This window comes from Dendrobates tinctorius, unplaced genomic scaffold (genome assembly GCF_039654945.1).
Source record: "Dendrobates tinctorius isolate UK_male_01 unplaced genomic scaffold, ASM3965494v1 ptg000003l, whole genome shotgun sequence".
Lineage (NCBI taxonomy): Eukaryota > Metazoa > Chordata > Amphibia > Anura > Dendrobatidae > Dendrobates > Dendrobates tinctorius.
This window is the reverse complement of record NW_027361671.1, coordinates 58,925,521-59,213,878: the sequence shown is the minus strand read 5'-3', so window position 1 is coordinate 59,213,878 and position 288,358 is coordinate 58,925,521. Positions and strand designations below refer to the sequence as shown.

Sequence of the window (288,358 nt, the reverse complement as noted above, 5' to 3'; positions counted from 1 at the left end):
GCACAGCTGTCTGTTACCAAAGTGACGAGAGGATAATGGAGATTTTGAATCTCTGCGTACACTTGTGGACAGTGGACACTTGTGGATTGTGTGCGGCCCACTGATATCTGGGCGCTATGTGACACGCTCGATGGCACAGCTGCCTGTGACCAGAGTGACGAGAGGATAATGGAGATTTTGAATCTCTGCGTACACTTTTGGACACTGGACACTTGTGGATTGTGTGCGGCCCACTGATATCTGAGCGCTATGTGACACGCTCGATGGCACAGCTGCCTGTGACCAAAGTGACGAGAGGATAATGGAGATTTTGAATCTCTGCGTACACTTGTGGACACTGGACACTTGTGGATTGTGTGCGGCCCACGGATATCTGAGCGCTATGTGACACGCTCGATGGCACAGCTGCCTGTGACCAAAGTGACGAGAGGATAATGGAGATTTTGAATCTCTGCGTACACTTGTGGACAGTGGACACTTGTGGATTGTGTGCGGCCCACTGGTATCTGAGCACTATGTGACACGCTCGATGGCACAGCTGCCTGTGACCAAAGTGACGAGAGGATAATGGAGATTTTGAATCTCTGCGTACACTTGTGGACACTGGACACTTGTGGATTGTGTGCGGCCCACTGATATCAGAGCGCTATGTGACACGCTCGATGGCACAGCTGCCTGTGACCAAAGTGACGAGAGGATAATGGAGATTTTGAATCTCTGCGTACACTTTTGGACACTGGACACTTGTGGATTGTGTGCGGCCCACTGATATCTGAGCGCTATGTGACACGCTCGATGGCACAGCTGCCTGTGACCAAAGTGACGAGAGGATAATGGAGATTTTGAATCTCTGCGTACACTTTTGGACACTGGACACTTGTGGATTGTGTGCGGCCCACTGATATCTGAGCGCTATGTGACACGCTCGATGGCACAGCTGCCTGTGACCAAAGTGACGAGAGGATAATGGAGATTTTGAATCTCTGCGTACACTTGTGGACACTGGACACTTGTGGATTGTGTGCGGCCCACTGATATCTGAGCGCTATGTGACACGCTCGATGGCACAGCTGCCTGTGACCAAAGTGACGAGAGGATAATGGAGATTTTGAATCTCTGCGTACACTTGTGGACAGTGGACACTTGTGGATTGTGTGCGGCCCACTGATATCTGAGCGCTATGTGACACGCTCGATGGCACAGCTGCCTGTGACCAAAGTGACGAGAGGATAATGGAGATTTTGAATCTCTGCGTACACTTGTGGACAGTGGACACTTGTGGATTGTGTGCGGCCCACTGATATCTGAGCGCTATGTGACACGCTCGATGGCACAGCTGCCTGTGACCAAAGTGACGAGAGGATAATGGAGATTTTGAATCTCTGCGTACACTTGTGGACACTGGACACTTGTGGATTGTGTGCGGCCCACTGATATCAGAGCGCTATGTGACACGCTCGATGGCACAGCTGCCTGTGACCAAAGTGACGAGAGGATAATGGAGATTTTGAATCTCTGCGTACACTTTTGGACACTGGACACTTGTGGATTGTGTGCGGCCCACTGATATCTGAGCGCTATGTGACACGCTCGATGGCACAGCTGTCTGTTACCAAAGTGACGAGAGGATAATGGAGATTTTGAATCTCTGCGTACACTTGTGGACAGTGGACACTTGTGGATTGTGTGCGGCCCACTGATATCTGAGCGCTATGTGACACGCTCGATGGCACAGCTGCCTGTGACCAGAGTGACGAGAGGATAATGGAGATTTTGAATCTCTGCGTACACTTTTGGACACTGGACACTTGTGGATTGTGTGCGGCCCACTGATATCTGAGCGCTATGTGACACGCTCGATGGCACAGCTGCCTGTGACCAAAGTGACGAGAGGATAATGGAGATTTTGAATCTCTGCGTACACTTTTGGACACTGGACACTTGTGGATTGTGTGCGGCCCACTGATATCTGAGCGCTATGTGACACGCTCGATGGCACAGCTGCCTGTGACCAAAGTGACGAGAGGATAATGGAGATTTTGAATCTCTGCGTACACTTTTGGACACTGGACACTTGTGGATTGTGTGCGGCCCACTGATATCTGAGCGCTATGTGACACGCTCGATGGCACAGCTGCCTGTGACCAAAGTGACGAGAGGATAATGGAGATTTTGAATCTCTGCGTACACTTGTGGACAGTGGACACTTGTGGATTGTGTGCGGCCCACTGATATCTGAGCGCTATGTTACACGCTCGATGGCACAGCTGCCTGTGACCAAAGTGACGAGAGGATAATGGAGATTTTGAATCTCTGCGTACACTTTTGGACACTGGACACTTGTGGATTGTGTGCAGCCCACTGATATCTGAGCGCTATGTGACACGCTCGATGGCACAGCTGCCTGTGACCAAAGTGACGAGAGGATAATGGAGATTTTGAATCTCTGCGTACACTTTTGGACACTGGACACTTGTGGATTGTGTGCGGCCCACTGATATCTGAGCGCTATGTGACACGCTCGATGGCACAGCTGCCTGTGACCAAAGTGACGAGAGGATAATGGAGATTTTGAATCTCTGCGTACACTTGTGGACAGTGGACACTTGTGGATTGTGTACGGCCCACTGATATCTGAGCGCTATGTGACACGCTCGATGGCACAGCTGCCTGTGACCAAAGTGACGAGAGGATAATGGAGATTTTGAATCTCTGCGTACACTTTTGGACACTGGACACTTGTGGATTGTGTGCGGCCCACTGATATCTGAGCGCTATGTGACACGCTCGATGGCACAGCTGCCTGTGACCAAAGTGACGAGAGGATAATGGAGATTTTGAATCTCTGCGTACACTTTTGGACACTGGACACTTGTGGATTGTGTGCGGCCCACTGATATCTGAGCGCTATGTGACACGCTCGATGGCACAGCTGCCTGTGACCAAAGTGACGAGAGGATAATGGAGATTTTGAATCTATGCGTACACTTGTGGACACTGGACAATTGTGGATTGTGTGCGGCCAACTGATATCTGAGCGCTATGTGACACGCTCGATGGCACAGCTGCCTGTGACCAAAGTGACGAGAGGATAATGGAGATTTTGAATCTCTGCGTACACTTTTGGACACTGGACACTTGTGGATTGTGTGCGGCCCACTGATATCTGAGCGCTATGTGACACGCTCGATGGCACAGCTGCCTGTTACCAAAGTGACGAGAGGATAATGTAGATTTTGAATCTCTGCGTACACTTGTGGACAGTGGACACTTGTGGATTGTGTGCGGCCCACTGATATCTGAGCGCTATGTGACACGCTCGATGGCACAGCTGCCTGTGACCAAAGTAACGAGAGGATAATGGAGATTTTGAATCTCTGCGTACACTTTTGGACACTGGACACTTGTGGATTGTGTGCGGCCCACTGATATCTGAGCGCTATGTGACACGCTCGATGGCACAGCTGCCTGTGACCAAAGTGACGAGAGGATAATGGAGATTTTGAATCTCTGCGTACACTTTTGGACACTGGACACTTGTGGATTGTGTGCGGCCCACTGATATCTGAGCGCTATGTGACACGCTCGATGGCACAGCTGCCTGTGACCAAAGTAACGAGAGGATAATGGAGATTTTGAATCTCTGCGTACACTTTTGGACACTGGACACTTGTGGATTGTGTGCAGCCCACTGATATCTGAGCGCTATGTGACACGCTCGATGGCACAGCTGCCTGTGACCAAAGTGACGAGAGGATAATGGAGATTTTGAATCTCTGCGTACACTTTTGGACACTGGACACTTGTGGATTGTGTGCGGCCCACTGATATCTGAGCGCTATGTGACACGCTCGATGGCACAGCTGCCTGTGACCAAAGTGACGAGAGGATAATGGAGATTTTGAATCTCTGCGTACACTTTTGGACACTGGACACTTGTGGATTGTGTGCGGCCCACTGATATCTGAGCGCTATGTGACACGCTCGATGGCACAGCTGCCTGTGACCAAAGTGACGAGAGGATAATGGAGATTTTGAATCTCTGCGTACACTTTTGGACACTGGACACTTGTGGATTGTGTGCGGCCCACTGATATCTGAGCGCTATGTGACACGCTCGATGGCACAGCTGCCTGTGACCAAAGTGACGAGAGGATAATGGAGATTTTGAATCTCTGCATACACTTGTGGACAGTGGACACTTGTGGATTGTGTGCGTCCCACTGATATCTGAGCGCTATGTGACACGCTCGATGGCACAGCTGCCTGTGACCAAAGTGACGAGAGGATAATGGAGATTTTGAATCTCTGCGTACCCTTTTGGACACTGGACACTTGTGGATTGTGTGCGGCCCACTGATATCTGAGCGCTATGTGACACGCTCGATGGCACAGCTGCCTGTGACCAAAGTGACGAGAGGATAATGGAGATTTTGAATCTCTGCGTACACTTGTGGACACTGGACACTTGTGGATTGTGTGCGGCCCACTGATATCTGAGCGCTATGTGACACGCTCGATGGCACAGCTGCCTGTGACCAAAGTGACGAGAGGATAATGGAGATTTTGAATCTCTGCGTACACTTGTGGACAGTGGACACTTGTGGATTGTGTGCGGCCCACTGATATCTGAGCGCTATGTGACACGCTCGATGGCACAGCTGCCTGTGACCAAAGTGACGAGAGGATAATGGAGATTGTGAATCTCTGCGTACACTTGTGGACAGTGGACACTTGTGGATTGTGTGCGGCCCACTGATATCTGAGCGCTATGTGACACGCTCGATGGCACAGCTGCCTGTGACCAAAGTGACGAGAGGATAATGGAGATTTTGAATCTCTGCGTACACTTGTGGACACTGGACACTTGTGGATTGTGTGCGGCCCACTGATATCAGAGCGCTATGTGACACGCTCGATGGCACAGCTGCCTGTGACCAAAGTGACGAGAGGATAATGGAGATTTTGAATCTCTGCGTACACTTTTGGACACTGGACACTTGTGGATTGTGTGCGGCCCACTGATATCTGAGCGCTATGTGACACGCTCGATGGCACAGCTCTCTGTTACCAAAGTGACGAGAGGATAATTGAGATTTTGAATCTCTGCGTACACTTGTGGACAGTGGACACTTGTGGATTGTGTGCGGCCCACTGATATCTGAGCGCTATGTGACACGCTCGATGGCACAGCTGCCTGTGACCAGAGTGACGAGAGGATAATGGAGATTTTGAATCTCTGCGTACACTTTTGGACACTGGACACTTGTGGATTGTGTGCGGCCCACTGATATCTGAGCGCTATGTGACACGCTCGATGGCACAGCTGCCTGTGACCAAAGTGACGAGAGGATAATGGAGATTTTGAATCTCTGCGTACACTTGTGGACACTGGACACTTGTGGATTGTGTGCGGCCCACTGATATCTGAGCGCTATGTGACACGCTCGATGGCACAGCTGCCTGTTACCAAAGTGACGAGAGGATAATGGAGATTTTGAATCTCTGCGTACACTTGTGGACAGTGGACACTTGTGGATTGTGTGCGGCCCACTGATATCTGAGCACTATGTGACACGCTCGATGGCACAGCTGCCTGTGACCAAAGTGACGAGAGGATAATGGAGATTTTGAATCTCTGCGTACACTTGTGGACACTGGACACTTGTGGATTGTGTGCGGCCCACTGATATCAGAGCGCTATGTGACACGCTCGATGGCACAGCTGCCTGTGACCAAAGTGACGAGAGGATAATGGAGATTTTGAATCTCTGCGTACACTTTTGGACACTGGACACTTGTGGATTGTGTGCGGCCCACTGATATCTGAGCGCTATGTGACACGCTCGATGGCACAGCTGCCTGTGACCAAAGTGACGAGAGGATAATGGAGATTTTGAATCTCTGCGTACACTTTTGGACACTGGACACTTGTGGATTGTGTGCGGCCCACTGATATCTGAGCGCTATGTGACACGCTCGATGGCACAGCTGCCTGTGACCAAAGTGACGAGAGGATAATGGAGATTTTGAATCTCTGCGTACACTTGTGGACACTGGACACTTGTGGATTGTGTGCGGCCCACTGATATCTGAGCGCTATGTGACACGCTCGATGGCACAGCTGCCTGTGACCAAAGTGACGAGAGGATAATGGAGATTTTGAATCTCTGCGTACACTTGTGGACAGTGGACACTTGTGGATTGTGTGCGGCCCACTGATATCTGAGCGCTATGTGACACGCTCGATGGCACAGCTGCCTGTGACCAAAGTGACGAGAGGATAATGGAGATTTTGAATCTCTGCGTACACTTGTGGACAGTGGACACTTGTGGATTGTGTGCGGCCCACTGATATCTGAGCGCTATGTGACACGCTCGATGGCACAGCTGCCTGTGACCAAAGTGACGAGAGGATAATGGAGATTTTGAATCTCTGCGTACACTTGTGGACACTGGACACTTGTGGATTGTGTGCGGCCCACTGATATCAGAGCGCTATGTGACACGCTCGATGGCACAGCTGCCTGTGACCAAAGTGACGAGAGGATAATGGAGATTTTGAATCTCTGCGTACACTTTTGGACACTGGACACTTGTGGATTGTGTGCGGCCCACTGATATCTGAGCGCTATGTGACACGCTCGATGGCACAGCTGTCTGTTACCAAAGTGACGAGAGGATAATGGAGATTTTGAATCTCTGCGTACACTTGTGGACAGTGGACACTTGTGGATTGTGTGCGGCCCACTGATATCTGAGCGCTATGTGACACGCTCGATGGCACAGCTGCCTGTGACCAGAGTGACGAGAGGATAATGGAGATTTTGAATCTCTGCGTACAATTTTGGACACTGGACACTTGTGGATTGTGTGCGGCCCACTGATATCTGAGCGCTATGTGACACGCTCGATGGCACAGCTGCCTGTGACCAAAGTGACGAGAGGATAATGGAGATTTTGAATCTCTGCGTACACTTGTGGACACTGGACACTTGTGGATTGTGTGCGGCCCACTGATATCTGAGCGCTATGTGACACGCTCGATGGCACAGCTGCCTGTGACCAAAGTGACGAGAGGATAATGGAGATTTTGAATCTCTGCGTACACTTGTGGACAGTGGACACTTGTGGATTGTGTGCGGCCCACTGATATCTGAGCACTATGTGACACGCTCGATGGCACAGCTGCCTGTGACCAAAGTGACGAGAGGATAATGGAGATTTTGAATCTCTGCGTACACTTTTGGACACTGGACACTTGTGGATTGTGTGCGGCCCACTGATATCTGAGCGCTATGTGACACGCTCGATGGCACAGCTGCCTGTGACCAAAGTGACGAGAGGATAATGGAGATTTTGAATCTCTGCGTACACTTTTGGACACTGGACACTTGTGGATTGTGTGCGGCCCACTGATATCTGAGCGCTATGTGACACGCTCGATGGCACAGCTGCCTGTGACCAAAGTGACGAGAGGATAATGGAGATTTTGAATCTCTGCGTACACTTTTGGACACTGGACACTTGTGGATTGTGTGCGGCCCACTGATATCTGAGCGCTATGTGACACGCTCGATGGCACAGCTGCCTGTGACCAAAGTGACGAGAGGATAATGGAGATTTTGAATCTCTGCGTACACTTGTGGACACTGGACACTTGTGGATTGTGTGCGGCCCACTGATATCTGAGCGCTATGTGACACGCTCGATGGCACAGCTGCCTGTGACCAAAGTGACGAGAGGATAATGGAGATTTTGAATCTCTGCGTACACTTGTGGACAGTGGACATTTGTGGATTGTGTGCGGCCCACTGATATCTGAGCGCTATGTGACACGCTCGATGGCACAGCTGCCTGTGACCAAAGTGACGAGAGGATAATGGAGATTTTGAATCTCTGCGTACACTTTTGGACACTGGACACTTGTGGATTGTGTGCGGCCCACTGATATCTGAGCGCTATGTGACACGCTCGATGGCACAGCTGCCTGTGACCAAAGTGACGAGAGGATAATGGAGATTTTGAATCTCTGCGTACACTTGTGGACACTGGACACTTGTGGATTGTGTGCGGCCCACTGATATCTGAGCGCTATGTGACACGCTCGATGGCACAGCTGCCTGTGACCAAAGTGACGAGAGGATAATGGAGATTTTGAATCTCTGCGTACACTTGTGGACAGTGGACACTTGTGGATTGTGTGCGGCCCACTGATATCTGAGCGCTATGTGACACGCTCGATGGCACAGCTGCCTGTGACCAAAGTGACGAGAGGATAATGTAGATTTTGAATCTCTGCGTACACTTGTGGACAGTGGACACTTGTGGATTGTGTGCGGCCCACTGATATCTGAGCGCTATGTGACACGCACGATGGCACAGCTGCCTGTGACCAAAGTGACGAGAGGATAATGGAGATTTTGAATCTCTGCGTACACTTGTGGACAGTGGACACTTGTGGATTGTGTGCGGCCCACTGATATCTGAGCGCTATGTGACACGCTCGATGGCACAGCTGCCTGTGACCAAAGTGACGAGAGGATAATGGAGATTTTGAATCTCTGTGTACACTTTTGGACACTGGACACTTGTGGATTGTGTGCGGCCCACTGATATCTGAGCGCTATGTGACACGCTCGATGGCACAGCTGCCTGTGACCAAAGTGACGAGAGGATAATGGAGATTTTGAATCTCTGCGTACACTTGTGGACAGTGGACACTTGTGGATTGTTTGCGGCCCACTGATATCTGAGCGCTATGTGACACGCTCGATGGCACAGCTGCCTGTGACCAAAGTGACGAGATGATAATGGAGATTTTGCATCTCTGCACACACTTGTGGACAGTGGACACTTGTGGATTGTGTGCGGCCCACTGATATCTGAGCGTTATGTGACACGCTCGATGGCACAGCTGCCTGTGACCAAAGTGACGAGAGGATAATGGAGATTTTGAATCTCTGCGTACACTTTTGGACACTGGACACTTGTGGATTGTGTGCGGCCCACTGATATCTGAGCGCTATGTGACACGCTCGATGGCACAGCTGCCTGTGACCAAAGTGACGAGAGAATAATGGAGATTTTGAATCTCTGCGTACACTTTTGGACACTGGACACTTGTGGATTGTGTGCGGCCCACTGATATCTGAGCGCTATGTGACACGCTCGATGGCACAGCTGCCTGTGACCAAAGTAACGAGAGGATAAAGGAGATTTTGAATCTCTGCGTACACTTTTGGACACTGGACACTTGTGGATTGTGTGCGGCCCACTGATATCTGAGCGCTATGTGACACGCTCGATGGCACAGCTGCCTGTGACCAAAGTGACGAGAGGATAATGGAGATTTTGAATCTCTGCGTACACTTGTGGACAGTGGACACTTGTGGATTGTGTGCGGCCCACTGATATCTGAGCGCTATGTGACACGCTCGATGGCATAGCTGCCTGTGACCAAAGTGACGAGAGGATAATGGAGATTTTGAATCTCTGCTTACACTTTTGGACACTGGACACTTGTGGATTGTGTGCGGCCCACTGATATCTGAGCGCTATGTGACACGCTCGATGGCACAGCTGCCTGTGACCAAAGTGACGAGAGGATAATGGAGATTTTGAATCTCTGCGTACACTTGTGGACACTGGACACTTGTGGATTGTGTGCGGCCCACTGATATCTGAGCGCTATGTGACACGCTCGATGGCACAGCTGCCTGTGACCAGAGTGACGAGAGGATAATGGAGATTTTGAATCTCTGCGTACACTTTTGGACACTGGACACTTGTGGATTGTGTGCGGCCCACTGATATCTGAGCGCTATGTGACACGCTCGATGGCACAGCTGCCTGTGACCAAAGTGACGAGAGGATAATGGAGATTTTGAATCTCTGCGTACACTTGTGGACACTGGACACTTGTGGATTGTGTGCGGCCCACTGATATCTGAGCGCTATGTGACACGCTCGATGGCACAGCTGCCTGTGACCAAAGTGACGAGAGGATAATGGAGATTTTGAATCTCTGCGTACACTTGTGGACAGTGGACACTTGTGGATTGTGTGCGGCCCACTGATATCTGAGCACTATGTGACACGCTCGATGGCACAGCTGCCTGTGACCAAAGTGACGAGAGGATAATGGAGATTTTGAATCTCTGCGTACACTTTTGGACACTGGACACTTGTGGATTGTGTGCGGCCCACTGATATCTGAGCGCTATGTGACACGCTCGATGGCACAGCTGCCTGTGACCAAAGTGACGAGAGGATAATGGAGATTTTGAATCTCTGCGTACACTTTTGGACACTGGACACTTGTGGATTGTGTGCGGCCCACTGATATCTGAGCGCTATGTGACACGCTCGATGGCACAGCTGCCTGTGACCAAAGTGACGAGAGGATAATGGAGATTTTGAATCTCTGCGTACACTTTTGGACACTGGACACTTGTGGATTGTGTGCGGCCCACTGATATCTGAGCGCTATGTGACACGCTCGATGGCACAGCTGCCTGTGACCAAAGTGACGAGAGGATAATGGAGATTTTGAATCTCTGCGTACACTTGTGGACACTGGACACTTGTGGATTGTGTGCGGCCCACTGATATCTGAGCGCTATGTGACACGCTCGATGGCACAGCTGCCTGTGACCAAAGTGACGAGAGGATAATGGAGATTTTGAATCTCTGCGTACACTTGTGGACAGTGGACATTTGTGGATTGTGTGCGGCCCACTGATATCTGAGCGCTATGTGACACGCTCGATGGCACAGCTGCCTGTGACCAAAGTGACGAGAGGATAATGGAGATTTTGAATCTCTGCGTACACTTTTGGACACTGGACACTTGTGGATTGTGTGCGGCCCACTGATATCTGAGCGCTATGTGACACGCTCGATGGCACAGCTGCCTGTGACCAAAGTGACGAGAGGATAATGGAGATTTTGAATCTCTGCGTACACTTGTGGACACTGGACACTTGTGGATTGTGTGCGGCCCACTGATATCTGAGCGCTATGTGACACGCTCGATGGCACAGCTGCCTGTGACCAAAGTGACGAGAGGATAATGGAGATTTTGAATCTCTGCGTACACTTGTGGACAGTGGACACTTGTGGATTGTGTGCGGCCCACTGATATCTGAGCGCTATGTGACACGCTCGATGGCACAGCTGCCTGTGACCAAAGTGACGAGAGGATAATGGAGATTTTGAATCTCTGCGTACACTTGTGGACAGTGGACACTTGTGGATTGTGTGCGGCCCACTGATATCTGAGCGCTATGTGACACGCTCGATGGCACAGCTGCCTGTGACCAAAGTGACGAGAGGATAATGGAGATTTTGAATCTCTGCGTACACTTGTGGACAGTGGACACTTGTGGATTGTGTGCGGCCCACTGATATCTGAGCGCTATGTGACACGCTCGATGGCACAGCTGCCTGTGACCAAAGTGACGAGAGGATAATGGAGATTTTGAATCTCTGCGTACACTTTTGGACACTGGACACTTGTGGATTGTGTGCGGCCCACTGATATCTGAGCGCTATGTGACACGCTCGATGGCACAGCTGCCTGTGACCAAAGTGACGAGAGGATAATGGAGATTTTGAATCTCTGCGTACACTTGTGGACAGTGGACACTTGTGGATTGTGTGCGGCCCACTGATATCTGAGCGCTATGTGACACGCTCGATGGCACAGCTGCCTGTGACCAAAGTGACGAGAGGATAATGGAGATTTTGCATCTCTGCACACACTTGTGGACAGTGGACACTTGTGGATTGTGTGCGGCCCACTGATATCTGAGCGTTATGTGACACGCTCGATGGCACAGCTGCCTGTGACCAAAGTGACGAGAGGATAATGGAGATTTTGAATCTCTGCGTACACTTTTGGACACTGGACACTTGTGGATTGTGTGCGGCCCACTGATATCTGAGCGCTATGTGACACGCTCGATGGCACAGCTGCCTGTGACCAAAGTGACGAGAGAATAATGGAGATTTTGAATCTCTGCGTACACTTTTGGACACTGGACACTTGTGGATTGTGTGCGGCCCACTGATATCTGAGCGCTATGTGACACGCTCGATGGCACAGCTGCCTGTGACCAAAGTAACGAGAGGATAAAGGAGATTTTGAATCTCTGCGTACACTTTTGGACACTGGACACTTGTGGATTGTGTGCGGCCCACTGATATCTGAGCGCTATGTGACACGCTCGATGGCACAGCTGCCTGTGACCAAAGTGACGAGAGGATAATGGAGATTTTGAATCTCTGCGTACACTTGTGGACAGTGGACACTTGTGGATTGTGTGCGGCCCACTGATATCTGAGCGCTATGTGACACGCTCGATGGCACAGCTGCCTGTGACCAAAGTGACGAGAGGATAATGGAGATTTTGAATCTCTGCGTACACTTTTGGACACTGGACACTTGTGGATTGTGTGCGGCCCACTGATATCTGAGCGCTATGTGACACGCTCGATGGCACAGCTGCCTGTGACCAAAGTGACGAGAGGATAATGGAGATTTTGAATCTCTGCGTACACTTTTGGACACTGGACACTTGTGGATTGTGTGCGGCCCACTGATATCTGAGCGCTATGTGACACGCTCGATGGCACAGCTGCCTGTGACCAAAGTGACGAGAGGATAATGGAGATTTTGAATCTCTGCGTACACTTTTGGACACTGGACACTTGTGGATTGTGTGCAGCCCACTGATATCTGAGCGCTATGTGACACGCTCGATGGCACAGCTGCCTGTGACCAAAGTGACGAGAGGATAATGGAGATTTTGAATCTCTGCGTACACTTTTGGACACTGGACACTTGTGGATTGTGTGCGGCCCACTGATATCTGAGCGCTATGTGACACGCTCGATGGCACAGATGCCTGTGACCAAAGTGACGAGAGGATAATGGAGATTTTGAATCTCTGCGTACACTTGTGGACACTTGTGGATTGTGTGCGGCCCACTGATATCTGAGCGCTATGTGACACGCTCGATGGCACAGCTGCCTGTGACCAAAGTGACGAGAGGATAATGGAGATTTTGAATCTCTGCGTACACTTTTGGACACTGGACACTTGTGGATTGTGTGCGGCCCACTGATATCTGAGCGCTATGTGACACGCTCGATGGCACAGCTGCCTGTGACCAAAGTGACGAGAGGATAATGGAGATTTTGAATCTCTGCGTACACTTGTGGACAGTGGACACTTGTGGATTGTGTGCGGCCCACTGATATCTGAGCGCTATGTGACACGCTCGATGGCACAGCTGCCTGTGACCAAAGTGACGAGAGGATAATGGAGATTTTGAATCTCTGCGTACACTTTTGGACACTGGACACTTGTGGATTGTGTGCGGCCCACTGATATCTGAGCGCTATGTGACACGCTCGATGGCACAGCTGCCTGTGACCAAAGTGACGAGAGGATAATGGAGATTTTGAATCTCTGCGTACACTTGTGGACAGTGGACACTTGTGGATTGTGTGCGGCCCACTGATATCTGAGCGCTATGTGACACGCTCGATGGCACAGCTGCCTGTGACCAAAGTGACGAGAGGATAATGTAGATTTTGAATCTCTGCGTACACTTGTGGACAGTGGACACTTGTGGATTGTGTGCGGCCCACTGATATCTGAGCTCTATGTGACACGCTCGATGGCACAGCTGCCTGTGACCAAAGTGACGAGAGGATAATGGAGATTTTGAATCTCTGCGTACACTTTTGGACACTGGACACTTGTGGATTGTGTGCGGCCCACTGATATCTGAGCGCTATGTGACACGCTCGATGGCACAGCTGCCTGTGACCAAAGTAACGAGAGGATAAAGGAGATTTTGAATCTCTGCGTACACTTTTGGACAGTGGACACTTGTGGATTGTGTGTGGCCCACTGATATCTGAGCGTTATGTGACACGCTCGATGGCACAGCTGCCTGTGACCAAAGTGACGAGAGGATAATGGAGATTTTGAATCTCTGCGTACACTTTTGGACACTGGACACTTGTGGATTGTGTGCGGCCCACTGATATCTGAGCGCTATGTGACACGCTCGATGGCACAGCTGCCTGTGACCAAAGTGACGAGAGAATAATGGAGATTTTGAATCTCTGCGTACACTTTTGGACACTGGACACTTGTGGATTGTGTGCGGCCCACTGATATCTGAGCGCTATGTGACACGCTCGATGGCACAGCTGCCTGTGACCAAAGTAACGAGAGGATAAAGGAGATTTTGAATCTCTGCGTACACTTTTGGACACTGGACACTTGTGGATTGTGTGCGGCCCACTGATATCTGAGCGCTATGTGACACGCTCGATGGCACAGCTGCCTGTGACCAAAGTGACGAGAGGATAATGGAGATTTTGAATCTCTGCGTACACTTGTGGACAGTGGACACTTGTGGATTGTGTGCGGCCCACTGATATCTGAGCGCTATGTGACACGCTCGATGGCACAGCTGCCTGTGACCAAAGTGACGAGAGGATAATGGAGATTTTGAATCTCTGCGTACACTTTTGGACACTGGACACTTGTGGATTGTGTGCGGCCCACTGATATCTGAGCGCTATGTGACACGCTCGATGGCACAGCTGCCTGTGACCAAAGTGACGAGAGGATAATGGAGATTTTGAATCTCTGCGTACACTTTTGGACACTGGACACTTGTGGATTGTGTGCGGCCCACTGATATCTGAGCGCTATGTGACACGCTCGATGGCACAGCTGCCTGTGACCAAAGTGACGAGAGGATAATGGAGATTTTGAATCTCTGCGTACACTTTTGGACACTGGACACTTGTGGATTGTGTGCGGCCCACTGATATCTGAGCGCTATGTGACACGCTCGATGGCACAGCTGCCTGTGACCAAAGTGACGAGAGGATAATGGAGATTTTGAATCTCTGCGTACACTTTTGGACACTGGACACTTGTGGATTGTGTGCGGCCCACTGATATCTGAGCGCTATGTGACACGCTCGATGGCACAGATGCCTGTGACCAAAGTGACGAGAGGATAATGGAGATTTTGAATCTCTGCGTACACTTGTGGACACTTGTGGATTGTGTGCGGCCCACTGATATCTGAGCGCTATGTGACACGCTCGATGGCACAGCTGCCTGTGACCAAAGTGACGAGAGGATAATGGAGATTTTGAATCTCTGCGTACACTTTTGGACACTGGACACTTGTGGATTGTGTGCGGCCCACTGATATCTGAGCGCTATGTGACACGCTCGATGGCACAGCTGCCTGTGACCAAAGTGACGAGAGGATAATGGAGATTTTGAATCTCTGCGTACACTTGTGGACAGTGGACACTTGTGGATTGTGTGCGGCCCACTGATATCTGAGCGCTATGTGACACGCTCGATGGCACAGCTGCCTGTGACCAAAGTGACGAGAGGATAATGGAGATTTTGAATCTCTGCGTACACTTTTGGACACTGGACACTTGTGGATTGTGTGCGGCCCACTGATATCTGAGCGCTATGTGACACGCTCGATGGCACAGTTGCCTGTGACCAAAGTGACGAGAGGATAAAGGAGATTTTGAATCTCTGCGTACACTTTTGGACACTGGACACTTGTGGATTGTGTGCGGCCCACTGATATCTGAGCGCTATGTGACACGCTCGATGGCACAGCTGCCTGTGACCAAAGTGACGAGAGGATAATGGAGATTTTGAATCTCTGCGTACACTTGTGGACACTGGACACTTGTGGATTGTGTGCGGCCCACTGATATCTGAGCGCTATGTGACACGCTCGATGGCACAGCTGCCTGTGACCAAAGTGACGAGAGGATAATGGAGATTTTGAATCTCTGCGTACACTTGTGGACAGTGGACACTTGTGGATTGTGTGCGGCCCACTGATATCTGAGCGCTATGTGACACGCTCGATGGCACAGCTGCCTGTGACCAAAGTGACGAGAGGATAATGTAGATTTTGAATCTCTGCGTACACTTGTGGACAGTGGACACTTGTGGATTGTGTGCGGCCCACTGATATCTGAGCTCTATGTGACACGCTCGATGGCACAGCTGCCTGTGACCAAAGTGACGAGAGGATAATGGAGATTTTGAATCTCTGCGTACACTTGTGGACACTGGACACTTGTGGATTGTGTGCGGCCCACTGATATCTGAGCGCTATGTGACACGCTCGATGGCACAGCTGCCTGTGACCAAAGTGACGAGAGGATAATGGAGATTTTGAATCTCTGCGTACACTTTTGGACAGTGGACACTTGTGGATTGTGTGCGGCCCACTGATATCTGAGCGCTATATGACACGCTCGATGGCACAGCTGCCTGTGACCAAAGTGACGAGAGGATAATGGAGATTTTGAATCTCTGCGTACACTTGTGGACAGTGGACACTTGTGGATTGTGTGCGGCCCACTGATATCTGAGCGCTATGTGACACGCTCGATGGCACAGCTGCCTGTGACCAAAGTGACGAGAGGATAATGGAGATTTTGAATCTCTGCGTACACTTGTGGACAGTGGACACTTGTGGATTGTGTGCGGCCCACTGATATCTGAGCGCTATGTGACACGCTCGATGGCACAGCTGCCTGTGACCAAAGTGACGAGAGGATAATGGAGATTTTGAATCTCTGCACACACTTGTGGACAGTGGACACTTGTGGATTGTGTGCGGCCCACTGATATCTGAGCGCTATGTGACACGCTCGATGGCACAGCTGCCTGTGACCAAAGTGACGAGAGGATAATGGAGATTTTGAATCTCTGCGTACACTTTTGGACACTGGACACTTGTGGATTGTGTGCGTCCCACTGATATCTGAGCGCTATGTGACACGCTCGATGGCACAGCTGCCTGTGACCAAAGTGACGAGAGGATAATGGAGATTTTGAATCTCTGCGTACACTTTTGGACACTGGACACTTGTGGATTGTGTGCGGCCCACTGATATCTGAGCGCTATGTGACACGCTCGATGGCACAGCTGCCTGTGACCAAAGTGACGAGAGGATAATGGAGATTTTGAATCTCTGCGTACACTTGTGGACAGTGGACACTTGTGGATTGTGTGCGGCCCACTGATATCTGAGCGCTATGTTACACGCTCGATGGCACAGCTGCCTGTGACCAAAGTGACGAGAGGATAATGGAGATTTTGAATCTCTGCGTACACTTTTGGACACTGGACACTTGTGGATTGTGTGCGGCCCACTGATATCTGAGCGCTATGTGACACGCTCGATGGCACAGCTGCCTGTGACCAAAGTGACGAGAGGATAATGGAGATTTTGAATCTCTGCGTACACTTGTGGACAGTGGACACTTGTGGATTGTGTGCGGCCCACTGATATCTGAGCGCTATGTGACACGCTCGATGGCACAGCTGCCTGTGACCAAAGTGACGAGAGGATAATGGAGATTTTGAATCTCTGCGTACACTTTTGGACACTGGACACTTGTGGATTGTGTGCGGCCCACTGATATCTGAGCGCTATGTGACACGCTCGATGGCACAGCTGCCTGTGACCAAAGTGACGAGAGGATAATGGAGATTTTGAATCTCTGCGTACACTTTTGGACACTGGACACTTGTGGATTGTGTGCGGCCCACTGATATCTGAGCGCTATGTGACACGCTCGATGGCACAGCTGCCTGTGACCAAAGTGACAAGAGGATAATGGAGATTTTGAATCTCTGCATACACTTGTGGACACTTGTGGATTGTGTGCGGCCCACTGATATCTGAGCGCTATGTGACACGCTCGATGGCACAGCTGCCTGTGACCAAAGTGACGAGAGGATAATGGAGATTTTGAATCTCTGCGTACACTTTTGGACACTGGACACTTGTGGATTGTGTGCGGCCCTCTGATATCTGAGCGCTATGTGACACGCTCGATGGCACAGCTGCCTGTGACCAAAGTGACGAGAGGATAATGGAGATTTTGAATCTCTGCGTACACTTTTGAACACTGGACACTTGTGGATTGTGTGCGGCCCACTGATATCTGAGCGCTATGTGACACGCTCGATGGCACAGCTGCCTGTGACCAAAGTGACGAGAGGATAATGGAGATTTTGAATCTCTGCGTACACTTTTGGACACTGGACACTTGTGGATTGTGTGCGGCCCTCTGATATCTGAGCGCTATGTGACACGCTCGATGGCACAGCTGCCTGTGACCAAAGTGACGAGAGGATAATGGAGATTTTGAATCTCTGCGTTCACTTTTGAACACTGGACACTTGTGGATTGTGTGCGGCCCACTGATATCTGAGCGCTATGTGACACGCTCGATGGCACAGCTGCCTGTGACCAAAGTGACGAGAGGATAATGGAGATTTTGAATCTCTGCGTACACTTGTGGACACTGGACACTTGTGGATTGTGTGCGGCCCACTGATATCTGAGCGCTAGGTGACACGCTCGATGGCACAGCTGCCTGTGACCAAAGTGACGAGAGGATAATGGAGATTTTGAATCTCTGCGTACACTTTTGGACACTGGACACTTGTTGATTGTGTGCGGCCCACTGATATCTGAGCGCTATGTGACACGCTCGATGGCACAGCTGCCTGTGACCAAAGTGACGAGAGGATAATGGAGATTTTGAATCTCTGCGTACACTTGTGGACACTGGACACTTGTGGATTGTGTGCGGCCCACTGATATCTGAGCGCTATGTGACACGCTCGATGGCACAGCTGCCTGTGACCAAAGTGACGAGAGGATAATGTAGATTTTGAATCTCTGCGTACACTTGTGGACAGTGGACACTTGTGGATTGTGTGCGGCCCACTGATATCTGAGCGCTATGTGACACGCTCGATGGCACAGCTGCCTGTGACCAAAGTGACGAGAGGATAATGGAGATTTTGAATCTCTGCGTACACTTGTGGACAGTGGACACTTGTGGATTGTGTGCGGCCCACTGATATCTGAGCGCTATGTGACACACTCGATGGCACAGCTGCCTGTGACCAAAGTGACGAGAGGATAATGGAGATTTTGAATCTCTGCGTACACTTGTGGACAGTGGACACTTGTGGATTGTGTGCGGCCCACTGATATCTGAGCGCTATGTGACACGCTCGATGGCACAGCTGCCTGTGACCAAAGTGACGAGAGGATAATGGAGATTTTGAATCTCTGCGTACACTTGTGGACAGTGGACACTTGTGGATTGTGTGCGGCCCACTGATATCTGAGCGCTATGTGACACGCTCGATGGCACAGCTGCCTGTGACCAAAGTGACGAGAGGATAATGGAGATTTTGAATCTCTGCGTACACTTGTGGACAGTGGACACTTGTGGATTGTGTGCGGCCCACTGATATCTGAGCGCTATGTGACACGCTCGATGGCACAGCTGCCTGTGACCAAAGTGACGAGAGGATAATGGAGATTTTGAATCTCTGCGTACACTTGTGGACAGTGGACACTTGTGGATTGTGTGCGGCCCACTGATATCTGAGCGCTATGTGACACGCTCGATGGCACAGCTGCCTGTGACCAAAGTGACGAGAGGATAATGGAGATTTTGAATCTCTGCGTACACTTGTGGACAGTGGACACTTGTGGATTGTGTGCGGCCCACTGATATCTGAGCGCTATGTGACACGCTCGATGGCACAGCTGCCTGTGACCAAAGTGACGAGAGGATAATGGAGATTTTGAATCTCTGCGTACACTTTTGGACACTGGACACTTGTGGATTGTGTGCGGCCCACTGATATCTGAGCGCTATGTGACACGCTCGATGGCACAGCTGCCTGTGACCAAAGTGACGAGAGGATAATGGAGTTTTTGAATCTCTGCGTACACTTTTGGACACTGGACACTTGTGGATTGTGTGCGGCCCACTGATATCTGAGCGCTATGTGACACGCTCGATGGCACAGCTGCCTGTGACCAAAGTGACGAGAGGATAATGGAGATTTTGAATCTCTGAGTACACTTTTGGACAGTGGACACTTGTGGATTGTGTGCGGCCCACTGATATCTGAGCGCTATGTGACACGCTCGATGGCACAGCTGCCTGTGACCAAAGTGACGAGAGGATAATGGAGATTTTGAATCTCTGCGTACACTTGTGGACAGTGGACACTTGTGGATTGTGTGCGGCCCACTGATATCTGAGCGCTATGTGACACGCTCGATGGCACAGCTGCCTGTGACCAAAGTGACGAGAGGATAATGGAGATTTTGAATCTCTGCGTACACTTTTGGACACTGGACACTTGTGGATTGTGTGCGGCCCACTGATATCTGAGCGCTATGTGACACGCTCGATGGCACAGCTGCCTGTGACCAAAGTGACGAGAGGATAATGGAGATTTTGAATCTCTGCGTACACTTGTGGACACTGGACACTTGTGGATTGTGTGCGGCCCACTGATATCTGAGCGCTATGTGACACGCTCGATGGCACAGCTGCCTGTGACCAAAGTGACGAGAGGATAATGGAGATTTTGAATCTCTGCGTTCACTTTTGGACACTGGACACTTGTGGATTGTGTGCGGCCCACTGATATCTGAGCGCTATGTGACACGCTCGATGGCACAGCTGCCTGTGACCAAAGTGACGAGAGGATAATGGAGATTTTGAATCTCTGCGTACACTTGTGGACACTGGACACTTGTGGATTGTGTGCGGCCCACTGATATCTGAGCGCTAGGTGACACGCTCGATGGCACAGCTGCCTGTGACCAAAGTGACGAGAGGATAATGGAGATTTTGAATCTCTGCGTACACTTTTGGACACTGGACACTTGTGGATTGTGTGCGGCCCACTGATATCTGAGCGCTATGTGACACGCTCGATGGCACAGCTGCCTGTGACCAAAGTGACGAGAGGATAATGGAGATTTTGAATCTCTGCGTACACTTGTGGACACTGGACACTTGTGGATTGTGTGCGGTCCACTGATATCTGAGCGCTATGTGACACGCTCGATGGCACAGCTGCCTGTGACCAAAGTGACGAGAGGATAATGGAGATTTTGAATCTCTGCGTACACTTGTGGACAGTGGACACTTGTGGATTGTGTGCGGCCCACTGATATCTGAGCGCTATGTGACACGCTCGATGGCACAGCTGCCTGTGACCAAAGTGACGAGAGGATAATGTAGATTTTGAATCTCTGCGTACACTTGTGGACAGTGGACACTTGTGGATTGTGTGCGGCCCACTGATATCTGAGCGCTATGTGACACGCTCGATGGCACAGCTGCCTGTGACCAAAGTGACGAGAGGATAATGGAGATTTTGAATCTCTGCGTACACTTGTGGACAGTGGACACTTGTGGATTGTGTGCGGCCCACTGATATCTGAGCGCTATGTGACACGCTCGATGGCACAGCTGCCTGTGACCAAAGTGACGAGAGGATAATGGAGATTTTGAATCTCTGCGTACACTTTTGGACAGTGGACACTTGTGGATTGTGTGCGGCCCACTGATATCTGAGCGCTATGTGACACGCTCGATGGCACAGCTGCCTGTGACCAAAGTGACGAGAGCATAATGGAGATTTTGAATCTCTGCGTACACTTGTGGACAGTGGACACTTGTGGATTGTGTGCGGCCCACTGATATCTGAGCGCTATGTGACACGCTCGATGGCACAGCTGCCTGTGACCAAAGTGACGAGAGGATAATGGAGATTTTGAATCTCTGCGTACACTTTTGGACACTGGACACTTGTGGATTGTGTGCGGCCCACTGATATCTGAGCGCTATGTGACACGCTCGATGGCACAGCTGCCTGTGACCAAAGTGACGAGAGGATAATGGAGATTTTGAATCTCTGCGTACACTTGTGGACAGTGGACACTTGTGGATTGTGTGCGGCCCACTGATATCTGAGCGCTATGTGACACGCTCGATGGCACAGCTGCCTGTGACCAAAGTGACGAGAGGATAATGGAGATTTTGAATCTCTGCGTACACTTTTGGACACTGGACACTTGTGGATTGTGTGTGGCCCACTGATATCTGAGCGCTATGTGACACGCTCGATGGCACAGCTGCCTGTGACCAAAGTGACGAGAGGATAATGGAGTTTTTGAATCTCTGCGTACACTTTTGGACACTGGACACTTGTGGATTGTGTGCGGCCCACTGATATCTGAGCGCTATGTGACACGCTCGATGGCACAGCTGCCTGTGACCAAAGTGACGAGAGGATAATGGAGATTTTGAATCTCTGCGTACACTTTTGGACACTGGACACTTGTGGATTGTGTGCGGCCCACTGATATCTGAGCGCTATGTGACACGCTCGATGGCACAGCTGCCTGTGACCAAAGTGACGAGAGGATAATGGAGATTTTGAATCTCTGCGTACACTTGTGGACAGTGGACACTTTTGGATTGTGTGCGGCCCACTGATATCTGAGCGCTATGTGACACGCTCGATGGCACAGCTGCCTGTGACCAAAGTGACAAGAGGATAATGGAGATTTTGAATCTCTGCGTACACTTTTGGACACTGGACACTTGTGGATTGTGTGCGGCCCACTGATATCTGAGCGCTATGTGACACGCTCGATGGCACAGCTGCCTGTGACCAAAGTGACGAGAGGATAATGGAGATTTTGAATCTCTGCGTACACTTGTGGACAGTGGACACTTGTGGATTGTGTGCGGCCCACTGATATCTGAGCGCTATGTGACACGCTCGATGGCACAGCTGCCTGTGACCAAAGTGACGAGAGGATAATGGAGATTTTGAATCTCTGCGTACACTTGTGGACACTGGACACTTGTGGATTGTGTGCGGCCCACTGATATCTGAGCGCTATGTGACACGCTCGATGGCACAGCTGCCTGTGACCAAAGTGACGAGAGGATAATGGAGATTTTGAATCTCTGCACACACTTGTGGACAGTGGACACTTGTGGATTGTGTGCGGCCCACTGATATCTGAGCGCTATGTGACACGCTCGATGGCACAGCTGCCTGTGACCAAAGTGACGAGAGGATAATGGAGATTTTGAATCTCTGCGTACACTTTTGGACACTGGACACTTGTGGATTGTGTGCGGCCCACTGATATCTGAGCGCTATGTGACACGCTCGATGGCACAGCTGCCTGTGACCAAAGTGACGAGAGGATAATGGAGATTTTGAATCTCTGCGTACACTTGTGGACAGTGGACACTTGTGGATTGTGTGCGGCCCACTGATATCTGAGCGCTATGTGACACGCTCGATGGCACAGCTGCCTGTGACCAAAGTGACGAGAGGATAATGGAGATTTTGAATCTCTGCGTACACTTTTGGACACTGGACACTTGTGGATTGTGTGCGGCCCACTGATATCTGAGCGCTATGTGACACGCTCGATGGCACAGCTGCCTGTGACCAAAGTGACGAGAGGATAATGGAGATTTTGAATCTCTGTGTACACTTGTGGACAGTGGACACTTGTGGATTGTGTGCGGCCCACTGATATCTGAGCGCTATGTGACACGCTCGATGGCACAGCTGCCTGTGACCAAAGTGACGAGAGGATAATGGAGATTTTGACTCTCTGCGTACACTTTTGGACACTGGACACTTGTGGATTGTGTGCGGCCCACTGATATCTGAGCGCTATGTGACACGCTCGATGGCACAGCTGCCTGTGACCAAAGTGACGAGAGGATAATGGAGATTTTGAATCTCTGCGTACACTTGTGGACAGTGGACACTTGTGGATTGTGTGCGGCCCACTGATATCTGAGCGCTATGTGACACGCTCGATGGCACAGCTGCCTGTGACCAAAGTGACGAGAGGATAATGGAGATTTTGAATCTCTGCGTACACTTTTGGACACTGGACACTTGTGGATTGTGTGCGGCCCACTGATATCTGAGCGCTATGTGACACGCTCGATGGCACAGCTGCCTGTGACCAAAGTGACGAGAGGATAATGGAGATTTTGAATCTCTGCGTACACTTTTGGACACTGGACACTTGTGGATTGTGTGCGGCCCACTGATATCTGAGCGCTATGTGACACGCTCGATGGCACAGCTGCCTGTGACCAAAGTGACGAGAGGATAATGGAGATTTTGAATCTCTGCGTACACTTGTGGACACTTGTGGATTGTGTGCGGCCCACTGATATCTGAGCGCTATGTGACACGCTCGATGGCACAGCTGCCTGTGACCAAAGTGACGAGAGGATAATGGAGATTTTGAATCTCTGCGTACACTTTTGGACACTGGACACTTGTGGATTGTGTGCGGCCCACTGATATCTGAGCGCTATGTGACACGCTCGATGGCACAGCTGCCTGTGACCAAAGTGACGAGAGGATAATGGAGATTTTGAATCTCTGCGTACACTTGTGGACACTGGACACTTGTGGATTGTGTGCGGCCCACTGATATCTGAGCGCTATGTGACACGCTCGATGGCACAGCTGCCTGTGACCAAAGTGACGAGAGGATAATGGAGATTTTGAATCTCTGCGTTCACTTTTGGACACTGGACACTTGTGGATTGTGTGCGGCCCACTGATATCTGAGCGCTATGTGACACGCTCGATGGCACAGCTGCCTGTGACCAAAGTGACGAGAGGATAATGGAGATTTTGAATCTCTGCGTACACTTTTGGACACTGGACACTTGTGGATTGTGTGCGGCCCACTGATATCTGAGCGCTATGTGACACTCTCGATGGCACAGCTGCCTGTGACCAAAGTGACGAGAGGATAATGGAGATTTTGAATCTCTGCGTACACTTGTGGACAGTGGACACTTGTGGATTGTGTGCGGCCCACTGATATCTGAGCGCTATGTGACACGCTCGATGGCACAGCTGCATGTGACCAAAGTGACGAGAGGATAAGGGAGATTGGATTGCTTTTAAAAAAGCAGTTTGCGGAGCAGTGGGTAAACAGCAATGCCAGCGTGTCAGGAAGCCTTAGAAGGCATCCCAACAACCAACACCACTGATACACCACAATATAGCCTCCCCTTGCACTGCACACACAGTGACTTGTGTGTTGTGCAGGCCAAATCGCTAGCAGCAGAAGCAGTTTTTTTGTCTTCTTCCCTGCCTAACGCTCTCCCTACAGAATCAGCAGCAACCTCTCCCTATACTAAGATCGGCAGAAGTAAGATGGCGGTCGGCGTGCACGCCCTTTTATACCCCCTGTGACGCCCACCAAAGCAAGCCAATCACTTGCATGCCCTTCTGAAAGATGGTGGTGACCCGTGCCTATGTCATCACGTTGCCCACAGTGTCCGTGGATCCTGATTGGCTGAAAAAGAGCGCAAAACAAACTTTTGAAACGCGACTTTGGCGCGTAAGTCGCCGACCTCGTGGCCGACCTCATCCTATGGTCGGGTTTCGTTTCATGAAACCCGACTTTGCCAAAAGTCGGCGACTTTTGAATTTTTTCGACCCGTTTCGCTCAACTCTATTAACCAGTATGTGATATTGTAGATGTGGGAGTTTATTCAGTGCATTGTCTGTATCCTCAAACCACTGTTGTTTTATGTTCCCAATGAAGTGTATTCCTGGAAAAGGAAATATATTTAGAAAGTAAGTACTTCCAAAAAGACCCATTGTAAATAATTACTGTGAGTTAAAAATAATGTTTCCATCAAGTTACTGCAAAAGGACACATTAGGTATTCTATTTTCACCACTTCCTGCCGTAACAAATATCATGAGTCCCTTGGCAACATCTTGGGAAGTGCCCAAATACTTTAGACATTGGCTTTTTCAATAGATCTACAACCTAAAGATAGATGAGCAAACGCAGCAAACAACACAACTTTGGGGAAGATTTGTTCATATACAGTACAGACCAAAAGTTTGGACACACCTTCTCATTCAAAGGGTTTTCTTTATTTTCATGACTATGAAAATTGTAGATTCACTCTGAAGGCATCAAAACTATGAATTAACACAAGTGGAATTATATAATTAACAAAAAAGTGTGAAACAACTGAAAATACTGTATGTCTTATATTCTAGGTTCTTCAAAGTAGCCACCTTTTGCTTTGATTACTGCTTTGTACACTCTTGGCATTCTCTTGATGAGCTTCAAGAGGTAGTCACAGATAATGGTTTTCACTTCACAGGTGTGCCCTGTCAGGTTTAATGAGTGGGATTTCTTGCCTGATAAATGGGGTTGGGACCATCAGTTGTGTTGTGCATAAGTCTGGTGGATGCACAGCTGATAGTCCTACTGAATAGACTGTTAGAATTTGTATTATGGCAAGAAAAAAGCAGCTACGGTTGGTTTCACACTTGCGTCTTTTTGTGCTGCTTTTTTGCGCATAAATGCGCATGCGTTTTTTTCCTATACTTAACATGGGTGCGCATTGTCATGCGTTTGTACGTGTTTGTATGCGCATGCATTTTTTTGTAGTGTGCGCCTGGGTGCGCAAAATGCACCCTGTTGCATTTTTTGTGCGTCCGACCTGTCTCAAAAAAACCCATGCGCATGCAATGCGCACGAAATTCACCCAAAAACCCATTAAAGTTTTTGCGAGCGCTGACGTGCGCATAGTCATGTGCACACCAGCACAATAAAAGCATGCTTTTTTTGCAAAAACCATGCGCAAAAAACAAGAAAATGCATAAAAACACATGATGCATTTTTTATGTGCGTTTGCACTGGGCACACAGCGCAGCGCAAAAAAAATGCAAGTGTGAAAGCAGCCTAAGTAAAGAAAAATGAGTGGCAATCATTACTTTAAGAAATGAAGTTCAGTCTGTCCGAAAAATTGGGAAAACTTTGAAAGTGTCCCCAAGTGCAGTGGCAAAAACCATCAAGCGCTACAAAGAAACTGGCTCACATGAGGACTTCCCCAGGAAAGGTAGACAAAGAGTCACCTCTGCTGCAGAGGATAAGTTCATCCGAGTCACCATCCTCAGAAATCACAGGTTAACAGCAGCTCAGATTAGAGACCAGGTCAATGCCACACATAGTTCTAGCAGCAGACACATCTCTACAACAACTGTTAAGAGGAGACTGTGCAGCAGGCTTTCATGATAAAATAGCTGCTAGGAAACCACTGCTAAGGACAGGCAACAAGCAGAAGAGACTTGTTTGGGACACAAGGAATGGACATAAGACCAGTGGAAATCTGTGCTTTGGTCTGATGAGTCCAAATTTGAGATCTTTGATTCCAACCACCGTGTTTTTGTGTGACGCAGAAAAGGTGAACGGATGGACTCTACATGCCGCATGAAGCATGGAGGAGGAGGTGTGATGGTGTGGGGGTGCTTTGCTGGTGTCACTGTTGGGGATTTATTCAAAATTGAAGGCATACTGAACCAGCATGGCTACCACAGCATCTTGCAGTGGCATGCTATTCCATCCGGTTTGCGTTTAGTTGGACCATCACTTATTTTTCAACAAACAAGACAATGACCCCAAACACACCTCCAGGCTGTCTTAGGGCTATTTGACCAAGAAGGAGAGTGATGGGGTGCTACTCCAGATGACCTGGCCTCCACAGTCACCAGACCTGAACCCAATCAAGATAGTTTGGGGTAAGCTGGACCGCAGAGTGAAGGCAAAAGCGCCAACAAGTGCTAAGCATCTCTGGGAACTCCTTCAAGACTGTTGGAAGTCCATTTCCGGTGACTACCTCTTGAAGCTCATCAAGAGAATGCCAAGAGTGTGCAAAGCAGTAATCAAAGCAAAAGGTGGCTACTTTGAAGAACCTAGAATATAAGACAAACAGTATTTTGAGTTGTTTCACACTTTTTTGTTAATCATATAATTCCACATGTGTTACTTCATAGTTTTGACGCCTTCAGAGTGAATGTACAATTTAATTTTCATTGTCATGAAAATAAAGAAAACTCTTTGAATGAGAGGGAGAGTCCACTTCCAAATGTTCAGTTTGTCTGATTTATCTCTTTATAGGAATATTTTTGAGTAAAATGTAAATTACTCTTTTATTCTATAAACTACTGACAACTAGAGTTGAGCGATACCAGCCGATACTTGAAAATATCGGATCGGAATGGATCGGCCGATCTTAAAAAAAAGTATCGGTATCGCCGATTCCGATACCGGGAACCAATGCAAGTCAATGGGGCCAAAATATCGGAATTAAAAAAAAACCTTTCTTTCCTTGTAGGTTAATTCTACATGAAGAAAAACAACTAAGAATAATGTAGAATGTATTGTGGGAGGTGGAGGAGACATTAAAGCCATAGAGGTTTAGCCCAATCAAATGGAATAGCAGGAATTAAACTTTTTTTTTTAAAGATGTTAGGAGTTACAAAGATATTGACTATGTTAGCCTCATTTATATTTTGCCAGACATGTATGTCTTCTTCTTCTACTTCCTTTTTTTACATTCTTCTTCTTCTTCTTCTACTTCCTTTTTTTACATTCTTCTTCTTCTTCTTCTACTTCCTTTTTTTACATTCTTCTTCTTATTCCTTTTTTTACATTCTTCTTCTTCTTCTTCTACTTCCTTTTTTTACATTCTTCTTCTTCTTCTTCTTCTTCTTCTTCTTCTTCTTCTTCTTCTTCTTCTTCTTCTTCTTCTTCTTCCTTTTCTTACATTCTTCATATTCTTCTTATTCAACAATTATTATTCTACATATTCAGCTTCTTCATCTTCTTCCTATTCTTCTTCATCATATTCTTGTTTGTGTCAGGCATTCCTGTAGTTGTTATCTAGAAAAGTTAGAAGTTTACACCTTCCGTTCTGCCTGTCACAAAAGATTTACAACAGGATTTGTCCGCGTTCAGTTTGGCCTGCAGAAGCAGGCCTTTTCCAGGGGCACCACGAGGAGGAACGGACTCACCCCCATACACTGCTTAGTCTTCTTCTGCTTATAAATAAGATAATATCATTTGCTCAGAGTATTAGTCTTATGCTTAATGTTCTTCTGCTTTGTTTTTTTTATGCTTCTTTGTCTTCTCTCTCTTGTTGTTCTGCATCTTGGTGGTTGTCTTCCTGTTCTTTGTCCTCTTGAACCAGCTGACGGTACTGGCACCCGGAGGGGCAGCAGAAGGAACAAGAGCCAATGGCACTACCGAGGACCAGCTGACGGTGCTGGAACCCGGTTACTAAGCAGGAGGTACCTGTGCTACAAAGCACTACCAAGGACCAGCAGACGTTGCCGGAACTCGGATACCGAGATGGAGGCACCTAGGCCAAACGCTCTGACGAGAACCAGCTGACGGTGCTGGAACCCGGAGGGGTAGCATAAGCTGCAAGAGCAAATGGAAATAGCGAGGACCAGCTGACAGTGCTGGCACCCGGAGGGGCAGCAGAAGGAATAAGAGCCAATGGCACAACCGAGGACCAGCTGACGGTGCTGGAACCCGGTTACTAAGCAGGAGGTACCTGTGCTACAAAGCACTACCAAGGACCAGCAGACGTTGCCGGAACTCGGATACCGAGATGGAGGCACCTAGGCCAAAGGCTCTGACGAGAACCAGCTGACGGTGCTGGAACCCGGAGGGGTAGCATAAGCTGCAAGAGCAAATGGAAATAGCGAGGACCAGCTGACAGTGCTGGCACCCGGAGGGGCAGCAGAAGGAATAAGAGCCAATGGCACAACCGAGGACCAGCTGACGGTGCTGGAACCCGGTTACTAAGCAGGAGGTACCTGTGCTACAAAGCACTACCAAGGACCAGCAGACGTTGCTGGAACTCGGATACCGAGATGGAGGCACCTAGGCCAAAGGCTCTGATGAGAACCAGCTGACGGTGCTGGAACCCGGAGGGGTATCAGAAGTTACCCCTGAAAAGCAAAGTTGGCATGCCGCAAGCTGGCCGCAGTTACCGAATCACACAGTCCTACAGGGGGTGCTTGTCCTACTGGCACTATGGAACAAACCTTTCTTACCAGAACCCGCAGTCCACATAGGAAGCACCTAAACTGCTGGCACCCTAGCCTCGGCTAACCCAACCGCAACACGACATGGCAACTTGGGGTGGCAAACTGACATTGACACTTCCCGGAAACAGCAGGCAGGGCTGGAACCAAGCTGGGCAGGAGGGAGTACCCGTGCCAAAGTCAGTTATGAGCAGCAACTGGCGATGTTGGAGCCCAGGACAAGCACTTAGCAGGCTGAGGCCTGATGTGCTGTCAATTGGGAGGCAGCAGGACAGATTGCCATCAAAACAGCAGGGGAACAGCTGACGTTACTGAACCCCACAAACACAGGAGCTAGTGTTTTACTCTGTGAAGACGGCACTTCCGAGCAACAACTGGCTGTGTTGAAGCCCAGGGACAAGCACGGAGCAGGCTTAGGCTGCATTGAAGAAATTTTAAGATCGGTTGTAGACTACTAATTTGAACCAAGCTCCACTTAGGCCTGTGGATTCACTGATTTTCGTATTTCCCCTGTCCTCCAACCCCGCCAGTTACAGCTCCGAAGTGGCGTCTGCACAATCCACACTTGTTCCTGTGTTACAGGTGTTCAGTCCGGTCAGTTAATCCCCTGATGTGTGTCCGGCAATGTCGCCTGCTCTGTCCACATTCCGATAATGGGAATGTGGACAGAGCAGGCGACATTGCCGGACACACATCAGGGGATTAACTGATCGGACTGAACACCTGTAACACAGGAACAAGTGTGGATTGTGCAGACGCCACTTCGGAGCTGTAACTGGCAGGGTTGGAGGACAGGGGAAATACGAGAGACAGTGGAGCCACAGGCCTAATTGGAGCACGGTTAAAAATCAGTAGTGGTACGACTGTGTAGGCAGCAGGAGACTTTGCCATCCACACAGCAGGGGATCAGCTGACATTACTGAACCCCACTGAGACACGGGAGCAAGTATCTCTTTCCGTGTGGACGGCACTTCCGAACTACAACTGGCTGTGTTGAAGCCCAGGAAATAGGAGGGTGTAGGCAGAGGCCTACTGTATTTTGAATGAGTTTACAGCAGGAGAGACTGCCATCCACAAAGCAGGGGATCAGCTGACGTTACTGAACCCCACTGAGACACGGGAGCAAGTATCTCTTTCCGTGTGGACGGCACTTCCGAACTACAACTGGCTGTGTTGAAGCCCAGGAAATAGGAGGGTGTAGGCAGAGGCCTACTGTATTTTGAATGAGTTTACAGCAGGAGAGACTGCCATCCACACAGCAGGGGATCAGCTGACGTTACTGAACCCCACTGAGACACGGGAGCAAGTATCTCTTTCCGTGTGGACGGCACTTCCGAACTACAACTGGCTGTGTTGAAGCCCAGGAAATAGGAGGGTGTAGGCAGAGGCCTACTGTATTTTGAATGAGTTTACAGCAGGAGAGACTGCCATCCACACAGCAGGGGATCAGCTGACGTTACTGAACCCCACTGAGACACGGGAGCAAGTGTCTCTTTCCGTGTGGACGGCACTTCCGAACTACAACTGGCTGTGTTGAAGCCCAGGAAATAGGAGGGTGTAGGCAGAGGCCTACTGTATTTTGAATGAGTTTACAGCAGGAGAGACTGCCATCCACACAGCAGGGGATCAGCTGACGTTACTGAACCCCACTGAGACACGGGAGCAAGTATCTCTTTCCGTGTGGACGGCACTTCCGAACTACAACTGGCTGTGTTGAAGCCCAGGAAATAGGAGGGTGTAGGCAGAGGCCTACTGAATTTTGAATGAGGTGACAGCAGGAGAGACTGCCATCCACACAGCAGGGGATCAGCTGACGTTACTGAACCCCACTGAGACACGGGAGCAAGTGTCTCTTTCCGTGTGGACGGCACTTCCGAACTACAACTGGCTGTGTTGAAGCCCAGGAAATAGGAGGGTGTAGGCAGAGGCCTACTGTATTTTGAATGAGTTTACAGCAGGAGAGACTGCCATCCACACAGCAGGGGATCAGCTGACGTTACTGAACCCCACTGAGACACGGGAGCAAGTATCTCTTTCCGTGTGGACGGCACTTCCGAACTACAACTGGCTGTGTTGAAGCCCAGGAAATAGGAGGGTGTAGGCAGAGGCCTACTGAATTTTGAATGAGGTGACAGCAGGAGAGACTGCCATCCACACAGCAGGGGATCAGCTGACGTTACTGAACCCCACTGAGACACGGGAGCAAGTATCTCTTTCCGTGTGGACGGCACTTCCGAACTACAACTGGCTGTGTTGAAGCCCAGGAAATAGGAGGGTGTAGGCAGAGGCCTACTGTATTTTGAATGAGTTTACAGCAGGAGAGACTGCCATCCACACAGCAGGGGATCAGCTGACGTTACTGAACCCCACTGAGACACGGGAGCAAGTATCTCTTTCCGTGTGGACGGCACTTCCGAACTACAACTGGCTGTGTTGAAGCCCAGGAAATAGGAGGGTGTAGGCAGAGGCCTACTGAATTTTGAATGAGGTGACAGCAGGAGAGACTGCCATCCACACAGCAGGGGATCAGCTGACGTTACTGAACCCCACTGAGACACGGGAGCAAGTATCTCTTTCCGTGTGGACGGCACTTCCGAACTACAACTGGCTGTGTTGAAGCCCAGGAAATAGGAGGGTGTAGGCAGAGGCCTACTGTATTTTGAATGAGTTTACAGCAGGAGAGACTGCCATCCACACAGCAGGGGATCAGCTGACGTTACTGAACCCCACTGAGACACGGGAGCAAGTGTCTCTTTCCGTGTGGACGGCACTTCCGAACTACAACTGGCTGTGTTGAAGCCCAGGAAATAGGAGGGTGTAGGCAGAGGCCTACTGTATTTTGAATGAGTTTACAGCAGGAGAGACTGCCATCCACACAGCAGGGGATCAGCTGACGTTACTGAACCCCACTGAGACACGGGAGCAAGTATCTCTTTCCGTGTGGACGGCACTTCCGAACTACAACTGGCTGTGTTGAAGCCCAGGAAATAGGAGGGTGTAGGCAGAGGCCTACTGAATTTTGAATGAGGTGACAGCAGGAGAGACTGCCATCCACACAGCAGGGGATCAGCTGACGTTACTGAACCCCACTGAGACACGGGAGCAAGTGTCTCTTTCCGTGTGGACGGCACTTCCGAACTACAACTGGCTGTGTTGAAGCCCAGGAAATAGGAGGGTGTAGGCAGAGGCCTACTGTATTTTGAATGAGTTTACAGCAGGAGAGACTGCCATCCACACAGCAGGGGATCAGCTGACGTTACTGAACCCCACTGAGACACGGGAGCAAGTATCTCTTTCCGTGTGGACGGCACTTCCGAACTACAACTGGCTGTGTTGAAGCCCAGGAAATAGGAGGGTGTAGGCAGAGGCCTACTGAATTTTGAATGAGGTGACAGCAGGAGAGACTGCCATCCACACAGCAGGGGATCAGCTGACGTTACTGAACCCCACTGAGACACGGGAGCAAGTATCTCTTTCCGTGTGGACGGCACTTCCGAACTACAACTGGCTGTGTTGAAGCCCAGGAAATAGGAGGGTGTAGGCAGAGGCCTACTGAATTTTGAATGAGGTGACAGCAGGAGAGACTGCCATCCACACAGCAGGGGATCAGCTGACGTTACTGAACCCCACTGAGACACGGGAGCAAGTATCTCTTTCCGTGTGGACGGCACTTCCGAACTACAACTGGCTGTGTTGAAGCCCAGGAAATAGGAGGGTGTAGGCAGAGGCCTACTGTATTTTGAATGAGTTTACAGCAGGAGAGACTGCCATCCACACAGCAGGGGATCAGCTGACGTTACTGAACCCCACTGAGACACGGGAGCAAGTGTCTCTTTCCGTGTGGACGGCACTTCCGAACTACAACTGGCTGTGTTGAAGCCCAGGAAATAGGAGGGTGTAGGCAGAGGCCTACTGTATTTTGAATGAGTTTACAGCAGGAGAGACTGCCATCCACACAGCAGGGGATCAGCTGACGTTACTGAACCCCACTGAGACACGGGAGCAAGTATCTCTTTCCGTGTGGACGGCACTTCCGAACTACAACTGGCTGTGTTGAAGCCCAGGAAATAGGAGGGTGTAGGCAGAGGCCTACTGAATTTTGAATGAGGTGACAGCAGGAGAGACTGCCATCCACACAGCAGGGGATCAGCTGACGTTACTGAACCCCACTGAGACACGGGAGCAAGTGTCTCTTTCCGTGTGGACGGCACTTCCGAACTACAACTGGCTGTGTTGAAGCCCAGGAAATAGGAGGGTGTAGGCAGAGGCCTACTGTATTTTGAATGAGTTTACAGCAGGAGAGACTGCCATCCACACAGCAGGGGATCAGCTGACGTTACTGAACCCCACTGAGACACGGGAGCAAGTATCTCTTTCCGTGTGGACGGCACTTCCGAACTACAACTGGCTGTGTTGAAGCCCAGGAAATAGGAGGGTGTAGGCAGAGGCCTACTGAATTTTGAATGAGGTGACAGCAGGAGAGACTGCCATCCACACAGCAGGGGATCAGCTGACGTTACTGAACCCCACTGAGACACGGGAGCAAGTATCTCTTTCCGTGTGGACGGCACTTCCGAACTACAACTGGCTGTGTTGAAGCCCAGGAAATAGGAGGGTGTAGGCAGAGGCCTACTGTCTTTGTAATGCGGAGACAGCAGGAGAGACTGCCATCTCCACAGCAGGGGAACAGCTGGCAGTGCTGAACCCCACTAACACTTGAACGAATGTGTTTGGCTCTGTGGAGACGACACTTCTGAACACCAACTGACGCTGTTGGAGCCCAGGATTAGGCGAGGAGCAGGCTGGGGCCTACTGGATTTTGGCAGGTGAAGGCAGCAGGAGACTTGCCATCTCCACAGCAGGGGAACAGCTGGCAGTGCTGAACCCCACTAACACTTGAACGAATGTGTTTGGCTCTGTGGAGACGACACTTCTGAACACCAACTGACGCTGTTGGAGCCCAGGATTAGGCGAGGAGCAGGCTGGGGCCTACTGGATTTTGGCAGGTGAAGGCAGCAGGAGACTTGCCATCTCCACAGCAGGGGAACAGCTGGCAGTGCTGAACCCCACTAACACTTGAACGAATGTGTTTGGCTCTGTGGAGACGACACTTCTGAACACCAACTGACGCTGTTGGAGCCCAGGATTAGGCGAGGAGCAGGCTGGGGCCTACTGGATTTTGGCAGGTGAAGGCAGCAGGAGACTTGCCATCTCCACAGCAGGGGAACAGCTGGCAGTGCTGAACCCCACTAACACTTGAACGAATGTGTTTGGTTCTGTGGAGACGACACTTCTGAACACCAACTGACGCTGTTGGAGCCCAGGATTAGGCGAGGAGCAGGCTGGGGCCTACTGGATTTTGGCAGGTGAATGCAGCAGGAGACTTGCCATCTCCACAGCAGGGGAACAGCTGGCAGTGCTGAACCCCACTAACACTTGAACGAATGTGTTTGGCTCTGTGGAGACGACACTTCTGAACACCAACTGACGCTGTTGGAGCCCAGGATTAGGCGAGGAGCAGGCTGGGGCCTACTGGATTTTGGCAGGTGAAGGCAGCAGGAGACTTGCCATCTCCACAGCAGGGGAACAGCTGGCAGTGCTGAACCCCACTAACACTTGAACGAATGTGTTTGGCTCTGTGGAGACGACACTTCTGAACACCAACTGACGCTGTTGGAGCCCAGGATTAGGCGAGGAGCAGGCTGGGGCCTACTGGATTTTGGCAGGTGAAGGCAGCAGGAGACTTGCCATCTCCACAGCAGGGGAACAGCTGGCAGTGCTGAACCCCACTAACACTTGAACGAATGTGTTTGGCTCTGTGGAGACGACACTTCTGAACACCAACTGACGCTGTTGGAGCCCAGGATTAGGCGAGGAGCAGGCTGGGGCCTACTGGATTTTGGCAGGTGAAGGCAGCAGGAGACTTGCCATCTCCACAGCAGGGGAACAGCTGGCAGTGCTGAACCCCACTAACACTTGAACGAATGTGTTTGGTTCTGTGGAGACGACACTTCTGAACACCAACTGACGCTGTTGGAGCCCAGGATTAGGCGAGGAGCAGGCTGGGGCCTACTGGATTTTGGCAGGTGAAGGCAGCAGGAGACTTGCCATCTCCACAGCAGGGGAACAGCTGGCAGTGCTGAACCCCACTAACACTTGAACGAATGTGTTTGGCTCTGTGGAGACGACACTTCTGAACACCAACTGACGCTGTTGGAGCCCAGGATTAGGCGAGGAGCAGGCTGGGGCCTACTGGATTTTGGCAGGTGAATGCAGCAGGAGACTTGCCATCTCCACAGCAGGGGAACAGCTGGCAGTGCTGAACCCCACTAACACTTGAACGAACGTGTTTGGCTCTGTGGAGACGACACTTCTGAACACCAACTGACGCTGTTGGAGCCCAGGATTAGGCGAGGAGCAGGCTGGGGCCTACTGGATTTTGGCAGGTGAAGGCAGCAGGAGACTTGCCATCTCCACAGCAGGGGAACAGCTGGCAGTGCTGAACCCCACTAACACTTGAACGAATGTGTTTGGCTCTGTGGAGACGACACTTCTGAACACCAACTGACGCTGTTGGTGCCCAGGATTACGCATGCCGCATGCAGAGGCCAATGGGCAGCGGTTTTTATGGAGGTTGTGGACTACTACTGATTCTAACCATGCTCCACTTAGGCCTCTGGCTCCACTGTCTCTACTATTTACCCTGGCCTCCAACCCCGCCAGCTACATCTCTGAAGTGGCGTCAGCACAATCTACACTTGTTCCTGTGTTACTGGTGCTCAGTCCCATCAGTTGATCCCCTGATGTTTGTCCGGCAAGTTCGCCAGCTCTGTCCTCATTCCCACTACTGGTTATGGGAATGTGGACAGAGCAGGAGACCTTGCCGGACACACATCAGGGGATAAACTGATGGGACTGAGCCACAGGAACACAGGAACAAGTGTAGATTGTGCTGACGCCACTTCAGAGATGTAGATGGCGGGGTTGGAGGTCAGGGGAAATAGTAGAGACAGTGGAGCCAGAGACCTAAGTTGGGCACGGTTAAAAATCAGTAGTGGTTTGAATGTTGATGGAGCTGGTGACTCTGCCGTCCACACAGCAGGGGATCAGCTGGCATTACTGAACCCCAGTAACACAGGAGCTAGTGTGTTTCTCTGTGCAGACGACACATCTGAGCGACAACTGGCTGTGTTGAAGCACAGGGATTATAGTTCAGGTGGTAGAAAAATGAACACACCAGCAGACCTGGATACAGTTGCCAACCACTAATTTAGTCTGTAAGAGGAATGGCAAAGTCTTTGGAGATCCAGGCCTTGTTCATTTTCAGAAAAGTCAGCCGGTCAACATTATCGGAAGATAGTCGCGTGCGACGGTCTGTTAGTACACCACCTGCGGCACTAAAGACACGTTCCGATAATACACTGGCAGCAGGGCAAGCCAGCACCTCCAATGCATACTGGCTAAGCTCTGGCCATGTATCCAGCTTAGAGACCCAAAACTTGAAGGGGGAAGAGCCATCTGGGAGTACAGCGACAGGGCAAGACATGTAGTCTGACACCATCTGACGGAAGCGTTGCCTCCTGCTGACTCGAGGCGTCGCTGATGGTGTAGACAATTGTGGTGGACACACAAAACTTTGCCACATTTGGGCCATAGTGGTCTTGCCTTGTGCTGCGGCACTGCCTCTGCTCCCTCTTTGTGCAGAGTTTCCTCCACTGCCTCGACGCACAGAGCTGCTTTGTAAAGCACTTGCAACAATGCTGTCGGGTGGAATGGAAAACATTATGGACTGCACCAGTGACTCTTCGTACTCCCGCATTTTACGCTCCCGGTTCAACGTTGGTATGAGCCTTTGTACGCTGTCCCGGTAGCGAGGATCTAGGAGGGTGTACACCCAATAATCAGCCGAGACGAGAATGTGGGCGATGCGGCGGTCGTTTCTCAGGCACTGCAGCATGAAATCAACCATGTGCTGCAGACTCCCAACTGCCAAAGAACCGCTGTCCCCTGTTTGAGGCGTGACCTCGACCTGCTCTGCATCACCCCACCCTCGCTGTACATACTGAGTAGAGGTTTGTGTACCTCCCTCCTCTGGAGAGATGTCTTCCTCCTCCATCGACTCCTCCTCATCCTCCTCACAAAGTGTCCCCTGCCTAGGCCTTTGTGAGGAAACACGTAGCGCAGACTGTCCAGAAGCAGATGGCATTTGGGACTCCTCATCCTCCACCTCTTCTGAAACCTCATCCCTTAGTGCTTGCAGTGATTGTTGAAGCAGGCAGATAAGGGGGACAGTCATGCTGACTAGTGCATCATCTGCACTCGCCATCCGCGTGGATTCATCGAAGGCACGCAAAACGAGGCAGATGTCCTTCATAGAGGCCCACTCAATGGTGCTGAAGTGTGAACGGCGCACAGTGCGACTTGTTTGCGCCTGATGCAGCTGGTACTCCATGACTGCTGCCTGCTGCTCACACAACCGCTCCAACATATGTAACGTTGAATTCCACCGGGTGGGTAGGTCACATATGATGCGATGTTCTGGAAGGCCAAATCGTCGCTGCAGAGCAGCGAGGCGCGATCTTGCCGTGCTGGAACGTCGCAAGTGAGCGCACTCTATGCGGACCTTGTGCAACAGTGCATCAAGATCCGGATAGTCCCTCAGAAAGCTCTGCACGACCAAGTTAAGAACATGTGCCAGACATGGGATGTGTGTGAGGTTGCCTAGGCCAAGAGCTGCCACCAGATTTCGGCCATTGTCACACACTACCAAGCCCGGCTGGAGATTCGCTGGCCCAAACCACACATCGCTCTCCAGCTTGATAGCATTCCAGAGCTCCTGCGCTGTGTGGCTTCGATTCCCCAAAGAAATTAATTTGAGTACAGCCTGTTGACGTTTGGCCACGGCTGTGCTCATATCGGTCGTAACAGGCTCCTGCTCTGCTGTTTCTGAGGAACTTGAGTAGGAGGAGGAGTCTATGTGTACAGACTGGAGTCCTGCAATCCGTGGCGTTGGAAGAACACGTACAGCGCCACTCTCCAGATCCGTACCCGGCTCCACAACATTGACCCAGTGGGCAGTGAGGGAAAGGTATCGTCCCTGTCCATGGTTACTGGTCCACGCATCGGTGGTCAGGTGGACCTTGCTACTAACGGCGTTTAGTAGCGCATGTTTTATTTTGCCCTCAACATGTTTCTGCAGGGCAGGGACGGCTCGCCTGCTGAAATAAAAGCGGCTGGGCACGTTGTATTGGGGGACTGCCAATGCCATTAAGTCCCGGAAGGTGTCAGTGTCCACCAGCCTGAATGACAGCATTTCAACTGCCAGAAGTTTGGCAATGCCAGCATTCAGAGACTGTGCTCGGGGATGGTTTGCCGAGTAAGGGCGCCTTTTATCCCATGCCTGTGCTACCGATGGCTGTGATGGATGGGAACGTGCTGTTATGGGTGGAATCTGACAGGGTCTCCGGACAACAGTGGCAGAGGTTCTTCCTTGGCGATCCTGTGAGGAAGCCGAACCAGCAGTGTGTGAGCTGGAGGAAGAGGGCCCAACACGAACTGAAGAGGTGGTAGGTGGTGCTGTACGTTGGCCTACGTCTTGAGGGTGTCTATGCAACTCCAACTCGTGCTTGGTGCGCACATGTTTCCACATATTTGTGGTATTGAGGTTGCTGACATTTCTCCCTCTTTTGACTCTCTGATGACACAGCTTGCATTTGACAAAGCAAATGTCATCTGCAACTGTGTCAAAAAAGGACCACGCACTGCAACTCTTGTGAGCGCCCGGTTTGCCTTTGGAAGGAGGAATGCTCCTAACGGGTGCCGAAGTGGAGGGTACAGGCAACCAAGTCTTCCCCCTCCCTCTGCCTCCTGTTTTGGCCGGTAGGGGAATCTCTTCCTCCGAGCTGCTCCCACCACCTTCCTGTTGCTCACGCCATGATGGGTCAAGGACCTCATCATCTTCCCTCCCCTCTTCAAACAGCTGCTTCTCCGGGGTTGTCTCGCCAGCACCGTACGCACCAGAAAGTGGCAACTGAGTCTCGTCATCATCTGATGCGTACTGAGGTGTGCTGACCATAGGCACTGGCCCACTCGCCTCTTCAGATTCAGAGGGACAAAGAAGTTGCGCATCACTGCATACTCCCTCTTCTTCACATTCAGGAATGCTGCTTGGCTGGCCCCCTCTTTCCAAGCCAACAGATTCCGAGAACAGAAGTAGAGATTGTGATGGCTCCTGTCCATGTCTCTCTGACTGCCTGGGCACTTTGGCAGGTGGTGAAGAGACAGATGGCTGCTCTTCGGTGCTCTGACCCTGAGAGGATGCGGAAGTAATTGAAGTCGATGCGTTAGCTGCCATCCATCCGACAACGGCTTCAATTTGTTCCTCCCGCAGCAGTGGGGTACGTTGAGGTCCTACAAAGCTGCGCATAAAGGACTGTTGCCTGCTAAAACTGGGGGATGCTGATCCACTGGTGCCCGCAGCAGGCCCAGAATCCCCACGTCCTCTACCTGTAGAATCCCCACGTCCTCTCCCTGCAGAATCCCCACGTCCTCTCCCTGCTGAAACTCCACGCCCACGCCCACGCCCCCGCGCCTTACTCCCTGCCTTCTTCATCTTGCAAGACTGCTTAAGATAGGCAAAAAAGGACAAAGGGGGGCCTTAGTGTGCTTATTCCTGAACAGCTGGTTACAGGTACAAGAAACACTAATTTTATGAAGTGTGTGTGTGTGGACTAGACTTTAATAGGAGCTGATGTGGCCTACACAAGTTCAAAATGTAGTGTTTGGTGAACTTTTTATGTGGTTTCTTTGTTTGAAACAAACTCAAAGTATGAGAACAAAGAATTGAAACTGATAGTATCACCAACTTTTTGGAGCTATTACAATGCAGGCAGGTAACCTACAATGCAAAAGATGAGGCTCCAAAAAAATTGGGTAATACTAATCTGGCTGCGCCGGCAGGGCACAAGCCAGAAAAAAAGGCTCCTCTATCTACTCCTATATAGTGTTTGCAACCAACCAATGTTGATGGATACGGATGGATGCACACTAATAGGAGAAGAAAAAATGAGCTGCACTCAGAGACAAATATGTGTGAGGCAGTGACGCACGTTGAGCGTCCTACAACCAGACGTAGCTGCAGGACACTCTACTCAGCGTGAGCTGCACTCACACACAGTCAGAGACCTCTCAGACAGCCGTCAACAGTGCAGCTAAGTGGGCACTGGCACTGACAGGCTGCAGAAAGGCTCCGCTGTGTACTCCTATATAGTGTTTGCAACCACCGTAGATGGAGACGGATGGATGCACACTAATAGAAGAAAAAATGAGCTGCACTCAAATAAAAATATGTGTGAGGCAGTGACGCACGCTGAGCGTCCTACAGCCAGACGTAGCTGCAGGACACACTACTCAGCATGAGCTGCACTCACACACAGTCAGAGACCTCTCAGACAGCCGTGAACAGTGCAGCAAAGTGGACACTAGCACTGAAAGGCTGCAGAAAGGCTCCGCTGTCTACTACTAGTGTTTGCAACCAACGTATATGGATACGGATGGAAGCACACTAGATTGAAATTATTTAAAAAATGCAGCTCAAAAAATAAAAGATGTATGAGGCAGCAGTGATCACACTGGGTGGCCTACAGCCTGACGTGGCTGCAGGACCCACTCCACAGCGTGAGCTGCACTCACACAGCCCTTGCAGACAGCTGTGAAAACAGCGCTGCTAGGGAAAAGCAAGCTACAGTGGTGGTTTATGTAGCCTGGATAAAGCACAATATTGTTTTTAGAATCGCTATTTCTAACTGTCCCTCACAGTCTTCTACAGCAGCCTGTCCCTAACTGAATTCACAGCAGAGTGACCAGAAATGGCGGCTGCGGTGGCTTTTATAGTGCATCATGACATCATTTCGGCAGCCAATCACAGCCATGCCAATAGTTAACATGCCTACATGCCTTACAGGATGTGCCCACACTTCGGAGGATTCCCATTGGCTTAATCAAAGCAAGCAGGCTCATAGCATGATGGGAACTTCCTATTCCGATTCCGATCCCGGAATCCGATATGAAAAAAGTATCGGAATTAAGTATCGGAATTCCGATACCGCTGATATCGGCCGATACCCGATACTTGCGGTATCGGAATGCTCAACACTACTGACAACATGTCTCCAAATTTCCAAGCCATAAATTTTGTATTTTTTTTTCTGAAAAGGAGAAATTGTCAAACTTATAAAAAACAGTGCTTTCAGACCTCAAATAATGTAAAGAAAACAAGTTCATAATAATTTACAAACAACAATACTAATGTTTAAACTCAGGAGGAGTTCAGAAATCAATATTTTGTGGAATAACCATGATTTTTGAGCAAGTCTTCCCCAAATTTCAGATTTGGCAATTAGCTTAAATTTGGCCAGGAAATTCAATTAACATCACATTTCTTCAATGCGAATTGAATGTATATTATAATGCTCTGAATTTATCTCCATACTAAACCAATGTAAACAGAAATTTTTATCCATCCCTCATTTAACCCACTGGGCAGCCCTGCTTAGGTCCAGATGCCATCTTTGGTCCTGTCATCAGTGAGCCATCTTTGTCTTCTTCTGATGCACTTACAACTTAGATATAGAAGATGGCTAGCACTTGACTAGTAAGATGAATATACGGTGCTAGTGAAAGGGAACCTATGGTCTCGTAAATATGAAGACAATATAGAATCACTGCACACGTAAATTATGCTTTAGTGAGCTCTTTTATTTAATTAACGGTGATGAAGCGACAGCGGTGCCTGCATCCCCCACTGCACCACCAATGTTTTTTTGCCATACCAACAGGATTTCTGCTCCTCTGGCACCTGGACTATTGGCTACATTGGACAATCCGCATTTTTCTGAAATATTGCCTAGCAGTGATATACTATTAACCGGTGACTACCAAAACTCTACTTCAAAAGGGCGACTATGTGATAAAGGCCGTAGTTAGGCCGAAACGTCAGCTGTCGCTTCATCACCGTTAATTAACCCCTTCCTGACATCCGACGTACTATCCCGTCCACGGTACCCGGGCCCGTATGACCGTGGACGGGATAGTACGTCTACCGCGATCAGCGGCGCCCACGTGGTGAGCGCAGCTAATCGCGGCCGGGTGTCAGCTGATTATCACAGCTGACACCCGGCACTATGTGTCAGGGGCGGTCACGGACCGCCCCCGACACGTTAACCCCTTGCACACCGCGATCAAACATGATCGCGGTGTACCGGGAGTTAAAGGAAAGCATCGGCAGGGAGGGGGCTCCCTCCGTGCTTCCCTGAGCCCCCCACGTCAGCGCAATGTGCAGCGCTGCTGCCGGGGGCTCCTATCCTCCAGGCCCCCGAATCCAAGATGGCGACGGGGGCCTTCGGGGACCTGAGGAAGCTGGCTTCCTCAGTGCCTGCAAAGCGCAGGCAAGAGGAAGTCTTCTTCAATGCCTGTGACAGATTGCTGATCTGTCACAGTGATCTGTGATGTGACAGATCAGCGATCTGTCACAGGACAGTGATGTCCCACCTGGGACTATGTAATAAAGTAAAAAAAAAATTAAAAAAAAATGTAAAAATAAATTTAAAAAAATCGCCAAATAAATTAGAAAAAAAAAAAAAAATGTTCCCTCAATAAATCCATTTTTTGGAAATAATAAAAAAAAAAACAATAAAAGTACACATATTAGGTATCGCCGCGTCCGTAATGACCCGCCCTATAAAACTGTCCCATTAGTTAACCCTTTTAGCGAACCCCTTAAAAAATAAAAATAAAAAACGAAGCAAAAAATAATGATTTATTATCATACCGCCAAACAAAAAGTGTAATAACGCGCGATCAAAAAGATGCATATAAATATCCATGGTACTGCTGAAAACGTCATCTTGTCCCGCAAAAAACGAGCCACTACACAGCATCATCAGCGAAAAAATAAAAAAGTTATAGCTCACAGAATAAAGCGATGCAAAAATAATTATTTTTTATATAAAATAGTTTTCATTGCATAAAACCGACAAAAACATAAAAAAACGACCTAAATGAGGTATCGCTGTAACCATACTGACCCGAAGAATAAAACCGCTTTATCAATTTTACCGCACGCGGAACGGTGTAAACGCACCCCCCCAAAAGAAATTCATGAAACGCTGGTTTTTGTTCATTCTGCGTCCCAAAAATAGGAATAAAAAGCGATCAAAAAATGTCACGTGCCCGAAAATGGTACCAATAAAAACGCCAACTCGTCCCGCAAAAAATAAGACCTCACATGACTCAGTGGGTCAAAATACGGAAAAATTATAGCTCTCAAAATGTGGTGATGCAAAAACTATTTTACAATAAAAAGCGTCTTTTAGCGTGTGACAGCCGCCAAACATAAAAACCGCCATAAATAGTAAATCAAACCCCCCGTTATCACCCCCTTAGTTAGGGAAAAATAATAAAACTAAAAAAAAAGTATTTATCTCCATTTTCCCGTTAGGGTAAGGCTGTGTGCACACGCTGCGGATTAGGTGCGGATTCATCCGCGCGGATTTTGTAAAATCCGCAGGTGAAACCACAGGTCAAAAGACCTGCGGTTTTACCTGCGGATTGCTCTGCGGTTTTGTCCTGCGGTTTTTCATCTCCTCAATAGAGGAGATGGCAAACCGCAGGAGAATCCGCAGAAAGAATTGACATGTCAATTCTTTCTGCGGATTGAAAACCGCAGATAATCCGCGCGGAACATTCCGCACCGTCTGCACTGCGGTTTTTGATTCCCATAGGGAATCATGGTACTGTACACCGCAGCAGAAACTGCTGCGGGTCCGCAGCAGCCAAAACCGCTGCGGAACCGCATCAAAATCCGCAGTGTGTGCACACAGCCTTAGGGTTAGGGTTAGGGCTAGGGTTAGGGCTAGGGTTAGGGCTCGGGTTAGGGTTAGGGCTAGGGTTAGGGCTAGGGTTAGGGCTCAGATTAGGGTTAGGGGTGTGTTGGGGTTAGGGTTGGAGTTATAATTGGGGGTTTCCACTGTTTGGGCACATCAGGGGCTCTCCAAATGCAACATGGCGTCTGATCTCAATTCCAGCCAATTCTGAGTTGAAAAAGTCAAATGGTGCTCCTTCCCTTCCAAGCTCTGCCATGCGCCCAAACAGTGTTTTACCCCCACATGTAGGGTATCAGCCTACTCAGGACAAATTGCAAAACAATTTTTGGGGTCCAATTTCTCCTGTTACCCTTAGGAAAATAAAAAATTGGGGCAAAAATATCATTTTTGTGGAAAAAAATGATTTTTTTATTTTCACGTCCGAGTGTTATAAACTTCTGTGAAGCACTTGGGGGTTCAAAGTGCTCACCACACATCTAGATAAGTTCCGTGGGGGGTCTAGTGTCCAAAATGGGGTCACTTGTGGGGAGTTTCAATAGTTTAGGTACATCAGGGGCTCTCCAAACGCACATGACACCCGCAGACCATTCCATCAAAGTCTGCATTCCAAAACGTCACTGCTTCCCTTCCGAGCCCCGACGTGTGTCCATACAGTAGTTTTCTCCCACATATGGGGTGTCAGCGTACTCAGGCCAAATTGGACAACAACTTTTGGGGGTCCAATTTCTCCTGTTACCCTTGGGAAAATGAAAAAATTGGGGACTAATTGATCATGTTTCTGGAAAAAATACGATTTTTTTATTTTCATGCCCTGGCATTATAAACTTCAGTGAAGCCCTTGGGGGTTCAAAGTGCTCACCTCACATCTAGATAAGTTCCTTAGTGGGTCTAGTTTTCAAAATGGGGTCATTTGTGGGGGGTTTCCACTGTTTAGGTACATTAGGGGCTCTCCAAAGGCAACATGACACCCGCAGACCATTCCATCAAAGTCTGCATTCCAAAACGTCACTACTTCCCTTCCGAGCCCCCGACGTGTGCCCATACAGTAGTTTTCTCCCACATATGGGGTATCAGCATACTCAGGACAAATTGGACAACAACTTTTGGGGTCCAATTTCTCATGGTACCCTTGGGAAAATAAAAAAATGGTGACTAAAAGATCATGTTTGTGGAAAAATACGAATTTTTTATTTTCATGACCGGGCGTTATAAACTTCTGTGAAGCACTGGGGGGTTCAAAGTGCTCACCACACATCTAGATAAGTTCCTTGGGGGGTCTAGTTTACAAAATGGTGTCATTTGTGGGGGGTTTCCACTGTTTAGGTACATTAGGGGCTCTCCAAAGGCAACATGACACCCGCAGACCATTCCATCAAAGTCTGCATTCCAAAACGTCACTACTTCCCTTCCGAGCCCCGACGTGTGCCCATACAGCAGTTTTCTCCCACATATGGGGTATCAGCATACTCAGGACAAATTGGACAACAACTTTTGGGGTCCAATTTCTCCTGGTACCCTTGGGAAAATAAAAAAATGGTGACTAAAAGATCATGTTTGTGGAAAAAATACGAATTATTTATTTTCACGCCCGGGCATTATAAACTTCTGTGAAGCACTGGGGGGGTCAAAGTGCTCACCACACATCTAGATAAGTTCCTTAGGGGGTCTAGTTTCCAAAATGGTGTCATTTGTGGGGGGTTTCCACTGTTTTGGTACATCAGGGGTTTTCCAAACGCGACATGGTGTCCGATCTCAATTCCAGCCAAAAACGTCAAATGGCGCTGCTTCCCTTCCGAGCTCTGCCATGCGCCCAAATAGTGGTTTACCCCCACATGTGGGGTATCAGCGTACTCAGAACAAATTGCACAATAACTTTTACGGTCCTGTTACCCTTGGAAAAATAAGAATTGAGGGTGAAAAGATCATTTTTGTGGAAAAAATATGATTTTTTAATTGTATGGCTTTATGTTATAAACTTCTGTGAAGCCCATGGGGGTTCAAAGTTCTCACCACACATCTAGATAAGTTCCTTAGGGGGTCTAGTTTCCAAAATGGTGTCATTTGTGGGGGGTTTCCACTGTTTTGGTACATCAGGGGTTTTCCAAACGCGACATGGTGTCCGATCTCAATTCCAGCCAAAAACGTCAAATGGCGCTGCTTCCCTTCCAAGCTCTGCCATGCGCCCAAATAGTGGTTTACCCCCACATGTGGGGTATCAGCGTACTCAGAACAAATTGCAAAATAACTTTTACGGTCCTGTTACCCTTGGAAAAATAAGAATTGAGGGTGAAAAGATCATTTTTGTGGAAAAAATATGATTTTTTAATTGTATGGCTTTATGTTATAAACTTCTGTGAAGCCCATGGGGGTTCAAAGTTCTCACCACACATCTAGATAAGTTCCTTAGGGGGTCTAGTTTCCAAAATGGTGTCATTTGTGGGGGGTTTCCACTGTTTTGGTACATCAGGGGTTTTCCAAACGCGACATGGTGTCCGATCTCAATTCCAGCCAAAAACGTCAAATGGCACTGCTTCCCTTCCGAGCTCTGCCATGCGCCCAAATAGTGGTTTACCCCCACATGTGGGGTATCAGCATACTCAGGACAAATTGCACAATAACTTTTAGGGTCCTGTTACCCTTGGGAAAATAAAAATTGGGGTGAAAAGATCATTTTTGTGGAAAAAATATGATTTTTTAATTGTACCGCCGTACGTTATAAACTTCTGTAAAGCCCTTGTGGGTTCAAAGTTCTCACCACATATCTAGATAAGTTCCTTGGGGGGTCTAGTTTCCAAAATGGGGTCACTTGTAGGGGGTTTCCACTGTTTAGGTACATCAGGGACTCTCCAAACGTGACATGGCGTCCGATCTGAATTCCAGCCAATTTTGCATTGAAAAAGTCAAACGGCGCTCCTTCCATTCTGAGCTCTGCCATGCGCCGAAACAGTCGTTCCCCCCCACAAATCAGGTATCAGCGTACTCAGGACAAATTGCACAATAACTTTTGCAGTCCAATTTCTCCTGTTACCCTTGGTAAAATAAAAAAAATTGAACCTGAAGTATTTTTTTTGTGAAAAAAAGTTAGATGTTCATTTCTTTTTAAATAATCAAAAAAATTCCTGTGACGCACCTAATGGGTTAATAAACTTCTTGAATGTGGTTTTGAGCACCTTAAGGGGTTCAGTTTTTAGAATGGTGTCACTTTTGGGTATTTTCTATCATATAGACCCCTCAAAGTGGCTTCAAATGTGATGTGGTCCTAAAAATAAAATGGTGTTGTAAAAATGAGAAATCGCTGGTCAACTTTTAACCCTTATAACTTCCTAACAAAAAAAAATTTTGGTTCCAAAATTGTGCTGATGTAAAGTAAACATGTGGGAAATGTTACTTATCAAGTTTTTTGTGTGCCGTATCTCTGTGATTTAAGGGCATAAAAATTCAAAGTTGGAAAATTGCGAAATTTTCAAAATTTTTGCCAAATTTCCATTTTTTTCACAAATAAACGCAAGTTATTTGAATGAAATTTTACCACTAACATGAAGTACAATATGTCACGAGAAAACAATGTCAGAATCACCGGGATCAATGGAAGCGTTCCAGAGTTATGACCTCATAAAGGTACAGTGGTCAGAATTGTAAAAATTGGCCCGGTCATGAACGTGCAAACCACCCTTGGGGGTGAAGGGGTTAAATAAAAGAGCTCACTAAAGCATAATTTACGTGTGCAGTGATTCTATATTGTCTTCGCACTTACAACTTAGACATCTCTTACACTGAGTAGGCTGCGACTAGTCAACATAAAGGTACTGTCACACTAAGAGATATCGCTAGCAATATCGCTATAACTAGTGACGTTATAGCGATATTGCTAGCGATATCGCTGTGTGTGATACTTACCTCCGACCCGCTCCCCTGCTGGTTATCGCTGATTGTGCGAGAACGTTCAGGACTGTTTCTCGTCGTCAGCTTCCTGCGGCGCTTCCTGCTGTGAAGACGAGCGACGCGTGGAGCCGGGCGGGAGGACGCAGGATCGCCTGGTGTGACAGGTAAGTAGCGACCCCCGTCCCCAGCGATGTCGCTAGTGAGATCTGCCTGTGTGGCAGCTCACTAGCGACCACTTAGCGATGCACCAGCGATCCTGACCGCGTCATATCGCTGGTCGGGATCGCTGGTACATCGCTAAGTGTGACAGTACCTTAAGGCACTCAGTCTGGAGTGAGGGTTTGCAGGAAAGGTGAAGGTATGGTGTAATTTTTTCAACCCATTTATAATCCAGCACAATGGGAGCTTGCTAAATTGGTCCAAAGTGAATCCCAAAAAATTGTATTCTGGCAATATTTTTTTTTGTTTTGTAATATTCAAGGCAGATTCAATTCACCTCAAAATCAAGTCTCTAGTTTCTAATATACAGTACTGTACAAAAGTTTTAGGCAGGTACGGAAAAAATCCTTCAAAGTATTAATGCTTCAAAATATAGAAGTGATAATAGTTGAGTTTTATCATTTAGCAAAATGCAAAGTGAAGGAACAAAAGAGAGATTGCAATTGCAATTCTGTTAATCATTCACTGTGAGCGGCACAGCACCTTCATTCAGCAGAGTTAGGGTAAGTCTACATAAGTTCTGTCACCGCTCATTAGTGTAGCTTGCTGGCGTAGTAGATCTGTATCTCCTGTACGCTCTGAGTATCTCCTGTACGCTCTGAGTATCGGGTTTATGTGTGAAAGGCAGGATGTTTACTTTCACTCTCACTTTATCATTATTGAATCATCCTGTGAGCACGGTACCTTCCTCTATTTACTCATTTAACCTTTTCTTGGCAGAAAAAGCACAGCTTCTGTCTAGGCACCAGCAGCCCTTTCTTTCTATTTGTAGCGCCATTGTATATCTGTATATTAGTTTTGATATCCACAATAGGTCCCAGCCTGCATTTTGCTATTGGGATGATTTTTTTTCTATTTTATTAAAAGGTTTTTCCAAGCATTTAACAATATCACCTATCGACAGGGTTTGCAAACATGGAGAGTGAAGGCCCCGTTACATGCATCAATGTCCCAGCGATCCCACCAACGATCCCACATGGATGGGATTGCTGGGACATAGTTAGCTGATTGCTGGTGAGCTGTCACATAGACAGACCCACCAGCGATCAGGACCGCGCGGCTCTTAGATACCCGCTGTTTACATTGGAAACCAGCTCCCAGCGTCGCTGATTGTTTGTCTCTCGCTGTCACAAGCAGCGATGCGTGCTGGCCAGCGGGAGACCAACGATCAAAAAATGGCCCAGGACGTTCGAGCGCGATCAGCGATACCTGCCAGGGGGGCCGGTCGCTGATACATGTCACACACAGTGATGTCGCTAGCGAGATCGCTGTGGCGTCACAAAATCAACGATCTCGCTGGCGATCTCACTGTGGGTGACGGAGCCTTAAGACAACCACATCCATTGAAATGAACCTTTCAAATTGACAGTGCTAACGTCTTTCATTTCATTATTATCTACAAGATTGGGTGATGTGTGTATAGATGCAGTAGAAAAATCTCCTCCAACCACAAAACCAAGGTAAAAAATAGAACTTTGTTCCAGTCTGTAGTCTTCTTGATTGCAGCGTCTCGGTACTTCAATGGTGGCACCAACGACAGCGGCACGTATTGTCTCAGCGATGTCTGTAGGTGACGGGATTCCAGTCCACGAGTAGGGTGAAGGATCCTTGCAGGCTGCGGGAGATTCCCATGTTCACATACACCACAGCTGCGCTCAGTCCAGTACATGAGTCCGCCGGAACAAGACCTCGCTCCGAGGTGTATGAGGGTTTCTGGCTAAAGGGCTCGGGCCTAGTCACCCATTTCTCACTGCACCGCATGCACGTTAAAGTCTCTGGATGAGGATGCGTGTCACCTCCAGACACAGAGGTAAGCGTGAAGCTGGCAATACATCGTCCACCCACAATAGTCCGGTACACCGGGGGTCTGTCAAGTCGACCTGTGCCCAATGGATGCTCTACTCTTACAGTTGTCACTGCACCTGACTGTCCGCTTAGCTCCCCCGCCTGCACTCTCCCTCTTTTCCCGTGCACAGCGCTTTTTAGTCTAGCTCCGCCTTCTACAGCCACATGGAAGAGACAGTTCTTGTCTGAAAGTCTTCCTCCCTGCAACATTGGTGACAGTCCCGGTAGTTCTGGAACCAGTGCGAGAGAGATATGCCCGATCTTGTCTTCCCTCTTACATCAGTATTATACAGCCATCCAAACTTGGATTTTCAAAGTAAATACAACATTTTTATCAAGTCTAAGAGATCTTATTAATTATGCATCAAGCTTGTATTGTGAAATCTGATGACAGATCTGCTTTAATTCTTTCAACATTGACAAAACTGAATTTTTGGAAACTTGTTACTTCAGTTAAATTTATTGCATCTCTTACTCACTGGAGATGTAAATACCTTAACTTTGGTGACTATTGTCAAATTATGCTGCTCCATCATTTCTCACAGGCTAAGGGCGTGATATATATCATTATATATCAGCATAATTACACTGGTCATCTGTAATCACCTTCTAGCTAAGAACAAATGTTCATTTCGGCCAGTGACTCCTCAGTACAAGCAGTTGAACGCTGCCGTCTTCACACTACGTAAATACTTTTGATACTAAAGTACGTGCAATTAAAGTAGCTTATGTTTGTTGATAGTAAAAATTTCCTCTTGAGATTTGATCCGCTTGCTTACAATTTGCCACTGAGCACAATTTCATGCACTTTTAGAGACCAGGAAAACATACTAATTAGTGATTTTATAAACAATCAGCATAATTAGATGTACACATTCCTCAGCTACTGGTTTACATTTTTTCCTAACACTCTCACTTCCTCCTGCTTCCTTCTTCATTCTCTCTTTCTATACATATAATATATGCAAGATAAATATTGCATTAAATGGTAGCTAAACATGGAAAAATGCTCGCTATTTACTGCAAAAACATGGAAAGGATGATAGCGGGAATTTTGAGTAGTAGACTCTTCTCTATGATGTCTATAAGCTCTAGTCGGGCATTTAATAGTGATTGTCCCCAATTATTTTCTATGACTACATTATGAAACTAATAGAAAGGTCAATTTTGGGTAATTGTTATTAAGTCATTGAGTAATAAAAAATTAAGAAAGCAGAATAAATAAGTCAAGTCTCTAGAATTTGGTCCCATCATGTTCTAGTGTTGGGACACCCCAAAAAACAACTGTAATCAACCTGACAGCAAGTGTTCAATTTTCTAGCAGTGGGAGAAACAGAAATACATGGTGCCCATTGAAAAGGGCTGTGGCAAGCTACATGCCGGTACTTATGTGTATCCCAAAAGATAGGTACTTCAGTCCTCTGTTTTCAGAATCCATTCTCTTTGCTCTAAAAGCTTGCAAAGTATTTTTTTTTTCTGGTTAGTGAGTATATGTAAAATACTTTTATCTTCTTTTTTTTTTTTTTAAAAAAAGTATTTACTTAGCTTCAGTTCTAAAAACTACCATGCAAATGGGGACAATCATGGCCACTTCTCTGTTTCTCAGCAGTGCATAATGTGGCCCTTTTCCCAGTGTAAATGCAGTTCCCTGTGGGCTCAGGGCCGGCCCGAACGTATAGGCGAACTAGGTGGCCGCCTAGGGCGCCGACCCAAAGGGGGCGCCAGAAAAAAAATAGAAAAAATTATAAAAAATCTTTTCAAAAGGCAAAAAGTTTTAGGGATGGAAAGAAAAGTGTACATATTTAAGGGCAAATATAACGCAAGAGAGGTTGGTTGGGTTGGCAACAATTTCGATAGAATCTGAAGTTGCTAAACAAATTAATCTCGGTGACTTAGTGTCATCCTTTTAAAAAAAAAGGCAAGGAAACAAAAATTTTAATTACCTATGGTCGTTTTTGTTTTGTGTTATTGATTACTTTGTATATATTTGTCCTATACAACTTCTCAGAAGATTAAAGAGTTAGGAGAGAGTTAATTAATCATTGTTGTTGTGGTTTATTTTGCTCCTAAATTTATATCCCAAGTTTTCATCTACTGCCAAAAATAGTAGGGGCGCAACAAAATAGTTTCGCCTATGGCGCCGTAATCTCTCGGGCCGGCCCTGTGTGGGCTGTGCATCTCTCCTATATTATCGAATGTATTGAGAGTATGTCATAACTGTCCAAGATAGTAGAAATAACTATTTAACAAGTGGTCTGCCAATGTAATGCATAGGATGTCTTTATGAGACACCACCTGTAATAACAGTTATTAAAGGAGTTGTACACTTCTTTTTCATTCAAGTAGTCACCAGAAGATAGTCGCCCTTTCTCTGTTGAAATTCACAAGCAATCAGATTGACAGCAAGAGTTCAATTCTTCTGCAGTATCACCATATGGTATATGAAGTATTGCCTAGGTCAGACGGCTGTAGATTCTCTTATCCAAGAGAATCGGGCTGATCATGCAAATTACTCTCTGATCAAACACTGTTCAGTGTTCATCTGCTCAGAATGTCAGCATAGTGTTTTCCATCTTCTCCATTGTGTCAGTACGAAAAAATTGAACTGCAGTCAGATGTGATCTGATTGCTGTCCCATGATGTTCACGTACTCATTGACTTGCATGGCCAAGTGGGATCCAATAATCTAATCAAACATGCTGCATGCTGCAATTTTTTTCCTCAGACAAGCTAGGTCCGAGAAAAAAATTGGACATATGCAAGACCCCAAAGACTAACATGGGCCAAAATGTGATCTGATATTTCGTCAGATTGCACTCGGACGGAAAATACAGTGTTGTACACCAGGCCTAACATAAACTTTATGAATAAATATGAAATCTGGCACAAGTCGCGACACATAGGAGGGGTGGTAATCAGGTTAGGAGTCTGAGGCTTAGGGAGGCGTTTTGGATTCATTCTCTGCAAACTATGGAACCTAAAGGGTTAAATAGAGAATACGATGTTGTGGGCTTATGTTAGTCGGCCTATTTCTTTTTTATGATATCTTTCTTATTCTCTACAGCATCAACAACCACACTAGAAATGATCCTGAGAAGGGGTATGGTAGACCAAGTACTTAGTAATTTTCAAAAATTCTTAATTTTTAATTTTAATTCATTGATTTTTTATTAATTTTTATTATTTTTTTATTTTATGTTGTTTATTTAGCTTTTTTATATTTATTTTTTCTTCTTTTTTTGTTTATATTTCATATTGTCTCTCTTAGAGTTCTCTTACGATTCGACCACGCTGCCTAGAACATCCGGACACCCTGGAATTCACTAATGAATCTACACATGTATCCCTTTAATCTTCACGCCACTCAGCGTTGGGCGGACACCGTGATCTACATGAATTTAAACTCACTGAATGGCACTAAGCGTTTCACTGACCACTTCCGGTCCACGGCCATCTTGGATGATGTATTTCCTGTTTGCGCTTCATGGAGCGGTTCACTCAGCTTTCTTCCGGTCTTCTCCTGCCAGCCCTCACACAGGTGTTATGCAGGACGCACTCTGGTCGGGTATTTATTGCAGGCTTGAGGCGGGTGGGCTCAGCGCTCCTTTTCATAATGATATGATATATACTGGATAGCGCCGATTTTCATTTGGTGTCTCTTCACAGCTCCACTTGGTAAGCGATATGGCTGATATTTCATGAGAATTCTGTACATTGCTATTTATCTCTTTATCTCTTTATATCTTGGTATGACAGATTTACTTTTTGCTATCTTGGCCCATGGGGTTTTCCTTATGGATATTGATGAGACCATTTTCAATATAAGTTTTTTTTTTTTTTTTGTGCCATCATTATTTTTCTGTAGTATTATTTTTCCGTATTATTATTTAATACACTTTTCATTTTGAATTATTATATATATATTGTTTTTCAGATGAACTTTTCTAGTATTGAACATTAAGTACTTGCGTACCCCTTCTAAACCTTGGTTCCTTTTCTATTTTCATTATTATTATGTTTTGTAAGTTGATGTGGTCTATTTTTTACAGAGAATAATGAATGAGAATGATGAGAATACTTCAGTGTTTTTTATTTTTCTTGGGAAATAAAATTCTCAATTTGTGCTTGATATGCCATATATTTAAATGTACTGTGTTAGTATTCCATTTTCTTTTCCCTGCTATGACAAAGTATTTTTGATTTTTTTATATATGCTATGGTTCAAGTGTATTAAACTCACTTGTGAGCAACTTGTCATTCTATGTAACACGATATCAGATATGACTTATTTGATCTTTGTCCCATTAGGGAAACCAGTCTCTTTTTTTGATGATTTATGTTGTAATTTTCAGGTGTTGGTAATTTTATTTTTTTCTGTTTTTTTCTGTTATATGATGTCTAGTCTGAAGAAGGTCCATCTTAAGGACCGAAACGTTACATATTTATTGTCTGGTGGAAAATTGAAGCTGTGAATAAAACGAAAATTCTTTTTTCTGCAAGGGAGTGCCGGATTTCATATTTTTTCATATTTATTCATATATGTTGGGATTGGTATCCCTGTTTCTGTGCACCCCGCCTCCATACATCGGAGTGACGTGCCTTATAATAAGACTAACATAAACTTTATTGCCTATCCGTATGTAGATGTGCTGGGTGCAACATAGAAAATATGCTTTGTACTCCAGAAGAGAAGAAAATCGTGGAATTAGCATTTATTAAATCAGTATTTGTAAAGGGATTGTCTACAACAGACAAAAACTTTGAAAAATAAATTTTATAATAGGAAAAATATGAAAAACTGTGTTATGCGCATTAATCAGGCATTTTGTCCCTTTCTACTACATTTTATTGAAAGATCAGAATCTGTTCATTGTGACAAATATTTGTTTACTGAGGACATCTGTCATATAATTTGCTCTTGTCTTCTCTTTCAATGTAATGATATTAGAGAGCATACATAACTAAATAACAATGTGTTGTGCAATTATAAAGAGTATGATTCCTAATTATAATAATTATTGTAAGAGCTGCAATAAACATGTGATTCCATACCACAACACAAATGACAGTTTAATCATTGAAAATCTTACTTCTTGACTCTTATACCTGATTCCATATCTTACATGGCTGAGTTTATTTTGCATCTATATACTGTATTGTATATGGCAGCAGAATCAGCCTTCTTTTAAAGATTTCAAAATTCTTTACATGACAGCGTACGGCCAATATGGGTTTTTCTTACCTGGAATCTGCCGTTACGCTCCACCCATACTGGTAGCCATGCAAACCCCTTCTATAAAATTAACAACACCACACATTATATTCTTTGGATAATTGTGGCCACAGCGGCCAGTTTATTAACAAACAAAACATAAACATTGTTTAACAATAAATATTAAATGTGCCATATTTAATGACATGAAGGGGAGAGTTCTTGGAGCCCATAAAAGATCTGGCTTAATATTTGGCAAAATGTCCAATGAGAACTTCAACCGCCACGTTACCCTCAGCCATACACCACCAGCTCGAGGGCACCATAAATCCTGTTCTGGGAAGGCCAACCACCAAACAGCTCCCGGGGTAAAACTCCGTCCAGAGCCCGTAACCAAATGCCAGATCACCCACACAATTTAACTGTCCGGAATTTTGCCTACAATTCCTTTTTCCCGCTGCATCAGCGTCAACTCCAAGAACCCCACCCCCCGCCAACTTTGCCACTGTGACGAAGCAACTTCCATACTAAAAATTTACCAATACCATGTTATCCAGGCACCCCACTGCAATCCAGTTTAACTCCCCCAACAAAAGGGGGAGGGGTTTGAGAAAAAGGGGAGGGTGGGTGGGTCTGCTCCCGGTGTCTTCCTGTGCCAGAGTGTGGTTTTCCCACGCTTTTCCCCCTTTTATCCATATCCACTCCTCCGCACACTCCTCCCCTATCCTGCCTCCACCAATCCACACTGAGTCCACCTTGTCCAAAACCCTACATGTCCCAGCACAGTCATGGGGGCCTCCACTAAGCTGCGCTCATTTTCCTGCCCCCTTCTTGAAGTAAAAAGGGAAAAGTGAAAATAAGATCAGGTAGATAACACAGCCAATATAATTTCTTCTGGCACATGACCCATGGATTTTATTTATTGTTTACATTTTTTAAGAATTGTGAAATTCTTTGTAACTGCCCATATCAAAAAATTATACAATAACTTTGTGTAGAGTAATTATTTGAGGGCTTAAACATTCCCAGCAACACCCTCATCAGAGGGCTTACTTTAGCATGACTGTTAGATGTGGGATGGACCCTACGCCTTAAAACAACCATAACTCCAGTAAACCTCACCCCTAATAAATATACAAAACACATGAGTATAGATATAAAAAATGGCCACACCTTTATTTAATCACAGGATTATATCAACCATGGTAGGAGTCAAGTGAATTCCTTGGTTGCAAGGATTCATTTGTATTTTATTTACTTTAATAAGTAATGGGTACCATAGAAAAACAGAACTTAATATTTGGTAAAGAAACCTTTGTTTGCAATTACAGAGGTCAGACGTTTCTTGTAGTTCTTGACCAATTTTGCACACACTGCAGCATGGATTTTGTCCTACCTCACCATATAGATCTTCTCCAGATCTTTCAGGTTTGGGGACAGTCACAGTGCAACATTGAGTTTCAGCTCCCTCTAAAGATTTTCTATTGGATGCAGGTCTGGAGACTGGCTAGGCCACTACAGGACCTTGAAATGCTCCTTATGGAGCCACTCCTTAGTTGCATTGGCTGTGTGTTTCAGGTTATTGTCATGCTGGAAGACCCAGCCATGACCCATCTTCAATGCTATAATTGAGGAAAGGAGGTTGTTGGCCAAAATCTTGTGATACATGACCCAATTCATCCTTCCTTAAATACAGTGCAGTTGCCTGCTCTCTTTGCAGAAAAGCACCCCAAAAGTATGTTGTTTCCCTCACAATGCTGAATGGTTGGGATGGTGTTCTTGGCATTGTACTCATCCTTCTTTTTCCTCCAAACACGGCAAATGGAGATGATACTTTAAAGTTCGTTTTTGGTCTAATCTGACCACATGACCTTCTCCCATGCCTCCTCTGAGTCATCCAGATTCAAAGACACAAAGGCTTGTAGCCAGGGACACTGCATTTCCCTGATGGCACACTGAATGAACATTGTGGAGGCAGGGGCTGAGTCTTCCCCTGGCACAACACATATGCTACCCACTCTGAGGATTGCTTGCCCTACTTCTATCAGGGTTTCCTCCACCTTCTGAACCAGTTCCTTCACCCCCTATGCTGCCTCTCATCCTTCATCTCCAATCTGCTGTCTCAGTGGATGTTGTCCACAATCCACATCAGCTGGAAGCTGGAAGCACTGCCTCAGCAAAGTGACAACAGGCACTGCTGAAGCTAATTTGTCAAGGAGGCAAACCACAACCTGTGGCAGAGTTATTGACAGGAATGGTAGACAAGACAGATCTGTGGCTCTCGTCACTGAAAGTACAAACAGGCATGGTCGTGTGTGATAATTGATGTAACCTGGTGGCACCTGTGAAGCTTGGCAAGCACATACCATGCTTGTCACACATGCTCAACTTGGTACATCAACAGTTTCTGAAAACCTACCCACATTTGCCAAAGGTGCATTCCTACATTTGCTTCTTGGTACGCCGCGTCAGAGGCCATTTTTGAAAGTTGGATACATCTGCCACTATTCAGGCAGTGCTGTAGCCGCACATGCAAGTGCCAGCTCACTGACTTGATGTGCGACGTGACCAGGTACCAGAACTACACACAGCATATGCTGGCAAGGCTTTGAGAGCAGCAGAGGCCAGCTGTGGAATACTAGTTCCAACACACCCGTTGGTACTCTTGTCAACCTCCACACATAACAACTGAATAGTGGCCATGGATGTCTGACATTTGTGTGGTTCTCTAAGACTTTGAGGACTCCTCAAAGGTGGTGATGACACCATTATCAGCACAATGATCCCGCTTCTGTACCTATTTAAACAGTCACTGCTGACAAATAGCTTTGCATGCGGACAAGGTGGAGATGGAGGAAGACATAAGACAGTGAGATACTCTCCAGCCTCATCTCATCTGCTCATCAAAGATTGGGTAATAATGAGGAGATGGAGGCTGAAGAAAAGGAAGAGAAACAGAAGCTGGCTGATAGCACAAAAGAAGCTATTACCCACACAAGCTTCCACCCATCTCTCCTACGTAGCCATCATAGTAGAGACCAGGAAGTGTTGGCTGTAGGGACCTTGGCACAAATGGCTGACTTTATGTACCACTGGCTTTCCCATGACCCTCACATTACATTCTTATTAGCCAAAAAGAGTACTGGTGGTTCACCTTGCTAGACCCATGCTACAAGGAGAACTTTGCGACTCTTCTTCCTGAGACAGAGAGATCTTTAAAATGGTGCTATACAAGAAGGACATAGTGGAAAATATGTTGAAAAAATTTCCATCAGACGCTTGCAGCAGGGGGCAAGCTTCCATGACCAACCAAGGGGGAGAGGTTAAGGAGGCACACAGCAGAGGCAGGGACACACTGTCAAAACCCTCTTACAATTTCAGGATATCCTCCCAGCATCCATGCCTTGATTACCGGGTATTTTTAACAAGGAGGGAAAAGTTTTTAAAGATGATCAAGCAATACCTGGTAGACAAAACTAGCGTACTCCCTAATTCTAATTCCTCTGCAACCTTCAGCTATTGGGTATAAAAGCTGGACACCTGGCATGAGCTGTCCCTCTATGCTTTGGGCTTTCATGCTTTCACCTGTCAACATAAAATGCTGACGGGCTCACTCTGATAACAATGAACAAACCCTGGATTAGACCCGACTTTTCAACACCACCAGATGACAGTAGCACATAAAGTATTTTTAATGCTAACTATTTGAATGAGGCCCTCCAGTTATTGCCTATTAGAGTCTATGGTTAAATGGATGATCCTAGTTATAATTATTCCTGGCTTGGGACTTTGTACAGTGTATGAGTACCACAACTTGACTATCTTATTTTTTAATCAAGCACTTCAGTTGGTGCCTTCAAGGATGTATGAAGGACCCTGTTTGTAACTATTGGCAGGCTATGCAGAGCTTTCATGAGTGTAGAAGTAACATAACTACACTTTGGTCACAATATTTGAACGAGACACTACAGTTGGTTCCTTCAAGGGTGTATAGATGATCCTGCTTGTTATTTTTGGCAGGATTTGCACTTCGTGCCTAGCCTTTATGAGTTTAGGAGTACCTGCACATTACAAATTGAACAGAATATGTATGATGACCCCCTATATGTCTAATACATCTGAGTGTTTCTGAGTCCTTAACTTTTGGCACTTTTTGCTTCCTTCATATATTGCACAGTAATTTAGAAATTAAAAAAAATTGGTTTACCTAACTTATATATTTTTTTTAAAAATGCAATGATAACACACGTCACTTGCACTCAGCCTGGTCAGACCATGACGCCACTATCTCAGTTTTCAAGTTTGACATTATCACCTCTGGTCTGCATAGATGGAGATTAAATGAATCCCTATTAACAGACCCCACAGCTGTCACCACAATCTGGAAAGATATTGTTAAATACTTTGAAATCAATAACACAAAAGACTCCTCTCCTGGAATGATCTGGCTAGCACATAAAAAATACGTCACGGGCTCCCTGATTAAACTGGCAGCTAAGGCCTGTTTCACACTTCAGTTTTTTTGTGTCAGTTAAAATCCGCCAAAATGGTGGAAAGCGGATCCGTTCGTAACTGATGTGAACGGATGCCACCGGATCGTTTTTTTGACGGATCCCCTGAATGAAGAATTATAAAGGAACCGCTGCCCGGGAAGGAGAGAGAGAGAGAGAGAATTTTTTCTGTCCGCCAGAAATGATTTCAGGGTTAAATTTCCGCCTGACTTCATTTCTGCGGGCATGCGCACTATAAAAATGCGGATCCTGCAGCACAAAAAATGTTGCAAGGTCCGTCCAGGCATCTCGGCGGACGAAAAAAAATTGACGGATCCGCAAAAAAACGGATCCAACAGATGGCCATCCGTCAAGATCCGCCGGTAATGCAAATCAATGGGGAAAAAAACGGATCCGCCAAAAAAAATGACGGATTCGTTTTTTTGCAAAAACGGTGGATTTTGACTGATGGTCAAAAACGGAAGTGTGAAACAGGCCTAAGAAAAAAAAGGCTAGGACCAAACTCCAAACCAGATTGGAAAATAGACTTGCAAAACTAGAATTAGTGAACCAAATGTCTACGTCTCTCTACCTCTAATAATACAAGAAAACAGCAAAAAAGCAGAGAAGTTTACCAGTCCAGGCCTCCAGACAAATGCACTATCAGGATGCAGTGGACCCATATAATTAAGATGGCGGCAACACAAGTGCAAGAATACCGATGAAACAACCGTTCACAGCCCACCAATACATGGAGGGGGCGATTGCTTGATATATTGATGCACAAGCATTTTTTTTTATTGTGCATAAATATACCAAGCAACCGCCCCCTCCATGTATTGGTAGGCTGTGAGCGGTTGTTTCATCGGTATTCTTGCACCTGTGTTGCCATCTTAATTATATGGGTCCACTGCATCCTGATAGTGCATTTGTCTGGAGGCCTGGACGGGTAAACCTCTCTGCTTTTTTGCTGTTTTCTTGTATTAGTAAAGGATTTTTAAGTCCTCTTTCTGTGCTATTTCAGTCTCTCTACCTCTCCAAACAAATTCAGGAAACTAAGCTACAGCTAGACGCTGTCCTTACCACTAAGACAGAAAGAGACCTAAATTGGAATAAAACTTCCTTTTACAAATGCTCTAACAAACCAAGTAAAATGCTAGCTCATAAACTACGAATGAGAGAATCGTTTAACGGTGTCTCCTCCATAAAAGACCCCATAGGACAGGTGTCTGCATACCCGGACATCATCTATAACATATTTCAAGATTATTACCAGAATCTCTATTCTGCACCACAACCACCCGCTCCGCAACTCATGCAAGAATTTTTTCGGGACCTTCACCTACCCAAAATCCTCGAATCTTCGACCTTACAACTCTTTTCGGATATCTCTGAAGATGAAATAGCTCTAACTATTAAAAATTTAAAAAAAGGAAAAGCCCCGGCCCGGATATCCTTACAGCAATCTATTATAAAAAATTTAATAACACTCTTCTACCCCACATAAAAGGCTTTTGCAATTCCCTTTTAAATGGTTCCCAGATGCCACCAGACTTTTATGTGGCACATATCACCATAATACCCAAACCAAAGAGAGACCATCTTTTGACAAAAAATTATAGGCCCATCTCCCTTTTGAACATAGACCTAAACATTTTTACAACTATCATCACTAATAGATTAAAAAACCTGTTACCTTCTCTTATCCATCGTGACCAGGTAGGCTTTATACCTGCGAGACAAGCACCAGACAATATTAGGTGAAACCTTAACATTATTCACTCAGCGAATCTGCAGTATAAACAATTATTACTAGAGTTGAGCGACTTTTGGTTTTTAGGGTCGAGTTTAGTTTCGTGAAACCCGACTTTTCCAAAAGTCGGGTCGAGCAAGATCGGCCGACTATAGGGAAAAGTCGGGGTCGTCCCGAAACACGAAACCCAATGTAAGTCAATGGGGAATAAAAGTCGGCAGTGAGAGGACAGGAAACACACCTACAGTGCCCATTTGAATGCCAAAAGCATCAATTCTTCTTACTTAAGCTTGTCAACCTTAACTAACTTCATAATACTAGTTACGCACTGAAAAACGCACGCTCAGTACCTCAGCAGGACAAAAAAAAAATTGGGATTGCTTTTAAGGCTGTGTGCACACGCTGCGGATTCTGCTGCGGTTCCGCAGCGGGTTTGGCCGCTGCGGGTCCGCAGCAGTTTTTGCTGCGGTGTATAGTACCATTATTCCCTATGGGAATCAAAAACCGCAGTGCAGACGGTGCGTAATTTTTCAATCCGCAGAAAGAATTGACATGTCAATTCTTTCTGCGGATTCTGCTGCGGTTTGCCATCTCCTCCATTGAGGAGATGAAAAACCGCAGGGCAAAACCGCAGAGCAATCCGCAGGTAAAACCGCAGGTCTTTTGAACTGCGGTTTCACCTGCGGATTTTACAAAATCCGCGAGGATGAATCCGCACCACAATCCGCAGCGTGTGCACGTACCCTTAAAAAGCAGTTTACAGAGCAGTGAGTAAACAGCAATGCAGCCGTCAGGAAGCCTTAGAAGGCAGTCTAACAACCAACACCGCTGATCCACCACAATATAGCCTCCCCTTGCACTGCACACACAGTGACTGGTGTGTTGAACAGGCAAAATCGCTAGCAGCAGAAGCAGTTTTTGGTGTCTTCTTACCTGCCTAACGCTCTCCCTACAGAATCAGCAGCAGCAGCAGCAGCTCTCCCTATTCTGAGATCAGCATGAGGAACATGGCGGTCGGCGTGCACGCCCTTTTATACCCCCTGTGACGCCCACCAAAGCAAGCCAATCACTTGCATGCCCTTCTGAAAGATGGTGATGACCCCTGCCTATGTCATCACGTTGCCCACAGTGTCCGTGGATCCTGATTGGCTGAAAAAGAGCGCAAAACAAACTTTTGAAATGCGACTTTGGCACGTAAGTCGCCGAACTCGTGGCCGACCTCATCCTAGGGTCGGGTTTCGTTTCATGAAACCCGACTTTGCCAAAAGTCGGCGACTTTTGAAATTTTTTGACCCGTTTCGCTCAACTCTAATTATTACTATTGGCTTTAGACATTGAAAAGGCCTTTGACTCCTTATCATGGCCTTATTTATTTTCTGTTCTCTCCAGATTCGGTTTCCCTCCCCAATTTATACCATGTCTTAGATTGTTATACGATTGCCCGACAGCATACCTAAACCTTCCTACAACGCGCCCAATTCTGGTCAATATACAACGTGGAACCAGGCAGGGCTGCCCACTATCGCTTGCCCTCTTCGCACTAGCCATGGAGCCTCTAGCAGAAGCCATCAGAACAAACCCAAGCATAACAGGCCCCACAGACCTAGGTGACCAATATAAATTCAGTCTCTTTGCAGATGACCTCCTTTTAACTATAACCAACCTTCATACCTCCCTTCCTAATCTTTTCACTTTGCTTCATGATTTTGAAACTATTTCAGGATTAAAGATAAATGTAGACAAATCGGAAGCATTATTTGTAAACACTCCTAAAGATACACAGGACAAAATAATTTCTCACTTCAAGTTTGTAAAAAGAGATAACTACCTGACATACTTGGGCATTAACCTAACACCAAATAGATCGACCCTTTTCAAATGGAATTATACTCCGCTTATCCAGAACCTCCAGGCAGACCTTAATAGATGGTCGTCATCATATCTTTCATGGCTAGGCAGACTATCTAATATATAAAGCTCAAAGTGTGTATGTATGTATGTATGTGTGTGTGTATGTGTGTGTGTGTGTGTGTGTATGTCCGGGATAGGCATCCGCACCGTCGCAGCTGCAGCCACAAAATTTGGCACAGTCACACGTCTGGACCCCGGGAGCGTCCTAAGCTATGTTGTGAGGTGAAATTTTAACCCCGCGCGTTCCAATTCACCAAACAATTTTGCCCCTGTCCACATACTGGGGAAAAAGTGTGTGCGTGTCAAGCCCCGCCCCTCATTATGATGTCATAATGCCCCTATCTACATAATGGGGAAAAAGTGTGTGCGTATCAAGCCCCGCCCCTCATTATGATGTCATAATGGCTTCCATGGCGACGCTGATGTCATCATAGGTTGCAAGCCCTGCCGCTCATTATGATGTCATAATGGTTGACTATGGGATGGAGGATGTGTGATGGGTATATGGGCACTGGACTATGGAATGGAGGATATGTATGATGGGTATATGGGCACGGGACTATGGGATGGAGGATGTGTGATGGGTATATGGGCACTGGACTATGGGATGGAGGATATGTATGATGGATATATGGGCACGGGACTATGGGATGGCAGATATGTATGATGGGTATATGGGCACGGGACTATGGAATGGCAGATATGTATGATGGGTATATGGGCACAGGACTATGGGATGGAGGATATGTATGATGGGTATATGGGCATGGGACTATGATGAAGGATGTGTGATGGGTATATGGGCACTCAACTATGGGATGGCAAATATGTATGATGGGTATATGGGCATGGGACTATGGGATGGAGGATGTGTGATGGGTATATGGGCATGGGACTATGGGATGGAGGATGTGTGATGGGTATATGGGCACTCGACTTTGGGATGTAGGATATGTATGATGGATATATGGGCACGGGCCTATGAGATGGAGGATGTGTGATGGGTATATGGGCACGGGCCCTATGGGATGGAGGATATGTATGATGGGTATTTGGGCACGGGCCTATGGGATGGTGGATATGTATGATTGGTATATGGGCACGGGACTATGGGATGGAGGATAATTATAATTTGTTATAACTAACCAGAGTTAGTTACTATGCCCGGGCAGCGCCGGGCTCTTCAGCTAGTATTCAATAAAAATGGTGTTGCTTCCCCAATTCCTGTATCTCTTTCGATCCTTACCAGTAGCAATACCAGCTAGAACTTTTTCTAGGATACATAATGAAATAACGAAATTCATATGGCAAGGAAAGAAACCTAGAATTGCACGAAAGGTCATGTCTCTCCATAGAAGACTTGGGGGCATTTCGCTACCTAACTTCACATTGTACTTCAGGGCAGCATAAATAGCCCAATTAACAAATACATGCTCATATTACAATAAACCCAGATGGGTACACTTAGAATCCTTTCTTCTGAAGCCATTTTCGTTACCTGGCCTGATGTGGAGCATGGAGCGACTCCCAAAAGGGATAAAAATTACAGAGCCCTTTATGGCATTCTTTAATTCTCTGGAGGAAGGCAAGATTTAAATTTAAGCTACAGTTTGTTCCATCTCCGCTAACCTCCCTTCTTTGCAACCCGATGTTTGTCCCTGGTCAGGACTCACATCATTTTTCATGGTGGATTTTAAAAAGAATCTCTACACTAAAACATCTATGCTTGCCATTTAACATATTGTTGGATAGACCAGAGTTCATTCAAAGATATGACCCCCCCAATCAGAGAACTTATGCGTATGAACCAGCTGTTTCACTTTGCTAAGCAACTTATGCCAAACACAAATCCTCTTAGTATCTCAGGTTTTGAACAGAAATGTATAGATGACCCTATGGGAAGAGGTATGATATCTTTAATATATTCAATTATCAACTCCCCTCCTGATGAGACAAAACTGAAGTATATGTTACAGTGGGAAGAGGATATGGGCTTCAACTTTTCTCTTGAGGACTAGAGATTCTGTTGTGATACATTATCCAAGGGCAGCCATCAGTCCTCATTAGTAGAAACTTCGCTTAAGGTTCTTCACAGAACTTACCTTGTTCCATCCAAATTACATAGCATATATCCCAATGTATCTGCCCCTGTGTTACCGTGGATGCGGTTTGCATGGAGATATGAGACATATATGGTGGACTTTTCTTGTCCAGTGGTCGTTGATCTATGGCAGAAGGTAAAAATTCTCGTAGACCAAATGTTTAGCCAGAAAATTAGCTTAGACTCCAATGTCTTCCTACTGGGAGCAGGACATCCATCACTTTCTAAGAGCCCACATAAATTGGCAAATTTTCTTTTCATGGCCACTAAAATCCATATAGCCGCAAAATGGAAATCCCCTCGCTCTCAATATCACTGGTTAAAGAAAGAATAAATAATATGCTATTTGAGAGGATTGAAGCCAGCAGAAATGCTATGTGAGAACAGTATTTTAAACTCTGGAGCCCCTGGATGCAGTTGGACTCAGGTCTGCAATTAAACCAGGCGTTGCGTCTCTCCCCTTAGTTCTATGAGGATAGAGGGATGGGAGGAGGAATATGAGCGATGCGACAAACATATGCTACTTCTTTGTTTGGGAACACTGGTTTGGTCATTCTCGGACTGGAGGGGGTTCTGAGATTATGTTAACAAATTTATACAACTATTGTAAAAAGACACACTGTGGATATAATGTCTTTTTCCCTAGTGTACTATCCTTTTACTGTCTTTGTCTTTTCTTCCCCCATGTCAGAGTTTATATGATGTTTAAAGTTGAATTTCCCCTGCGAGGGAAAAATTTTCTCATACAAATTGTGTTTAATTCAATAAAAAACTTATTGAAAGTAAAAAATTGCAATGATACCCCATATGTGGGGGAAAACTACTGTTTGGTTGCATGGCAGGGAAGGAGCGCCATTTGATTTTTTGTTAGCGGAAGCCATGTCGGGTTTGGAGAGCCACTGATGAACCTAAACACCAAAACAGTGGAAACTACCAAGTGACACCATTTTGGAAACTAGACTTCTCAAGGAATTCATATAGACATGTGTTAAGGACTTTGATCCCCCAGCTGCTTCATAGATGTTTGTAATGTTGAACTTATTATTTCTATCCCTGTGTGGCACAGCCAAAAGTTTTACCATAACCAGGTTCCCCGCATCATGTTCCCACATGCTTTATGCATCCATTAGCCCTCTGTGTCTGTACTGTTACACACTTAACATTATGGCTGGTCCATACAATCAGGGCAACCGTTACCACCCACCTTTCGTATCTACCTTTTTCCTCATAGATTGTAAGCTTGCGAGCAGGGCCCTCATTCCTCTTGGTATCTGTTATGATCTATGTGATTATTGTTATGCTGTAATGTCTGTTGTCTGTACAAGTTCCCTCTGAAATGTAAAGTGCTGCGGAATATGTCAGCACTATAGAAATAAAATTTATTATTATTATTACTGTGAAAATAAAAAAAATGTTTTGCTGGAATGATTTGAGGGTGCCATATCAGATTGTTAAAGCCCCTAAGGTGCCAGAACACCTGAAACCACCCATAAGTAATGTCATTTTACAATATACACCCCTCACTGAATTCATCTAGTGGTGCAGTGAGCATGTTGACATCACATGTGCCTCACAGAAATTTTTACTATTGGGCGGTGAAGAAAGCATAAATACATTTTTATCACTAAAATGTTGGTTTAGCCCCAATTTTTTTATTTTTATAAGGGCTCATAGGACAAAATGGTCCACTCAGTTTGTTGTGCACCAAGATCTCAGGAGATGATATTTAAGGGCAGAGATCTCATCTCCCGAGATCTTGGTGCAGAGATCTCCATCTGCGCATGCACCCCGCCCCAGTGGCCATTTTCCCAAAATCCACCGCATAGGAAACCATGGAACTGCGGGGACTCTGGCCTTTCACAAAATGTCGGCAGAGCACTGGAGAAATCCGCAGCAGCACCGGACACCCTGACAGCACCACCGGGTTCCCACAGCACCACTCAACATACCCTCATTCCAGTGTAGGGTTCGAGCAGGCTCACAGGATGCAGTGACGAGACACGAGACTGAATGTGGGGTGAAATAAACTTTTATAAGTTTTAAAGCCGCAAGGGCTAAAACTGCTTAAATCAGACAAAAGGGGAAACACTTATTTGTCCTCGCAGGGACTCGTAAAACAACATTAAAAAAAGCAAAAAGGGTCCTTATTTTCCCTATAATACACTTAGCCTTCCGGGCGTCGCTCGAGTTCACGACCACTCAGGGGTTGCAGATGTGGCTGCCTTGTAATCCACGACTTCCTGGAAGGACTTGTGTTTGTCCAGCCCCGAAGAGACCAGAACGATGGGGCGCAGCAGGCCCTTAAGAAACTGGACGATGGGGCGCAACGGGCCCTGTAGTAACCGGAACGATGGGGCACAACAGGCCCTGAAGAAACCGGAACGATGGGGCGCAACAGGCCCTGAAGAAATGGGGTCGGTGGGGCACAACGGGCCCTGAAGAAGCTGGCACGGTGGGGCACAACAGGCCCTGAAGAAATGGGGTCGGTGGGGCACAACGGGCCCTGAAGAAGCTGGCACGGTGGGGCACAACAGGCCCTGAAGAAACTGTTCAGGGGGTCAATCTCCCAGGCGTCTGTTTAGAGGCGCTCGTTCCCCAGCCAAGTCATGACGCAGTTTAAAAAAAAAAACATAAACGTTAACAAATTCTGCTCAGTGTCCCCTCAGTAACCGGGACGGGGCTCTGCGGCCGCCTATAGCGAGGTGACGTCCCCTGAGGTCGGTGATGACAGGGCCGCAGCTGTGGGAGAAGACAGGGGGGCAGTATCCTGGCCACTGTACCGGATTGCTGTGTCGTCGCAGCCATCGCCTGAGATCCCGGTCCTGTCACACCACGGAGGGAATCAGCGGCCGTCACTTTATCTGAATCTTTGCGGGGGGAAACTCCCGGGGAGAGTCTCTTACGCGTCAACCTTCGGTCAGTCTCAAATTTCCCTTTTTCAGTCTCCTGCCTGTCTCTCTTTTCCACACCGTCAGTTGCCACAGTCCTCTCTCTGCCATACGGCTCTCTCCTTCCTGTCAGGCTCTCCTTCAACTGCCACCTCAGCGCGTCCCCTGCTCCTTTTACCCTCGCCCCGCCCCCTGTTGCCCTGACAACTTCAGTCGCATGTCTCCCTTTGTAATCCCCCTGATGTGGTTTCTTCAACAACCCTGATGGCGGTCCCCCTGGTTCCAGCCCAATCACTGTATGGGGTCCTCCTCCCCACATTCCCCCACCCTGTAAGCTCGCCAGTCCTCGGGCGAGGGTGTTAGTCTATTGAGATTGGTCTGTAAAGGTGTCAATATTTGTTGCCATACGAACTGGTCTTGTTCATACCGTTCGGGGGGTTTGCCGCCTGTTGTCCGCTCGGAGCGTCTAAGTTCGACTGGGGTGGAATCTTCTGGGGTGGTGGACGTCGGTGAGCTGCAAGATGCCGGTGGGTTAATTGTGTCAACTGGCTCATTATTGGGTGGAGGGCCCTTGGGAACTGGAGGGAAATCCTCGTCGTCTGAGTCCCAGCATATGGACTCCGGTTCGGATGTCTTCGGGACGGGTTCCAGTTGCTTCGGGTCGGAAGAAATACACAGGCGTAACATATTACGATGCACAATGCGAGTGGGCAGTGTTTCATCCTGCTCGGGCTGTATTTCGTACACAGGTCCTTCTGAATGGATACGGCGTAGTACCCGATAAGGACTCTCTTCCCAACGTGACTCCAGTTTATTCTGGGGGCGTTGATCTAGTACAAGCACACGGTCCCCGCTTTGGAGATGGGGAGGGGAGGTTGTATTCTTCCCGGGGTGTTCCCAGTCTTGAAGTTTGGTATGTACAATTCGGTGAAGAGTTTGCAACCTGTGGCGATGATTTCGGACCCAAGACGACACTCCGGTCCAGGGCCGAGGCTCTTCGGGGTCCAACTCTACCTCCGTGATCCCTTTACCCTCTCGTCCGAACAGCAGGAAATAAGGAGTATAGCCCGTTACTCGATGTACCCGATTATTATAAACCCACACTAATTCAGAAACATATTCAGGCCAACGAGCTTTCTTGTCACTCTCCAGAGTGCGTAGCATTTGAATCAATGTCCGATTAAATCGCTCACAAGCCCCATTCCCTTGCGCGTGATATGGTGTGGTCCGGGATTTATCAATCCCATAAAGATGATGTAGTTCCTCCATAACTTTTCCCAAAAAACATGCTCCCTGGTCGGAATGTATGCGTTGAGGACAGCCGTACACTTGTATAAAATTTCTGCAAATTGCGGAGGCGGCTGACTCCGCGGTCTGGTCTCGAGTAGGGGTGACCACAGCGAATTTAGTGAAATGATCCACCATGACGAGGCAGTGTTCGTATCCCTGGAATGCGGGACCAATGTGCAGATAATCCACCGTCAGGAGCTCCAAGGGTTCTGAAGTCACAATCGTCTGTGTTGCGGCCCTCTGAGCAGGCGGTTTGGCCAATTCACATAAGCGGCAAGTACGGCAAACTTCGTCCTCCAAAGTGGGCCCCTTTTTCGTGAGCCTCTCGAGCCAGTTCGTGTAGTTGAGCTCCGGGCGTAACCACCTGCCAAACAGTCGTTGAGGTTGTTTGCGAAGTGATCTTACGGTACAGTAATCCCCTTCGGATAATCAGTCTCTCCCATTGTCGCAGCATCAGCGACAGGTCTTGGGTCAAAGCTTGTCGTTGAGTATCAGTGGGTAATTGACCAGCGGCGACCCATGTCCGGAGAAGTCCAACTTCTTCATCTTCTTGTTGCTGTTGTATCCACTTATTACGAGATTGTTCCAGGATGCCCCTGTGGGCCTCTGGGGAAGATACTTTTGCATCAACATTGGTGAGCACGGCAGCGGTAAGAGTGAACGGTAGTTCCTCTCCTTCTAATTCTTCGTCTCGATTCTGTCCAGGAGTTGTATGTCGAATCCTAGAGAGAGCATCTGCATGAACATTCTCGGCCCCTCTTTTGTAAATAATCTTGTAATTGTACTTCGCCATTCGGGCCACCCATCGCTGCTCCAAAGCCCCCAACTTGGCGTTTTCCAAATGAGCCAGTGGGTTATTGTCAGTTCGCACTACCACCTCGGAGCCCGCCAGGTACTCTGCGAATCTCTCCGTCATAGCCCACACCACTGCGAGGAGCTCGAGCTTAAAAGAGCTGTAATTGTCAGGGTTACGCTCGGAGTCATGGAGTGAACGGCTTCCATATGCGATCACCCTTTCCCGGCCATCCTGAACTTGTGACAACACAGCTCCTAGCCCGTGAAGACTCCCGTCAGTGTGCAGGATGAACGGCTGAGAAAAATCCGCATAAGCCAACACTGGGGCATCCGAGAGTGCAGCCTTGAGATCTCGGAAGGCCTCTTCCTGAGGGTGTTGCCACTGGATTTTTTGCCCATTGGCCCCAGCGGGAGCCCCCTTCAGCAGGTCATGCAGGGCTCGAGCTCGACATGCAAAATTCTTTATGAAACGACGGTAATATCCAGCTAACCCCAGAAAAGCCCGCACGTCTTTCACCGTCTCGGGGGTAGGCCATTCCTGGATAGCAGCAATCTTCTCCCGGGATGGCCTCACACCTTCTGCCGAAACGACATGACCCAGATACTCAATCTGAGAGCGAAATAGGTGACATTTCTGAGGCTTCACCTTCAACCCGTACTTTTGCAGCCGGCTGAGTACCTGTCCCAACCGCTTCAGGTGGTCCTCGAAGGAGGCGGCATAGATGATGATGTCGTCCAGGTAGATCAACGTGGCCTCAAAATTGAGATCCCCTAGACATCGCTCCATCAATCGCTGAAATGTCCCGGGGGCGTTGGCCAGCCCGAATGGCATTCGATTAAACTCAAACAGTCCCATGGGCACTATGAACGCCGTCTTAGCTCTGTCCTCTTCTGACATAGGCACCTGCCAGTACCCACTGGCCAAGTCCAGGGTCGAAAAATATGTTGCTTTACCCAATGCAGACAGAGATTCTTCTATGCGGGGCAGTGGGTATGAGTCTTTAATAGTGCAAGCATTCAATTTACGATAATCCACACAGAATCGTAGTGTACCATCTTTCTTCCGGACCAACACGATGGGGGCCGCCCAAGGGCTTTGACTTTCCCGTATCACCCCTTTTTGTAGCATCTGAGCCAGCAAAGTTTTCACCTCCTGATAGAGTTGTGGCAGGATCTGTCGATATCGTTCTCGGATAGGGGCCGCTCCTGCTGTGGGGATCTCATGAGTGATGGCGGTGGTACACCCAAAGTCGTCCTCATGACTAGCAAATACTTCATGGTACTGTCCCAGCAATGCTTTTACTTGTGAAAGTTGGGCCGCAGTTAGTCCAGAAAGCTCGGCCCGCATCTGCTCCAAAATATTTCGGCCCTTCTCTTGTGTCGAGACTTCGTGGGCCTGTAGGGTTCGTATTGTTACCTCCCCAGGATCCTCGGGGTGTACTCGTAATTGAACCGCAGCAGCGGGCAGCACTTCTTCTAGAGGCTTTACTAGTTTGGCCAGTACAGTCCGTGCTTTCAGAATGATATCTCGGTCTTCAAGGTTAACGCAGCGGACCAGGGCGGTTCCTTTTCGCACCGTAGCGAGGGAACGGGCCACCAGTATGCCAGGAGGTAAGTGCTCTGAGTGACACGGCTCCACCTGCACCTCTACGCCTTCCAAAGGTATCGGGGCCCGAATTGGCAGGGCCACCACTGTCTGTCCAGGAGGCAGCACAAGCAGGGGTGCCGCTGTCGCGATGACCTTGCCCAGAGCCTCACCCTCCTGGCAGTCCCGATGCACCCGCGCACCTCGCACCAGCTGCTGGAATACCTGTCCCTGAGCTGTGCGAGAACCCCACTGCTTCAGTGTCCTTTGTGTGGGATCATTAAGCAACAGGTTACCAAACTCTTTTAAAATATTCATGCCTAGGGTGATGGGGTGTCGTTGATCAGCTTCTCCTTGAGTCAGCACCACCCCTCTGCGGCCGAGGGGTTTACCGCACAACGTCACCTGCACCCACACTACCCCGGCAACTGGAACCGGCAGTTGGTTGGCGGCTACTAGTCTAATCATGGGCCCCCACTGAGGCCTTGCTGCCTCCGGAAAGTTTTGTTGAAAGTACGCTGCGGGCATAGTGGTTACTTGTGACCCCGTGTCCACCAGACACCGGACGGCCCGGCCCTCTACTTCTGCCCAAACTTCAGGACACTTTGCTACCAAATCTTCGGGACTTCCACCACCCCTAGTTGTGGTTTTCGGCTCCGAGCGGCGTCCCCCCAGCCCGAAGCCCTTTAGTTTAATGGCCGCCGGGGTGGGTATCTCCCACGCCGCGGACACTCTCGGGCGAAGTGGCCTGGTTCTCCACACTCATAACACCGGGCCGGTAGAGATTGACCACCTTGCGGAGAGCGTGACCCCCAGGGACCGGGATTAGCACTGGTTCGTCCAGTCTCCGGTTCGGTTCTTCTCTTTACTTCAGCCAACTCGCTCTTTATATTTTTCAATTCACGCTTCATCTCCTCCACCCATTGAGGTTCCTCAACTGTGTTCGAGGAGGCCTCCACACCTCGGACCTTCCCCACGGGGACCGCCATCCCCTGCTCTTGCTCCTGAACCCGTGCCTGACTTCCCACTTCTGAAAAGTCGATTTGGGGATTCATTCTGATCTGTTCCCTTAAAGCCTGCTTTATCAGTGGATCTCGCAGTCCAGTCACCAGTAGGTCACGTAGGGTTATGTCAACAGGTCCTACCCCTACCCCATCTTTTCTTTCAATAGCCGTATGCAACTCTTGGAGTACATTCATATACTGAGTAATCGTCTCCCCCTCTGCCTGCATCCGGCTAAACAGTCGGGTCCTTAACTCTCCCACATTAGTGGGATCCCTGTGGGTCTGTTCCACTATCTGCAACACCTTTTCAAAAGTGTTGCGGTGCCCCGGAGGTTTCAACATCACTGACCTCCGCACCTCCCCGTCTAGGGCCATGAGTGCCACTTCAGCTTCCAGGTCAGGGGTCATTGGGTGCATCCGAAAAAGCCCCTTCATCCGCTCTGTCCAGCTCCATAGCATAGTATTTGAGCCAGAGAATCTAGGCAGGTTGTTCAACATGGCCCCCAATGAAATGCTGGTACGGGGACCCTCATTATTTACAGAGCTTACAGCTCCCCCATGTTCGGGGCCACCACTGTCCGCGCTCGGAGACTGCATCCTGCCGACTACGCCAAGTGTAGGGTTCGAGCAGGCTCACAGGATGCAGTGACGAGACACAAGACTGAATGTGGGGTGAAATAAACTTTTATAAGTTTTAAAGCCGCAAGGGCTAAAACTGCTTAAATCAGACAAAAGGGGAAACACTTATTTGTCCTCGCAGGGACTCGTAAAACAACATTAAAAAAAGCAAAAAGGGTCCTTATTTTCCCTATAATACACTTAGCCTTCCGGGCGTCGCTCGAGTTCACGACCACTCAGGGGTTGCAGATGTGGCTGCCTTGTAATCCACGACTTCCCGGAAGGACTTGTGTTTGTCCAGCCCCGAAGAGACCAGAACGATGGGGCGCAGCAGGCCCTTAAGAAACTGGACGATGGGGCGCAACGGGCCCTGTAGTAACCGGAACGATGGGGCACAACAGGCCCTGAAGAAACCGGAATGATGGGGCGCAACAGGCCCTGAAGAAATGGGGTCGGTGGGGCACAACGGGCCCTGAAGAAGCTGGCACGGTGGGGCACAACAGGCCCTGAAGAAATGGGGTCGGTGGGGCACAACGGGCCCTGAAGAAGCTGGCACGGTGGGGCACAACAGGCCCTGAAGAAACTGTTCAGGGGGTCAATCTCCCAGGCATCCGTTTAGAGGCGCTCGTTCCCCAGCCAAGTCATGACGCAGTTTAAAAAAAAAACATAAACGTTAACAAATTCTGCTCAGTGTCCCCTCAGTAACCGGGACGGGGCTCTGCGGCTGCCTATAGCGAGGTGACGTCCCCTGAGGTCGGTGATGACGGGGCCGCAGCTGTGGGAGAAGACAGGGGGGCAGTATCCTGGCCACTGTACCGGATTGCTGTGTCGTCGCAGCCGTCGCCTGAGATCCCGGTCCTGTCACACCACGGAGGGAATCAGCGGCCGTCACTTTATCTGAATCTTTGCGGGGGGAAACTCCCGGGGAGAGTCTCTTACGCGTCAACCTTCGGTCAGTCTCAAATTTCCCTTTTTCAGTCTCCTGCCTGTCTCTCTTTTCCACACCGTCAGTTGCCACAGTCCTCTCTCTGCCGCACGGCTCTCTCCTTCCTGTCAGGCTCTCCTTCAACTGCCACCTCAGCGCGTCCCCTGCTCCTTTTACCCTCGCCCCGCCCCCTGTTGCCCTGACAACTTCAGTCGCATGTCTCCCTTTGTAATCCCCCTGATGTGGTTTCTTCAACAACCCTGATGGCGGTCCCCCTGGTTCCAGCCCAATCACTGTATGGGGGTCCTCCTCCCCACACCAGCCTACAGCCTGCAGCAATGGTACCGGTAAGATATATCCACTTTATAAGATGCACTCCCATTTTCGCCCCAAATTTGAGGGAAAAATGCACCGTGACTTTAGGAATGAACGTACTGAAAGATCTTGGGAACATCTTGGTCAATGAGTCGGCAGATGCATTTCTAAATCGATGCAGCCCTCACAATCCCCAGAGAAAAGTATTTCAATAGTTGATACGGGTAGCCCAAGCCCAAGAAACATGGAGTGAGGGAAAAACATTAGGCAAGGTGATAGTTTCGGCTGCCGCTAACCTCATTCTACCACCAGGTCAAACAGTGATCATTCTATCTATCTGAGCCTGTACTCCTCTGGAAGGAGTTGAAGTCCAGATAGCTTGTATGGATCAATTGCCTCCATCACTCCTTGTTGCACAGACATTCGCCATTGTTCACGACGGCAATGTACCAGTATGATGTGTCAACCTTGGAGCAGGTGACCTCACACTTTCGCCCAAGAGTAAAGTTGCCCAGATCATGGGCATGCCAGTAGAGCTGATACCACCAGAGGTCATTCAGTTAGCAGTGAAACAGGTAGATCCCTGGACAGTGGCCGTAACGGTGTCCTGCAAACCGGAATCTAATCACCTAAATGTAGGATGTCGAATTCTGGAACAGATGCGGGCTGAACTAACAGAACTCTCACCACAACAGGTACAACAAATAGAAGCGGTACTAGAGCGATGCCAGGATATATTTGCTCGTCATGATGATGATTTCGGGTGTACCATAGCTAGCACCAATGAGATTCAAACAGAAAACGCAGCACCCATCAGGGAACGATATCGACAAATCCCACCACAAATGTACCAGGAGGTGAAGGAGATGTTGGTGCATATGCTGCAGAGTGGAGTTATCCAAGAAAGCCAAAGTCCGTGGGTTGCACATATTGTCCTAGTATGGAAGAAAGATGGGACCCTGCGCTTCTGTATAGACTACCGAAAACTGAATGCCTGCACCGTGCGAGACTCATATCCACTTCTGAGAATTGAAGAATCATTGTCTGCTCTCGGTAAAGCGAAGTACTTCTCGTCGTTAAATCTGGCCAGTGGGTATTGGCAAGTACCCATGTCCGAGCTTGACCGGGTGAAAAATGCATTCATACTGCCTATGGAGTTGTTCGAGTTCAATCGGATGCCTTTCAGCCTTACCAATGCAGCTGGGACCTTCCAACAATTAATGGAGAGATGTTTGGGAGACTTGAACTTCAAGGCTACCCTCATTTATTTGGATGACATTATCGTCTACGCTGCCACCTTTAAGGAGCACCTGCAATGGCTGGAACATGTGTTGAGCCAGCTACAGAAGCATGGCTTGAAGGTGAAACCTCGGCAATCTCACCTCTTCCTCAAGCAGATTGAATACCTGGGACATGTTGTCTTCACTGAAGGTGTGAGACCGTCATGAGAGAAGATATCAGCGGTACAGGACTAGCCCACCTCAAAGACTGTGATGGATGTTCAGGCCTTTCTGGGACTCACTTGGTATTATCGACTGTTCATATAAAACTCCACTCGCATTGTAACCTCGCTGTTGGAACTGTTGAAAGGTGTGCCGTCCAGTGCAAAAAATTGAACCATTCAGTGGGGAGATAGTCACGAAGAAGCTTTCCGGTCCCTAAAGATGGCTCTGACTGAAGCACCTGTATTGGCTTATGCAGACTTCTCTCAACCCTTCATTCTTCACACCGATGTGAGTCTGCATGGACTAGGAGCTATATTGTCACAAATACAGGGTGGAAAAGAGTGAATGATTGCTTTTGCCAGTCGGTCCCTTCATGACTCTGAATGAAACACAGATAACTACAGGTCTTTCAAGTTGCAACTGCTGGCGTTGGTGTGGGCTATGACTGAGAAGTTCGCGGAGTACCTATCGTGGTCCAAATTCTTGATGCGCACTGATAACAATCCTCTGGCTCATCTGGAAAATGCGACACCAGGGGCTCAGGAGCAGAGATGGGTGGCCTGCATGGCCAAGTACCGATACAATATCACCTACAGGAGAGGAGCTGAGAACACGAATGCCGATATTTATCCAGAGTGACTCACGAGCAATCTGCCCCTAACCAGGATGAATAGCTGGAGGATGAAGAGACCCCAGAATTTTGTAATCCCGCAGGATGTTGGTAGCCATGCAGGGACAGATTGAGGAGACGTCTAGAGGAAACACATGAGGACAATTCGGGAATGACTGGGTATGGCTTCAGAAGGAAGATAGGGAACTCGCTCAGCTGAGGCAATGGATGGCTGTGAAACAACTTCACAGCCAAAGAGAGAGAAACACATTGTCCCCGGGAACTCTGCAGATTCTTTTGCAATGGGAGAGGCTTCAACTGGAAGATGGCCTCCTGCACTGGAAAGTGCAGTTAGCATGAGAGTTGGGAGTCACCTGGCAAGTGGTGCTCCCAGAAATGTTGCTTTGTGAGGTGGTCACAGAGGCTCATGAAAGAGGAGCACACTTCGGCTCAGAGAAGACATTCCAGTGGCTGCAGAAGTTAGTTTACCATCCTCGGTGGAAAGCTGCAGTGGATGAAGCCTGTCAACAGTGCTGAATCTGTGAGCTGGCTAAGCCTCTAAAAGAGAGGGCTCCTACGCAGACCATCATGACTTCTGCTCCTCTAGAAGTGTTAATGATCGACTCCTTGACTATAGGCCTGGCTCACTTTGGATATGAACACTGCCTGGTGATGACTGATCATTTCACAAATTCACTGTGGTAACTCTGACCCGGGACCAGACTGCTGAATCACTGGCGCAAGCTATTTGCAGAGACTTCATCCAAGTATATGGGTGTCCGAAGAGAATTCACTCCGACCAAGGCACCTGTTTTCAAGATTAAGTGATGGAAGAACTGTATCGCTTGTATCAAATTGAGAAATCTCAGAAGATGCCCTATCATCCACAAGGAAATGGGGCTTGCAAGTGTTTCAATTGGGCACTGATTCAAATGCTGTGGTCACTGGAGGAAGACAGAAAAGTTTAATGGCCTGAATTTGTGGCTGAATTAGTATGGGTGTACAACAACCTAGTGCACAGCACAACTGGATACATACCATACACCCTGCTGTTTGGACAAAAAGTCGAGAGATCACTGAGCTGGATCCAGGGGAGGACTACCCATGGACAGGGGTGCCCACCTGGGTCCGTTAACATCGGCACCATTTGCAGACTCTGCATCACCTTGTGCAGACCAAGTTTCGGGAGCTGGACCACCATGAGATGACTCCCCTGTGAGGGATAGCTCTTAAGGCTGGGTACCATGCGTTGGTCCGAGACAAACGTCCTTGAGGCAAGTTAGAGTACCGGTGTGAGAAGACCTCGCATCGGGTGAAACGCCGGAATGGAACTGAAGGTCCGGTTTATGTGATCCAACCTGAAGGGGAAGAAGGCGCACCCCCTCGAGTAGTCCATCAGAACATGCGCCATCCTTGCTTGTCACGAGACCGCAACCAACCAGAAAGAGCGCAAGTTGTTCCTGAAATACTCCCTTCTGCCGCTTTCGACTGTGATGAGGACAAATTCTTCGATCTGCTATCCTTTGGCACAGGAAAGGAACAAGAGCCTGAAGCTCCTGAAATGGATGCTCCATTGAACTTCCCGCCCTCGCCCACTCAACATGACTCCACTACTCAACCTGACTCACCCACTCAGTCTCACTCCACTACTCAGTTTGGTGTCATGGTTTACTGGGTTCTTGGATAATGTAGTTGCAGGGTTAACTCTGATGACCTCTTTTGTGAGACCATTCTTTGTAATTTATTATCTGACCCTTGGCTGAGTGTGTCTTACCTTGCTGTGCTTTGTGCCTGTGCTATTGTCGGTTTGTCTGGCTTTCATCTGGTTCTGTCCCCGTTCTGATTCCTGCCTGCCGTGTTTGTATCGTTTATTGCCCATCCTGGTTAACTGATCTTTTGCTACGCTCTGACTATCCTTCTGATTGCTCCTGTGTACTGCGCCGCCCTCTCTGTGTTTGGACCTTGGCTTGTGTGACTACATTATCTCTGCTTCCCCTTTAACATCCCTGGGACCTATGCTCCTTCCTGCAGGTGCACCCCAGAGCATCAGCAACCCCATACTGTCTCCCCTTAAAGTGGCACTAGGCTCCGCCCACCTCCTCTGACTCTCTGTCACGTGAATGCAGGTCCGGTCTGCCTTCTTCTGCAAGCAACTAGCTGCCTCAGCAATGCTAGTACCGCTCACGTTCGCTGCTCCCCAGTGCCACGGGCTTACCCCCGACACCAGATGTCCAGGTCAGCCTCCTATGCTGCCGCTGGTGAGTTCCCGTTGGGCAGCGGGTACTGACATTTGGCTTATGCCGCACTGAACGGACAACAGCTGGAATGCCAACCAACCAATATGAACAAGACCAATTTATTTGGCAGTGAATCATCCAAGGGATGGAGGAGTGTCAACATTTGGTACAGGAACTCTCGCCCATGGAATGGGGAGCAAAAAGAGAGGGGGAGTGTAAGAAGAAGGAACGGACCATGGGTTCCTGTTCTTTACCAGATCCGGAACTGTCCGGGCTGTCTCCTCTGTTGTTCAGGGGAAAGCTAATGAGACAGGACAAACTGACAAATCCATGAGCAGGGGTTGTGGCTAAGCAGCTGCAGCCACAGTGCACGCAGAAGTACTTAGTTACGGTGGGAACTGACAGCGCGCGACAGGGACAAGTGAATGCACTGGCCCTCAAGCCCGGTCACAGAGCAGAACAGCGCCCACAGATCCCCACGGCGACTAGCAGCATCCGCTAGGAGAGATGTACAGGATGCCCATTGGTCACCCTGAAGCAAGATGCCAAACGCTCCGGACTCATGAGTACCGTGCATTCATTACCTAAGAGAGACTCAGTGTGGGACCGTAAGCTGTGCTCTGATTCCCCATATACATCCACCGGTCTACATTAAACCCAGAGAATGTCCAGACCTATACCCTCTTGGCTGCATCAGTAGATGAACTAAAGGTTCAGCGGAAGGTACCGGAAGCCAACCGCTGCCGCCAGAAGTCTGATCCTCGTTATCCATTGGACTTCATCGGATCAGCATCGCGCCCGCTGCTGTGGGCACCATCTTCAGTTCAGCAACATCCATGACACAAAAACTGACCTACACGATAAGACAACTAAAAGAACTTCTGTTGTTATAGTTTCTGCTATATTCCCCCATGATATACCCTGCATTTAATCACCTGTTCCCTCATTTAAATTGCTTTATCTCCCTGCATGTAGTATTCACCTGTTAATTAAATCCTTTAATCCTTTGCTGTGCCTCTGCTGCCTCACTGCATTCCGCAACCTGCTCACACCAGAACTGTCAGTGAGAGTCGGGTATCAGCTGTTAGAGGCTGTGCGCGCAAATTGCCAGGATGTATCCATACGTCCAAGGTCGGGAAGTCCTTCATAACCTGGACGTATGGATATGTATAAAGTCATGTTATATTCTTGCAATGCTCAAAAAGTGACAGATTTATTTAACAATGCTAAAAATTTTTAGCATGTGTATTATTGGCTTATTATACCGACCATTCGATTTACATTATTTCATATAACTTTTAAAATGAATGCTGAATATACAATACATATAAATTGTTATAATTAATAACCTCATTGTATTAAACAACTATCTTTATAAATAATTATTGGGAAAATAATTTCCAATGTAAATTAAGTTAAAAAAAATGTACACTCAAAATTAACCATGAGTAGGCTCAAGTAAGTCTTATAATACAGTTTTAACCCCTTCCTGACATCCAACGTACTATCCCGTCCACGGTACCCGGGCCCGTATGACCGTGGACGGGATAGTACGTCTACCGCGATCAGCGGCACCCACGTGGTGAGCGCCGCTGATCGCGGCCGGGTGTCAGCTGATTATCACAGCTGACACCCGGCACTATGTGTCAGGGGCGGTCACGGACCGCCCCCGACACGTTAACCCCTTGCACACCGCGATCAAACATGATCACGGTGTACCGGGAGTTAAAGGGAAGCATCGGGAGGGAGTGGGCTCCCTCCGTGCTTCCCTGAGCCCCCCACAGCAGCGCAATGTGCAGCGCTGCTGCGGGGGGCTCCTATCCTCCAGGCCCCCAAATCCAAGATGGCGACGGGGGCCTTCGGGGACCTGAGGAAGCTGGCTTCCTCAGTGCCTGCAAAGCGCAGGCAAGAGGAAGTCTTCTTCAATGCCTGTGACAGATTGCTGATCTGTCACAGTGATCTGTGATGTGACAGATCAGCGATCTGTCACAGGACAGTGATGTCCCACCTGGGACTATGTAATAAAGTAAAAAAAAATTAAAAAAAAATGTAAAAATAAATTTAAAAAAATCGCCAAATAAATTAGAAAAAAAAAAAAAAATATTCCCTCAATAAATCCATTTTTTGGAAATAATAAAAAAAAAAACAATAAAAGTACACATATTAGGTATCGCCGCGTCCGTAATGACCCGCCCTATAAAACTGTCCCATTAGTTAACCCTTTTAGCGAACCCCTTAAAAAATAAAAATAAAAACGAAGCAAAAAATAATGATTTATTATCATACCGCCAAACAAAAAGTGTAATAACGCGCGATCAAAAAGACGCATATAAATATCCATGGTACCGCTGAAAATGACATGTCAATTCTTTCTGCGGATTGAAAACCGCAGATAATCCGCGCGGAAAATTCTGCAGCGTCTGCACTGCGGTTTTTGATTCCCATAGGGAATCATGGTACTGTACACCGCAGCAAAAACTGCTGCTGGTCCGCACCTGCCAAAACTGCTGCGGAACCGCAGCAAAATCCGCAGCGTGTGCACACAGCCTTAGGGTTAGGGCTAGGGTTAGGGCTAAGGCTAGGGTTAGGGCTAGGGTTAGGGCTAGGGTTAGGGTTAGGGTTAGGGCTAGGGTTAGGGCTAGGGTTAGGGCTCAGATTATGGTTAGGGGTGTGTTGGGGTTAGGGTTGGAGTTATAATTGGGGGTTTCCACTGTTTGGGCACATCAGGGGCTCTCCAAATGCAACATGGCGTCTGATCTCAATTCCAGCCAATTCTGAGTTGAAAAAGTCAAATGGTGCTCCTTCCCTTCCAAGCTCTGCCATGCGCCCAAACAGTGTTTTACCCCCACATGTAGGGTATCAGCCTACTCAGGACAAATTGCAAAACAATTTTTGGGGTCCAATTTCTCCTGTTACCCTTAGGAAAATAAAAAATTGGGGGCAAAAATATCATTTTTGTGGAAAAAAATGATTTTTTTATTTTCACGTCCGAGTGTTATAAACTTCTGTGAAACACTTGGGGGTTCAAAGTGCTCACCACACATCTAGATAAGTTCCGTGGGGGGTCTAGTGTCCAAAATGGGGTCACTTGTGGGGAGTTTCAATAGTTTAGGTACATCAGGGGCTCTCCAAACGCACATGACACCCGCAGACCATTCCATCAAAGTCTGCATTCCAAAATGTCACTGCTTCCCTTCCAAGCCCCGACGTGTGTCCATACAGTAGTTTTCTCCCACATATGGGGTGTCAGCGTACTCATGACAAATTGGACAACTTTTGGGGTCCAATTTCTCCTGTTACCCTTGGGAAAATGAAAAAATTGGGGACTAATTGATCATGTTTCTGGAAAAAATACGATTTTTTTATTTTCATGCCCTGGCATTATAAACTTCAGTGAAGCCCTTGGGGGTTCAAAGTGCTCACCTCACATCTAGATAAGTTCCTTAGTGGGTCTAGTTTTCAAAATGGGGTCATTTGTGGGGGGTTTCCACTGTTTAGGTACATTAGGGGCTCTCCAAAGGCAACATGACACCCGCAGACCATTCCATCAAAGTCTGCATTCCAAAACGTCACTACTTCCCTTCCGAGCCCCGACGTGTGCCCATACAGCAGTTTTCTCCCACATATGGGGTATCAGCATAATCAGGACAAATTGGACAACAACTTTTGGGGTCCAATTTCTCCTGGTACCCTTGGGAAAATAAAAAAATGGTGACTAAAAGATCATGTTTGTGGAAAAAATACGAATTTTTTATTTTCACGCCCGGGCGTTATAAACTTCTGTGAAGCACTGGGGGGTTCAAAGTGCTCACCACACATCTAGATAAGTTCCTTGGGGGGTCTAGTTTCCAAAATGGTGTCATTTGTGGGGGGTTTCCACTGTTTTGGTACATCAGGGGTTTTCCAAACGCGACATGGTGTCCGATCTCAATTCCAGCCAAAAACGTCAAATGGCGCTGCTTCCCTTCCGAGCTCTGCCATGTGCCCAAACAGTGGTTTACCCCCACATGTGGGGTATCAGCGTACTCAGGACAAATTGCACAATAACTTTTAGGGTCCTGTTACCCTTGGAAAAATAAGAATTGAGGGTGAAAAGATAATTTTTGTGGAAAAAATATGATTTTTTAATTGTATGGCTTTATGTTATAAACTTCTGTGAAGCCCATGGGGGTTCAAAGTTCTCACCACACATCTAGATAAGTTCCTTAGGGGGTCTAGTTTCCAAAATGGTGTCATTTGTGGGGGGTTTCCACTGTTTTGGTACATCAGGGGTTTTCCAAACGCGACATGGTGTCCGATCTCAATTCCAGCCCAAAACGTCAAATGGCGCTGCTTCCCTTCCGAGCTCTGCCATGCGCCCAAATAGTGGTTTACCCCCACATGTGGGGTATCAGCGTACTCAGGACAAATTGCACAATAACTTTTATGGTCCTGTTACCCTTGGAAAAATAAGAATTGAGGGTGAAAAGATCATTTTTGTGGAAAAAATATGATTTTTTAATTGTATGGCTTTATGTTATAAACTTCTGTGAAGCCCATGGGGGTTCAAAGTTCTCACCACACATCTAGATAAGTTCCTTAGGGGGTCTAGTTTCCAAAATGGTGTCATTTGTGGGGTGTTTCCACTGTTTTGGTACATCAGGGGTTTTCCAAACGCGACATGGTGTCCGATCTCAATTCCAGCCCAAAACGTCAAATGGCGCTGCTTCCCTTCCGAGCTCTGCCATGCGCCCAAATAGTGGTTTACCCCCACATGTGGGGTATCATCGTACTCAGGACAAATTGCACAATAACTTTTAGGGTCCTGTTACCCTTGGGAAAATAAAAATTGGGGTGAAAAGATCATTTTTGTGGAAAAAATATGATTTTTTAATTGTACCGCTGTACGTTATAAACTTTTGTAAAGCCCTTGTGGGTTCAAAGTTCTCACCACATATCTAGATAAGTTCCTTGGGGGGTCTAGTTTCCAAAATGGGGTCACTTGTAGGGGGTTTCCACTGTTTAGGTACATCAGGGACTCTCCAAACGTGACATGGCGTCCAATCTGAATTCCAGCCAATTTTGCATTGAAAAAGTCAAATGGCGCTCCTTCCATTCTGAGCTCTGCCATGCGGCGAAACAGTCGTTCCCCCCCACATATCAGGTATCTGCGTACTCAGGACAAATTGCACAATAACTTTTGCAGTCCAATTTCTCCTGTTACCCTTGGTAAAATAAAAAAAATTGAACCTGAATTATTTTTTTTTATGAAAAAAAGTTAGATGTTCATTTTTTTTTAAATATTCAAAAAAATTCCTGTGACGCATCTAAAGGGTTAATAAACTTCTTGAATGTGGTTTTGAGCACCTTAAGGGGTGCAGTTTTTAGAATGGTGTCACTTTTGGGTATTTTCTATCATATAGACCCCTCAAAGTGGCTTCAAATGTGATGTGGTCCTAAAAATAAAATGGTGTTGTAAAAATGAGAAATCGCTGATCAACTTTTAACCCTTATAACTTCCTAACAAAAAAAAATTTTGGTTCCAAAATTGTGCTGATGTAAAGTAAACATGTGGGAAATGTTACTTATCAAGTTTTTTGTGTGCCTTATCTCTGTGATTTAAGGGCATAAAAATTCAAAGTTGGAAAATTGCGAAATTTTCAAAATTTTTGCCAAATTTCCATTTTTTTCACAAATAAACGCAAGTTATTTGAATGAAATTTTACCACTACCATGAAGTACAATATGTCACGAGAAAACAATGTCAGAATCACCGGGATCCATGGAAGCGTTCCAGAGTTATGACCTCATAAAGGTACAGTGGTCAGAATTGTAAAAATTGGCCCGTCATGAACGTGCAAACCACCCTTGGGGGTGAAGGGGTTAAAATAGAAAAGGAAATACTAGCACTCAAATAGCAAGGGTGAACTCTTGAATCCCCTCCTGTCTATTCTGACACAAAAGTTTAAGTGAGCTTTAGGTATTTGTCACTGTGTTTTAAGTAAGCATCTCTTAATAGTGTTTTTCACACATATTGTGCTTTTGTGTGCACATGTTGTCTTTGAAAGGCTTTTTATCCAGGGTACAAGACAATAAAAGCTGATTGATGTGTTAAATGCACACCAATAACACAAGTATCAATGCTGATCAAGGGCAGCAAGTGTTTAACATGTCTGCCTATTGCTATTTCTATCACACTAGGAAACACTTTTATCACAACAATAACCTTCAACAAAAGAAGAATCAAGTGTTGGTCAAGGAAGAGCAATGAATAGTAAAATTGGTTACTTGTAATTTGTTTCCCATTTAGAAAGTGACAGACACATAATTAAAGCCATAGAGTACAAGCGTCTCAAAAAGGAAAAAACTAGTATTAAACAACAAGCGATAATAAAAATACATTATGACAGTACACAAGCATTAGTTTAAGCTTTTTTGGCTATACTGAGGATAACTTGACTAATCACATTAATTACTTTTTTTGTTGTTGCCCAACATCCATGTGCAAATAGGCTCTTCATTACTTTGGCTCTCATCTTGTATTCTCCGGAGATGGTAAAGTACACCAGTAGAAACTGAACATTGTAGCAAAATGCACTTTAATATTAAATGACAATATTTATTTTGGTTAGATCACCTCTGTTATAGGACTTTTAAGCCATAAAAGATTCTTAATTTACCACCGATGCAAGCTCTAATGAAGGTTCACATTTGTACTTCTCAGCACATATAAACTTACTGTATATCACAGCCAAATAAAGAGAAAAAGAAGCAAATAATTAATCACTTGAAAATTACCTAAAGGACAATTGTACACAACTAAACACACACACAAAACACATACATACTTATATAAGGAGGGCAAAATAGTATTTGAAATACTGTTAAATTTGCAATTTTTCCTACATACAAAGAATAGAGAGATCTGCATTTTTTAACGTAGGTACACTTCAACTGTGAGAGACAGAATCTAAAAAAAAGTAATGACATTGTATGATATTTACATAATTAATTTTGCATTTCTTTGCATGAAATAAGTATTTGATACAATAGAAAAACTTAATATTTGGTACAGAAACCTTTTTTTGCAATTACAGACGTCAGATGTTTCTTGTAGTTCTTGACCAAGTTTTCATGCACTGCAGCACAGATTTTTTCCTCCTCCTCCATATAGATCTTCTCCAGATCTTTCAGGTTTTGGGGCTCTCGCTGGGCAACATTGAGTTTAAGCTACCTCAAAGATTTTCTATTGGGTTCTGATCTGTAGACTGGCAAGACCATTCCAGGACCTTGAAATGCTTCTTACCGAGTCACTGCTTTGTTGCACTGGCTGTGTGTTTCGAATCATTGTCATGCTGAAAGACCCAGCCATGACCCATCTTCAATACTGAGGGAATTAGGTTGTTGGCCAAAATGTCACGATACAAGACCCCATTAATCCTCCCTTCAATATGGTGCTGTCATCCTGTCCCCTTTGTAGAAAAGCGCCCAAATAGTATCATGTTTCCCCCACCATGCTTCACAGTTGGAACCTTGTTCTTGGTGTTAAACTCATCCTTCTTCTTCTTTCGAACACGGCAAGTGGAGTTGATATCACAAAATTCTATTTTTGTCTCATATGACCTCATTACCTTCTCCCATGCCTCCTCTGTATCATTCAGATGGTCATTGGCAAACTTCAAACAGGCCTGGCCATGTGCTGGCAGGAGCAGGGTGACCTTTCATGCCCTACAGATATTTAATCCATGACGGCGTAGTGTGTTACTAATGATAATGTTTGAGACTGAGGTTCCAGCTTTCTTCAGGTCATTGACCAAGTCCTCACATGTAGTTCTGGGCTGATTCCTGACCGTTCTCAGAATCATCCTTTCCTCAAGAGATAAGATCTTACATGACGCCCTAGATCGAGGAAGATTGACAGTCATCTTATGTTTCTTCCATTTTCTAATAATTGTGCCAACAGTTGTTGCCTTCTCCCAAGCTGCTTGCCTATTATCCTGCAGCCCATCCTAGCCTTGTGCCAGTCTACAATTTTGTCTCTGTTGTTTTTAGACAGCTCTTTGGTCTTGGCTTTGGTGATTGAGTGTGTGGACAAGTGTCTTTTATACATGCAACAAGTTCAGGTGCAATTGATACAGATAATGAGTGCAGAGTAGGAGGACTTTTTAAATTAAAACTAACAGGTCTATGAGAGCCAGAAATCTTGCTGGTTGGTAGGTGATCATACATACAGTATTTCATGCAATAAAATGCAAAAAATCATACAATGAGATCTTCTGCTTTTTTTATTTTTAGATTCTGTCTCTGACAGTTGAAGTGTACCTACGATAAAAATTACAGACCTCTTTATTCTTTGTAGATAGGAAAACTTGCAAAATCAACAGTGTATCAAATACTTAATTTCCCCACTGTACCACTGTGCAAACAATTTAGGCAGGTATGGAAAAAATGCTCTACAGTAAGTAAACTTTCAAAAATAGAAGTTTATACGTCATTTTATTAATTAAAAAAATGCTGATTGAATGAGCAAAAGAAAAAAAATCAAATCAATATTTATTTGTCATCTCCCTTTGACTTCAAAACAGCAATTAAGTCTTCTAGTTACACTTGCACACAGTTTTTGAAGGAACTCAGCAGCGAGATTGGCCAGAAGTAATCTTCATGGAAGAATTGCACCCAAAAAGTCATACATTCAATAAAGAAACAAGGTCAAAAGACTCAACTATGTCTAAAAAGAAAGGAACTGGGATGCAAAAAAATAGCAACAGGTGCTCTGGACTAATCAATCAAAATTTGAAATATTTGAGAGAGGGCAGATTAATCACTGAAGGCATGGAGAGTGGAACAATAATTACTGTCGGCAAGCAATAGTGAGGCAGGATGGAGGTTTTTTGCAAGTTTGGAGCAGAAATTTGGAAATATGTCAGGATTAATAGTGTACTCACTGCTGAGAAATACAGGCACATACATATCTATCATATAATACCATCATGAAAGCTTCTGGTTGTCTCCAAATGTAATCATGCAGTGGGAAAAGGACCCGAGACATAGAGCCAAAGTCATTAAAAATTATCTTCAGTGTAAAGAAAAATAATAAGTGCTGGAAGTGATAATATGGTCCTACTTGATATCATTACCATGTATCTAGAAGAATAGATGCTTTGATGCTGTTTTGAATTTGAATTAAAGAGGATTTTCGGACCAAATATTGATTTGAATTAGATTTCTCCTTTGTCCATTCACTTTGCATTTTGTTACTTGCAAATTGCATGATATACTGTAGCTATATATATATATATATATATATATATATATACACATACAGAATGTATTGTATGTATATATGTTCTTCTAATGTTTGCGTTTCCTGCATGTATTCCTCCCATACTATAAAACCATACAGGCCTTCTATGAAGTCAGTCCTTATGTGTGTAAGCCATTGACTGATGTGAATATTGACAATCTCATAGTACAATGCTATGAAATGAGTTGATGTCATATTAGTCAACAAATAATTATTGTAAATACTTTATGTTTTATGATTATTAAACTTAAAGGGAATATGTCATAAAAAAAACTATTGTTTTAATTATATTTTTATTAAGGATGAGCTAATGTGCTTGATGATACTTGGATATCACTCGAGTATCTGGGTGCTCGGATGTGCTCGGCACTCGGTGAACATTTGCCAGTGTTCGAATTTGAAACTTGAATTGCTGCCCCACATGTTTGGTACCTGTACCCAGACAATAAGCATGCGGCGATTGCCTGTCAGTCACTGTAATGCCGTAACCATCTTGGTAGTGGCATTACTGTGATTGGCTGGCCATATTACATCATCAGGGGTTATAAAAGGACAGGCACAGCCACGTTCGCCACACTGAAGCCATTGCACAGCACAGAGTCAACTCTTATTGGAGGGAGAAAATGTTTGTCCATAGAGTATTATATGCTTTGTGGTTCATGTTTATGGTACGCAACACTCCAAAGAAAGTGTTGAATTTTTTTCTGGATTTAGTTAGTCATTATTACCATAGTCATTATTATCAGTATTACGTGCTTTGTGGTACATTTCTGTGTTATATAATACTCCAAAATACGCTGTAAATTTTTTCTGGATTTAATTACAAATACATAGAGTATATTGTGCTCTGTGGTACATTTCGATGGTATAAAACACTTCAAAAAAGTGTTGCAACATTCTCTGGATTCAAATACTCATCCATAGAGTATTACATGCTTTTTGCAATTAGAAAATCCATAAGGTATAAACGAGGGGAGCTGTAAGTGTTGATGATGGTGCACGCAGACGCCGATGACGGAGGGCAGGTGCCACTATACCCATCCACAACACAAAGGTTCTTGTACCACTTTGCAGGGAGGCACAGTACACCACTTCTGAAATCAGAGCAGTGCAAATAGGGGGGCTGGATAGCAGATAACGCTTCTATCATGCTTGGCAGCACCATCCAGTCTTCCACACGGTCCAGCCTCGCCAACCAATATGGGAAGAAATTTCAGCACTCATATGTAAAATAATTGTTTAATCCAGTGAAATACAAACAGCAAACAGTCTGGATCACTTAATCCTTATCCTGATCCTCTTTCTTCCCTCCATATTGAATCCAAAGAGACTAGAGATCCCACAGTAGGACACTCCGGGAGCTCTTGACAACATCACTTCTTGATTGTGGCCTCTCACACTGAATGTTCCTAAAGGGACATGAAGAGATGCTGTTTAGTGATGCACAAAACTTAGAGCAGAAACAGCCACAAGAAGATTATAGTGGGGAACAGCAAATTTTGTTTAAGGAGGAAGATGATGATGAGACACAGTTGCCAATAAAGGGCCCATTACACACAGCGATCTTGCTGGCGAGATCGCTGATTTTGTGACACATCAGCGATCTCTCCAGTGAGATCGCTGTGTGTGACATCCAGCAGCAATCGCCCCCCCCCGCGGGGTATCGCTGATCGTGCTGGATCGTCCTGTCCCGTTTTTTCATCGCTGGTCTCCTGCTGGCCAGTGCACATCGCTGCGTGTGGATGGGATCGCTGGGACATTGTTAGCTGATCGCTGGTGAGCTGTCACATAGACCCGCGGGGCCCTTAGAAACCCAATGTTTACCCTAGATACCAGTGTGCACTGCAGGTAGGGCGGGAGGTGGAGGCAGAGCAGCGCACAGACCGGAGTAGCTCTGCTATCTGCTACTCCAGTCTGTCAGACCGGAGTAGCAGATAGCAGAGCTACGCTGGTCTGTCTGCGCCTTAGAAACCCGATGTTTACGTTGGTAACCAGCGTGCTCGCTGGTCCTGATCGCTGGAGGGGCTGTCTATGTGACAGCTCACCAGCGATCAGCTAACAATGTCTCAGCGATCCCATCCACGTTGGATCGTTGGTGGGATCGCTGGGACATTGTTATGTGTAACGGTACCCTAAGTCAAGTTGTTGTTAAATCACCAAGTCAGGAGGACTACGGTGTGGCAGTGAAAGATGAGGTGGTGGATGATGGTCACCGACCCAACCTGGCAATATGGCATGCAGAACAAGGCCAGCAGCACTGAGAGGGAAGGGCTTGGCAGCACTGAACCAGGCAGGAACAGGAAGTGGAGTAACCATAGTGAGAAGGCCATGCCAAGATCAGCAGGGACCTGACCACTAAGAGTCTAACCACCACCAGCATGATTAGGCACATGTCATCTAAGCACCCGGCTCAGTGTACCAAACACCTGAGTCCATGATGTGTGCCAGCAGGTGACACCACTGCCTCTTCCTCAGTGTTAGGTGTTTCCCAATCCCCGGTCCATAACACTGGCAAAGATGCCTCCACCTTGTATGTGCATATGACCTGGTAGCAAGGCAGGCCTTGAACTCAATGCATAAGAAAACAGAATGGGAGTACAAAATGAATAATGTGAAGTGGATTTTCCTGTGCCCATCCAGTATGTGGGTTCAAAGGCTTATTGGGGTGCATATGACTTGGTAGCAGGGCAGGCCTTGCTGTCAATGCATAAGAAAAGAGTTTGGAAGTGCAAAATGAATAATGTGAAGTGTTTTTTCTGGTGGCCATCCAGTATGTGACTTGAAAAGCTTATTGGGGTGCATGTAACTTTGGGGCAAGCCAGGCCTTGCATTCAATGCAACATTTTTTCTGGAAACCCTCCTGGACCTCTCGTGAAAGGGGTTTTGGGGTGTGTTGTAATTCTTGACAGCCCATCCACTCCCTGCATAGGCAATAACAGTTTAGGAGACCCACTGTTTATTAATGGCCCTTTAAGAAGATTAATGCCACCTGATGCCCTGGTAAAAATTGTCTCTGTGACTTTAAAAGTCCCTCCTTCATAAATGAAACAAGATGTGTCTGCTTATGTGTCACACACCACATGGCCAGCTAGGGTTGGTAAATGTTATAATGACATTTCCCAGAGAATCCATTTGTATTGGTTGAAAGCAATGTTAAAGTTAAAAAACACTTCAAAAACGCTGCGTCTGAACATAGCCCAAGTGGTGGAGGAACATTTTGGTCTGGGGTTAATTATTTTGCTTTATGTACAAGTCATTAACCTTCTCAGCAAAATCCGTTTTGGTATGTTTTTTGGTGACAATGGCATGAAACTCTGACAACATTGTTTAAAGCTGTAAACTAGGAGTCAGGAATGCTTCCAGGGGCAATCCCCATGATGTCCCCATGTCATTTGAGCAGTGTTTCCATCATTTTCAGACCTTTTAGACCCGGGGGGATCACGGTAAAAATGCTCGGGTCTCCCATTGATTTACATTGGGCTCGTTGTTCTGTCCGAGTACCCGAGTGTTCCAATTTGCTCTACCCAAACATTTTAGTGCTCACTCATCACTACTTTCTAGCTATCATCATTAAACAGAAGTGGGGAGGAGGAGAACTGTGCTGATCACCTATTGTGAATGGTACATGTGTCATCTACTGTACATATAGATGTCATCTGTTATTATAATCCCTGTTATTACAATCCTACTTTAATGTCATCTGGACAAAACAGGAAATATGACTCTAAATTAAACTTACTGGCCAGTGATAAATATTGCAAATATTCAGGTTTTTTTTTTAAAGATGAAAAACATTGATAAAAAACATTTGCAAAAAATGAACAGAATACACTTAAACATTTAAACATAGAAAACATTAATTAATCAAAAATTAACAATATGTCATTTTCTGTTGACACATTCCCTTCTGACATAGAAATCTTAACAAGATAGCCTCAATGCACATTAATGTCTATGTGTATAGTGATGTTTGAACGGGTTCCAATATAACCTTGTTTTTATATTTTCTTCCCACATTTAAAGTAAATACTGTCAAGTTAAATGGTATTTAACTAACTAGTTATTGTGAATATATGAACATAAGGTACAGCAATCAGCGCTTATGTAAATGATCACATCATAAATTTTATACTATCTAGTGCCATCCACTCTCACGAATAGTGCCACAATATTCACATAAGGATACAACTATAATTAATAAAGACCAACATTTTTTTCAACGGGAATTAAATTCTTCTCAAATTTTACAAAACTTTGTATTCTTCAAAATAATATTTTTTGCAAATTGCTCCACACGAATTCAGCAAAATAGCGGCCAGTTAGTCACCTTTTTGAGGAATCAAAGATCCAGAAAAAGGTTAAAAAATTGATATTCCTCTCTCCTATCTTACTGCCCTCTCTGCTCACTGTTTGGTAATCCACGCCTCTTATTTTCGCCGTCCCACACACTACATGAATATTTGGCCTGTTTTACTCTGGGTCGCAGTTGAGCCAACTAGGCCTTTGTCGCACGTTGTAATGGTGTGATGTCTTGACATGTGCCACACCGGCACAGCGAGCATGGATGTCAGAGCCTTAGGGCTCCGTCACACTTAGCGACGCACCAATGATCCCAACAACGATATGACCTTGTCAGGATCACTGGTGTGTCGCTACATGATCGCTGGTGAGCTGCCAAATAGGCAGCTTCACCAGCGATCAGCACCAGCGACGCGTGGGTATCAAGCACCGCACATCGCTTAGTTGCCCACTGTGTGCCTTAGTTACCAGCGCGCTGGTGCAGGGAGCTGGTAACCAAGGTACACATCGGGTTTCTAAGCGGCACGCGGCACTTAGAAACCCGATGTGTACCTTGGTTACCAGCTCCCTGCACCAGCGTGCTGGTAACTAAGGTACACATTGGGTTTCTAAGCGCTGCGCGCCACTTAGATACCCGATGTGTACCTTAGTTACCAGCGCCCAGCTCGCTGATCTCCCGCCTGCCACACGCAGCGATGCATGCTGGCCAGTGGGAGACCATTGATCAAAAAATGGTCCTGGCCATTCCAGGATGATCAGCGATACCCGGCAGGGGGTCGGTCGCTGGTAAGTGTCACACACAGTGATGTCGCTGGTGAGATCGCTGTTGCATCACAAAACTTGTGACTCAGCAGCGATCTCGCTGTGTGTGACGGGGGCTTTAGATAGCTGGAAGAGTGTCACAGGATGAAAAATATGTCTGCATTGATTAAGGCAAGTTGAAGAGGAGAGGAGGACTGGACTGTAGGGGCAACAGGACAGGTAAGGTGTCAGGTATTACTTTTTTTTATATTTTATATCATACTTTTAGTATGCTCAGAGGTTTGGAGAGGCACCATATCATAATAAGAAACATTACATTTCTATCTAAGAACTTTGATGCAAAACAAATTTCCCTGATGAATTTTCATGATTTAAAAAATTTGAATCCTGACAGATTCGCTCAACTCTATTAATTAATTTTCGAAACAAAAGTGGAGCTTTTAATTTAAAAGAATAGGTGGAGGTGACATTCAAGCATGTGACATCATGCTCCAAGCAAAGGAAGTGCTAGTAACAGAATAGTGAATAAAGTTAAAGAAATAACAAAATATGCTTGCAAGATGAGCTAAGTTTATGCATGTTTCCAGATTTATATTAACGAGGCTTACATTTTGTTTGCTTTTTCATGCCAATTAACAATGGCCAAAAGTATTAGGACTGACATTTTGTATATCAGTCCTAATATCAGCCATATTTCTGGTTGTTTATGCCAGCCACATTGTACATTGATTTATGTTAATTTCTGCTAAGCATTTCCCACTTTTCAAAAAGTTAAAATAGATTAAGAAAAATAATAATACGCATAGATTCGCTTAAAAGAGGCCCCAAATATTCTATTGTAACTCATTTTATAATGAAGCAATCTGAACAAAAACATATGCTAGATAACTTGACATTACATATAGCTGGGAAATTGCGTATAGCTGGGAAATAGCAAACCTAATTAAAATGCAGGCAGCTCCTTTAGAAGCAAAGGACCCATGCAGTGCCACAGAGGATGTCTGTTGTAAGTGATACTGAGATTTATAGATAGGACAGGTAATTCAGACAGGATACCTATTTTCTCTCCAGGATGAAGCTGCTATGGTTTATGTCTCTGGGGTCCAGATAGAGAGATTGGAATTTGCATAGATCTGATATTTATGGGACATACATTTTCAAGTTCAGGACTAATGGATTAAGAATATGCACATTTTCTCATAACTGTAACACTCGCTTATAAGCCTTAAATCAATGTGGGTGTAACTTCAGTGCTGATAAAAGGTCAAGGAAAATTATGACCTGTATTCTGTCTCAGAAGATACATATCAGTGCAAGCAGAATCCAACTTTCTGGACGTTTTCAATCAGATTGCTTCTATCTGCTAAGCTGTATCATCTCTGTAATCGGCGTAGTAAGTTTCTTTTGTTAATCCTGTTTATTTAATATAATTGTATATACTGTATTGTTTTGTCCTCTTTGAATATTTTTATATACATTGCCCATCATTCTGGATTAAATATAAAATGTAATAGTTCTGTTCCTTTTGTTCTGTAAACTGCACCCCAAACCCATTTGTTACCAGAACCAGACATCCAAACAACCTGTATAAAGGTGGCAGTGAGTAGGTCTTGGGTTATTGTGGAGCTAGCAGCGACTAAACAGGGATATATACACATAGTCCATACGTTGGAATCGGAGGTGTATATACCATACGCTCACTGTTAGCTTCCCAATAGTGGAAACAGCTGTAACTTCCTACATTATTCCTGGGTCAATTGCATAATTGTCTGGATGATAGAGGGCAGCAGAGGGCTATTCGTGACACAAAGATAACAGCATGGGTGGTTCAGTTATGACCCAACTGACTATGATCCTTGACAATTGGGGGCATCGGTGGGACTCTGCGAGGTCTGTTCAGTGTCATTCCTTGACACTCCTTTCATATTGCTTTGTTTAGATTGCTTCTTCCTAGTGAGAGGTATTACAGAATATTCAAGGCCTCTTTCGAGTGGATCTCGCTCTTTATTTAGTAGTGATTTAAATTATGAAGTAAAGTTTCTTGATATTTTATTGCAGCCTTAAGGCATTTTACAACTTTTCATTGCAGTTTACATCTTTTTTGTCATACATTTTTTGTGGAGGTTTTTTTTGTTATTTCAGTTCTTCTGCAAAACATTTTTTGAGAAAACACTTTTATAGCCAAACCTGCTACAAAACTAGCACAACCTTATAACAAAAAAAGTGACTAAGACATTGCAAATAATGGCCAATGTAAATAATTGCACTATGAGTCAAATTTATAAGAATTAATAAAAAAAAAAAAAAATATGAAAAAGTTTTCAAAATTGCCAGCTTAGAATATTTATGACATATCTGTTGTATATATTCAACATATATTCTTGTAAACATCCAAGTAATTATTCAGAAAAATACTAAAGTAATTTTCTTTACTAGGGGAAAAATGAGAGCACAAAGATGATGTTTGGTTTATATCTATGTATGAAGTTTTATAACTACAGTAGTTTAGTGCAGAAATCATTATGGCATTTACTGGCTCTTTAAAATTTTATAGAAAATTTGGCTAACTTTACACTAATTTGAATAAAAAACATAATAATATCAAACTTGGTTCAATAAATTTACAAATATTCATAAATATTCTGTTTTAAAATATGAAAAGAATTCTTATACAAATGAAAGCAAACCAAATGTGTTTCACACATTAAATTTGGTTTCTACATTAACATAAATATGTTACTAGAGATATTACAATTCATTTATTTGACTTGTGTAAGTGATAAATAAAAAAACAGCAGATGTATGATTTATGAATAAAAGAATTTACAAATGTTCTGATCATTTATATCTTCCCTTGTTATGATGCAACTGTGAATTATCTTAATTTAACATTCATAATGTGACTGCAGAACAGATGGTAAAAGTTTAAACTGACGTCCGTTAATACTGTCTATAGTTTTTATGGATTGTTTTCTCAAAGAAGATATTTGTTGATTGTGATGAATTGTGGGCTTCATTGAATGTTAACACACTAGCAGGAAACGTGGGATAATAGAACAGGGCTGGGATTAACTGGACACTCCTAATAACCTTTAAAAGTAAGATAGGAAAGTACCATTGTGGAGTCTTTCTTTAGAACATAAGCAAGAAAAAAAAAAGATTAAAAAGGATGTCTTCATTCTGATATATTAGCATGGACTTCTGAGTGAATTGATAAGAGTTCCTCAGTTCATATACTGTATCTAGCAGAAAAACTGAAGAGCTACTACAGAATGTCTCTCAATGCATTACACAAGCAGGTTGTAGATGTTAAGGAAGCACTACTCCCATCAAAGTTTTCATCCTCTTAATATATTGCAAACATCATATTATATAGCACTGTGTACTTACAATTTCTCATTTTGCCTTTCTACCCAGCTAATTCTTCTCTTTTCTCTGCTCTATGTAGAAACAGGATGTCTCTTTTCCCTGCTTGAGTAATTCCAGTATTCAACTCCTGACCCAGCTTCTCCGCTCCTCTCCCCTGGGTAGAAAGGCAAAGTGAGCAATTGTAAGTACACAGTGTCATATAATATGATGACTGCAATATATGAAGAGGACAAACATTTTAATGACAGTGCTTCTTTAATGGGGTTGTGTAATGCCTAATTTCCCCTCTGGTAGTGCTGCAGTAACATTTTGTACTTTTTAAATGATTGCTGAGGGACCCTACAGTGAAACACCCAGTGTTTGGCTTATAATCATGGAATGCATCTAGCATTATAGCATTTCTCTGAATAAAGCTAAATGCAAACTCTGGACACCTTGGGGCATTTAAATCTTTCTCCACATGCAATAGGTGATGTAAATGACTTGCTTATAGTGAGCACACTTCTTGAAACACAGTCACACTAATTAAAGGCAATAAATAACAGGTGATAGAAGCAGCAATGGTTGGTAATTAAGAAGAACCATCCAAATGTATTTGATAATAATCTGCAGAAATTCACATTATTTATAGTGGAATAATGCAGTTTATCTACCATAACATTTAGTCCTGCTGTTGCTACACCATTTGTTCTCTCAAAGACAAACTCTTTGAAGACAATGCATGGTTTCAATCATCTTGGGGGTGCTGCAGCAGATCATGCTTTTGCAGTTACCTATCTAAGCTTTGAGTGTGGAATTGGAAGCAGTCTCTGTCCTCATATTTTACTTGTTTCATTCTCACTCTGTCACCTCTGTTTTTCTTCTAGAGGTTCTCTTCTGTCCTCAACACCAACCTTCATGGTTCTCTGACTCTAGCGCTATGCAGAGACTACACTCTGGCAGAGCCCAAAAACTGCTCTCTTGAAATCTTCTGGTCAAGTCCTACAACTTTTACACTGGCATGCCATTTTGCATTATATCTACCACCTTTGATAGGTCACTGTGTTTGCACACTTCAACAACACAGCGCTTATTTGGTTGTACACTAAAAATTATTAAAAATAGTTTTTCTTAGATCCATATTCTGTGGCACTTTAGTAGTTTACCTTCTTTGCCCAATCCTCATATACACTACTGTTCAAAAGTTTAGGGTCACTTAGAAATGTCCTTATTTTTTAAAGAAAAGCACAGTTTTTTCCAATGAAGCTAACATTAAATGATTCAAAAATACACTCTATACATTGATAATGAGGTAAATGACTATTCTACCTGCAAATGTCTGGTTTGTAATGCAATATGTTCATAGGTGTATAGAGGCCCATTTCCAACAACCATCACGCCAGTGTTCTTATGGTACTTTGTGTTTGCTAACTGTGTAAGAAGGCTAATGGATGGTTAGACTACCCTTGAAAACCCTTGTGCAAGTATGTTAGCACAGCTGAAAACAGTTTGGCTGATTAGAGAAGCTAGAAACTTGACCTTCCTTTGAGCTAGTTGAGAATCTAGAGCATTACATTTGTTGGTTCCATTAAACTCTCAAAATGGCCAGAAAAAAAGAACTTTCATGTGAAACTCGACAGTCTATTCTTGTTCTTAGAAATGAAGGCTATTCCATGTGAGAAATTGCCAAGAAACTGAAGATTTCCTACAAAGGTGTTGTCACGATGACCCGTCCTGTGTGACGTGACCCGCAGGCCGGTAACTGTAAACAACAAGACGCGGCACGTGATACTGTCCTGTGTGACACGGCCCGCAGGCCGGTAACTAAAACAACAAGACACGGGGAAAGGGGAAACAGTTACAACGGTGGGCTCTGCTCCTAACGTTCCCTATGCTGGTTCCGCACTGGTGCCGATCAGGAACCTGTCGCCCTAGCACACCCTACACCTATCCCTTGCTAGGGAGCTGGGTGGCCCAGGCACTGGCCCCACCGCTGAACTAATACACCCATTGTAAGTCTATGGGTGCGCATATGTGCGCATTGGCATGCTCATGTATGCGTTTTTTTGCGCATGCGTTTTTTGTTGACCATTGGTTAGACAATGGAAATTAGGGGTTTGGGTTAGAGTTAGGGTTAGTTAAGGGGGTTTAGGGTTAGGGTTAGTATGGTTTGGTTAAGGGTTAGGGTTTAGGGTTAGTTAGGGTTTAGGGTTAGGGTTTGGGTTAGGGTTAGTAGGGCTTGGTTAAGGGTTAGGGTTAGTATGGTTTGGTTAAGGGTTAGGGTTAGTATGGTTTGGTTAAGGGTTAGGGTTAGTAAAGTCATGGCTTGGGTTAGTGTTAATCCTAACCCTATCTTGATTTTTTTGGTGAGGCCAACTAATGTTGGAAAAAAACACAAACACGGTAAAAACGCACTAAAAACGCATACAAACGCATAAAAGTGCTGTTTTTTTCATGCATGCGCATAAAAATGCTTGAAAAAAGCGCAGCATTTGTATGCGTTTGTATGCGTTTTTTCCATGCATTTTTTTGCGGGAAAAACACGCTGCAAAAAAAAGCAAGTGTGAAAGTAGCCTAAGGAAAAACACAAACAGGGAAACACCACGTAGCTTTACTCTGTTGCACTTGCTTCTGGCAACAGAGTCCACCACCAGAATGCAGCTCTCCTCCTGAATCGCTGTCACCAAGCTCTGTCAGAGCTACAAGGAAATCCCCTTTGACTCCTTCCACACCAGGGCTAAGATAGTTCTGCAAGGAACGCTCTCCAGCTCCTTCCTCCACCAAGGATGGTTGAAATGAACACTATCACCAACACTGATTGCAACACCTGTGACTCTTTCATAGCAGAGCCAGAGCAATCACACCTGCATTATAATCATGTGCACTTAACTAAAGAAACAAGAGTGCAATGATGCTCACCACCACCGGGGGCAAGCTTAGAACAAACGACACCAAGTGCAATAATCCTAATGGCCACCAGGGGCAAAAAACAAACTTAAGCACAGCTTAAGAAAAAAAGTTACCTGTGCTTTTTATCAGTCCTGATCCAGCATGGATCATGACAGGTGTGTACTACTCCCTTCAGAGGAGAGCACAAGCAGGCTCTAACCAGAGTAGAAAGAGATGTGGGAGGCCCTGCTGCACAACTGAGAAACAAGACAAGTACATTAGAGTCTGTAGTTTGAGAAATCAACGCCTCACAGGTCCTCAACTGGCAGCTTCATTAAATAGTACACGTAAAACGCCAGTGTCAATGTCTACAGTGAAGAGGCGACTCCAGAATGCTGGTCTTCAGGGCAGAGTGGCAAAGCAAAACCATACCTGGGACTGACTAATAAAAGGAAAAGATTAATATGGGCAAAAGAAAACAGACACTGGACAGAGGAAAATGGGAAAAAAGTGTTATGGACAGACGAATCCAAGTTTGAGGTGTTTGGATCACACAGAAGAACATTTGTGAGACGCAGAACAACTGAAAAGATGCTGGAAGAGTGCCTGACGCCATCTGTCAAGCATGGTGGAGGTAATGTGATGGTCTGTGGTTGCTTTGGTGCTGGAAAAAAGTGGGAGATTTGTACAAGGCAAAAGGGATTTTGAATAGGTAAGGCTATCATTCCATTTTGCAACACCATGCCATACCCTGTGGACAGCACTTGATTGGAGCCAATTTTAGCCTACAACAGGACAATGACCCAAAGCACACCTCCAAATTATGCAAGAACTGTTTAGGGAAGAAGCAGGCAGCTGGTATTCTATCTGTTATGGAGTGGCCAGTGCAGTCACCAGATCTCAACCCCATTGATTTGTTGTAGGAGCAGCTTGACCGTATGGTACGCAAAAAGTGCCTATGAAGCCAAACCAACTTGTGGGAGGGGCTTCTGGAAGCATGGGGTGAAATTTCTCCAGATTACCTCAGCAAATTAACTGCTAGAATGCCAAAGGTCTGCAATGCTGTAATTGCTGCAAAGGGAGCATTCTTTGACGAAAGCAAAGTTTGAAGGAGAAAATTATTATTTCAAATAAAAATCTTTTTTTCGAACCTTGTCAATGTCTGGACTAGATTTTAAATTCATTTGGCAACTCATTTGATTAATAAAAGTATGAGCTTTCATGGAAAACACAAAATTGTCTGGGTGACCCCAAACTTTTGAACGGTAGTGTAGATTGTGGCTAAACGTGTATATTAATGAGCATGAAAGGTTTGTGACTACTCTATCTATAAATGTCAGAATTGCTATATGTTGCATGCATGGTCAATGTAACTGGATCATCGTTTAGGCACATCCAGTTTTCTATTGGCCATTATGCGTGTCAGCATATACCTTTTCACGATCTATGTTTGGCCATTTTTCAATTTAATGCATATATATATTTTTTCATTTTTCATATTGAACTTAGTATCGGGCAATCATGGAGGCTTTTAGGTATGTACTGTACTTTTTGTACAGTTTTTTAAAACAAGTATTAGTGACACCATTATTTATTACCCTTGATTATGGTAACCCTGACTTTAATTTTTTTTTGTAGAGTAGGACTACCTTTTACAATCACTTGTCATATCAATAGACAATGAAACAGTTAATAATTTCGGCCCATGTGACATTTTCGTGGAACAGCTTTGTTAATTAAACCACATCCTGTTCATAAAAGTTAACAGGGTATTAGGTCAAGAGGGAAACTACAAAAAAAACTTTGAACAAGCAAACAGAATAAATTGAAAGGCTGACATTAATAAATATTACAAGAGGCTTAAGGCTATGTCAGCAATTGCCATTTAACATAGTCCTCTTGTATGTTCTCTGCTCTTTTCTTTTCACAACCAATAAATTCCGGACTTACTTGTTTTCCATTGTCAATTAAAGTCTTCAGCTAAAATATTGACTGGTTATCAAGGTATTGTTATCTTTTCTAGTCTGTTGGCCATGTCTGTGCTGTCATTTATTATCTGGCCCTTGGTATAAATCAAAATAATTTCCAATATTTGAGAATTTAAAGTCTGAAAACAGCGCCAGACCCCATACCTCCTGCTGCATTACTCTTCTAAATATACTACATCAGGTCCTAATTTTGTTTTCAGTTTTGACTGGAGATTTACTTCACTGGTTGTGCCTATTTCTTTGGAAAGGAAAACACAAAAAAAACTCCCCTTAATTTCAGGACTAGGCAAAGCAAAAGATTTACGACTGTGACATATTAGTCTATTGTGTTTCTCAAGTTTCGTATTTGTTTACAAGCAGTAGGATATCTCCTGAGTATCTGGTGTACAATAGGAATGGTATTCACTTCTTCAGAAAGACAAATCTTTATTTTCTCATAGGGTGGTATCTTGTTGTGTTACTAAGGTGAGAGTAGTGTAAAGCCCCCGTCACACACAGTGATCTCACTAGCGAGATTGCTGCTGAGTCACAAGTTTTGTGACGCAACAGCAATCTAACCAGCGAGATCGCTGTGTGTGACACCTATCAGCGACTGGCCCCCCTGCCGGGTATCGCTGATCGTGCTCAAAAGCCCTGGACTTTTTTTTGATCGTTGGTCTCCCACTGGTAAGCACGCATCGCTGCGTGTGGCAGGCAGGAGAGCAACGATCAGTGAGCTCCCAGCTCTTATTCAAGGTAAACAGCGGTTTCTAAGCGCCATGCGTACTAAGGTACACAGCGACGCGCGCGCTAGTCATCGCTGGTGCTGATCGCTGGTGAAGCTGCCTGTTTGACAGCTCACCAGCGATCATGTAGCAACACACCAGCGATCCTGACAAGTTCATATCGTTGTCGTGATCGCTGGTGAGTCTTTATGTGTGACAGGGCCCTTAGGAATATAGGACTTTGTAATATTATAGGTTCTTCATTTTTATGTAGATACTGTAGTATGGTTTACATTTAGTGGTGTACAATATTGTACTCTGAAATCTACCAACCACTAAAGTTTTTAGAGCAGCTTTCTAGTTTTTAGTTAATTGCATCCTTTTCCCGGGTCATCATTGAGTGCAGCATTAATGTCACTTCAACAGAGTGGCAGCCAATAACTGAGCTCAGCAGTTTTACCCAAGTTGATGGTGTGGCGCCCCTGAGGCTTCAGTCGCCACAGAGGTACTGCACCTTCTCCTAAGGTGTAGTGCCCCACCATCCAGGTAGGCTGGGAACTTCTTTCCGCATTCCAACACCTGCACCCCACACACAGGATAGTTCAGCAGGGACCCATCCATGCTTTATGCTGAAGAGGTCATAGGGTTCTTTTTGTGGTCCCTGGCTTCATAACATGAGAGGTGCTGGGGAGGCGGGTGGAGTTAGATATAAAAGAGAGGGAAGGTGTAGGATTTCAAGTCAGTCAGTCTGACAGAAGGTCAGTCTGGGGTGAGTCCCAGAGAGAGAGCCGGCTGACAGCAGGTCAGCCTGAGAGGAGCTCAAGGCGGAGGAAGGCAGTCAGTCAGGAGAGGCTGAGGACTGGTCTTAGAGGAACGAGCTCCTCAGAGAAGGAAGAGAAGGAGAAAGAGACGTAGACTGAAGACTACAGATTCCATAAGAGAGAGAGAGAACGGAATGAAGGAGAATAGAAGGACGGTGGGAAGCAGGTTGAGAAAGAGAGAGAACCCTTCCAGTCCAGAAAGCGCAAAGGCCGGGGCCCGGTCCCCGAGGTTGATTGGATCTTTATGTCTGGCAACAAACACCGGAGGAGTAGTGAGCCGCTAACGCCTTGCTCCCATCATAGACTTGGGACACAACAGCAACTGAATAGAGAGCCAGAACGCAGTGAGGAGTCCCCGAGCAGGCTACAGCTGTCTGTCATACAAGTAAAGACTAGGAACACCTAGAGAGAGGCATTCCATGGTAACTAAGTACTGGAGTGCTTCGCACCTAAAGGCGCATTGGAGGAGTCATTCAGTAAGGCACATGTTGGCGGAGTGTGGAAGGGAGAATCCTATCCTGCCTGGAGGTTGGCTGGAGCCCTGACCTGGAGAACACAGTACGGAGGCAGGCAGTTGTGTGAATTGCAAACAGTGAGTAAAGCTTTGGAACCGCATGCTCTGGTGTCCTCCAGTTATTCCAGCACCGCTACATCTGGGTAACATCATCCATACCATTCTGCGCCTCTCCTCATCCATTGCCTCTACACTGCCCTGGGACTGCAGCTCCACCTGTGGGGAGCTATACCATCTCTGCTGCACCACACCATCAGTCCCAGCGGATCTGTATGCAGCGTTGGCTTACCATCTTACTTGCCAAACACCACGGGTGGCGTCACGAACTTTATATAAACTCTAACACCATTAACATCACCGCCATTGATATTGGGAGCCCAGGGCCACGGATCGGGTCACCGCTGCTGTGACACATTCCCGCCTTGACAACCGGCCCGGTACCGAGTACTCTGCTGCCCTGGTTGAAGCCCGCGGGGGTGACCCAATTTTGACATCACGAAAAGGATGACGTGACCCGATGCCATCGGGTTCTGTGTGCCTTGGATTTACAACTTTTGAAAATGTGCAGAAGACCAAGTTTAATAGCCTGTAAAATGGACATTAGAAATGGCCGCTGGTGCGGAGAAGAAGGGCGTGAAGAGATGGGAGGTCCTAAGAAAAGACCGCAAAGAGTCTTGGGCCATCCCTGCCTGAATTACTATGTGACCGATGCATGGCCCACCCTCCGAGGGGTTCGTATACTGGCTTGGTATGGAGGTGTGGGAAGAAGACGCCGCCCCCGGAAGGAGGGGCAGAGAAAGCCAGTGGCGAGCAGAAGGGCGGAGCAAGAAGAAGAACGCCAGAACGCCAATTAGGAGAGTGAGGCAAGGAGGCCTGCGGAGCGCGGGGAACTGAATCTCCCTGGCGCCATGGCTGAAGGCTCCGACCCGATCTCAAGGATGGATCCCCAACAGCTGGAGGACGAGATTATCCAGCTGACACGCCACCTGTGAATGAGGTGAGAAGCGCTATGTACATTGAACCTGCAGCATGCCCAGGAAGGGCCCACACCTGCGGTACCCACGACACCGGTACCCGCCGCTGCTGCACCGGATCTTTTCCTGGCAGACCTTGCGGAGCTTGGAGCCGCTGCCATGCCATCAGCAGCGTACTCTGTTCCTTCCTTGCCGCTAATACCGGAGGAGTTGTACACAGCCCAGGGAGCTGAAGCGGAGGAAGAGGAGCTCCTGCCCGGACCTGGCGCGCCTGCGCAGGTCCCGCCAGCGACCTCTGCGGAACCAGAGCTGCCATGGGCTCCACTGCCGTCCCCGGTATCTCACCGGGTAGCATCCGCTGCCACACCACCTCCCCCGGGACAGAGGCCGCACCGTCGGGAACTCCCAGGTACTTACCCCGGCCTTCCTAATGGGTTAATGAGGAGGAGGACCATGCTGGTGGGAGTACGGTTGGAGCCTGCATGCCCGATCCGACATCTACAGGTCAGAGGGGGATCTGGATAGTTTTGGGACGGTGATTTCGGGATCCCTTTACTGCCAAGTCCCCAGTCAGTTACTCATCAGCACCAACATACTGCAGAGGCCCTAGGAGCTAGACCTCGTACCAGACAAGACCCCATAGTAAGGAACCAGAATCAAGATGAGAACAGTTCCAGTTCAGCTTCAGAACCCCAGGAGGGGACCACAATTGAAGATTACATTTACTAAATCTCATTACCCAGGAGGGTTTGTTGCACCAGTTGTGCCTTGTTTTGCTATCATGTTTTTCCGGTAGCACTTTTGTTGCCTGTTTTTCTACAAATGGAACTGTGGAGATCATGAATGCTGTGTGATCCAAAACTTTCTTGGAAATAGTTTGCACCCCTTTGGGTGCTCTCTCTTGGTTTTACATATAGAAAGACTCTTTGCGAAGATAATGTTTCTGCATGGACACTTTTCGAAGAAAGATGTCTACCTCAAGGGACACTGCAAGACATCCCGGCTGGGAGCAGTGTTCAGCACCTTACAAGAATTTTGAATGTTTTATGATAACGTATTTGATAATGTTAAATGTCTTTTATAGAATATTTGATACAGAGAATTAGAAAAGTTTTGAGATAGAATGCGAGAATTGAATAAAGAATACAGAATTGAAAGTGACAGGTGACAGGCCAAGAGTAGATGGTCAGTGTCTTGCGTCCAGTAGAAGAAAGAAAGAAAAAGAGAATAATTGTTAGAAAATGTAATAAAGAAAATGTGTTGAGTATAGCACTTTGAACTAGGAATTGCACTTAAGTAAATTTTTGATATTAAGATAGGAAGTTAACCTGTTTGTAACATTTAGGAAATGTGCCTCCTACATTAGGAAGATTAGATAAGTATTGTTGAATAGCATTTAAACATTTTTGTGTGTTCCTGTATTGTACCTTTTGTTGTCTTGCAGCCCGCGGACGTGCTGTGTTTAATGGGGGGTATGTGGCGCCCCTGAGGCTTCAGTCACCACAAAGGTACTGCACCTTCTCCTAAGGTGTAGTGCCCCACCATCCAGGTAGGCTGGGAACTTCTTTCCGCATTCCAACACCTGCACCCCACACACAGGATAGTTCAGCAGGGACCCATCCATGCTTTATGCTGAAGAGGTCTTAGGGTGCCTTTTGTGGTCCCTGGCTTCGTAACATGAGAGGTGCTGGGGAGGCGGGTGGAGTTAGATATAACAGAGAGGGAAGGTGTAGGATTTCAAGTCAGTCAGTCTGACAGAAGGTCAGTCTGGGGTGAGTCCCTGAGAGAGAGCAGGCTGACAGCAGGTCAGACTGAGAGGAGCTCAAGGCGGAGGAAGGCAGTCAGTCAGGAGAGGCTGAGGACTGGTCTTAGTGGAACGAGCTCTTCAGGGAAGGAAGAGAAGGAGAGACGTAGACTGAAGACTACAGATTCCATAAGAGAGATAAAACAGATCGGAACGAAGGAGAATAGAAGGACGGTGGGAAGCAGGTTGAGAAAGAGAGAAAACCCTTCCATTCCAGAGAGCGCAAAGGCCGGGGCCCGGTCCCCGAGGTTGATTGGATCTTTAAGTCCGACAACAAACACCGGAGGAGTAGTGAGCAGCTAACGCCTTGCTCCCATCATAGACTTGGGACACAACAGCAACTGAATAGAGAGCCGGAACGCAGTGAGGAGTCCCCGAGCAGGCTACAGCTGTCTGTCATACAAGTAAAGACTAGGAACACCTAGAGAGAGGCATTCCATGGTAACTAAGTACTGGAGTGCTTCGCACCTAAAGGCGCATTGGAGGAGTCGTTCAGTAAGGCACATGTTGGCGGAGTGTGGAAGGGAGAATCCTATCCTGCCTGGAGGTTGGCTGGAGCCCTGACCTGGAGAACACAGTACGGAGGCAGGCAGTTGTGTGAACTGCAAACAGTGAGTAAAGCTTTGGAACCGCATGCTCTGGTGTCCTCCAGTTATTCCAGCACCGCTACATCTGGGTAACATCATCCATACCATTCTGCGCCTCTCCTCATCCATTGCCTCTACACTGCCCTGGGACTACAGCTCCACCTGTGGGGAGCTATACCATCTCTGCTGCACCACACCATCAGTCCCAGCGGATCTGTATGCAGCGTTGGCTTACCATCTTACTTGGCAAACACCACGGGTGGCGTCACAAACTTTATATAAACTCTAACACCATTAACATCACCGCCATTGATATTGGGAGCCCAGGGCCACGGACCGGGTCACCGCTGCTGTGACACATTCCCGCCTTGACACCGGCCCGGTACCGAGTACCCTGCTGCCCTGGGTGAAGCCCGCGGGGGCGACCCAATGGCACGAACAACTAAGAGCTGCTGAGCTTGCTTATTGGTTATAACACCATCACATCACCAAGATGTCGGCATTAATATTAGTAGCTGGTAAACTAGATCTCTCTTCTGGGCAATAACCTTTCCAATATACAAGATATTGTATAACCCCTTTCACTAACCAGGAATTTTTTGGTACTTCAAACTCCACACTATGTCTGACCAACAAAAGATGAAGGAGAATTTCTAACAGGCTGAACTGGAAGTGGTATACTTTAAGCAATGATTTGTAGAACATCTCAGGTCTCTGGCCAAAAGAAAGAAGTTTTATAAGGAAAGCTACTGGATTAATCAACTCAGTTATTACATGTGGACCAGTACATTTTTGCCCTAGCTTAACAGAAGGAACCTTAATTTTGATGTTTTCAATGGGTAAACACATCTTGTACCCAACCTCAATGGTAGGTCTACGTGTCCGCCGTTTATCAGAAGAAAAAGAAGTCTGTCTACCTTGTACCTTCCTCAAGTTCTGTCAGACGCACCAGATAATCTTCAACTTCCTCACTAATTTATTGGTCATTGGAGTATCCATCTTAGAGTTTGAAAAATAACAGAAGAGAGCCTGGCATCTAAGATAACATAAGAACTTAACAGTCTAAATTACTGGATACCGATTATTAATAGTAAACTCAGCTAAAGGAACAGGTTGCACCCAGTCAGACTGATGATCTGATTAGTATGTTCAGTCTGAACAGTGGTCTCTTGGTGATAGGCAGATGAAAAGGAAATGTCAATATTGATCATATTATAGAATGCCCTCCAGAATTTGAAAATAAATGGAGTTCCTTACTCAGAAACAATATTTTCAGGAAATCCATGTAGATGTTCAATGTATTTGTTGAATAGCTTATTATCTATATCCATCCTTTTATGAATTATAACCTCCACACTGTCCTCCCTTATAACCCATAACTCCCAAACTATACTCCTATGAACTGTGGCCTACACACTGTCCCCAATTCATGCTGCCCCCTCTCCAATGTTTACACTCACACTGTTCCTGTCTCCACAGTCTATATTTTCATTATCCTCCTATGTTTCCCCTCTCCCTACTGTCCCCAACATGCCGCCCACTCTCGATTCTATCCACAATATGCTACCCCTGTCCATACTGTCTCCTACATCAAATTGAAAGTACTTGTTCTCACCCACAAAGCTCTCCACAGTGCAGCACCCCCCTATATCTCCTCCCTCATTCCTGTCTATCGGCCTAACCGACCACTGTGCTCTGCAAACGACTTTCGACAAACCTCTGCACTAATTCGCACCTCCCACTCCTGACTCCAAGACTTCACCCATGCTGTGCTAATCCTCTGGAATGCCCTACTCCCAGAAATTAGGACTATCCACAATTTGCACAGTTTTAGGCGCTCCCTGAAAATACATTTGTTCTGAGCGGCCTATCACGTTCACTAACAAAGTCATGTGTGTAGCACATTCACTATCTCCATCTATCCCTCACTCCCTCAAGATGGCTGGACCATCATTGTAAATACATCATTGTAAATACACATCCGTACTCTGTATCTCCTCCACCCCATTGTAGATTATAAGCTCTCACAAGCATGGTCGTTTTATTTTGCTTTAATTATTGTATTGTTAATGTTGTTTCTTATGACTTGTGGTTTGAAACTGTTAAACTGTAAAGCGCTGCGGAATATGTTACAGGAAAAGATAAACAAAACATTTTTGTACACCTGGCCATAGCTTGATGAACATTAAATTACTTGTATTGAAAGGTAACTTCAAGTCTCAGAGAGACAGAAGAATCTCGGAGTACAAATATGTAACAACTTTTGACACATTCAGTACAGGAATGAATGTGTCGCATGGATTTATGTCTTTTTTACATCATTTAAGGAATTTGCTCTTCAGACCTTCTGGGGTCATCACAACACAGAACTAGACCCCAATCAGAGGGCAATAAAGCTTTCACGCTGCTTATCTCTGAACTGTTCCAATATTTATGTTTATCCCTCTCCCATAATGACAATTCTGCTTCACATCACTTGTCTTATCTATTGCCTTATTTCTGTGCTGTCTTGTGTATAAATATGTGATTCTTGAGATGTTGTGTTAGGGCCCCGTCACACATAGCGACTCACCAGCGATCCCGACAACGCTATCACCTTGTCAGGATCGCTGGTGAGTCGCTATGTGATCGCTGGTGAGCTGTCAAACAGGCAGCTTCACCAGCGATCAGGACCAGCGACATGCGGGTAACAAGCGATGCACGTCGCTTAGTTGCTCGCAGTGTATCTTGGTTACCAGCGCGCTGATGAAGGGAGCAGGTAACCGAGGTACACATCGGCTTTCTAAGGGGCGAGCGGCACTTAGAAACCCGATGTGTACCTTAGTTACCAGCTCCTGCTCGCTGGTCGCTGGTCTCCCGCCTGTCACACGCAGTGATGTGTGCTGACCAGCGGGAGACCAGCAAACCCAAAAATGTCAAGCCATTTCAACAGCGATCAGCGATACCCAGCAGAGGGACTGGTCAATGATAGCTGTCACACACAGCGATCTCGCTGTTAGAATCCCTGTTGCGTCACAAAACTTGTGACTCAGCAGTGATCTCAGTAGCGAGATCGCTGTGCGTGATGGGGGCTTTTGTCTAGCCTGATGAAGAGACCTGAGTAGTCTCGAAAGCTTGCAATGTGTTACCATGTTTTCAGTTAGCCATTAAAAGGTATCAACTACTGAGGACTCTCAATTCTAAATATTCTGTGGAATATGTTGGCACTATATAAATAAATATTATTATTATTATTATTATTATTATTACTACATGTTGCTCCCTCTCGATATTGCTCCCCACATGGTGCCTCCTCTCCATACTGTCCACTATACAGAGCCACCTCTCCATACTGACATCACAAGCTGCCCATCTCCATACTGTCCCTCACAAACTGCCAATTCTTTATATTATCCCCCACATGCTGCCCCTCTCCATACTGTCTCCTACATGCTGCCTCTTTCCATACTATTTCCGTACACTGCACCACCCCGTACTGTCCTCCATAGTCACTATTACAGAATGTGTCCAATTCAAGATGAAAAATTCAGTGAAAGGTCATCTTTAAAGGAGTTTTCCAGTGCAGAGATATTGATGAATTACATTCTTCATCGTTGGTGCCTGGATCTAAACAGTGCATGGAACAGACCACCAGTGCATCATACTGTTTGGCAGTTACTCCCGAATATTGCAGATCAGCTTCCATTCATTGGATCTGCTTTACCCAGAAGCAGCAACTAAACTATGTGCCAGAGCGGTGTTTCTCTGTTCCATACACTGTTTACATCTGGCTACTGCCGTAGCTCATAATAGCTGATCAATGGAAATGCCAAGTGTTGAACCCTCATCTATCTAAAATTGATTACCCATTCTAAGGATAGCTCCTCAATATCACTGTATAGGGCAATAACAATAATAAAAAGTAATTATTAAGTAAAAATGAATACAAAGTAATAAAATTAATTTTATATTAAGTGCCAGAAGTAAAGTCACCTATGTAACTGTTTTATAATACATAAAAAGAGATCCTTCACCCAAAAGTGCATCATTAATAAACTTTTCATCTTTCTCATCTGTCAGATTTTGCTCTCATCCATTTATATAATGCTATTCCCTCCCCTGTGGTTCCCTGTTTATGGTCCTATGCATTGTACACTATTGGGACATGACCATGGCAGACAGTTGTTGCTATTTTTTAGTGAAACGTGTTGCTTCATTTTAAAAGTTGTAGTATACTCCAGGAAAAAGGAATGAAGATGATTTAAAGAATCTGCCTCAATGATTAAATATACATTCCCAGTGTGGAATTTCTGTGGGATGTGGAAAATTACCCCTCCAGCAATACAGAGATAAATGTTTAGGTAACAACTAGTTTCACGCTGAAAGGTCTTGGCTTGATGCAGTCGTAAAGCCTTTAATCTTTCTGGTAAGCAAGAAGCAGGGATCTGCTATTTGTGTTATGTTGTATCAATGCCATCTTCAGATATATTGCCATTCTTAAAATATGTACCGCTGGACAGTATTCAGCTAATTGCAGAAACAAGAAACATGTGCACTTGACAGTCTGTATTTTACAGACCTCTCTTTGGACATAAGGGAGGATTTCAATTTAAAATATTATATGGTTTAATGTCTCCATCTGGAATAGTAAAGTTGAAACCATTTGCCTGTAGGGAGAATTCTTTGTTGCAGACTCAGCTCTACAAAATGTTGTCTGAAATGCATTGTTTTAAGGTTTAATTAATCAAGTCTGTTTCTGCGATAAGGGACTAGCGGGTCTGACAGCTTTATCCGAAAATGTCTTGTAGAAGAGGTTCTTCTCCAACTCTACAATACAAGTAATTGTATTTGTTTGAAAACATAAATCAGATGTTGCCTTTTTGCACTGTGGGTTTAAAATAGCCATTATTAACCCTTAATATCCTAATAAGATTCAGTAAAGGCCCATGTTCACCATATCTGTAAGTTAATGAGACAAACACAAACTGATAAAGACAGAAAAATAATTAATTGTTCTGTCCTTAAGCCAGGCAACACCCATGTTTTTGGCAGCACATGCCGACAATGATGATTTTTATGCGGACATAAAATTTCCCTCATTTGTTGGCTGATTAGCAGCATATATGAAGAGGCTGGAAATTGGCTTTCCTATGAATGGTCATTTGTTAATTATTGGCTCATGTAAATAAGACTTAAAAATATTGTCCGGTTTTAGATTACAAGTCTGCAGTCATTCAGTGTGCGCGCCATGAGGTATCTCTGATGACGGCGCCGAGAGCGGCAAGCACATGACAGCAAATATGTGATTTGCATACAAGCGGTCATGTGCCTGCTAGCCATGTATGTGCATTGAGCGAAGCTGGACACTTGTAGTTGAAATGTGTCCGGATGTTTGCAGATAACATACTTGCGGTCACATGACCGCCCACTCTCAGCAGAACATGCACTCTGAAGACTTACAAGTCTGCAGTCACACTGATTGACTGCAACTTGTACCCTAAGGAAAACAACCCCTTTAAGTGTCATTCCTTACTCTATGCAAACTCAGAGACACTGAAGTCACATTTAAATTGGTCAATTATTGTTACAACTATGATAAATCATAAATTTATTGCAAAAAAATGAGATCCAACTTAAAAAGAACCTATCACGAGCCTAAAAAAGTGACACCAATATCTTGGGTATATCCTTGATTCTTCCATTTTTTCATTATATAATATATCATTGCATTGCATATCATGCTTTTGGAGCTAAATATGTGAAATCTTTGCTTGTAGTCCAACTGTGCTCTTCTTTAGGATCTTCTTTGTGGGGATGTGCCTTTACCCCTCCCTCTCATACCTTGTCTGAGTCTGAGATTGCTAGATGGCTAGATAAGCTGCTGATGTGTGGTTGGCCGCATCTATGAGGGAGGTGTGAAAGTGCACACTGCCAAGAGAAAAAATTTAAGATGCTTCCAGTTGTTCTTTAAGTAGAGATTTCACATATTGAGCTCCAAAAGCAATAAAAATGAACATCTCAAAAATGGAGTGACATCTCAAAAATGGAAAAAAGCAGCAGAATCAAAGAAGCACAGGGATTTATACAAGGTATTTAACACAATTTTTGAGCAAGTAACAGGTCCTTTTTAAGTCATATGATGAGAAAGTGGTAAAGATGAAATCACTACATCTTGTACCATGAAGTAAAGAAGAATGTAAGTTCATAGATAAATTTAATTAAAGTGATCTAATAGCTGATTCGTGCATTCTGAACTATGAATACCAAAAAAAGGCTTCCTATATTAAAGCTCATCCATTGAAGCTATAACCACCCCAAAGAAAAACCGGAATCCAGAGCCATAAATAAAATATAAGATTTTTTTATTTATACCCAGTGCAAAAATACAATATTTAAATATAAAACATTAGTAAATATAAATATGGGAATCAGCGACATCCAATTACCACATAACATAGGGTCAAGGTACTAATATTATTCCATACATACAAATAGTATTAATAACATGATCGGCTTTCTCTTAATTATCTTTTAAATATATTAATGAAAATTATCTCCCATAATTTGCATAATGATTATACTTTCTCTTAATTATCTTTTAAATATAATGGTAAACAACATCTCCCATAAAGAGCATAGTGCATACAATACACAGATATATTATAATCAAGAATGAAGCAAGAAGCGAAACGCGCGTAGGGGTTCTGCTGTCCACATATTACATAGGTTGGTACCTTTAATTTGAACCTTGGGCATTTTTGTATGAATCTGGCTATCTCTCTCCTTTATTTATTGATGGAACCTTTTTACCAGATGAAAGTCTGGTATGCTGATGGTTATTAGACCTTCTTTCCTTTGATTATAATATATCTGTGTATTGTATGCACTATGCACTTTATGGGAGATGTTGTTTACTATTATATTTAAAAGATAATTAAGAGAAAGTATAATCATTATGCAAATTACAGGAGATAATTTTCATTAATATATTTAAAAGATAATTAAGAGAAAGCCGATCATGTTATTAATACTATTTGTATGTATGGAATAACATTAGTACCTTGACCCTATATTATGTGGTAATTGGATGTCGCTGATTCCCTTATTTATATTTACTAATATTTTATATTTAAATATTGTATTTTTGCACTGAGTATAAATAAAAAAATCTTATATTTTATTTATGGCTCTGGATTCCGTTTTTTCTTTGGGTTGGTTTGTCTGAACTATGGGCAGCGTGAATCAATCAGGTTCTGTCATTTTAGACAGGTATATTTTACTCTTAAATACTGTGTTTCCTCACCACCAGTTAACCTCTAAAAGGATTATCCCAAGAGTAATAATTTTTCCACATAAAACACCTCTACTGTAACCTAGGCCCTGACATATATTGGAGCAAAATCAGCTAATTTCTGCAGGACTAGATAAATATTGACTTCCCAACTCTCTTGTGATAGATTATGTTGGGGAATAGATGATGAATTTCCCAGAGCAGAGTGATACCAAAGGGAAACGTCATTTTATAATTCAAAGATGTTTTACAATGTGGCTGGAAGAGTTTAGGTAGACCAGGTCTGTCCTATGATTAACCTGTTTACATTCTCAGAACCATGGATGACATCTTTAGGCAGGAATGTACTTTGACTGCCAAGTGCCCTTCAACCAACAGTTGAACACTGATTTGTAGCCAGGTGTGTCTTACTTTCTACCAGGTTCTTACAGGTTTTTCAAAGTCCTTTTGACCTCATTAAGCAGTGAACTGGGTGTGGTGGTCATTCACTTTCAAATCATAAATAATCACAATTTATTATGTTTTCTTGAATTAATATTATATAGGAGCAATGAATGAGACAACAGCAAAATAAAAATAAACTTTAAAATAATATCAAAAGAAATAATAATAATAATAATAATAATAATAATCTTTATTTATATAGCGCCAACATATTCCGCAGCGCTTTACAGTTTAACAGTTTAAAAACACAAGTCATAAGTAACAACGCATACAATAATTAAAGCAAAATAAGACGAAATAAGATGACCCTGCTCGTGAGAGCGTACAATCTACAATGAGGTGAGGGAGATACAGAGTACAGGTGTGTATTTACAATGGTGTATTTACAATGAAGGTCCAGCCATCTTGCAGGAGTGAAGGATGGATGGAGATAGTGAATGGGCTACGCACGCACACTTACACAGAGAATGACTTTGATTAGTGAATGTGATAGGCCGCTCTGAACAGGTGTGTTTTGAGGGAGCGCCTAAAACTATGCAAATTGTGGATAGTCCTGATTTCTTGGGGTAGAGCATTCCAGAGGATAGGAGCAAATAATATGTTGTCCAAGAAAATAACTTAATGTAACATTATGAATGGGGAAATCAAAAAGTATTGTTAATTAAGTTAGAAAATAGACATATATTAGTACAGGAAAAATATGAATATACTCCACTATACTGATACAAATTATTTATTTCTAGGATAGGTCATCAACATCAAATTGGCACACCTGGAATCCCCACGAATCAACTGCTAGAAGCTCTAGGAGCAACTAGACATAAACAGTGTGACAGAATAGAAGACCCTTACTCACTCTTTTTTTTAATGGCTCCTAGTAAATGATTGACTTTCATGTAACTTATGGACTTGGCAGGGCTGCGAGATTGTGGGCTACTCTAAAAGGGATTGTTCAGTACTTTTTAACTGATGGACTATCCTTAGGGTACCGTTACACTTAGCGATGCACCAGCGAACTCGATAACGATATGACCCGGTCAGGATCGCTGCTGCATTGCTAAGTGGTCGCTAGTGAGCTGCCAAACAGGCAGATCTCACCAGCGACATAGCAGCGGTCGGCGGTCACTACTTACCTGTCAGACGAGGCGATGAAGACGTCCTCCCGCCCGCGTCCATGCGTCGCTCGTCGCCACAGCAGGAAGCCCCAGCAGGAAGCTGATGACGAGAAATGGCCCAGGACGTTCTCGTGCGATCAGCTATAACCAGCGGGGGAGCCGGTCGGAGGTAAGTATCACATGTAGCGATATCTCTAGCAATATCGCTGCTGCGTCACAAAATCAGTGACGTTATAGCAATATTGCTAGCGATATCGCTATGTGTAACAGGCCCTTTAGGATAGGTCATCAATATCAGATCAGTGGGGGTGCACCTTCATCGATAAGACTTTTCCAGTGCCATAGGCAGCTGGATGTGAACTGTTACAGAGCTGTTACATGGCTGCACAGCTCCATCAAGTGTACAGTGACTGGTGTTTACGTCGGTCTGGAGTTAGACACTACTGATTCATTAAGAGCCGTAAGTGTGCCCCACAGCATACCGAGTCATACCTATTTCTATCTATTCTATTAGACAAAATTTTATCATGATTTGGATCTTAAGGCATCGTTCATATTGTTTTTAATAACAAAAATGTCTATGACCACATTCCTTCTGTTATCTGCTTTGAAGGAATCAGTTACAGATGTTACTTGTTTTCTAAGTATTGATGGTACTAGTGATGAACAACCCAATAAATCCTGTTGTAAAGGTGAAAAATCATGTCTAGACTCTAACTGTCTGTGTGTCATCATTTCAACTATTTTTCTATGTGATCAGTGAAGAAAAGACATGACTTAAACAGTTGTGAGATGTTCCCATGCTTTAGTCACCTCCAGGGTTGAAGCATTAGCGCTGCAGGCTTTCCTTTCTTATAACTACTAGTTTACTACTGCTTCTAATCTAATATATGTTAACAACTGGTCAGTCATTATTCTTTGTTGAACTAAAGTCTAGGAACATGCCTATACTTTACTTTTATAGCCTTGTTCTAAATCTCTTCCATAATCTCATTAGGCTATTCTTCTGAGCAAGCATGAAATAATGAAAGCTTATTTCTTACAATATATAAATTACCTGGCAATATTAAAATCATCCATCTCTAGTCTTGCCTTTTCACGAGTTCTTTGTTCTGTGTCATTATTTGAGGATGGCTTATTGGAATCATATATAATTTCTAATACCTCCATATGGTCTCAATTTAAAGGTTGAAAAGGAAGTATTTATATAATATGAATATATTGAATTATTCCATTTTTACATTTTATAGTGAGACTGCTTGTGTAGTGTAGTATGTGATATTAAGAACCCAAGTTAGACCACGTTGGGCTCCAGATAATGAAGTAATTCTCCCAGAAAATTATTGGAATTACACATTTTTTGTTAGAAAAATATTCAGGATTGAGAGTCCTCAGTAGTTGATACCTTTTAATGGCTAACTGAAAAGATGGTAATACATTGCAAGCTTTCGAGACTACTCAGGTCTCTTCATCAGGCTAGACTAATACAAAATCTGAAGTCACATATTTATGCACAATACAGCATAGAAAAAATGCAATAGATAAGACAAGTGACGTGAAGCAGAACTATCAATATGGGAGAGGGAGAAACATAAATATAAACATTGGACCAGTTCATAGATAAGGAGTCTGGATGTTTTATGGTCCTCTGATTGGGGTCTAGTTCTGTGTTGCCCCGCAAGGTTTTAAAAGGAAATTCCTTAATTGATGTAAAAAGACATAAATCCATGCGACACATTCATTCCAGCACTGAGAGTGTCAAAGTTCGTCATAAATTTGTACTCCCAAACACGTCTCTCTCTCTGAGAATTGAAGTTACCTTTCAATACCAGTAATTTCATATCCACGCTGCTGTGATCAGGGATACAGAAATGTTTTGCCACAGGTAGATCCATTCTTTTTTCTCATTGTGTGACGATGAGCATTCATCCTTGTTCTAAGCTTTTGCCCTGTCTCCCCCACATACAGACCCCCAGTTGGACATTTAGTACAAATAATTAAGTACACCACATTAGATGTAATGCAGGTGAAAGTACCTGGGATCTTGTAGTCCTGATGTGAGTTGGGGATCTTTATCTTGTCCGTGGTCATTATAAATGGACAGGTTTTACATTTTTTCTGGTTGCAAGGAAAGGTTCCTGCAGCTGTTGGAGAGGACAGGGAGCTTCTGACAATGATGCTTCTTAAATTTGGGGGCTGCCTAAAACACAGCAGTGGGGGGTCTGGAAAAATGGATTTTAATCGGGCATCTTTTTGTAGTAAAGGTTGTAATTTCCGTGCAGCTCCCCTTAGCACCTCCAGATTTGGGTTGTAGGTGACTACTAGAGGCACTCGGTTATTTTCTTCTTTAGCTTTGTAATGTAGCAGGTGATTCCTTGACAATCTGGTGGCTCTTGTAATTTGGTTTTCAATTGTTATTGGATGGTAACCCTGATTCAAAAAGGTCTTTTTGAGGCGACCAAGGTGTTTGTCTCTATCCATGGGGTTGGAACATATACGATTGTATCTGATGGCTTGGCTATAGATAATAGAGTTCTTTATGTGTTTTGGATGGAAACTGTCCCATTTAAGGTATGTTGGACGGTCGATTGGCTTCTGATACAGGGATGTCTCTATTTCATTGTTTTTTAGCTTAATGATGGTGTCCAAAAAATTAATCTTGGTACTGGAGTAGTTGAGTGTTAAATTGATGGTGGGATGAAATTGATTAAACTGTTCGTGGAACGTCTTTAGCTGTTGCTCAGACTCCGTCCAGATGATTAAAATATCATCAATGAAGCGGTAGTAGGCCAGGGGCCTGATGGGGCATGAGGACAAAAAATCGCTTTCAAGCTTGGCCATGAAAAGATTTTTTGTTATACACATGTTTATTTCCTTTTGATATCATTTCACAAAAAACACCAAAAATGGGCTGGACAAAATCGTAGTCATCTTTCCAAAATTGTGGATAAACAACTTTGTTTTAATCATGTGATGCTCGTTCAAACTAACCTGTGGTGAGCAATATGAAAATCATACCTGAAACCAGATAAAAAATGGAGATGACTCAATCTTTGCATTGTGTGTGTCTGTGTGCCACACTAAGCACAGAGAGCAGAAAGAAGAGAAGAGAACTGTCTGAGGACTTGAGAACAATAATCAACAATCTCAAGGTTACAAGTCCATCGCCATAGATCTTGATATTCCTTTGTCCACAGTGCGTAACATAATCAAGAAGTTTACAACCCATGGCAGTGTAGCTAATCTACCTGGACGTCGATGGCAAATAAAAATTGATGAAAGGTTGCAGTCCCCACATAATCCAGATCGTGGAAAAACAGCACTAATTAAGTTCTAAAGAAATTCAAGCTGTCCTGCAGGATCAGGGTGCATCAGTGTCAGGGCGAACTACCCATCGATATTTGAATGAAATGAAACACTATGGCAGGAGACCCAGGAAGACCCAACTGCTGACACAGGGACATAAAAAATCTAGACTGCAGTTTGCCAAAATGTATGTTAGTAAGCTAAAAACCTTCTGGGAAAGCATCTTGTAGACAGATCAGACCAAAACAGAGCTTTTTGGCAAAGCACATCATTCTACTGTTTACCTAGGTCATAGGTCTTCCAGCAGGATACTGACCCCAAACATACTTCAAGAAGCACCCAGAAATGGATTGAAAAAATATGCTTGAGAGATCTGAAGTGGCCAGCAATAAATCACGATCTATATCCCATAGAACACACCTGTGAAGAGATCTTAAAACTGCTGCTGGGAGAAGGCACCCTTCAAATATAACAGTTTTCAAAAAAGAGTGGCCCAAAATTCCAGTTTAGAGGTGTAAGAAGCTTGTTGATGCTTATAGGAAGCGATTAATTGCAGTTAATTATTCCAAAGGGTGTGCAACCAAATATTAAGTTGAGGGTGCCAACAATTTTGTCCAGCTCATTTTGAGGGTTGTGTGTGAAATTATGTCCAATTTGCCTTTTTGTGTCTGTTTTTTGTGTTGTTACAATACACACAAATAAAATAAACATTTTATAATGAAACATGTAAGATTGCCATAATTTTCAGTGAGAAATACTTCATTTTCTGAAACAATTTCAAGAGTGCCAACATTGTCGGCCATGACTGTATATGATTGTACATATTATTGTATATGGTAAACAATGCAAGAAATAAGCGCTTACAATCCATAAGGAAGTATATAAACATACATAATTGTATGTACCATATAAAGAATAATACTAATTATTAATAGTATTATTATTGTTATTATTATTATTACTATTATTATCAAGCATGTGTATGAAATTAAAAAAGTCTTCCAAAAAACAAAATGGTTACAAAAAAATCTATGCATTTCAAAATAACACGTTTTTTTCTTTTGCCCCTGTTCACATTTTAACCCCTTTCTGACATTGGGAGTATATTTACGCCAGATGTCAAACTCCTTCCTTTTGATGTGGGCTGCGGTGGTGAGCTCACATATAGTATTTCCTGGGACATGTCAGCTGTTTTGAATAGCTGACATAAGCCCGCAATAGCCGTGGGTGGAATTGTGATCCACCCGCGCTATTAACTAATTAAATGCCATAGTCAAACGCTGACAGCGGCATTCAAATGGCGCTTCCGGCAATCGCGCCAGAAATACACACACCGGTGACTCGTGTCATGTGATTGCGGGTCACCGGTGTGTCGGCATGACAACCTGAGGTCTCCTGGAGACTTTTATGGTTGTCAGTGCCAGATTGCTGTGAGCACCTCCCAGTGGTCGAATCAAATAAGACAAAATAGGGGACACCACCTTAATGCAAGAACTAAATACCAGTCAGGGATCAACCTTATGCAAATAGAAAAGTGTTCAATAAGACAAAACAAGAAAAGAAATGCATACTAGGAATCAACCTTGACACACTGCTGGCGGATGCACCTAATAATAAAAAGATGATGATAAGGCGCGTTCACAGCCCAGGGTCTACTGTGAAGAGATGTTAACTGCTGCTCACTCCACATTGTCTATACTAGCGCATGGCATTGCGGTCGAGCGATCTTTTTATAACTGCAGCCTTCCGGGACCTTGCTGATAGCCCAATCTGAGCTGCTTGAGGACCTGAGCATGTGACCTCCGACCACCAGTGAGCGGTCATCTCACGGGCATGCTCAGATGGAGAAAAGCAGGACTTAGTCCCAGGAGCATCAGCACGCTGCTGACTAATGCTGGGTTGCATAGCATAAACTGGGGTGGCAGCAGCAACCAGACTCTTAGCATTAGCCTGAGCAAGATGCTGGACCCAATGTCTCAGCTGAGCAGGAACCTCTGTGGCTGCAGAAGAATATGAGACCACAGAGGACATGGCTTGAGATTCCCCCTGTGCAATGGTGGGAATTCGACGCCTTACACACAATCTTCATTATACAAATAAGTACAAATAAGTCATAGAAAATACACCCAATAAAAACAATTAAAAAGCACAAAGGCTCGAAGAGAGCAAGACAGACCAAATAAGGTCCTCCCCAGGACAAGGATATATATCAATCTTGCACTTCCGATACAATTAAATAGATTTGAGACAGGCATAAAGGGGTACAAATATAAAGAAACACCTGAGCCACCATTCACAATAAGGTACAACATAGTGATAAAAGTTAGTGCCATTTATCAAAAATATAATAGCTAGATACTGAGTACATTGCCACTAAATAAATGTAACCCTAATGGAAAGCATAAATACTCCAAGTTACCAGTGCGCACAACAAAATATCACTTTTTGTACATAGAATGCACAAGGCCGTGTTCCAATATAGAATCATTCAATCAATGTTTGTTATCCACAAGAGTTAGCCGAACGGTACAGCCATGAAGTGCCCAGATGGTCATAAGGAGATAGAACAATAAAGTGCTAAGTGCTGTCCATGGGGAGTTAAAGCCCAACGCGTATCGACACTAGAAGGTGTCTTCGTCAGGGGTAACACAGAACTAGCACTCCTAATATGCCCCATCCTCTTTATATCCAAATAATCAAGATAATTACAGGAAATATTTACCGACTGCGTGATTTGCTTGGCGCGACACATTCACATGGCGTGCATAGGTATCGAAGGTTTCAGTTCCGGTGTTACCAAAAGAAGGTGTGCGCAAGCGCACATGTGATGCAAGCAAGGACATCAGTAAAGCACCATGGTAGCAAGGTGACATTACCCCATTATTATTAACTCATGAGCCACCGCTAAAGGCAATGAGAATAGAGAGGCTAAGTGCCAGAAAAGGCGCGTCTTATAGAGACACCTTTACTGGGCTGGCTGGGGGCAGATTTTTTTAGCCAGGGGGGCCAAAAACAATGGTCCCTCTCTAGGCTATTAATATCTGCTCTCACTCACTGGCTTTCCCTCTCTGGCAGAGAAATTAACGCGGGAGCCCACGCAATTTTTTTCAACAAATTTACCTGTTAATTTAACACCTACATGCCCAAAATTTTACACACACCCTAATCTAATTGTTTTTTTTTTTTTTTGAATCAGATCTTTTTTATTAAACATTCAGGAATCAATACAGAAAGAATATGACATCTTATATAGCTAGTAAAATTTACATTGAGAGCAAATATTATTTAAAGGGTAAAACTCTTCCTGTGTAAGAATAAATAAAAAGAAGAAATCTCAAAACACAGATATTTGCATAAAATTGAGCCTATAAACAACATGGCTCCACAAATAAACAAAAATCAAAATTATACATCAGTGCCTCATTTCAGCGGGAAAACCATCCCCGCCAGCCGCGCCACTCCGCATCATATGTCGCCGCCCCCCCCCCCGCGGATATCAGGTCGAATCCACCCCAGCCCCCTCCCACCGCGCCACTCAAAATCTACTTCGCCACAAAGGGCACTAGACTTTATTTTCACCCCCCAAGCATCCCCTCATCGCAAGCACAACAGCAACTGGTCCAACATCGCATCCCGTACCAGTGCGCCCGAGGGGAGACCCGGTGACTCCATCCATGGCTGCCAAATTTTGTAAAACTTTCTTAATGCATTTCTTTTTAAATAAGCCCCCCTTTCCAATCTGATGACATTATTTAGTTTATTTTTAAGCTCTGACAACGTTGGTGGCATAGGATCCAACCAATGATATGCAAGTATCTTTCTTGCCTGATACAGGATGCGTGCTATTCCCAGGGCCACTGCAGAGTCCGGGTCAACCCCCTCCTCCCACAAATTCAAAAAACATAGACGAGGTGACGGTCGTATTGTGATATGGTATACTTGGGCTATGAGTCCCAGGGTCTGCCTCCAGAAATCCCCAATGTGCCCGCACTCCCACATAACATGCATCAAGTGGGCATCATCCTGCCCACACCTAACACATTGTGTATTGGGCCTAAGTCCCATTTTAAATAATAAGCTGGGTGTTTTATATACCCTGTGAATGAGATATATTTGCGAAAGCCGCTGGCACTCAGAAACCGCCATTTTAGGGACCTGTTCTAGAATATCGGACCACTGGTCCTCCGTCAGGGGGCCAACGTCCCGTTCCCACTTATTCTTAGCAGCAGTCAGTGGATATGTCTCCAGATGGGCAGGTAATAATCTTTTATATAATTCAGAGATAAGTCCCCTAGAAGACTCAGATGTAAGTAGCATATGTAGTGTTTGATTATGTGTCACTATCACCGGATTTGTCCTTCTCTGTTTTTCCAATGCATGTCTTAGCTGTAAGTACTGATAAAAGAAGACGTGCGGGAGGTGAAATTCTGTTCTCAATTGTTCAAAACTCTTAAGAGTATTATTTTGCAAAATTTGTGACACCAGATAAATCCCTTTATCTTCCCATCTTCCGAACCCCACCAGCTTTTTGATCTCTTGCAAATCCGGATTTCGCCACAATGGCCACAATTCCGTAGGCCCATTTATCTTCAAAAGAGACTTACCCCTATCCCACACCTTGAAAATCATAGCCAACGTGGGGTATCGTGCCCCATTTATCTGCCGTCTTCCCACCTCCAACCGGCACCCTGGATATTTCCATACCGATCCTTCCCTCACAATATCACCACCATTGTCACACGCCCCGTCTCTACCCCAACCCTTAAGATGTTGCATCTGGGAGGCTATAAAGTATATGAATGGGTTTGGCACCGCCAATCCTCCCTCCTCCTTCCCTCGCTGCAGTATCTCCAAGCGAATCCTAGCCTGTTTTTTCTTCCAAATTAATTCCCGGAATAATGTATTTATTTTTGCAAAAAAGTCCCTACAGATCCACACCGGAGAATTATGTATCAAATATAATAATTGTGGCATCATTACCATTTTGATTAAGTTAGATCTACCAATATTCGACAACGGCAGGCGACACCAAGTATGTACTTTTGCTCTAAATCGCTGCAACAGGGGCTCCAGATTCAGAGCCCGAAAATCCTTCGGGGCAGGACTAACAATTATACCCAGATACCTAAACCTCCGAACTACAGGGACCGGTATCTGCAAATCTGAGAAATCCGCCGGGAGAGGGTCTATCGGCATTAAAGCTGATTTGGACCAATTAATCCGAAGACCAGACCTCAGCCCAAATTCTCGAATGACCTCCATTGCCGGCAAAATCGAGGAATGTACCTTATCTAAATATAGAAGTAAATCATCCGCGTACAATGATATCCTCAACTCCACAGTTCCACATCTGAATCCCATTATTTCTCTGGACTTCCGAATTGCAACTGCCAATGGCTCCACCGCAGTAGCAAATAGCAAGGGCGAGAGCGGGCACCCCTGTCTAGTACCTCTCCCAAGAGGAAAAGACTCAGAGACCCTGCCATTAGCCCCAACCTTCGCCACCGGCGAGCCATACAACAGCCTCACCCAATTTATAAATCTGTGTCCAAAGCCCATTTTCCGAAGTACCGCCCACAAAAAACCCCACTCCAAACTATCGAACGCCTTAGCGGCGTCTAAGGACAAAATTGCTCTTCCCCCCAACTCCCCAGAACTATGTTGAATCCCCAAGTATAGTTTCCTAAGGTTCATAGATGTGGCTCTGCCTGGGATAAATCCCGTCTGATCCTTCTGTATAACAGATGAGATAACTCGGGACATCCTATTGGCGAGTACCTTGGCCAATAATTTAACATCTGTTGATAATAGGGAAATCGGGCGATATGAATCCGGAACCTCTGGATCCTTTCCGGGCACCCTAATCTAATTGTTAGTCAAAGACATATAAAAAACTAAATGAAAGGAAATGGTTTACTGTATGTAAACCATGTGTCATTTCATGAGACAAAAAAACTGACTGGCACATCCAAATTAATGTGAATAGGTGCATACCAAGAGGAGCTACCTCCATATACAATATACAAAGAATGGTTGCACGCTGTCATGCTAAGGCATGTCAATGTGGAATATATGTAATTAGAATTGCAATACAGCTTTAGAATTATAGAAAAAAAAATATGAGACTCTTAGCATAAAATTTGGCCAAATATTATCTGCCCACCAGCCAACGTCAAGGCGGCCTCAAATCTGATGGGTACCTACACTGTGTGAATACCTCTCTAAGGCTGATGTCTGAATTCCTGGGTGAATGTGGACACCTCTGTCAGCAATGCCTGCATTTATGGGTAAGTAGAAACCTGCTATAATTAAAATCACCACCTGGTGGAGGGCGGAGTGCTCGGTCAGTAAGCTAACATACAAGAGACAAAAAAATGCAGGCATTGCTGACAGAGGTGTTCACATTCACCCAGGAATTCAGACATCAGCCTTAGAGAGGTATTCACACAGTGTAGGTACACATCAAATTTGAGGCCGCCTTGACGTTGGCTGGTGGGCAGATAATATTTGGCCAAATTTTATGCTAAGAGTCTCATATTTTTTTCTATAATTCTAAAGCTGTATTGCAATTCTAATTACATATATTCCACATTGACATGCCTTAGCATGATAGAGTGCAACCATTCTTTGTATATAGTATACATGTGTAATTTCATGTCGGGTTTTGTAATAATTTTACAGAAGCTGGCAATTGATTTAGCGGCTATTAGGCTATGTAGCTCTCTATGAACAATAAATATATATTTATATATGTGTCTAAATGACATGTATATATCTATATGTATTCTATGTGTCTACAGTATATCTATTCTTTCTACTCTTTATTAAACATGTCAGTGTGATTTTACTGTATCGCAAAATGAATTGCCGGCTTTTGTTAAAGGACACCGATGCGTATTTCTCGCAAGTCACACGTCTGGTCCGTGTGTAATCCGATTTTATCTCGCACCCATAAACTTGCATTGGCTGATGGGAGCTGCCCCTAGATTAACATTGGTCCGAGTGCTATGAGATTTTTTTATGGCATAGCACTCGTCTGTATCTCTCGCTAGTGTGATGCCGGCCTAATACTGATAGGGATTTCCCTCAGCAGATGATGATTGTGGAAGGGTTGGGCATGTTTAATCTCACACTGAATATCAGAAGAAAAAAAGCTACTGCAGTTTACTCCACTCTCCCCATTGAACCACATGTTTAATCGATCGTGGACACCTTTATAAATTCCCATTAGTGTTGTTTCAATGTAACAAAAATTCTTAATAAATATAATTCTGGATTAATTATTCAACGGCTCATATACAAAAAAAATCAATCCTTAAAAGATACTTTATTAACCAATCATTAAAAAGTTTTCAAAACTTCAAAAAACAGGCAAACAAAAATAGGCTTATTGCTGATTTTCAAAATCCAGCCACAAACACTAGAGAGTCGTTCCAATGTCAGGTAGAGGGTCACAAACCTATTTGTCCCTATAGGGCCCTAATCTCTCTCCTACCTGACAGCGGAGGTTGGCACCCTCTTGATACGCAAATGGCGCCCCCACCCCTAGGCGGCTCTCCCTAATCACCCTGTTGACTCCTATCTAAATGACATCAGCTTGGAGTACAACAGATGGCCGGGGACAAAAATATAATAGATAATAACCCCAACAACACATTTTTCATATTGCATCATGCCCAAAACAATGAGCCATTGATCGCTCAGGCTCAAAATTGCACTGTCCCAAATGGGGGATTAGAGGTAATAGCAGCGGTTGGTGATTTGAGAAATGTTTATTAATGCTGTTTAAGAATACTCAGATGGTTGTATATCTGTTTTGATTGATACCTTACCCCCGTTATTTGAAACTGCCTATGTCAAAGTACATTGGAACGACTCTCTAGTGTTTGTGACTGGATTTTGAAAATCAGCAATAAGCCTATTTTTGTTTGCCTGTTTTTTGAAGTTTTGAAAACTTTTTAATGATTGGTTAATAAAGTATCTTTTAAGGATTGATTTTTTTGTATGTGAGCTGTTGTTTCAATGTAACAGATAGTTTTTAGACTTTGACCATAGAATATTTTTTTTCTGTTTTATTTTATAAAACAATCAATCACTTCCTTTGTATTTCTTTATGGTTATTTATTTTACGGATATCTACAAATAATAAAGATCTGCTATTATCTGTTATATTAAGGATGAGTGTTTTATTATTGTAAAGTATTGAATTATTAACCATTGTGATGAGCAATTATCATGCATCAGGTAGTTTAAATCAGGCATTTGCATTAGTTTATTTTACTTCTTCATTTGCAAAACCCTGTCTGTGAGCAGACATGTTCAGGTCTCACAGCGCAATACCAGCTCTTAGGTCACCACCGACAGTAGTTATTTATGGTAAAGCCTAAATTTATAATCTCTCTCTACCTCCAGGCTATAAGACCCTCTGTGTGTCATAAAGACTTCAGAAAAGTTATTTCCTGGGAAAGAAAATCCATTCAGTACACACCAGGGAAACGCACACCCAGGGATACATTCTTATTCCATGCAGAGTCCCAGCAAGCAATGGAAATTACATCCTGAAGGCTAAATACCTGGACAATAAGAATTTCACTAATTCAAAGAATTAGGACACTTGTGTGAGTACAGCAATGACTGGGAACAGGCACCTGGATTGGGGGAGGACAACAGTGACTATGGCCTCCTATAGCCGAAAAAATCTACTCTGGAACTCTCTACCACAACATATCAGACTCTCGCCTACCATGGAAACCTTCAAAAAGAACTTGAAGACCTACCTCTTCCGACAAGCCAACAACTTGCAGTAACCACCGATCCACTGCACGACAAGCTCTACCCTCGCCTACTGTATCCTCACCCATCCCGTTGTAGATTGTGAGCCCTCGCGGGCAGGGTCCCCTCTCATCCTGTACCAGTCATGACTTGTATTGTTTAAGATTACTGTACTTGTATGTATTATGTATACCCCTCTTCACATGTAAAGCGCCATGGAATAAATGGCGCTATAATATTAAATAATAATAATCACAAAAAAGTGTTAAAAATACACAAAAATGTATGATCTCAAATACACCGCACACATTAACTTCATGTATTCATTTTAAGACCAGTTTCATATCATTGAAGACAGTTCATAACATCAAATTTTGTTTTATTGTTTAATATAATTCTTTTTATACTGCAATAGAAATTTGCTTCATGCATACAGGCTTCCTCAGATAGCTTTAACTCCTGCACATGCACAAGTCTACAACCTCAATAATGCTTAGCAAACCATAGAAATAATATGAAAATGTACCAATGGCAGCCCTAAAGAGATGTAAAACTGTGCACCAATGGCAGTCCTGAAAAGAGTTCGAACTGTCTGTGTGATATTTGTTGAATTGAAGTAGCTTGTGCAGATAATTGTACTTTAAAGAGGTTGTCCACCTCAAAGATGTTCATGTCCTATCCTTAGGATTGGTCATCAATATCGAACTGGTGGGCATTTGCTATCTGGGACCACCAACCATTAGCTGTCATCAGCCCTAATGGATGGATATGAACAATATATGAAGCTGGAAATAGCGTGGCTCTGTATGCTATGCAGTAGCTGATTCCGACTACTGCAGCTTGGCACCTATTTTAGTAAGTAGATGCTAGCTGCAGTATTTGGATGCTAGGGGAAAAGAATGGCACTCCTAAGGTTTCTCTGTGCACAAATAGGGTCACAACCTGTTACATATAAAAAAAATACAAAAATCCGGCACTCAGTCTGGTGAATTTATTTACAGTTTGAGGCAAAGTGAATAGAAAACATTTTGGTCACTAGACCTTCACCAGTGATACACTATCATAGCTATAGCCAAACTCAGTAGTATTTGGTCAGTATTTTTTCTAAGCATTTGTAATCCAAAACCAGGTGAGGAACAATCAGAGGACAAAGTATAATAGAAACAAGTGCACCAATTCTGCATGTTTGGCCCACTCCGGATTTTGGTTTACAAATACTGTTGTGAAATTCTAACAAAATACTGATAGTGTGGCCATAGTCTATAGGTTGAAATAGATTCAGAAATAGTGACTAAGACCATGCTAGCACAATGCTGGAAGAAAGTCGAGGTTCCTAATTTTTCGGATATACTTGATAAAATAGGCCAACATAGTGATTTAGAACTCAGATTTGCGATTAACAACAATCACATCCACAAATATACAAAAAAATGGAAGACTTGGAACAACAAATTCCATATCAAATATTAGGTATTATATTTTGAGGCCTAAACATGGCCGTTGTAGTACCGGGATGTCGCATCTCCTTCCAAGAATGTTACCCCATAATAAGGACTGGCGATTTTCTTTCCTTTTTTGTTATTTGCTATATGCTATTTAATGCCTATTTGTGGGTTCTCTAGTTTTAAATTTTTTCCGTACCTGTACAAGGTTCTTTACTTCCCATTCCCTTTCCTCCCTTCCTACCTTCCTTCCCTTACCCTGTTTAATGACTGAAAACCAATAAAATTATTTGAAAAGAAATAGATTCAGAAAGTTTCAAACAGATATCATATGCATATCCGGCTCTTTTTGATTCAAACATAAGCTTGTGTCTCAGGAACAGGTGAGCCTATTGCAGCGCACAGGATGGTGACTCCCCTCTACTGAAGAGTCACTTTAATTCTCAGTAAATAAACTGTAGAAACCATTCATGACCAACAATACAAGCTGCTATAAAAATGTCTCACTGATACCGTATTGGTATAAATACCAATGAAAGTGTGATAAGTTGTGTGTTATATTCAGCACATGAGATGCAGAAGGTAGAGGCAAATACTAGTATTGTATAGCTCGTCTGATTATTCTAATTATTTCCATGAAGTTTGTTTTAGGCTTGTTTTTTTCTTTTTCTACCATTCAGTTATAGAAATGAAGTGATTCTAGTTTTCTTAAGAAATGATGTCATTGACTCAAGTCAGGAAGTTCAAAAAAGTTTCCTTCAATAACATGGTGGGAAAACAGACACAGCTGTAGTTAAAGGAAACAAAACAAGGATATACAGTGGCATTTAAAAGTTTGGGCAGACCCGATGAGAATTACGGTTATTGTGAACAGTTAAGCAAGTGAAGATGAAATGATCTCTAAATGGCCTAAAGTTAAATATGACACATTTCCTTTGTATTTTAAGAAAAAAAAATCATCTTTTACATTTTAAAAATTGCGCAAAGGAAAAGGGGTGGTGCAAAAATTTTGTCACCCTGCATGGTTAGTACCTATTAGTACTCCTTTTGAAAGTATCACACTTGTAGCAGGCCAAGATTCTTTCAATTCTTATTTGAGGGATTTTCATCCTTTCTTCTTTAGAAAATTCTTCCAGTTCTGATACATTCCTGGGACATAAACTGCTATTTTGACGTCTAGTCACAGATTTCCAATGATGGTAAAACTGTGAGGACCACTGTAAAACCTTCAACTTTTGAGTTAGTCCATTGTGGATTTTGATTTGTGTTTAGGGTCATTATCCATTTGTAGAAGCCATGATCTTTTCAACTTCAGCTTTTGTACAGATGGTGTTATGTTTGCATCAAAAATGTGATGAAATTTCATTGAATTTATTCTTCCCTCTCCCCGTGAAATGTTCCCTGTGCCATTGGCTGCAAAACAAGCCCAAAAAGTTTGATTGATCCAACCCTATGCTTAATGGTTGGCAAGATGTTCTTTTCCTGAAATTCTGTACCCTTTTTTCTCCACACATACTTTTGATCATTGTGGCTAAAGAGTTTTATTTTAACCTCATTGGTCCACAGGACTTGTTTCCAAAATGCATCAGGCTTGCTTAGGTGTTCTTGTGCATACTTCTGATGCTATGGTGAGGCCAAAGAAGAGGTTTTCTTCTCATGACTTTTCCATGGAAGCCATATTTGTGCAAGTGTCTCTGAACAGTAGAACAATGCACCACAACTCCAGTGTCTGCTAAATCCTTTTTAAGGCCTTTTGCAGTCAAGCTGGGATGTGATTTGCCTCTCTAGCAATCCTATGAGCAGCTCTCACTGATATTTTTCTTGGTCTTCCAGATGTTACCTTGACCCCCACTGTTCCTGTTAACTGCCATTTCTTAATTACATTTCGAACTGAGGAAAGGGCAACTTGAAAACACCTTGTTATCCTATAGCCTTCTCCTGCTTTGTGGGCCTCCACCATTTTCATTTTCAGAGTGCTTGGCAGCTCCTTAGAAGAACTCATAGCTGCTGTTTTTTGGCACAAGGTTAGAGGAGGCTGGGTTTTAATAAAGCTGGGAAATTTTCATCACCTGGCCTTTCCTAATGATGATAGTGAGCAAGCCATAATCCTAACAGGCTAATTAAGGTCTGAAACCTTGGTCAATTTTCCTGAGCACAGAAATCTCCAAGGGTGCCCAAACTTTTGCATTGCCCCATTTCCCTTTTTGTAATTTTTAAACTAAAAAAAGGGAAATACATGTTTTATTTTCCTTGCCTTAAAAAAAAGGAAATGTGTGATCTTTTAGAGATAATTTACTCTTCAACTTGCTGTTCACATTATCAGTAATTTTGACCAGGAATGCCCAAACTTTTGCATACCACTGAACATATATGGTATGTTATAACTTAGTTTTATGGCTTAACAACTATTAGGATTGGTGGAACGCACCAAATAAGAAATTATAATAAGGTGCATTCACAACCTGGGGTCCACGGTGGGGTGATGGAGAAACCGCAGCTAGCAGAATGGTGCGGAAGGCTACGAGATAACACTTAAAGCACACTGAGTTAAATGTCACTCAGTGTGCACAGAGCGCAAATTAACAAACTCTGTTACACCACAGAGCGGTACTATGAAGCAAAGCAAAAAGACTATACCCTGTTAGACTGCACAGGCATATAGAAAAATACTAATTGGGGTCCCTATAACTTAACCCCTCCTAGGAAGACTTTAGCAAGCGCACCTGAGGACGTCCGGTGCAGATCCTAAGTTCAAGTGGGAGTTCCCACCCTACACTGCCTGTCTAGATCAACACTCACAGTGGTACTAGTGGCACACGTGCACACAGTGTGGTAAGGTAGCCACCAACACACCAAACACACAAGATACTAGAGCACAGGCGTGCGCCATTGAGAGCTTTTTATACCTTGCTCAAGTCCAGACAGACAGGACCTTACCTGTGGGCCAATAAGTAGCTGCCATATCACCAGTACACCTGATGTCCAAGCACCAATGGAAAGGCACCATATCATGGACATGCTCAGTAGGATGAAATCTGGACTTAGGCTCCAGAGCACATCACTGCATGTGTAAACTACTAGTCACCATAGGCTGAGCAGGAGGGCCAGCAGTAACTACACCTGCAGTACGAGCCTGGGCAAGATGCTGGAACTCAAGTCTGTGCTGAGCAGTCATCCCAGCAGCCGAGCCTCAATGGGATACCACAGCACCAGACAAGGCTTGAGATCCATCCCGTGCAGCGGGAGAATCCCGGCGCCTAACAACAACATGGCTAAAATACTAGTAGAGAGTTAAGGTGTTATTGTACTTTGGGATCAAGGTTGTAATTAAAGATGAGCGAATTTGTTTGGATTTGGTTCTGAATACAATCAGATTAGAATATTGTTTTTTAATGTTCGGAACTGAATATAAGACATACATTCGGCACGAATAGTGTTGGAATATGGCCCGAATATGTCAAAATCAGATTCAGGGCCAAAATCTGAACAAATTCGCACATCTCTAGTTGTGATGGACATTGTAGCTCTGCCCAATTCATGTCAAACAAGCTAATCTGCTATATACCACTCATGAAAACATGTGGTGCTGTTTCCCACTGAAAGTGCCATGGTTTTGTAATTGTAGACAATCACTTTAATTGTGTTGTTAAGTTATGTGTAAGCTGTATCTATGCACATTAAGGTAAATGCATTTTTTAGATTTTAATTGTTACTTCAATATAAATTTTTCAGACTTTAAACTATTACTTATTTGCCATTATGGTCTGGCCAGCACACACACTAGAATATCTAAAAATAGTGGTGAAATCCACGTTCTGAGCCCATCCACAACCACATGCCCAGTATCAAACTACCCCATCTGAACCGATTTTTTTTATCGGCCTACTTATTATCATGAACATCAAAGGAAGATAGAAAACAAAGTACAAGACTCAAACATAATCTTTAAATACAATTTTATTATTAATCCAACACAAGCTTTAATAAATAAAAAACATTATCAAGTCTGCTTTATATTTTTTAATGCAGCTTATATTTATGTTGGTAGTAGAAATTAACCTTATCACATCATATGCGGTTAGTATTTCAGTGGATTTCCAATATAATCCCACTAGCTGAAGAGCCCGGCGTTGCCTGGGCATAGTAACCAACTGTGGTTAGTTATAACAAATTATAATGATTATATTGCACATAAAAACATTTCACATCATATATTCAACACTACAGATTTGCAATACAAATTAACTAAACGATTACCCAAGTATTGATAGTATTTTATTTTCAACTCATTCAAGAGCCTTTTGATAAACAACATGTGTATCTGTGTATCTAACCCTATCCTGTGTGATAATTTCTGCTGAGCTGTGTTCCTAATCCTCTCCTGTGTGCTACTTTCTGCTGAGCTGTGTATCTAATCCTATCGTGTTACTGACTGCTCAGCCGTGTATCTAATCCTATCCTGTGTGATACTGACTGCTGAGCAGTGTATCTAATCCTATCCTGTGTGATACCGTCTGCTGAGCCATGTATCTAATCCTATCCTGTGTGATACTGACTGCTGAGCCGTGTATCTAATCCTATTCTGTGTGATACTGACTGCAGAGCCATGTATCTAATCCTATCCTGTGTGATACTGACTGCTGAGCCGAGTATCTATTCCTATCCTGTGTGATACTGACTGCTGAATCGTGTATCTAATCCTATCATGTGTGTTACTGACTGCTGAGCTGTGTATCTAATCCTATCCTGTGTGATACTGACTGCAGAGCCGTGTATCTAATCCTATTCTGTGTGATACTGTCTGTTGAGCCGTGTATCTAACCCTATCCTGTGTGATACTAACTGCTGAGCCGTGTACCTAATCCTATCATGTGTGTTACTGACTGCTCAGCTGTGTATCTAATCCTATCCTGTGTGATACTGACTGCTGAGCCGTGTATCTAATCCTATCCTGTGTGATACTGACTGCAGAGCCGTGTATCTATTCCTATTCTGTGTGATACAGTCTGCTGAGCCGTGTATCTACTACTATTCTGTGTGATACTGACTGCTGAGCCATGTATCTAATCCTATCCTGTGTGATACTGTCTGCTGAGCCGTGTACCTAATCCTATCATGTGTGTTACTGACTGCTCAGCCGTGTATCTAATCCTATCCTGTGTGATACTGACTGCTGAGCTGTGTATCTAATCCTATCCTGTGTGATACTGACTGCTGAACCATGTATCTAATCCTATCCTGTGTGATACTGTCTGCTGAGCGTGTATCTAATTCTATCATGTGTGTTACTGACTGCTCAGCAGTGTATCTAATCCTATCCTGTGTGATACTGTCTGCTGAGCTGTGTATCTAATCCTATCCTGTGTGATACTGACTGCAGAGCCATGTATCTAATCCTATCATGTGTGTTACTGACTGCTCAGCTGTGTATCTAATCCTATCCTGTGTGATACTGTCTGCCGAGCTGTGTATCTAATCCTATCATGTGTGTTACTGACTGCTCAGCCATGTTTCTAATCCTATCCTGTGTGATACTGACTACTGAGCCGTGTATCTAATCCTATCCTGTGTGATACTGACTGCAGAACCGTGTATCTAATCCTATTCTGTGTGATACTGTCTGCTGAGCTGTGTATCTAATACTATTCTGTGTTATACTGCATCCTGAGCTGTGTATCAAATCCCATCCTGTGTGATACTGACTGCTGAGCCGTGTACCTAATAGGATCCTGTATGATACTGACTGCTGAGCTGTGTATCTAATCCTATCCTGTGTGATATTGTCTACTGAGCCGTGTATCTAATCCTCTCCTGTGTGATACTGACTGCAGAGCCGTGTATCTAATCCTATTCTGTGTGATACTGTCTGCTGAGCTGTGTATCTAATACTATTCTGTGTTATACAGCATCCTGAGCTGTTTATCTAATCCCATCCTGTGTGATACTGACTGCTGAGCCGTGTACCTAATAGGATCCTGTATGATACTGACTGCTGAGCTGTGTATCTAATCCTATCCTGTGTGATATTGTCTACTGAGCCGTGTATCTAATCCTCTCCTGTGTGATACTGACTGCTGAGCCGTGTATCTAATCCTATCCTGTGTGATACTGTCTACTGAGCCGTGTATCTATTCCTATCCTGTGTGATACTGGGCTCCCCCTGCAGTCTGTGTCAGAGGGTGGTCTTTGTTGGCACAGTAATAAATTGTGTTATTTCCAGCTTTACAGAAGGACGATAACACCATAGAAATGATAAGAATAATAGGCAAAATTATTTGGTGAATTGGAACGCGCGGGGTTAAAATTTTGCCTCACAACATAGCCTATGACGCTCTTGGGGTCCAGACGTGTGACTGTGCAAAATGTTGTGGCTGTAGCTGCGACGGTGCAGATGCCAATCCCGGATATACACACATACTTACATACACACACACCCACATGGAGCTTTATATATTAGATTGACATTCTTCCAGCCAATAAAATCTTGCTGACAATCCAATTATACTATCAAGATATCAAGTTCAGTTTTATTCTTTTGTTATGCAAACACCAGGTTAATAATGTTGTTCTTGTAATATTATTTATCAACCTGAAGACATTGCCATAACATTATTACATAGGGTTACATTTCTATTATATGTAGAACAAGTCTCCTGCCCCTTCATATTCCCTCCAACACATTTTTACTACTTGATCACTCACATATGGATGGCCTAAATTAAAGTGTAAAATTTCTTTCTTAGGGCACATTTGGATGTACTGATCACAGTCATTAAGCTGGCACCTATAAGCTTCAGTTTAGACAAGCTAATGAAAGTTGTACGCAAACAGAATGATTATTAACCCCTTTACCACTTAAGCCTGTTTTTACCTTCATGAGCAGGCCAAATTTTTACAATTCTGACCAGTGTCACTTTATGTGGTAATAACTATGCAAGGCATATTGTTCGATATGACTTGCATTCATTTGAGAAAAAAATTTGAAATTTGGCAATAATTTGGAAAATGTAGCAATTTTGAGTTGCCACAGAAATTAGTTAATAAATAACATTTTCCATATGTCTACTTTATATAAGCAAAAATTTTAAACATCATTTTTTGGAAGGATATTAGAAGGGGTTAAAGTTGACTAGCAATTTCTCAATATACCAAAAAAATTTACAAAACCATTTCTTTAGAGACCATATCACATTTGAAGTGATTTTGAGAAGCCTATATGACACAAAATGCCCAAAAGTTACACCATTCTAAAATGTAAACCCTTCAAAATACTCAAAACCATATTCAAAAAGTTTATTAACAATTCAGGTTCTTCAAAGTAATTAATGGAATGTGGAAGGAAAAATGAACATTTAACTCTTTTCACAAACATTTTAATTTAGATCCATTTTATTTATTTTCACAAGGGTAATAGGAAAAAATGGACCCCAAAATTTGTTGAGGATTTTCTCTCAAGAATGCCTGTATCTATTATGTGGGGAAAAACTACTGTTTGGGCGCACGGCAGGGCTTTGAAGGGAATTAACGCCATTGGACTTTTGGAGCATGAAATTGAAACTGGAATCATTAGCAGATGCCATGTCACGTTTGCAGAACCTCAATGTGCCTAAACAATGAAAAATAAACATAAGTGATGCCATTTTGGAAATTAGACCCCTCAAGGAATGTATCTAAATGTGTAGTGAGCACCTTGAACCCCCAAGTGCTTCACAGACGTTTATAAAGGAAAGCCATGAAAATAAAAAAACACATTTTTACTCCCCCAAAAATTTTTTACCCACAATTTTTTTTTATTTTTACAAGAGACAATGGACCCCAAAATATGTTGTTCAATTTCTCCTGAGCACACCAATGCCCCATATGTGGGATAAAACTACTGTTTGGACACTCAGCAGGGCTCAGAAAGGAAAGAGTGACATTTTGGATCTCAGACATTGATGGAATGGTCTGTGGCTGTCATGTTGCGTTTGGAGAGCCCCTGATGTGCCTAAACAGTGGAAACCCCCCAAAAATGATCCCATTTAGGAAACTAGATATCTCAAGAAATTTATCTAGATGTGTGGTGAGCACCTTGAACCCACAGGTGCTTCACAAAATTTTACAAAGTTGATCTGGGAAAAATGGAAAAAAAAAATTTTTTCCCACAAAAAAGCAGATTTAGTCCCAAATGTTTTCATTTTTACAAGGATAGCAGGGAAATGGACCTGAAAATTTGTTGTGCAATTTTTCCTGAGTACATCTATACCCCATATATGAACAAAAATGACTTTTGAGGCACAGTGCAAACTCAGAAGGGAAGAAGAGCAATATTGAAGCTCAGATTTTGCTGCAATGGTTTGAGGGCTACATGTCACATTAAGGCTGAGTTCACACGTGGCTTTTTTTCACGTTTCCGCAGTGGTTTTAACCACGCGATTTTGCCGTGAAAACGCGAAAAATAAGCATCCCATTCATTCCTATGGGATTCCGCAATGCTGTGCTAATGCTGCGTTTTTTTCCGCGGCGGAATTGCTTTGCGGTAAAAAAAACGCAGCATGCTCATTAATTTCGCGGAATTGCGACGATCCCGCACCCATAGGAATGCATTGTTCTGCTTACTTTCCGCATGTGGCTGTGCACACCATGCAAAAAGTAAGCAGAACATTTGCGGATGGTACCCACGGTCCTAGTAAGCCTTTGCGAGTTATGACGTCCATTCTCGCGGGATCGCGGTCATTCGCGCGACGTCATTGTGAATGACCGCGAGACGTCGCGATCCCACGAGAACAGACGTCATTGCGGTAATTGTCGCAAAGAATTACTGTTACCGGGAGCGTGAAGAGAGGCGGGAAGGCTGCGCGGGACGTCAGAAGGTGAGAATAACAATTTTTTTTTTTATTATTATTTTTTACATTCTATCTTTTACTATTGAGGTCGCATAGGCGGCCTCAATAGTAAAAAGTTGGTCACACTCGTCAAACACTATGTTTGATGAGTGTGACCAACCTGTCAATCAGTTTTCCAAGCGATGCTCCAGAACGCTTGGAAAACGCTAGCAATTCTGCAAGCTAATTACGCTTGCAAAATGCTTGTTTTTCTGTGGGAAAATCGCAGGAATTTAAAATGTGATTTTCCCGCGGAATGGAATTCCGGAATTCTCGCGGTAATTTCAGCGAGAGTTCCGCTACGTGTGAACCCAGCCTAACATAGACCTTGTGGTTCCAGAGCAGCAGAAATCCCCCCATAAGTGACCTCATTTTACAAACTACACATCTCAATGAATTCTATAGGTGCAGTGATCATATTGACACTACATGAGCCTCATATCATTTTATACCATTGGGTGGTGAAGAAAGAATAATTACCTTTTTACTACTAAAATGTTTTAGCCACAAGTTTTTATATTTTATAAGGGATAATAGGAAAAAAGGACCTCAATTTACTGGAAAAATTTCTCCTGATTGCATCATTAAGGCCCCATTTAATGATGGACCACCGATCTCGACCACGATATGACCCGGTCACGATCGCTGGTGCATCGCTAAATGGTCGCTAGTGAACTGCCAAACAGGCAGATCTCACTAGCAATGCAGCAGTGGTCGGCGGTCGTTACTTACCTGTCAGACGCGGCGAGGGTGACGTCTTCCGCTCGCATCCATGGCTCGCTCGTCGGCGCCAGCAGGAAGCCAACGACGACAAATGGACCAGGCCAATCTCACGCAATCAGCGATAGCCAGCGGGGGAGCCAGTCGGAGGTGAGAATCACATGTAGCGATATCGCTAGTGATAACGCTGCTGCGTCACAAAATCGGTGACGCTTTAGCGATATCGCTATGAGTAAAGGGCCCTTTACCCTACATGTAATCTGGAAATACTTTCAAAGGGAACCTGTCACCCCCCCAGGGTATTTTTAAGTAAGCTACACTAAGGCTGCATTCTGTGATGGTGGCTCTTATGCTTCTGATCCCTAGTAAGGCCAAAATATTGACTTGTATAAATTGCTCCTCATACCTGTATTGAGACCCATAGGTATGGTGTGTCCCCCTGTATCAGCCATCTATCATGCCCCTGTGTTGTGTCTATGGATGGCTGGGAGGCAGCACACAGACACACCACAGGGGCATTATGGATGGGTTAAACTGGCGGAAGCAGTCTGGATACTGCTCTTGGCAGTGAGAGCCGGGTGTCAGCTGTGGTATCAGCTGATCACCAGGTGGCAATCGTGATTGCTCAACTTCTGTGCGCAAAATTGCCAGGGCGTACCCAGTACGTCCAGGGTTGGGGATCACTTCCCAACCATGACATACTCAGCATGTCCAAGGTAAGGAAGGGGTTAATACAATCATTCTGTGTTCATTGTATACCATGTTAAAGGCAGCACATCCCTTTACAAAGGAAAATGTGCTGCCGACAAGGATAATTTTTAGGCTTGTTTAAAAATCATTGCACTCGACAACTGAACATTTTGTGTAGAGATGAGCAACTTTGCCTTTTTAGGGTCGAGTCGGGTTTCATGAAACCCGACTTTCGCAAAAGTCGGGTAGAACGAAATTGGCCGACTATAGGGAAAAGTCGGAGGCCGACTGAATCACGAAACCCAATGCAAGTCAATGGGGAAGCAAAGTCGGCAGGGAGTAGAGGACAGTAAACACACCTACAGTGCCCATTTCAATGCCAAAAACATCAATTCTTATTACTGAAGCTTGTCAACCTTAATTTACTTCATAATAATAGTTACGCATTGAAAACTGGGGGTTATTTGGTTAAAGTTGTGGGGGGTAGGGCTGGCTCCAGGTTTTCATGTGCCCTGGTCCAAAGAGTGTCAGTACGCCCCTTTAACACATACCACAACTCATGATGCTCCGATATGGCACAGAAATATAGGTATAGTACAATGACAAATACTTCACTGCTTACATGACATGACTGATCTAATTTAAATTGTACAATAGCTCAAAAAAAGGACAGTATATTACTCCATACAGTATTATGGCCACCACATTGTGCGCCATACAGAATAATGAGCCCCATATATTTCTCCATACAGAATAATTGGTCACATATAATGTTCCATACAGTATATGATAAGCTCCACATAATGCTACAGTGTATGATGGTCCCCATAGACGATGCTCCAGTGTTTATGGGCCCAAATAATGCTCCATATATAATGGGCTCCATTTCTAATGCTCCAGTGTATAATGGGCCCCGTAAATGCTGCTCCAGTGTCTGATGTCCCCCATTTGGAATGCTCCAGTATATGATGGGCCTCCTGGATGATGCTCCAGTATCTTATGGGCCCAAATAATGCTCCATATATAATGGGCTCCATTTCTAATACTCTACTATATAATGGGCCCCATAGAAGCTGCTCCAGTGCCTGATCTGCCCCATTTAGAATGCTCCAGCATATGATGGGCTCCATGGATGATGCTCCTGTGTCTTATGGGCCCAAATAATGCTCCATATATAATGGGCTCCATTTCTAATGCTCCAGTGTATAATGGGTCCCTTAAATGCTGCTCCAGTGTCTGATGTCCCCCATTTGGAATACTCCAGTATATGATGGGCCCCATTTTTAATGAACCCAGGCATGGTATGTGAAAAGAGCTCCATGGAGTAATCTGAAGTGTGTGCTGCCGCATCCTTCACTTTTGGTGTGGGTGAAGGACACAAGGAAAGGGGTTGCTCCTGACCAGAAGCCTGCACTGATGGCTCAGTGCTTGCATTTTGTTAAACTTCAGAAGAGGAGGCGATAGAGCTGGAGGCTGTTTCAGCAATGTAAGCCAAAAACAGTTCCTGATGCTCTGGCTATAAAAGCAGTCAACCTACTCCCAGAAAAAGGAGCCTTACAGGCCTTCCGGAGCTAGACCATGAGGCAGGATCAACATCTCCTGCCTTAGCTGCTATTGTGTTTTTGGCACTACCAGCAGATGCACCACCACCACCATCAGTACCAGGTGGTCCCCCACGCCCACGTCCATATCCTCTTCCACCATACTTCCTCATGTTTTGGAAAATGGACCCAAAATACCAGCACATATATGGTACTGTATCAGAAGCATACAGCTCTATACAGTCTAAGAATAACAGTAAATCTCCATATATATTTCATGAGTCATACACAGATGCTCACAGGCTCAGTATGGATTACACAATAAAATAAAAAGTTGAAAAAGGGCATATTATCACCAGATTCAAGATATATATAGTATAGTGTAAACATTCTGAATTTCAGTATATATTTCAGGAGGCAGACACAAACGCACTCAGGCCCAGTATGGATTACACAAGAGTATGAAAAGCTGTAAATGGGTAATGTAACACAAGCGTACAGCTGTATACAGTGTTGGGGTAATCTTAAATCTCCAAATATATTTCCGGAGTAACAGACAGACGTTCACAGGCTCATTATGGATTACACCAGAATCTAAATAGCAAAAAAGGTTACTGCATCAGAAGTGTACAGCTGTATACAGTGTTGGCCAAATTTGAAATCTCGGTATATATTTCCGGAGTCACCCCCAGACGCTCACTCAGTCTGGGTTTGACCATAATAAAAAATGTTGTAAAAAAGGTACTGGATAACAAGATAGCAAGTATATATATAGGGTACAATTGAAATCTCCATATACATAGTCCCGTAGTCACTCTCAGACGCTTACTCAGTATGGATTTGACCGTAATAATAAATGTCGAACAAAGGGACTGTATAACAAGATACAAGCTGTATCGAGTATAGGGTAAAAATTGGTATCTCCGATTCACCGTATATATAGAAGGCGTAAACCACACACGCTCACTCACTATGGATGATACCGTAATAAAAAATTTTGAACAAAAGTACTGTATCAGCACTTACCAGGTGTATCCAGTCTAGGGGTAATTGTAAATTTCCATCTATACTTCTGATACAGACACTCACAGGCTCAGTATGTACTACACCAGAATGTAAAAAGTAGAAAAAGGGAAAAGTATTCGAAGCATACACCAGTATACAGTGTTGTGGTACTTTTAAATCTTTGTATATTTTTCAATCTCAGTAAGCCAGTCCAGACTCTCCGCTACTGGAAACTACATGGATTCAAGTACAGACGGAAAGTCGAGTGTTTGCAGAAATTTGGGAATTACTCATCGTGGGAAAACCTCCCGATAGATGTTGCAGAGGCGATGCAGACTCTCAATTACTGTGTCTGTGGAGACAGCAAAAACGGTTCTTTGTGAAGAAAGGATTGCTTTATCGCAGCAGGGTGGATCACATCACTGTTACTTGTCTCTATCAAATTGTGATCTCAGGGAGAGATGTAGACATGGTCCTCACTGCCTATCATGATGTGTCTAGTCATTTTGGAGTGCAAAAGACAGAAGTCACAGACCGTAGGCGATTGTATTGGATTGGCATGAGAGGAGACATTGAAAAATGGTGGCAGGAATGTCACACGTCTGTGACTATCACAACTTGTGAAAGGTGATCATAAAGCACCACTGCATCCGCTTGTAAGTTGACGTCCATTACAAATGGTATCCATTGATCACCTGACGGTAGAGGCCAGCAGGACAGGCCATAGCTACATCTTAACCATCATCGATCAATACACCAAATTTCTAGTGGCCGTCCCAGTGAAGGATTTAACTGCCCAGACTACACAGCGGTGGAGCAGGGAGAGGTAAGTATTGCAACTTGCAAGAGCTGTTGCCATGACCAAGCAGGGGGGCACACTCATGGGCGACGGTACTGGCACAGGGCCCATCATAGTACGCTGATGTGTCTGACGGTGAGTGGGCCCCCCCACCGTCAGAGACAAAACACTATTATGTCCTGATACTAGGTGATAATCCGTTATTCTAGTCAATGCAAAGTTCCATTACCTTATTGCAGTTCTGTGGTGTTAAGGTCCTGTAAACTTATTAATGTAATCCAATCCTTGCCGAAAAAGGCTTCACAATTAGAAGATAATCCTGGTTGTAAAACTGTCAGTTCTGCCCATTCATGGGTATCGTAGCAGTGATGTCCCGGCCGGCGACAACGCTGGTTAATAGTATCCTGCAGTACTGAGTGGAGCGCATGTCAGCACATGTACTGAGTGCAGGACCTGTGGAGTTTGAGTGATGTCCTCAGCACGTGATTGTTTTGTGTTCAGAGTGTGCACACTAATTCACAATGGAGAAAGACAAGAACCATTTCCTACGCGTTTCGGAAAATACATCGTTTTCCTTCATCAGGGATGTTTCTTGTCTCTTGTGTCAATCTATTTATAGCGTATTAATTCATTGGAATGCAAATAATTCAATTTTGTTATTAAGTCCCCTAGGTTTTAATGTGTCCAATTCAAAAATCCATCTGCTCTCAGCTTTGGACATTTTTTTAATAAAATCTCCATTTCTCCAGTGCGGTTTGACTATTTGAATACCTGTAATGTCTATATTATTAATTGAGCCTCCATGCACTGTTGCAAAATGCTTTGAAAGAGGATGATCGTCACGTTTTTTTCTAATATTCCGTAGGTGTTCATTAATTCTTATATGCATAGGTCTTTTTGTTCTGCCTACGTATAGTTTATTGCATGGACATGTGATGGTATATATTACCCCTTTTGATGTGCATGTAATAAAATCTGTAATTGGATATTCTCTGTCCTCTTTCTTTATTACCATTTTTTTCTTTAATTTTAGAGTTTTGCACACCTTGCATTTTTTGCAGGGAAAAAACCTTTTAGATTTTCATTGAAGGGAATAGATGATTTTTGTGAGGGTGGATCCTTTATAGATGGTGCAACCAGCAGACCTAGATTATTAGCTTTCTTGAATACAAACCTAGGTTTGCTAGGTATCTTATCTCCCACAATTTTATCATCTCTTAAAATATGCCAATATTTCTTAACAATATTCCTTATTAAATTTGTACTGGCATTATATTGTGTAATTATGGGAATTTCAAAATTCTCTTCTTCATTTTTTGAGGTAACATTACTTTTATTTTCATTTTTTGTTTCCTTTAATTTCCTTCTGGGGACCATTTTTACCTCCTCTTTTGCTGATTCCAGTACTATAGGATTATACCCTTTTTCTTTAAATTTCTCCGTTAGTGCTAGTGCTTCTTTTTCAAACATATTACTATCGGAACAGTTTCTGTGTGCCCTCATAAATTGGCTCCTTGGTACATTAAGGAGCCAACTTGGTAAATGACAGCTTGTCTTATTAATATAGCTGTTCACATCTGTACTTTTAATATAGTTGCAGGTTTTTATTTCATTATTTTCAATGTATATTGTCAAATCTAAAAAAATTAACCATTTCAGAACTCACTGTTGTAGTAAAATTTAAATAAAATGTAATATCTATTAAAAATTCTGACAGTGATTCTTAACTTCCTGACCAAATAAAAATAATATTGTCGATAAAACGTTGCCAGAGGAACAGACTCGCACGCAGCACGCCCTTTGGATATATGTGGATGTCCTCCCACCTACCCACATATACATTTGCGTAACTGGATGCGAATCTGGTCCCCATAGCAGTACCCCACTGCTGGGTATAGTTGTGCGCCCCGTACTTGAATGAATTGTGAGTTCCTTTAAGAAATCAATTTGAGTAGTTTTAAATTCCCAGATTTATTTAAAAAATGTGTGACTGCCTGACATCCTTTTTCGTGTTGAATTTGGGAATACAAAGATGCGATATCCATAGTTACCAGGATATAATGGTCATGCCATTTGATTTTCTCTAAACATTGAAGGATATGTTTGGTGTCCTTCAGGTAGGCTGTAAGTTCTGGGACTAAATTTTGTAAAAAACAATCTACATATCTCGATAATTTGATCGGGGCGGTCCTACACTGTCTAATATTAAAAACCTTACCATGTGTCAAAGTTGTTCAGTAGGTTTGATAATCAAAAATGAGCATTTGTAGAACCGCTCTTTCTGATTATCGGCCAACCTAAGTGGGCCTTTACACTCACATTACATTTTCTATCTATTTTGCTTTCCATTTTCATCCAGATCTCCTCATCACTGCTGCTTTGTTAGGCTATGTGCACACGTAGAATTTTGTCCTGCAGATTTTTCCACGAGGATTTGTAAAAATCCCCAGGTAAAATCTCAGGTCAAAAGACCTGCGGTTTACCTGCGGATTAGCTTGCGATTTAGCCCTGCGGTTTCACACCTTACAATGGTGAAGGTGTGAAACCGCAGTGGAATCCGCACAAAGAATTGACATGCTGCGGATTGTAACCCGCAGCAAATCCACGCTGAAAAATCGGCAGCATGTGCACAGCGTTTTTTGTTTTACCATTGCAAGCAATGGCACTGTACAATGCAGCAGAAACTGCTGCAGACCCGCAGGGGCGGAAACGCTGCGGATCCACAGCAGAATCCGCACCGTGTGTACATAGCCTTATCATACCAACACATTCACACATGGAGTGCCGTTCTAATATAAGTGCGTAAGGGACATGTAAATGCAGGTGGATCTTCATGACACTGAAAGTACATTTTAACACCATAATAATGATTTCCCTGCTTAGAATAATCCACAGTCTACTTAAACATTCCTTTAGTTTGGCACTAAGTATCTTGCTCAGTGACTTTCCTTGTCTTTTGCAATAAATTACTGACAGATCATAATTGCTTTCTAGTACTACAAGGTTCTGCAGCCAACAGTGTGTGGGTAGGACAAACAAGCTGAGCTTCTGTATCATTAATTTGGTCACATATAAAGTGATTCATTCAGTTGGGTGAATAGCAGTATCATCATTGCTACAATCTTCGTTCTACTCCATGGAGTAAATGCAGAACACAGAACATTCCAGACCCATTTTCTACCAGGCATCATGTTTCCGCACTATGTTCAAGGGTTTACTTTTTAAATAGTGCTAGTGTTAATATGAAGAATACACTTAGGAATGATCTGGATGGAGATTTACTTCTAAGAAAGGACATGTACGATGTCACATATTGAGCAAAAATTGGAGTATTCTGCATGTCCTAGATAAATATTTTAAAATATCTAAGAGCAGTTTTATAAAATGACAAATATTTAATAAAAAATGTTCATTTTTGGCACAAAATCTTATAGTAAATTGGGAGGTGTGACATTTATATTACGCCACATATTATGAAAAGTTGGTTGAAACAATTAGCGATTAAAGCATTGGTGATGGAGGGGTGTGATGAATCGAATGGAGCCTCATTATAAATATTTTATTTTTCCTTGGCGGAAAAAGTAATACAACCCCAGCTTATAGCTATGATATCCTTTATTGTCATTTCAAACCAATATAAAATATGGAAATATTGACAAAAATATATAAAGGACATAATGTTGTGAGGAGCTGCTTAGTTCTAAACACCTTTCATATTTTATGCTTGTGGAGCATCGGTCAAATTTTATACCAGTCTTTCCAAAACAATTTTCTATTTCTTTCTGTCAAAATATATTTAAATAATCAAAGATCTGTCATTTTCCTGCATTACAAATATTGTCAGAATGACCATGAGTTCATACGACACCTCAATAATAATGTCATTACAGAGTCTCTCTATCAACAAGAGTAGAAAGTATCTGCCACCTCGAGCAGAGTGACTCAGTAAAGTGATGATAATAGCAGTTACTTGCATAGAAAGGCTTCATAGGACTACATGAATTATTTAGAACAGAATTATATTCAGGTCAGAGATTCCTTCACCAGTGTTCTAATACATTCTACCTAAACAACACTGGAACATTGCTTAGAAAATATACAGATCACTGAGAAGATATACTTCCAAGGATTATACACCATGCTATACCAACATATTGTTTTTGTAAATCAGGGCATTGTGTTGTCTGTATTCTGGAGGGACAAAGAACTGGAAGTGAAAAATTCATACTACTATTGTTTCCTATGATTTTTACACTATTCTTTAAACAATCATTAGACGAGAATATGATGAGTCCGAGTTAAGTAAAGCTTTTCTAATGAAAATACTTATGTGGCCCTTATGTGCTCTACTAGTTGTCCAGCCTAGTTGAATAGTTTATTGTCACATATACCCATTTAGCACAAGTACTTTGGAGATTCAGGAAATAATGGATTGTCCATATGATACATTTTTTAAAATGTTAATGATGGGTAGGATAGAAGGTACAAGAGAGAAGAAAATGCTTTTAAACAATGAACTCTATTTCCCCAGATGCAAATGGTACAAATCAGGTCATGGTTTGCAGATTGTTATAATTTAGTGCATGTAACTTTGAAGAATGTTTAATTTTCTCAGCTTCTTGGAGCATGTAGTTTCCCATTGTCCTTCCATTTCAACAAGAACAGCCAACCATCTAATGTCTATGGGGGCATCCTTCCTGACTACTCTCAATGTCAAATGTCAGGTGGGATAAGGATTAGGTATTTGGCAACTTCAACTTTTGTTCTCAGGGTGATAAGCTGTCACCAAGTCAATAGTTTACTCCCTACTTCCCAACAGGGTTGCCAATTTGATTTTTCATTTTTTGAGGCTCAATCTCTAAAAATCTAGGCCACAGAATGTTTTATACAGACACATTAGAAAACCATAATGATATAAGTGATCCATGTCTACAGCCCATGATTCAGATAAGGAGACATCAGCTGTATTGTAAACTGTAAAATTATGATAATTACAGGAAAAATAATAAGTAGTATTTTCTTCAGCCTCAAATATGCAAATTGTCTCTTCAGAGAGGAAGGGGACATGAACTCTATAGTGCCATGTGTTGGAAGCAGAAATCCTACAAGTCAATATCTACACTTTAATGAGCCTTGCACTATGACTTAGGATAAAAGCCAAATCAGAATCTCAATTTGTAGACACAGTGTATTAAGGTATTGCCCCTCATCAGTGCAAAGTATGAGATTTGATTTGGCTAAGTGAGAGGCTAAGACAGGGATCTAAAGAGTAAGTTTTCTCCTTGTGGAAAGTGACATGCCAAGTCTGTCTCCTCATACTGGCATGCCAGACTTAGCATGTCACTCTCCACAAGAAGCAACTCCTTAGACTTCAGCCTCAAAAAAATCATGGATGCCTCAAATTTTTTACGAGTAGAGCAAAAAAGTGCCCTATTTTTTACAGACTATTCATGAATTTCTGGACGGTTAGCAATCCTGCTTCCCAACAGGAACACAGGTTCACTTGAACAAGTTGAGCATTAATCTGTATGTGAGAGTTTCTGTGACAGGGTTAGGAGAGATAGCACAGGATGATCTAGTGTAATAGACAACTCCTTTAATCTAATGTGCATGTGGGCCTTTATTTACATTGGGAGAACAGTCTATTGAGAGACATTATCATCCAGAACAAAGATATTGATAAATAGGCAATAGAAAATAAATCGTAGACAATTAATTTATACACTAATTAATTAACTAGTAAGCAAGATTGAAATATAAGAAAATGTTTGGCTCGCTAGAAAACCATAAAGGATTGTGAGTGGAAAAGTTCAATAAATTATTATTGGTAAATCGATCCACAGAAGATCGAGTTCAAGTCAAATTCAGTGAAATTTGCAATTTAATGTAAATTGAAACATTTTGAGAATCGATTTGCACTTCGCAAAGTAAAACAAAACTGTGCCCTTCAGCATTATCAACACTGCTGAGGCATCACAATGTGGGCTCATGTTTTCTTCTGTGGTGGCACGGGCTTCCCTATAATGCTTTGAAGCTATGACATCTAGCAGATTATCAGACCTTGTAACTGGGCCGTCACAGACCAGCAGTTCCCAGAGGAGCACAGTCTGCATGGCAGAGTAGTTTTCCATCTCCAGAGTCTCTGAATAAGTCTGTCTCTTCTTTAGTGTATAAGCTCTTATGATCAGTAGGGGTTTCATCTCATTGAGATTCACACAAATGTATTTGCCACAAATCAAATTTATTGTGAAAATTCAGCAAAGCCGGCAAATTCTAACTGCAAAAGATCCACTGATCTCTAATTATTATTGTTATTAATTATCTGATCTAAGTCCTGCAACTGACCTTAATGCTAAGTGTGGAACATGCTCATCTACTAAATTTACATCTTTTTGCATGGCATTCTCTTCTGTCTGTCACCATTTTACATCATAGTTAACATTCCTACGCCTACACAGATATTCTGGTTAATATGTTGTTTCACAGCAATGCACCATCCTTCCTGGTAGGCACAGAATTGCTGCTGAGTAAGGCGTTACAAAGCTGGGCATCATCCTTCCTGGTGAGGACAGAAATGCAAGTGAGTATGGTGAGTACGCTATTACACTGCAATGAATCATCCATCCCGGTGAGCACAGATATGCTGGTGAGTACGCTATTACACTGCAGTAAATCATCCATCCCGGTGAGCACAGATATGCAGGTGAGTATGCTGTTACATGGCAATGCATCATCCATCCCGGTGAGCACAGAAGTGCTGATGAGTACACTGTTACATAGTAACATAGTAACATAGTTTTGAAGGCTGAAGGAAGACCTTATGTCCATCTAGTTTAGCCTATTTTTAGTTCAGCTGTTCTGCATTGTTGATCCTGGGGAAGGCAAAAAACCCAGAGAGTAGAAGCCAATTTTCTCCATAGGGAAAAAATTCCTTCCCCTAATCTGGGTCAATCATCTACTTATAATATTATGTTATTCATAACCTTCTATACTTGGCAGTAAATCATCCATCCTGGTGAGCACAGGCATGCTAGTGAGTATGCTATTACATAGCAGTGCATCATTCATCACGGTGAGCACAGACATACTGGTGAGAAGTGCTGATGAGTATGCTGTTACATGGCAGTGCATCATCCATCGCGGTGAGCACAGATATGGTGGGAAGTACACTGTTACATAGCAGTGCCTCAACCATCCCTGTGAGCACCGACATGCTGGTGAGTACACTGTTACATAGCAGTGCATCATCCATCCCGGCGAGCACAGACATGCTGGTGAGTATGCTGTTACATGGCAGTGCATCATCCATCCCGGTGAGCACAGACATGCTGGTGAGTATGCTGTTACATGGCAGTGCATCATCCATCCCGGTGAGCACAGACATGCTGGTGAGTACACTGTTACATAGCAGTGCATCATCCATCCCGGTGAGCACAGACATGCTGGTGAGTACACTGTTACATAGCAGTGCATCATCCATCCCGGTGAGCACAGACATGCTGGTGCGTACGCTATTACACTGCAGTAAATCATCCATCCCGGTGAGCACAGACATGCTGGTGAGTATGCTGTTACATGGTAGTGCATCATCCATCCCGGTGAGCACTGACATGCTGGTGAGTACACTGTTACATAGCAGTGCATCATCCATCCCGGTGAGCACAGACATGCTGGTGAGTACACTGTTACATAGCAGTGCATCATCGATCCCGGTGAGCACAGACATGCTGGTGAGTACACTGGTACATAGCAGTGCATCATCGATCCCGGTGAGCACAGACATGCTGGTGAGTACACTGGTACATAGCAGTGCATCATCGATCCCGGTGAGCACAGACATGCTGGTGAGTATGCTGTTACATGGCAGTGCATCATCTGTCCTGGGCAGCACTACTGCATCTGTACAGAATTATCTAGTAAATTATTTTTAAGTTTCTCTTTAACCAATCGTTTCTACTTGTTTTCTTTTTCACAGTCATTTTCACTAACAAGAGCTATACTGGACATAAAAGTGACTAATTTTAGGAATATTTTATACCACAGAGGAAAAAGAAAGTTTTAGATTTTGATTATTTTTCTTTTTCTAAATGAACACAACCACAAATAAAACAATGTTCACAACAGTTCAAATGGCTGAAAAAACAGAACTTCCCATCCCATGCTGACACAACAAGAGGCTGCACATTTACAAGGCCATAAAACCTAGACAAAATAAAAGGCATTTATTTTGTCAAAGCAGTTACATTCTTGATTAAATCCCCCCTACCCAAAAACAAGACTAAGACTAGGAAAATTTTTACATAAAAATTAACGACTAATTGCACGGAATGTCCTTAGGTACGGTTGTACTTTGAGAATTCTGAGCTTGTTAAATGACAAATAAATGATATCCAAAAAAAATGAAATAAAGTTTTTAGAAAGTTCATTTGCTATGGATTCCCTGCTGTTATAATGCTGAAACATGGGAATGATTTATATTTTTGTTTCTAATAGTGATGTAATTGCTGGGTAGAAGAAAGAAGTGTTAATTGCTTTCTTTTCTCAGAGCAGTGGCAATCCGTACATGCTTTATGTGGTGCTGCTGAGAGACGGAATGCAGGAAGTTAGGTGGCGGATTACTATATTCTGTGAACTTTAAGCAATTGTTTTCACAAGGTTTATTGTCCAATAACTTTTATGCACTGGAGTTTGTTAAGTGGAAATATGGGTGAACATTGTATGAGATACTACTTCATAAAAGTCCTCAACCTTTCAGCGCAGAACCTGCAATATATCGGATTTATAATACAACTTGTACAAACATAGCGGCGTGGCTATCAGTAATTGGCTTCTGTGGCAGTCCATCTAAGCGGCAAGAAATTTTAGGAATGTACAGTAGCGTAAGGATATACATTTTTCACGATTGAGCGTCTTTGAGGATGAACAGCATGTCTGAGCTTTATGGATTTATATGTTTGAAAGACAGATTAATTCAACTAATGTCGTCTCAGATCTGAGACATATAATGGAAATTAAAGGGCAGGAAAGAAAAATAAAAGCTTCCGAAGACCTCTTTGAGAGAGGGAGTGTGTCATTTCATCTTCTTTTGGTTCTGGCATAATTTGGTGTCCATCATCATTTTCAGAAGCAGCCAAACTGCTGAGCAAATTCATCCATTGTCTTCGAGCTGAGCAGAATATTAAAACAGGATCTTAACAGAAAACAGAGCAGAAAGAAGAAAGAGTCTACAAAGCAAAGAAATAATAAATAGCTGAGTTATAGGAATTTTAAGTGGTAACTTTATAGGGTTCTTTAACGAAGTTTTGAAAAAACGCAGATGTCTCAAAGGGGTTAAAATACCTTATGATGTGGAGATAGCATATGAAAAATGTCATCACTAAAAAATAATGAGAAATGGCTGGAAGTGATACTTTAAAGGGCCGGCTAAAAAAAGAGAAAAGAAAAGGCTTTAGAAACGTCCTGAAATATTAACTGGGGAAAATTGCGTCATGGCTGAAAAAATAGCATTGCAAATATGAAAAGTAAAATTTATACACTTACTTGTAAGCAAGATCATAGCAGGAATTCTCTTCACAAGTCAATGATTTGTTATATAATTAGCATGATATAAGAAAGGAAGCTGTCCAGATGTGACAACCTCCTTAACTTTCTTATGCTGTAGACCCTAAGTTTATAAGCTCCTCAAATATGTTTTACTCTAAATAAGAACTTAAAAAATAATAAGATATCTATAATATTGGAAAAGACTGCACATTTTTAATTGAAACTGAAAATAGAAACATAATTTTTTCCTTCTAAGATTACAGATCACTTGAAATCTATCAATAGTAAATCTACCATGCATAAATTGTGTAAGTGTAATTTGTCCCGCAATGCTACCAGATCCGAACTCTCTGATCTCAATAGTGAAGGAATATAAGGTATCTCTGTGAATAGCTAGGGTAACCTCGACGATTTATCAAAAATAGTAATATTGATGAATAGTGTTGAGCATTCCGATACTGAAAATATCGGGTATCGGCCGATATTTGCTGTATTGGAGTTCCGATACTGAGTTCCGATCTCAAGTTCCCATAATACACTCGTGGATTTCTGCGGATCAGGGAGTATATTGATTGTTTGTTATTTTAATATTTTTTACAGATGACACTGCTTCGGGGATCAAAGTGACAAGTGATGGTGAGTATGTACTCTATGTTATATGTACTATATGTCTATATGTATGTATTATATGAATGTATGAATGTATTGTACGTAGTATGTAGTATGTATGTAGTATGTATGTAGCATGTTGTATGTATGTTGTATGTATGTAGTATGTATGTATATTGTATGAATGTAGTATATATGTAGTATGTTGTATGAATGTAGTATATATGTAGTATGTATGTAGTATGTATGTATGTTGTATGAATGTAGTATATATGTAGTATGTATGTAGTATGTATGTATTTTGTATGAATGTAGTATATATGTAGTATGTATGTAGTATGTATGTATGTTGTATGTTGTATATATGTAGTATGTATGTCTTTTTTTTTTTTTTACATTCAACACATTAGCCGGATGATGGGACTACTAATGTCACATCATTGGCTAATGTGTCAGTCACTGCCATTGTAGCAGGCACACATACACAACCCCCGGCAGCCCCGCACAGACCCCCGGCAGCCCGCACATGCCCCCAGCAGGCCCATACAGACCCCCGCCAGGCCCGCACAGACCCCCAGCAGGCCCGTACAGACCCCCGGCAGGCCCGCTCAGACCCCCGGCAGCCCGCACAGACCCCCGGCAGGCCCGCACAGACCCCCAGCAGCCCGCACAGACCCCTGACAGGCCCGTACAGACCCCGCCCGCACACACACACGCGCACAATCTCCGCCCACGCACCACCCACACTCTTCCCCCCTCCCAAACTGGATGTGCAAGGAAAGAAAGGGTTTATTTTCATTCCGATATTTGTGCCCCATTGACTTGCATGGGTTTCCGGTATCGGAATCCGCGATACCCAATATTTTTGGGGTATCGATCCGATCCAATCCGATCCGATATTTCCCGATATCGGAAGGTATCGCTCAACACTATTGATGAATTAAAAATGTTTCCCCAGCTTGTGTTTTAGGCTTCATAGTTGCCAACATTAGGTGGTTTGTTGCAATATTTTGCTATTATATTTATTTGCTATTATATTTTCCCCTGTAGGTTATTGGAAAGAAAGTTTATAACATCGAATTCTAGAGTAGGGGGAGTTCAAGAATAAAGAATATTTTTACTGACATCTATGTATGTATTTCTTGATTTCAATGAAGTTGGGCACACATGACATAAATGGGAGAGATAAACAACGATAGGCGGGAGTCTATTCTAGAATATATACCCAAGATATCCATGAGTGAGCCTGGGAGAATGTCACAGTTGTATGTGATCCATTGGGCATATAGAACCCATGATATGATATTTAAAGTGGGGTTGAAGTCTAACTCTGATTGCCCAAGGTGCTCGCAATCTCAGGCAGGCATACTGCATATGCTTTAACATTGTCCCAGATTGTCCTACTTTTGGATCATAGTATTGAACCGTAATGGAGTGGTGTATGGGTGCACTGTCCCTAAGGATCCATTGACATGTATATTAGGGTACGTGGAAGAAATAAAAACTGACAACACGACCAAAGTAGTAATTGCAAGATTATTGCTTATTGCTAGAAAATTGATTGCAAAATATTGGATTAGAGAGGAGCCCCCATCCAGATGAGAATTTATTGCTCAAATGAGCTACATAATCCAACTTGAAAGTGTCACGGTCACGCATGGCTGGACACAGCGCCTCCAGCAGGGTGGATTTAGATGACACGTGTGACCCTGAATACCCCGCCTCCAGTTGGGCGAATTTAAATAATAAAAAACGTGCAGCTGGATACGCCGCCTCCAACAGGCGAATTTCGGAAATACACGTAAGTCTGGAAACCCCGCCTCCAGTAAGGCGAATTTAAACAATAAAAGGGAAAACCTGGGTAACAATAACAATGGTGGCCCTGCGATAGGGAGCGGGGGGTTGGAGACCTCCTGCACTCCCCTGAGTCAGTGTCTCTACACTCAAAACGTTCCCTAGGCTGGTTCCGCACCGGGCGCCGCTCAGAATACCTTTAAACCCTAGCTCGCCCTCCACCTACCCCTTTCTAGTGTAGTGGACGTGAGGAAACTAATCCCACCACTGCACTAAACACAGATAAGGAAAAGAGATAAAACAGGGGAACACAACTTAGCTTTGCTCTGTTGCTTACGCTCCCAGCAACAGAGCCCACCACCTGCGTGCATCTTTTCCTCCGACTGGATCCAACACCGTAGTGCAGCCTTGGAGCAACCAGAGTCATAGAATCATAGAATCGTAGAGTTGGAAGGGACCTCCTGGGCCATCTGGTCCAACCCCCTGCTCAAAGCAGGATTCGCTAAATCATCCCAGTCAGATGTCTGTCCAGCCTCTGTTTGAAGACTTCCATTGAAGGAGAACTCACCACTTCTCGTGGCAGCCTGTTCCACTCATTGATCACTCTAACTGTCAAAAAGTTTTTTCTAATATCTAATCTGTGTCTCCTCCCATTCAGTTTCATCCCATTGCTTCTAGTCTTTCCTTGTGCAAATGAGAATAAAGTTGATCCTTCTACAATGTGACAGCCCTTTAGATATTTGTAGACAGCTATTAAGTCTCCTCTCAGTCTTCTCTTTTGCAAACTAAACATTCCCAAATCCTGCAACCTTTCCTCATAAGACAGGGTTTGCAGACCGGTCACCATTCTGGTCGCTCTTTTCTGAACTTGCTCCAGTTTGTTGATGTCTTTTTTAAAATGTGGTGCCCAAAACTGGACACAATATTCCAGATGAGGTCTGACCAAAGAGGAGTAGAGGGAAATAATGACTTCACGTGATCTAGACTGTATGCTTCTGTTAATACATCCTAGAATTGCATTTGCCTTTTTTGCTGCTGCATCACACTGTTGACTCATATTCAGTCTGTGATCTATTAGTATACCCAAGTCTTTTTCACATGTGCTGTCACTTAGCCCTATTCCTCCCATTCTATATATGTTTTTTCCATTTTTATTGCCCAGATGTAGTACTTTGCATTTCTCCCTGTTAAAAACCATTCTGTTAGTTGCTGCCCACTGCTCCAGTTTATTTAAATCTTTTTGAATCCTCTCTCTCTCTTCTCTAGTATTAGCTATCCCTCCTAGCTTTGTGTCATCAGCAAATTTAATCAGTTTACCCTCAATTCCTTCATCTAAATCGTTGATAAAGATGTTGAACAATACAGGGCCCAGGACAGAGCCCTGTGGTACCCCACTTGAGACATTCTTCCAACTGGATGTGCAGCCATTTACGACCACTCTTTGGGTCCGATCACTAAGCCAGTTATGAATCCACCTAACAGTTGCCTTGTCCATTCCATACTTAGTCATTTTTTCAATAAGGATTGTATGAGAGACTTTGTCAAATGCTTTGCTGAAGTCAAGATATACTATATCTACAGCATTTCCTTGATCCACCCAATCAGTGATACCGTCATAGAAGGAAATTAAGTTAGTCTGACATGACTTATTAGTTACAAACCCATGCTGACTCTGTTTAATCACTTCATTCTTATCCAGGTATTGACATACATGTTGTTTAATAATTTGTTCAAAGATCTTTCCTGGTATAGAAGTCCACCACCTGCATGCAGCTGTCCAGAAACAGAGCCCAGCAAATGAGTCCAGCTTTCCAACAAAAGAGTTCAGCATCTTGAGTCCACCTTTCCAGCAACCGAGTCCAGCATCGTGAGTGCAGCTCTACACCACAGCTGCCACTCCACCAAGCCATGCAAGCACTCCTTGCTGACACCACAGCTGCAACTCCATCAAGCAATGCCAGCCTTCCTTGCAGACACCATAGCTGCCATTCCAGGACTCTCTCTGAGCTGCCCGGGACTCTCCTTCAGCTCCATCCTTCACCCAGGCTTGCTTGTAACTGAGGAACTCACAATATCACCAACAGTGATTACCACAACTGTGACTCTTTTATAGAGCAATCACACCTGTTTTATAATTATATGCACAAAACTAAAGAAACAGAGTGCAATGATGCTCACCACCACCGGGGGGCAAATTTAGAACAAAAGACACCACAGTGCAATAATCCTAATGGCCACCGGGGGCAAAAAACAAACTTTGGCACACAGCCAAAGGAAAAAAAAGGTTACTTGTGCATTTTCTCTGTCATATCCAACCTGGATCATGACAGAAAGAAGTATTTACACCAAGAGGAAAAAGCAGGAGTATTTCCAAAAACTATGGCAACTGTGGTTGGATAGGATTAATTAGAGTAACACCTGTATATAATATTGTAATTTGAAACTTATGATGAATTGGAATACTGTTGGACGTTATCAATAACAGATGGAAGTGTTGCTGCATTTGGAAGGTCTCCATGGGAGGGGGGAAGGGAAGGGGGGAATTTACTGTAATACTGTAAAACGAGTATTGACATGTGATATTTGTTCTAAATTTTGTTATGCTTAATAAAAATTTATCTGATTGAAAAAAAGAAATTGGGCAGGCGTAGATCAGGGCTCCATATATACTCATCAGGATTCCAGAAGTGGATTTTACCACAATCAAAAGGACCTGTTGAAGCATTAGGATAATGTTAAACTGCCATAGTCCACTGCACTACTCACGCTCCACTGCAAACATTTTTATGTCTTCTATGTGAAGTAATAAAGGATCAATTTTATGGGATGGTGAGTGCCACTTTTTCCTTTTCTGATTATGGTCATGCACATTAATACTTTTTGGAGTTGAGCTTCACGAGATCCCTATGGCTCCATAGTTTGTTTCAGAGATTATTTAAATTATCATTTTTCTGGATCACTTTTTTAAATTTTACTACAATATGCTGCACTTTCTCAAAATAATTACACTTTCTCCTACTTCCTTTTCTAGCATAATGAACCTAGTATTTAAAAAGTTAATACCAAGCTATAGATTAATTTGTGTTCTAGTTGAAGATTGTAGGGGAACCCAACATTTTACAAAAAAATCATATTTTTATGTACAGTCCTACTTAGACTGGGAAATACAGTGGTGTCTTCAATAGATTATAATTTACAAATCAGGTCAATATATTACTACAGGTAACATGTTCCTTCAACAGTTCACTCCATTGTCTGCTGTGTAATCCAGCCCTAGGCTACAAACGAATAGACAAGGGGATAACGCAAGTTTTCATTTTTAGAATGCATTAATCACTGCATATATGGTAGAAAAACAATTCTTTACAATGACTAAAAGTATATTCATTCCACGGAACTACTTATTTTTTATGCTTTGGTTGGTGGTAATTGCTTCTCCAGAGGCTTCCAATAATGTCCTACTAGAGATGAGTGGATCTGGAGAAATTTGAATTCACCATATTTTCCTAGGAAATTCGATTCACATCAAAGTTATTTTTCAGGAATTGATACAATACTGGAAATAAATGGCCACTGCTGATGATAATCAAATGAAGATTCCAGTAGACCAAAGAAGATTCAGTCATTTTTTATTTATTCACTTTTGTCTTGGCAAGGCTTTATTTAAACTGACAGCTGATGAGTCATTCGACACCCATGTGATCTTGCTTTATTTGACTGAACATCCTATTTAAGTCTCTCCATGCAGCTGGATCTTGTACTTGTGGTTTGTCTTGATGAAGAAGTCGGGTGACCTCGAACAGCGTTGATAATAATTTGCATAGAAAAATCTTCGATCTCCTAGAGCCTTCATTTGGTTATCATCATCAGCGCAGTTAACCCATTTCTTTCCATTACTGTTTTATAGGTTTTTAACCGTGGGTCTGCAGCAGCTGACACTGAGCTACATTAGTCATTGTGTATCATACAACCTGATCAAGTGACCACTTCCTCGCACCCTGTTATCCTCAATCACCGGATAAGACACTATTGTACTTTTACTGTTCTTCCAGCCTCCATCAAACATTCTTCATGAATTTAATTTCCTTTATTATTAACCCCAGAGCATGGTAATCATAATATGTACAAAATAAAAAAAATACTTATACTAATCTGACCCCTCACCTCTACCGCACTCCTGCTCCTCCCTGTCCCCATGCAGTCCATGTTGGATCTTCTTATCAGCACATTGAGTGCTAAAATCCCAGGTCTCTTTAAGGCCCCGTCACACTAAGCAATATTGCTAGCAATATCGCTGTAATGTCACTGGTTTTGTGACGCAGCAGCGATATTGCTAGCGATATCGCTGTGTGTGATACTTACCTCCGACCAGCTCCCCCGCTGTCTGTCACTGATCGCGCGAGAATGGCCTGGGCCGTTTCTCGTCATCAGCTTCCTGCTGGGCTTCTTGTGGTGCCGACGAGCGATGCATGGACGCGGGCGGGAGGACGTAAGGATCGCCTCGTCTGACAGGTAAGTAACGACCCACGACAGCTGCTATGTCGCTGGTGAGATCTGCCTGTGTGGCAGCTCACTAGCGACCACTTAGCGATGCACCAGCAATCCATATCGTTGTCAGGATCGCTGGTGCATCGCTAAGTGTGACAGTACCTTAACACTAGTACTTCCAGCTCTGTAGTGGTCTGGGACAGTTCTAAACATGCGTGCATATGCTCACAGTGCATGTCACAATATGACTTTACTCATGCATGAACGGAATCATCCCAGGCTTTCGCGTAGCTGAAAGACCCAGCCTAGCAGAAAGAGGTCCAGGATTTCAGCATTCATGGCAACAGTAAGAAGGTGCAGCGAGAACTGGATGGACAATGTTGAAGAGAAGATGGGTGTTATGAATGAGTCACCGGAGGAGGAAAAAACAAAAATACAAGATAAGTCCAGAAAACTGGAGAGGTTGGTAGCTAGCGGATTGCAGACCCCTGATTCTATTGACAGCAGAGAGGATCACCAGCAACCCAGCAGGGCGTCGGTGGCCTTATATCCACTCAGAGATTCCGGATGTCCAATCACACTCCACCTGTTCAGATGACAGGTTTTTCCCATCCAAATCAATTTCACTACCTCCTTTCACCAGCAGAGGGAGTTCATCGGACACCAAAGGAGAAGAAGAAAATGAGCTCATAACACTACCTCCCCCTTGAGGAGGGGTCACCGAACCCTCATCCACGCCACCAGGGCGATCAGGATGGGCCCGATGAAAAGCATGAACCAATCTTTCGGCATGAATATCGGATGCAGAGACCCAAGAATTATCCTCCTGGCCATAACCCTTCCACTTAACCAAATACTGGAGTCTCCGTCTAGCCAGACAAGAATCCAGTATCTTCTCAACCTCATATTCCACATTACCTTCAACCAATACAGGGTCAGGAGGTGCCACCACAGGAACTACTGGCTCAACAAACCTCTTTAACAGAGACTTATGAAACACGCTATGGATCTTGAATATAACAGGAAGAGCCAATCAAAAAGAGACCGGATTAAGAATCTCCAAAATCTTGTAAGGTCCAATAAATCTAGGTTTAAACTCTGGAGAAGCCAACTTCATAGAGATATTCTTTGATGACAACCAAACCATATCACCCACCTTAAACCGGGGACCAATGGTCCTATGCCGGTTGGAAAACCGCTGGGCCTTTTCCTGGGAGAGAGACAACTTATCCACCACTTGGTCCCAGATCTGGTGCATTCTCTCCACCACTGTGTCAACACCCAGGCAGGCAGAAGACTCCACCTGCCCTGAAGAGAATCGAGGATGAAACCCAAAGTTACAAAAAAAAAGGTGACATCAAAGTGGCAGAACTAGCTCTATTATTTAAAGCAAATTCGGCCAAGGGCAAAAATGAAATCCAATCATCCTGATCAGCAGAAATAAAACATCTCAAATAACACTCCAAAGTCTGGTTTGTTCTCTCCGTCTGCCCATTGGTCTGAGGGTGAAACGCAGAGGAGAAGGGCAACTGAATTCCCAGCTTGGAACAAAAAGTCCTCCAAAATCTAGAAACAAACTGAACTCCTCTGTCAGACACAATGTTCTCAGGAATCCCATGCAAGCGAACCACCTGTTGCAAAAACAAGGGCACCAACTTTGAGGAAAATGGCAACTTAGGGAGTGGTACAAGATGGACCATCTTAGAGAATCTATTGCAAATCACCCAAATAACAGTCATTCTCTGAGAGACAGGCATATCAGAAATAAAATCCATTGAAATATGGGTCCATGGCCTCCTGGGCACTGGCAAAGGCATCAACAACCCACTAGAGTGAGAACAAGGTTTAGACCGGGAGCAAGTCCCACAGGACTGCACAAAATTCCTGACATCACGAGACAAGGCGGGCCACCAAAAAGACCGAATCACCAAATCTCTAGTACCAAAAATACCTGGATGACCAGCCAATGCGGAGCAATGAACTTCAGACATTACTCTCTTCCTCCACTGGTCAGGAACATACAATTTTCCAATGGGACAACGCTCAGGTTTGTCCTCCTGAAACTCTTCCAGATCACATCTCAAATCGGGCGAGATGGCAGAAAGAACTACCCCCTCACCTAAGATGGTAGCAGGCTTGGTCACAATAGGAGAATCAGCAAAGAAACTCCTAGAGAGGGCATCTGCCTTGACATTCTTAGTGCCCGGAAGAAAAGAGACCACAAAATCAAAACGTGAAAAACAAGGCCCACCTAGCCTGTCTAGGATTCAAGCGTTTGGCCGATTCAAGGTAAATCAAATTCTTGTGGTCAGTAAGGACCACGACTTGATGTTTAGCTCCCTCCAACCAATGTCTCCACTCCTCAAATGCCCATTTCATGGCTAATAGTTCCCGTTTCCCCACATCATAGTTGCGTTCGGATAGGGAGAACTTTCGGGAAAAGAAAGCACAGGGATTCATTTTAGATGTTACCGGATCTTTTTAGGACAAAACAGCTCCTGCACAAATCTCAGAAGCGTCCACGTCTACCTGAAACGGGAATGAGACATCAGGTTGCCGCAAAACCGGAGCAGAAGTGAACCTCCGCTTCAGCTCCTAAAAGGAAGAAACAGCCTCTGGAGACCAATTCAGCACATCAGCACCCTTCTTAGTCAAATCAGTCAATGGTTTGGCAATACCAGAAAAATTAGCTATAAATTTACGATAAAAATTAGCAAAACCCAAAAACTTCTGGAGGGCCTTCAAAGAAGTGGGCTGAACCCAATCATAAATGGCCTGTACCTTGGCCGGGTCCATTTCAATAGTTGATTGAGACAAAATAATTCCCAAAAATGAAATCCTCTGTACACCAAAAAGGAATTTTGATCCCTTAACATACAGGGAATTCTCCCTCAAAATCGGAAACACAGTCCGAACATGTTCCACATGAGAGTCCCAATCCCTGGAAAAGATCAAAATATCATCCAGATAGATGATCAAAAATTTATCCACAAAGTCCCGGAAAATGTCATTCATGAAGCACTGGAAGACAGAAGGGGCATTAGTGAGCCCAAAAGGCATCACCAGTTACTCAAAATGTCCCTCCGGAGTATTAAACGTCGTCTTCCATTCATCCCCATGCTTAATGCGAATAAGATTATATGCCCCCCCTGAGGTCAAGCTTGGTAAACCAGCAAGAACCTTTAACTCTGGAGAATAGATCAGAAATCAGGGGTAACGGATACTGATATTTAACAGTAATTTTGTTGAGGGAACGATAGTCAATACAAGGCCTTAATGAACCATCTTTCTTGGCCACAAAAAAAAACCAGCACCCAAGGGTGAAGAGGATGGTCTAATATGACCCTTCTCCAACGACTCCTTAATATAAGATCGCATAGCCTCGTGCTCGGGTACAGATAAATTGAAAAGTCGACCCTTGAGAAATTTACACCCAGGGCTCAACTCAATTGCACAGTCATACGTCCTATGAGGAGGCAAAGACGCAGACTTATTCTCATTAAATACATCATAAAAATCAGCCAAATAGTCAGGAACATCATGCGACTGGGGAGAGGTGGAGAAAACAGGAGCGTCACCAAGAGCACACCGACAACCCCAACTCACCACAGACACAGATTTTCAATCCAAAACTAGATTATGGATTTGCAACCAGGGAAATCCCAGAACAATGGTATCATGCAAATTATGCAACACCAAAAATCTGCAATTTTCTTGATGGTCTGGAGCGACCCGTATTACCACCTGGGTCCAAAACTGAGGTTTATTCTTCGCCAAAGGAGTAGCATCAATGCCCCTCAAAGGGATAGGCATCCGCAGAGGTGTCATAGGAAACCCACAACGTTTAGCAAAATCCAAGTCCATCAGGTTCAGAGCCACTCCCGAATCCACAATAGCCTTAGCGGGAAATGTGGACAGGGAGCAGATCAGAGTAATTGCCAGAAGAAACTTTCTCTCGTTTAGGGCAGACAGAAATCATATGAGAGGCATCTCCACAGAAAAAACACAGCTTATTACTCCTTCTGAACTCCTGACGTTGCGCCCTAGACAAAACTCTATCACATTGCATAGGTTCAGACATTTGTTCAACAGGTGGCAACATTTCTCGTGTACTTTTACGTTCACGTAAACGCCGATCAACCTGAATGGCTAATGACATAGAATCGTCAAGACCAGAGGAAACAGGAAATCCCACCATAGTATCTTTTACGGCTTCTGACAAACCCTTCCGAAAGAGAGCAGCCAAGGCATTATCATTCCAGGTAGTAAGGACCGCCCACTTTCAGAATTTTTGACAGTATAACTCTGCAGAATCCTGACCCTGGCTCAATGCCAACAGGGCTTTCTCAGCTTGATCAATAGCATTAGGTTCATCATACAACAACCCCAAGGCATGAAAAAATGCATCCACATTAGTTAGAATAGGATCATCAGGTGTCAAAGAAAACACCCAATCCTGGGGATCGCAGCGCAGCAAAGAGATGACAATTTTAACCTGCTGTGCAGAGCTCCCCGATGAATTAGGCTTCAAGGCAAGAAATAATTTACGATTATTCTTAAAATTCAAAATTTTTTTTTTTTTTTTTTACAATTCTTTCCTGCTATTGAGTACCCCAGAATCTGCGGTATGGCTGGTGATTCTGTTATGAATGAGTCACCGGAGGAAAAAAACAAAAATACAAGCTAAGTCCAGAAAACCGGAGAGGTTGGTAGCTAGCGGATTGCAGACCCCTGATCCTATTCACAACAACTAACAGTAGCCGTGGGGTGTTCCTACAGTGGTCCTAGACACCTCGTTCACAGCCGGAGAACTAAATAAACCTAAAGAAAGAAAGGGGAAATCTAAACTGCCCCAGAGCAGACCCCAAAGCAATAGACAGCCCCCAACATGTATTGACAGTGAAAGCAGATGAAGACACAAACACAGACAGAAAGACAGGCTGAGCAAACGATGGGACCCTCACTAACTAGATAGGACAGGAAAGAAAAGCAACTGTCTGCAATCACGCAAAAACCCTGCCAAAAATAATGTCCAACACATCTGATAGAAAAGGCCCTGAAGTCACTAGACTTCAAAATCACTATATCAGCACTCAGGTATATTCTGAAAATAGAGCAAAGAGATCAACTGATCAGAAACAAAAATGGAGTTCAGCTAGTCCCAACCAGGGCTGGCTGAACACAAACACTAAGTAAACCAGACAAAATCTCATGGAACAATAGCAGAGCAAAAACTTAGCTTTAGTAGACAGGACTAAACTGGAGGCCAGAGCTCAGAGCAGAGAGGATCACCAGCAACCCAGCAGGGCGTCGGTGGCCTTATATCCACTCAGAGATTCCAGATGTCCAATCACACTCCACCTGTTCAGATGACAGGTTTTTCCCATCCAAATCAATTTCACTACCTCCTTTCACCAGCAGAGGGAGTTCATCGGACACCAAAGGAGAAGAAGAAAATGAGCTCATAACAGAAGGGTAAGCGAGGTGAGCATAAGCATTTTTTTGTATTTTAAATTACACTTTTTGGTTGCCCTTTATAGTTAAGAAAATTGCCAGCCATCATTTTACTAAATTCAAACTGAAATGAATTAAAAAAAATTACATTTTGTGAATGTAGTTTTTTGTAAAGGAGAATTCAAATCAAAGTAAATTATCTCCTCTCTACAATGTAACAAAACTGTACAGGGTAGGCCATTTGTATGGATACACCTGAATAAAATGGGAATGGTTGGTGATATCAACTTCCTGTTTGTGGCACATTAGTGTATGGGAGGGGGAAACTTTTCAAGATGGGTGGTGACCATGGTGGCCATTTTGAAGTCAGCCATTTTGGATCCAACTTTATTTTTTCCAATGGGAAGAGATGTGACACATCAAACTTATTGAGAATTTCGCAAGAAAAACAAAGGTATGCTTTGTTTTAACGTAGCTTTATTCTTTCATGAGTTATTTACAAGTTTATGACCACTTATAAAATGTGTTTAAAGCGCTGCCAATTGTGTTGGATTGTCAATGCAACCCTCTTCTTCCACTCTTGACACACTAATAGCAACACCGCAGAAGAAATGCTAGCACAGGCTTCCATTATCCGTTGTTTCAGATGCTGCACATCTCATATCTTCACAGCGTAGACAATTACCTTCAGATGACCCCAAAGATAAAAGTCTAGGGGGGTCAGATCAGGAGACCTTGGTGGCCATTCAACTGGCCCACGACAACCAATCCACTTTCCTGGAAACTGTTCATGTAGGAATGCTCAGACCTGACACCCATAATGTGGTGGTGCACCATCTTGCCAAGCATTCCTACATGAACAATTTCCAGGAAGAGGACTGAAGGCTTGAAGGCACTTTCTGACACCTAAAATTGCTATAGTTTTCCAATAAGAGATGTGACAAGTGAGGGGATAAACCTAAAATTTTTAACAGTGGATTGACTGTCAATAAGTCTATTTTTAATTATTTTTGCCCATCCCAAAATTTCAGAATTGACAGACGTGGACAAAATTGTTGGTTTCTGTCTGTTAAAGTAAGGAAAACCAACAATGGTCACTGAAATAAATTGAAATTGTCAAAGTTAAATTTCAATTGAAACTTACTGAATACCAACCAATGAAAATCAAAAAAATTATGATACCCGTAGAAAAAGATTGGATTGAAAATAATTTTACCATAAGGACATGCTAAACTAAGGTATGTCCTATAATTAGCATCACAAGTGTATAAAAACTTGTAATCAGTCAGTCTGACTATTTGAAGGGTGAAAAGTAGTCACTGTGATGTTTGGTATCACACTGAACATGGACCAAAAAGGCGAAAGGAAAGAGAGTTGTCTTAAGAGACGAGAAAGACAATTATAGACAAACAAATAAAGGTAAAGGCTAAAAGACCATTTCAAAATATCTTCATATGGACAGATGTAGAAGTTTCATTGAGAGTTACATAAATCATTTGTTTGCAGTGATTGCCTCAAAAGGTGCAACAAAATATTAAGTTAAGGGTATCACCATTTTTGTCCAGATCATTTTCATAAGTTTTTTTTTTTGCATGTTTCTGTTGAATCACAATTCAAAAGCAATGTCTGATTTTCATTAGTTGATTCTGTAAATTTAAAAATTTGAAAATTTTGACAGTTTCAAATTATTTCAGTGACAATTGTAGGTTTTTCTTCCTTAGCAGAAGTATAGTAACAATTGTGTCCACTTCTTAATGTATTACATGCACCTCAAACTTTTAATAATTGTCTCAGATCTATTTGTACATGTTCAACATTGTGTTAAATCTGAATCTGTGTGGCCAAAATGACTATGTCCATCAGAATACACCTCATGATGGAGTTTTCTAAGGACCAGCGATTCTTCTGATGCACATGTAGGCAGTCTCATTTTACTGGTGCAGGGTGAAAGCAGAGCCTTCAAAAGTCACTGACCTGGAATGTGACCTGTAGTCAATGATAATATCAATACTTTGTATCATCCAAAGCTACAAATATATATATACTTGTCAGCAATGCCAAACCTTTCATCATCTCAGCAAGCATAATTATATTAGTGCACTAGGTAAAGTCAATTAGAAACAATTTTAGTTCTTTAACGTATCCTGCAATCAAGAATTGCCTTCATCTTGTACCAGCACAGTGTCATAGCAGCATCACCACTATCAAAGGAATTAAATTATTGTCATGCTCCTATGATGAGAAAATTGTATTAACAAAGAGAACAATGGATGTGCTTGTCTGTCAAATGAATCATTGATTGCATGGTGGGAACATATTCAAAAGACACAGGACCCCTGCACCGAGAGCTCTGTATTTCAAAAGCTTTTTTTTATCACATCTATATTTGCCATCTCAGCCATGCTTGCATACATAGATTAGAAAACTTGTTTTTGAAATATTGAACACTCTTTTCTTGTTTCATTTTCTTGAAAATTATTCTGAAAATAAAACGAAGATGATGATAGATGAAGTCTCATTCTTTCGTTGTATTAACTGAGCTGCTTAAATGCCCCCTCTTGAAATATTAACTTTGACTAAGCACTTATCAATCACAAGAAGCTCAACATTTGAAATAAATTACAGTCCGAAAAAAACCTAAATTGCTATTCATTTTTTAGATGTAAGTATTACTGTCAGTGATCTCATCATTTCAAATGTGTGTAATTTAACATTTCCAAGTACTTCACGTCAAATGGGTTCTATGAGAAACCTATGTGCAATGCAATGTAGTGCAATACAGCAAATTAGATTAATTATAGCAAAATCCTAGGTCTTCCTCTGGAAGTAAAAAATACAGATTTGTACTTCCTATTACAATGACGGATAGAAAGGTTTGAAATGTTTTTAGAACGGAGAAGTAATGGAATTATTTGTTGCTACAAAGTATATTTTCATTATATGCTTCACTAAAGCCTCAAGGTGCCTTATAGTATAAAGGTGACAAATAATCCTTAGCTATCCACACCTATCACAATAAATACACATTCTCTTACTAATATGAATCAATGCTTTGGTTTGCGTCCAAAAACATTAGAGAGACTCTTCAGGCCGCAGTAATTTCCGAGCTGCCATATTTCGGGTGAAAATATTAAGGATTGCTTTGTCGAAGCGAAGAAAATATAAAGTATACATTATATAGAGTTACATAAAAAAATATCTTTATATTATTATGTGCATATAGACAAGCATTACATTATGTAAGGCAAAGCTTTGAGGACAAATGTTTTCCTTTGATATAATGTCATTTAATATGTTTATATTAAAAGAATACTCTACTCTCCACGATTTTTGTGAAGGAGCGTTCCCAATAGTGTAGTCAAAACAGGATGCTAGTCACTTGATGAACGCGTGTCGAGTCAAATTAAATTTTTCGCAGTACATCATCTTGTGGAAACAGGACCCGTTCTGCCAAGAACAATGGCAGCCTATGCACACAAGCAAAATTTAGTAATTAATTTTAATTTTGCATCTGAAGTGTGGATTGGCTGTTAAAATAGGTTCTTGCCAATTTTAAAATATTTAACTATGGTCATTTAAAGACCAGTGAGTAAAAAATAATAATTGTTGAGGGCCTGATGGATATTTTCATCAGAACAATCATATTGGCTTACAAGGAGGAGTTTCCTTGGTGAGGTTCTTAATGTTGGCTAGATCACAGGCAGTAATGTCTGTTATTTTACAAATTGTGCCACTGATATCAATACGGAAGAAAAAAGAGAGAAATGTGCTCCCTGTGTGAATAGGACATAGTTCAAATAAGTATTGGTCACCTTTATTTGTTGTGCTGGACAGGCACAACACTGCTATAGGGCACAAAATGGGGAGTTTTTCTGATCAGCTGCCACACAGACTGTCAGCTCCCTATCCTCACCGGGCAGGAGCTGGAGATAGACTTTAGAAGGAGGTGCATCTGATGATGAAGGGGCGGACCATCACTGAGATACATGGCGCCATTAAACGTCATTGTGAATAAGCTGGTCTCCAACATCGCAGCATCAGGAACATATCCACCCGCTTCTTCTCCTTTTTCCTCCTGAATTGCACTGACTTCAATACAGTACTGTTAATGCTGACAAACATACATATACAGTGGGGCAAAAAAGTATTTAGTCAGTCAGCAATAGTGCAAGTTCCACCACTTAAAAAGATGAGAGGCGTCTGTAATTTACATCATAGGTAGACCTCAACTATGGGAGACAAACTGAGAAAAAAAAATCCAGAAAATCACATTGTCTGTTTTTTTTTCATTTTATTTGCATATTATGGTGGAAAATAAGTATTTGGTCAGAAACAAAATTTCATCTCAATACTTTGTGATATATCCTTTGTTGGCAATGACAGAGGTCAAACGTTTTCTGTAAGTCTTCACAAGGTTGCCACACACTGTTGTTGGTATGTTGGCCCATTCCTCCATGCAGATCTCCTCTAGAGCAGTGATGTTTTTGGCTTTTCGCTTGGCAACACGGACTTTCAACTCCCTCCAAAGGTTTTCTATAGGGTTGAGATCTGGAGACTGGCTAGGCCACTCCATGACCTTGAAATGCTTCTTACGAAGCCACTCCTTCGTTGCCCTGGCGGTGTGCTTTGGATCATTGTCATGTTGAAAGACCCAGCCACGTTTCATCATCAATGTCCTTGCTGATGGAAGGAGGTTTGCCCTCAAAATCTCACGATACATGGCCCCATTCATTCTTTCATGTACCCGGATCAGTCGTCCTGGCCCCTTTGCAGAGAAACAGCCCCAAAGCATGATGTTTCCACCACCATGCTTTACAGTAGGTATGGTGTTTGATGGATGCAACTCAGTATTCTTTTTCCTCCAAACACGACAAGTTGTGTTTCTACCAAACAGTTCCAGTTTGGTTTCATCAGACCATAGGACATTCTCCCAAAACTCCTCTGGATCATCCAAATGCTCTCTAGCAAACTTCAGACGGGCCCGGACATGTACAGGCTTAAGCAGTGGGACACGTCTGGCACTGCAGGATCTGAGTCCATGGTGGCGTAGTGTGTTACTTATGGTAGGCCTTGTTACATTGGTCCCTGCTCTCTGCAGTTCATTCACTAGGTCCCCCCGCGTGGTTCTGGGATTTTTGCTCACCGTTCTTGTGATCATTCTGACCCCACGGGGTGGGATTTTGCGTGGAGCACCAGATCGAGGGAGATTATCAGTGGTCTTGTATGTCTTCCATTTTCTAATTATTGCTCCCACAGTTGATTTCTTCACTCCAAGCTGGTTGGCTATTGCAGATTCAGTCTTCCCAGCCTTGTGCAGGGCTACAATTTTGTTTCTGGTGTCCTTTGACAGCTCTTTGGTCTTCACCATAGTGGAGTTTGGAGTCAGACTGTTTGAGGGTGTGCACAGGTGTCTTTTTATACTGATAACAAGTTTAAACAGGTGCCACTACTACAGGTAATGAGTGGAGGAAAGAGGAGACTCTTAAAGAAGAAGTTACAGGTCTGTGAGAGCCAGAAATCTTGATTGCTTGTTTCTGACCAAATACTTATTTTCCACCATAATATGCAAATAAAATGAAAAAAACCCAGACAATGTGATTTTCTGGATTTTTTTTCTCAGTTTGTCTCTCATAGTTGAGGTCTACCTATGATGTAAATTACAGACGCCTCTCATCTTTTTAAGTGGTGGAACTTGCACTATTGCTGACTGACTAAATACTTTTTTGCCCCACTGTATGTACAGGGTGGACTATTTGTTAGGAGTCTGATTTCTCCCTTCTCTATGGTGAAATCTAGACCCTTACATTCATCTGCAGTAAAGGAGATTGCAGAGGAGAGTGCTTTGCGGCAACTCTCTCCAGAGGCTAAGTCCTCTGTTCCCTCCACTGAGCATGCTCATGGGACGAGCTCCCATTGGAGTTCAGGAGTCACATGCTCAGGTCCTGTGTCTAATCCTATTGGCTCCTCCTGGAGTTTGGGATATCTCCGGAAGGTCCCGTTTGGTATAAAAAGCTCGCATGACTGTTCTGCCATGCGCTAGTATTTCATACTGCTGCTGTATGTATGGTGACGGATGCTTGGACTGGTGGCTGACTTATTATGAAACCCCTTTCCTCGGATAATACGAATGTGTGAGTGATTGGGCAGCCGCCAGTAGCAGCGCTTGCGCCAGCGTGCTCCAGCTATATCTGCCTCAGCAGCTAGCGTCCTGCATCGCGCCAGCGATATTGCGGAGTCTCTTCTTTGGCTTCGTTCACACAGCGCTGCGATTGCAGTTCTCCGAGCGTTCTCAGTTGCGACGCCACGCACCACTTTTTCACGGTAGGTCCTTTTAGGAGTAGTCCTGACGTTTAAGGCTACTCCTGTGACTTTTTAATACTGTGTTTATATCGCTGTTGTTCTGTGAGTTAAACAGACACAGCGTTTTTGTGTGCTTTAAGTTTGCAGCTCTGTGTCCTCAACAGAGCTTGCTTTGGTGCACTCTGGGTGCAGTTAACCCCGTGCACATTACCGCCACAGTGCTCTGCCTCTCTAGCAGCGGTCATATCACCTGCCGCACGGTGGACCCCGAGTGGCGAAGGCACTTTAATTATTTATTTTTTTTAGTGCCTTCCACCACTCCTAACACTAATTATATGGATATAGCTAAATAAAATGGGAATGGTTGGTGATATCAACTTCCTGTTTGTGGCACATTAGTATATGGAAGGGGGAACACTTTTCAAGATGGGTGGTGACCATGGCAGCCATTTTGAAGTCATCCATTTTGGATCCAACTTTATTTTTTCTAAAGGGAAGAGGGTCATGTGACACATCAAACTTATTGATAATTTCACAAGAAAAACAATGGTGTGCTTGGTTTTAACATAACTTTATTCTTTCATGTATTATTTACAAGTTTATGACCACTTATAAAATGTGTTCAAAATGCTGCCCATTGTGTTGGATTGTCAATCCAACGTTCTTCTCCCACTCTTGACACACTTATAGCAACACCGCAGAAGATATGCTAGTCTAAGGGTGTCAGATTCCTTGTAGGAATGCTCAGACCTGACACACATAATGTGGTGGTGCACCATCTTGCTGGAAAAACTCAGGGAATGTGCCATCTTCAGTGCATAAAGAAGGCAACACATCATCATGTAGCAATTTCAGATATCCAGTGGCATTGATGTTTCCATTGATGAAGCATGAAACTGCAGCGGATTCAGCACAAACAATTGACATGCTGCAGATTGTAACCCGCAGCAAATCTGCGCAGAAAAATCAGCAGCATGTGCACAGCATTTTTGGTTTTACCATTGGAAACAACACTGTACAACGCAGCAGAAACTGCTGCGGACCCGCAGGGACAGAAACGCTGCGGATCCGCAGCAGAATCCGCACCGTGTGCACATAGCCTTAGCATTAGTTTGTGTCGGAGAATAAGAAAAAGGGGAATCATAATTCTTAACCACCCCTACACCCTACCTCCACATCTTAGGTATTAATAGATCAAGTTCTTGCCTGTTGTAGTCACTGTCATAATCTTCACTTGAAGACCCATTAAGTAAAAGCATGTTCATTTCCCCTTATTTTGAAATCCAGGATTCGCTTCACCTTTAAGGAATTTTACATTTTCTTTCAGCCCTCTTATGTTTTACTTATTCACAATATGTATGACAAGTGGTGAATAAATTACAGATTATGAGTAAAGTCAACAGTGACCAAAGTGAGGAGGCCACTAGCAAAACCCGTATTGTTATGAAAATATACTGTAGGTTTGTGATTACGGCTCATTAATACTAACACAAAAGTCGTACTACAGAAAATTCATTTTTAAAGTTTACATTCTTATTTTGGAATTCCATTGGAAAAAATGCTCTATCGTACATCCTTGTACATACTTTCTAACCTGAGTGCAGCTAAATTGACAACACAGTAAGGTATTAAGGTTAATAAAATTCAGGCACGTTGCCTAAATCATCTAAAAAGCTGTTTCAAGTCATTATAGTATTTACTATCATAAGGGTATGTGCACACGTAGTTTTTAGGTGCTGCGGATTTCTCCCCACGGATTTTGTAAAATCCGCAGGTAAATTTCAGGTCAAAAGGTCTGCAGTTTACCTGCGGATTAGCCTGCGGTTTTGCCCTGCGGTTTATCACCTCTACAATGAAGGAGATGGTAAACTGCAGCAGAATCCGCAGAAAAGAAGTGACATGTCATTTCTTTCTGCGGATTTGAAACCGCAGCAAAACCGCATGGAAAATTCCGCAGCATGTGCACAGCGGTTTCCATTTTACATAGAGTAACATGGTACTGTATAACGCAGCAGACTCTGCTGCGGACCCGCAGGGCCAGAAAGGCTGCGGATCCGCAGCCAAATCCGCAGCATGTGCACACCCTAAGGGCAGTTTCACATGTCCAGATAATTCTGGTACCAGAAAAACCGGTACCGGAGCTATCCGTGTCCGTGTGGCCATGTGCATACATATGCCATCCTTGTGACATCCGTGTGCTATCCGTATGTTCGTGTGTACCATCTGTGTGCTGTCCGTTTGCTGTCCGTGTGTCCGTGTCCATGTTTTTGAAAAATTATTTCAATGTTAACCCTTTGACTTTTAAAAGCACACATGGATCGCACACGGACAGCACACGGACAGCATCGGTGTGCGGTACATGTTTACACGGACCCATTCACTTGTATGGGTCCGTGTGATCCGTGCTGTTGCACAAAAACGGACATGTCAGCGTGTTTTGCACACGGAGATACGGTCCGTGAAAACACGCTGACATCTGCATAGACACATTCATTAGAATGGGTCTACGTGTGTCAGTGTCTCCGGTACGTGAGAAAACTGTCACTACACGTACCGGAGACACTGACATGTGAAACTGCCCTAAGAGTTTGTTCACATGTAGCGTTGCAGGCATTTAATTGGTAAGTAATTGGTCATGCAGCCCACTAGTGGTGAATGTAAAAGAAGAAATGATTTTCAGCAATGTTTTGGATCAGATTTTCAGTTATTGGTCGGTGTATCAGTTTTTACCATCAGTATTTTATCTGTGATTTTCTCATATGAAAAAAAAATTGCAAAGCTTCTCCTATCCACGATTTTAAAAAATAAAATACATAAAATACAAAAGAAATATGTCATCTTTAACTTTAACCATTTTAGAGATAATTTCATCTTCAACTTGCTTACCTGTTCACAATGTCAGTAATTTTGACCAGTGATGCCCAAACGTTTACATGCCACTGTAGAAAGATTACATAGAAGCATACGTAAATCTTTGTACTAGGGCTAGGTTATTTTTGCATGAAGCTGAACAGAGGGCCTCTAGATTTAATGTTACTGGTGGACCCTTGCCACCCCTGTTTCACACTGCTGGTATAAAAAACGGACATGTAAGTTTAGTGGACTCACCAGTCCACAAAGCAACACAGAAAAACAGAGATAGAACACATTAATTGAATATGGTCATTTTCTGTCCTAGCAATGAATGATCTCTTATTATCAAACTAGAATTAACAGTTCAAAGGAGTATAAACACACTAGGAAACTGTGAAGCTAAAATCTTGCAATCAAGGATCTACAACATCCAGTAATGAAGTTTAATTTGAGACAGAACATCGGTGCAACCTCTTCTGCTTCCCAAGCATCTTTCTACTATAGGGCTGCGTTCCGACAATGAACGTTATGCTCCTTTTTAGGTATTTTAGGTTATTTTGATTTTTTCATTGCATTTTTAAGTGCATTTTTACAAATATTTTTATTGCGTTTTTGACAATTTGTTTTTTATCACTTTTTGGTGTGTTGAGTTTGAAGTAAAGCTGCTTTGTTTTTGATACTTCCTGGTATTTTGCTGCTTTGACAAAACTTTATTGATACAGTCAGGGTGGATTTCTTGCACTTTTAGTGCATTTCAGATTAAATGTGTTTTTAACATGTGGATGTAATGCAATTTAATTGGGAAAATCAGTACAAAAAAACCCCAGCATGCCTGCAAATGAAATTGACATACTCCAGGCTTAAAAATGCACTTTAAGTCACCATAGGGCAGCTAAAGAAAGCAAAGTGGATATGAAATTTCTATAGATCCCAGTCATTCTGTTGCATGTTACATTTTTGAGGCAAAAACTCACGAAAAACTTATTGTAGGAACTTAACATTAGACTTTAAGATGTAAGACTGTAAATGACAGAAGTAATGAATTTCATGGCTGACAATTATTTGTGAATTGTTAGGCCGGGGTCACACTGGCGAGGAATACGGACGAGTGAGAGGCGTTAAAAGCACGCATTACACACGGGCAAATTATTCTCTATGGGTTTGCTCTCAGCCGTATATTTCTCGGGCGTATTCTACGGTCTTTGCCAATCGCAGCATGCTGCGATTGTCAGCGTACTACGCCCGTAATACGCCAATGCAAGTCTAGGGGTGCGCAAGAAATACGGATTACACACGGACCACACATGTGACTTGCGAGAAATACGCACCCGGTGTCTTTTACAAAAGCCGGCAATTCAGTGCGCTGTACAGTAAACTCACACTGACAGGTTTAATAAAGAAAGAAAGAATAGATATATACACATAGAATACATATATATATATATATATATATATACATACATGTCATTGTCACAAACATATATATATTTATATTTCACAGAGTTCTTCATAGCAGAATAGCCGGCTTCTATCAAATAATTCCCCAACCCGACATAAAATGACACATGGTTTACATTCAGTAAAGCATTTCATTTTTTTATATGTCCTTGACTAATAATTAGATGAGGGATTGTGTGCAAAATTTGGGAGTTGTAGTTGTTATTTTAAGGGGTTAATTCTTTGTTAAAAAATGCGTGGGCTTCCCATTGCCCTATATTGGTGGCGAGTGGGTTAATCTAACAAAGGGTTAATGTCACCATTCGATTGTAAGGTGACATTAACCCTTTGTTAGATTAACCCATTCGCCACCGCTACAGGGCAATGGGAAGCCCACGCATTTTTTAAAAACTAATTAACCCCTTAATATAACAACTACAACTCCCAAATTTTGCACACAAACCCGCATCTAATTATTAGTCAAGGACATATAAAAAAACATGAAATGAAATGTTTACTGAATATAAAGCATGTGTCATTTCATGTTGGGTTGGGGAATTATTTGATAGAAGCCGGCAATTTAATTAGCGGCCTTTCTGCTATGAAGAACTCTGTGAAATATAAATATATATATGTTTATCTCAATGACTTGTGTGTGTGTATATATATATATATATATATATATATACACAGTATCTATATATATATATATATGCATTCTATGTGTCTATATCTATTATTTTGTTTCTGTTAGAAACCCTGTCATAGGGCTCCATTATATGTCCATTTTGCAAGGCGGCGAGAAAATCTCGCCATACGGATTGCATACGGATGCCATACGGATTACATACGGATGCTGACATGCGCAGAATACGCAACCACACCTTGCTTACGGATGACATACGGAGCACTATTTAGGGGTCATTCATCCGTATTACGCCTGTAAACTACGGACCGTATTTTGCATCGGTTAGTGTGACCCCGGCCTTACAGAAACAAAAGTGGTTGTTAGACTTACACCAAGGAGCCCACATACTGATCTTGCAAAGAGGCACATAGCAGTCTGCACTCGATTTGCACATTTTACAAAAATAACACTTAAAGGGGTTTTGCCATTAACAAAGTACATTTTAATTTTTAGATATTAAAATAAAAATAAATTGCACAATTGGATGTGTTAAAAAGAAATGTTCCTGTCATGAAATAATCTGATAAATCTGTAATGGATGTTTCTGACCATGCTGGAACTCCATCCATGCAGGAACTTATATACCACATCTCCTGGGCAGGGGAGGAAGCAAAAGAGAATATACAGACAGGATAACATCGGATCGCAGTGGATTCTTTCTGTGAGGTAAAGCCAGTTTTTAAACAGGCAGGAAAATGCTTTTCCTTTCAGAAACCAGCAGCTGCAATCCCCTGCTGTCCTGTATGTATACCCTCTTTTGCTTCCTCCCCTCCCCAGGAGAAGTGGTATGATCAGACCATCTTCCTGCATGGTAAGACAGAGTCATTACACAGTACACAACAGGGGCACATTTTGTAGATTATCTCAGCATAGGAACATTTTTCTTATCACATCCAATTGTGTAAATGATTTTTATTCCAACATTTTTTGATTAAAGTGGAATTTATTCATGAGGAAACCCCTTTAAATAACAGAACATGTCTAGTTCATAACACCCTTATACAACTAAACAAATTTAGGGTTGCAAACCTTATTCACACATTAGTGTTAATTAGAGTTGAGCAAAACGGGTCAGTCATATTCAAAAGTCGGCGACTTTCTCTGAAGTCGGGTTTCATGAAACGAAACCCGACCATAGCGTGAGATCGGCCACGAGGTCGGCGACCAGAGCGCCAAAGTCGCGTTTCAAAAGATGCTTCCAGCGCCCTTTTTCAGCCAATGATGGAGGACGCACACTGTGGGCAATGCGATGACATAGGCATCGGTCACCACCATCTTTGAGAAGGGCATGCAAGTGATTGGCTGGCTTTGTGTGGCGTCACAGGGGCTATAAAAGGGCGTGAATGCCGACCGCCATCTTACTTATGCCGATCTTAGCATAGGGAGGGCTGCTGTTGCTGCTGATTCTGTAGGGAGAGCGTTAGGCAGGGAAGAAGAGCAAAAAAACTGCTTCTGCTGTTAGCGATTTCCACTTACAACACAACACTGTGTGCAGTGACAGGGGAGGCTCTATTTTTGTGCATCAGCTCTGTTGGTTATTAGGCTGCCTTATAAGGCTCCCTTATAGCTGCATTCCTGTTTGCACACTGCTGTGCAAACTGCTTTTTTAAAAGCAAAAATACTTTTCTTCCTCTTTTCTGCACAGTTACCAAGCAATCATTTTTCCACCCTTTTGTGTGTGCAGCAGTCCTGCTTATTAGGCTGCCTGCATCCATACTTGGACTGAGAGCTCCATTGTCAGCGTCCTGAAATCTCTAGTGAGATCCAAATTCTCACCAATCCTATAGACACCCTCCATCTTGTCATACACCATCCAATTTCAGCCTGTTACATTGAGGTGTAATCTCTCCTGGGCCTGAGACAATAGTTCAGCGTCCTCAAATCTCTAGTGAGATTCAAATTCTCACCAATCCTATAGACACCCTCCACCTTGTCATACACCATCCAATTTCAGCCTGTTACATTGAGGTGTAATCTCTACTGGGCCTGAGACAATAGTTCAGTGTCCTCAAATCTCTAGTGAGATTCAAATTCTCACCAATACTACATACACCCTCCACCTTGTCATACACCATCCAATTTCAGCCTGTTACATTGAGGTGTAATCTCTACTGGGCCTGAGACAATAGTTCAGCATCCTCAAATCTCTAGTGAGATTCAAATTCTCACCAATAGTAGATACACCTTCTACCTTGTTTTACAGTACCATATATCTGGTGTTATTTTGGTTACATTTTCACAAAAATGAGGAAGCATGGTGGAAGACGCCATGGAAGTGGGCGGGGGATGCCAGCTGGTCCCGATGGTGGTGGTGTAGTGTTGCATCTGTTGGTAGTGGCAAAAGCACAATAGCACCTAAGGCAGGAGGTGTTGAGACTGCGTCATCGTCTGGCTCCACAAGGCTTAGAAGGCTCTCTTTTCCGGAGCTTCAGGAACAAGTTTTGGCTTACATTGCTGACACAGTCTCCAGCTCTCTCGCCTCCTTTTTTGAAGTTTCAAAAAATAAAAGCACTGAGTTGTCAGTGGAGGCTCCTGGTCAGGAACAACACCTATCCTTGTGTCCTTCACTCCTACCAAAAGTGAAGGATGTGGCAGGCCACACTACCGATTACTCCATGGAGCTCTTTTCACATACCATGCCTGGGTTAGCAAGTCAAATCGTGAATTCCCCAGTCCAAGATGAATCTGACATGAAGTGCACTGATGTACAGCCACTGCTAGATTTTTCTGCTGGTACATTCACTCAGAGCACTACATTGTCCTCGCAGTGTACTGAGGCAGAATCAGACCCTGATGAAACTCAGGTGCCCCTTCCTGCATACTATACCACCTTACATGGTAACACAGAGGAAGGTGCACATGAAATTGAACAGGAGGTGATGGATGACCCAGTTGTTGACCCAGATTGGCATCCATTGGGGGAAGAGGGTGCTACTGCCAATAGCTTAGAAGAGGAGGAGGAGAATCCGCAGCAGACAACGACATCGCAACAGCTGTTATCTGGCATGACCGTAGCAGTTCAAAAACGTGTTTCAAAAACCAAAAGAGTTGCAGGACAGCTTGGCCAGGCGGTCAAATTAGCACAGCGTGCAAGGTTTCAAAATGTCATCCATAGTAGGAAGAGTGCAGTGTGGCACTTTTTTTAACAAAATCCTAATGATCAGGCAGAAGTTATCTGTAAGAAGTGCACAAAGACCTTTAGCCGAAGGAAAAATCTGAGAAATTTGAATACCAGTTGCATGCTTAGACATTTAACCACCATGCACTTGCAAGCGTAGACGGACTACCAAACCTCACGTACCACATGTGCACCTGCTCCGAATGAAGGAAGTCAGCAATGCTACATCGCTTCCCTCACTGTAAGCCCACTGGTTAGCATACCACCAGCAGCAAATGTCGAGGTGTCGTCGTAAGGGCAAAGCAGTCATGGAATCACAATGTTATTGCTAAGAAAGACTGAATCTAGGCCATCAGCAACACCACCAACACCATCACCATCACCAACCCTCTCTCAGTGTGCCATGTCCACCGCTAGTTCCACCATATGCAGCTCTCAAGTCCAGCTCACCCTACCAGAGACTCTGAGTAGGACAAGAAAGTACTCATCCTCTCATCCGCGTACACTGGCTTTGAACGCCCACATTGCCAAACTAATCTCGCTAGAGATGATGCCCTACCGGTTGGTTGAAAGCAAAGCTTTCCGCGAGCTCATGGCCTACGCAGTACCACGCTATGACCTACCCAGTCGGCACTTCTTTTTGCGAAAAGCCATCCCAGCCCTCCACGTGCATGTGAAAGACCGCATTGTCTATGCACTCAAGCAATCAGTGAGTGGAAAGGTGCACCTCACAACAGATGCATGGTCCAGTAGGCATGGCCAGGGCCGTTACGTGTCCATCACTGCGCACTGGGTTAATGTGGTGGATGCAGGATCCACAGGGGACAGCGGCAGTGGGACAGTGCTGCCTAGCCCACAGTATAGGAAACAGTTGGCTGTAGGTGTTCGACCCTCCTCCTCTTCCTCCCGAAGCAAAAGCTCATCCACAGAGCGCAGTCGCATGAGCACTCCATCCACAGCTGCCACTGTTGCACATGAGTTGTACCACTATCAAACAGTTAGTGGTAAGCGTCAGCAGGCTGTGTTGAAGATGATGTGTTTGGGCGACAACAGACACACCGCGGAGGTGCTGGCCGACAAGTTGCAGCGACAAACTGAGTCATGGCTGGGCAGTCTACATCTTGAGGCAGGCAAGGTAGTTAGTCATAACGGCCGGAATTTTGTGGCAGCCATAGCCCTTTCAAAACTCAGACACATACCTTGCCTGGCTCACACCTTGAACCTGGTGGTGCAGTGCTTCCTCAATAATTATCGGGAGTTAACACCCCTGCTCCATAAGGTGTGAAGACTGCTCGCACATCCACCGGTCGCCCGTACACTCCAGTCGTATGCAGAAGCTGCAGCGGTAGCTCCACCTTCCCAAGCACCGCCTAATTATCGACGCTGCAACAAGGTGGAACTCCACCCTGCACATGGTTCAGAGGCTGTGCGAACAGAGGCAGGCTGTAATTCATTTGTGGGAGGATACACGGGCAGGCAATTTGCAGGCAGACATGGAGTTGTCTGATGTGCAGTGGTCGAAGCTGAAAGACCTCTGTAAAGTCCTTCAGTGTTTTGAGGAATGCACACGGCTGGTAAGCACAGACGACACCATCTTAAGCATGAGCATCCCACTTATGCGTTTTCTCATGCAAACTTTGACGCACATTAAGGAACAGTCGTCTGCAGCCGAGGAGGAAGAGGAGGAGGGAATCCTTGATGACAGTCAGCCATTGTCTGCTCAGGGAAGTCTCGTGGACGAGGTGGAGGAAGAAGTGGAAGAGAAGGATGATGGGGATGATTATTTTGGGGAGGAGGATGCTTCTCAGGGGACAAGAAAAAATGTTGGTGTGGCAAGGTCAGGTGCAGGGTTTGTGCATGACTGGAGGGATGTTGATTTGCCAGAAAGTGCTCCTCCACCCAGCACTCGCAGTGCATCATTGACACCTGGAACATTGGCCCACATGTCTGATTATGCCTTGCAGATCCTAAAAAGGGACCCCCGCATTGCCAAAATGATGAACGATGACATCTACTGGTTGGCCAGCATCCTGGATCCACGCTATAAAGGCAAATTCCAAAACATCATCCCACAGGAGAACCTAGAGCTAATATTGGCTAACAAACAAGCAACTCTGGTAAACCGTTTGTTTGAGGCATTCCCAGCACACAGCGGCGGTGATCTTTTTCCAACGAGCCGTAGGGGGCAACATGGAAGAGGTGTTCGTGGTGCACACAGCCGAAGTGGCGTTGGACACAGGGGTTTCATGACAATGTTGTAGACTGATTTTTAAAGTACCGCTCACACGACTGGTAATACTGCATCGATTGAAAGTGACAGGAGACAGCAGTTGTCAACTATGGTAACAAACTACTTCTCGTCACATATCGATGTTCTCCCTCACCGGTCATTCCCCTTTGACTATTGGGCCAGTAAACTTGACACCTGGCCTGAATTGGCACAATATGCTTTACAGGAGCTCGCTTGCCCTGCTGCTATTGTGTTATCTGAACGAGTCTTCAGTGCTGCTGGATCAATCCTGACAGAAAAAAGGACACATCTGTTGACCCAAAATGTTGATGATCTAACCTTCATTAAAATGAACCATGCATGGGTTTCAAAGGATTTTGTTCCACCCTCCCCTGCTGACACGTAGGTTGCCAGAAAAATGGCTTGCTTTTGTTCTCTTCCGCGGACTTCTCCTATTACTCCATTTGCAGCTGCTGAATGTTCAACATCAACATATGCCAGTTTTTCCACCTCCCTAACTGGGCTGCCTCCCCCCACAGGGCCAGGATCACCACCTGGGGCACGCACCCGTGCGAGTGCCATTGCCCTGGACAGGTGGGTGGGCACACTCTTTGGCAACGGCAGTGGCACAAGTCCCTCATAGTAGAATCAAGTGTCTCTAACGGTGGGGGTGCACACCCGCCGTCAGACACACCGGCGTACTATGAGGGACCCTGCGCCAGTACCGCCGCCCACGAGTGGGCCCCCCTGCTTGCTCAGGGCACCAGCACTTGCAATACTTACCTCTCCCTGCTCCAACACTGTGTAGTCTGGCCCGTTAAATACTTCACTGGGACTGCCAATACAAATTTGGTGAAATGATAGATGATGGTCAATATGTACCTATGCCCTGTCCTGCTGGGCTCTATCTTCAGATGATCAATGGCTTCCATTTGTTATGGACATCGACTCACAATGAGATGCAGTGGTGGTTTATCATCAGCTTTCACAGTTTTCCGACTCACAGACGTGTGACATTCCTGCCCACATTTTTAAATGTGTCCTCTCATGCCAATCCAATAGAATCGCCTACGGCCTGTGGCTTGTGTCTTTTGCACTCCAAAGTTACCTGACAGATCATGATAGGCAGTGAGGACCATGTCTACATCTCTCCCTGTGATCAAAATTTGATGGAGATGAGTAACGGTGATGGGTTCCACGGTACTGCGATACAGCAAACCTTTCTTCACAAGAACTGTTTTCGCTGTCTCCACAGACAAAGTAATTGAGGGTCAGCATCGCCTCTGAGAATTCTTCCGGGAGTTTTTACCGTGATTAGTAATTCTAAAATTTCTGCAATCAGTCGACTTTCAGTCTGTACTTGTATCCATCTCGTTTACTCGTGCGGAGAGTCTGGACTGTCTTACTGAGACTGAAATATATATGAAGATTGAAAAATACCCCAACAGTGTATACTGGTGTACGTTTCGAATACATAACCCTTTTTCTACTTTTTAGATTCTTGTCTAATCCATACTGAGGCTGTGAGTGTCTTTGTTGGACTCCGGAAATATACACGCAGATTTTTAATGTTTAAACTATGCTATATATACCTGCTATCCAGTGATACTGTACCCTTTCTCAACTTTCTATAATCACGTCAAATCCATACTGGGCCTGAGACCCTCTGAGTCTGCCTCCTGATATATAGACATAGGTTTTTAAAGTTTATAGTATGCTATATATACCTGATATCCGGTGATCCTGTACTCTTTCTCAGCTTTGTACAATCACGTCAAATCCATACTGGGCCTGTGACCCTCTGAGTCTGCCTCCTGATATATAGACATAGGTTTTTAATGTTTAAACTATTCTATATATACCTGTTATCCGGTGATACTGTACCCTTTCTCAACTTTGTACAATCACGTCAAATCCATACTGGGCCTGAGACCCTCTGAGTCTGCCTACTGATATATAGACATAGGTTTTTCATGTGTAAACTATGCTACATATATACCTGTTATTGGGTGATACTGTACCCTTTCTCAGCTTTCTACAATCTTGTCGAATCCATACTGGGCCTGAGAACGTCTGAGTCTGCCTCCTGATTAGAGATGAGCGGTGTTCGAGTCGACCTGTTCGCCAAGTTAAAATTCCAGCAGTTTTGGGCGGTGTTCGAGTCGTTCGTCGAACTCGAACACTTTGCTTAAAATTCAGCTGTTCGAGGTTCCGTTCGAGAACGGTTCGTTCACGAAAAGCGTAACTTCATTTTCACATTAATAATGGTTTTCAATGTTAATAGTAGCAGTGTGTGGTAGCAAGCGGTGTAGTACACCTGTCAAGAAGCTACACCGTGTGTCTTTCTAATTATTTTTTACCGCGTCTTGTCCAGAAAATCCTTTTGGGCCTTGTAGCACTGTCTGCTACTCAGCAGAGAAGCCCACCAGTGAACCAAGCTATGCCGCCTGTTTATGTAAGAACTGCGTGCTACTCAGCAGAGGAGCCCAGCTGTTAAGCAAGCTACAGCACCTGTGGTTTGAACACTTAATTTTTTCATTTTTTCTGGAATGCCGGTTAGGCCTAATTCCGGAATTCCGGTTGACCTGCACTTACTGGGAAATCCTCGTTTGCAGGGAAGAATTGTAATCCCAGATCCCCATCACTAACGGGGTTCAGCGAGTTATCTGCACCTGTAAGCGACACACGCTGGACCTTTCAGTGTAACGCGCATGCAGCCCCGGACATGTAAGGGCATGACAGACCTGTTATTGATCGATCTCGCGTGCCAGAGCCTCGCATGTCCCTCTAGTAAACTTGACGCGTACCGCGGGGGCATGCCAGAGTCTCGTTCGTTAACGGAATTAAGCTGACAAATCGCTAGCACATCTAAAAATGGACAATCTGTCAATCTTTTCTGTAGCTGGCATGGTTGAGGTTTCCCAGGTGGAGTCGAATTAAGCCGCAGGCTCCACTCCTGGTGGTGCCCTTCTGGACATTCCTTTAAGGTTCAGCTTTGCCAGCATACTGCCCCGGAAACCAAACACTTTGCCATCATGGACGCTGTTCGGAGGTTCGTGGGAATAACGCCGCCCGATCAGCAGTTGGCCTAATTTATGGTGGTAAGTCCGACAGTATATAATCGTCTTCGATTTCAGATTTTTACTGTTTTTTGGTATTTTACATTTTTATTCCAGCCTTTCTTGACTTCATAAGGGCACGACATGCCTATATCTGTGTCTCCTCCTCCTCCTTTTACTCCTCCACCTCTTTTCTATATGTAGTTGCCATTTTCCATATGTTATTTTTGTATTCTGAGCATTTTGCCTGCTTTGGGACACGTTTTAAGGTGTTTTGTAATTGTTTTCTATGTGTTTGTATGTGTTTGTGTTTGCCTGCCATTGTTTTCAATGGTGTTCAACATTGTTCGTCGAACGTTCGCCAAACATTCGACGAACTTGCCTCGTGTTCGACGAACCAAAACGAACTGGAACACTAGCGGGGTGGCTCAACACTACTCCTGGATATATAGACGTACATTTTTAATGTTTAAACTATGCTATATATACCTGGTCTCTGGTGATACTGTACCCTTTCTGCCAGGAAGTCCTCCTCTAATCCATACTGAGCCTGTGAGCGTCTCTGTGTGACTGATGGTATATATAGGGAGATTGACAATCATCCTTTGACTGTATAGAGCTGTACTCTTCTGATACAGTACCATATATCTGATGTTATTTTGGGTTCATGTTCTGCAACATTTTGAAGTTTGGTGGAAGAGGCCGCGGATGTGGGCATGGGGGGGGCCAGCTGGTGCTGATGGTGGTGGTGCATCTGCTGGTAGTGGCAAAATCACAATAGCAGCTAAAGCAGGAGGAATCCCGACCATGCGCTCCAGCTAGGAGTGAGCCTTAACTCTGCTCATTCTCCAGCTCCCCTTCTCACGTCCACACACTTCCCCTTCCCTTCACAGACTACCCTAACTTACCTCCTCCCGACCACAGAGAGCAGCTCGTCAGCAGTCAGGCTCAGAGGTCTCCCTGCTGGCCTGGAGTGAGAACTGTGTTGTGTGTTGATTTAACTGTGTCACGGGGGCTTAGTTCAACTAAGGCTGAAATACCCGGGGCCCCTGTGGTGTCCCTTTACTAGGGGAAACCCTGTCTGACCCTCAACCCAGGGTTTTTGCTGAAGGTGCAAATGCCTGAGCCTCCGACCTTTCCTTATCTCCTGCTCAGCCCTGCACTTAACCCTCCACCCAGTGAGAAGTCACCACCAAAGCTCCCACACAAATAATGACAGACAGGGAGAACTTAAACTGCACTGCGCCGCACACACACAGGAATAAACAGTAATGTGAACAGGGCACAACTAAACACAAATATGGGAAGGAGAAAGGATAACGACGGATCATACGACACCAGATATGAATCTCTCTCTCTTGAACACCTCCACTCCAGACCGGAAACACTTGGTATGAAACACAAGCTATAATCGGCGACGCCCATAGGCCAGCATGACTATTTAAAGACCGTGGGCGTGACTAACCATCCAACCTGGTCTCCAGCAGGATTAACCCCCGAGAGCCTGAAGATCAGGCCGGCGCCACTGAGGCTATAGTGGCTGGAGGTGGAACTACCTCTGCCTGCCGGATGCTGTGGTGTGAACAGCGTCCGACATGACAGTACCCCGTCTTCTACGAGGGACCCCAGGGCCCTCAAGACTCATAGGACCCGGCTTGTCCGGATGACGACGGTGAAAAGAACTGACCAGCCGATCCGCATGTATGTCTGAGGCTGGAACCCAAGACCTCTCCTCTGGACCATACCCCCGCCAGTGCACCAAATACTGAAGAGTACGGCGTACTACTCGAGAGTCCACTACCTTGGCGACCTCGAACTCTAACTCGCCATCCACCATGACTGGAGGTGGCATCGGCGTCGTGTCCACCAAGCCTACCACCTTTTTCAATAAAGCCCTGTGAAACACGTTGTGTATCTTGTACACCGCGGGAAGTTCCAACCGATAAGCTACTGGGTTAATGATGGCAGAAATCCTAAAAGGCCCAATAAACCTTGGACCCAGTTTTAAAGAAGGGATTTTGAGTTTTATGTTCTTCGTAGCTAACCACACCCATTCACCCACACACAGGTCCGGACCTGGCACGCGTCTACTGTCAGCCACCCGTTTGTACCTGGCACTCATGCTCAACAAACGCTGTTTCACCCGCCTCCAGACTGATGACAATTGGGCTCCTAGCTGATCCTCCTCCGGGACACCCCCGGAGTCACCCTGACATAAGGTACAAAACTGAGGATGTTGACCGTACACACAAAAGAATGGAGACTCTCCTGATGACTCTTGGCGGTGATTATTTAATGCGAATTCGGCCAGAGGAAGGAAAGTAGACCACTCCTCCTGGTTGTCGGACACAAAGCATCGTAAATACTGTTCTAGATTTTGGTTCATGCGCTCAGTTTGTCCATTAGACTGTGGATGAAACGCCGATGAATGTGACAACTTGATCCCCAACCTTGAGCAAAAAGCTTTCCAAAACCTCGCCACAAATTGCGTACCCCTATCAGATACTATGTCAGACGGTACTCCGTGGAGTCTGACCACCTCCTTCACAAATACCTGAGCCAACGTCTTAGCATTGGGCAAAGAGGACAACGCCACAAAATGCGCCATCTTTGAAAAACGGTCAACCACCACCAGGATGACCGTGTTCCCTGCCGAGGCTGGCAAGTCAGTGATAAAATCCATGGAGATTTCTGTCCATGGCCTATTGGGTACCCCCAGAGGCTGTAGCGTGCCAGCAGGACGGGTTCGGGGTGACTTAGCCCTAGCGCACGTGATGCAAGCTGCCACGTACGAGACCACGTCCTGCCGGATTTTGGGCCACCAGAAACAACGCGATACCAGCTCTAAGGTGCCCTTCACCCCTGGGTGACCAGCCAGTACCGAATCGTGGTGTTCCTTCAACACCTTAGGCCGAAGATGCAGGGGTACAAATGATTTGTTGGTGGGAAGTCCTGGTGGTACCTCCTCTTGGGCCTCGGCAATCTCCGCCTCTACCTCAGTCGTGAGAGCTGAGACCACTACCCCTTTCTGGAGGATGGGTACCGGCTCTTCCCGAGGTTCTCCCCCCGGAAAACACCTAGACAAAGCATCCGCCTTGGTGTTTTTAGCCCCGGGACGGTACGTCACAAGAAAATTGAAACGAGTAAAAAACAATGCCCAGCGAGCCTGCCTAGGAGACAGACGCTTGGCCGACTCCAGGTAGAGCAGATTCTTATGGTCGGTGATAACTGTGACCTGGTGAGCCGCCCCCTCCAAGAAGTGTCGCCATTCCTCAAAAGCCAGTTTGATGGCCAACAACTCCCTGTTGCCGATATCATAATTGCGTTCGGCCGGCGACAACTTCTTGGAGAAGTAGGCGCATGGATGCATCTCGCTCAAGGACGAGCCTTGAGACAGTACTGCCCCCACTCCCACCTCCGACGCATCAACCTCTACCACAAAAGGTTTAGACACGTCTGGTTGCACCAGAATGGGGGCTGAAGCAAAACTATTCTTCAGACGCTCAAATGCACGTATAGCCACCTCAGGCCAGTTCGCCAGATCGGCACCCTTTTTTGTCATGTCCGTGAGCGGTTTGGCGACAGTCGAAAAGTGTTTTATAAATTTCCTATAATAATTCGCAAACCCAAGGAACCGCTGGAGTGCTTTCAGACTCTCCGGCCTCTCCCATTGCAACACCGCTTGCACCTTAGCGGTGTCCATTTTAAAACCAGCTGCGGACACAATATATCCCAAAAAGGGCAACTCCTGGACAAAAAATAAACATTTTTCCAGCTTAGCATAGAGCTGGTTCTCCCGGAGCAACTGTAACACCTGCCTAACATGCTGCAAATGAGTGTCCCGATCGCTAGAATAAATGAGGATATCATCCAGGTATACAATCACAAATCTCCCCAGGACATGAGCGAAGACATCATTAATAAAATGTTGGAAAACGGCAGGCGCGGTGGTCAACCCAAACGGCATAACCAGACTCTCAAAATGACCCTCAGGAGTGTTAAACGCCGTCTTCCACTCATCCCCCTGACGGACCCTTATGAGGTTATACGCCCCCCTGAGGTCCAGCTTGGAAAACCATTTTGCCCCCGCTACCTGGTTGAACAAATCCGGGATCAACGGCATTGGGTAGGGATCACGGATAGTAATCTGGTTTAACTCTCGGAAATCCAGACACGGGCGTAACCCCCCATCTTTCTTCTTAATGAAGAAAAACCCCGCGGCTACAGGCGAGGACGAAGGCCGGATGTGACCTTTGCTCAGACTCTCCGCGATGTAGTCTTTCAGAGCTTGTCTCTCAGGACCAGAAATATTAAACATCCTGGCCTTAGGTAATTTGGCCCCGGGTTTTAACCTAATAGCACAGTCATAGGCTCTATGTGGAGGCAGTTCTGAGCAACCCTTCTCAGAGAAAACATCCGCGAAATCCTGCAAAGCCTCCGGCAGGCTGGGCGTCACGGCGGACACACATGTGGCCAAGCAATTGTCTTGGCAGAAACCACTCCATTGTACTATGTCCTGAGTTTTCCAATCAATTACCGGGTTGTGCCTGGACAGCCATGGAAAACCCAGGACCATTTGAGCTGGGAGATTACGGAGGACCCTACATGTAACCGACTCAGAATGTAGGACCCCAATGTGGAGTTTCACCTCTGCCACAAACTCAGTAATCTCCCCTTGAGGGAGGGGAACAGCATTAATGGTCACCACCTGTATGGGGTGAGGAAGTTTTTCAATCTTAAACCCGGCGGTGTGTGCAAACTCCTCATCTATGAGATTGGTGGCGGAACCGCTATCCACAAACACTGATATAGGTAGCTCTCTGCCGGCGACAATAACCTTGGCAGGGAGCATACATTGAGATACCATCATGGAGGATATGCATACGCTCAGTTGGGTCTCCTCCATACCCTCTGAGCTTAACAGTTTTCCGCCGGTGTGACCCTCTTAGGTAGTACCGGGCAAACGTTAACATAATGACCTCCTTTACCACAGTAGAAACATGCTCCGGACTTCCGGACTCCCGGAGCGCGAGGCTGAACCTGTGCCACGCCAGCAATCTGCATAGGTTCAGGGGACTCATCTACTTCAACCACACCTGCACCTCTGTTTTCCCCCAGAGGTAGCGTCTCCGGTGCCCCCTGACGAAAACGGCGATCAATACGTATCACCAAACTCATGGCAGACTCCAATGATGCCGGAGTCTCATACATCAGGAGGGCTTGTTTCACCCTCCCTGATACCCCATGAATAAACTGGCTCCGCAGTGCTGGGTCATTCCACTGTGTGTCTACAGCCCAGCGGCGAAATTCCGAACAATAGTCTTCTGCCAAGCGCTCCCCCTGGCGGAGGGCGCGGATTTTAGATTCCGCTAGAGCCAGTCGGTCAGGGTCATCGTAAATGAGCCCGAGGGCAGAAAAAACATTATCGACCGAATGAAATGTAGCAGAGTCAGCTGGTAAGGAAAATGCCCATGCTTGGGGGTCACCACTCAGTAATGACAACACCAGCCCTACTCGCTGGGCCTCATTACCTGAGGATATTGGCCGCATGCGGAAGTATAATTTGCAGGCCTCCCGAAATACGACAAATTTGCTGCGATCGCCTGAAAATCGTTCTGGCAGCGGAAACTTCGGCTCTGCACCGATACCTGCAGATGCCGTTTGCACCTTTGCTACTACCAGGCCCTGCTGCTGAACTGCCCCATTCAACTCGGAGACCTGTATGGACAGCGCTGCCAACTGGCGGGTTATGGAATCTAATGGATCCATGGACTCCTGAAAAAATGTGGGCCGATTATAATGTCACGGGGGCTTAGTTCAACTAAGGCTGAAATACCCGGGGCCCCTGTGGTGTCCCTTTACTAGGGGAAACCCTGTCTGACCCTCAACCCAGGGTTTTTGCTGAAGGTGCAAATGCCTGAGCCTCCGACCTTTCCTTATCTCCTGCTCAGCCCTGCACTTAACCCTCCACCCAGTGAGAAGTCACCACCAAAGCTCCCACACAAATAATGACAGACAGGGAGAACTTAAACTGCACTGCGCCGCACACACACAGGAATAAACAGTAATGTGAACAGGGCACAACTAAACACAAATATGGGAAGGAGAAAGGATAACGACGGATCATACGACACCAGATATGAATCTCTCTCTCTTGAACACCTCCACTCCAGACCGGAAACACTTGGTATGAAACACAAGCTATAATCGGCGACGCCCATAGGCCAGCATGACTATTTAAAGACCGTGGGCGTGACTAACCATCCAACCTGGTCTCCAGCAGGATTAACCCCCGAGAGCCTGAAGATCAGGCCGGCGCCACTGAGGCTATAGTGGCTGGAGGTGGAACTACCTCTGCCTGCCGGATGCTGTGGTGTGAACAGCGTCCGACATGACAAACTGCTAGAGAGATCTTTCGTTGCTCCCAAGCATGACATCGCACTCCCTAGGAGGAAGGTAATGCCACTGTGGCGACCGTACTCCTGGGGGTGCCACAAGTGCACTGATGCCAAGCCACTGCTAGATGATTCTGCTGGTACATTGACCCAGACCACTACATTCCCCTCGCACTCTACACAGCCAGAATCTGACCCTGATGAAACTCAGGTTCCCCTTCCCGCATACTATACCACCTTACACGGTGACAAAGAGGAAGGTGCAGATGAAAGTGTAGGTTCCTTGAGCAGGTGGGGGGGCATACTCATGGGTGACGGTACTGGCACAGGGCCCCTCATAGTACGCAAAAGTGTCTCTGCCGGTGGGAGGGCCCACCTGCCGTTAGACACACCGCCGTACTATGAGGGGCCCTGTGCCAGTGCTGTCGCCAACGAGTGGGCCCCCCTGCTTGCTCAGGATCACAGCACTTGCAAAATTGAAATACCTCTCCCTGCTCCACCGCCGTGACGTCTTCCGTGTTTCCTGACAGTGACATTCTGGTCAGAGAGCACGATGACATCATGATGACATCACGTCTGTTCGCCCTCTGCCTAAACAGTCCAAGTGCAGAGAGATGAAAGATGGGGATGACGAGGAGTCCAGACTAGTACAGGGATTCCCTAGCGAGGAGACTTATTTAATTGTTTTCAATGTTGGGACAGGTATTTTTGGGGAGCACTATACTCTGGAGAATGATATATGAGGCCCACCATACCCTGGAGCATTCCAAATTTGGACATCAGACACTGGAGCAGCATTTACAGGGCCCATTATGCACTGGAGCATTAGAAATGGGGCCCATTATATATAGAGCATTATTTCGGCCCATAACACAGTGGAGCTTCATCCATGGGGACCAACATATACTGTAGCATTATTTGGAGCTCATCATATACTGTTTCAAACATTATATGGGACCAATGATTCTGTATGGAGAAATATATGGGCCTCATTACTCTGTATGGCGCACTATGCGGTGGCCATATTACTGTTTGGAGTAATATACTGTCCGTTTTTGGAGCAATTGGAGAATTTAAAATGGATATCAGTCATGTGATGAAAGAAGTGAAATATTTTTCATTGTACTATACCGCTAATTATCTGCCGTATCAGAGGATCACGAATTGTGGCATGTGTTAAAAGAGCCCAGTGACACTCTTTGGCCCAGGGCCCACGAAAGTTTGGAGCCAGCCCTACCCCCCCACAACTTTAGCCAAATAACCCCCAGTTTTCAATGCCTAACTATTATTATAAAGTAAATTAAGGTTGACAAGCTTAAGTAATAAGAATTGATGTTTTTGGCATTAAAATGGGCACTGTAGGTGTGTTTCCTGTCCTCCACTCCCTGCCGACCTTGGTTCCCCATTGACTTGCATTGGGTTTCGTGTTTCAGTCGGCCTTCGACTTTTCACGATAATCGGCCAATTTCATTCGACCCGACTTTTGAGAAAATCGGGTTTCATGAAACCCAACTCGACCCAAAAAAAGGCAAAGTCGCTCATCTCTTGTGTTAATCACATGTATGATTTTTTTTTTTTTTTCAAATTGAAGACATTTCCTAATCTGGACGAATTTACAGGCAAAACTCACATTCAAGCAAATAGGTCTCTGAAACAAACAAACTAACATATAAGACTAATCAAAAATTATAGAAAAAATTAATAGCATCAAGATCCAACTATCTGACTTGCCACAAAAGAGAAATGGCATACAATGAACAGCGGTATGGTGCACATCCATGATCAGAAAAAATAGAAAAAAATGCGGCACTCACCCGTAATCTATAGTAAAATGCAGTACTTTATTAAACTATGCACATATGGACACAATTCATGGGACAAACAGGTAAGGGAAGACAGTGGGGAGGGAAGTGGACGACGATAATTTCGCGTCAAGAGACGCTTCTACGGGTCCAGGTGTAAAATCAGGTGTTAGGCATCGGGTTTCTCCCTCTGCACAGGAGGAATCCCGAGCCTTGCCTTCTGCGGTCTCCCATTCAATCCGGGCCACAGAGGAGCCTGCTCAGCAAAAGGCGTCGTTCCCTGCACCCTGCACCCTGCTCAAGCTAGTGCTGTCGGGTTGGTTGCTGCTGCCATTCTTGGCTCAGCTATAGCAGCCTGCACTAGCTAGCGGTGAGCAGCTACTGGGGCTAAGTCCCTTTTTCGCTCCACTGAGCATGCCCATGGCTCAACCTCTCAATGTAGTTCAGGGGTCACATGCACAGTTACCGTGTCTGTTCCGAATGGTCCACAGGGAAGATCCCGGAGGGTCGCCACTATAAAAGACTCGCAAGGTCGCTCAGCCATGTGCTAATATAGACACATATTGTTAAGTGGAATGTGTGATGATGGATGCATGAGACTGGTGACTGACTCCTTATGACTCCCTCTCTCTGGCTGTGCTTGTTGCAGGGTTTAGAGATAGAGTCAGTGCCAACGGGTGGCTATGCCACAGAGGAGCCTGCTCAGCAAAGGCGTCAGTCCCAGCGCCTTGCTCAAGCTAGTGCTGTTGAGTTGGTTGCTCCTGCCATTCCTGGTTCAGCTATAGCAGCCTGCACTAGCCAGCGGCGTGCAGCACCTGGGGCTAAGTCCCTTATTCGCTCCACTGAGCATGCCCGTGGATCAACCTCTCATTGGAGTTCAGGGGTCACATGCGCAGGTCCCGTGTCTGTTCCAATTGGACCACAGGGAAGGTCCCGGAGGGTCACCACTATAAAATACTCGCATGACTACTCGGCCATGCACTAATATAGACACATATTGTCAAGTGGAATGTGTGATGATGGATGCATGAGACTGGTGACTGACTCCCTCTCTCTGGTTGTGCTTGTTACAGGGTTTAGAGATAGAGTCAGTGCCAATGAGTGGCTATGCTCTCACTGTACGTGGCACTACCGTATCGCGCCAAGTCATAGCACCTGCCAGTGCAGCGCCGCGCGCAAGTTGTGCGCTGGTTAGCCCAACCCTGGGCGATTAGTGGAGCATGCCTGAGTGGCGCCATGCACACTTGCGTGCTACTTGTACATTTACATTGCTTTCTTGCTGGCACCGCAGCCACGGCGCCGAGCGCTGGTGGTTTGTAGGGACTCTATCTCTTGTCTCTGGGGCAGGGTCCTGTGACCGTTTAGTAGCGCTACCCTTGCCGAGTCCTTTGAAGTTAACAGGCTCCGGCATTTGTTTCAGCGGCTCTGAAAAGTAACAGAGTTTGCTCCTATACACACCGGGACAGTGGTTAACCCGCCGGTGTTTAGTTACTACTCCGCCATTACCGAGCAGCAGTTTACCATCTCTGCACGGTGGACCCCGGGTTGCGATCACACTTTCTTATATTTAGTGCGATCCGCAACCCTAACATCAGGTGAGGTAATTTGCTTTTTAAAGGAGATCCATGACTACACAATCAATTATAACAAAAACATATTTAAAAACATGTTTTCTCTTGCATTACAAATATAAAAGAACTCAAGAGCATGCAAGCATATTTTTTTACAAACACATTTTTGCAGAAAATAATCAGTTAACTATACAGAAAAAGAGGAAAACTGGAAAAAAAAGCGAAAAAATCCTACAAAAAAATAGACAGTTAAAAAAAAGTTAATAAAAATTAAAAAAATATTTTAAAAATATCACAAAATAAATAACAAAAAAAAAACATAATTCCAATAAATATATTTATTTACGTAAAAATAAAAATAAACGAAAAAAGTACACTTATTTGGCATTGCCTCATCCGGAACAACCCAACCTATAAAATTGTACAACTAGTTAACCCCTTCAGTGAAACACTGATAAAAAAATAAATAAAAAATGAGTCTAAAAATTATGCTTTATCATCATACCACTAGTGGAATTAAAACATAATCAAAAATACGACTGAAAATAAAATTGGTATCTCTAAAAAAGTCATCTTATCTCGCAAAAAAGAAGGTACCCGTACAGTTCGGTCAGAAAACAAATAAAGTTATTGCTCTCAGGATAAAGCTATGCAAAAATATAGTTTTTTCTATAAAACAATTTTATTTTGTAAAAGCGCCAAAACAGTTCCCCACAGTCAGCTAGGCGTTGACATGGGGGAAAATAAGGGTGATTGGGGTGCTACCTATTAAGCTTGTACTGTGTGTGATGTTAAGGTGGAGGAAGAGGAGGAGCGGCCACTTGTTGCAGTGCTTGCCATGCATTGGAGCACATGCGTTTTCTGAGCCTCATCTACAAGGAGTACCACTGTGCGGTTGCCAAAGAACTGGAGTCAAGTAGGCAGGCCAGTAACAGATGTTGTCAGCAGAGGCGTGGCTAGGGTTTTGGTTCGGGGGGGAGCGAAACTTTTGAGTGGGCCCCTAACCAGGTAACTTTGATTACAACTCAGTGACGCACCCTAATAGTGGATGTGGGAGTTGACTGTGCTGTTACTGAAAATAATTTCTATATAAAGACCAACATGGATATTACCGCCATATGGTCAGTGGTAAATACCAGTCCTACAAAACAAATAAGTGCACAGTTATAGTTGGTGACTTACCGCTGACGTTCTTTCTGATGGAATAATTCAATTTTCACGTCTTTTCCATCTGGCCCAGACCGACAATGACAACGTATCCAGCCAGGACTTGGATACAGAGGTTACAACAAAGACATGTTTCACTTCTCATATTCCAGCCCCATCTCCATGTATCCCAAACCTGCACAAACCACTCATCCTCCCGATACCCCAATACTGAGCCGCTGCTGCCGTATGTGACCCTATTGCTGCACCTGATACCCCAATGCTGAGCCGCTGCGGCCGTATGTGTCCCTATTACTGCACCTATTGTGTGGTTCTGTGTGCCTTCTAAATTCTAAAGTATCCCTCTATAATATAGTAATGCCAGGTGCAAGTGCCCTAGAAAACAGTGCCCACATTTCCCCTATAACAATAAGTGCCCACTTTACATTTAATAATGTCCTTTGTCTCCCCCCTGTACAGCTCCCCTATACACAGTATAATGCCCCCTTGCTGTATACATACTGACCCCTTAGTATGCCCCAATGATGGCTCCAACACTGTATCTGGCCCCCTCACTGTGTTCTCCACATTGTATGATGGCCTCCTTACTGTAATCTCCACACTGTATGATGGCCCCTAGATAGCCCCCATATAGTATAATACACCAGATAGTCCTCAATATAGTATAATGCAGCCCCCATAGGCAGACTCTACAGTATAATTCAGCCCCCCATAGGCAGACTCAATAGTATATTGTAGCCCCCCCATAAACAGGCTGTAATGTAAGGCAGCACTCCCCCCATAGGCAGATTGTAATATAAGGAAGCACTCCCCCCATAGGCAGACTGTAGTATAAGGCAGCCCCCCATCCCCTATAGGCAGACTGTAGTATAAGACAGCCCCCCATCCCCTATAGGCATACTGTAGTATAAGGCAGCCCTTACTCCCCTATAGGCAGACTGTAGTATAAGGCAGCCCCCATCCACTATAGGCAGACTGTAGTATAAGGCAGCCCCCCTATAGGCAGACTGCATTATAAGGCAGCACCCCCATCCCTTATAGGCGGACTGTAGTATAAGACAGCCTCCCCATTCCCTATAGGCAGACTGTAGTATAAGGCAGCTTCCCCATCCCCTATAGGCAGACTGTAGTATAAGGCAGCCCCCCATCCCCTATAGGCAGACTGTATTATAAGGCAGCACCCCATCCCCTATAGGCAGACTGTAGTATAAGGCAGCCTCCCCATACCTATAGGCAAACAGTAGTATAAGGCAGCCTCCCTATAGGCAGACTGTAGTATAATGCACCCCCATAAAAAATAAATCCAATACTCACCTCTCTTGCTCCTGACTCCTGCACTGCTCACTGCTCCCGCTCATCTCCTGACAGTGGGAGCTGTGCAGTGACGTCATCGTGCCCGCTGTCAAAAGGAGGGTGATTGGAGATCATCTGAACCAGCGATTGATGACAGATGGGGGGCCAACTGCTGGCACCAGCCCCCCCGCCTGCTCAGGGGCCCATAGCGGCCGGGCGGCAGAGCAGCGAGATCGATTCTGCCTGCTCTGCCACAGAATGTAACAGTATCGTCGCGATGCACATGCTGATACAGTTACAGTAGCGTAGCTCCAGGTGGGCCCCCTCAGAGCACAGGGCCCGTGGCCACTGCCCCCACTGCCCCCGCGGTAGCTACTCTACTGGTTGTCAGTGGTCTTTGGAAAGGATGAGACTGTGTTTGTTCAGTTGAGCTTTCATTCACGTTAACAGCTAACCTACATACATGTCGAACACCAAGCCTATTCCCCCTTCCACCGTGACCTCGCTTTTTCCCCACCTGATTTGCCACTGAAACATAGTTTTTGCACAAATCATTTGGGGTAGCTAATTGGGCCTCATGACTGCAACGCTATATTATGCCTAACAATTTTTAAGTGCAAATCTGGCCTCCTGATTTGCCACTGAAACACAGTTTTAGCACAAACGAGTTGGAGTAGCAAATGGGACTTCCGGAGACTGCCACACAGTATTTGCACAATCTACTTTGATGCTAGAAGATCGATTCCACACAGGACAGGATCATATCTATTTCACTGACAAATTAACTGCCAGCACCAGAGCAGGAGCGACCTCTCTGCACTGTGACACTGAGCAAATGACACCAGCAAAACGAGATGTCCGCTTTTTATATGGCCAGGGACATGTGACTTCAGCAACCAATCACAGAAGACCTTGTGTCATGATGTTGTGGATGGTTTCTGCACCCTGAATCAACACACATAGATTTAATAGAAAAAAATGCTTTCTCCGCTCCTGCAATCTCTTCAGACGCTCCTCTAACCCCTCCACATCCCCTACCTGCTCCTCTAACCCCTCCACACCCCTTACCCTCATCAAACACGTTCCCCCATCCCTACCTTTCATCACACAGCACCACTATAGTGGTGAAAGTAATACAAAATCATTAGTTGAACTGTGATCAACTTTTGCCAACTTTGAGTAAAAATGCTCGTGAAAGCAAACACGAATCCAAATGTGCTACATTCGTGCTGAATTTGAGATTGGCGAATGTTTTCCGAACACGTTCGCTCATCTCTAATCCTTAAAAGCTGAAACACAAAGGAAATTTTACTTACTGACTTATCATGGTTATAAGTTAGTTCTCCCACAGAGACCCAATGCTTGACCTGATTTTGTCTGATCTTTCCCATTTGTCATTGACAAGTAATAGACAATGCGTGTATCATAAATCCAGTGTCATCACTTCAAACACAGACAAGCAAAATGTTCAATTCACTTGATATAATATTTAATATTAATGAGTGTCTGTACTGTAATACTTCTAGTTAATGTTCCTGGTGGCTCCACAAGCCCTGATAGGCACTAAAATAAATTATTTTGATTTACATAGCAAAATTCAATTTTATTTCTTTAATTGGCTCCGGAATGAGGGTTATGGCATAATTTTAATAGGAAACTTTTTTCTTCAACACAGACAGCTTCAAAATGTCAATTACAAAATATAAATTTCATTTTATGCTCCATTTTAATTTATCTTGGAATTTAGCAGAGAAGTGAGTAGAAATATTAAGAAACATAATAAGTTTTAAACTTTTTACTTTGTATTTCACTTTGCTTATATTTACTTATATTGGTTAGTATGTGGCATTTAACTTGTGCAAAATTGCAGTTTTTGGGCAGATTTAATGAATATTGTCTAAAAAAAACATAAACTTAGAGGAGACAACCTGCAAAATGGACAGCAAGATGGATCAGGAATTAGTACTTTTTGCTAGTGCTGGGGTCCTTGGTTCAGATCACACTATGGTCAACATCTACAAGGAGTTTGCATGTTCTTCCAGTGTTTGTGTGGCTTTTCTCCAAGTGGTCTGGTTTCCTCCCACAAGCCAAAGATTTAGGGTACCGTTACACTTAGCGATGCACCAGCAATCCCGACAACGATATGGATCGCTGGTGCATCGCTAAGTGGTCGCTAGTGAGCTGCCACACAGGCAGATCTCACCAGCAACATAGCAGGGGTAAGGGGTCGCTACTTACCTGTCAGACGCAGCGATCCTTATGTCCTCCCGCCCGCCTCCATGCGTCGCTCGTCAGCGCCACAGGATGCCCAGCAGGAAGCGCCCGACGAGAAGTGGTCCAGGACCTTCTCACGCGATCAGCTGTAACCAGCGGGGGAGCCGGTCAGAGGTAAGTATCACATGTAGCGATATCACTAGCAATATCGCTGCTACGTCACATTACAGCGATATTGCTAGCAATATCGCTATGTGTAACGGGCGCTTTACTTTATTGGGAATTTCAATTGTGAGATCCAATGTTTGTTTACAGCACTGGGGTCCTTGATTCAAATGCCACCAAAGACAACATCTGCAAAGAGTTATATGCACTCCTCTTGTTTGCTTTGGTTCCCTCCTATACTCAAAAGATAAACTGATATGGAATTTAGATTGTGAACTCCTGTGAGGGCAGTGATTATGATGTCTGTAAAGCGCTGCAAAGCATGATGGTGCTACATAAAGTCTCTTGCAAATGACCATAAAAATTGGTCAAGTGCTTTAATGGATAGAACTCATCCCCATGTTACATAGTTACATAGGTTGAACAAAGACTCAGGTTCATCATGTTTAACCTTTCTCCACCAAACATAAATTCTTTGTTACTAAATAATCTATAACCTAGAATGCAACTTTTGCTGAGGAAAGTATTCACCTCTTATTTAAAAGCTGTCATTGTGTGTGCCATTACTACCTCTTTTTGTAGGGAATTCCACAGACTGACTGTTCTAACTGTAAAGAGCTTTTTCCTATTTAGCTTCCAGAATCACCTTTCTTCCATCTTCCTGGTCCTATGGAAGGTTTTTGGAAGGAATAAGTCGTATGCCAGTCCTTTATACTGACCACACATGTATTTATACATATAATTTGCATCTGCTATAATACATCTTCTAAGATGAACAAGCCCAACTTTTCCAAACCCCTTCTCATATGAGAGGCCTTCTATCCCTTGTAATAAAATAGTTCCCTGCCTTTGAACTGATTCAAACTTCCGAATATCCTTTTTAAAATGTGGAGCCAAATACAGGATCATATATTATACAATAGATGTGGTCTAACCTGTGATTTTTTTGAAGGGGTAATAATATGTTGAGATCACTGGATTTTATCTCTTTTTTTATACACCCTAAAATCTTGCTTGCTTTTGCTCCTGCTGCTTGACATTGAGCGTTACTAAGGTTACTTGTAACCAGAATAACTAATTCCTTTTCCTCTTCGGTAGTTCCAAATAAGCTTTCATTTAATATATGTGCAGCAATGGGATTACTTTGTCTAAGGTGAATCACTCTACATTTATCAACATAAAGCCTCATTTGCCAAGTGTTTGACCATTGTAATATGTGTTTGTTATTCTATGGGACCATGCACATGTCCAATTTTTTCCGATCTCAGGAAAAAATAGCAGAATGCATGAGTTGCATTTAATTATCGAATTGTACTTGGCCATTCATGTTAATGGGTCCATGGAAAAATCAGACTGTATCCAAGTGCCATTCGATTTTCACAGATTGACAGAATGGAGAAGAAGATGGAGATTTTTTTTTATCTCCACATAAAATCGGATCACACTTTGATCAAATTATGATTAGAGTTTGATCAGAGTGTGATTAACACAATCGGCCCGATTTTCTCAGATGAGAGAAAATAGGTGGTGTGACCCTAGCCTAAAGCCCCATCACACATAGCAATCTCGCTAGCGAGATCGCTGCTGAGTCACAAGTTTTGTGACGCAACAGCAATCTCACCAGCGAGATCGCTGTGTGTGACACTTCTCAGCGACCGGCCCCCCAGCAAGGTATCGCTGATCGTCCTGCAATGGCCAGGACATTTTTTTGATCACTGGTCTCCCGCTGGCCAGCACGCATCGCTGCGTGTGACAGGCGGGAGACCAGCGATCAGCGAGCTGCCGCTGGTAACTAAGGTAAACATCGGGTTTCTAAGCGGCGCGCAGTGCTTAGAAACCCGATGTGTACCTTAGTTACCAGCGCGCTGGTGCAGGGAGCTGGTTACCAAGGTACACATCAGGTTTCTAAGTGCCGAGCGCAGCTTAGAAACCCGATGTGTACCTTGGTTACCAGCTCCCTGCACCAGCGCGCTGGTAACTAAGGTACACAGTGGGTAACTAAGCGACGTGCTTCGCTTGTTACCCACGTGTCGCTGGTGCTGATCGCTGGTGAAGCTGCCTGTTTGACAGCTCACCAGCGATCATGTAGAGACACACCAGCGATCCTAACAAGGTAATATCATTGTCAGGATCACTGGTGCGTCACTATGTGTGACGGGGCCCTTAAGGCCCTTTTACATTTAGCAATGCACCAGCGATCCGACGAGCGATCCGACCCAGTCAGGATCGCTGGTGCATCGCTAAATGATCGCTAGTGAGCTTTCACACAGAAAGACCTCACAGCGATTCAGCAGCGACGCATCGGACGATACTCACCTTTCACACACAGCGATCCTGACGTCCTCCCGTCTGCCTCCACGCGTCGCTCGTCGTCACAGTAGGAAGCCCCAGCAGGAAGCTGACGACGAGAAATGGAGCCGGACATTCTCGCGCGATCAGCGATGGACAGCGGGGGAGCCGGTCGTTGGTAAGTATCACACATAGCGATATCGCTAGCAATATCGCTATAACGTCACAAAACCGGTGACGTTATAGCGATATTGCTAGCGAAATAGCTTAGTGTAAAACCCCTTTAGTGAGTAAAATAAATAAATATATTGGTGCTATCTAATCAAGTATAATAATGTTCTAAATTGATTGCAGTGGCTTACTGTGTGATAGGTTTGAAGCATTTCATAGACATGTTAGATGCTATTCTCTACCCTACACCACCTCTTGATTGTCTTGCATTACACTGGTCTTTGACAGCAAAAAATGTGGTGTAAGTCTTTAATGATTTTTGACTACCTACATACTCGAGTATAAGCCAACCCAAGTATAAGCCAAGGCACCTAATTTTGCCACGAAAAGCTGGGTAAACCTATTGATTCGACTTTAAGCCGGGTATGCATTATCCCCTCATCCCTTTCCTGGTATGCATGGCTCCCCGGTCCCTGTCCTTGCATGCATGGCTCACAGCTCCCTGCCCTTGTATGCATGGCTCCTTATCCTCTATCATTGTGTAAGGCAGCCAGGGTGGTAGTCATGGCAACTGACTGTTCTGTTCCCATACCCTGGCACCGAACAGATGAAACAACAAGTTCGTTCTGCTGTATGTGCAACAAAACACTTATGGTCACTGTTCAGTTCTCCTCAGGTCCCGTTACTTCGGTTTCACAAAATATCTCAGAGTCGCAAGTCTTTTCAAACAACACAACTTTACTGGACAGCAGCATATTCATCTCATAAACAGCACATTTCACACAGTCTCGCATTCTGCACTTCCCCTGTCATACAGACAGGCCCTGTGTCTTCTAGCAGCACCCACTGTCCAGCAATCCTGGCCATATCTTTTGTACTCTCTGTGTCCCTCCTGTTCTCTCCCATCACCAGCTCCTTATCAGCCCCTTGTCCGGCTCAGTGGGAAGAGGTGCCAGGAATGCTCCACTGCGGCTCCTGCCCAGGTCATAGACCCCCAATCCTGCTTAGGGATGATCTTATCTAACTGCTGCCCGTCAGAACTGTTCTCCTGCCTGGGGCCCCTTACTGCCATTCACAGCTTTATCCCCACGGCCTATAATCCTCTGCGTTTCTATCACTACTCACATGTCCTGCCCTTGGGCAGGCTGTCCAGGCATCTGACACAACCAGTAAGTATCCTGACTAACCTCCCCTGCTCTGTGCTGCCCCTCCCATCTAGTTAACCCCTGTGCTGCCTATCTCCTAACGTATTCTATAATACTCTCTATCTCTAGTCCTTACCTCTATAATGCCCTGCTCTATTCTACCCTGCTAAGATCCTTTACTACCTAAGATCCTATTCTATCCCTAAGCCTATAAACAGTACATGACATATACAATATCTAAACATTACATTACTCATTACAGCACATGACATTACAGTGTATAAACATTCATAAACAATGAGGTGCTGTATGGGACTGTGTGAACAGCGTTCCGAAGAGAGGAGGCACGTGAAGCGTCCTCCTTACACTTGTTTACACTTGTATGCTTGGCTCCTTATCCCCTATCCTTGTATACATGTCTCACAGGTCCCTGTCCTTGTATGCATGGCTACCCCGTCACTGTCCTTGTATGTATGGCTCCTTATCTTTTATCCTTGAATGCATGGTTCCCATAAAAAACACATCCTACTTACCTTGCCTGCGTGCCCTTGCAGGATCTCGTTCTTTTCGGCACCAGCAGCACTTCCTGCAAAGCGATCATGTGGCCCCGCTCATTTAGGTAATGAATATTCATTTCACACCTTTGAGAGTGGAGAGGCATGAATATTCATTACCTTAATTAGTGGATCTACGTGATCGCTCTGCAGGAAGTGCTGCTGGCGCCGGAATGAAGGAGATGCAGCAAGGGCACGCAGGAAGGTAGGATGTGTGCTGGAATCCGGCGGCTGCAGGTGTAACTGTGCACGCTGTAAGAGAAATGAATATTCATTTCTCTTTAGCAGCAGCACAGGCTTTAGCCACAGCCATCTGTGACCCACTGCTTCACTGTTTCCCCTCCCCGCCAGCTTTCTGGGACAATTGACTCATGTATAAGCCAAGGGGGGGCATTTTCAGCACAAAAAAATGTGCTGAAAAACTCGGCTTATACACAAGTATATACGGTACTTTTTGAACTCTGCTTAGCAACATGCTCTTTGTTATAGAGGTTTTAAAATTAACTAATAAAGCACAAAAAGTATATAAATAAGACACATAACAAATCTCATGCCTAGTATACTGTACATCTCCATTATTTGGTACTATTTTTCCATTGCAAATGTGACCATTTATATCGATAGGTACAGAAACTTAAGTGAACCTGTTGGGTGTTCCTGTACCTGATCTATAGGCAAGGTAAGGACAGTCTTTCCAACTGCAGATATGTATGCTTCACTCTGAAATGCTGTGGTGTTTCAGAGAAAACATAGTTTAGGCAGGTTCCAGGAACAAGGAGACCTTACAATAAAATATATCCAAGCAGTGAGATGCTGGCCGGGACCTTCTCTGGTAACTAGCCTTCTTGCACAACTTCTATCTCTTCAAATATTTTATCAATTTATTTTTCAGTAAAGAAAAAAAATAGTAAAGTATAAGTAGGTTGGGCCACAGACATAAAACTCACAGTTGTATCATCAACCAGATTGCTGAACTTGAATTAGGGAAACAAATTGTTTCAATGAACTACTTACTGGCCATATGTATGTTTATAATGCCATGCACTTGGAGTTTTGACTACTATATTTGCCTAAGGAAATATGCCCCATATGAAGAGAAAACCCCTCATCATACTTTAATATTCAAGTTTCAAATAATCAACCCACGCCTATCATGCCCACTTCTTTTTTGTAATATATTTGAAAAACATAATCATGCTACAGTAAAAATCATGAAAGTCCTGGAATTCAAGTTAAACTTTATCGTTTTCTTAGATAATGATTACCGTGGAGACATTAGCTTTAGCATTACTTTTCTATTTGTTTTTATTGTGGAAAAATAACTGACTTTGTTTTGCAAAAAAACTTTTTTTTTAACTCGTTTTTATTGAAGATTAGGGATGAGTGGACTCGTGGATGTTCGGGTTCGCCAGATTCAGCCGGACATTTTAAAAAGTCTGATACGAGATCCAAATTTGACCCAAACTTGATCCCGGACCCCAAACTCCATATAAGTTAAACTTCAGTGCTGTAAAATGGCTGTAAAAACAGTCAAAGTAAAGGCTAGGAAGCTGCGAAGGAAAGCAAAATGGGGGTAGTAGAAGAACAATTGCTTTGCAAAAAATGTGGAAAGGGAAATGACTTAAAGGGGCTCTGTCACCATAGCAATCATGGTAAAATAGGAAGTAAATGAATAACATAACACTTTTAACAGTGCCAGTCCAGTTAAAAATGTCACCGAGAGCGTGGGAAGTGTACCCCTTCAGAAGCAGCTTACAAATTTACCCACTTAGGATTGGCACAGTAGCCCTACAGAAGCTGATTACAAATTTCATCCACAGAGCATGTTTTCACATTTAACCCACAACTCCAAAATCTCAGCTCTAGTAGTGCACATTACAACTGCTGGTAGTATGATCTTGGATAGAACTGGCGGTCTGCCGCAAGGCTTGCTACCGGCAGTCCAGTTAAAAATTTTACCCACATAGCATGGAGCACAGTACCCCCACAGAATCTTATTAAAAATTACAGTCACAAAACATGTTTTCTGTAACAATTCCTCAGCTGAGTGAGTGACTATTTTGCTGTCCTATTGTCAGTGTTTTGATTGATGGCTGGGCTGTCCAATCTGTGACTGGGAGGTGCAGAACAATCTCCAGGTGTTTTCTGTTCTTCGATATTGCCCAGCTACTTAACTGAGCTTCTGCCTCTGATCCCTGCCAGACATAGTTTGTGCTTCCTGGTGAGTGTTTGCCTGTTTCTGCTGTGCTGAGTTTTGATCTACTGCTGCCTGGTGGTCTGTCTGTAAGTAGTGACTAGCGTCACATTTTCACAGTTCCTCACACATCCAAACTTTTACCTTCAGTAGTGAATAGTAGAGCAGCTTCAGATAAAAAGCTTGCAGTTTGATTCTGGACAAAGGTGCGGTCCGTCGCGAGGCTTGCTATCTGCAGTCCCAGCCTTTTTGCCTCCCCAATGCCTAGGAATCCGGGGTGCCCAAACTATTTACATCTTGAAAAAAGTATTGTTCAAAGCAGGCAAACATGAGTGAATACTCCAGCTAGGGATAATGGGATTGTACTCTGTTTCTATATTCCTGTTTGTCAGAACTTGGGCCATGATTAAGACGGGAGCCAGATTTTGTCCACAATATTATCATGGGGCACAGAACCGCCACATAAGTTGCTAAAAAATGTCACCCACAGAGTATGGGGCACAGTATCCCCACAGAAAATCTAACAAATTTTCACCCAGAGAGCGTAGGGCACAGTACCCACACAGAATCTGCTAAAAAATTTCACCCACAGCGCATGGGACACAGTACCCCGACAGAAGCTGCTTAAAAATTTCACTCACAGAGCATGTTTTCACATTTCCCAACAGCCTCAAAATTTCTTGGATCGAGCTGGTGGTCCGCCGCGAGGCTTGCTAATTGGCAGTCACAGCCCTTTTGCTTTGGGACACCTCCTTAATGCTGGGTCTGAAGTGTTTACCTTGAACAAATTATTTTTCAAAGCATGGCAGCGACCTGTGGTCTGAGATGGAGAGTTCTGGCCAATTGAAGGCACGAAAAGGTGCTCCGCACCATTGCAGGTTCAACTCAGAAGAGGGGATGTGCTAAAGACAGGATTCAGAACAGAAAAGAGAACAGTTCAAAATGAAGTACAGCCTGTTAGATAAATTTTGAATCTGTCAATGAATGCATGGAAAGAAGCAATCATGTTGTCAACTGTGGCAGAGAAGTATGTGACCAGAAAAAACACTCATTTCCAGCAGATGATACTGATATGACACAGCAAGAAACACAAGACGGTAAAAAACAAGAACTTGATGGCCACGTCCATGTTCCATATTTGATGGTCTCCTCATTTTTTAAATGGTTTATAAACGCACACAAACACGGTTGCAGATTAGAAAAAAATGATTTTACGCACAGCACTATCAGTGATATGGCTGCATAAGTGTGGAAAAAATAGTTTGTATGCACAGTACACCCCAGAGTACTGAAGGAGATAGCAGAAGAAATTGTTGAACCCCCTCTCCATAATATTTGAAAATTCTTGGAGAGCAGGAGAAGTTCCAGGAGACTGGAGAAGAGCAAATGTTGTTCCCATCTTCAAAAAGGGGAAGAAGGTGGACCCAGGCAACTATAGGCTGGTGAGTCTGACTTCTATACCAGGAAAGATCTTTGAACAAATTATTAAACAACATGTATGTAAGTACCTGGATAAGAATGAAGTGATTAAACAGAGTCAGCATGGGTTTGTAACTAATAAGTCATGTCAGACTAACTTAATTTCCTTCTATGACGGAATCACTGATTGGGTGGATCAGGGAAATGCTGTAGATATAGTATATCTTGACTTCAGCAAAGCATTTGACAAAGTATCTCACACAATCCTTATTGAAAAAATGGCTAAGTAAGGAATGGACAAGGCAACTGTTAGGTGGATTCATAATTGGCTTAGTGATCGAACACAAAGAGTGGTCGTAAATGGCTGCACATCCAGTTGGAAGAATGTCTCAAGTGGGGTACCACAGGGCTCTGTCCTGGGCCCTGTATTGTTCAGAATATTTATCAACAATTTAGATGAAGGAATTGAGGGTAAACTGATTAAATTTGCTGATGACACAAAGCTAGGAGGGATTGCTAATACTAGAGAAGAGAGAGAGAGGATTCAAAAAGATATAAATAAACTGGAGCAGTGGGCAGCAACTAACAGAATGGTTTTTAACAGGGAAAAATGCAAAGTACTACATCTGGGCAATAAAAATGAAAAAAGCATATACAGAATGGGAGGAATAGGGCTAAGCAACAGCACATGTGAAAAAGACTTGGGTATTCGTCAACAGTGTAATGCAGCAGCAAAAAAGGCAAATGCAATTCTAGGATGTATTAACAGAAGCATACAGTCTAGATCACGTGAAGTCATTATTGCCCTCTACTCCTCTTTCGTCAGACCTCATCTGGAATATTGTGTCCAGTTCTGGGCGCCACATTTTAAAAAAGACATCAACAAACTGGAGCAATTTCAGAAAAGAGCGACCAGAATGGTGACCAGTCTGCAAACCAAGTCTTATGAGGAAAGGTTCCAGGATTTGGGAATGTTTAGCTTGCAGAAGAGAAGACTGAGAGGAGACTTAATAGCTGTCTACAAATATCTCAAGGGCTGTCACATTGTAGAAGGATCATCTTTATTCTCATTTGCACAAGGAAAGACTAGAAGCAATAGGATGAAACTGAATGGGAGGAGACACAGATTAGATATAAGAAAAAACTTTTTGACAGTTAGAGTGATCAATGAGTGGAACAGGCTGCCACGGGAGGTGGTGAGTTCTCCTTCAATAGAAGTCTTCAAGCAGAGGCTGGACAGACATCAGTCTGGGATGATTTAGCGAATCCTGCTTTGAGCAGGGGGTTGGACCAGATGGACCAACTCTATGATTCTATGATTCTATGATTCTAGTACTATCAGACATAAGTGCATAACTAAAGAAAAAAAAGTTTTTGCCCACAGTACTATGAGGGATACGAGTAGAACATTTATTTTGACGCACAGTACTATCACAGAAATGGGTGCCTAAAGATTGAAAAAATTGTTTTGATGCACATGACTTCCACCAACACGGTTGCAGATTACAAAAACTTTTGAGTACACACAGTACTATCACAGACAAGAGTGCACAGTACACATAGAGAGTGTTTTTGGAAAACTGAGCACACAAAATCATACAGTAATACTGTTCCTCACTACACCTGCATCCTGTCCCTATGCTAAGCAAAACAGAAATAGAAAGTAATAATCTTGAACAGGTCCAAGTGGAGGAGGAGGTGGTGGAGTAGATGGAAGATGAAAGGGAGGAGAAATCCAACTTTTTTTTGCTTTGTTTTTTTATTGTTTTAAATTTTGGGGGGGACTTTTGTAAGGGGAGGACAGGACTGTAGTCGTGACCTGAATACCTGCAATATCTATGTCCAATCCTTCCCCTACAGAAAACTGTACTCTTCTCTTCTGCATACCTGCACCTCCAGAATCAGCTTCCTCTAGGTACTTCCTTGGCGATGATGGTCCCTCTTTCAGGTGACCCCCAGCAATGGAGACACAGTCCAAGGTAACTTTAACACTTTCTTTACTGGGTACTTCACACGTTACATCCACAGTTGGTACATCGTGACATTAACTTGTTTCCTCATCTTTCCCTTTCTGGCTGTCGCTTCTGTGTACACGCCCGGACCAAACTCTCCTAGACTGCTCCCCAGCTCCTTCCTGGCCTAACCTCGCCATGATGACAATTCCTTCTGCCTGTTTTGCCCCAGACCCAAAATCATCAGTCACCAGGTTTGGTTGCCTCTGGTAAAGCATTCGGTCTGTCTGTACCGATCTCGTCAAAGCTCCAACTTCCTTCATCTCAGCTGTCCAACCGATTCCTGCCCTAAAAGCATCTGCCCAGGCGATAAGTCACCTCATCTTTCCTTTCCTGTTCTGGCCCACTCCTATGGCACACAGTGGCCATGGGTAACGTGGACTGCAGCACTTGAATGTTGTCTGGCTGCCAAGCTGTCCGGGCCTATAGCCCATGTGGATACTAGGGCACCCTGGACCTGTCTGACTTAACTTTCTACAAGCTCTCCTCTTACTACCCGGCAGCCCCTCCTACAATTAACCCTCTATAAACATCCTATCAACTATACCTATAAGGCCCACTAGTATGACCCCATCTAGTGGCCCTCAACAGAACTACACTTACCCTTGTCTATAGGAGCTATATATTAAAGTGCCCTCCTCTAATGTCCCCCAAAAAAGATGCACTAACTTACCCTAACTGTACATGAACATCAGACACATTATATCATGCAATAATATAATAAGGGAACACAAAACAGTATAATACAGTTTTCTACAAAATGGTAACACATACATGTGGCAATACCATAAAAGATAAGTGATAATACAAATTTCTATGTAGCAGTACTGCAGGCATTCATCATAGACATAATTAGTAATTTGTAAACATTAACAATCGAAAGGCAATCAGAGGAAGGGAAGCAAGAAGGACATTATATCTCACTCCCTTACACTTTATTATGGAACTGACTTAAAACAACCTATAACTTACCAAACTAAAACTAGAAATCTAGAAGCAGGAGACGTAGGTCCAAATGGAGCAAGAGGTAGATGTGACGGTATAGGTGGAAGATACAGAGAAGGAGGTAACCAACACAGATTTATTTTTATTTTATTTTTTGGGGAGGAGGCACCCAATTAAACAAATGGCAAATGAAGTTGAATACTGGCTTGGTGCGGCTGGTATACTTGCCTAGTCATTCAAAGGTATTGACAAGTTGTGTGGGATCCACACCTGGTTAATTTTAAGGAATGTTAGGTTCCCCACATTGGATGTGGACAGGCAGATGCGTCTGTCTGTGATCACACCACCTGCCGTGCAAAACATACATTCCCACCAGGCTCGGACTGGCCCATAGGGTAACAGGGGAATCCCCCGGTGGGCCCCTCTGCAGATCTGGGACCCCAACACCACTGTATGGGCAGTACTTTGCATAATTCACTTGGTTCACTTTGCACAGAAAAAAGCAGCATCTCATTATTCAATAACCAAACTACCCAGTTCATTATTATATAGAGATATAGGTAAATTTGTGAACAAGGGTCGTGTAATATTTGTATGTAGGTGAAAAGTCGGTTCCCCCAAAGTCAATGTTACTGGTGGGCCCTTGGCACCTCAATCCGACACTGGTTCCCACAGTACATTTATCGCAGGGTAGGCCAGCAACTTCAAGGCATAAAGGGCAAGCTCAGGTCATGTGTGTTAAGGGGGTTTTACAAATAGCGATATCGCTAGCAATATCGCTAAAGCGTCACCGATTTTGTGACGCAGCAGCGATATTGCTAGCGATATCGCTATGCGTGATACTTACCTCCGACCGGCTCCCCCGCTGTCTGTCGCTGATCGCGCGAGATCGGTAGGGTCCATTTGTCGCCGGGCGCTTCCTGCTGGCGCCGACGAGCGACGTGTGGACACGGGCTGGAGGACGTCAGCATCGCTGCATGTGAAGGGTAAGTAATGACCGCTGCTGCGTCGCTGCATCACTGGTGAGATCTGCCTGTTTGGCAGCTCACTAGCGACCATTTAGCGATGCACCAGCGATCCTGACCGGGTCGTATAGTGGTCGGACCGCTGGTGCACCGCTAAATGTAAAGGGGCCTTTAGGCTTCTGGTTTCTGCGCCTGCTCTGCAGGAATCCAGAGCCTCACATTCTGCGGTCTCCTGCTGTCTATCTACTGCAGAGAAGATTACTTTGCAGCAGACCACTCCAGAGACTAAGTTCCTCTGTGCTCCTACTGGGCATGCTCACGAGGCGATCTCCCATTAGAGATCGGGAGTCATGTGCCCAGGTCCTGCTCCAGATCTCATTGGTCCATCTCAGAGATCTGGAAGGTCCCGCACGGCTATAAAAAGCATGCATGACTGTTCGGCCATGAGCTAGTATAGACTTTTCAAGCTAAATGTGTGAATGGTGATGGATGTATGACTCTGGTGACTGACTCATTTGAAACCCCTTCCCTCTGATATTATGCATGTGGATAGGGAATTAGTTTAGTAGTCAGCGCCAGTCAGTGGCAAGCCTTAGGCCACTGTGCACTCCGCACCTCTACTCTAGCGTCCGACATTGCGCCTGCCTCCTAGCTTTGTCGACTAGCTGCCATGCGCTACGCCTCGCTGCAGTTGCAGCCCTCCTTGGCGTCCGCAGTAGCGACGCCGCACACATGGTAGGTCTAGACGGACGCAGCTCCACTGCCTTGGGTCCTGCTCCTGTGACCAGATACCGTGTGCGCATTTCCCTGTGGTCTGTGACACTAACAGGCTTAGCGTTTTCGTATGTTTATGTTACGGCACCTCTGTGTGTGAACAGAGCCCGCTTTGTGCACTTCGGGTGAAGTCTAACCCAGGCGCATTATACCGCCATATTGCTTGTCTGTCATTACCTATCAGCGGTGTAACACCTACTGCACGATGGACCCTGAGCGGCGAACGCACTTTATTATTTATTTTTATTTAGTGCGTTCCACTGTTCCTAACAATGTGTCCAATTTGGAGACCTAGAAGTTAAATGGGGCAGACCCATCTGTTAGTACATGGAGACGTGTGGACCCGTACTCTTCCACCATGTTGTTGTAATACTGGCTCCTGCTAATACAGACCCTATTATATAGTGGTGCTGTATGTTGTGGTATGCTCATAAAATTTTTACACATTTTGGCCATGCTTACCCTGCCTTCTGAGGTTCTGGAGGTACCCCAGGGGAATTAGTGACTTCCTCCTCTGCCTTGTTCTCCCGCTAAGTAAGCCCCCACTGTCAGGGAGGAAAGCCATCAGTACGTTCTCTACCAGTGTCTGCTTGTATGTAAGCAATTTGACGCTCCCAAACCAGTAATGCAAGTCATGATGGTAGGTTGTCCTTGTAGCTGGGATCCAGCAGGGTGGCCACCCAGTAATGTGTCCTACAGGTGAGCAAACTTGTTTGGAAAATGTTCGCCAATCTCAAATTTGGCACGAATGTAGCACATGCAGATTCTTGTTTTGTTCCTCGAGCATTTGTCCTCAAAGTCAGCAAAATTAGGTCAAAGATTAGTAAGTGATCGCGTTTCCACTAATGCTTCTGTTTTGACTTTGTGTAGGTAAGTGGTGCTGTATGATAGGGGGGTTTATGAGGGGAGGCCGTGTGTGTAGGTCAGTTGAGTGACAGAGTGTAATTTTTTTTTTAAACTTAATGTGTGAACATTCTGGCAACTAATCAGAGCATAGAAAGCATCCACAACGTCTCCCTCTCCATAGATAAAGCGGAAATCTTGTTTTCCTTGCGCCATTGTTGTGAATTCTCACTCTGGGCTCCCTCTGGTGGTTACTGAAGGTAGTGGAGCTGGTCAGATTGACAGAGGTGTTGCAAGTTCTCTTGATGTGACTGAGCCTGCTACCATTCTAAATGAGGGTGTAGTTCTTTCCGCCATCTCACCCGATTTGAGACGTGCCCTGGAGGAATTTCAGAAGGACAAACCTGAACATTGCCCTATGGGAAAATTGTATGTCCCCGACCAGTGGAGGAAAAGAATAATGTCTGAAATTCATTGCTCCATGTTGGCTGGTCATCCAGGTATTTTTGGTACCAGAGATTTGGTGAGTCAGTCCTTTAGGTGGCCTGCCTTATCCCGTGATGTCAGGAATTTTGTGCAGTCCTGAGGGAATTGTTGTCGGTCCAAGCCCTGTTCTCATTCTAGTGGTTAGTTCATGCCCCTGCCTGTGCCCAGGAGGCCATGGACCCATATCTCAATGGATTTTTATTTCTGATCTTCCTGTCTCTCAGAGAATGACTGTTATCTGGGTGATCTGTGATAGATATTCTCAGATGGTCCATCTTGCACCACTCCCAAAGTTGCCATCTTCTTCTGAGTTGGTGCCCTTGTTTTACAACAGGTGGCTCGTTTGCACGGGATTCCTGAGAACATTGTGTTGGACAGAGGAGTCCAGTTTGTTTCCAGATTTTGGAGAGCTTTTTGTTCCAAACTGGGAATTCAGTTATCTTTCTCCTCTGCATTTCCTCCTCAGACCAATGGGCAGACTGAGAGAACAAACCAGACTTTGGAATCCTATTTGAGATGTTTCATATCTGCTGATCAGGATGACTGGGTCTCATTTTTGCCCTTGGCCGAATTCGCACTAATCAATAGGGCTAGTTCTGCTCCTTTGATGTCGCCTTTTTCTGTAACTTTGGGTTTCATCCTCGATTTTCTTCAGGGCAGGTGGAATCTTCGGCCTGCCCAAGCGTGGATTCTGTGGTAGAAAAAATGCAGCAGATTTGGGACCAAGTGGTGGATAATTGTCCTACTCTCAGGAAAAGGCCCAACGGTTTTCCAACCGGCATAGGACCATTGGTCCCCCGTTTAAAGTGGGTGATATGGTTTGGTTGTCTTCAAAAAATATTCCTATGAAGGTTGCGTCTCCAAAATTCAAGCCAAGATTCATTGGACCTTATAAGATTTTTGAAATCCTTAACTCCGTTTCTTTCCGTTTGGCTCTTCCAGTTACGTTTAAGATTCATAACGTTTTTCATAAATCTTTGTTGAAGAGGTTTGTGGAGCCAGTAGTTCCCATGGCGGCGCCTCCTGACCCTGTATTGGTTAAAGGTAATTTGGAGTATGAGGTAGAGAAGATATTGGATTCTCGTTTGGCTAGACGGAGACTCCAGTACTTGGTCAAGTGGAAGGGTTATGGACAGGAGGATAATTCTTGCGTCTCTACTTCTGACATTCATGCCAAAAAGTTGGTTCGTGCTTTTCACCGGGCCCATCCTGATCGACCTGGTGGCGTGGATGAGGGTTCGGTGACCCCTCCTCAAGGGGGGGTACTGTTGTGAATTCTCTCTCTGGGCTCCCTCTTGTGGTTACTGAAGGTAGTGGAGCTGATCAGATTGACAGAGGTGTTACAAGTTCTCTTTCTGGGCTCCCTCTGGTGGTTAATGGAGGTAGTGGAGCTGGTCAGATTGACAGAGGCTTGCCACCTGATAATGATGATGACGATTGGAGATCTGAGATTTCTGACTGGTGTATTTAAGACAGCTGACTTCCTTCAATCCCTGCTGGTGATTTTCTTCCTGTGCCTTCTGAGGTCTGATGTCTCCTGCTCTGTTCCTGCATGGTTCAGCTAAGTGGTTCATTTGCTAATCTTTTTGCATTTGATCTGGTTTTGTCTATCTCTGCTTTGTGCGGGTCAGCTTGCTCCTGCTGTTGGGCTGTGCTGGATCACCGCCCATATGTTACTGCTTGTGACAGTTTGTTCTGTCTCCTGTTATATAGGTCTCTTTTTGCTTTGCTTTCAGTATATACCAGAGTGCTGATATGCTGATATAGTGGGGGCGAAGTAGTGTGACTTCAGTGTTTTTTTTGTGCATCAGACGTGTTGGTTTTTTCAGGGTTTTTTGCGTGATTGCAGACAGTGTCTTTCCTTTCCTGTCCTGTCTAGTCAGTTTGGGCCCCATCATTTGCTCAGTCTATTTTTCTGCCTGCGTTTGTGTTTTCATCTTGTCTCACCGACAATATATGTTTGGGGGCTATCTACGCCTTTGGGTTCTGCTCCGGGGCAGTTTAGATTTCTCCTTTCTTGCTTTAGGCTTAGTTAGGTCTCCGGCTGTGCCGAGGCATCTAGGGCATCGTAGGTATGCTCCACGGCTACTGCTAGTTGTGTGGATAGGATCAGGGGTCTGCAATCCGCTTAGTTGCCAACCGCTCTGGTTTTCTGTGGCTTAGCCTGGTCCTGCTATCCTCCACGGTGACCCGTTCATAACAGCCATTTTCTTAGTGTAACAGCACAGAGAGGCTGCTCTTGCTGCTGCTACAATTTAATTTGTAATTTAGTTAGATATGATCCTGTACTGTCTGAAATCGATTTTCCAGTAGCTAACTAATTTGGGGTAATAGTGTTATGCAGGCAGGAGTTCTCATATGTTACTCAAAATTTTTTCTGCGAAAACTGTACTGTACTCAGGAATCAGGAAGCCCCATTTGCAGTGTTCAGCTAAGTCCCGAATTGAGAGTCCTCAGTGGTTGATACCTTTTAATGGCTAACTGAAAAGATGGTAACACACTGCAAGCTTTCGAGACTACTCAGGTCTCTTCTTCAGGCTAGACTAATACAAAATCTGAAGAGTCACATATTTATGCACAATACAACACAGAAAAAATGCAATGGATAAGACAAGTGACATGAAGCAGAACTATCAATATGGGAGAGGGAGAAACATAAATATTGGACCAGTACATAGATAAGGAGTCCGGATGTTTTATAGTCCTCTGATTGGGGTCTCCTAATGTGATGTGATGCCCCCACCAGGTCTTGAAAGCAAATTCCTTAATTGATGTAAAAAGACATAAATCCATGCGACACATTCATTCCAGCACTGAGAGTGTCAAAGGTCGTCATAAATTTATACTCCCAAACACGTCTCTCTCTCTGAGATGTGAAGTTACCTTTCAATACCAGTAATTTCATATCCATGTTGCTGTGATCAGGGATACAAAAATGTTTTGCCACAGGTAGATCCATTCTTTTTTCTCTTATTGTGTGACGATGAGCATTCATCCTTGTTCTAAGCTTTTGCCCTGTCTCCCCCACATACAGACCCCCAGTTGGACATTTAGTACAAATAATTAAGTACACCACATTAGATGTAATGCAGCTGAAAGTACCTGGGATCTTGTAGTCCTGATGTGAGTTGGGGATCTTTATCTTGTCCGTGGTCATTTTAAATGGACAAGTTTTACATTTTTTCTGGTTGCAAGGAAAGGTTCCTGCATCTGTTGGAGAGTCTGAGCAACAGCTAAAGACGTTCCACGAACAGTTTAATCAATTTTATCCCACCATCAATTTAACACTCAACTACTCCAGCACTGAGATTAACTTTTTGGACACCATCATTAAGCTAAAAAACAATGAAATAGAGACATCCCTGTATCAAAAGCCAATCGACCGTCCAACATACCTTAAATGGGACAGTTTCCATCCAAAACACATGAAGAACTCTATTATCTATAGCCAAGCCATCAGATACAATCGTACAGTATATGTTCCAACCCAATGGATAGAGACAAACACCTTGGTCGCCTCAAAAAGACCTTTTTGAATCAGGGCTACCATCCAAGAACAATTGAAAACCAAATTACAAGAGCCACCAGATTGTCAAGGAATCACCTGCTACATTACAAAGCTAAAGAAGAAAATAACCGGGTGCCTCTAGTAGTCACCTACAACCCAAATCTGGAAGTGCTAAGGGGAGCTGCATGGAAATTACAACCTTTACTACAAAAAGATGCCCAATTACAATCCATTTTTCCAGACTCCCCACTGCTGTGTTTTAGGCAGCCCCCAAATTTAAGAAGCATCATTGTCAGAAGCTCCCTGTCCTCTCCAACAGGCATTTATTATTGAAATAAAAAAATGTTTGGTACCGCGTTAGCAAATTGAAAAAAGATTGCTCTCAGTGGTAAAAATAAAATAATAATCTTGTAGTTATGATACCTTTTAATGGCTAACAAAAATATCATAAATGATGTTAAAAGGAAGCTGAAAGCTTAGATCTCTTCACCAGGCATGGTATAACCAGGTATCTGAAGAAACACAAATATATAGATGAAAAGTGCAGAGACATGACACAAAAAATGTAAATTTAAATAAACAAACAGGGCTTAAGGCCCCGTTACATTTAGCGATGCACCAGTGATCCCGACCATGATATGACCCGGTCAGGATCGCTGGTGCATCGGTAAATGGTCGCTAGTGAGCTGCAAAACAGGCAGATCTCACTAGCGATGTAGCGGCGGTCGGTGGTCGTACTCGTCTGTCAGACGCGGTGAGGGTGACCGTCTTCTGCCTGCGTCCATGGCTCGCTCGTCGGCGCCAGCAGGAAGCCGACGACGAGAAATGGACCAGGCAGATCTCGCGCGATCAGTGATAGCCAGCGGGGGAGCCGGTCGGAGGTGAGTATCACACATAGCGATATCGCTAGTGATATCGCTGCTGCATCACAAAATCGGTGACGCTTTAGCAATATTGCTATGGTTTAAAGGGCCCTTTAGAGAGTGAATCCTTAATCAGATTAGTTGGTGGTGTGAATGTTTTATAGTCCCAATATCCACATAAGATCAGAGACCTGCTGCCATCACTGTCTCTGGTACAGATTTCTAATATTTTGTATGCAAATTGCTTCTTCACTGAGGAAAAGGAATTGAACTCTATATCACCACCTGTTGGAAGCAGCATTCCTACAAGTCATTATCATCTCTTTAACGAGTCTTGCAAAATGACTTCGCACTGATGAGAGGCAATATCCCGAAATGCAGTGTCTGCAAATTAAGATTCTGATTTGGCTTTTATCCTAAGGCTACTTTCACACATCAGTTTTTGTGCATCAGGCGCGATGCGGCGAAAAGTGTAAAAACCGGATCCGGCGCCTGTTGCCACCGGATCCGGTTTTTTCCCCATAGAGTTTCATTATCGCCGCATCGCGCCTGATGCCTATGCGGCATATCCGGTTTTTGCCAGATCCGGCAAAAACAGCCGGTCCGGCGTCTGGAAAAAACGTTCTCTGCAACGTTTTTTCTCAGCGCCGGACCGGCTTTTTCCACAGCGCATGCCCGGACTCTGTGAATGTTAACCCCACAAGTGCCCGGTGAGAGAGAGAGAGATCTCTCTCTGTCACCCAGACACTTGTGAGAGATCTCTCTCGCCGGGCACTTGTGGGGTTAACACTCACAGTGTCTGGGTGAGAGAGAGAGATCTCTCTGTGGGGTTAACCCCACAAGTGCCCGGCAAGAGAGAGAGATTCTCTCGCCCGGACACGGAGTGTTAACCCCACATGTCTCTCTCTCTCTCCAACCCCCTCTCCTCTCCCCTCCCCTCTCCTCTCCTACCCTCCCCTCACCTCCCTTTCAGCAGCTGTATCTCTCAGCGGCTGTCTCTGTCCACCTCCTGCTGCGGCTCCTTTAAATCACGTCCGAGCCGTATCAGACGCCGCACACACATCCGGTGTCACGGCTGCAGGCCGGATCCGGCGGCCCGGCTTTTCGCCGCACGCCGCCGGACCCCACACACCGGATGTGTGAAAGTAGCCTAAGTCATACTGCAATACTCATTAAAGGGTCGATATAAGGATTACTTCCAACAGGTGGCTCTGTAGAGTTCAAGTACACTTCCTCTCTGAAGAGGCAATTTGCATATTAAATTTCCCACAGGAGCATTGCACAGCGAATAACCCTTCTGACATTGGCATGCCAGAGCCGGTATGTCACTATCCACAAGGAGAAGCGTTACCCCTTAGACCTCAGTTCAGATTTTGTACTGAGTCACAAATCCTCCTGATAGATTTAGATCTGTGTGGAGGGAATCAATGACTCCAATAAGTGTGTATTCCCAGACTCTTTAATGTTTTTGTGATTTGAAGTTGCCTTTTCATATTGTTTAAGCTGTGTCCTGGACCACAGAAAGGTTTTGCACAGGTAAATATTTTTTTGTCTGTAATCATGTGGAGAGGAGACCTCATCCTTGGTTTCAGTTTCTGGCTTGCTTTTCTAACATAGGGACCCCCAATACGACACCAAATATCATAGTTTGAATACTCATCATGGCCAAGAACTAAGGTGAGTCAAAGGAGAATAAAACCAAGGTTTCCAAACCTTATCAAATTTTTAAGTACAATGTCTATTTTTATATACAACCCATAGGAAGCTGCACTATTTACCATATTGACCAAATGTAAAATTTGGGGGTGTTTTCTAATCATCCACCTCATTGTGATAGTCTTGCGAGCCAAAACAATATTTGCAAAATTATTTTTACATGCAGTTCACTTTACTTGTCACGTCCTTATATACTTCTAGAAAAAATATTTTTCAAAATAATTGGAAGGTAAAGAACAAAGAATTATTATCCTGCATCTGGAGAACCTTTCCTAGCAAAAGTCAGGTTCGTTGAAGGTAAGTCACTATGTTGTCAGCTATACAGCACATGAGGCTACAAAAAAAAACCCTTTATTCTCCTGACAACAATAACAGTGACCATTACTCTGTTTCTACACTGTAAGGAAAGTTTTAGCACAAATGAAATATTCTGAATTCCTTTTCCTATCCCAGCAGAAAGCTGCTATTGTGACATTGTGTGTAAGGAAGCCCACGGGATATTGGGGGATTCGAATGGTTTTGTGACACATGCAAAAAAATTTTTATGTTCAAGGTACATTATTGTAAGTGATGCTCTCAAGGTAAAATCGTATAGTGCTGTATATATATATATATATATATATTTCTCTGGCACTTGGATCTCCCAGAATTTACTTTTTTAATCACTTACACTAAAGTCATGCTCTCAGCTTAGGATTTATGTTTGCAATATCTTCTAGTAATAAGGCCTTATATTTTTTACATAGCAATGAAACTTAGATGGAAAAAAAACTGGTCTGTTTCTTACAAAACCTTGAAAGGAGGGGCGACACCAAGCTCAATAGAGTCTTATCCGATGGAGAAATAGCTCTAGGTGAGAGAAAAAGAAATTTGATCACCTTTCTACGTTGTTATAAGCCGGAACTGAGGAATCAAAATACCATATAGAAGAATTGGTTAAAGGTTGCTGTGCTAGATTCAAAAAAATCTGAAGGATATAATGGAGGATTGTGCCAAACGCGTTACGAGGTTGAACCAACTTAGAGCATACAAGTTTGTATTAGGGCAAATCTCCAATGTGGAGATCAGGTTCTCTGACGGCCTTCAGACAATTGTTGGGCAAACCTCCAGACAGTCACGTTCTTCACTTTTCTATTTTCTTTAAAAAAAAAAAAAAATTCTTACAGTTTCAAACACTCTGTGTCTAAAGGCCCCATCACACACAGTGAGATCGCTAGCGAGATCGCTGATTTTGTTATGCAACAGCAATCTCGCTGTGTGTGACACACATCAGCAACCGCCCCCCGCCGTGTATCGCTGATCGTGCAGGAACGTCCTGGGCCATTTTTTGATTGTTGCTCTCCCGCTGGCCAGCACGCATCGCGTGTGGCAGCAGGAGACCAACGATCAGCGAGCTCCCAGCACTGTAAGCAGACGCTGGGAGCTGGTATCCAAGGTAAATATCGGGTAGCTAGGCATGCGTGTCGCTTAGTTACCCACTGTATACCTTGGATACCTGCGTGCTCGCGCTGGGAGCTGGTATCCAAGGTACACAGCGGGTAACTAAGTAATGCGCTCGCTTAGTTACCCGATATTTACTCGCCACTCCTGATCGCTGGTGAAATCTGACTTGTTTGACAGCTCACCAGCTATCATGTAGCGAGGCACCAGCAATCCTGATAAGGTCGTATCGTTGCCGGGATCACTGGTGCATCGTTTAGTGTGACGGGACCCTTACCCTTCACTCTGTGAAAATGGTTGTAAATATTGGTCTCCAACTCAAAGTAAGCTCCAAAATATTTGTATTCGAGATAGAAGGGTATTTTTGTCTTCATAATTGCAATTAAACAGCAAAAATCTGATCCCTGCCTTACTCTATACACAAATCTTGTCTCCCGCAGCTCAGTTTGTCTACTGTCAATGTCATAATTTTTTATAATTGCTTATTGCAAATGAATCTGGGAGGTGTGGGCCAAATTGTATCTCAGTGATGCAATTATGTTCACTGCTTGAAATATTAAATCTGTAATATTCAAATCAAATCTACAAATTGAACATCTAGAGAATTGTTACATTATTCTTGTTCTGTCCCATTTCAGTATATAATATAAATATGGCATGCACTCTTTTTGCATTCATTGCTCATTTTCTACATTTTGCATTTGTATGTTTTCTTTAGAGCGCTAAAACGTAATCACAGATGTAGATATAAGACTTAAGTAATTGATTGCTTCTCCATGTCAATGAGTTCATTTCACGCTTTCTCTACAAGTATGCATGCATTACTCACTATTTGTTGTGTGATGCTGAGCAGATGTGCTGTTCACTTCTACATCATTTTTCTGCCAATATTTCTTTTCTTAAAATGTGTATGTCAACAGGGCACAACTTAATTAAGCCTATTCAACAGAAAATATTCCTCACTCTTTTTCATACCTCAGTGAGAGCATAAGAATATCACTCTTCACTTCATCACATGGATCATTAGCTCTCCATAAACTACTCTAATCTGATACTTATTTTAGCACATTACATTTTTTTTTTTACACTGAAAAGTGAAGGGAGCTTCAAAGAACTTTTATTTTCATCTAGGCCCCTTTATTCAAAGGACTAAAAAAGTATTGCGGTACTTCTAGGCCTACGGAAGTTTTAAGAGTAGAAAAATTCAACCTATTATGAACAACATAACATTATTTAACTTTAGAAAAACTAAGCCAAAATGTGGAATAATGTGGAAAAATTAAGTACACCCCATGTTTCAATAGCTTGTACAACGACGCTTAGCAGCAATGACTTGAAATAGTTACAGCATTTTCTGTATGACTTTATCAGTCTCTCAAATTGCTCCACAGAAAGTTTGGCCAACCCATCTTTACAATGTTGCTTGACTTAAATGAGGTTTGTAGGCATTACTTTATGCAGGACGCTCTTAAAGTCCCAGCATGGCATTTCAGTTGGGCTGATTATTTTTTTTTGTTTAGTCATTTAGATGTGGATTTGCTGGTGTGCTTGGGATCATTGTCGTGTTGCATTACTCAGTTTTGGACAAGCTTTAGCTTTTGGATAGATGGATAGATGGCCTCATATTTAACTCTAGAATACTTATAAAGGAGTTAATGGCAACCTCAATGGCTCCAAGGTGTCTACGTCCAGTGTCTGTAAATAATGCCCAAATCATCACCCCTCCACCTCCATGCTGGACAGTTGATATTAGGTGTTTGTGCTATGTTTTTTTTTTACAAAGAAAAGGTTTTTTTCTGACAACCCTTACAACAAAACTATACTTGTTCACTCTTTTTCTGATTGTACTGTCATGAGCATTTAGATTCTGAGCTGTAACTCTTTTTTTTTTTTTTGCAATACCTCTGAGCATTGCATGGTCTGACCTTGGGAGAATTTTGTTGGGATGTCCACTTTTGGAAAAATTAACTGTCTGCAAAGTTTTTCATGAATAACTTCAAGAATAATCTTTCTCACTATTGAATAATGAATTCCAGATTGCTTGGAAATGGCATTTTAAAATTTCCCAGATTGATGGGCAAGAACAATTGCTTTTCTGAAATTATTACTGATGTCTTTTCTTGTTGACATTGTGTTATATGCTCCAGAACAGTAAATTGCCCAAACTTCAGCCTTTATAGAGGAGGTCACACTTGCTGATGGACAATTAATCAAGGAAATTTGATTAGCATCTTCTGGTTGAAACTTTCCTTCTTTGACCTTATTCAGATGTCCATGATTTTTATTGCATGTAAAAACACAGATCGTTGCTCATTAGCATTTTTTGACCAAGTTTTCGGTTAGTATTTCAACTTTTATCAACAGTGTTTTACTATTCATCTTCACTGGTCACTGATGAAAAAAAATGCAAAGTATATCCTGTTCACTGCTATGTTAATCACAGACAGCATACAGATTGCACACTGATGCCATCTGTATACTGTCAGTGATTTTCGTGGACACAGACTTGTATGATTAATTTTGTTCTGTGACTTGGATCAAAAATGTCACATGTCACAATGAACTTTAGTGCATCACAAAAGGTACTGTCACACTTAGTGATGCACCAGCGATCCCGACAACGATATGACCCGGTCAGGACCGCTGGTGCATTGCTAAGTGTGGTCGCTAGTGAGCTGCCAAACAGGCAGATCTCACCAGCGACATAGCGGCGGTCGCTACTTACCTGTCAGACGAGGCGATGAAGACGTCCTCCTGCCCGCGTCCACGTGTCACTTGTCGCCACAGCAGGAAGCCCAGCAGGAAGCTGATGACGAGAAACGGCTCAGGCCGTTCTCGCGCGATCAGCGATAATCAGCGGGGGAGCGGTCGGAGGTAAGTATCACACATAGCGATATCGCTAGCAATATCGCTGCTACGTCACAAAACCAGTGACGTTATAGCGATATTGCTAGCGATATCGCTTAGTGTGACGGGCCCTATAGACCACAAAAAACATGGACATGTTAACAGCTGTATAAGTTAGAATGGGTATGTGTTCTATACATGAAAGACACAGATAGAACACATACGTGACTCACGGATGGCTGAATAAGGACTTTCTTCCTATCTGAGGATATACTTAATTTTTCACACATTACTTCTACATTTTGGCCTCGATTTTGTGAAACAAATACTGACAGTGTAATTTGTCTTGTCTTTTTGTTCCCTTGAATTTATATCTATCCATTTAACTAATAGTAATACCTTATCTTAAGGGCCTGTCACACTAAGCGATATCGCTAGCAATATCACTATAACGTCTACAGTTTTGTGACATAGCAGCGGTATTGATAGCGATATTGCTATGTCTCATACTTACCTCTGACCGGCTCCCCCGCTGGTTATCGCTGATCGCGCGAGAACGTCCTGGACCATTTCTCGTCGTCAGCTTCCTGCTGGGCTTCCTGTGGCGCCGACAAGCGACGCGTGGACGCAGGCGGGAGGACGTCAGGATCGCCTCGTCTGACAGGTAAGTAGCGACCCCCGACCCCTGCTATGTCGCTGGTGAGATCTGCCTGTGTGGCAGCTCACTAGCAACGACTTAGCGATGCACCAGCGATCCTGACCGCGTCATATCGCTGGTCGGGATCTCTGGTGCATCGCTAAGTGTGACAGTACCTATACAAAGAAAAACAGGGCTTGAATCTTCAATTTGGCAGTTTTCTTGTATAAAATAGCTTGAAATGTTGTAAAAGTTTTGCGCAACTTAGAGTTGCTAAAAATCTTTTCAACTTTTTGTGTTTTTGCACCAGTATCAGCCAGCTCCAGTAAAGTAGGTGGAGCTTGCACAAGACACAAGGCATGGCAAAGCAACTCTTCAAAATGTATGCTACGTTAGTGATAGAAAATTAAGCCAGTAATGTCATCAACTGGGGTAATATTTCTGGTGAAGTCAGATAGCAGTTATAAGATGTGACTAATTCATTAGGAGGCATTCACCTTTTATTGAATTAGAAGCATCTTACTGGAGCTTGCTTCTTTAAGACTTGCATGCAAAATGGAACTCAAAGTATGTACTTAGTTTTTGGGTTTTAAATATATATATATATATATATATATATATATATATATATATATATATATATACACAGTTGTGCTCAAAAGTTTACATACAATGGCAGAATTTTTGCTTTCTTGGCCTTTTTTCAGAGAATATGAATGATAACAACAAAACTTTTTCTCATGGTTAGTGGTTGGGAGAGGCCATTTAATGTCAAACTTTTCTCTTTTTAAATCATAATTACATCCCCAAACATCCAAATGACCCTGATCAAAAGTTTACATGCCCTGGTGATTTTGGTCTGATAACATGCACAGAAATTGACACAAATGGGTTTGAATGGCTACTAAAGGTAACATCCTCACCTGTGACCTGTGACAAATGCCAGGAAAATTGTTCAGGATGCAAAGAAAAACCCACAAATAACATCAGCTGAAATACTGGACTCTCTGAAAACTAGTGGTGTGGCTGTTTCAAGATACAAAATAAGGAGGCACGTGAAGAAAAATGGGTTGCATGGTTGAGTCACCAGAAGAAAGCCATTACTGCACAAATGTCATAAAGTATCTCACCTACAATATGCAAAACAGCACAGAGACAAACCTCAAAACTTCTGGAACAATGTAATTTGGAGTTTTATTAGTGTTAGAATAGTGAAACAGTAGAATTTTAACAATGCTGGTATTAGGGATACTATTGAAGAGAAATAGCGCAATAGTGCATTATCCCGTGTAGGTATATCAATTTAAAAGTAATACACTCACCAGATGGAGCTTGTAATAAGCATGGAAGATTCGCTGCTGCAGAAACCACAGATCCGCGAGGGACCGACGTAGAAGATGCAGGATAGGAAAAAAGTGATCAGACAATCCATGCTGCGAATTACTATGAACATGTATTATTACAGTGGTCTTTATTCGACACGTTTCGAAGTTTCACAGAACTCCTTCCTCAGGAAAAAAAACACCTTTTTTTCCTGAGGAAGGAGTTCTGTGAAACTTCGAAACGCATCGAATAAAGACCACTGTAATAATAATCATTCATAGTGATTTGCGGCGTGGATTGTCTTACCACTTTTTTCCTATCCAACAATGCTGGTATGTGATTTATACCAGTGTTGGTGTACAACACTACATAGTGAAAACCAAAAGCAAAACACAAAACAAATATCCTGGAATAAAAAAGTAAAAAAAAAAAAAAATATATATATATTGCAAAAATTGCATGAAGGTAGTAATAATTGCACATTAATTTACTTTTTCTGCTCAGACCCAGTTTCTCAACACTACATAGTGGCAGACACCAGCTGCCTGATTACCCGCTGACTGAGCTGGGCCTCAATGACCTGGGAAAATGCCACAGTTTAATTATAATGGTTCAAAAGTTAAGTTTGGGAAAGAAGACATGTTGGACTGGAGAGGTAAAGTTATGCAGTGCTTAGCGCTGTTACCAGGACTTGTGACATCAAAATTAATCAACAAAGAAAACGCTGTACATATACTTGTTTTCGGGTACCCAGAAGACACAGACACTGCACTTTCCAGAGACTTCAGTAGAGCTCATTTTTGACACAGGCAGAGCAGAACTAAAACTTAGATTATGAATCCCAAATATGGCAAGAATTATCTGTAAATTGAGTAGTATCAAAACAACTGCAGGCTCCACAACCTGTCCTGTCCATATCCTATCTGGGATAATCTCTTAAATATTTTGTACTTTCAGGACTTGAAATTTTTGTTAAGCTGATTGGTAGAGATAGGCGAACCTGAACAGAAAAGTTCGGCGTCTGTACCGAACACCTACTGTTCGGGCACGGACACTGAACATGGACTTCACCAGGAAGTCTGTGTTACTGTTCAGGTTCGGCTGCCTGAACACCGTTTCTGATCGGCAGTGAAATCATCCCCACCGGTCAGGGAGCCACAGTTACCACTCTGTCAAAAGGCAGCGTAATCCCACAGCTGTGATCGAGGTATAAAGTTTACCTCCAGTCAATAGTGTCAGCTGATGGGACTACTGATCCCGTCATCCGACACCTGCTGCCACTAATAACAGTGAGATCAAGAACGGTGGATGGGAGTATTCATCAGCCGCTCCTGCTCTGTAAATAAATAATTAAAAAAAATGAGTTCCCCTGTATTTTTGATAAAAAGCCAGGCAAAACTCACAGCTGGGGGCTGCAACCCTCAGCTGTCAGCTTCAACAAGGCTGGTTATCAAGAATAGAGGAGTCCCCACATATATTAGATGTGCCAATTCTGGTACTTTGCCCCACTCTTCCCACTTGCCCTGTAGTGGTGGCAAGTGGGGTTCATATTTGTGGGGTTGATGTCACCTTTGTATTGTCAAGTGACATCAAGCTCACAGATAAGTAATGGAGAGGAGTCTATGAGACACCTATCCATTACCAATCCTATAGTTGTATGATAAATAAAGACACAGCCATAATAAAGTAATTTATTAGAAATAAAACAAAACACAGTTTTACTTTTTTATTTAAAAATAACAAACACAGTTGTACTCACCAAACGCCTATTCCACTGAAGCCCTCGTTCTCGTCTAATAAAACTAAAATAAAAAAGCAACAATATACCATACCTGTCTGTTGTTCTGTCCCACATTGTAATCCATGTCTGGGGGGTAAACAGTTTTCAACCTGGACGGTGCCAAGATGCGACCATTCAGGCTGAGAACCACTGGTGACTGAGTGGCTGCGAGCTCAGACTCAGCGACTGGTGGTGATGTCATTGTGACTTAAAAGCGCCAATGCAAGTCTATGGATTTATAAAAAATACATATAGCACATGGATGGCATCAGCATGCCATAGTTGTGCTGTCCTTATTTAATTATGCAAAGGATAGGAGAGGCTTTGTAATTCATTTATTATCCATAATAAAAAATGCTGATGACATATGGACCAAACACAGATAACACACAGATCCAAAACACTGATGACACCACTACAATTTTTTGTTTATGTGAAAAATATTGAAGTATGAAAAAGGTTTAAGAATGAGTCGAGAGGAGGTATGCATTCTCCACCTCCACTTTATTCACACAGAGTTTTTCATAGTCCTATTATTAGCAGCCAACCCCCAATGATTAGAAAGTTATACGCTATCCAAAGAAAGTGGGGCTAACTTTTAAACTTGGCACAATCCATTTCAGATGAACAATCATACATTTTAATTTGATAAAATCTTGTTGAGCAGTTATTCCTTCAAATTCTCCCAACTGTTCCACAACTTGTGTTCTCTGTATGGACAGGTGAACTGTCATGATCCAAGGTGAATCTGACAAGTAAATGGACAAAGTGAACTTTTTTTCCTTTGGCTTGGTGCCAAAGTGGGTTGATTGCCCCCGGTGGCCATTAGAATTATTACACGTGGTGTCGTTTGTTGTAAGTTGCCCCGGTGGTGGTGAATGGTATTACACTTTAGTTTTAATGTGCACGTATTACATATCAGGTGTGAGGCTCTATAAAAGAGTTTCAGGTGTGTTTGATGATCGTTGGTGATATTGTGAGTTCGTCATTTGGGAAGCAAGCCTGGATGATGAAGGAGCTGAGCTAGAGTCCTGGGCAGCCCAGCCAGAGGGGTTGAGTCAGTTATGGAGTCTGCAAGGAGTGCTGGCATGGATTGGTGGAGTTCAACAATGGTGTCTGGAAGAAGGGCTGGTATAGCGTGGTGGAGTCACAGTTTATGGTGTCGGCAGGAAGTGCTGGCATGGCTTGGTGGAGTGGCGACTATGGTGAGAGTTGCACTCAGCATGCTGGACTTGGTTGCTGAAAACTGGACTCAAGCATGCTGGACTTGTTGGCAGAAGCTGGACTCATCTTTGGGACTCTGTTTACTGGGCAGCTGAAACTGGTGGTGGACTCTGCTCCAAGGCTGCACTATGGTGATGGATCCGGTTATGGTGATGTATCCGGTTGAAGGAGAAGATGCAGGTGGTGGGCTCTGTTGCTAGGAGCGTACGCAGCAGAGCAAAGCTAAGTGGTGTTCCCCCTGTATTGTCATTTTCCCTTATGTGTGTTTAGTGTAGTGGTGGGATTAGTTTCTGCACCGACCAATTCCCTGGTGAGGGCTTAGGTGCAGGGCGAGTCAGGGTTTGAGGTACGCGTGTGTTGTGATTACATTTTCCCCTTCATCACTAAGGTCTGGTGAACTCCCTATTCTGGTGAAGGAAGGTAATGAGCTTGATTATCAGGCACCTGAACCTGATGAGGTGAATCTCTCCTTTTTTCCTGTAGCTCTGTCTTCAGAATATTCCTGAGTACTGTCATAGCTTTTTTTTGAAAAAAGGAGATTCAGCTCACCCCAGCAGGGAATGGCAGAATCCAGAAAAGCAAGGAAAACAAAACACTAATGCAAACAGGCAAAGCAGAAAAACTTAGAGGAGCAGGAATCAGACTGGTGTCCTAGAAGTCCACAGAGAAATCACCCGCAGGGCAGAAGGGCGTCGGCAGCCTTATATCCAGTCCGTGACTCCACTCAGCTAGTCATCCTCATCAGGTTCAGGTGCCTGATAATCAAGCTCATTACCTTCCTTCACCAGAATAGGGAGTTCACCAGACCTCAGTGACGAAGGGGAAAATGAACTCACAACACGCGTGCGTCGCCCGGTGCGGAACCGGCATATGGAACGTTAGGAGTGCAGGGACACTGGCTCAGGGGAGTACAGGAGGTCTCCACGTCCCTATTCCCTATCGCAGGGCCCACCATTGTTATTGTTACCCAGGTTTCCCCTTCATTATTTAAATTCACCTTACTGGAGGCGGGGTTTCCAGACTACTGTATATATAACGTGTATTACCTAAATTCGCCAGTTGGAGGCGGTGTATCCAGCTGCACATTTTATTATTTTAATTCGCCCTACAGGAGGCGGTGTATCCAGGGTCACGCGTGTCATGGGTTCCCCTTGCGGTGCTCGCTGCGTCCAGACACACGTGACCGTGACATGAACAAGCCTATACTAGTCATTACTTTTAGCAGCTTATATTTCTTAAAAACAAAGAACTGGACATTCCTGACTCTTCATACATGAGATTTCGGGGAAAAGGGAAGTTCTGATATCACTATACTTATTGGATGATTGGCCAGTTCAATCAAATCAACAGTCATTTGATGTATATGGCAACCTTTAGCCTATATACAGTAAAACTAATATAGTTAAGAACCAACAACATTATAGACAAAATAAAACAGTATAGAGCCAAAATTAAAAATATATTTATAAAATAAAAGCACTGATTAGTTTAATGACACACTGGTTAGCAGTTTCTGGTCTGAATGCTCCATACCAGACCTACTGCTCATCACAGTGTGCTGTGGGAATGTAGTCAAAAGGTATTTTCTGACTCTATAGTTAACATCGAGCTAAATTAAGATGATCCAATTGGTTTGGCCCTCCACAACAATCCCAATTCATTATGTGGACCCTTTGAAAAAAATTAATTCCCCCCCAAAAAGAGAAAACCCCTTAAAAATCTTTATTAAATATGCATTAAAAACAGGGCATTAACAAAAATTAGCTAAAAGCAGAAAAGTATCATCTTTATGGGTGGCACAGGAGGTAATTAGAGGGTAATATAAATGGTCCTAATATGCCTTAAAAAGATTCATCTTGTCTTGCCATGGGGGTTGGCACCCTAATGAAGATGATGTGCCGTCCCTGCTCAGCGTTGAATGTCCCTGAGAAACCCTAGTACAACCTAACCATTACAAAAGATATGAATAACACCCAGGTCATGTGGCAATTTACTATATGCAAGGGAAGTGAATATATATCTACATATATAATTGCTAGTTGGCCGCTGTCATCGTATCCCATAATGTTATGATTGAGTCACCGTAGGAGGCAAAAACAGAAATGCTAGCTAAGTCCAGAAAACCAGAGAAGTTGGCAACTATCAGATTGCAGACCCCTGAACCTATCAACACAACTAGCAGTAGCCGTGGGGGGTTCCTACGATGACCTAGACCCCTCGATCACAGCCGGAGAGATACATAGGCCTAAAGAAGGAAAGGGGAAATCTAACTGCCCCAGAGCAGACCCCAAAGCAATAGGCAGCCCCCCACATATAATGACGGTGAAGCAAGATGAAAACACTTACACAGACAGAAAGACAGGCTAAGCAAAGACGGGGCCCAAAAACTACCTAGATAGGAACGGATAGGAAGGCTGCTGTCTGCAATCTGCCAAACCCTATCAGAGACAAAAGCCAACAAGCTGATATAAAAATGGCCCTGAAGCAACTAAGCTTCAAAAACTAAATCAGCACTCAGGTACTTTCAGAAGACAGAGCTCACGGAACACTGCACACTCCAGCAGGGAGTGGCAGAATCCAAAAAGCAAGAAAAACAAAAACAAATCTTAAATGCAAAAAGGCAAAACAAAAAACTTAGCTTTAGGAGAGCAGGAATCAGACTGGTGTCCAAGAGTCCACAGAGAAATCACCCGCAGGGCAGAAAGGGCGTAGGCTGCCTTAAATCCAGTCAGAGACTCCACTCAGCCAATCGTCTTCATTAGTCCCAGGTGCCTGATAATCAGGCTCACTACCTTCCTTCACTAGAATAGGGAGTTCACCAGGCCTCAGTGACGGAGGGGAAAATGAACTCACAACACCATAAGGCACCGTGGCAGTGTCACTTGCGCAGGCACAGTTCATGGAAGCAAGGCCACAAACTGAGCCTGCGCAAGTGACATATGGTATACACTCGAGTATAAGCCAGCCAGCGAGGGAGGGGAGTGGCAGGAGAGAGCAGCTGTGACAGCATACTCACCCACTCCTGGCGCGGTGGCTGCAACGTCCCTGCATCTCTCTGTTTTTCTGGCTTCCAGCAGCACTTCCTGTATTCAGCGGTCACGTGATACTGCTCATTAAAGTAATGAATATGGATGCGCCTCCACACCCATAGGCTTGGAGCGCATACTCATTACTTTAATGAGTGGTATCACCTGACCGCTGAATACAGGAAGTGCTGCTGGAAGTCGGGAAAACAGAGAGAGATGCAGGAATGTTGCAGCCACCATGCAGAGAGGACCAGGGAGAAGTGAAGAAGATGGAGGTGGACTGGAGAGGACAAGTGAGGACTGGGGAGGATGAGTGAGGACCGGTGAGTAGTGATGAGCAAGTATACTCATTGCTCGGGTTTTCCCGAGCATGCTTGGGTGTCCTCCTAGTATCCTAGTATTTTGGTGTGCTAGGAGATTTAGTTTTCGTCATATCAGCTGCATGATTTGCAACTGCTAGACAGCTTGAATATATTTGTGGAATGCCTGTTTGTTAGGGAATTCCCACATGTATTCAACCTGTCTACAAGTTGCAAATCATGTAGCTGAGACGACGAAAATGAAATCTCCGAGCATGCCAAAATACTTGGAGGACACTGAGCATGCTTTGGAAAACCCGAGCAACGAGTATACTCGCTTATCACTACCGAGGAGGACTGGAGAGGACGAGTGAGGACCGGGAGAGCCGAGCGAAGGCAAGCCATTCATACATGATGGGACCAGGGAGCCATACATGCAGGATGGGACCAGGGAGCCATACATACAGGATGGGACCAGGGAGCCATACATACAGGATGGGACCTGGGAGCCATACATACAGGATGGGACCAGGGAGCCATACATACAGGATGGGACCAGGGAGCCATACATGCAGAAAGGGACCAGGGAGCCATACATACAGGATGGGACCAGGGAGCCATACATGCAGAAAGGGACCAGGGAGCCATACATACAGGATGGAACCAGGGAGCCATACATACAGGATGGGACCAGGGAGCCATACATACAGGATGGGACCAGGGAGCCATACATGCAGAAAGGGACCAGGGAGCCATACATACAGGATGGAACCAGGGAGCCATACATACAGGATGGGACCAGGGAGCCATACATACAGGATGGGACCAGGGAGCCATACATACAGGATGGGACCATGGGACCAGAGAGCCATACATACAGGATGGGAGCAGGGAGCCATACATACAGGATGGGAGCAGGGAGCCATACATGCAGAAAGGGACCAGGGAGCCATACATACAGGATGGAACCAGGGAGCCATACATACAGGATGGGACCAGGGAGCCATACATACAGGATGGGACCAGGGAGCCATACATACAGGATGGGACCATGGGACCAGAGAGCCATACATACAGGATGGGAGCAGGGAGCCATACATACAGGATGAGACCAGGGAGCCATGCATACAGGATGGGACCAGGGAGCCATACATACAGGATGGGACCAGGGAGCCATACATACAGGATGAGACCAGGGAGCCATACATACAGGATGAGACCAGGGAGCCACACATACAGGATGGGACCAGGGAGCCATACATACAGGATGGGACCAGGGAGCCATACATACAGGATGGGACCAGGGAGCCATGCATACCAGGACAGGGACGGGGGAGCCACACATACCAGGACATGGACGGGGAGCCCCACTATCAGGACGGGGATGAAGGAGCCACACATACCAGGACAGGGATGGGGGAGCCACACATACCAGGAAAGGGATGGGGGGAGCCACACATACCAGGACAGGGATGGGGGAGTCACACATACCAGGACAGGGATGGGGGAGTCACACATAGCAGGACAGGGACAAGGGAGCCACACATAGCAGGACAGGATGGGGGGACAATGCATACTCGACTTATACTCGAGTCAATAAGCTCACCCTGTTTTCCGTGGCAAAATTAGGTGCCTCGGCTTATACTTGGGTCAGCTTATACTCGAGTATAGACGGTACACATCTCTGCTATTCCCACGCAGGTGCAGTAATAGCCACGTCGCTACTACGCATGCGCAGGAATAGCGCTGACATGTATGTCACTTGCGCAGGCGCAGTTCATGGCCGCAATTCCCACACATGCGCAGTAACAGCCACAACTGCGCGCGCTACATGTGCTGCTCCTGTCAGCACCACTAAGCATAAACAGATGTTAATTTCACTGCATTCCCAATGCAATAGCATCGGGCCTATTTCTAGTTAATATATATTCACTAGACACTAAACATAGCTGAGATTTGTGATATTGAGTATTTCACAGAAGTATTAGCTGTAGTAAGTAGTCAATGTAATACTAAAATATAATGTAGTTGCAAAAATCCTTACTATTTTGCAAAAACAGTATTATATGTATTATATCCCATGCCAAATAGGAAGCTGTAGGAAAAATTCTCAATATCTGATAGAGGCTCAATAAGGAAATGGTACTTAATTCAGTCTTTTTTGCCATCCATTAGGCTACGTACACACGTTGCGGATTCTGCTGCGGATCCGCAGCGGATTTGGCCCTGCGGACCCGCAGCAGTTTCCGCAGCGGTGTACAGTACCATGTTAGCCTAGGCAAAACAAAAACCGCTGTGCAGATGCTGCGGATTTTTCCGTGCGGTTTTGACGCAGATTACAATCCGCAGCATGTCAATTGTTTGTGCGGAATCCGCAGCGGTTTCACACCTTATCCTTATGAGGTGTGAAACCGCTGGGCAAAACCGCAGGCTAATCCGCAGGTGCAGTAATAGCCACGTCGTTACTACGCATGCGCAGGAATAGTGCTGACATGTTTCTCACTTGCGCAGGCGCAGTTCATGGCCGCAATTCCAGCACATCCACAGTAACAGCCACAACTGCGCGCTCTACATATGCTGCTCCTGTCAGCACCACTAAGCATACACAGATGATAATTTCATTGCACTCCCGATGCGATAGCATCGGGCCTATTTCTAGTTAATATATTCACTAGACACTAGTGTTAAGCGATACCACCCGATATTGAAAAATATCGGATCGGATTGGATCGGCCGATATCAAAAAAGTATTGGGTCGCCGATTCCAATCCCGGAAGTCCCATTCAAGTCAATGGAACAGAAATATCGGAATTAAAAAAAACCCTTTCTTTCCTTGTAGTTTAATTCTACATGAAGAAAAACAACTAAGAATAATGTAGAATGTATTGGGGAAGGTGGAGGAGACATTAAAGGCATAGAGGTTTAGCCCAATCAAATGGAATAGCAGGAATATTTTTTTTTTAAAAGATGTTCGGAGTTACAAAGATATTGACTATGTTAACCTTTTGTATATTTTGTTAGTTATGTATGTTTCACTACTTCCATGCTCTTCACCTTCTTTTTTACTTCTCCAACACTTTCTCCTTCATCATCCTCAGCAGCAGCATCTTTTTCATCAACTTCTTCTTCACCTTATTCATCTTTTTCTTCTTCACCTTCTTCCTATTATTCGTTTTTTTTACATTCTTCATCTTCTTCCTATTATTCTTTTTTTGTACATTCTTCATATTCTTCTTATTCATCTTCTTCCTATTCTTCTTCTTCATCATATTCTTATTTGTGACAGGCATTCCTGTAGTTGTTATCTATAAAAGTTTGAAGATTACACCTTCCGTTTTGCCTGTCACAAAAGATTTACAACAGGATTTGTCTGCGTTCAGTTTGGCCTGCAGCAGCAGGCATTTTACAGGGGCACCACGAGGAGGAACGGACTCACCCCCATATACTGCTTAGTCTTCTTCTGCTTAGAATTTAGATTATATCTTTTGCTCTGATTTTTAGTCTTATGCTTAATGTTCTTCTGCTTTTGGTCCTTCTGCTTTTTGTTCTTCTGCTTCTTGGTCTTCTGTCTCTTGTTGTTCTGCATCTTGGTGGTTGTCTTCATGTTCTTTGTTCTCTTGGTCATCTTCTTCAGAGTCATCTTTTTGGTCTTCTTCGGTGTGGTCTTCAGGGTCGTCGTCTTCAGGGTCGTCGTCAGGGAGATCCAGAGTGAGAACCAAAAACCATTTCCACAAGCGTGAACTTTGAAAAGTAGCCGAAGGTACAAGAAGGCTGAGGAACTGCCGAGAACCAGCTGATGGTACTGGAACCCGGATGGGCAGCAGAAGAAACAAGAGCCAATGGCACAACCGTGGACCAGCTGACGGTACTGGAACCCAGTTACTAAGCAGGAGGTACCTGTGCTATAAAGCACTACCAAGGACCAGCAGACGTTGCTGGAACTCGGATACCGAGAAGGAGGCACCTAGGCCAAAGGCACTGCCGAGAACCAGCTGACGGTACTGGAACCCGGATGGGTAGCAGAAGGAACAAGAGCAAATGGAACTAGCGAGGACCAGCTGACGGTGCTGGAACCCGGAGGGGCAGCAGAAGGAGCAAGAGCCAATGGCACAACCGTGGACCAGCTGATGGTGCTGGAACATGGTTACTAAGCAGGAGGTACCTGTGCTACAAAGCACTACCAAGGACCTGCAGACGTTGCTGGAACTCGGATACCGAGAAGGAGGCACCTAGGCCAAAGGCACTGCCGAGAACCAGCTGACGGAGCTGGAACCCGGATGGGTAGCAGAAGCTACAAGAGGCAATGGAACAACCGAGAACCAGCTGACGGTGCTGGTACCCAGAGTGGCAGCAGAAGGAGCAAGAGCCAATGGCACCACCGTGGACCAGCTGATGGTGCTGGAACACGGTTACTAAGCAGGAGGTACCTGTGCTACAAAGCACTACCAAGGACCAGCAGACATTGCTGGAACTCGGATACCGAGAAGGAGGCACCTAGGCCAAAGGCACTGCCGAGAACCAGCTGACGGTACTGGAACCCGGATGGGTAGCAGAAGCTACCCCTGAAACCCTGAAAAACAACGTTGCAAGGCCGCGAGCCGGCTGCAGTTACCGAAACACACAGTCCTACAGGGGGTGCTTGTCCTATTGGCACAACGGAACCAGCCTTTATTACCAGAACCCGCAGCCCACATAGGAAGCACCTAAACTGCAGGTACCATAGACTCGGCTAACCCGACCGCAACCCGACTGGACAACGTTTTGGTGGCAAAGTGACATTGACACTACCCGGAAACAGCAGGCGTGCTGGAACCAGGCTGGGCAGGAGGGAGTACCCGTGCCAAAGACACTTCTGAGCAGCAACTGGCGATGTTGGAGCCCAGGGTCAATCATGCAGCAGGCTGAGGCCTACTTGGAGCGAGTAGTAAATAAGATGTAGTGTGATTTCGGAGGCAGCAAGAGACTGTCGTCCACACAGCAGGGGAGCAGCTGGCGTTACTGAACCCCACTAACATTGGATCATGTGTTTTTCTCTGTGCAGACGGCACTTCCGAGCAACAACTGGCTGTGTTGAAGCCCAGGATCAATCATGGAGCAGGCTGAGGCCTACTTGAAGCAAGTTTTATATCGGTTGTACACTACTACTGATTGTAACCGTGCTCCACTTAGGCCTCTGGCTCTACTGTCTCTAGTATTTCCCCTGGCCTCCAACCCCGCCAGTTGCTGCTCTGAAGTGGCATCTGCACAATCCACACTTGTTCCTGGGTTACAGGGGCTCAGTCACGTCAGTTGATCCCCTGATGTGTGTCCGGCAAGGTCTCCTGCTCTGTCCTGATTCTCACTACTAGTAATGGGAATGTGGACAGAGCAGGAGACATTGCCGGACACACATCAGGGGATCAACTGACATGACTGAGCCCCAGTAACACAGGAACAAGTGTGGATTGTGCAGACGCCACTTCAGAGCAGCAACTGACGAGGTTGGAGGCCAGGGGAAATACTAGAGACAGTGGAGCCAGAGGCCTAAGTGGAGCGTGGTTAAAAATCAGTAATAGTGTGACTGTGTAGGCAGCAGGAGACTTTGCCATCCACACAGCAGGGGAGCAGCTGGTGTTACTGAACCCCACTGACACAGGAGCTAGTGTTTCTCTCTGTGCGGACGGCACTTCCAAGCAACAACTGGCTGTGTTGAAGCCCAGGATCAATCATGGAGCAGGCTGAGGCCTACTTGGAACGAGTAGTAAATAAGATGTAGTGTGATTTTGGAGGCAGCAGGAGACTTTGTCATCCACACAGCAGGGGAGCAGCTGGCGTTACTGAACCCCACTAACACTGGAGCATGCGTTATTCTCTGTGCATATGGCACTTCTGAGCAACAACTGGCTGTGTTGAAGCCCAGGATCAATCATGGAGCAGGCTGAGGCCTACTTGAAGCAAGTTTTATATCGGTTGTACACTACTACTGATTGTAACCATGCTAAACTTAGGCCTCTGGCTCTACTGTCTCTAGTATTTCCCCTGGCCTCCAACCCCGCCAGTTGCTGCTCTGAAGTGGCGTCTGCACAATCCACACTTGTTCCTGGGTTACAGGAGCTCAGTCACATCAGTTGATCCCCTGATGTGTGTCCGGCAAGGTCTCCTGCTCTGTCCACATTCCCACTACTAGTAATGGGAATGTGGACAGAGCAGGAGACATTGCCGGACACACATCAGGGGATCAACTGACAGGACTGAGCCCCAGTAACACAGGAACAAGTGTGGATTGTGCAGACACCACTTCAGAGCTGTCACTGGCGAGGTTGGAAGCCAGGGGAAATACTAGAGACAGTGGAGCCAGAGGCCTAAGTGGAGCGCGGTTAAAAATCAGTAGTAGTGTGACTGTGTAGGCAGCAGGAGACTTTGCCATCCACACAGCAGGGGAGCAGCTGGCGTTACTGAACCCCACTGACACAGGAGCTAGTGTTTCTCTCTGTGCGGATGGCACTTCCAAGCAACAACTGGCTGTGTTGAAGCCCAGGATCAATCATGGAGCAGGCTGAGGCCTGATGGTTTTTGAATGTGGAGGCAGCAGGAGACTTTGTCATCCACACAGCAGGGGAACAGCTGACGTTACTGAACCCCACTAACACTGGAGCTAGTGTGTTTTTCTCTGTGAAGACGGAACTTCTGAACACCAACTGGCGTTGTTGGAGCCCAGGATCAAGCATGGAGCAGGCTGAGGCATGATGGTTTTTGAATGTGGAGGCAGCAGGAGACTTTGTCGTCCACACAGCAGGGGAACAGCTGATGTTACTGAACCCCACTAACACAGAAGCTAGTGTGTTTTTCTCTGTGAAGACGGCACTTCTGAACACCAACTGGCATTGTTGGAGCCCAGGATCAAGCATGGAGCAGGCTGAGGCCTGATGGTTTTTGAATGTGGAGGCAGCAGGAGACTTTGTCGTCCACACAGCAGGGGAACAGCTGACATTACTAAACCCCACTAACACAGGAGCTAGTGTGTTTTTCTCTGGGAAGACGACACTTCTGAACACCAACTGGTGTTGTTGGAGCCCAGGATCAAGCATGGAGCAGGCTGAGGCCTGATGGTTTTTGAATGTGGAGGCAGCAGGAGACTTTGTCGTCCACACAGCAGGGGAACAGCTGACGTTACTGAACCCCACTAACACAGGAGCTAGTGTGTTTTTCTCTGTGAAGACGGCACTTCTGAACACCAACTGGCGTTGTTGGAGCCCGGGTTGAGGCATGGAGCAGGCTGAGGCCTACTTGGAGCGAGTAGAAAGTAAGATGTAGTGTGATTTTGGAGGCAGCAGGAGACTTTGCCGTCCACACAGCAGGGTAACAGCTGACGTTAATGAACCCCACTAACACAGGAGCTTGTTGTGAGTTCATTTTTCCCTTCACCATTGAGGTCTGATGAACTCCCTCCTCTAGTGAAGGAAGGTAGTGAGACTGATTACCAAACACCTGGGAGCTAGATGATGACTGGGTGGCTGGAATTGAGGACTGGATATAAGGCAGCCGATGCCCTTCTTCCTGGCTGGTGATTTTCCTGCTGGATTCTTGGAGACCAGTCTGATTCCTGCATCTCAAAGCTAAGTTTTTCTGCTCTGCTTTGTACTCTTCAGTTTTGTTTTTGTTTTGCCTTGTTTTTTGGGAGTCCTGCCATCCCCGGCCGGGGGTGAGCTGAATTCCATTTTTGTCTCTGATCTGTTGATATTTTGCTCTGTCTTCAGAATATACCTGAGTGCTGATATAGTCTTTTGAAGCCTAGCGACTTCAGGGCCTGTTTTTCCTATCAGTCGGTTGGCTCATTTTGATAGGGTTTTTGCGGATGGCAGACAGCAGCTTTCCTATCCTGTCCTATGTAGTTAGCTTGGGCCCCATCATTTGCTCAACCTATCTTTCTATCTGTGTTAGAGTTTTCATCTTGCTTCACCGTCATTATATGTTGGGGGCTGCCTATTGCTTTGGGGTCTACTCTGGGGCAGTTTAGTTTTTCCCCTTTCTGTCTTTAGGCTATATAGTTCTCCGGCTGTGATCGAGGGGTCTAGGGCACCGTAGGAACCCCCCACGGCTACTGCTAGTTGTTGTGGATACGTTCAGGGGTCTGCAATCCGATAGCTGCCAACCTCTCTGGTTTTTCTGGACTTAGCTGGTATTTTGTTTTTTCCTCCTTCGGTGACTCATCATAACAGGAGCTAGTGTGTTTTTCTCTGTGAAGACGGCACTTCTGAACACCAACTGGCGCTGTTGGAGCCCAGGATCAAGCATGGAGCAGGCAGAGGCCTACTTGGAGCGAGTAGAAAATAAGATGTAGTGTGATTTTGGAGGCAGCAGTAGACTTTGTCGTCCACACAGCAGGGTAACAACTGACGTTACTGAACCCCACTAACACAGGAGCTATTGTGTTTTTCTCTGTGAAGACGGCACTTCTGAACACCAACTGGCATTATTGGAGCCCAGGATCAAGCATGGAGCAGGCTGAGGCCTGATGGTTTTTGAATGTGGAGGCAGCAGGAGACTTTGTCGTCCACACAGCAGGGGAACGGCAGACGTTACTGAACCCCACTAACTCAGGAGCTAGTGTGTTTTTCTCTGTGCGGACAGCACTTCCGAGCGACAACTGGCTGTGTTGAAGCCCAGGATCAATCATGCAGCAGGCGGAGGCCAACTTGCAGCAAGTTTGATATAGGTTGTAGACTATTACTGATTGTAACTGTGCTCCACTATGGCCTCTGACTCCAATGTCTCTGGTATTTCCCCTGGCCTCAAACCCCGCCAGTTGCTGCTCTGAAGTGGCGTCTGCACAATCCACACTTATTCCCGTGTTACTGGGGCGCAGTCACGTCAGTTGATCCCCTGATGTGTGTCCGGCAAGGTCTCCTGCTCTGTCCACATTCCCACTACTAGTAATGGGAATGTGGACAGAGCAGGAGACATTGCCGGACACACATCAGGGGATCAACTGATGTGACTGAGCCCCAGTAACACAGGAACAAGTGTGGATTGTGCAGATGCCACTTCAGAGCAGCAACTGGCGGGGTTGGAGGCCAGGGGAAATACTAGAGACAGTGGAGCCAGAGGCCATATTGGAGCACGGTTAAAAATCAGCAGTAGTTCGATTGTGGAGGGAGCAGGAGACTTTGCCGTCCACACAGTAGGGGAGCAGATTGCATTACTGAAACCCATTAACACAGGAGCTAGTGTTTTTCTCTTTGCAGACGGCACTTCTGAAGCGAAAACTGGCTGTGTTGAAGCCCAGGGATTACAGTTCAGGTGGTAGAAACATGAACACAACAGGAGACCTGGATACTGTTGCCAACCAATTATTTATTCTGGAAGAGGACTGGCAAATTCTGGCGAGATCCAGGCCTTGTTCATTTTCAGAAAAGTAAACCGGTCAACATTATCGGAGGATAGTCGCGTGCGACGGTCTGTTAGTACACCACTTGCGGCACTAAAGACGCATTCTGATAATACACTGGCAGCAGGGCAAGCCAGCACCTCCAATGCATACTGGCTAAGCTCATGTCATATATCCAGCTTAGAGACCCAAAACTTGAAGGGGGAAGAGCCGTCTGGGAGTACACTGACAGGGCAAGACATGTAGTCTGTCACCATCTGACGGAAACGTTGCCTCCTGCTGACTGGAGCCATCTGTGATGGTGTAGACATTTGTGGTGGACACACAAAACTTTGCCACATTTGGGCCATAGTGGTCTTGCCTTGTGCTGAGGCGCTGCCTCTGCTCCCTCTTTGTGCCGAGCTTCCTCCACTGCCTTGATGCACAGAGCTGCTTTGTAAAGCACTAGCAGCACTGCTGTCGGGTGGAATGGAGAACATGATGGACTGCACCAGTGTGTCTTGCCACTCCCGCAGTTTACGCTCCCGGTTCAACGGTGGTATGAGGCTTTGTAAGTTGTCCCGGTAGCAAGGATCTAGGAGGGTGTACACCCAATAATCAGTCGTGTTGAGAATGTGGGCGATGCAGCGGCCGTTTCTCAGGCACTGCAGCATGAAATCAACCATGTGCTGCAGACTCCCAACTGCCAAAGAAACGCTGTCCCCTGCTTGAGTCGTCATCTCTGCCTGCTCTGCATCACCCCACCCTCGCTGTACATACTGACTAGAGCATTGTGTACCTCCCTCCTCTGGAGAGATGTCTTCCTCCTCCGTTGACTCCTCCTCATCCTCCTCACAAAGTGTCCCCTGCCTAGGCCTTTGTGACGAACCACGTAGCGCAGACTGTCCAGAAGCAGATGGCATTTGTGACTCCTAATCCTCCACCTCTTCCAAAACCTCCTCCCTTAGTGCTTGCAGTGTTTTTTGAAGCAGGCAGATAAGGGGGACAGTTATGCTGACTAGTGCATCATCTGCACTCGCAATCCGCGTGGAATAATCGAAGGCACGCAAAACGAGGCAGATGTCCTTCATAGAGGCCCACTCAGTGGTGCTGAAGTGTGACCGGCGCACAGTGCGACTTGTTTGCGCCTGATGCAGCTGGTACTCCATGACTGCTGGCTGCTGCACACACAACCGCTCCAACATATGTAACGTTGAATTCCACCTGGTGGGTAGGTCACATATGATGCGATGTTCCGGAAGGCGTAATCAGCGCTGCAGAGCAGCAAGGCGCGATCTTACCGTGCTGGAACGCCGCAAGTGAGCGCACTCTATGCGGACCTTGTGCAGCAGTGCATCAAGATCCGGATAGTCCCTCAGAAAGCTCTGCACGACCAAGTTCAGCACATGTGCCAGACATGGGATGTGAGTGAGGTTGCCTAGGCCCAGAGCTGCCACCAGATTTCGGCCATTGTCACACACTACCAAGCCCGGCTGGAGATTCGCTGGCACAAACCACACGTCGCTCTCCTGCTTGATGGCATTCCAGAGCTCCTGCGCTGTGTGGCTTCGATTCCCCAAAGAAATTAATTTAAGTACGGCCTGTTGATGTTTGGTCACGGCTGTGCTCATATCGGTCATAACAGGCTCCTACAGCGCTGTTTCTGAGGAACTTGAGTAGGATGAGGAGTCAATGTGTAGAGTGTTGTGAGTTCATTTTTCCCTTCACCAGTGAGGTCTGATGAACTCCCTCTTCTGGTGAAGGAAGGTAGTGAGGCTGATTACCAAACAGCTGAGCAGGTAGATGATGACTGGGTCACAGGAACTGATGACTGGATATAAGGCAGCCGACGCCCTGCTGCCTTGCCGGTGATTTTCCTGCTGGATTCTTGGAGACCAGTCTGATTTCTGCTTCTCAAAGCTAAGTTTTGCTCTGCCTTTTGTACACTTTAGTTCTGGTTTTGTTTGCCTTGTTTTTTGGAGTTCAGCCATCCCAGGCCGGTGGTGATCTGAATTCCATTTTTGTCTCTGATCTGTTGATCTCTGGCTCTGTCTTCAGAATATACCTGAGTGCTGATATAGTCTTTTTGAAGCCTAGCGACTTCAGGGCCTGTTTTTCCTATCAGTCTGTTGGTTCATTTTTGGATAGGGCTTTTGCAGATTGCAGACAGCAGCTTTTCTATCCTGTCCTATTTAGTTAGCTTGGGCCCCATCATTTGCTCAACCTATCTTTCTATCTGTGTTAGTGTTTTTTCATCTTGCTTCACAGTCATTATATGTTGGGGGCTGCCTATTGCTTTGGGGTCTGCTCTGGGGCAGTTTAGATTTCCCCTTTCTGTCTTTAGGCTAATTTAGTTCTCCGGCTGTGATCGAGGGGTCTAGGGCACCATAGGAACCCCCCACGGCTACTGCTAGTTGCTGTGGATAGGTTCAGGGGTCTGCAATCCGATAGCTTCCAACTTCTCTGGTTTTCTGTACTTAGCTATTTTTGTTTTTTCCTCCTTCGGTGACTCATCCATAACAGAATCACTGGCCATACCGCAGATCCTAGGGTACTCAATAGCAGGAAAGAATTGTAAGAAAAAAAAAAAAGGTGTCAGAATTTCTTGGTGTATATTTTTTCCTCTATATCTCTGAGGCCATAGGGGGAATTTTTTTTTTCTCTCAATGTAGATGAAGCTATTGTCTGATCGCAATTGTCTGATCGTGTGGAGCAGCTCGCTGCGGAAGTGCGGGGAATTTCCTCCTATCTTGCTCATTCACATGCTGCTGAACCAAAGATCCCCACTCCTGATGTGTTTTTTGGGGATCGGTCTAAATTTTTGAATTTCAAGAATAATTGTAAATTATTTTTTGCCTTGAAGCCTAACTCGTCGGGGAGCTCCACGCAGCGGGTTAAAATTGTAATCTATTTGCTGCGCGGCGATCCCCAGGATTGGGCGTTTTCTTTGAAACCTGATGATCCTATTCTAAATAATGTGGATGCATTTTTTCAAACTTTGGGGTTGTTGTATGATGAACCTAATGCTATTGATCAGGCTGAAAAGGCCCTGTTGGCATTGAGCCAGGGTCGGGATTCTGCAGAGTTGTACTGTCAAAATTCCGAAAGTGGGCGGTCCTTACTACCTGGAATGATGATGCCTTGGCAGCTCTCTTTCGGAAAGGTTTGTCAGAAATCGTAAAAGTTACTATGGTGGGATTTCCTGTTCCCTCTGGTCTTGACGATTCTATGTCATTAGCCATTCAGGTTGATTGGCGTTTGCGTGAACGCAAGACCGCACGAGAGGTGTTGCCACCTGTTGAACAAATGTCTGAACCTATGCAATGTGATAGAGTTTTGTCCAGGGCGCAAACTCAGGAGTTCAGAAGGCATAATAAGCTGTGTTTTTTTGTGGAGATGCCTTGCATATTATTTCTGTCTGCCCTAAACGAGAGAAACGTTGTGCTCACACGTTTTCTGTGGGTGGTGTTCAACCTAAGTTTCTTCTGGCAATTACTCTGATCTGCTCCCTGTCCACATTCTCGGCCAAGGCTTTTGTGGATTCGGGAGCAGCTCTGAACCTGATGGACTTGGATTTTGCTAAACGTTGTGGATTTCCTATGATGCCTTTGCGGACGCCTATCCCTTTGAGGGGTATTGATGCGACTCCTTTGGCGAAAAATAAACCTCAGTTTTGGACCCAGGTGGTAATGCGGGTCGCCCCAGACCATCAAGAAAATTGCAGATTTTTGGTGTTGCATAATTTGCATGATACCATTGTTCTGGGGTTTCCCTGGTTGCAAATCCATAATCCAGTTTTGGATTGGAAATCTGTGTCTGTGGTGCGTTGGGGTTGTCGGTGTGCCCTTAGTGATGCTGCTGTTTTCTCCACCTCTCTACAGTCGCATGATGTTCCTGACTATTTGGCTGACTTTTATGATGTATTTAGTGAGAATGAGTCTGCGTCTTTGCCTCCTCATAGGAGTTATGAATGTGCAATTGAGCTGAGCCCGGGGTGTAAAGTTCCCAAGGGTCGGCTTTTCAATTTATCTGTACCCGAGCACGAGGCTATGCGATCCTATATTAAGGAGTCGTTGGAGAAGGGTCATATTAGACTATCCTCTTCACCCTTAGGTGCTGGTTTTTTTTTCATGGCTAAAAAAGATGGTTCATTAAGGCCTTGTATTGACTATCGTGCCCTCAACAAAATTACTGTTAAATATCAGTATCCGTTACCCCTGATTTCTGATCTATTCTCCAGAGATAAAGGTGCTTGCTGGCTTACCAAACTTGACCTAGGGGGCGTAATCTTATTCGCATTAAGCATGGGGATGAATGGAAGACGGCGTTTAATATTCCGGAGGGACATTTTGAGTACCTGGTGATGCCTTTTGGGCTCACTAATGCCCATTCTGTCTTCCAATCCTTTATGAACGATATTTTCTGAGACTTTGTGGATAAATTTTTGATTATCTATCTGGATGATATTTTGATCTTTTCCAAGGATTGGGACTCTCATGTGGAACATGTTCGGACTGTGTTCCGGATTTTGAGAGAGAATTCCCTGTATGTCAAGGGATCGAAATGCCTTTTTGGGGTACAGAGGATTTCATTTTTGGGATTCATTTTGTCTCCGTCAACTATTGAAATGGACCCGGCCAAGGTACAGGCCATTTATGATTGGGTTCAGCCCACTTCTTTGAAGGCCCTCCAGAAGTTTTTGGGTTTTGCTAATTTTTATCAGAAATTTATAGCTAATTTTTCTAGTATTGCCAAGCCATTGACTGATTTGACTAAGAAGGGTGCTGATGTGCTGAATTGGTCTCCGGAGGCTGTTTCTTCCTTTCAGGAGCTGAAGCGAAGATTCACTTCTGCTCCGGTTCTGCAGCAACCTGATGTCTCACTCCCGTTTCAGGTAGAGGTGGACGCCTCTGAGATTGGTGCAGGAGCTGTTTTGTCCCAAAAAGATCCTGTGACATCTAAAATGAATCCCTGTGCTTTCTTTTCCCGAAAGTTCTCCCCATCCGAACGTAACTATGATGTGGGGAATCGGGAACTGTTGGCCATGAAATGGGCATTTGAGGAGTGGAGACTAGAGTTGAGTGACTTTTGGTTTTTTAGGGTCGCGTTTCGTTTCGTGAAACCCGACTTTTCCAAAATTCGGGTCGAGCAAGATCGTCCGATTATAGGGAAAAGTCGGGGTCGTCCCGAAACACGAAACCCAATGTAAGTGTCATGGTATGCCTAGGTTACTTTAGGCAAAAACCCCGGGACCCCTGCGATGTCCCTCAGACTAGGCGAACCCTGTCTGTCCCTCTACCCAGGGTTTACACTGAAGGTGTGCCTGCCTGAGCCTCCACCCTGTCCCTGTCTCCTGTCCAGCCCTAAGCTGAACCCACCACCCTCCACCCAGTGAGGGGACCAGACACCAGACCCCACAAATACGTATGGACAGGGGTAAAAGAAACACCACACAGTTAATACACAAGGGAATACAATAATGTGCAAGGGCAACCAAAAATATATATAACAGATTGGAGAAAGAACCACTGAGGGATATACTGCACCAGATATCAGACGCTCCAACACCACCACTGCTGACCGGTATTGCTAGCACTAGGCTAAAGCTATAGTCGGCGACGCCCATAGTCAGGACGAACTATTTAAAGACCAAGGGCGTGGCCCAGCCCTCAGTCAGCATGACAACCTGGTTAACCCTATCCCGACTGGAACAGAATACCCAACAGGGTATTACCGCTGTCTGCCGGACACCCTGGTGTGAACAGTGTCCGACATGACAGTACCCCGCCTTCTACGAGGGACCTCCGGAACCTCACCATGTCGAGGACCTGGCTTGTCCGGATGGCGACGATGGAACATAGTAACCAGTCGATCAGCATGAATGTCAGAGGCCGGCACCCATGTCCTCTCCTCAGGACCATAGCCACGCCAGTGGACCAGGTACTGTAGAGTGCGACGCACAACCCTAGAGTCCACCACTTTGGACACCTCAAATTCCAACGCGCCATCCACCAAGACGGGAGGTGGTGGCCCGGGGGAACCATCCACCAAACCCACGACCTTCTTTAGCAATGCTTTGTGAAATACATTATGAATCTTATACACAGCCAGCAACTCCAAACGAAATGCCACTGGGTTGATCACTGCGGAGATTCTAAATGGGCCAATGAACCTGGGACCCAACTTAAGTGACGGTATCTTGAGCTTAATGTTCCTAGTAGATAACCACACCCAATCACCCACACACAGGTCCGGACCTGGCACACGTCTGCAGTCAGCCACCCGTTTGTACCTGGAACCCACCTTCAACAAGCGCTGCTTGACTCTCCTCCAAACAGACGACAATTGAGCTCCCAACTGGTCCTCTTCAGGGACGCCAACTGAGCACCCCTGACGCAAGGTGCAAAATTGAGGATGATGACATACACACAAAAAAAAGGAGATTCCCCAGACGATTCCTGGCAATGGTTGTTTATTGCGAATTCTGCCAGAGGAAGAAACGCTGACCACTCTTCCTGATTGTCGGAAATAAAGCAGCGCAAGTATTGCTCCAGGTTTTGGTTCATCCGCTCAGTCTGTCCATTCGACTGAGGGTGGAAAGCCGATGAATGAGATAATTTGATTCCAAGGCGAGAACAAAAAGCTCTCCAAAACTTTGCCACAAACTGCGTACCTCGATCAGACACAATGTCAGACGGGACACCATGAAGTCTGACCACCTCGCGAATAAATATCTGAGCAAGAGTCTTAGCATTGGGCAAAGACGGTAAAGCAACGAAATGTGACATTTTGGAGAACCTATCAACAATTACCAAAATGACCGAGTTCCCTGCCGAGGCGGGCAAGTCAGTAATAAAATACATGGAAATCTCAGTCCATGGCTTACTGGGCACCCCGAGAGGCTGCAAGCTACCAGCTGGACGGGAACGAGGAGTCTTGGCCCGTGCGCACGTGGTACAGGCAGCCACATATGAGGCCACATCCTGCCGGATTTTAGGCCACCAAAAACGACGCGATACCAGTTCCAGAGTGCTCTTAACCCCTGGATGACCTGCCAGTACCGTGTCGTGATGTTCGCCCAACACTCTAGAGTGTACAGTGGGGAAAAAAAGTATTTAGTCAGTCAGCAATAGTGCAAGTTCCACAACTTAAAAAGATGAGAGGCGTCTGTAATTTACATCATAGGTAGACCTCAACTATGGGAGACAAACTGAGAAAAAAAAATCCAGAAAATCACATTGTCTGTTTTTTTTTCATTTTATTTGCATATTATGGTGGAAAATAAGTATTTGGTCAGAAACAAAATTTCATCTCAATACTTTGTGATATATCCTTTGTTGGCAATGACAGAGGTCAAACGTTTTCTGTAAGTCTTCACAAGGTTGCCACACACTGTTGTTGGTATGTTGGCCCATTCCTCCATGCAGATCTCCTCTAGAGCAGTGATGTTTTTGGCTTTTCGCTTGGCAACATGGACTTTCAACTCCCTCCAAAGGTTTTCTATAGGGTTGAGATCTGGAGACTGGCTAGGCCACTCCATGACCTTGAAATGCTTCTTACGAAGCCACTCCTTCGTTGCCCTGGCGGTGTGCTTTGGATCATTGTCATGTTGAAAGACCCAGCCACGTTTCATCATCAATGCCCTTGCTGATGGAAGGAGGTTTGCCCTCAAAATCTCACGATACATGGCCCCATTCATTCTTTCATGTACCCGGATCAGTCGTCCTGGCCCCTTTGCAGAGAAACAGCCCCAAAGCATGATGTTTCCACCACCATGTTTTACAGTAGGTATGGTGTTTGATGGATGTAACTCAGTATTCTTTTTCCTCCAAACACGACAAGTTGTGTTTCTACCAAACAGTTCCAGTTTGGTTTCATCAGACCATAGGACATTCTCCCAAAACTCCTCTGGATCATCCAAATGCTCTCTAGCAAACTTCAGACGGGCCCGGACATGTACAGGCTTAAGCAGTGGGACACATCTGGCACTGCAGGATCTGAGTCCATGGTGGCGTAGTGTGTTACTTATGGTAGGCCTTGTTACATTGGTCCCAGCTCTCTGCAGTTCATTCACTAGGTCCCCCCGCGTGGTTCTGGGATTTTTGCTCACCGTTCTTGTGATCATTCTGACCCCACGGGGTGGGATTTTGCGTGGAGCACCAGATCGAGGGAGATTATCAGTGGTCTTGTATGTCTTCCATTTTCTAATTATTGCTCCCACAGTTGATTTCTTCACTCCAAGCTGGTTGGCTATTGCAGATTCAGTCTTCCCAGCCTTGTGCAGGGCTACAATTTTGTTTCTGGTGTCCTTTGACAGCTCTTTGGTCTTCACCATAGTGGAGTTTGGAGTCAGACTGTTTGAGGGTGTGCACAGGTGTCTTTTTATACTGATAACAAGTTTAAACAGGTGCCATTACTACAGGTAATGAGTGGAGGAAAGAGGAGACTCTTAAAGAAGAATTTACAGGTCTGTGAGAGCCAGAAATCTTGATTGCTTGTTTCTGACCAAATACTTATTTTCCACCATAATATGCAAATAAAATGAAAAAAAAACAGACAATGTGATTTTCTGGATTTTTTTTTCTCAGTTTGTCTCCCATTGTTGAGGTCTACCTATGATGTAAATTACAGACGCCTCTCATCTTTTTAAGTGGTGGAACTTGCACTATTGCTGACTGACTAAATACTTTTTTTCCCCACTGTAGATGTAGCGGCACAAAAGATTTATTAGCAGGTAACCCCGGCGGTACCACCTCCTGAGCCTCGGCAATCTCAGCCTCAATCTCTGTCGTGATGGCAGATACCACCACACCCTTTTGGAGAATAGGCACCGGCTCTTCACATAACTCTCCACCAGGAAAACACCTGGATAAAGCGTCTGCCTTAACATTCTTCGACCCAGGTCGATAGGTAACAATGAAGTTGAACCGGGTGAAGAATAATGCCCAGCGAGCCTGTCTGGAGGACAGGCGCTTAGCAGATTCTAAATAAAGCAAATTCTTATGGTCGGTTATCACAGTAATCTGATGAACAGCCCCCTCCAAGAAGTGTCGCCACTCCTCAAATGCCAATTTGATGGCCAATAGTTCCCTGTTGCCAATATCATAATTACGCTCCGCAGGCGACAGCTTCTTGGAGAAGAAGGCACACGGATGCAACTTGGCCCAAGAAGGGCCCTGAGACAGTACAGCCCCCACTCCAACCTCCGACGCATCCACCTCCACGACAAACGGTAAGGAGACATCGGGCTGCACCAGAATGGGCGCTGAGGCAAAACTATTCTTGAGGAATTCAAACGCCTGTACCGCAGGCTCAGACCAGTCAGAAAAGTCGGTACCCTTCTTAGTCATGTCAGTCAGTGGTTTGGCAATCATAGAGAAGTTCTTAATAAATTTCCTATAGTAATTGGAGAAGCCAAGAAATCGCTGAAGCGCCTTAAGATTATCAGGCCGATCCCAATGTAGTACCGCCTGCACCTTTGCGGTGTCCATCTTAAAACCTGAGGCGGAGATTATATAACCCAAGAACGGTAGCTCCTGTACGAAAAACACACATTTTTCAAGCTTAACATAGAGCCTGTTCTCTCTGAGCAACTGCAGAACCTGTCTAACATGCTCTATATGTGTATCATGGTCGCGAGAGAAAATGAGGATGTCGTCAAGATAAATTATAACAAACCTCCCCAACAACTGAGAGAAGACATCATTAATGAAGTGTTGAAAGACCGCCGGTGCCATAGTCAACCCAAACGGCATTACCAAACTCTCAAAGTGACCCTCAGGGGTATTGAACGCTGTCTTCCACTCATCCCCCTGACGGACTCTTATAAGATTGTACGCCCCCCTGAGGTCCAGTTTGGAGAAACACCTGGCACCAACCACTTGGTTGAATAAATCGGGTATAAGTGGCATAGGGTAAGGATCACGGACCGTAATCTGGTTGAGTTCTCTGAAATCCAGACACGGGCGTAAACCGCCATCCTTCTTTTTAACAAAGAAGAAGCCAGCAGCCAGAGGAGAAGAGGAAGGTCTAATATGACCCTTGCTCAGGCTATCCGCAATGTATTCCTTGAGAGCTAGCCTCTCGGGACCTGAGATATTAAACATTCTAGCTTTAGGTAACTTGGCCCCTGGTTTCAACCTAATAGCACAGTCATAGGGGCGATGCGGTGGTAGTTCCGAACAACCCTTCTCAGAAAATACATCCGCATAATCCAGCAACGGCTCCGGGATACTGGGGGTCAAAGCGGAAATACATGTAGCCAGGCACCTCTCCTGACACTCCCTGCTCCACTGAATTATGTCCTGGGTCTTCCAATCAATAACAGGATTATGCATTGACAACCATGGAAAGCCCAGAACCATCTGAGCCGGTAAGTTACTAAGCACCTTACAAGTTACCCGCTCTGAGTGTAATACTCCGATGTGGAGTTGTATATCCAACACACACTCTGTGATCTCCCCTTGAGACAACGGGGAAGCATTGATGGTAACCACCCGGATGGGGTTCGGCAATTTCTCCACCGGAAATCCCGCTGTATGCGCGAACCTCTCATCAATGAGATTGGCCGCTGAGCCACTATCAATAAATACTGTAATAGAGAGCATTTGCCCCCCAAGTACCACCCTAGCAGGGAGCATACACTGGGAAACCATGACGGAGGATACACAAAGGCTCAGACTAGACTCCTCCAAACCCTCTGAGCCTATCAGTTTTCCGCCGGCGCGCCCTTCTTAGGTACCAGGGGGCAAGCGTTAATAAAATGTCCTCCTTTGCCACAAAAAAAACAGAGCCCCTGCCTTCTGTGCCAAGGACGTTTAGGCTTGTTACTCGGTGACTGTGCTATACCAGCGATCTGCATGGGTTCCACGGATTCACCCGCGGCAACCTCACCGACCACTCCCCCACCTCCCGGAGGCAACGAAACCAGCGCCCCCTGACGGAGACGTCGGTCTATGCGTACTACAAGTGCCATCGCAGCCTCCAGAGAGGCGGGAGTCTCGTACATTAGGAGAGTCTGTTTAACCCTTCCAGAAACCCCATGCAAAAATTGACTTTTAAGCGCAGGGTCATTCCACTGCGTGTCCACCGCCCAGCGCCGGAATTCCGTGCAGTAATCCTCAGCTGGTCGATCACCCTGTAGCAGTGAGCGTATCTTAGACTCTGCTAAGTTTAATCTATCCGGATCATCATAGATCAAACCCAGAGCAGAGAAAAAAAAATCTACAGATTCAAATGCCTGTGAGTCTGAAGGGAGTGAAAAGGCCCAGGCCTGTGGGTCACCACTCAGCAAAGAAATCACCAAGCCCACGCGTTGAGCCTCATTACCTGAGGAATGTGGACGCATACGGAAATACAATTTGCATGATTCACGAAACACCGTGAACTTACCACGACCACCAGCAAATCGTTCAGGAAGGGGAAACTTGGGCTCAGCTGCCCTGGCTGCAGCCTCAGCAGGTACTGCAGGAGCTGACAGGCCTTGTTGCTGGACCGCCCCCCTGAGTTCAGTGACCTGTATGGATAGAGCCTCCAGCTGCTTGGTTAGGGAAAGTATAGGATCCATAGTAAGTAACCCCTATATTCCCTATCTATACCTTTTTTTTTTTTTTTTTTCTTCTCACTTTATTATTTGGGCCGACTATAATGTCGTGGTATGCCTAGGTTACTTTAGGCAAAAACCCCGGGACCCCTGCGATGTCCCTCAGACTAGGGGAACCCTGTCTGTCCCTCTACCCAGGGTTTACACTGAAGGTGTGCCTGCCTGAGCCTCCACCCTGTCCCTGTCTCCTGTCCAGCCCTAAGCTGAACCCACCACCCTCCACCCAGTGAGGGGACCAGACACCAGACCCCACAAATACGTATGGACAGGGGTAAAAGAAACACCACACAGTTAATACACAAGGGAATACAATAATGTGCAAGGGCAACCAAAAATATATATAACAGATTGGAGAAAGAACCACTGAGGGATATACTGCACCAGATATCAGACGCTCCAACACCACCACTGCTGACCGGTATTGCTAGCACTAGGCTAAAGCTATAGTCGGCGACGCCCATAGTCAGGACGAACTATTTAAAGACCAAGGGCGTGGCCCAGCCCTCAGTCAGCATGACAACCTGGTTAACCCTATCCCGACTGGAACAGAATACCCAACAGGGTATTACCGCTGTCTGCCGGACACCCTGGTGTGAACAGTGTCCGACATGACAGTAAGTCAATGGGGAATAAAAGTCGGCAGTGAGAGGAGGACAGGAAACACACCTACAGTGCCCATTTGAATGCCAAAAGCATCAATTCTTCTTACTTAAGCTTGTCAACCTTAATTAACTTCATAATACAAGTTACGCACTGAAAAATGGGGGTTATTTGGCTAAAGTTGTGGGGGGGGGAGGGCTGGCTGCAGGTTTTCATGTGCCCTGGGCGAAAGAGCGCCCCTTTAACACATACCACAACTCATCATGCTCCGATACGGCAGATAAATAGCGGTATAGTACAATGAAAAATACCTCACTTTTTACATCTCATGACGAGGCCCATCTATTTCTCCATACAGAATCATTGGTCCCATATAATGTTTGAAACAGTATATGATGAGCTCCACATAATGCTACAGTATATGTTGGTCCCCATGGATGAAGCTCCACTGTCTTATGGGCCCAAATAATGCTCCAAACATAATGGGCCCCATTTCTAATGCTCTAGTGTATAATGGGCCCTGTAAATGCTGCTCCAGTGTCTGATGTCCACCTTTGGAATGTTCCAGTGTATGGTGGGCCCCATCTATCATTCTCCAGAGTATAGTGCTCCCCAAAAATTGCTGTCCCAACATTGAAAACAATCAAATAAGTCTCCTCGCTAGGGAATCCCTGTACTTGTCTGGACAGGTGCTGTAGCTTGCTTAACAGCTCGCCAGCCGTTCTCACGCCCAGTATGGATTGCACGTGATTGCACAAAGGTTAGAAAGGGTACCGTATCCCTGGATAACATGTATGGATAGCGTACACATTCAAAATATATGTCTCAGGAGGCAGGCTCAGACGGTGTCAGGCCCAGTATGGATTGCACGTGATTGCACAAAGGTTAGAAAGGGTACCGTATCCCTGGATAACATGTATGGATAGCGTATACATTCAAAATATATGTCTCAGGAGGCAGGCTCAGACGGTGTCAGGCACAGTATGGATTGCACGTGATTGCACAAAGGTTAGAAAGGGTACCGTATCCCCGGATAACATGCATGGATAGCGTACACATTCAAAATATATGCCTCAGGAGGCAGGCTCAGACGGTGTTAGGCCCAGTATGGATTGCACGTGATTGCACAAAGGTTAGAAAGCGTACCGTATCCCCGGATAACATGTATGGATAGCGTACACATTCAAAATATATGTCTCAGGAGGCAGGCTCAGACGGTGTCAGGCCCAGTATGGATTGCACGTGATTGTACAAAGGTTAGAAAGGGTACCGTATCCCTGGATAACATGTATGGATAGCGTACAAATTCAAAATATATGTCTCAGGAGGCAGGCTCAGACGGTGTCAGGCACAGTATGGATTGCACGTGATTGCACAAAGGTTAGAAAGGGTACCGTATCCCCGGATAACATGTATGGATAGCGTACACATTCAAAATATATGTCTCAGGAGGCAGGCTCAGACGGTGTTAGGCCCAGTATGGATTGCACGTGATTGCACAAAGGTTAGAAATGGTACCGTATCCCCGGATAACATGTATGGATAGCGTACACATTCAAAATATATGTCTCAGGAGGCAGGCTCAGACGGTGTTAGGCCCAGTATGGATTGCACGTGATTGCACAAAGGTTAGAAAGGGTACCGTATCCCTGGATAACATGTATGGATAGAGTACACATTCAAAATATATGTCTCAGGAGGCATGCTCAGACGGTGTTAGGCCCAGTATGGATTGCACGTGATTGCACAAAGGTTAGAAAGGGTACCGTATCCCTGGATAACATGTATGGATAGCGTACACATTCAAAATATATGTCTCAGGAGGCAGGCTCAGACGGTGTCAGGCACAGTATGGATTGCACGTGATTGCACAAAGGTTAGAAAGGGTACCGTATCCCCGGATAACATGTATGGATAGCGTACACATTCAAAATATGTCTCAGGAGGCAGGCTCAGACGGTGTCAGGCACAGTATGGATTTGACGGCCCAGATTACACAGCGGAGGAGCAGGGAGAGGTAAAGATTGCAAATGCTGGGGCCCTGCCCAAGCAAGGTGGGCCCACTCGTGGGCGTCGGTACTGGCACTGGGCCCCTCATAGTACAGCGGTGTGTCTGACGGCGGGTGTGCACCACCACCGTCAGAGACACTTGATTGCACTATGAGGGACCCTGTGCCAGTGCCCGCGCCCAAGAGTCGGCCTACCCACCTGTCCAGGGCAACGGCACTCGCACGGTGTCGTGCGGTAGGTGGTGACCCCGGCCATGGGGGGGGAGGCAGCACAGTTAGGGAGTTTTAGAAAGTGGCATATGTTGATGTTGGACATTCAGCTGATGCAAAAGGCGAAATAGGTGAAGTACCAGGAAGAGGTGGACCAAAGCAAGCCATTTTTCTGTCACCCTATGTGTCATCAGGGGAAGGTGGGACAAAATCCTTGGAAACCCATGCGTGGTTCATTTTAATGAAGGTTAGATCATCCACATTTTGGGTTGACAGACGGGTCCTTTTTTCTGTCAGGATTGATCCAGCTGCACTGAAGACTCTTTCCGATAGCACACTTGCAGCTGGGCAAGCGAGCTCCTGTAAGGCATATTGGGCCAATTCAGGCCAGGTGTCCAGTTTAGCGGCCCAATAGTCAAAGGGGAATGACCTGTGTGGGAGAACATCGATATGGGAGGAAAAGTAGTTTGTAACCATAGTTGACAACTGCTGTCTCCTGTCACTTTCCATCGATGCAGTATTACCAGTTGTGTGAGCGGTATTTGAAAAATCAGTCCACAACATTGTCATGAAACCCCTGTCTCCAACGCCACTTCTGCTGTGTGCACCACGAACACCTCTGCCAAGCTGCCCCCGGCCCGTACGGCTCGTGTGAGAACCATCACCGCTGCTGTGTGCTGGGAATGCCTCAAGCAACCGATTTACCAGAGTTGCTTGTTTATTAGCCAATATTAGGTCAAGGTTCTCCTGTGGCATGATGTTTTGTAATTTGCCTTTATAGCGTGGATCCAGGATGCTGGCCAACCAGTAGTCGTCATCGTTCATCATTTTGGCAATGCGGGGGTCCCTTTTTAGGATCCGCAAGGCATAATCTGACATGTGGGCCAATGTTCCCGGTGTCAATGATGCACTGCGAGTGCTGGGTGGAGGAGCACTTTCTGGCAAATCCACATCCCTCCAGTCACGCACAAACCCTGTACCAGACCTTGCCACGCCAACATTTTCACTTGCCCCACGAGATGCATCCTCCTCCCCTAAGTAATCATCCCCATCATCCTCCTCCTCCTCCTCCTCTTCTTCCTCCACCTCGTCCAGGAGAGGTCCCTGAGCAGACAATGGCTGAATGTCATCAAGGATTCCCTCCTCCTCTTCCTCCTCATCAACATTGGCTGCAGACGCCTGCTCCTTAAGGTGCGTCAAAGTTTGCATGAGCAGACGCATAAGTGGGATGCTCATGCTTAGGATGGCGTCGTCTGAAGGACTTTACAAAGGTCTTTCAGCTTCGACCACTGCACGCCTGTCAACTCCATGTCTGCTCTCAAAGTGCCTGGCCATGTATCCTCCCACACATGCATTATGGCCTGCCTCTGCTCGCATAGCCGCTCCACCATGTGCAGGGTGGAGTTCCACCTTGTTGCAATGTCGATAATGAGGCGGTGGTTGGGAAGGTGGAGCAATCGCTGCAGCTTCTGCATACGAACGGAGTGTACAGGCGACCGGCGGATGTGCGCGCACAGTCTTCGCACCTTCTGGAGCAGGGCTGTTAACTCCGGATAATTTTTGAGGAAGCACTGCACCACCAGGTTCAAGGTGTGAGCCAAGCAAGGTATGTGGCTGAGTTTTGAAAGGGCTGTGACTGCCACAAAATTACGGCCGTTATCACTAACTACTTTGCCTGCCTCAAGATGTACACTGCCCAGCCATGACTCAGTTTGTCGCTTCAAGTACTCGGCCAGCACCTCGGCGGTGTGTCTGTCGCCCAAACACATCATCTGCAACACAGCCTGCTGACGCTTTCCACTAGCTGCTCGATAGGGGGACACATCGTGTGCAACAGTGGCAGCTGCAGATGGAGTGCTCGTACGACTGCGCTCTGTGGGCGAGCTTTCGCTTCTGGAGGAGGAGGAGGAGGAGGAGGAGGAGGAGGAGGAGGGTCGAACGCCTACAGCCAACTGTTTCCTATACCGTGGGCTAGGCAGCACTGTCCCACCACCGATGTCCCCTGTGGACCCTGCATCCACCACATTAACCCAGTGCGCAGTGATGGACAAGTAACGGCCCTGGCCATGCCGACTGGACCATGCATCAGTTGTGAGGTGCACCTTTCCGCTCACTGACTGCTTGAGTGCATGGACAATGCCGTCTTTCACATGATGGTGGAGGGCTGGGATGGCTTTGCGAGAGAAGAAGTGGCGACTGGGTAGGTCATAGCGTGGTACTGCATAGGCCATGAGTTCGCGGAAAGCTGTGCTTTCCACCAACCGAAAGGGCATCATCTCAAACGAGATTAGTTTGGCAATGTGGGCGTTCAAACCCAGTGTACGCGGATGAGAGACTGAGTACTTTCTTGACCTACTCATAGTTTCTGGGAGGGTGAGCTGGACTTGAGAGCTGCATATGGTGGAAGTAGCGGTGGACAGGGCGGACTGAGAGAGGGTTGATGATGGTGATGGAGTTGGTGTTCTTTCTGATGGCCTAGAATCAGTCTTTCGTTGATATAACAGTGGGATTCCCTGACTGCTGTGGTCTTGCAACGACACCTCAACATTTGCTGCTGTGCTAACCGGTGTGCTTACAGTGGGGGAAACAATGTAGCGTTGCTGACTACCTTCGTTGTGATCAGTTGCACATGTGGCACTTGAGGTTTGGTGTTGTGTCCACGCTTGCAAGTGCATGCTGGTTAAATGTCTAAGCATGCAACTGGTATTCAAATTTTTCAGATTTTTCCCTCGGCTAAAGGTCTTTGCGCACTTCTTACAGATAACCTTGGCCTGATCATGAGGATTTTGTTCAAAAAAGTGCCACACTGCACTCTTCCTACTTTGGCAGACATTTTGCAGCCTAGCACGCTGTGATCTTTTGACTCTCTGGACAAGCTGTCCAGCAACTCTTTTGATGTTTGGAACCTGTCTTTGGAGTGCTCCGGGCCTGCCAGATAACAGCTGTTGCGATGTCGATGTCTGCTGTGGATGCTCCTCATCTGAGCTATTGGAAGCAGCACCCTCTTCCCCCAATGGATGCCAATCTGGGTCAACAACTGGGTCATCCATCACCTCCTCTTCTATGTCATGTGCACCTTTCTCTGTGTCACTGTGTATGGTGGTATAGTGTGCGGGAAGGGGCACCTGAGTCTCATCAGGGTCAAAATCTGGCTCTGTACACTGCGAGGACAATGTAGTGCTCTGAGTGAATGTACCAGCAGAATCATCCATCAGCGGCTGTGCATCAGTGCACTCCATGTCAGATTCATCTTGGCCTGGGTAATTCACCATTTCACTTGATAATCCAGGCATGGTATGTGAAAACAGCTCCATGGAGTAATCAGTAGTATGGCCTGCGTCATCCTTCAATCTTGGTTGGGGTGAAGGACACAAGGAAAGGTGTGGTTCATGAACATGAGCCTCCAATGACGACTCAGTGCTTTTACTTTTTACAACTGAAGAAGAGGAGGCGATAGAGCTGGAGGCTGAGTCAGCAATGTAAGACAAAACTTTTTCCTGATGCTCTGCCTTTAAAAGCGGTTTGCCAACTCCTAGAAAACTAAGCGTTCGAGGCCTTATGTAGCCAGACGATGACACAGGGTCAGCACCTCCTGCATTCGGTCCTATTTTGCTCTTGCCACTACCATCAGATCCACCACCAACACCATCATTACCAGCTGCCAACCCCCGCCCAATTCCACGGCCTCTTCCACCAGCCTTCCTCATTTTTGGTAGAAATGTAAACAAAATCCAACAAACTATATAGTAATGTAAAACAAGGTACAAGGTGTCTATAGGACAGGGGAGATTTAGAATTTCTGCACACACTTGTGGACAGTGGACACTTTTGGATTGTGTGAGGCCCACTGATATCTGAGCGCTATGTGACAGGCTCGATGGCACAGCTGCCTGTGACCAAAGTGACGAGAGGATAATGGAGATTTTGAATCTCTGCGCACACTTTTGGACACTGGACACTTGTGGATTGTGTGAGGCCCACTGATATCTGAGCTCTATGTGACACGCTCGATGGCACAGCTGCCTGTGACCAAAGTGACGAGAGGATAATGGAGATTTTGAATCTCTGCGCACACTTTTGGACACTGGACACTTGTGGATTGTGTGAGGCCCACTGATATCTGAGCGCTATGTGACACGCTCGATGGCACAGCTGCCTGTGACCAAAGTGACGAGAGGATAATGGAGATTTTGAATCTCTGCGCACACTTTTGGACACTGGACACTTGTGGATTGTGTGAGGCCCACTGATATCTGAGCTCTATGTGACACGCTCGATGGCACAGCTGCCTGTGACCAAAGTGACGAGAGGATAATGGAGATTTTGAAACTCTGCGCACATTTTTGGACACTGGACACATGTGGATTGTGTGAGGCCCACTGATATCTGAGCGCTATGTGACAGGCTCGATGGCACAGCTGCCTGTGACCAAAGTGACGAGAGGATAATGGAGATTTTGAATCTCTGCGCACACTTTTGGACACTGGACACTTGTGGATTGTGTGAGGCCCACTGATATCTGAGCGCTATGTGACACGCTCAATGGCACAGCTGCCTGTGACCAAAGTGACGAGAGGATAATGGAGATTTTGAATCTCTGCGCACACTTTTGGACACTGGACACTTGTGGATTGTGTGAGGCCCACTGATATCTGAGCGCTATGTGACAGGCTCGATGGCACAGCTGCCTGTGACCAAAGTGACGAGAGGATAATGGAGATTTTGAATCTCTGCGCACACTTTTGGACACTGGACACTTGTGGATTGTGTGAGGCCCACTGATATCTGAGCTCTATGTGACACGCTCGATGGCACAGCTGCCTGTGACCAAAGTGACGAGAAGATAATGGAGATTTTGAATCTCTGCGCACACTTTTGGACACTGGACACTTGTGGATTGTGTGAGGCCCACTGATATCTGAGCGCTATGTGACACGCTCGATGGCACAGCTGCCTGTGACCAAAGTGACGAGAGGATAATGGAGATTTTGAATCTCTGCGCACACTTTTGGACACTGGACACTTGTGGATTGTGTGAGGCCCACTGATATCTGAGCGCTATGTGACACGCTCGATGGCACAGCTGCCTGTGACCAAAGTGACGAGAGGATAATGGAGATTTTGAATCTCTGCGCACACTTTTGGACACTGGACACTTGTGGATTGTGTGAGGCCCACTGATATCTGAGCGCTATGTGACACGCTCGATGGCACAGCTGCCTGTGACCAAAGTGACGAGAGGATAATGGAGATTTTGAATCTCTGCGCGCACTTTTGGACACTGGACACTTGTGGATTGTGTGAGGCCCACTGATATCTGAGCGCTATGTGACAGGCTCGATGGCACAGCTGTGACAAAAGTGACTAGAGGATAAGGGAGATTGGATTGCTTTTAAAAAAGCAGTTTGCGGAGCAGTGGGTAAACAGCAATGCCAGCGTGTCGGGAAGCCTTAAAAGGCAGCCCAACAACCAACACCACTGATACACCACAGTATAGCCTCCCCTTGCACTGCACACACAGTGACTTGTGTGTTGTGCAGGCCAAATCGCTAGCAGCAGAAGCAGTTTTTTTGTCTTCTTCCCTGCCTAACGCTCTCCCTACAGAATCAGCAGCAACCTCTCCCTATACTAAGATCGGCAGAAGTAAGATGGCGGTCGGCGTGCACGCCCTTTTATACCCCCTGTGACGCCCACCAAAGCAAGCCAATCACTTGCATGCCCTTCTGAAAGATGGTGGTGAACCGTGCCTAGGTCATCACGTTGCCCACAGTGTCCGTGGATCCTGATTGGCTGAAAAAGAGCGCAAAACAAACTTTTGAAACGCGACTTTGGCGCGTAAGTCGCCGACCTCGTGGCCGACCTCATCCTAGGGTCGGGTTTCGTTTCATGAAACCTGACTTTGCCAAAAGTCGGCGACTTTTGAATTTTTTCGACCCATTTCGCTCAACTCTAGTGGAGACATTGGTTGGAGGGAGCTAAACACCAGGTTGTGGTCCTTACTGACCGCAAGAATTTGATTTACCTGGAGTCGGCCAAATGCTTGAATCCTAGACAGGCTAGGTGGGCCTTGTTTTTCACACGTTTTGATTTTGTGGTCTCTTTTCTTCCGGGCACTAAGAATGTCAAGGCAGACGCCCTCTCTAGGAGTTTCTTTGCTGATTCTCCTATTGTGACCAAGCCTGCTACCATCTTAGGCGAGGGGGTAGTTCTTTCTGCCATCTCGCCCGATTTGAGACGTGCTCTGGAAGAGTTTCAGGAGGACAAACCTGAGCGTTGTCCCAGTGGAAAGTTGTATGTTCCTGACCAGTGGAGGAAGAGAGTGATGTCTGAAGTTCATTGCTCTGCATTGGCTGGTCATCCAGGTATTTTTGGTACTAGAGATCTGGTGAGTCGGTCTTTTTGGTGGCCCGCCTTGTCTTGTGATGTCAGGAATTTTGTGCAGTCCTGTGGGACTTGCTCCCGGTCTAAACCTTGTTCTCGCTCTATTGGGTTGTTGATGCCTTTGCCGGTGCCCAAGAGGCCATGGACCCATATTTCAATGGATTTTATCTCTGATATGCCTGTCTCTCAGAGAATGACCGTTATTTGGGTGATTTGTGATAGATTCTCTAAGATGGTCCATCTTGTACCACTCCCTAAGTTGCCATCTTCCTCTGAGTTGGTGCCCTTGTTTTTGCAAGGTAGTTCGCTTGCACGGGATTCCTGAGAACATTGTGTCTGACAGAGGAGTTCAGTTTGTGTCTAGATTTTGGAGGACTTTCTATTCCAAGCTGGGAATTCAGTTGTCCTTCTCCTCTGCGTTTCACCCTCAGACCAACGGGCAGACGGAGAGAACAAACCAGACTTTGGAGTCGTATTTGAGATGTTTTATTTCGGCTGATCAGGATGATTGGGTTTCATTTTTTGCCCTTGGCCGAATTTGCTTTAAATAATAGAGCTAGTTCTGCCACTTTGATGTCACCTTTTTTTTGTAACTTTGGATCTCATCCTCGATTTTCTTCAGGGCAGGTGGAGCCTCCTGCCTGCCCAGGTGTTGACACTGTGGTGGAGAGAATGCACCAGATCTGGGACCAAGTGGTGGATAAGTTGTCTCTCTCCCAGGAAAAGGCCCAGCGGTTTTCCAACCGGCATAGGACCATTGGTCCCCGGTTTAAGGTGGGTGATATGGTTTGGTTGTCATCAAAAAATATCGCTATGAAGGTGGCTTCTCCTAAGTTTAATCCTAGATTTATTGGAACTTACAAGATTTTGGAGATTATTAATCCGGTCTCTTTTCGGTTGGCTCTTCCTGTCACGTTTAAGATTCATAATGTGTTCCATAAGTCCTTGTTGAAGAGGTTTGTTGAACCAGTAGTTCCTGGGGTGGCACCTTCTGACCCTGTATTGGTTGAAGGTAACATGGAGTATGAGGTAGAGAAGATACTGGATTCCCGTCTGGCTAGACGGAGACTCCAGTATTTGGTTAAGTGGAAGGGTTATGGTCAGAAGGATAATTCCTGGGTCTCTGCCTCTGATATTCATGCCGACAGATTGGTGCATGCCTTTCATCGGGCTCACCCTGATCGCCCTGGTGGCATGGATGAGGGTTCGGTGACCCCTCCTCAAGGGGTCAAAGTGGAGGCTACAGGCAACCAAGTCTGCCCCCTCCCTCTCCCTCCAGTTTTGGCCATTCGGGGAATCTCTTCCTCAGAGCTGCTCCCACCACCTTCCTGTTCCTCACGCCATGATGGATCAAGGACCTCATCATCTACACTCCCCTCTTCAAACACCTGCTTCTCCTGGGTTGTCTCGCCAGCACCGTACGCACCAGAAAGTGGCACCTGAGTCTCGTCATCATCTGATGCATACTGAGGTGTGCTGACCATAGGCACTGGCCCACCCGCCTCTTCAGATTCAGAGGGACAAAGAAGTTGCGCATCACTGCATACTCCCTCTTCTTCACTTTCTTGAATGCTGCTTGGCTGGCCCCCTCTTTCCAAGCCAACAGATTCAGAGAACAGAAGTAGAGACTATGATGGCTCCTGTCCAGGGCTCTCTGACTGCCTGGGCACTTTGACAGGTGGTGAAGAGACAGATGGTTGCTCTTCAGTGCTCTGGCCCAGAGAGGATGTGGAAGTCATTGAAGTCGATACGTTAGTGGGGTACGGCGAGGTCCTACAAAGCTGCGCATAAAGGACTGTTGCCTGCTAAAACTGGGGGATGCTGACTCACTGGTGCCTGCAGCAGGCACAGAATCCCCACGTCCTCTCCCTGCAGAATCCCCACGTCCTCTCCCTGCAGAAGCCCCATATCCTCTCCCTGCAGAAGCCCCACGTCCACGTGCCTTACTCCCTGCCTTCTTCATCTTGGTAGACTGATAAAGATAGGCAGAAAAGTACAAAGGGGGGGCTAAGTGTGCTTATTCCTGAACAGCTGGTAACAGGTATAAGAAACACTAATTTTATGAAGTGTGTGTGTGGACTACACTTTAATAGGAGCTAATGTAGCCTACACAACTGTGAAATGGAGTGTTTGGTGAACTATATTTTGTTTTTGTTTTTTTAAAAAAAAAAACTAAAAGGATGTGACCAAAGATTTGAAAGCGATAGTATCACTAACTTTTTGGAGCTATTACAATGCAGGAAGGTAATCTACAATGCAAAAGATGAGGTTCCAAAAAATAGGGTAATACTAATCTGGCTGCAGCTGAAGGGCACAAGCCAGAAAAAAGGCTCCTCTATCTACTCCTATATAGTGTTTGCAACCAAACAATGTAGATGGATACGGATGGATGCACACTAATAGGAGAATAAAAAATGAGCTGCAATAAAAGAAAAATATGTGTGAGGCAGTGACGCACGCTGAGCGGCCTACAACCAGACGTAGCTGAAGGACACACTACTCAGCATGAGATGCACTCACACACAGTCAGAGACCTCTCAGACAGCCTTGAACAGTGCAGCAAACTAGGCACTAGCACTGAAAGGCTGCAGAGAGGCTCTGCTGTCTACTCCTATAGTGTTTGCAACCAACGTATATGGATATGAATGGATGCACAGTGCACACTAATAGGAGAATGAAAAATGAGCAGCAAAAAAAGAAAAATATGTATGAGGCAGTGACACGCTGAGCGTACTACAACCAGACGTGGCTGCAGGACACACTACTCAGCGTGAGCTGCACTCACACAGACCTTGCAGACAGCTGTGAACACTGCTGCAAGGCAAAAGAAAGCTACAGTGGTGCATTATGTAGCCTGGGTAAAGCACACTATGATTGTGAAAATTGCTATCTCTAACTGTCCCTCACAGTCTTGAACAGCAGCCTGTCCCTAACTGAATTCACAGCAGAGTGAACCAGAAATGGCGGCAGCGGCTTTTATAGTGCATCATGACATCATTTCAGCAGCCAATCACAGCCATGCCATTAGTTAACATGCCTACATGCCTAACAGGATGTGCCCACACAGAGGATTGTCATTGGTTGAATCAAATCAAACTGGCTCATAGCATTATGGGAACTTCCGATTCCGGTATTCGATATGCTAAAAGTATCGGAACTCAGTATTGGAATTCCAATACAGTGAATATCGTCCGATACCCGATACTTGCGGTATCGGAATGCTCAACACTACTAGACACTAAACATAGCTGAGATTTGTGATATTGAGTATTTCACAGAAGTATTAGCTGTAGTAAGTAGTCATTGTAATACTAAAATATAATGTAGTTGCAAAAATCCTTACTATTTTGCAAAAACAGTATTATATGTATTATATCCCATACCAAATAGGAAGCTGCTGGAAAAATTCTCAATATCTGATAGAGGCTCAATAAGGAAATGGTACTTAATTCAGTCTTTCTTGCCATCCATTAGGCTATGTGCACACGTTGCGGATTCTGCTGCGGATCCGCAGCAGATTTGGCCCTGCGGACCCGCAGTAGTCTCCGCAGCGGTGTACAGTACCATGTTAGCCTATGCAAAACAAAAACCGCTGTGCAGATGCTGCGGATTTTTCAGCGCGGTTTTGCCGCAGATTACAATCCGCAGCATGCCAATTGTTTGTGTGGAATCCGCAGCGGTTTCACACCTTATCCTTATGAGGTGTGAAACCGCAGGGCAAAACCGCAGGCTAATCCGCAGATAAACCACAGGACTTTTGTCCTGCGGATTTCACCAAATCCGCGCGGAAAAATCCACAGATCAATCCGTAGCGTGTGCACATAGCCTTATCCCTCATCCTTAATGGGATATTTTCCACGAGCTTCCTATTTGCTATGGGCTATAATAAGTATAACGCGGTTTTGCACACTATTAATGCTTTTTGGTTAGAAACCCAGCTTTATCCTTTTCAGGTTTCTACTCAAAAAATTAATTTCCCATCCCTGCTCTCTAAAATTTTGCCTGGACATTGTTTGGATGCCTTTCTTTAGTGCTGTGCAGGTATGTCAGTGCCATATGATTCTTATTACTAGCTATATTTCATTACATGTCCTCGAACTTTTGTCCATGAAAATTACTTGCCCTTAGACTTTTTAGAATAAAATATTTACCTACAATATTTAAAAGGTTTTTCTAGGACTAATATATAAAGATGATAGGATAGGTCATCAATATCCTATTATATGTAGATAAGTGGCACTCAGAATCCATAAAAAAAATTGTTATTGAACCACCATTAAAAAAGGACATTGCTAAGGAGCTAGCAGAATGCATGTGGATGATGGCCGTTTTGTGTGTAGGCGCTTCAAAGGGCCACAGTAACTACAAGGTCTACAATAGCCAGGCGTATGGTGAGTCCTGTAATTTTTTGGCCCTCTGGTATTTGACTGTGTTGAGATTTATTTTTCTGCTTAGCTTCTATAGGTCGCCAAGATCCCAACCTGGAAAATTCAATTTAATTCTTTATACCTTATTTGAAAGGCTGTGAAGACAATATAGCTACAATATGAATCATAGATGCAGGATTCACTAAACCATCTTAATACACAAAAGATGTACAGTATATCTTTATACTTGTTAGCCAGCAGATAGAAAAATATTTAAATTTGAGAGTCCTCAGTTGTGTGATAACTTTAAATGACTAACTGAAAATATGGTAACAAATTGCAAGTTGTAGAGACTACACAACTCCTCTTTATCAGGCAGAGAATAATAGAAAATGTGAATAATCACATATTTATACACAACAGGGCACAGAAATAATGCAATAGATAAGACAAGTGATGTGAAGCAGAAATACAGGTGCTTCTCACAAAATTAAAATATCAAAAAGTTAATTTATCTTAGTTCTTCAATACAAAAAATAAAACTCTTATTTTATATAGAGTCATTACAAACAGAGTGATCTATTTCAAGTGTTTATTTCTGTTAATAGTGATGATTATAGCTTACAGCCAATGAAAACCTAAAAGTCATTATCTCAGTAAATTAGAATACTTTATACCACCAGCTTGAAAAATTATTTTAAAATTCGAAATGTTGGCCTACTGAAATGTATGTTCAGTAAATGTATTCAGTACTTGGTCGGGGCTCCTTTTGCATCAATTACTGCATCAATGCGACGTGGCATGGAGACGATCAGCCTGTGGCACTGCTGAGGTGTTATGGAAGCCCAGGTTGCTTTGTAAGCAGCCTTCAGCTCATCTGCATTGTTGGGTCTGGTGTCTCTCATCTTCCTCTTGACAATACCCCATAGATTCTATATGGGGTTAAAGTCAGCTGAGTTTGCTAGCCAATCAAGCACAGTGATACTGTTGTTTGTTGTTTTTAAACCAGGTAATGGTACTTTTGGCAGTGTGGATAGGTGCCAAGTCCTGCTGGAGAATGAAACTTCCATCTCCAAAAAGCTTGTCAGCAGAGGGAAGTATGAAGTGCTCTAAAATTTCCTGGTAGGTGGCTGCGCTGACTTTGGTCTTGATAAAACACAGTGGACCTACACCAGCAGATGACATGGCTCCCCAAACCATCATTGATTGTGGATGCTTCACACTAGACTTCAAGCAGCTTGGATTGTGTGCCTCTCCAGTCTTCCTCCAGATTCTGGGACCCTGATTTCCAAATAAAATGCAAAATTTACTTTCATCTGAAAACAACACCTTGGACCACTGAGCAACAGTCCAGTTCTTTTTCTCTTTGGGCCAGGTAAGACGCTTCTGGGGTTGTCAATTGGCCATGAGTGACATGACACAAGGAATGCGACACTTGTAACCCATGTCCTGGATTCGGCTGTGTGTTTTGGCTCTTGAAGCAATCACTCCAGGCACAGTCAACCCCTTGTGGCTTACTCACCTTGTGGAGTGTGTCAATGACTGCATTCTGGACATCTGTCAAGTCAGCAGTCTTCCCCATGATTGTGGAGCCTACAGAAACAGACTAAGGGACCTTTCTAAGCATTCAGGAATCTTTTGCAGGAGTTTTTTGTTAATTATTCCAATTTACTGAGATAATGAATTTTGGGTGTAAATGAGGCTGATGTTAAGCCCCTGTTACACATAGCGATATCGCTAGCAATATCGCTGTAACGTCACTGGTTTTGTGAGCAGCAGCGATATTGCTAGCGATATCGCTACATGTGATACCTCCCCCGCTGGTTATCGTTGATCGCGCGAGAAGGTCCTGGGCCATTTCTCATCGTGCGCTTCCTGCTGGGCTTCCTGTGGACGCCGACGAGCGACACGTGGACATGGGCGGGAGGACGTCAGGATCGCCGCATCTGACAGGTAAGTAGCGACCCCCGACCCCTGCTATGTTGCTGGTGAGATCTGCCTGTGTGGCAGCTCACTAGCGACCACTTAGCGATGCAACAGCGATCCATATCGTTGTCGGGATCGCTGGTGCATCGCTAAGTGTAACGGTACCCTTATAATAATGTGTGTTTTTGCACAGCAGCTGAATTGTCAGATCTCAAGCCTCCTATATTATTCAAACAAAATGCCTGCCTTGACAAACCTGCTACATTACAAAGCTAAAGAAGAGAATAGCCGGGTGCCTCTAGTAGTCACCTACAACCCAAATCTGGAAGTGCTAAGGGGAGTTGCAAGGAAATTACAACCTTTACTACAAAAAGATGCCCAATTACAATCCATTTCTCTAGACCCCCCACTACTGTGCTTTAGGCAGCCCCCAAATCTAAGAAGCATCATTGACAGAAAAAACTGACAGCACATCTAGAACTAGTCTGAATAGATGCATACCAAAAAACAGCTTATACAAGATAAAGATCCCGAACTCACATCAGGACTACAAGATCCCAGGTACTTTCAGCTGCATCACATCTAATGTGGAGTACTTAATTATTTATACTAAATGTACAACTGGGGGTCTGTGTGTGGGGGAGACAGGGCAAAAACTGAGAACAAGGATGAATTCTCATCGTCACTCAATAAGAGAAAAAAGAATGGATCTAACTGTGGCAAAACATTTTTGTATGCCTGATCACGGCACCATGAACATGAAATTACTGGTATTGAAAGGTAACTTCAAATCTCAGAGAGATAGAAGAGTCTGGGAGTACAAGCTCATGATGACCTTTGACACTCTCAGTGCTTGAATGAATGTGTCGCATGGATTTATGTCTTTTTTACATCAATTAAGGAATTTGCTCCTAAGATCTTGAGGGGGCATCACAACACATTAGGAGACCCTAATCAGAGGACAATAAAACATCCAGACTCCTTATCTATGAACTGGTCCAATATTTATGTTTCTCCCTCTCCCACAATGATAGTTCTGCTTCACGTCACTTGTCTTATCTATTGCATTATTTCTGTGCTGTGTTGTGCATAAATATGTGATTCTTCAGATGTTGTATTAGTCAATGCCTGATGAAGAGACCTGAGTAGTCTCGAAAGCTTGCAATGTGTTATCATCTTTTCAGCTAGCCATTAAAAGGTATCAACCGCCGAGGACTCTCAATTCTGAATATTTTTCTGCCCTGACAAACATATTCATGACAATTCACCTATCATTTGCATATAGACAAATACATCCCTAAATCTGTACTTACCAATACTAAATTGTAGCCAGGTCATAGACACCCTACTAATGTCTGCTAAGGGGATGGCTAGAAACAGCATCAAACACTAACCAGAGGACTTCTGGAATGTATAGTGGACCCTATTGTCATTCAGTTTGTATGGTGCGTGGTTAATCATCTGGGTGTTAACATAAAAACACATGAACAAAGGCAATAATGAAGAATTGTAAGTAGTAAAGTGAAGCAGGATTACAGGAAGGTCAAAGAAAACACATATTTGTCTTGGGCTGAATTGCTGAATTGGGGGAAGGGGTTTGTTCTTTTAAACTTGTAACAAAGCTGTGATCTTTTATTTACCCTACACACTAGTAAGTATAATGAGAATATTAGTGGTTCCTAAAAACTGAGAAATCCTTCAAGGAACTTTTTCTACTTCAAAAACGTACTTTAAAGTATCTTAAAATATAAAAGAAAAAAATAACCACAAAAAAATCTAATAACATTTTTAATTTTGTCTTGTTCTGTCACTACCTATCACCAGGACTCCCTGCCCCTTCCCGTGCTTGTGACAGCACAATAACATATCCAAAACAGCTAATGTTTTGCCTGCTGTCAAATGTCATCCACCATTCGGGTTAACAGTTAGCTCCCAAGGCTACATGATGTTGCAATGTCATCAAAGTGTTTCTAAGGGCCTCAAACAAAAAGGCCCAGAAAAAAAAAATCCATAGAGTAAAGTAATGTTTTTATATTTTTAGTCACTTGAAATTTTTGGAGATCAGAAAATTTCTTTACATGTCAAAGCAGTACCCAGTTATTTCATGAGCAATATCATGAAATTCATGGACTCGGAGAATAAAGGATGCATGCGGTTACCCAGTAGTGATCATTACAACTCTGAAGTTTCCACAGTGTGTCTCAGGAAGCAACAAAATCAGAATGCAGCAATCAGCGTTTCCTGATTGTAATATCCTGGTTTCTCAACAGGGAAATACATTTAGATATATTTGGAGCTATTTTCCTAGATTATGTTTAACACACAAAGCTCCAATACAGCTCAATGGGAGATTGTGACTCAAGCCGAATATCCAAGGTCAATAATATGTAATCGCACTTTGCAACATCACATATATTAGCGCCATTAAACACTCGGTCACCTAAATTTGACAGGTTTTGGAAAAGTCATTTCAAGGGAAGTTTTTCTTATTTGTTTTAAAGCTAAAAACCACTATAAACAGGTGTAAGGTGGCCATACACAGTAGATAGATGTCAGCCGGCAGCCATCTCAACCTACACTCAGGCGACGTGCGCGATCCTCAATTCCTCCGAACATCAAGTGACTGGTCTATACAAAATAGATCATATACCAATCTCTTCAACCACTGTCGGGTTCTGCTGACAATAATCTAATGTGTATGGAGGGCTTCAGTGCATGGTTACGTGAATTGTACAAGTTGCTGTGGCTTTTAGAGGAGTTGTTTCTTTCCCAATCAGAAAATGGCTCAATATGCATCAACATCATGCAACATGAAATCTTTACACAATTTAAATATTGATGACGCAATTATATAATGAGATAGTTTTGTGCATGTGTAAGTAGTAGAGATGAGCGAGTCTAGCAAGATTCAAGTTTGCCAAATCAAATGGATTTTATGGGGAAATTCGATATGCAGTGACTAAGTTATTAGCAGCTATTCAAATGTTCATTTCTTATTATGATCTGGGGTTTCTCCAGACCCCAGACTGTAATATACGTAAAATGAAAAAAAATATACATATATTATATCCCTACTGCTCACTGTTCAGTCCTTCGTACCTTTCTGCGATAGTACGCTGCATCTCCAGCCTCTTCAATCTAGGCTGGGATTTCCGTGTGTGACTTGGCCTCACATCTTCCTACATGCCCTGCCGACGCAGCACACATTGTGATGATATGAGTAACATATGCGAGAAATGCAAAATATGGTGTAAAACATGAAGTCAATGATATGCAGTAAATGTGATGAGACATAAAGTCAATCAATATAAAAAAACTTCATTGAAATATAAAAAGTGACACAAAGATGGAATACTTTTTTTTAGCCTATGTTCACATGTCCAGTAGTGATCAGTTAGAATGGTTCGATTAGCAATCCAATGGCAAATAAGTTGTGTCACAACTTTTTAGTACGTTGTTAAATAGCTGATTTCTGCTGGATCCATTTTTTCAACATTAAAGGGCCAGTCACACTTAGGCTACTTTCACACATCAGTTTTTTGCCGTCAGGCAGGATCCGGCTTTTTTTAGAAAAAACGGATCCGGCATAAATTTTGGAGAACTGTAGAAACGGATCCGTTTTTTTGCTGGATCCGTCTCTGTTCCTGGCGGCTGGCCAATTGGATCTGAGCATGCGCAGACTTAAAAAAACCGGATCCGGTTGCTGGATCCGTCTTTTTCTGGATCCGGCGCATTCCGGCGCCCATAGACTTTCATTGGGCGCCGCATTCCGGCGCTTCCGGCTTTTTCGCCGGAGACAAAAAACGTTACAGTAGACGTTTTTTCAAGACGCCGGAATGAGACAAGTTGCCGGATCCGGCAAAAAACGGATGAAACGCAATGCCATCCGGCGCGATCCGGCGCTAATGCAAGTCAATGGGGAAAAAACGGATCCGGCATTGCATTTTGCCGGATCCGTTTTTTCCAAAAAAAGCCGGATCGCGCCTGAAGGCAAAAAACTGATGTGTGAAAGAGGCCTAAGAGATATCGCTAGCAATATCGCTTTAACTAGTGAAGTTATAGCGATATTGCTAGCGATATCTCTGTGTGTGATACTTACCTCCGACCGGCTCCCCTGCTGGTTATCGCTGATCGCGCGAGAACGTTCAGGACTGTTTCTCGTCGTCAGCTTCCTGCTGTGACGACGAGCGACGCGTGGAGCCGGGTGGGAGGACGCAGGATCGCCGTGTCTGACAGGTAAGTAGCGACCCCCGTCACCAGCGATGTCGCTGGTGAGATCTGCCCATGTGGCAGCTCACTAGCGACCACTTAGCGATGTACCAGCGATCCTGACCGCGTCATATCGCTGGTCGGGATCGCTGATACATCGTTAAGTGTGACAGTACCTTTAAGTAAACGGATCCGTTAATTAGCAATCCATTTTTCTTTCATTTGTATGGCTCCAGAAAGCAAAAAACTTATGGCTAATACAAATGGAAGAAAAACGGATAGCCGATTAATGGATCCCTTTTCCATAAAAACTTAAAAAATGTTATAAAAAACAATCCTGCAAAGATCAGATGCTTTAAGACAGACTGAATAGTTGTCTCTGACCAACTTTTTTGCCATTGGATTCCTGCTGAATCCGTTTTGACTGATCACTACTGGACATGTGAACATAGCCTTACCTGGTCAGTAATAATTTTCTCAATGACTTGCTGTTAATTTCTCATGTTCTTTCATTAAATTGTAAAGGTAACCTGTTCACAAAGACTTCCAATATCTGACAATATTTAGCTATGCATGGTAGTAGATAGTATGTGTAATGCTTTAGGTCACAAGATCTTTGAGATTACTTGCAATGTCCGTCTATTATCAATAATTGTATAAGCAAGTAATCGCGAAACGACCATTGTCCGGCACCTCCCTCCCCTAGCATTCCTCTAATGTCCTGCATGTCCACATACCTGTTGATGGAATTCATATGAAATAAAGATGCAGTTTTTCAGCTCTATTGGTGAGTGGTGCATTTTTTTTCTTTTTTCATGATGCATTGAAATATTCATGTTTCTTCATGCAAGCACCTCCGTTTTTTGACTGAACTATACACTGCAATACTTCAGATAAATAGCTCCGTCTGTTAATGTGGTGATTTGTGTGCCCTAATCTGCCGTTCATCTGTGTGCTTTCTTGCTGGGATCAATAATTGTATTAAAGTTTTTAGGACTTCGTTGCTTGCTATTTGTCACACCTGCCATGCCTGTCATGCTGCTTTGCCCCCAGTGCCGGGTCCCTGCAGGCGCCCTGGAGGTCTCTCATGTCTTATGCTGCAAGATGCCTGGAGCAGTGTGCATGCGCACCTCAACTCGTGGCTGCATGCCGTGACTGTGTGACCAGCTGTCTCTGCTCTGCCTGCGGCAATCCTCTGTGTTCCTGAAGACCCTGATCATGTGACCTTTCCAAAACTGCCTGATGCAGCAGTCCTCTCTGTGTTTCTGGAGCCCCTGATCATGTGACCTTCTCTATGGTTCAGCCCAGTCTGATCTAGCAATGCTGTCTATGATCCTGGAGGATCTGAACCAGAAGTCCCCTCCTGGTCCTGACCCGGAAGTGCAGGTGCTAATGCCCTATATCAGACCACCCCTTCCTATGGTCGGGGCCTGATTACCATGTTGCTTCCCTGCATGGCTGCTTGGTCTGCTTGGTCGCTCCCCGTATTCTGTGTCCCTGCACTCTGCCCTGTTGTGCGTCTCTGCACACGCTCTGTGCTTGTATGCTGCCTCTTGTCCTGTGCCATGTCTTGTGTTGTCCTTTGTGCCATGTTTTGTCTCTGTCATGCTTTGACTTGTAGTCCTTCCTGTGTTCTCTGCCTTGCCTGTTTTGCCATGTGTTGCTTTTGCTATGCTTTGACTTGTAGTCCTTCCTGTGTTCTCTGCCTTTGCCTGCTTTGCCATGTCTTGCCTTTGCTCTGCTTGGTGCTTTGTTGTGCCTCCTGGCACACGCACCATTTCTGCTCTGACCTATGGTGCTTCTCAAGCACATTTCCTGGCTAGTCTCAAAGTTCTTCCTTGACTCGGCTCTGGGCTTCGGCCTATGCTCCGCTGCTAGCCCTGTTCTCTGCCTGGTGCTCTGTTGTGCCTCCTGGCACACGCACCATTTCTGCTCTCTGACCTATGGTGCTTCTCCAGCACATTTCCAGGCTAGTCTTAAGGTTCTTCCTTGACCCGGCTCTGGGCTTCGGCCTACGCTCCGCTGCTAGCTCTGTATTCAGCCTTGCTTTGTGGTGCCTCCTGGCACACTCTCCTTTCCTGTACTTTCTCTGACCCCGCTCTGTGCTTCTGCCTAGGTTCAGCTCCTTGCTTTGTCTTTTCCTTGCCCTGTCTGGTTTTCCCTTCCCCTTGTCTTGTTGTTTCAGTACCGACCTGATGGTCGCGTCACACAGGACAGTGTCACGTGTCAATCTTGTTGTTTTAGTTACCGGCCTTTGGGTCGTGTCACACAGGACAGGCATACGTGACAGATTGCCCCTTGCCCGCCTCATGTGCCTTAGTCGTGCCGCTTGCTTGTGTCTCAGCTGTGTGCACTGGCCAGTGAGGCGTGTCTCCTGCCTGGAACCCTGGCGTGGCTCCTAGCATGCACCCTGCCTGGAACCCTGGCATGGCTCCTAGCACGCACCCTGCCTGGAACCCTGGCGTGGCTCCTAGCATGCACCCTGCCTCGAACCCTGGCGTGGCTCCTAGCACACACCCTGCCATGAACCCTGGCTTGCCTGCTGGATTCCCAAAACCTGCAGACCACTGCCAGAGGTCCAGAACCAGTGGCCTGACATCCGGAGCTGATTTCCGCAGACTGATGCCTGGATCCTGTCGGTTCGGCCGTTGCCAGTAGTCCAGAGTCCGATGCCATTGCACCCTGCCTTGGACCCTGGCGTGTCTTCTAGCACGCACCCTGCCTTGGACACTGGCGTGTCTCCTAGCGCGCATCCTCTCTTGAACTCTGGCATGTCCCCTAGCACACACCCTGTCTTGAACCCTGGCATGGCTCCTAGCACACACCCTGCCTTGAACCCTGGCTTGCCTGCCGGATTCCCGAAACCTGCAGACCGCTGCTAGAGGTCCGGAACCAGATGACTGTGGCCTGATGTCCGGAGCTGATTTCCGCAGCCTGATGTCTGGATCCTGTCAGTTCGGTCGTTGCCAGTAGTCCAGAGTCCGATGCCATCACACCCTGCCTTGGACCCTGGCGTGTATTCTAGCACGCACCCTGCCTTGGACACTGGCGTGTCTCCTAGCACGCATCCTCTCTTGAACTCTGGCGTGTCCCCTAGCACGCATCCTCTCTCGAACTCTGGCCTGTATCTGGAGTGGTTCCTCACAAGGTCAGCTCGCCCTTGGTGGGTGGGTGCTCGACCCAGAGGGTCCACTCAAAAATCGGCTCAGCAGAAGCTGAGTCCGTAACACTATTCAGTCCAGCCAGTCCTTGCATAGCTTGCACGATTTCTGAAAAGATTTAGGAGCTATAGATCACTTGACTTTAGTTTGTGGAGGCAACACATTAAAGAGTGCTTATATATAGTATACTAGCTGAAGAGCCCGGTGCTGCCTGGGCATAGTAACTAACTGTGGTTTGTTATAGCAAATTATAATTATCCTCCATCCCATAGTCCCGTGCCCATATACCCATCATACATATCCACGATCCCATAGGCCCGTGCCCATATACCCATCACACATATCCTCCATCCCATAGTCGAGTGCCCATATACCCATCACACATCCTCCATCCCATAGTCCCATGCCCATATACCCATCATGCATCCTTCATCCCATAGTCCCATGCCCATATACCCATCATACATATTCACCATCCCATAGTCGAGTGCCCATATACCCATCATACATATCCTCCATCCCATGGTCCCATGCTCATATACCCATCACACATCCTCCATCCCATAGGCCCATGCCCATATACCCATCATACATATCCTCCATCCCATAGTCCCATGCCCATATACCCATCATACATATCCGCCATCTCATAGTCCCATGCCCATATACCCATAATACATATCCACCATCCCGTAGTCCCGTGCCCATATACCTGTCATATATATCCGCCATCCCATAGTCCAGTGCCCATATACCCATCACACATCCTCCATGCCATAGTCAACCATTATGACATCATAGTGAGAAGCGGGGCTTGCAACCAATGATGACATCAGCGTCGCCATGGCAACCATTAAGACATCATAATGAGGGGTGGGGCTTGACGCGCACACACTGCTTCCCCAGTATGTAGATAGGGGCATTATGACATCATAATGAGGGGCGGGGCTTGACACACACACACTTTTTCCCCAGTATGTAGACAGGGGCAAAATTGTTTGGTGAATTGGAACGCGCGGGGTTAAAATTTCGCCTCACAACATAGCCTAGGATGCTCTCGGGGTCCAGAAGTGAGATAGTGCCAAATTTTGTGGCTGTAGCTGCGACAGTGCGGATGCCTATCCCGGACATACACACATACATACATACATACATACATACACACACACTTGAGCTTTATATATTACATTTGTATTCTGGTATATTTGTCCCTTTCCCACCACCATTGCTAGATCATAGCTTGGTATTGTTGAGTGTAGAATAGGAGGGCAGCAGAGACTGTGATTAGTATGCTGGCCAGGCCTTTTAGCATGCTAACTAGGTTGATTAGAATGCTGATTAGTGAAGAGAATCTCAGAGTCCTGACAGAGGAAGGGGACTCTGGGGTTACCCATTGTTTTTATATCTTGTCACACAGGTGACAAATCCCTTTAATGCAATAAAAGAAAAAAAAGAAAAGAATCAATTCTAAAATTCCCCTAAAGGTGAAACTTTAGTTATTCTGCAGCCAACAAGAGAATGATGTAATGCATTGGAAAACCTCCTAAGGATTAAAGACAGATATAAAGTTATATGTTGTTTCTCAATAGATGCAGCTATCTTCCAACGTATGACTCAAGGGAGCAATAGCAAGTCCAGACATTTGGATGCTAAAAATGAGGTCCATGACCTAACATAAGGGTGAGTGATCAGGTAAAGGCTAATATACATGCTTACAACATCCTTTATTTTAGGCAAATTTCACGTTATATACTGGTGTGAAACAGCAGATAACTTAGAATTATGACCTTTGGTCATTACTTATTTAAACAACAGAAATGTGACCTTAGCAAGACAAATAGTAAAAACACAAGTAGGATTAAATACTGTGGAATAGTACAATATTACATAGGTTATGATAGCTAGAAATAATAGTATGCAGAAACTTCAACATATGTTATTAATCTATTGCAGTGGTCTCCAACCTTTCTTACCTTGAGAGCCGCATTCAGCTCTGACACAGGGTCACAAGCTATATCCAGAGCCTCCCCACCCATCTCAGTAGTGAGCCCCCCATTATCAGCCTAACCTCTTCAGGATGAGGCAAATTTCCATGTTTGCATTTTCATTTTTTCCTCCCCTTCTTCCCAGAGCCATATCTCTTTTATATTTCCATCCACATAGACATATAAGGGCTTGTTTTTTGCTGGACAAGTTGTATTTTTGAATTACTGTACATATCTCATTTCAGTGTACTGGAAGATGGGAACAAAAACTCAAAGTGGGGAGAAATTGTGAAAATACAATTCTGATATTGTTTTTTGGGAATTGTTTGGGAATCATGCGCACCCATGCTAGTATGTTTTAAATGCCGCTGTCAAGGTTTGACAGCAGCAGGTTAACAATCATGGGCGGAGCACTGTTCCACCTGCGATTGTTAGAGGCAGGTCCTGGCTATAACATGTAGCCATGATCTGCCAAGTATGGGGTGGACTTACCCCATGAGCCCGCTCCATACACCCACTTTGGACATACGACGTACATATACAGCGGATGTCATGAAGGGGATAATGACAGCTAATGCTTCCCCACAGAAATAACATTGAAATCTTGTGTCTCCTGCCTTATAGGTAGTATACTTACATCCAGGGGTTCTCACTTTCCACTTTTGCAGTATTCTCCCATCATGCACACTCACCAGACTACTACTGCATCGAGAGTCAATCACCTCTCTAAGGCCGGGGTCAGACTGGCGAGAAACTCAGATGAGTTTCGCACGTCAAATGCAGTGGTGGTGCCCATAATTGACCACCGCTCCATTCAGTTGGAGGTCTTTAGAGCCTCAGCTATTGGGATTGATGGGTGGCCCCAGTGACTGAAATTAATTGTTGTAAAATAACAAAAGCCAACATACACTTGCCTGCTGTCTCCCAACCCACATCGTGGATCTCACAGGTTGCTCTTTCCGTTCACTCCTGCTCTAGAAGCTGTGTCTGCACCGTCCAGATGTCACAGGATCACGGAAGCCTGTGTCTGGGACAGCATGTCATCAGATATTTCTAACCACAGCTGCCTGTGCTGGATCTATGGGGTGACTGTAAGGCAGTATGCCTCTTTTATATTATAAAAGCCCATCCCTAAGAAAATTCTCTTTCCTAGCATCTGACAACACCTTGAAATAGTGAACGCTTGTGGCAGTTGCAGCCTTTTCAATACTAAGCAGTTGATCTGGGCTCACGTGGGTGCAGCTTGGAAATCCAACTATTGCTGAAAAATATCTTGGTTCTGTAGATTTTACTTAATTTTAGCTCATGTGTTGCAAAAAAAAATAAGTGACCTTTATGGTGCAGTAAAATGCTAGAAGAAGTTTGCTCATTTTCCAATATTCTGTAATGTCAGTGCCTTATATTTTTTCTATTTTATTGTTTCCTGGCTAGCCCCCAGGTACAACTTGTTCAGGGATATTAAGCCAAATACGTTTCATAGATGTTGAATAAATGCCGCTTTTATTTCTAATTTCCTTGATGGGTACGTGGCTGTGCCCCGCACTATAGTGCCTTTATATATCAGTGCCATATGTAGTCCTATTTATGAAAAGGTCTAAACTGCAAGCTTTTTCTCACTCGCCACTTTTTATGCAGATGAACGCCCTAATCCGAGTGCCAGCAGCAGTGTCAGGTATTGACGTGCGAGACCCGTCCGAATTTCTCACAAGTCTGACCCCGGCCTAACTAGCAGTATCAGCCTATCACCAAGTTACCATGTTTATCCTTCCCTGTCACCAGCCAAATCTGCTCATCTATGCAGCATTATGTACTGTGAGGTAGCGCTGTCATTCAAGGTTGGGGGACACTCGCTTGGCAGCAAATAAATCACATCCGGTATGGGTTTTCCATAAAACCATATCAGTCTGTGAGGTTTATTCACCATCATAAACCATAGCAGCAATATACAACAGCGTAGCGTCCATTATATAGCTTCACATTACAGCATAGCGTCCATTAAACAGGCTATTTAGCCCCAGGGTTATCTCACCCACATCAGGGTTCCCATATTGCTGTTTCTCCAGGCTGCAGATATCCACTCACTCCTCAGGGACTCTCAGACGCTGGCCACCATTACACACACAGCCGCTCCACAGGCTGTTAGCCAGGAGATCCTTCTCCTCACAGGACCTTCCAAATCAGGTCCCAGCTTTCACACCTTGTGACCTACCCTGGCCACCTTATATGGTCCATAGCCACGCCCACTGGGTCACATGGCTATGACCTCATCACAGGTCCTTCACACACTTACAAAGCCTTTTACTATAGGCGTTTTCAGACACACCCCTGTGTGGATTTGTAGGTAACCAGAACCCGCCCATCTCTCTAGTTACCTGAAGACTTCTCCCTTACACTTAGAAACAACACCTCAGCAATGATATTGCTGATCACACATACACAAGTCTCCATCTCAAAGTCACCCACTTTGAGATACATAACTATACTTCAGGATTCCGCCGCTCATCCGTTCTCTTGGGACATCCACACAGCGCCCCCTATTGGACACAGTTATCATTACACCACATACCCCGCCCCTCTGTTCAAACTTGTGGGGTTGAACACACAATCTTACACCAGGATCTCGAGACCGGGCACTCATTACACCTTGCCCCATAGGTCAAGAGAACCGTCTCCCTCTGTCATCCGGCCTCATTTCTACATTAGGCCTCCCCCGCCCCCAGCGATCAAAATATTGGTCATTGTCTTTGACCATCCAGTTGCAGTCTGTCTGCGTCATCAGACACTGTTTAGTCACCACCCTCCTAGAGTGCGCTTCGTCACCTGACCGTTCTCCCACTGACCGGCTCTCCCGGTTGGTACGGTCATCAGTCTTAATCGGTCCTACTGTCTGGCCTGAGTCTGACCCATTCAGCGTCTCACAGGAACTGCGGTCTCTCAGCCTCGCACGAACCATCGAACTGCCACTTGCTGACATTCTTCGGCCACCTGCCATGTCACTACTTGGAGGAACCCTTTGGGTCCTTACATCGTGGGTTGAAGGCGGCCGCCACCTGGTATTCCATACTTCTTTATTAATTTGCTGACGGTCCAGCCTCAACTGCTCAATTTCTTGCAGGTACCCCACTCAATACTCCACGAGCATCCGAAAGTCTCTCAGGCTCTCCATGGAGCCAACCACAATGATGGGAATTCTACCCACTTCACTGGATACCGGGTCTTCATTATCAGTAGGGATCCTCACCCTTACCACACCTGAGATATTCAGGAGGTCTTGCATCACCTTCCCGGATCTTCCAATGATTCTCCCAATCAGAGCTTTGGGTACCGGAACCACATCTTTCCGCAAACCCCACCAATCCATAGCCTCCCTGGCTAACTCCAGGCATCGAGCAGCCTTCACATTACTCTGCCTGACCAGCTGTTTGGCGTGGAGACATTGTAGATGCATCTCTTTCAGGACAGCTACTCGGTTTGATATATCTTCTCTGGCTGATACTATCACCAACTGCTGAGTCTCAGGTGCCCAGTGCACCTTACAGGCTTTGACCGCCTGTTTGAAAGCCTCATGCACACCTTCCTCAGCACAGGCTCCTTGCATGTCTTCTGGTACATCAATTACAGACTGGAAAGTCGTGGTCTTGCTCTCTTCCTGGACCGAAGGGTCTGGCTTTACCACGAACACTTCCCTCACTACAGTTGCCCCGACCGGGTGACTGTCTTCTTTAGTTCTTAACTCACCAACTTCACACGATGGGATCACTTCATGACCCTTTGCCACGATGGCTACTGGCAGTTCTGTCTTATTATCATTCGCGCTCACCCGCAGTAAGTCTTCGTCCAACTTCTCTCACAGAAGACTTTTTACTACTCCTCTGAGTTCCTCCATCTCTTCCTTGAGGTTCTTGTTCACACTTTGCCAGGTGGACAGGTGACCTCTGAGCTCCAAGACTTCTTTCTTGAGCTCCTCGACCCTGTGCTCGGCCGTTTGTCTCAGTACTCTTTCTCGTTTGACATGTTCATCCACCTCTTCTCTGAGGGCCTTATTCTTTCCGTGCCATGTTAACATGTGTCCTTTGATCTCAGAGACTTCTTTCTCTATCCCTTCTATTCTGTGCTCCCTTTCTTTCTCAGAGCCACAGTCACCCCCGAGATTGAGTCATCCCTCCAGTTACTCACTAACCATGTGACTACTTCAGCCATCTTATCCACCAGGTCAGCGTCAGTTTTGTCACGAGACGTCAGGTCCGTCCGTTGGGCTGACATACCCCTTTTTCCGGTCACTTCCACCTCTGACCTCTCCCCATCAGGAGCCATCACCATCTTCATATGGGTTAGCCCAACAGTAGAAATGTCTCCACCCTCGTGGCATATATCATCAAACCTGATAAAGTCCCGGCCCCACTCCAAGGCATACACTACGTCTGATGATATACTGCCCCCTTGGCACTCACTGTCTCCAAGCCCCTCAAACATTATTCTGTCTACCGCATAGTTCACTGTGACCCCATGTGCACAGCGAACCTAGACCATTTCCTCGGTCAGACAGAAAGTGAGAGGAGTTCCTACCAGAGTCAACTGACTCTTTGAGTCCAACCGTTCCGATATCCCTTCCCGGTGTAGCATCACAGTACACACTTGCGGCCAGTCATCACTCGGAAAGAATATCCCACATTCTGGAAATTACATACATGAACACTGCAGTTTCCCAGACATGCCCACTGAGCCAACCAGTGCTGCCATTTCTTCAAACTCGGCCCCTTTCTGGACCACCACCCCAACTTGGGTTACCGCCTCCTTCTGAGACTCCACCCCTTTTTGGGTTACCACCCCAATTTGGGACTCCACCCCCTTTTGGGACTCCACTTGTTTTTTGGTTACCACCCCAATTTGGGACTCCACCCCCTTTTGGGCTACCACCCCGATTTGGGTCACCGCCCCCTTTTGGGACTCCACCCCCTTTCGGGATCTCCCCATGTCTGTTATTCCGGTCTTCTCAGACCGCAGTTCACACCACACAGTTTATGTCTCTTACGATACCACACAAGTCTTTGTTGGCACCACCACAGCTCCTGCTGTCACCGATCACCGGCACCACCGGCTGCTGTTCACACACAGCGGCTGGTGTCACTGCAGCTCCTGCTGCGCCATCTTCGTGGACCCGCCAATCCACCGGAAGCCGCTTGTCACCTTCGTAACCCCGCCAAGTTACCGGAAGCTGCTTGTCACCTTCGTGACCCCACTGAGCCACATCAAGCCGCTTGTCATCTTCTTGACTCCCACTGAGCCACCGCAGGATGAGTCGAGAAAAAAGAAGAAAAAAAGCACACCACAAAAAAAACTCACGAGTCCTGACTGTGTGCTATTCAGGATGCTCCTGTCTCCACCTGAGATGGTCCAACACAAAGGGCGCACCGGGTGCAATTCAGGTAATGACCCTCCTCCCAGTGTCTCCCCACACACTGGCCTCACCAGATCCAGGGGCTCGGCGGGTGCTCTTCAGGACATCTGTCTCTCCCTGAGACAGCCCAACACTCGCGCCTCACTAGGTCCAAGGTCACACCACGTGCTCCTGGGATCCAACTCTTCCCCCAGGGCTGACCCTCCAGGACCTTTCCTCACTGAACCCTCCAGGTACACTGTCCTCCTCACTGACCCAGGTCAGTACCACACGAACACCTGTCCGATACCTGTGTCGGCCACACGGGTCACCGTTTTACTCATTGACCCAGGTCAGTACCACACGAACACCAGTCCTTTTCTCCTGTGTTGCCCACACAGGTCCTCGAGTACCTCTTCTCCGCAGAGGCACACTAGCAATTACCAGTCTCTTTCTCCTGGGGAAGCAGCCGCACTGGTGTTACCAATCCGGACAGTGCCTTACTCACTAGGCCGCCCCACGGTTTCCAGAACCACAGCCGGACAGTGGCTTCCCCACTTGCAAGCCATCACAGGATCTACTCACACGTGGCCGGTCAGCAGCACATCACACGGCTTCCACAACCGTCAGCCCTCCTGGCTCAGCGTTGCTCTTTGCGACCGAATTTTGCAGTCCTTATCCGTTGCTCCCAGCAACAAGGCTACATCATTGCCCGCATTCTCCACCAATTGTGAGGTAGCGCTGTTATTCAAGGTTGGGGGACACTCGCTTGGCAGCAAATAAATCACATCCAGTATGGGTTTTCCATAAAACCATATCAGTCCGTGAGGTGTATTCACCATCATAAACCACAGCAGCAATATACAACAGCGTAGCGTCCATTATATAGCTTCACATTACAGCATAGCGTCCATTAAACAGGCTATTTAGCCCCAGGGTTATCTCACCCACGTCAGGGTTCCCATATGGCTGTTTCTCCAGGCTGCAGACTTCCACTCACTCCTCAGGGACTCTCAGACGCTGGCTGCCATTACACACAGCTGCTCCACAGGCTGACAGCCAGGAGATCCTTCTCCTCACAGGACCTTCCAAACTGGACCAATCAGGTCCCAGCAATCACACCTTCTGACCTACCCTGGCCACCTTATATGGTCCATAGCCATGCCCACTTGGTCACATGGCTATGACCTCATCACAGGTCCTTCACACACTTACAAAGCCTTTTACTATAGGCGTTTTCAGACACACCCCTGGGTGGATTTGTAGGTAACCAGAACCTGCCCATCTCTCTAGTTACCTGAAGACTTCTCCCTTACACTTAGAAACAACACCTCAGCAATGATATTGCTGATCACACATACACAAGTCTCCATCTCAAAGCCACCCACTTTGAGATACATAACTATCCTTCAGGATTCTGCCACTCATCCGTTCTCTTGGGACAGCCACACAGCGCCCCCTAGTGGACACAGTTGTCATTACACCACAGTACCAAATACACCATTTGGAGACATTCACTTCGTAGCTGTTTGCTAGCAATGGTGCTAACGTACCAAGCTGGCAGACAGCCATGAGCCACACATTATGGGCCTGCAAGCCACATGTGGCTCCCAAGACACAGGTTGAGGACACCTGATTTATTGCATGAACATGATATGGCAGCATGGTCAAAACTGAATGGATCATAAATGCATGTCCATTGTATAGCAGCACACAGTCTGGTGAAATGTGGAGCTTTGTAACTGATTTGACATAGATACTATAGAGCACCTCTAAAATTATTCTAGGTGCAATGCATAAAAAGTGCATTGAAATAAAATAAATGTATAACCATGTCATTAGGTAAATGTTACAGCAACTGTAACAGATGTATATAAATATTTTGTGACGCTAGTCACAATCCATGGCTAGGCCGTGAATCAGTGCAGTCAGACGTTCCGGGGTCAATACCAAAAGATCACGTAGTAAACCAAGGGAACATACGAAGTTGCAAGTCAGGTCACGGTGATCTGCTGTGAAGCCACTGAGCTTGAACTGTGGTGAACTCAGTGACTTTTTCCCACGGTGCTAGCAGGGATCTCACTGAGATAACAGCAGTTCATTCCAGCTGGGAATGTAGCCTCGATGACGTCACTGCTGGTCTCTGAGGCTGTGCTCGCAGCAGTTCATTCCCCACTGGTTCTCAGCCTGGACAGTCACATCTTGGCACCGTCCATGTTGAAAACTATTAATCCCACAGACATGGATTATGGCGTGGGACAAAACAACAGACAGGTATGATATATTGTTGTTTTTTTATTTTAGTTTTATTACAGGAGAACAAGGGCTTTGGTGGAATAGGTGTTAGGTGAGTATAACTGTGTTTGTTATTTTTAAATTAAAATGGAAAACTGTGTTTAGTCTTATTTCTAATAACTTTATTCTGGCTGTGTCTTTTTTTACCATACAACTATAGGATTAGCAGTGGATAGGTGTCTTACAGATGCATCTCCATTATTAATCCGTGGGTTTGATGTCACCTGACAATGCAAAGGTGACATAAACCCCACAAATAAGAACCCCACTTGCCACTGCTACAGGGCAATTGGGAAGAGCCAGGCAAAGCACCAGAGTTTTTGCATCTAACAGATGTGCCTGTTTTGGGTGGCTGTGGGATGCTATTTTTAGGCTGGGGAGCCAATATCCATGGCCCCTTTCCCAGCCTGAGAATACCAGACCCCAGCTGTCTGCTTTAGCAAGGCTGGTTGTCAAAAATGGGGGGGGACCCCACACCATTTTTTTAAATTATTTATTTAAATAATTAACAATACGGCCTGGGGACCTCTCTATTCTTGATAACCAACCCTTGCAGTTTTTTTAATATTATTTATTTACAGAGCAGGAACAGCGGATGAATACTGTTACACCTGGCCCCCGTCCTGGCGCTGCGTCCAGGCCTGCCGCTGCTCTCTGTTCTGGGCACTCACCTCGAGCCTCTCATGCTGCTGCTCAACGTTCTGTCCTCCCTCCTGCCTCCTCCTCCTGGCGTCCTGTGAGGAGATCTGTAGCTAAGGCTATTAGGGCACGCCCACCCGCTCTCTTGCCTTCTTAAAGGGGCGGCGTGCATTATTCAAAAAATGTAATCAACCAATGGCAGCGCACTGGCTGCTATTTCTGGCCTCTCCTCCATAGGGAGAGTGCCAGAGCAACGAGTATCTATCATTGCTACATCTCTGTTCTCATGCTAACCTGTCTGCACTGCATCTGCAGTCTCTGTGCATTGTCTAATGCTCTCTGTTTCCACAGCATATCAGTATCCTGTGTTACCTGGTTATATCAGCAACCATCTGGGCCTAAGCCATCCCGTTCCACCTACAGCCATCCGAGTCCAAGGACTGTGTGAAGGTCACTGGAACCGACTCCTTACCAGCTAACCGGATTCAGGACCCAGCTCATTACGGACTCTGCTGTAACTGTTGTTATCCCTTTTGGTCCCGCTGGGACAGCTGCCACGTGTTCAGGGTCTAACTGGAGGTAGCACCCGTGTCCTCTGGGTATTCCATTCTGGCCCTGCCTGAGGGGCTTTACTACGGGTACCCGGGGCTCACTAGTCACGTCCCCATCGGAGCCCCCCAGACCGTGGTCCCAAGGTTCCACTTAAAAAATAAAAACGAATGTGAACTTCACCATCTCTGCCTCCGCTTCCATTCGTTACAAATACTCCCAACCGCTGCTCCTGCTCTCACTGTTATTAATGACAGCAGGTGTCAGCTGATGGGAGCTGTAGTCCCATCAGCTGAGACCAGTGACCAGAGGTAAACTTTATACATCCGATCACAGATGAGCGCTCACTTTGTCTTATGACATCTTCTGACATGGCTCTCTGACCGGTGGGGATGATTTCACCACCGATCAGATGCGCTACGCTGCTAGCTAGCTTTTGTGCTGTGTTTTTTCGGCTATATTCGGCGATTTAATTGACGATTAAATCGGCGAATATGGTAAATTCGGTCATTGTGAGCCGAACCGAACATGGAAATATTCGCTCATCTCTACTCCTGTCCCTCTTGAAGCATGCAGGTTGAGAAGATACAATCAAGAAAAGTTGTGATAAAGATCTCCTCGGAATGAGCTAGTGTGGGATCACTAGTCTTCTGGGACTCAACATGGCGGGAGGAAGGAGAATCAGGAGAGGAGTAAGTGATCCAGACTTAGGCTGGTGAGACTGGACCATTTGGAAGAATGGTTGGTGCTGCCAAACCTGCTGAAACCATTATCTGCTATCCAACTGACAACCTGTTCACACTGATCTAGTTTCAAATGTGGTGTACCGTGCCTCCCTGCAAACTGGGACAGGAACCTATGTGTGGTGGATGGGTTTGTTTCTTGTGCTCCAGCAACAGGTGTAGTCACACCTGCCCATATCCTCAAATGAATATATTCAGCTCACCATTTTTACTTGTCACATTGGAGGCAGTTCTTTGATGAAGGTGCTAGGAAATGTCACAAGCTGACATAAATGCAAAGATCCAAATATTCCAGCACATCTTCTTACTTAAAAATAGAATCTTTATTGAGAAATCTTCATTAAAAATCCAAAAGCAGGATATAGGTTAAAAAACCATGGTAAAGACAGGCATTTACGCATTTCAATTCAACAGAGTCTTACTCATAATGACCACATACTAAAAATTCCCAACCATATATCCTGCGCTAGGAACTGAAGACAAATCAGTATGGACCTGATGAATTAACTCAAT

At 44.9% G+C, this 288,358-nt stretch overlaps 1 long non-coding RNA gene across 1 annotated transcript; it reads right to left on the bottom strand.

Annotated features, from left to right (window-relative positions):
- Positions 1–89,948: 89,948 nt before the first annotated feature.
- On the bottom strand, positions 89,949–274,443 carry LOC141089926 (uncharacterized). The gene is made up of 2 exons (XR_012232381.1): positions 273,834–274,443; positions 89,949–90,557 (listed from the first exon to the last, which is right to left on the bottom strand). It is a non-coding gene; the product is annotated as an uncharacterized lncRNA (long non-coding RNA).
- Between the last annotated feature and the right edge of the window lie 13,915 nt (positions 274,444–288,358).